General features: G+C 36.9%; 1 protein-coding gene and 3 long non-coding RNA genes across 6 annotated transcripts in view; 1 reads left to right on the top strand and 3 right to left on the bottom strand.

The window, feature by feature from the left end:
* LOC310643448 overlaps positions 1 to 3,056 on the top strand; it is a 10,128-nt gene extending 7,072 nt beyond the window's left edge. Inside the window, exons 3-4 of one of the 3 annotated variants that reach the window (XR_014493075.1) lie at positions 1,027 to 1,145; positions 1,878 to 3,056. This is a non-coding gene — a long non-coding RNA (uncharacterized lncRNA). The remainder of the gene's footprint in view (positions 1 to 1,026; positions 1,146 to 1,877) is intronic. The other 2 variants (XR_014493076.1, XR_014493077.1) reach the window with 2 other exon arrangements.
* An 11,853-nt stretch (positions 3,057 to 14,909) lies between these two features.
* Positions 14,910 to 25,519, bottom strand: LOC310643450. The gene is made up of 3 exons (XR_014493079.1): positions 25,407 to 25,519; positions 16,311 to 16,431; positions 14,910 to 14,936 (listed from the first exon to the last, which is right to left on the bottom strand). It is a non-coding gene; the product is annotated as an uncharacterized lncRNA (long non-coding RNA).
* Positions 25,520 to 96,337: 70,818 nt separating this feature from the next.
* Positions 96,338 to 251,203, bottom strand: LOC310643550 (follistatin-related protein 5-like; the record flags this gene model as incomplete). The annotated part of the gene is made up of 4 exons (XM_083368022.1): positions 250,690 to 251,203; positions 214,545 to 214,685; positions 170,302 to 170,335; positions 96,338 to 96,594 (listed from the first exon to the last, which is right to left on the bottom strand). The coding sequence occupies exons 2-4, from the start codon at positions 214,665 to 214,667 to the stop codon at positions 96,338 to 96,340; spliced, it is 414 nt and encodes a 137-aa protein (XP_083224148.1). The 5' UTR covers positions 214,668 to 214,685; positions 250,690 to 251,203.
* On the bottom strand, positions 114,530 to 116,530 carry LOC310643449. The gene is made up of 3 exons (XR_014493078.1): positions 116,511 to 116,530; positions 116,117 to 116,180; positions 114,530 to 114,908 (listed from the first exon to the last, which is right to left on the bottom strand). It is a non-coding gene; the product is annotated as an uncharacterized lncRNA (long non-coding RNA).
* Positions 251,204 to 265,000: the final 13,797 nt, after the last annotated feature.

Genomic DNA, 265,000 nt, shown 5'->3' with positions numbered 1-265,000 from the left:
TTTTAGAGTTAATTTTTAAAAATGTTAATGCTAATTTTTCTGCATTGTATACCACCTAAAGCTCCTCTTAAATAAATGAATAAATGAAGAATTAATTAATTAATTAATTAATTAATTAATTAATTAATTAATTAATTAATGTTATTGTAAGGGGCAAAGGGAATGGCCCTTAGGGACAATAAGAAGAATCACTATCAAGACAAAAGTCAGATAAAAGTTCAGGCAAGAATATAATGTGAGCAAATGTCTCGGACAAGCACCATCTTTTCCACTGGAATCTATTTTGTCCTGTAGGATCTACTTCTAGAAAGGGATGATGTAGGATGCTCCACAGCATGTTATTAATAAATAGATAAGACCCAGATAGAAATTTCTTGACATTAGTTTACTTTAAACTTTAAACTTGTTGGCCCTCTTACTCTGTCTTGTAGGGTTTGACAAAGACTGTGTTCTTTTGCTACATATTTGTGCAAAAATGTGCACATCATGTTTAACGTTTTAGATCTCAGCATTATGTGAATATGTTTTTTTATTGTTAACACTAACTGCCTATTGATAATAGCTCATTTAGTGTATTGTGTTTAATGTGTTGGATTTATGTGAACCATTTAAAACTAATTAAATGAGTTTATGAAAGAAAGAAAGAAAGAAAGAAAGAAAGAAAGAAAGAAAGAAAGAAAGAAAGAAAGAAAGAAAGAAAGAAAGAAAAAGAAAGAAAGAGAAAGAAAGAGGGAGGGAGGAAGGAAGGAAGGAAGGAAGGAAAGAAGGAAGGAAGGAAGGAAGGAAGGAAGGAAGGAAGGAAGGAAGGAAGGAAGGAAGGAAGGAGAGATAATATTGGCTTGTATTTTTAATAAATTATAACATATACTACTTGATCCTCCTATTAAATCAGAGACATTTTGGTTGCCTTTGAACAACTTCTTCCAGACCTAAACTAAAAGCATAGAAGGCTACAAATTGAATAGACAATGGGCAGCTAATTTTTTCTCCCAATTTTTTCCTGGCAAACATCCACACTTCCATCAGGATGAATGGAAGGAGCAAAGCTTGTGTTGGCATGAATATGTAGCTATCACCCTGTACCTTTAGAGCTCTATTTGAAGTTCTTCTATCATACATAAAAGTGTTCTTGAGTTAATGCAAAGGTAAGTACAACTTGCCACCAACATCCAAAATTCAAGGAGATTAGAGAGCAGGATTAAATCTGATTTCCTACTGAATTTTATGCTGTTCATGTTGATTGAATGCCTAAAAAATCCATCTTTGTTATCTTTGCACTGTTTTTACTGTTTTCCTGATAATACAAATAAGACCAAATGAATATAAAACTTCTAAACTTAATTCTAAAACAATCAACAAGCTAGTAATACCCTTTTCAGACTAACAGATGCTATTTTGTGAACTATAACTCAATGGCAGTTTAATAAAATATGTTAGTTTGAAAAGGTATACCAGATTTTGGGATACTGCAGCTTAATGTGGTTGTCTTGCAATATCAAAATGATGATATTCTTTAAAAAAAACTACACTAAAATAAAAAAAGAAAAGAAAACAACACAATTCAATTCCATACAATATAATTAAAATGTTTTTACTTTTAATTTGGACAACAAATTTAACTAAGTTCATACAGAATTATATGGTTTAATTTTGCTCTCTAGTAATACAAAGCCTATGAAACATTAGCTTTGATTACTAGAGACAATTTTCAGATGTCTTTAAATATCATTTCTTTCGCTATCTATAATGGAACCAGGCATTCTCAAAACACATTTTGGCAGCCTTTGGATTGACAAAACAAACAGAAAAAAAATCCTTTGATTTTTTTTTAAATGAAAGATGAAATTAATTAGAATGCTTACTTCTGCTCCTTCCAGATCAATTTTTGTCTGCATGCAGTGTGATAATAGAAGCGCGAGCCATAAACAGATCTAGACAATCAAGCTTCAAGAGTTCATATTTTCTCTGACAAAGAGAACAGCTACTATCAAAGAAGCCTATATACCAATTGAATCTGTGCTTTAAAGCTTCAGCTTTGCAATTATTTATAATAGGGAAAAGGGAAGTTTCCTTGATTCAAATTTCCCTAAGTGTAATTGTCTGTATTTTCTGCCTGTAGGTATAAGTAGAGGAAATAAGAAGAGGGAAGTTGAATATCTCACCCTTTGCAACCTTCTATAGAAAGTACAAAAAACAAATGTGCTAGTCATTTATGTATTGAGTTGTCATTTACCCAGAATCACAAAGACTAAAAGCCTGAAATTTCTTACAAAATACAGAGACTGGTTTACTTCTAATATATACCTTGTTTAGGCTTTCATACCAGTGTAAATTGGCTGAATAAAAACTGCTGCATGAAGAAAGTTGTCTGCTGTTTTGTAATCTTGTAAATATGTGTACAGAAGTATTATTGTAATTAAGAAATAATAAAAGAAATGTGGATAGTGAGGAATAGAACCTATCTGAATGTTCTGTGCAAGTCCTGAAATATGTTTAACAATAACATACTATAAGACAAACATAATATATAAATATTAATTTAAAGGTTATCAAAAACATTACAGTTCAAGGTCACATACTTTCTCCCAAAGACATGAAAGGACAGTCCAGGAGTAAGTAAAAAACAACAACAACCCTAAAATATACCACTAAGAATGATTAATAAAGTGGTAACAGTGAACTAAAAATATTCCTTTTCATAGAGAAGATGATTCATTAATAATACAGCAGTAAAACTTGGTAGACTTTTTAGTCTTTAATAGTTGAGCCTAACAAATAAGAAATTTAAAATATTTAAAATATTCCACATAAAAACTCCACATAAAATAATGGAGCTTCTCCGTTCTTGAAATAGAGACTTTTCAATTCTAGAAGGAGGCAAGCTTAAAGAAAAAGAGAAAGTCAGAACTATTCCTAACAAAATCATAGGAGACCACGTTTTCTGTTTATTGATCATTTGATTTCTGAAGAGAAAATAAGATTTAAGAAGATTGCAGGTTGCCCAGCATTTATACTAGTAATATACAGTATCTTATGCAGCTGAGACAAACATCATAAACTCAAGCAACAGTATAGGATGGCAACATGTATGATGTGCAGCTTTCCAAAGTTATAAAGGAGTTATTAGGATTCTGAAACTCTTGAAAGTTCTTATTAATCTCTGTGTTGTTTTTTACAAGCTTTATAAAGAACACAACCATGTATCTATCTTGCATTTGAATGTCAGTTCAAAAAATAAATAGGAATAATTGGTTTTAAAGGGTAATAATCTTCTGGAAAATGTAGTTTATATTTTCATGTATTTATTCAAGTGGAAAGGTGAATTTATGCAAAATTCAGTTCCATTATATGTTTGTTGTGCTTACACATGACTAGTTCAGGAAAAATCATTTCACTTAAATGTCATCAGTTTACCTAGTTTTTCATAGTCATTCTGACTTAAGCAATAAGTTGCTTAATGACTTCATGGATAAGTTAAAACTTATGTTTATAAATATATATATATATATATAAACCAATATAAAAACCAAATATTATCTTCAGCATTAAAAATTCAACCTAGAAGATTTCCCCTCCCAAACAGTCAGTAATGAAATGGGAAATCTAAAAGAACACTTGTCACATCCTAATACACATGGTTTTAAACAGAGAAATAATTAATATATGCTTAACTTGGCGGAGGGCTGTTTTCAAACATACACACACACATGTATGTGTGTGTGTGTATATATATATATATATATATATATATATATATATATATATATATATATATATATATATATATATATATATATATATATTTGTTTTCTGAGGTTTTCGCGGGTGCCTGTATGTGGATCCTTGGTTTTTCGGGTTCCAGAAAAACCTTCCAGAAGAAGGAAGCTAAAGCCTGATGATGACGGATGGGATTCCGTCGAAACGTTGCGCCTACACCTTTAGTTCTACGCGGGGAAAAACCCAAAAAACCAAGGATCCATATATATATATATATGTTTAAGTATTATATATGTTTAAGTATTTGTCAAGGCTTTTTCTTTTTTTCAAGAGTTCGAAATGATCATCTTAGCCTCCCAAATTCTTTATTAGCAATTTGAATAATTTGCATATATATATATGCAAATTATATCCTGGACCGAATCAACAGAGACCTCCTCACACTTCACCTCAAACTCAGCAACAAGATCCATCCCACACTTTGGGACAAATTCAAACAAATCGCCGTCTGGACAGCTGAAACAGAGACTGCCTACAAAACAGACACACACACCAATAAACTCCGAAGACTAAAGGAACGCCAGAAACAAACCCCTCCTCTCCCACAGCAACACATGAAACAAACTGTTCACAACATCTCAGATAGGATTCTCACCAAAGCCGAAACCAACGTCCTGACTAAAGGATTTAATTTTGCAGTCGCTCCCAAACACATTCCCACGGAAACCATTATATGCGGAGTCGAATCCAGCCTGACCAAAATTAACCCTGATGACGCCAACAAAATCAGACTCGAAGTTACCAACATCCTCTGCACCAGCAAACCACCCAAAAGCAACTTACCCAAAGAGGAACAGACAGCACTACTTAACCTAAAAATGACACCAGCATAATCATTCTGCCAGCAGACAAAGGCAACGCCACGGTGGTAATGAACTCATCTGACTACCATACCAAATTATCCAACCTACTCCGAGACTCCACATACAAACTCCTCAAGACAGATCCCACCACCTACCTGGAAAAAACCACAAAATCAAAAATAAAAGCCACCCCCATCAGTGAAGAGATCCAGAAAACAATCATTCCCAGAGAAAAATCATCCAGATGTCCTAAGCTCTATGGTCTGCCCAAGATACACAAAGAAGGAACCCCACTCAGACCCATAGTCAGCTCCATAGGCTCACCTCTACAAAATCTAGCCAAATTTCTTGCCAAACAACTACAGCCTTATGCAAATACCATCACCTCACATGTATAAAACTCATTCCAATTCATAGAGATCATAAGTAAACTAAACTTACAGCCCTGTGACCTACTTGTGAGCTTCGATGTTGTATCCCTCTTCACCCAAGTGCCTATCAAAGAAGCCTTGACAGCTATCCTAAATAAATACAACCCCCCAAAACACATCCTAGATCTGACCAACCACTGCCTATCTAACACATACTTCATCTACAATGGACAAAGATACAAACAAATGGAAGGAGCACCCATGGGATCACCCCTCTCACCTGTCATCGCAAACCTCTACATGGAACACTTTGAAACCCTCGCTCTAGAAAAATCCAACCACAAACCCAAACTCTGGCTCAGATACGTAGATGATACCTTCGTAATCTGGCCACACGGCAAAGAAAAACTGGATGACTTCCTCATACACCTCAATAGCCTACACCCCAAAATACAATTCACCATGGAAACGGAAGCTAACAATCAACTTCCCTTCCTTGATGTCTTAGTCTACAAGAAATCCAACGGCTCCCTAGGACACACTATCTACCATAAAAAAACACACACAAACCGCTATCTGTACGCACTCTCACACCACCACCCAGCACAGATCAACTCCGTAGCCAAGACACTCATCTCCAGAACAAAACACCTAGCTGACGAACAACACCTAAAAACCAAACTACACACTCTCACTAATGTACTAACAGCCAATGGATTCCAAAGAAACACGATTACCAACTTAATCCGAAGAGAGACACCCACAAAAACCCAAGACAGAGAACAAGAAAATGGCAAAGCCCTCCTCCCATACTTAAAAGGGACCACAGACAGAATCAGCAAGGTCCTCCAAAAACACAACATCAAAACAGCATTCTACACAGACAGAAAAATATCCACCATCCTAAGAAACCCCAAGGACATAATTGGGTTAGAAAACCAAGGAGTATACGAAATCCCATGCACCACCTGCCCCACCACATACATCGGACAGACCAACAGAAGAATAAGTGCACGCATTGAAGAGCACAAAAACTCACTCAGAAAGGGAGAACAAACTTCATCCCTGGTCCAACACTTTGAAGCCACGGGACATGAAATTGATTTTAAAAAAACCAAAACTATCGCCAAAATTGAACATTTTAACAACAGAATAATCAGAGAAGCCATTGAGATAGAAAAATGCCCCCACAGCATGAATAAACGAGATGATACCTCTCGTCTACCAGCCATTTGGAAACCCGCCTTGATTGACAGACGAGGCCCAACCACCAAGAATGATACCAGACCCAAACTCAGGATAACATCACATGACATCACCACCACACAACCATTCAAAAAGCAAATCCGAACCCACAACGATAAAGACACACAACCACAAAACAGAAACCTAACTACAGCTGCAACATCAGCCACTTTAAACCCCTCCAAACCACACAATAAGCAAACTGACACCCACTATAAAAACATGGCACCACCACAAACACGAAGCCGAACAAAAGCAGCACAACTCACCAGCTCAGGTCTGGAGCTGGCAGCTGAGACCAACCCATCCACTCAGAACACCCCCCCACCCAATCAGAACACACCAACCATTCAAAACACACTCCCACCCAATCAGAACACACTTGGTCCCCTACCCAATCAGAGCACACCTCCACAGAACACACCCCCTCTGACAGTTTAAAAAAGAGGAACAAACAGCCACATGCTTCTCCCAGAAGAAGGAAGCTAAAGCCTGATGATGACGGATGGGATTCCGTCGAAACGTTGCGCCTACACTTTTAGTTCTACGCGGGGAAAAACCCGAAAAACCAAGGATCCACATACAGGCACCCGCGAAAACCTCAGAAAACATATATATATATATATATATATATATATATATATATATATATATATATATATATATATATATATATATATATATATATATATATATATATATATATATATATGTGTGTGTGTGTGTGTGTGTATGTGTGTGTGTGTGTGTGTGTGTGTGTGCGTGTGTATGTATATGTGTATGTATGTATGTATGTATGTATGTATATCTTAAATTTAATTATAAAGCAAAATCAGGCTTATGCTAGATAATTTATCATACAAAGCTGATTCTTTCCATATACTTCTAGCCATGCTGAAGACATTCTCTATGAAAAAGGGCTGAATTTGGAGGGGTAGGGCGACAATAATTTGACAGGAATGAGAAAATTGGAAGTAGTGCTAGTCCCTGCAGACCACTAGCAAAAAGAACTCAAGGAATAAATCAACCTGCTGTTCCTTGATATCCTTCCATGCATTATACACATCTGCTTTATAGGAGTTGTCATTTAATGACCAAAATTTACCCCAAAATTTCCATTGCTAAGCAACACAATAGTTAAGTGATTTCCCCCATTTTATGACCTTTCTTGCCACAATTGTTAAGTGAATTACTGCAGTTGTTCAGTTAGTAATATGGTTGTTGAGTCCAGCTTCTCCATTGCTTTGCTTGTCAGAAAGTTGCAAAAGGTGATCAAATGACCCTGGAACATTGCAACTATCATAAATACATGCCAGTTGCCAAGGAATTCTGCAGTGGTCATAAGTGTGAAAAATGGTCATACACCACTTTTTCCAGTGCTGTATCTTTGAACAATCACTAAATGAATAGCTGTAAGTCAAAAACTACCTGAAGTGAAAAGCTTTGATATAAGTAATTGTTCAAAAAATTCTAATCAGAGAAATATGTGCTATTTGCCCACATGTTTCAAATATATTAATCTGCAATGTTGAAGAAACATAAATTTAAGCCTGGAGATGACTTCTATGTCCCTGCATGTCAAGGAAGATAAATTTCTGTCAATGGGAGATGCTTGCATAACTGTTGCATTTATACTTAAATCCTCTAACTGCTCCATTTTGTTCTTTGAATATGCCTCCCAACTGGAAGTTGGATCAACCAATCAGCATGTAGAACATGGCTCGTCTCACAACACATATGGTAGTTGAGACTTAAGAGGTATGCACATTGGCCCATCTGCAATCATCTGCAACCTACAGTTATCCATCAACTCCTTTACAGCATAAGTAGGCATCAACAGCTACATGCAGTTGCAGACAAGTCTACATCAAGCTTTGGGCATCCGTGTTCTTTATATGATGCGGAAGAAATTGTGTTAACTTTGGACAAACAGGGAAAGAGAATTATCCTCTATTATACATTTTTACTATTTTCTAAATATTATTCAAGGTCTATTTTACAGCATAGATTCTGCCTGTCCAAACAGGTTAGCCTAGAAGATAAGCTGTTCAGTGATCTGAGATTTAAAAGTTTTTCCACTGCAGCTATCCTCAATAGAATAGTAAAGGCTTCAATTCCTTTTTGGATTTTTGAAGGCTGTTGAGACTATTTTCCCAAAGAGCTTCTAGTTCAAGCATTGACACTTAACTGATGGAAGCCACACAATGATCTGGAAGACAGGAGAAAGAACCTTTGCTAGATGAACAATCAGACAAGAGGCAGCTTCGCCCACAACAGGAACATAGGGATGCCAAACATCTCAGAAGAGACCTTTCCTAGTTTTTCAGGTTGAAAAGGTAACGGAGGAGAAATGTACTTTCAGATTTTCAAAATTCTGTTAATGTAACCTTACAATAAAGTAGAATTAGTTCATCTGGCAGTTTCTTGTAAGGCTGACCTCATTCTTGTAAGTCACAAAGTGCCTTTCTCCATTTTCGCCTTTTCAGGCCAAACAAACAAGAGAAAGTTCTTTCTGAAACATCTACAAGACTGGTGATAAGAAATTTAGAAAAGGATATTAAAAAGCTGCTTTTGTTGTGTTTTAACAAGGTGTTTAGGATTTTTGTGGAAATAAGGTGCTAAAATTGCTATGAGTAGATAGTGTGGAAGATATGTCAAACAAATAAATGACTAAATACCAATTAGCTGAATGAACTGGTGTCAAAACTTTGGATGAGGAGATCAGCATAAAAAGGTGACAGATATTAATATAGCCATTAAAATAGAAGAAAGATTTTTCTTTTGTTAAATGTAACTTGTTCCTTAATGATACATCAGGGGTGTTAAACAACCGGCCGGCAGGCCGGTTTCATCGTACCGAAGCCATGCCCACCCCATTGCCAGCAATGCAAAAAGAGTCATGATATGTCACAACACATCACATGATGTGGCAAGTTTGACATGGAACAAAACCTTTACATCTACATTCATTGGTGGTATTCAGCTGGTTCGCACCAGTTCGGCAGAACCGGTAGCTATTTTTTTTTATCCAGGCCCAGAATGGACTTCCAGAAGCGGCATCCACACAGAGAACCAGTTGTTCACATATTTGAATCCCACCACTGTCTACATTATTTTCTACATGATCATGCCAATAGCCAATATTCTATTTTTATTTTTATCATGTTATTTTGGAAAAAATTGAAATTGAACAAGAAAAAATGACAAACAATAAAATATACATTATAAGAGCTAAATATAATGAACATACTGGATCATCGATTACAAAAGCATACAAGAATATACCCAAATGTTTTTCCCATGATAGAGCTAAGTTAATGTGAAATTATCTGTGCTATGTGATATTTTGTGAACAAGGCTGACCATTACTACTCATTTAAAGTTCTGTTGTTCCTTCTTTAAATTTTGACACTCCTGAGATTGTAACTGAGAGTGACAGGAGCTAAATCAAGAATTAAAAAGTGTAATAGCATCAGCCCTTTTTGCAAATGTCCACCAATTTAGCCAAGCCACTGAGCATTAACACACTGTTGATCAACATTATCTCTGTGAATGATCTAAATCAGGCATGTCAAATTGCCAGGCCACGGGCCAGATGCATCATGATGAAATTGCACCCACCCCATTGCTGGCAATGGGGAAAAACTCACGATACGTCACGTGATGTCACATGACGTCACGAGTTTGACATGCCTGATCTAAATGAATCCGAGGTGGGATTCAAATATGTGAACAACCGGTTCTCTGTGTGGAATGCTGCTTCTGGAAGTCCATTCTGGGCTTAGGCAAGAAAAAATTAGCTACTGGTTCTGCCAAAGTGGTGCAAACCAGCTGAATCCCACCACTGAAATGAATGCATTTTAGTAATCTAAGATTTTGACTATCTTAGTAAATAAAATAAAATAAAATAAAATATTTTCATCTGGTCATTTGACAGGCTAGCAGGAGACCAGATATAAGTTATGTCATAACTGCTAACAGAATATCAAACTCTTTCGGTGAGAAAAGTTTACTACTCCTTAAGAGCTTTTAACTGATTCTGCAAGTAAACAATGTCTTTTGATTATTCTGAACAACTAAATACAGCATGTAACAAAGTTGGTGAGCTTTTTGATGTACATGTATAAAAGTATCTAAGCAAGCTGGGCAAAGGCCAATTCAAAGAAGTCAGTCCTGATGAAATAAAAGGGGGAAAAAAACTCTAGATAAGAGGAGGAAGAAGATAAGAAGTAACAGTTCAAAAGAGAATTAGACAGGAGGAAAGTGAAACACATATTGACATTTCCACTGTTATATCTTATCTCAAAAATCAACAACCACCTTAACTCATTAAATCAAGATTTCCAACACATATGTTTTGTTTTGCTTTCATTACTATTGTTGATAACCTGGCATTCACACTATAGTACTCAAATACACTTTTGATTTTAAAATGAAGGTCATTAGTTTTGGAAATGAACTTTGCAATTTTAGAAATAATCTGAAATTGTATATTGGGGCCTATTAAAATCCCTTGTAAAACTTTTAAGTTTTTTTTTTACAAAGAAAGCATGTGTCCTATAAAATATACATTATATTTTACTTGCTTTTGTATTCTAAGCAATATTTAATGAAATTGTTTTTAGTATATAAAATGTTACATACCAAGCCCCCGGGAGCTTTCAGTCCTCACGGGGAAACCCTAACCCGGCAGCCGTTGACAGTTGACAGCTGTCAAAAGGCTGCCGGAAGAAGTCACACATGCGCATGAGCCAACAGGCAGCCATTGACAGTGACAGCTGTCAAAAGGGCTACCAGGAGCATTCACGCATGCGCCAAGACCGATCCAGCTGACAGCCGCCGAAGCTGTCAGAACGCCGGTTCCCAAACAGGTCCACCAGCCAGCCGGCCGGTCAGCTGGCGGATTCCCCAAGCAGCCGAGCAAGCACAGCCCCCAGGAGCTGTCAGACTGCCGGAAGGCTATTGGCTGCCACCCTAGTGGCGGGAAAGCACGGTTCTCTGATTGGTTGTTATGTTTGACAGTTCTCTATATAAAGCTGGTTTTGTGCGCCTGTCAGCTGTCCGGAGCTGAAGCCAAATAAACGCCTGAAACCCTGCCTGCCGCCTCCCTCTCGTCTTTCGTGGAACAATTCATAAAATACAGATGATTTTATATTTAATTTTTAATAAAGCACATCCCCTCTCATTTTGATCTAGAGATGAAATGCCTGACTTTGTCATCAAAAGAAATAAGCAGAATATAGCAGAAAGGACTCTCACAAACCAGCTAGATGAGTGACTATATACAGTATATCACCCTAAGGGAGGTTTTTAATCAAGGATGGATAGTTGCGAAAGAAACTGTTTAGCCCATTTATTGACTTTATTCTGCATATTTTCAGACAAATCAGTTGTGCAAAACATACATCAGAAATCAGTACTGGGGAACTGACTCTTTGAAAGTTGTCATTCTGTTTGTTGACATTCACAGAAAAAGAGAAACTTCAAACTTCTTTCTGTTTTGACATCTTTGTGTCAGATGTTCTGAGAAAACTAGTATTAAAAATAGAAAAGAATAATTGTAAGCAAACTCTTTTCTGAAAAGCATCCCAAGAGGCTGATCTTTTCAGCTTAATAACAGCCATTATAATTGTCTTAATATATCAGAACTGATATCAGTGCATTGAGATAACAAGGTACCATATTAGTGTCTTCATCTTATTTGATCTTATATGTATGCATTAATTCTCATAGCTTAAATTATTGTTATCTCAAATATGGTACAACTCTATATAAAAATTTACAATTATGACTAAATATATGAACAACATTTTACGATTTAAATATTTCTTACTTCTGGATATGAGAAACTTGTTGTGCTTGCCTTGAATCTTTACCTAATATTCAAAATTTAATAGTTGTAAATTACTGCAATTGCAATATATTGTTTTATGGTCACCTGTTATCCTTCAGTTTATTCAGAAGAAATATTTTTATTTTTTAAGAACAAAAATTAAAACTCTGATAGATGAGATATAATTTTAGCATTTTATTATTTTTTAGAACTGGCAGTAGGATGAACATGATTACTGGTATTCTGTATTTGTTTTTATTTTTTCAAAAAATGTTTTACCTGGCTTTAATGTGAAAGCACCTCAAGAAAATTCCTGCCATAAGCCTTTTTTTAAAGGTTATAAAGTATAAGTAACCATTTTTCCCACAAAATAGTAAAGGGTATGCAGCAGAACACATTCACAGAAAAATATTCAGGCATTTAGATGCTCATAAAGATGCACACAAATACACACAAAGGAAATTTTAAGCATTGCTAAAAGGGCTTCTGAAGGAATTTTAAAATACCCTTCAGTAAGACAAAAAGAAAAAGAAAAAAGAAATCTGAACAGGAAAGAAAAAAAAGCTTTTTAGAAAGTGAACAATAAGTTTAGTATTCAAACAGAATTCTCAAAAATTCTGTATGTGTGTGTATACACATGGGTGCGTTAAAATGAATATTATGTACCACATTTTAGAACTAAGGGCAGATTTTTTTAAAAAATCACATACAAATAAATAGAAAAGCAAAAATAATTCTTTGTACAAATGATAATGAATGACATTTTTAAAATTACATTTTTATGTGATCTCTATCTGTTTTTCAATAATAGAAAACATAATATGAGAGATAAATCATATCAGTGGATAACTTTAAAAAAGTAAGTCAATTGGGTAGGGATCGTATTTTCTTTAAAAATAAACGCTAGACTCACTTGAAGTCTGAATTTAAGATGAAGGATTGCATTTCAAAATCCTGATAATGATTAAATTGAATTTTCACCCATTATCTCTAATCAAATGTACATTTGCATTCTTATAGATGAAGGCTATAGATTGGAGGAAGATCACAGAGTTCTCAAGAGCACCAATGCACATAATTACTTTTCTTGTTGCCTCTGGAATCCCTAGATTGCTTTTTTAAAAAAAATAGGAATATGGCATGCTGCAAAGCAAAGTACTGTTCTCCAGCATCACATTTATGTGCAGGAATGCCCTTGGACTCTCAGACATGGTATCCTGTTATTTCTGTGGGATAACACTTAGAGAGAGAATCTTGTATGCGTAAATTGTGCCTACACAATCTGGTTAATGGGTGTTTTGTGAAATGCCATGTCTTCCAGGTCAATTTTGTGAATAGGCTATTCTTCCATGACAACCATTTTATGCATGCCCACTACATGTTCTTAAACTTTTAAATGTCACCCAGGCTGAAAAGGTCACCTAAAGATTTAATGTCCTTTTTCTGAAGTCTTATCCACTCATAAAAGGCTGGCAACTAGCTTTTATTTTACTTAAATACATTTTTCTGCCCAAAGCAAAAGAGCAAAATAAGATCCATGACATCAATTTCCAACTGCCTCTGAACATGAATATTTTGAGGTGCACTTTGAAATAGTTAAATTTCTTGCAAGTGGTAAATTAGCATCCACCACAATCATATGAACTATTCTCTATTACCCAAAATGGATAGTTCATCAAAATAATCTCATCATGTAGTCTGAACTATGCAATATTTCAACCCTTAGTAAGAGAAGTGTTTCAGTGGTAGAAAGATATTGACAAAACTAAAAACTAAAACTAAAATATCTAGAGGATAAAAAGGGAATAATGCCCTTTTGGGGATTAACAGCCACAGGACGTGGCTTTATTAAAAGATAGTTTGAAGGCTTATTTTCACACCTATTAAAATAAATCTGTAGGTATTGCTTGTGGGCTAAGGAGCGATTTTATTTTATTTTAACAAAGGTCATGTAGGGTAGCAAGCCCCAGGATTTATTCTCATGCTATAAAGACATAAGTGGTTAAAAATTAGTAACTGAGAATACCATGTCTGTGAACAAAATTAAATACTGAAAATGTTATTTTTCTAAAACTGAATATTCTGCTTGCAAATAAATGAGCAAACTCATTTATGGGTAACTGGTTTCTATGGCTCACATTTTCAATAGTTTTTTAAAGTACTATTAAATCCTATATTTGTGTGTGTTTGTGTATGTTTGTGTGTGATAGAGAGAGAGAAAGAGCGAGAGAGTGTGTGTAAAGTGAAGAAAATCAGGATTTCCAGTCTGTGCCATTCACTGGGGGATATCGCATAATTAACTATGATTAGTTTTGTTCAATCCTTCAATTCTGAAGGTTTAGCTAGTCAGAACTGAACAGTAATGAAGGGGTATAAAATTATTGCCTTTTGGTATTATTTTACAGTTTCTTATTTTTTTTCCTTTATTGCACTGCACATGTTCTCTAGGGGAGATTTAGCATAATACCATATAAAACTCTATTTAAAAGTTGAATTTTTTTATCTACAAAAATGTAAAACCCTATTGCTTAGAGATTCTAAATCACGATACTCCCAGAATAATTTTCAATTTTGCTTCCTTATGAATTTTCTATCTATATTTGATAGATAACTATAGATAGAACAGTTAACTCTAACTTAACTGTTTTGTTAAACATGTATGCAAATATTAGTGAAACAATAGTAATAATTAATCATGTGTCAGAATCCATTTATATCACATCCATAAATGTATGTTTAAAACATTATCCCCCCCCCCCCGGATTCTGCCATCTCCCAAGGAAGGAGGAGCGGATGTGGATTCAGCCTGCCTCAGGTTATTTCAAAGACCAAGGGAAACCTTTTGAACTGGGGGAACAAAGGGGAGGGTTAGGGAAGAAGGCATCTGGCCTGTGTCTCCATTTGAATCTGTAAAGGAAGAAGGCAATAACCGTAAAGATCCGAAGTTCCCTTTTTCCCATGAAAGGGATGACACAAAGTAAATGATGGGGGGCTGACCAAATGGGGTTGAGGGAAAGAGGGGTTGAAATGGGAACTCTTTATAAAGTTTCAATCTGTAAAACAATACCAGGTCCTGTCTTGTATTTCCACAACCAAACATGTCCTAGTAAAAATTCCTTTTGGACTAGAACTGACTCCAAGAGTTTTTGTTTTCCTAAGACGTGAATTGGGGTGGGTCCTGACATCATGTTAGTTTCACATTCCAATCCTGTTTTAAAAGAAGTTAATTGTCTAAGAATTTACAAAATAAATGTAAAAGTGAACTGAATGTTAGAATGTTTTGAATTTAAAAATACCCTTTTATGTTAGCAGACTTCATATTCTTCCACAGGCCACTTTTTCCATTTTTCCTATTCTACTGAATCTTCCTAAAGTGATGAACACCAAAAGTCTTTCTAAAGTAAAGATTATTTTATAAAAACTGTGTAAACTGTAGCAGTTGCATTGAAGCCTAAACTCAACACCTAGCACTGATAAGCAAAGCAAAACAAACAAAACAAAACAAAACACAACCTGAGGCTAGTTTTTTTTCTTTTTAACTCAAGATACAAGCATCATCAACACTGGCTACATAGCTATATAATAATCATTATCTTTCCCCCAGCAAATTATTGTGGGTCCTATTTTCAATGTAATGACACTATATTGCATGACACATAGCTGCGCAGTGTGAATCAGTAATATACCTAAATGATGGGAAGAAAAATGAAATGATAGAACCCGAATTTCAAAAAAGAGACAGAGTATTTGGCTAGTTGGGAAAGATGAAGGAAATGGCCTTTCTGAAGTAGCAACTTTTCACCTACAAAGCAAAGTTATTAACCTCTGTGTCATTTTAAAATATTGATTGTAAATAGAATTTCATTTTTAGAGATAAGGATATTGCTTCAGTTGAGGGAACATTTCTTCAGTGAAAACAGTCATTGAATTGGATAGCCTATAAAGAAGTTAGGCATTCCAACCAAAATAGACAACAGCATTAGACACAACATCAGAGGACGAGACTACTTTCAAATTATAGAACGAAAACACACTTAAAAATTGAATTTGTAATGAGAGGCAATTGACTAAAGCCTGGTGTCTTTCATTTCTATTCAAAAAAATAGTTGCTCTCCCATTTGGCAGCAGAACAGCTGGGCTGTGCAGATAACTACTAAGACTTAAATATAGGAGAGCTTCCATTGCAATAGGATTCAACCTCACTATATGATTCATAACAGTATGTATAACATTTCTAAAAGCCGTAACTTTCTATGGAATAAAATCAGGAATCATACTCACGGAATGCTCTATAGAATTCTTCCAGGCCAAGATGCTTGTCACCATTATAATCATCATATTTCAACAGATCAAAAAGAGAGCAGTCAGACATATCCTTGCCAAGTTCATCTTGTTTTATTACCTGACAAGAGAATTTGCAACCATGAAATTACACTGGAGCTCAAGGAATTGAATGGTATAATTAAGTATTTCTGATATCATTTAACAGATCATATTAAAGATGCTTTAGGCCAGTGAACTAGAACTATATAAAAGCAGAGGTTTCCAGTTCTTTTATAATTATAAAATGTGTCATTCATACATTTTTATTTAATATATATGCTTAGATTTAGAATCCTGTCTCTATACAACAATGGGTAAAACAATAACATACCAGAATTATCCTGGGTGGTTGAATCCCCTCCCCATTTACCCCCAAATTAACCAGTTTTCTCTTTTTTCATATGTAAAAAGAAACACTATATGTGTACAAGGAAAACTAGTAAGTCAAACTGAAAAGATGCATCACAGATATATCCATAGCCTCTTCATGGCAACATTTCAAAAGTGGTTTGTTACTTCCCCTTCTCCTCCTCTTCCTCCTTCACCCCCTTGCCCTTTCAATCTAATCTGTAGCTCTGACTCCTGTAAAGATTGATTAGACTTAACTTAGCTTCCAAACAATAGTGCCACGTGATAAGATTCCTGTATTTGTCAGGAAAAATCAGGTCAAAACATAAATTTCATTTGAATTTGTATTCATTTTGATTTTGATTTTCTAGTTTAATCAGAAAATAGGTATAATTTATGTGAATTGTAAAATCAATTGCTTTGATTTTCATTTTCATGAGAAAACCTTTGGACTAGAACATGCAGATCATTAGTTTGAAAATGTCCAGTGGTTGATTAATTTGTCTTGCCAGTTCATGTCATAAATCTGATTCACTCTTGAATGGAATTTCAGCATGATTCTATCAAATATTCATACAATTCTGCTATTTATAACTTGCTAAGCACATTGATTTGTGCTTTAGATTGTAAGCCACCCTGAGTCTTCGGAGAAGGGTGGGATATAAATGGGATTTATATATATATATATATATATATATATATATATATATATATATATATATATATATATATATATATATATATATATATACTATTTGAAATAGTTTCAATGCTTCAAGCAGCATTCATATAACAGATCATATTAAAGATGCTTGGATAAATGGATAAAAATGAATGTTTACCCAGAATGCTATTCCTTTTTCAAACAATATATTTTTGACTATAAACTTTCATTCAAAAACAACGGAAGAAAGAGATTTCTCAATTTGTTTGGCTAGATTAAAAAAATTCTGAGAGTTAAGTACAAAGTTCTGTCTGATGCTAAAGAGAGAGGTGGCTTAGTCTTACTAGATTTAAAAGTGTACTTTGAAGCTTGCTACTTAGTTTGGTTAAAAGCAGGGCTTTTTTTTCTCATAGAACGCTCAGAACGGAGTTCCGGCACCTTTTTTGGATGGAACCTTGTAGGGTAGGCAAGGCAGGTTGTATGACATATGTGAGTTCCGGCACCTTTTTCTTTTACAAAAAAAGCACTGGTTAAAAGAATAGGTGATTCTAAGAGATAAGAGGTTATTGGACTTGGAAGGGCATTTTTAATTGGCCAGCATCATAAAAAGACAAGCAGCCTCTTAGTTACATTACATATAAATAAACAATATTTAAATTTATCCCTTCCCAGGCACCTTTTTAACATCAAAATTGGTTTTAGAGAAGATCAGCCAGTCCCAAAGATTGTCAATATCTTATAGATACAAGCAGCTGGTTATAAACAGGAAAAGCAGTTACTATATTTACATTAGTGCTGTCTATCAAATATAAAGGCATGTCATCAAAAATAATCCAATAAAGAATTAGATTAATAAGGATATTCCTATTATAGGAATTCAGGTTCATTTATATAAGCATGATTTGCCATGGAAAAGAGAAGATGCTGATAGTGTTTCTGCAAAATGATGTTTCTGTAGAGCTCAAAAGGACTATTAAGATTTTGCAACTTTGATTCAGACTGATTGTCTTGTCTTGTCTGTCTAACATGGAGTCATTAAGAGATAGCATGGAACCAGTAACATGGGTAAACCTGTATTCACTGATCACATGAGGCAGAAAGCAACTGAAGACATGGCTGCACCACTTCCTCTCTGCATGAGCTAACTCTACCTTCAGTTTCAAACTTTGCACCAAAAAAACTTCAAGATAATTCAACTTGCATGCATGGGAACATAATTATTGCCATATTATTATAAATTCCGATTAGGTGATCCAGAGAAGCTGTCTTTCTTTTCTTCCATTACAATGTGTTGCTAAAGATCACTGTGGGGTTTGGGGGAGACTAGAAAATAATTTCCATAAAAAATAACGCTGAGTCATCTAGTTTGTCTGGCACTTAGAATCCCATCAAAATCATCCAGTACATAAAATAATGCAGACCTGATTACTGAACTGAATTCCTGATCAGTAATTTAAAATACCAAGTCTTCTAAGAATCCACCTCAGAGCATTAAACAGCTCACGTTTGGCACTATAATAATGAAATTATTGATGAATAATTTCATCAATTAATGAAATTATTATAATGTATATTTATGCAAGAAATTGTAAGTGCTTCTGTGACAAAAAGCATGCATGACATTTGTTTACTATGAAGAAGTTTTTCAAAATGATTTGCCATACAATAATGGGAGTAACTATTATGCTGAAGATTTGATTCTAGGACATGTAACATGTCCTGACTGTATACTAATTAATCATATTATAAAATATTTGAGTGTCTTTATCTTAGCTTTGCATCTAACTGGATAAGATGACAGGAATCATATTACTTACACAATAGAAGTCAGAATGCTTATTAACAAATTTCTTAATAAATTATGCTTTGTAATAAATCAATTTGTGCATTGTAACAAATTAGTTAAAAGACAGTATAGTATAGTATAGTTACTTTGTAGTAACAAAACAAATGTTAGTCCAGACTTTGGGTCCATCAGGATTTGATTAGCAGAATCTAACAGCCAAAATTCATACAAGAATTCATAAAATTAAATTGATATCAATTAAATTGAACAATGGTCCATAAGTGAGCATTGGTTTTATGTGTATGATGTCTGTCTCCAAATCTGTCATCTTATAAATGCTTTTGGGTTTTAAATTCCTAAGTTCCCCCTCTGGGAAGTTGAGTTCTGCTGTCCCAGGTGCTGCTGTGTCTACGGTGCTCCTCTCTTAGTGAGCTAAGGGTTGTCTCTATCAGGTCAATAGCTGTTTCTAGCACCCGCTCTTCTTCACTGACATGCAGGGAGCTCTCCATCTCTTGCTTCCATCCCGGTCGGTGGCCGCCCCACCTCAGGGTCACTTTCCTCGATGACTTTCCCCACTCACTTTTCCTTCCAACGCCCATCGACCACCGCGGTTTGCGGTCGTGCATCTCTGCCACCTCTTCCCCGGAGGAATCTGATGCTTTGGCTTCCCCCCATTGGTGGGGTTTCGGTTGAGGGGAAAACTCCCTTTCCATGGGCTTTCCTCCTCCCTTGCTTCGTCGTTAGACATTGTATTTTTTGCAAAGTCCCCCGGTAAGGGTTTTCCTTCCAGGTTGACTCTTACTGCAGATCCTGTCTAATGTCAGGACCCACCCCAATTCACATCTTAGGAAAATAAAGAACTCTTGGAGTCAGGTCTTGTCCAAAAGGAGTTTTTACTAAGACGTGATCGGTTGTGGAAATACAAGACAGGATTTGGCATTGTGTTACAACTTATGCTTTATAAAGAGTTCCTAGTTCAACCCACTCCCCTCAAAACCCATTTGGTCAGACCCACATCAATTAAACTTTGGTGTCAACCCTTTTGTGGGAAAGAGGGAACTTCCTGTGTCTTTATGATTATTGCCTCCTTCCTTTTCAGATTCAAATGGAGATACAAACCAGATCCCCCCTCCCTTCCCCTCCTTGGTTGTCCTAAGATCAAAAGGGTTTTCCCTGGTCTTTCAATGGAGTCTCTGGCCAGGCTGAATAAACACCTTCTCCTTTCCCCTCGGAGAAATGGCAGAATCCAGGGATGGCACAATATTTTAAACATACATTTATGAATGTGATATACAGTAAATGGATTCTGACAGTGGCCTTAATTGGTCTAAAGTAGTTTAGGACTGAACATCAGGCACTAAAATTATTATCATTTCTTTTGATGCCCTGAAGGCTAGTTTGAACTCTTTACCTTATCATACAATAATTTTTAACATGCTTTTTTGGGGGTAATTTACTCAGAGTTTACATTTTCCTTGCTTAATATAGTACTTTACTGCAGGTGGCCTAATAGCTTGATCATCTGTAGCTGCAGAGATTTTTCTCTAGGCCATGAGAAGTGAATCAGATTTGCTTTGAGAAAGATTTTTTTTTATTATTTCTTCATATAGATGAAAAGGCAACCCAATTTGTTTCAGTCAGATGCTTTGTATTGCCTTGAAAGCTCTCTTTCAATAGACAGAAAAGATTTTCACATATGGATTTTACATGAAAGAAGCACCTAATAATCAGTAGTGTCAGTTGGAGCATGTGAAGCACAGTCATATTGCTTTTCCACTTCACTCTTGAAAGTGAGATGGCCACACTGCTTCATGAAACAGCTTCAAAGGTATACTTCACTCAGACCTTTTTCTAAGTGAAAACCTTTTAAGAAGTCTGCAAAATCCCAATATTCAGTACTTCCTACTACAATTCCAACCTGACATTTTCAGGATTAATTAATATTGTAACATTTTAATTCTGTTTGGATTTATTTTGCCAGTGGTTGTTCTTTTTCTATTGGTTGCAATTTCTTCCATAAATATTTATTTTCATTAAGCATTTTTTTCATTAAGCATTCTTTCTTTCTTTCTTTCTTTCTTTCTTTCTTTCTTTCTTTCTTTCTTTCTTTCACAGTATAGATTATTATATTGCAGTCAGACTCCTAGTGGCTCATAGTATTTCAATTAAAAAAATTAAATCATATTTATTGCTTAAGTACAATCACAAAGAAGAAGAAAAACAGATTTTATGAACAAAATATAAAAATGAAAACATAAATAAAACATTAATAAACAATAAACCAATAGAAAAAAGTTCTCAATCATGCATTAATAGCAACAATTTATCATTTAAACACTCATGAAAGAAAATGATAAAGTAGAGATACTATTCAAATAAAAGAGGTATTCATTTTAATTTCAACGGTGGAGCTATTATTGTCCATCCCACAAATCATATTATTGTCCATTCCACAAATCGACTAGATAGGTTGAACCCTGCTACAATCCTAAGTGTATTTAGGTAACAATCCATGAAAAACAATCATGAATTGTAATTGAAAGCTCAATAGTAGCCAATGCAGCATCCATAACACTGGTATTATATGATTAAGACAATTCTTACCCACTAATAAGTGTGATTCTACATTTCTTTTTCACTAATTAAAACTATTCTTCAGTGGGAGACCCATGTAAAGTACAATTGATATCTCTATATAGCCTTTCAATGGGTTAGGAAGAAAGATAATCTATTCTTAAAAATTTACAAGAGTCACTGGGAGTTAGGCACCATATAAATGTAATAAAATAAATTATTAGGAGTTAACAGTTCTCTTCATTTGAAGAGATAGTTTGTAAAATGAGATAGTTTGATGAGGCATCCCAGAGTGGATGTAAAACTTGATAGCCTACCAAGGTTTTTAATGTTGCTGTTTATTTTGTATAATTGGAACATATACTTAATTTGATATGTGCAAATAAGTGCAAAGTTGTGATTTAGGCATGTAACATATTTTATGAAGGTGGCCATTATATGATGATGAAGAAAAGTTCTTCAGACAAATTTAACTTGAAATCTGTGCTTTTGGGGTACACTAGAGGTTATTATCAACAGGTATCCATTTCATTTTATCACAAAGTGTTGGGCATGCACATGTTCCAGTAACTTCTTTTGTACTCAAGACATATTCAGAACTTTCCTTTGTACTTACTGTAAAAAAAACTGACATGAAGACTTGCAAGAGCCTTGGTGGAGCAGTGGGCTAATGCCTCCTTAAGTAACACCAGCTGCCTGCAATTAGTGCAGGTTCGCATCCCACCAGGCTCAAGGTTGACTCAGCCTTCCATCATTCTGAGGTAGGTAAAATGAGGACCCAGATTGTTGGGGGCAATAAGCTGACTTTGTAATAATGCCGCTTGGTGTGTGTGTGAAAGCCCTAACAAGCAGGCATATACATAGAATGAAGGCTACTGCTAAGCTTGTAAGCCGCCCTGAGTCTTCGGAGAAGGGCGGGATATAAATGTAATAATAATAAAAAAAACTAGATAGGTAAACCAGTAATTAGGAAAATGAAAATGACTGTAGAAAGCAAATCTCATCTAGGATGCTCATTCTAATTTGTAGCATCTCTCAAAGTGCAGCAATTAAAATCCCAGATTACCTATTAGTGAGTAGAAAAATAGTCATATGGTGGTTATAGAATGGCAATCAACCCCCATAATTAAGAAGAATTTCAGTAATTTGTCAAAAACCAGGAGTAGGGTAGACATAAAATATTGGTACTGCTAATATCCAATCATTTGAAAAAGAATACATCTAGAAACTTTGGCAGTTTCTTCTTAAATAAGGAATAAAAAAGGGCAAGGTATGAATTGTTCAAGCTTGGGGTAAATTAGATTCATTTAGACACTGAAGTGGGTTTGTATTGGACTTGCACCTGAGAAACAGTTAACCTCCATCTTTTATACATTGTTTATGTATAGCCAAATAGATTTTTTTAAATGAAAGTTATTCCATGTATAGGTCTTCAGCTGTTGAAGATGAAGAAGATGGGAAAGGTAAATTAGATAGAAATTTGTCACTGTGGCAAAAGCTCACACAAGTTTGCCAACCACCCAGTGACCATAGGACCAAAATTATATACAGTCCTAAATCAGTAATGTAACAATTCATATAGCTTTAATTGTTAAATGGAATAACCCTCAGAAGATAACAATGACTGTAACTTGCTTTTAAAATATACCTACTATATTTTGTTCTGAACCAGATTTTGCACCCAGCTCCCTTTTTCCTCTTTTGTGGTGTTTGGAACATCAACAACATAGGATATTATTCTATATAATCTATGTCAAGTTTATTATAAAGTTTACATTTTGAGCAGGGACCTATGAAAGTTTGCATATTTTTAATTTCCTCTTCCAGGATAAGAGTACCTAGAAAAATATATTCAGTGGTCCCAGCCTGCTCTTCCCCACTTCCCAGAAAACAAACGGTAATGTATTTAAAACTCTCCACATGATAGATCCATATAACAGCTCTCTCAGTACTCTGGTTTCATAACAGCATGCTTGCTATGAAGGACTAGGACAGAATTCTAAAGGACATTTGCTTGACCCTGTTATATCTAAATTTACCTGCAGCACTCAGCAAATACTTCTCATGTCTGACTTTTAGCATTACTACTGATTTTACTATTTATTCTGTTTGTACAATGCTGCCAATCATGTAAAATAATATATTGGATTTGTAGTTTATACCCTTGGGCGGAGGTGGAATGACTACTATTTGTTTGAGGAAATAAAGATGGATTTATACTCCAGTGCTTTCATTGAATTAATTATCCACAGGACTTTCCACTGCTTATGCAATCAGAAATTTATATAGATTTATTTACTCCAATCAAAGACACCAGAGCCCTGATTAAATTCCCATTAAGACATTTAAGAAACAGAGCACTAAGCACTAAGAAAAATATATTTTTCAAAAATTTCAAATAATGATCAGCTGATACAATAAAATCATATAATTAAGAGTGTAAATTATATTATTCTGAATGAAAACATAGTTTCAGACTTTGGCTTGTTTTCATATGATAGTTTAACTCAAAAGTGAACTAGATTCTCTTCTGGTTTGTTAGATACAATTCCTACAATCTGTAGGAATACAATGGACAACTGTGCTTAATTTAAAAATAACAGTGCAAACTTTTGGGAAAGTAAGTAGTGAGTACTTTAGCAAATAAATAGCAACTTTTCTCACATTCTATGTATATATTTATCAGTTATAGGAATAATGTGCACTGTATTCTTTCATGGGGTATTTGGGATAATGTCTGAATCAGTTATAGTCATATATGCTGATTTATATAATCCTTTCACAGAAGAAGACTGATAAAATCAAGAATATGTGTATATTTATATTCTCTCACATATTACACATATTACACATAATATTGGACTGAATTTCCCATATCTGATTTACTAATACACTGAAGCACCAAAATAAAATGAAAGAAACAAAACTCCAGAAAAGTCTAAACTCTTATAGCAAAATGAGCAAAGATATGTGTGACATTTTAAAAATGAGCATTAACTATGTTAATTAACTATGAGGTGGCTGGATGGAGTCACTGAAGCAGTAGGCATGAGCTTAAATGGACTCCAGAAGATGGTAGAGGACAGGAAGGCCTGGAGGAACGTTGACCATGGGGTCGCGATGGGTCAGACACGACTTCACAGTTAACAACAACAACAACTATGTTTTTAGTTGTGTCTGCCTGAACCTTTTTGCACCAGCTGCAGGAATCATTATTTTTAGTTGATGCTTATAATCTCTGTCCTCTCTATGTTTTATGTTTACATTAAATTTGAAATGCTACAGTGAAAAGGCTATAAAATGCAAGCAGTTCAATAGCTTTGTGATATTTCTATGCAACCGTTAGTGAGAAAAGTGACCAATTACAATAGAACACTTAATTAATACGAATTTAGCCATGTTACTTTGTTATATTCTCAATTAAACCCTAGAAAACCAAAATCAGAGAACAATAGCTTCAATGGAGTTTCTTTCTGAGACATTTCAACTTTTCAGTTTTTTTTATTTTACCAATCATTCTTAATATGAAAAGTAATATTTTGTTTTGTTAAGTTTCCATAGAAATATGCTCCAAAAATAAAAAAAAATGAAGATGCTACTATCTCACTTGGCAAAGTCAAGTTTTTCTTTACTGTTTTACATCTAAAATTTGTGGCAATGAATATATAATCTAAACATTTACCTGTGTTAGTTCATTGCTATCTATAAGTCCATTGTTGTCTGAATCATAATATTTAAACATCTGATCCACCAATAATTTCTTCAAAGACATCTTATCTTCAGTAATGCTTTCTTTTGTTTGCATATATTTTCTGTTCTGTAGATCCAGCAGGAAATTTTTCATCTTGTTGTAGTCAATGGAATTGCAATTGTTCCCTGTCAAAACAATACAATGTTTAATGATAGCCATACCACTTTTTAAAAAGAACAGTTTTGTTACAGTTTCTTTTAGCACAAATATTACACCTTGGATCCTGATTCTTAAACATGCTTAAACATTTTCAGTTCAATATATATGAGATAGAAATTAAAACAAAGTCACTTGACAGTATGATAGGCAGCATATAGTACATTTAAAAAATATAATATAAAATAAAATAAATAAAATAGATCAGAGGTCCCCAATCTGTGGGCTGTAGCCCACTACCAGGCCATGACCTCTTGGCTGCCAGGCTGCATGAGTAGCTGGCCAGTGCACATGTGTGTGTGTGGGCTCACCATCCCTTGTGCCACTATTGCTGTGAGAGTTGTGCGGGAGGTGGCAGAACCACTAGTATCAAGCGGGTGGTGGCATTGCCACAAACCTTATGTGGGAGTTGGAGACCCCTGTAATAGATAACATTTATTTATTTTATTTATTTTAATCCCATTTATATCCCACCCTTCTCCGAAGACTCAGGGCGGCTTACAATTTAAAGCACAAATCAATGTGCTTAGCAATAGCCTTCATTCTATGTATATGTCTGCTTATTAGGGCTTTTGCCCCCCCCCCCCAAGCAGCATTATTACAAAGCCAGCTTATTGCCCCCAATAATCTGGGTCCTCATTTTACCTACCTCGGAAGGATGGAAGGCTGAGTCAACCTGGAGACTGGTGGGACTCGAACCTGCACTAATTGCAGGCAGCTGGTGTTACTTAAGGAGGCATTAGCCCACTGCTCCACCAAGGCTCTTTTAATTAATTAACATGACAGCTCTGATCAGTTTTAAAATCTGAACTGCATTTACAAATTTGGATAGACCAGAGTCCAAGATGTCCAATCAGCAGCTCAACATATTCCACCTATACTGTAGGCTAGGATCATTTAAAAATTGGGCCACAATTTAAATGACACTCAGAAACATAAAAAATACTAGAAGGTCAAGCTGCATCCATATTTAAAGAATTGGAAATTAAATCACATTATGTAACTCCACATCAGAAATTTAACTTGGTGCCAGGGTTTTGTTGTTTTTAATATCTTTAGTTTTATAGTTTTACTATGGAATTGATGCTGTTTTAACTTTTAATTGGGAGCTGCCGAAAGCTGGGTATAAGACGGGTGCCTGTATAAATGTTTTAAATAAAAAATGAAATGCATAAAAAAAACTTCACCTTTTTGGTGAAGAATATATCTTTTCAAGTTAAGTTGGAACAATAATGCTCACTAAACAGGTGAAAGGGATTTTAACAACTGTTAGTACTGATATTAAACTTTTTGCTTAAATTATTTCAAAGGAAAGTATCTTACCTAAATACTCAGTAATGTCCATTTTGTTAAAAAAACAACCCTGAAATTACACTCCTACAGACAAATGGATGGTAAATTAATTGTGGTTGATAGTCACTGATTTTGGTTCACAGTGATTATCAAATAATTTTGTAAACTTGCAATTTTGCTAAATGGATATTTGGTCACCAAACATAGCTATTTAGCCTAGAATATTTCATTCTTTTAATTGTACATCACTCAGAATCATTCTGTGAATGGGAAGGATGGTTTCCAAAATTGATATAAAAATAAGTATGCAAAAAAGTAGCATCATTGGGAAATTCTGTTAACTGCTAAAACTCAGGTTTAGAACTATATTTTTATAGACTCAAAGACCATAGATGAGACCATTGAGCAAAAGTTTAATTTCCCCATGCAGATATTAAGGAAACTTATGTTTATGAAAACAATTCAAGAGCAAGCGCTTTATGATGGTCATTTTTACAATGCACTATGCATTTACAATTTACAGTGGAATCTCACAGAATCCTTATGGTTTTAATATGCAAAGTAAAGTGGACTAGACCAAGAGAAATAGCACATAGACTTCATACTGCTCCATAGTGCTTTACAGAACTCTCTGAGTGGTTTCAATGTCAACATCTTGCTCCCAACAATCTGGGTCCTCATTTAATCAATCTCAGAAGGATGGAAGGCTGAGTCAACCTTAAGCCAGTCAGGCTCAATCTCCTGGCAGTGGGCAGAGTTAGCCTACACTACTGTATTCTAACCACTGAGCCACCGTGGCGCTTGCCATTGAGGACAGAGGACTTCAAATTTATTGAGGGAATGGTATCATAATTTGAGATGCAGGACTATTGCCAAATACTTCACCAAGCTGTCCATGATACTATACACTGCTACAGCATCATTTACAAGGAAAAAAGAAAGACCACCACCCAACGTTCACTGGACCATTTCTTCAAGAACAATAACAGCTTCAATAGGCTTCAATATCAGCCTATGACATTGGTATTACATTTTGTTGTAATGCTTCCATCTATGTAAGGTAAGAATTGTTTTTTATGCTTGTTGGACTTATGAACAAAACAGACTTATCAACAAACTGACATCATTACCCATTTGTAAGTAGAGGACATACAGTGGTTTCTATGCACAGAAGAGAATGGGGTTGGTCTACTTGTTCTACTTTTTCTTTCTAGAAGGTCAAAGTCTTAGAAAAGAGGTGTTGACAACAAGAACTACCACACTACTATTCAAAGGGGAAAGAGTTAGGCTGTGAAGACTTAGAAGGGCTTTTGTGAGTTGAACTTCTTCCACTATTAACTTAGTCATGCATTTAGAGAAGGGTTTTGTTTTGTTTTTTTTTAATTATTATTGTTACATAATTGTGCTGCATTTTTAAAAACAGGAGAAAGACCAAAAGGTTTGCTGGGATATTTTTCTTTCAAGCAAGACTTGCAAATGATCTCTAGCAGCTAATAATTTCAAAAATAGCAGTGCAATACTAAAAGATGCTCTTGCTACTGAATCTGTATCCTCCATAGATTTAAAGATAGAGGGTATAGCTCAGAATGCCTTTCTGTCAGTGCTATGTAAATTTCATGCTATTTGCCAAGAAAGTTAGAATGGCAAATTATGTAAGATTAAAATATCAGTTTTGTGCTTTTAAAATATTATCCTGTATCCTGTATTTTTATGTAATCAATTGATTTGTTTGTTTTTTCAGGCTGTAAGTATTTGATAGAACCCTTTATTGGCATTCGTGGAGGCTCAGATTAGCAAGACTATTAAAGGTAAAGGTAAAGGTTCCCCCGCACATGCGTGCTAGTCGTTTCCGACTCTAGGGGCCGGTGCTCATCTCCGTTTCATAGCCGAAGAGCCAGCGCTTGTCCGAGGATGTCTCCGTGGTCATGTGGCCGGCATGACTAGACGTCAAAGACGCACGGAACGCTGTTACCTTCCCACCGGAGTGGTCCCTATTTTTCTACTTGCATTTTTACCTGCTTTCGAACTGCTAGGTTGGCAGAAGCTGGGAGGAGTAACAGGCGCTCACTCTGCTACGCGGCACTCGGGATTCGACCCGCCAAACTGCCGACCTTCCGATCGACAAGCTCAGCGTCCTAACCCACTGAGCTGTTACCTTCCCACCGTAGTGGTCCCTATTTTTCTACTTGCATTTTTACATGCTTTCGAACTGCTAAGTTGGCTGGGACAAGTAACAGGCGCTCACTCTGTTAAGCGGCACTCGGGATTCGACCTGCCAAACTGCCGACCTTCTGATCGACAAGCTCAGTGTCCTAACCCACTGAGCCACTGCGTCCCTCCTAGCAAGACTATTAATGGCATGTTAATTGAGTAGTTATAAAGCTGGCTTAAAAATTCTATTCATAGACTGCTCATTACTGACTTATCATGAGAAGCAGTCCTGAGCTCTATAATTTTCAGTGGCTTGGATGTTAAGGTGGTGTTTCTCAAATCTGTAGATGACACACAATTGTGTGTCTAGGATAGTTACCTGGAAGTCATGAATATAATTCAAAATGATTTTGATAGATTGGATAAATGGGCCAAAAATAACAGAATGAAATTCAAAAGAGATAAGCACAATGTCTATGGAGATTCTCAGTCATCCAAGTCATAGTTGTCCCAAAGGTGCTTTTTCATGAGGCAACTGAACTTCCTTGTTTTTTTTAAATGTTTCACTTCTCATCCAAGAAGCTTCTTTAGCTCTGATTGGATGGTGGGGAATGAAATGAAGAAAAAGAAAGAAAAGGAACAAAAAGCAAGACAGTCCGGTTACTTCATGAAAAAGCATCCTTGAGATAAGCACACTATTTTTCACTTCATTCTCAGCAAACAAATATACAGGTGAGAATGATTACTACATGGCTTAGTAATGATACTTGCAAAAAAAATCCTTTGGAATAAAAATTGATTGAAAACTGCATATAAATTGAAGTTAATGTGACTGCAGTAACATATTGGTTCCAAATTTGGGGAAGTATTCATTCTTTTTTCTCTTATACAGATTACAGTATTGTGCACAAATATTGGTGCCACATATGAAGAAGGATACAGACAAACCTGAATGTGTTTAAATGATGGCAGGAAATTCATCTGTTCAGAATGTTATAATTTATATTCCAAACTGAAAAGATGGTCAGGCTGTATAAAAGTTGAGGAGCCCTAAATAAATCTGACTTGGTAAATCCTAAAGCCAGCACATCAATTGCATCAGATCCTCTGGAAATAAACAAACTTAGTCAAATAAGTTTGTTAATAAAACAATTTCTAATATAGGTCACGTTACTTTAGACAAAGTATGTTTTTAAGCCATATTCTCATCCAAGTAGTAATTACCGTAATATGCCACCTCTACAAGCACTTACAGGATAGTTAGAGTCAACCCAGAGCAGGTGCTATTGAATTGCCTTTGGAAGCAATCTGGCAGTGATTATAGTAATGGCATCAACATGGATGAATCTAACTGTCAGACTGCCACATGCTATACCAGCTGAAGCTTCTGGACAGTCTTCAAGAAAAATTACCATATTATACCTGCAAATTAATAAGGGCATTCCTGATTCCAGAATGCCTGCAATTGTCACACCAGACCTAACTGTACAATTCAACTTCTACCTGTTGTTCATATAACAGCTGTGGGACCAGGAAGAATTCCAAACTGTGAGTCAGATCCATTCACGGGAGCACAACCCACTCACAATAAAAAATAGACTAGCTTCAGATTCTGTTAGTCTTTGAATCCCTAGCCACTCCAGCATCTCACAGTCATCCCTTCCACAACTGGATTTCATCATTCGGGAAAGAGAACCATTGCAACATAGTGTTTCTATCTCCCAACTTTCTTTTGAGCTGTCCTCAAAATATACTGTGGTTGAACTTAGTGAAACCTGCTGATAGATCAAGCAGGACCAGGAAGATGGCATTCCCGTTCCCTATCTAGTAGGGTAACCAATTATTTCCAACCTATTTATATTCTGCCTGCTTCAGACGAACACATTCTTATTCAGATGTCTTCCAAATCTGGCTGAATCAAAATCAGTCTGAGATTCAGGCATTTTAAGTTTTACTACTTCTGATTACTTCTGCAAAATACCATTGTTCTTCATTCTTACTAATTTATTATGTACAGTATGTCATACTGATTTACAATCCAGAAAAGTAGTGGATCATTAGAATATGGTGCATTAAAAAATAGAGGCTTCCTAGTCAATTACTTGTAAGATAACTAAGTTTGAACTCACTGGAGAATACATTGTAATGGATATGGTTCCCTGCTTATGGAATTCTCACTACAAGCAATATTGCCCAAGGCTATCCTTTAACTGTTTCATGAAGACTTTCCCTCCAGAGAAAGATTCTTAAATCTCTTTAGGTAACTGTTATTATTTAATCCATTTTTTCTGGATCCAACTAATTCTGTTTCTAAAGGCTATATTTTATATTAGATTTTCTAACATTTAAGCATACTATTTGTAGGGGGCTTTTGTGTCATTCCAGTCAGATATCATTAGTAATTTCCTGCATCACATACCTGTTCACATCGCTCTACTTCTGAATAATACTTGTAGTCAAGTTAGTAAAAAAAACAAACAAATAAGTTTTCTAGTTCAGTCAGAAATTTATTCAAGTCAATATTTAAACAACTTGCTAGGAAGGCTGTCATGCACATTAATATACAATAATAGTGATCATTTGAGGGAGAAAAAAATCTTAAAATAGATAATCTACAATTTTTTACAATAAATTTTAATTTCCCATTTGCAAAGAATCATAACAATGCATGAGAGTGAAAAGAGACTGTAATGTATTGGGCTTTGTCTTGGTAAGGAATATCATTTGGGGTTACTGTAATTGCTGGAAGGTTGCTCAAGCAGGGAAGCTGGCTAACGGCTCCCAGCTCCTCAGACAACCCATCTCCAATGCCACCATTGGCTGCCTCTAGGGCAGCAATAGGTTGCTTTAAACCTATTGGCCGCTGCCTAGAGGCCAGGGTATAAATTGCTGCTTTCACAGCCCTGTTTTTCAGTTCAGTTCCTGTAAACAAATAAACAATGATCTTTGCTGAACTCACTTGCCTCGCCTCATCAATCAAGCAACGAACCCAGTATCGAACACTGGCGATGAGTGTGGGATCCTACTCCTCCAACTGAGCTGTAGAATCACTAGGGGAGAGGCCGAACACGCCTGGTGGGAACAGCAATCCCCCCGCTACTGTCAGCCTAGCACAGCCACGCTAGCAACCACGCACCCAGAAGACCAGTCCCTGGGCAACGGAGGAGCAGGACAAGAAGACAACAAGCGCCAGCTGCAAAGTCCAGCAGAAATGGCAAAGGTTGGAAAGCTGGAAGAATTTGACATGGCTCACCTGGAAAGATGGTTATTGTATCTATCCAGGGTCGAGAACTATCTACGTGTGAATCAAGTTGCCGAGGACAGCCTGAAGGCCACTACGCTCCTGTGTGTGTGTGTGGCCCAGCCACGTTCGACATTGCAGAGAACTTGTTCACACCAACACCATTGGAGTCCGTAACGTTCACGGACTTGAAGAAAAGGCACGGAGACCACTTCCAGCCCAAGCTGTCGGTAATCACTTGGTGCCATGCATTCGAACAGAGAGTTCAGCAACCAGGTGAAACAGCATCAGAATTCATCACGGCATTGAGGCAGGCCACACGCCTGTGCCAGTTCTCCGACGTCAAGGAGAGGCTATGAGACCAGCTTGTCTGCAGTTTGCGGAATAGAGAGTTACAGCAAAAACTCTTCACCAGATGAAGATGTCGTTCCCAGATGTACTGAAAGAGATCATGGCAGACGAAGCTGCCAGCAGGGTCGTCTGAGCCATGTGGCCTGCCAAAACAGCACAGCACGAGGAAGCCGTCCACCACGAGGACGCCAAACACGCGGAAGACCCCAAAAACAACACAGAAGTTGACATACTACAAAGAGACAATGACCAACAGCATCACAGCGACAAGCAACAGGGGGGAACTTACAAGACAGATCCCTTCCCAGGGTGTGGTGGCAGCCACTAATGCATGGACTGTAGGTTCCGGACAGCCATGTGCCGCGCCTGTGGAAAGACTGGCCACATTGTGTCTGTCTGCAGAGATCGCTAGAGAAATTGGCTGTCAAATCGCCAGTCGGACGCTCTGGCTAGGAGAGGTATCGGGGCCCCGGGACAGTACAGTGTAGGGTTTTGCTCCAGCCGCAAAAGCATTTGCCATACCATTTGCTGGTAATGACCTATAAAGCTCTAAATGGCTTGGGTCCAGATTATCTAAGGGAACACCTGCTGCCGGCATCAACTTCCCATCGTCCTGTGTGCTCCCACAGGGAGGGCCTTCTTAGGGTACTGCCGGTCAAGGAATGCTGGCGGGTTATTCCCAGGGGAAGGGCATTCTCTGTGGGTGTGCCGGCCCTTTGGAACCAATTTCCCACGGAGCTTAGGACTGCCCCCGACCTTCGCTCATTTTGCAGGGACTTGAAAACCTGGTTTTTTGAGTTGTCTGGCCCAGACTGAGGGGTTTTAATTATTTATTAATGGGGTTTTAGTTTAAATTCAGGGACTTAATTTAATCTTAGTTTTAATCGATTTTAACTTTGTATGTTATGTATTTTTAATTTTTCCCTGTAAACCGCCCTGAGTCCTACGGGAATAGGGCGGTATACAAGTTTAAATAATAATAATAATAATAATAATAATAATAATAATAATAATAATAATAATAATAATAATAATAATAATAATACCAGAGCTTGCTGCCCGATTAAGCCGAAGTTTAGATTTCAGGTGGAGCTGCAGGGGGTCCCCTCCAAGATGGAGCTGGACACGGGCTCTGCTGTATCCATTATCTCACTTGAGACATTTAATTTCATCTGCAACTGCAAGAGATGGGCCCAAGCTGAGGCCATCTGACATTGTACTAACTGATTTCCAGAATGGTAGAGTCGCAGTCAAGGGTGAGGCCACACTAGCCGTTAAATTTAAGGGGTTTTCTGGGCACCTGGACATTGTTGTAGTAGGGGGTCAGCAAACGAGCCTGATTGGGCTCGACTGGTTTGCTGCACTAGGCATCCAAGTAACTGGAATCAACTGGATGCAAGTCGTGAGTCTAGTGACAGTATGTGAGGAATTTGCAGATATGTTTGACTCAGCCCTGGAAATGTACATGGGACCACAAATACCATTTAAACTAGATCCTACTGTAATGCCAGTCAGGGTTAAACCTCATAGAGTGCCGTTCGCTCTTAAACACAAGATAGACGCTGAGTTACATAAACTTGTAAAACAGGGAGTAATGCACCCAGTAGATGGGGGTGAATGGGAGACCCCAATCGTAATGCCACTTAAAGCCAATGGGGAGGTCAGAATCTGTGCCAATTACAAATGCACAATCAATTGTGCATTCAAACAGCATGCATACCCTGTACCAGCAGTAAGCCACATCCTGGTGTCCTTGCAAGGTGGTTCAATTTTTGCAAAATTAGATTTGGCTCAGGCCTATCAACAGTTTCCTGTTGACAAGGCCACAGCTGTGGCACAGACAATTGTAACCCACAGGGGGGCATTTAAAGTGAAACGCCTGCAATTTGGGGTCAGCATAGCCCCCAGCATTTTTCAAGGCATTATGGAGCGGACGCTCAAGGGCATCCCGGGGATTTGCCCCTATTTTGATGACATGGTCATCGCTGGTGAATCCACCGAGATATTAGCAAGAAGGCTCAGAGCCATCCTTCAAAGGCTGTGTGAAGCAGGCCTCAAACTTAAAAAAGAATAAGTGTATATTGGAGTCCCCTCAACTGAGTTCTTGGGGTTCCGTATAGATGCCGATGGCATCCACCCTGCTGAGTCAAAGGGTAAAGCCATTGAGATGGCACCCAGCCCCAAAACAAAGGGAGAGCTTCAGGCATTCCTAGGCCTCCTAAATTTTTACCACACATTCCTTCCTAACAAGGCCGCAGTGGCAGAGCCATTACACCAGCTCTTGGACAAAAATGCTGCATGGAAGTGGACTAGTGTTCACGGAAAAAGTCTTCAGGAATTGAAGATCTTCTGTCGGTCAGTTCCACGATCACTCATTTCAAGGAATCAATGCTGGTATGCTTAGCATGTGACGTGTGGTGGGGGCTGTCCTGAGTCACTTGGCGAATTATGGAACTCAAGTTCTGATTGCTTTTTATTCCAGGACATTGTCCTCCGCAGAGCGTAATTATGCACAAATTGACGGAGGCATTGGCCATAGTAGCTGAAGTAAAAAAATTCCACGACTACTTATATGGCAGGGATTTCACGGTCTTCACAGACCATAAACCACTATTGGGGTTATTCATTACAAACAGACAGACACCCCACATCTTATCCCCTAGAATGCTAAGATGGCCCATTTTTTTATTGGCTTACAGCTTTAAGCTAATTCACAAACCCGGCAAGGATATAGGCCATGCAGATTGCTTGAGCAGGCTTCTACTGCCTCAAATTGAGCCAGATCCGGTCCCAGCGGCCCGCGTTTTGTCCATTCAGGACTTGCTGGAGTTTCCCCTCCATGCGTGGGACATAGCCACAGAAATGGCGGCAGACAAGACTCTAAGCAGAGTGCTATCTTGGGTCCACATGAGGTGGCTAGAGAAAAGCCCAGGTCCTGAGTTTCAGAGCTACTTCAAAAGGAGACATGAGCTCTCAGCTTATATGGGAAGTATTCTTTGGGGGAACAGGGTCATTGTTCCCACCTCATTAAGGGACAGGGTATTGCAATCGCTTCATGAAGGTCATCCGGGTATTGTTCGCATGAAAGCTTTGGCACAAAGCTATTTATGGTGGCCAGGATTAGATAAAGCCATTGAGGCCCAAGTTCATGGGTGTTACACGTGCCAGCAGTCTAGGCCTGAAATGCCACACTCTCCAGTCCACAGGTGGGAGGAGACACATATCCCCTGATTGAAGATTCATATAGACTTCGCTGGGCCCTTTCAGGGACAGCTCTTTCTTATAGTGGTCGACAGCCACTCTAATGGCTGGAAGTTATACCAATTGCAAATTTGACTACTGCTAGGACCATCCAGGTGCTTAGGAAACTCTTTGCAATGCACGGACTACCGGACGTCGTAGTGTCCAATAACGGGGCCCAATTTACTGTGGCAGAATTTCAGGCTTTCCTGAGGGCAAACCTCATTAGGCATGCGACATCAGCTCCATTTCACCCATCTAGTAATGGTGAAGCCGAACGAATGGTGCATACCACGAAAGAATCATTGAAATGCATAGTGACTGGGGACTGGCACCACAGACTGACTTTTCACTCTGCCAACATTCCACACCATGCACAGCAATGGGCAAAAGCCCAGCAGAGCTGTGCTGGGAGAGGCGACTAATCACGAAACTGGACAGGTTGCACCCAGACCGGGTGGCAGCTGAGGCCTCTCACCCAAAACCCACAAGGGGGTTGCAAGTGGGCGATGGGGTATGGGCCCAGAACTATAGGCATGGGAACTTGTGGGTGGCAGGGGAAATCACCAAAACGTCGGGCCCTCTCTCATATGAAGTGGGCCTAGAGGGTGGGCAAGTCGTTTGTCACCATATCAATCAGTTTAGAAAGCATTTTCCAGAATGGCCACAAAGCAAGGACTTTGTCCCAGGTCCGATCCACGGACCGCAAACCAGCAGCCAGGTTGATCAATCCATAGGCTCTGAGGTCCCAAGCAGTCAGAGCAATGGGGAGGTGGCCGTAGGGGGGCAAAGCCCAGGAGGGCAACATGGGGCCCCTGATGGAGAAAGCCAACCAGAACACTACAGCCGCTGTGCTAACTCTGTATGTGAGGAATTTGCAGATATGTTTGACTCAGCCCTGGAAATGTACACGGGACCACCAATAACATTTAAACTAGATCCTACTGTAATGCCAGTCAGGGTTAAACCTCGTAGAGTGCCGTTCACTCTTAAACACAAGATAGACACTGAGTTACATAAACTTGTAGAACAGGGAGTACTGCACCCAGTAGATGGGAGTGAATGGGAGACCCCAATCGTAATGCCACTTAAAGCCAACCTGAAAGGTCCAGCCAGAGAATTCTGAGTCAGCCTGACTTGCTTGAACTTATGGACCCTGGTCTACCCAGCCCGGTGGGCAAGCTGGTAGGCCAGGAAGTGCCTGACTCTCCCAGGCATTCCATGAGGGTTCACAAGCCTCCTGCATATCTACAAGATTTTGTTCTGAAATAACTGAGCTATAATGTTGTATGTGTCATTGTGTGTACATTCTAGGGGGGAGGGGTGTAATGTATTGGGCTTTGTCTTGCTAAAGAATATCATGTGGGGTTAATTGCTGGAAGGTTGCTCAAGCAGGGAAGCTGGCTAACGGCTCCCAGCTCCTCAGACAACACGTCTCCAGTACCATTGGCTGCCTCTAGGGTGGCAATAGGTTGCTTTAAACCTATTGGCCGCCGCCTAGAGGCCAGGGTATAAATTGCTGCTTTTGCAGCCCAGTTTCTCAGTTCAGTTCCTGCAACCAAATAAACAATGATCTTTGCTGAACTCACTCCCCTCGTCTCGTCAATCAAGCAACGAACCTGATATCTAACAGAGACCATCAAAATCAACCTTCTCCTCTGTGAAAGACTTCACAAAACACTCCTGAGAGTAGATATGTGATCCAGATTAAAACCATCTGGTGGCCATATTGTTCTTAGAATATTCTGAACAGTTTATAATACCTGGAAATTCCCCCAATATTCTGCCTTAATTCCTATTTTTAAAAAAATAAACTTAGTGACTTCTGGTGGCGACGCGACGCCGAAGACAGCCGTTTTCGGGCTGCCCGCTCCGCAGCTTTGTATTTCCATCGTAAACAGCGCCGATCAGCTGTTTAGATGGATTTGAAGCCCCCTCCTCGGGAGAGGAGGAGGGGGTGAGGGCCCAGGTAGGGGTTGAGCTCTCCGGGGCCGCCTGAGCTGAGAGTTTGGGCGGCTGAAGGATGAGCCCCCCCGAAGCCTGGGTTGCTCCGAGCTGCGCAGCGCCTCTGCTCCGGGATTTTTGGAGCAGAGCCAGGCGTTAGCAACCACCCCTGCCAAAAGGAAATACTTTTGATTATCAAGATGCAGGCAGAGCGGTACAGGAGGTCAAGGTGATGTGGACTCTTATTTTTACTCTCTAGCTCAATGGATTTTATAGCTTTAAAGTGAAAGTGCGCAATAAGTGAAAGTGGGGGAAGATGGCGGCTAAAACTTCTAAAACTCTTCGGAATGCGGGGTCTTCCCTGGTGCAACAGACCTCATTGCAAGCTTTGCTTCCTCCTGCATCTCCTCCGGTATTGACGCTTAAGGATTTACAAGATGCTCTTGCAAAGCATTCACAATTGATGTCTGATATGATGGATGAAAAGTTGAAAAAGCTGGAGGAGAAAATGGAGGAGAAAATGGAAATATTGGAGAAGAAGATGGAAGAGAAGTTTAGAGCAATGAGGGTGGACATGTTGTCTATGATTGAATCCGTAGCTGAATGTGTGCAACAGCTGGATGTAAAAGTGGAGGATCTCAGTCAAAAGAACTCTATATTAGAAGCAAAGGTATTAGAAAATGAAAATATAAGGGATAAAATGGACGGAGAATTGAGCCTTGTTCAGTATCATCAGATGCAGTATGCTATTAGAATCAGGGGTTTAAAGGAGAATGGTAAAGAAGATTTAAAGCAGCTGATTTCTGAGGCTCTGGAAGGGGTATTGGGCCAGCCAGCATCTGAAATTGAGGGAAATATGGACAAAGTTTTTCGTGTAAATTCATGGATTGCAAGACAGAGGAAGTTACCCAGAGATGTGGTGGTCTATTTTACAAAGAGAGTAATTAGAGATTAGCTGCTTATGATACCAAATTGGTAGTGGCTGAGCAAGAAGTCTTGGTTTTAAAAGAGATTCCTCCGAAGATTCTAAAGAGAAGGAAAGATTTTGCATTTCTAGTACAGGAACTTAAGAAACGTGATATTAAGTTTAGATGGGAGATTCCAGTTGGACTGGTGGTGACGCACGAAGGTAAAAGACATCGTTTGGTTACTGTGGCTGAGGCACGTGACTTTTATAGCAATGTGTTAAAAGCAACCCCCTTATCATTTTTGGAAGCTGTAAAGGGATACACTGAGGGAAAGCTTCAAGATGTTGCAGATAGACAGACAGAGGACAATGGTGCTGGAGGGGATCAAGTTACAGTCTCATCGGTGGTTGCAGGAGGCCAGAAGATGACGCGTGCCGCCCTAAGAAGAGCGAGACGAGAGCAAGAGCAAGATCAGCAGAAAGTTATGGAATCTCCAAAGTGTGCTTACAGTGAAGATATGGGAGGGGAGCGGTCTAAAGAAGTTTTGGGGGTCATGACAGACGTGCTCCAAAGGTTTTGGGGCGTCAAGATTGCTGATTAAATTTTTAAATTAGAATGTCAATGGAGTAAATTTATTATAGAGGAGAAAGAAAGTTTTTTTTTAATATTTAACACAATTTAAGATTGATGTTATTTGCTTGCTAGAAAAGTATATTAGGGTTATGGACTAAAAGTATGTGTTGAACTAAGAATGGGTACGCAAGCTCCTAATTAACAACAAGTTGTCTTAGAGACTGCCTAAACCTTTTTTTTTACTCTTTTTATTTGTACTCAAGGATGATTTGGAACTGCGAGACATTTGGTGTGATACATGCAAGAACTATTTTTGATCATAGTTTAGTTTGGTCGGAGATTATTAAGGTTAACAGAGATAGGCGCTTTTGGCGCGTAACTGAGAATTTGCTTAGAATTTTTGAAATTAATATGAATAAGGACTGGGATTAAGAAAATCTATTCTGAGTAAAGCTCTTTTTCGGTTTTCCTCTTTTTCTTTTTCACTTTATTTGTAATATTAATATTGTTTGTATTCATTTTATATGAGCTAGAGGGAGATAGAATTAATAGTTTATTGTTGATAACATAGGGGTGCTTACGTTTGTTTTTCGATTTTATACCCTGTATTTAGCTCTGGGAAGTCGGGGGGAGGAGGGAAGGGGGAGAGGGATAGGGAGGGTTAGATAGGGGTGGGGGAGGGGGGATTAAAGTCAAAATGTATTGTAAAACTTTTTAAATAAAGAAAACTTAGTGATCATCAATTTAATGTAGAAATTTAAAAATTGTTTATACAATGGGAAAATGTTTTAACATTAATAGCCAAATTCTCACTAAACGTTTTGTTTTATAAACCAAAAATAAAAAAAATGTAGGCTTAATGGACACTGTTGTTTTTGTATAAACAGAATTATTAAATATTATGTTGCTGGAGATGCAACTGGAAAAAAACATTTCATTAAAGCACAGGTTTTTTACAATGTCCTAATGCTTTTATGTTTTGAGAAAAAGTAATTTATTTATTTATTATGAGAATTTATATGGCTGCCCAACTCACTCATGTTGACTCAGGCTTACTTACAGAAATAAAATTACCAATACAAAACCCAGTAAAACTTCATCCCCAGCCCACCCCTCCTGGTGAACAATCAAACCAAGCACTTGATGGCTTCATATCACCCTCAGTCTCCAGGCCCACATGTTTTCACTACATATTGAGAGAGTGTCAGAGTGGAGGGCAATATTATTTCTTCAAGGGTGATGTTTCACAGGGAAGGAGTCACTGTGAAGAAGGCTTATTCTTTGTTTCACTAGATGGATCTCCTTAAGAGAGGGGACACATAACATACCGTGCCTTCCTGCTCTGATGAATTGGGTATGTATAGCTGGAAAAAAGATAGTGCTTCAAATAATCAGGCCACAGGCCATATAGTAAAGTCTATGTTAATGGAGATGCAAGTAGAAGAAAACATTTAATTAAAACAGACATTTTTAAAAGCATCCTAAATTTTATGTTCTGGGAAGAAGTAATTGCATATATTAGTTTCACTTTGAGACAAACTTTAATATTTTTTTAATATTTAACTTTGTCCAAAGATGTACTACACAGAAATTGATTGTTGGACAACAGAAATTGATTAGTTGAGCCCTTCTTTTAGACTGGTTGCTTAAGCTTTTTCACAGAATGCAGGAGCCAGATATACAAAGCTGGAAAATACATACTAAGTATAAGAGATTTCAAATATGACTGTGTTTCCAGATCTGTGTAATTCTTGCCAAGCTTTTGATCCAGAATGTTGCTCATCCCTAATAATGAAAAATTAAAACCCACTGAAATTATTACAATTGAGAATCTCATCGTTACGTAGTCCTAAAGATTTACCATTGACATGGATGGACTCTTAATCCACAATTGAAGCAGCATAAATTGCTTCAGGTTTCCTGTACAATTGATGAGGAGATGCATTAAGAACAACAGAGAAAGTGAAGCTTTAATTCAATCTGAAATTGGTTGAAGAGCCCAAGCAAATTCTATATTTCGGGGATGAATAAAATCCTTTTATTACCTCTTCTTAGGAAGAGATAATTACACATATTTTACATGTGTTAAAAATTGATTAGGATTTGAAGTGTTTCAGTTAAATTTTATCTACATCTACAAATTTAACCTTACTGTGCTATAAAGAAAAAACAAGGCCAAGATCATATGAGTTTAAGAATAGAATGAACAAACTTCTGTTTAATTAATTTCCAACTGAGCTTTTCTGACTGTACAATAGAACCTAATATCATATTCTAATAAGTTCACTTATCTTTATCTGTGTTCTGGATAACATGTGCTATGTTGACAAAAAGTGTTAACTATTCACACTTGGTTTGGAATCAGCAATTTATACACAGACTATGTTTGATTTAGATGGCTAATAAGGGAAATCACTCTTTTTTAATAAGTCTGCTAAAACTTACTCTGTATAACCCTAGTTAAATGTTTTGTATCAACACACCAATCTCCTTCTTTCACCAATAGGCAGGTTAAAACATTATCCTTCTTAACCAAATCATAATCAAAATAATTCTTTCATCTGTTCTGTTAGTATACAGAAATGGAAGAAAGATATTTGTCCTGAGTTGGAAAGTATGATTCCAAACATAAAATCATTACAAGAATAAAACTAAAAATAAATAAATTCAGAAATGCCAAGTAATTATCCACACAACAGCCACAAAATAATACAACAGAAACTTTTAAAAAATCATACTAAAAATTGTTCAGTGTTATAATACTAATGAGTTTGCCATGGAAAAATGGACCAAAATACCTATAGAGAAAATGAAAGGCTGATATTTAGAGAAAACAGTTGCAGCTATTGCAACTAAATATGTTTCAGCCAATTACCAAGTGAATGATAATTTATTTATTTACAAAATTTATAAGGAACCCAGTTAAGTACATAACTCTGGGAAAGAAAAACAGAGTGTGATTAGTGTTTCATATTGATGTATTTTTTTTCCATTTATAAAATAAATGAAAAAAGCATGAACTTTGACATGATTTGTTGACTCAGATTCCCTTGCTTAGTAGAATTCACAGGAAAGAGCAAAAATATGCAAAATTCATAACTAATTGCAGTTCTGGTTCTCGTTGCTGAAAAAAAGATGTCATGCATGTAGTAGTTAAGGTGCTTGATGGGAACTGAGAATAGGCCCTATCCAACAAAATGAGTTTTAATGATGAGAAAAGCAATTTTTTACATTTAGGCAGGAAAAATCAAAGATATAATAAGTACAGATTAGGCAAGACCTGGCTCAAAAACTGCAACCGTGAGAAGGACATTGGAGTCCTACTAGACAATCATTTGACTATGAGCCAGCAATGTGCAGCAGCAGCCAAAAAAGCTAATACAATCCTGGGTTGCATAAACAGAGGTATAGAATCAAGATCACTGCTTTATAAAACCCTAGTGAGACTATACCTGGAATACTTTGGTCACCAATTTTGGTCACCATATCACAAAAAAGATGTTGAGAGTTTGGAAAAAAAATTCAGAGAAGAGCAAATAAGATGATCAAAGGCCTGGAGACTAAAACATATGAAGAACGTCTGCAGGACTTGGGTTTGGCTAGTCTAAAGAAAAGAAGAAATAGGGGAGGCATGATAGCAGTATTCCAGTATTTGAAGGGCTGCCACAAAGAAGAGGGGGTCAATCTATTCTCCAAAGCACCACAAGGCAGGACAAGAAACAATGGTTGGAAACTGATCAAAGAAAGAAACAACCTTGAATTAAGGAGAAACTTCCTAACAATGAGAACCATAAACCAGTGGAACAGCTTGCCTTCAGAAATTGTGGGTGCTCCACCAGTGGCATTTTTAAGAAGAGACTGGGCAATCACTTGTCTGAGATGGTATAGGTTCTCCTGCTTGAGCAGGGGGCTGGACTAGAAGACTTTCAATGTTCCTTCCAGCTCTATTCTGTTCTTTTCTGTTCTGTCCTGTCCTGTCCTGTCCTGTCCTATCCTATCCTATCCTATCCTATCCTATCCTATCCTATCCTATCCTATCCTATCCTATCCTATCCTATCCTATCCTATCCTATCCTATCCCTACTCTAATAGGCAGAGAACCCAACTTGATGCCTTTGAATAAGTTACTCTCTTTCAGTCCTAAACTTGGGAGTTGTCTTGGGAGTTTCCCGGTACTCCCATGTTACACCTTTGCTCCGCGAGCTGCATTGGTTACCAGTTGTCTTCCGGGTGAGGTTCAAGGTCTTAGTGATGGTTTTTAAGTCCTTACATGGCATGGGTCTGGAATACCTCGGGGACCACCTGCTGCCGGCGTCAACTCCCCTCCGCCCTGTGCGTTCCCACAGAGAGGGCCTCCTCAGGGTGCCTCCGGTCAGAGAATGCCAGCTGGTGGCCCCCAGGGGGAGGGCCTTCTCTGTGGGCGCCCCGGCTCTGTGGAATCAACTGCCGGTTGAGCTCCAGATGGCACCGGATCTCCGCTCCTTCCGGTGCGGGTTAAAGACCCATTTATTCGAACAAGCTGGCCTGGCCTGATGGGGAGTCAATTTAGGGTTTTTAATATTTGTATATTCTTACTGTTTTATTTTGGGCAATAATTTAATTCTTTTTTAACTTTTGTACTTTTGTATTTTTATTATATGCCCTGTTCACCGCCCTGAGTCCTTCGGGAGAAGGGCGGTATAAAAATTTAATAAAACTAAACTAAACTAAACTAAACTAAACTAAACAGGGACATTTAAAAAATCAATTATTTTCCAAATCATATTATACCAACATGATAAATCATGTTCATAACCTTCAAAGTAGTAGATCCCACCCTCTCTCTCACACACACACAAATGGAGAAGAAAAATCTTAGCTAGGGTGATGATATGGAAACAGTAGAAAAAATGACAATAGAACCTTCATGTACTTTTTCAAATAATACACAAAAAGTAATTTACAGAAAATATTGCCTGAAAATCTGATAATGGCAACTGGTTATATGGCTTTAAAAGGGTAATAAATAATTTCTCAACAAATAGATTAAGAATGAGACTCTCATCAACCTTTATATTCAGAGGTATTATTACTCTGAATAATGTCAATTGATGGATTCAAACTTTGGAAAAGAAATCACTTTCAAATAAACCTCTCAAAAAAATCCTAGTAGTCAATGTTGGAAATGAATATAAGATTTAATGAAACTGATCTATCAACTCCACTAATCTGCTTCAGACACCACTGAGAAAACACGTAATAGCTACAGAGTTTCTCAGTGCCACTTGATGGGATTTACTCCTCTTTGTTTATGCTTGTTTATGCTATGATTATAGAAGGGGTTGAAACAAGTCTTATTCTTGTGCCTTTATGGCCTACAGCAGGGGTGTCAAACTCAATTTCATTGAGGGCCGCATCAGCATTGCAGTTGCCCTCAAGGGGCTGGGTGGGCATGGCCTACTGGGTGGGTGTGGCCTACTGGGTGGGCGTGGCTAGAGTGCGTATGGCCTACTGGGTGGGCATGGCCAGCTCTACATCATTCGCATCAAGGGTGCCTTTGGGGGCCTGGGCAGGAGTGGGACAGATCTGGGGGTCTCTGGCAGAAGGAGGGTCTCTGGGCCAGGGCTGTTTCCAGGATGGCTTCGCGGGCCACATGAAACCACTTCGCAGGCCTGATCTGGCCCCCGGGCCTTGTGTTTGACATGTCTGGCCTACAGATACTCCTTGATTTACAACCACAACCAAGCCTGGAATCTGATCATAAGTCAAAGCAGTCATAAGTCAGGTCACCATGTTACCAGACTCGATTTTTGACTTCATTTATGATAGCCACTTAGTGAGTCACTATAATTGTTAGGGTTGGATGGAGTCACTGAAGCAGTAGGCGTGAGCTTAAATGGAATCCAGAAGATGGTGGAGGACAGGAAGGCCTGGAGGAACGTTGTCCATAGGGTCACGATGGGTCGGACATGACCTCGCAGCTAACAACAACAACAACAATAATGGTTAAGCAAACCATGTGGTCTTAAGTGAATCACATGGCAATAAGTCCAAATCCAGCTTATCCAACAGGAGGTTTTTTTGCCCAAAACAAGTGCAAAATGTAATCATGTAACCGTTAGATGCTGCAGCTGGTCATAAATTCAAGCAAATTGCCAAGTGCTTGTAATGCAATCATGTGACCATGGGTGTGGTGTGGCAGACATAACTTCCAAGGATGGATCCTAAGCAATCTTTTTTGAATTCTTGTAACTTAAAATGATCGTTAGGCAAGAGCAAGGGTTACTGTAATTATTACCTAAAAGTAACTGTCTCAGATCTTCCTAAGCTATGCCAGGTCATTTCATGCAGATGATTCATACAGCAGTTTTGAACCAGATCCTTATCCCAGGAGAGATGAGCAGTCATCCTGGCAATGAATTTAATTAAGAAACATTCCAGGCTTTCTTATATCAACAAATATGGAGATTAATTTTAGGTAAAGCACACAGTAAAATCTACATTCATGTCACATTGCCATAGATATAGTTGCTATAGTATTTCCAGAAGGAAGACATTATGTGTTATTTAACATAGAGCAATGTAAACAGATTATTATAAGAAGTAGGGAAAGTGTCCTGTTTAATGTGATTGCTTTTGCCAGCTGTTCATATTTTTCATCCTTTAAGGCAGCCAGTGATGTAAATAGCCAAAAGAATGCCACTCAAAAATAATGGCCCTTTTCATGTTGCACTTCACATCCCTTAGGAAAAATCCACGTATTCTCTCAACTGCTCACTGAAATACAGAAGTTTCATGGCCAGAAAACGTATCTAAGAAGTATGCATGCATGCTAACTAGCTGCATCAAAAACATGAAAGTGAATTCCTGCTTATACATCCTTCTCCTTTCTTTCAGCAGCATCTATCTTTCACAAAAGCTGATCCAAAATTTCACATGTGAGCAATACCTGAGCATTTGAGACCGCATGGTGGTTTTTGCAAAAAAGAACACAACTTACTTTCTAATTATTTAATTAATGGACTAATGATGTAATTAAATTATATCTATTATTCCATTATTAACATTTATTTGTTGTGTATTAAATCTCTTTTATGAAGAGACTGTCATTTGGTATTTAAAATAATGGAAACAAAAAAAAAGCTGATTATCAGATAATGAGATATATGATATTGCAGATAGGCAGATGACAGTCATCTTGGCAATGGCTAGCATGGTTACTATTCCAGATGTGTGATTAGTTTCTTTCTTTCTTTTTCTAATGTTAGTTTCTGCATTTAAGTCAGTTTTGACTCCTGATTTGATGTTTTTGAATGTGGCTTATCACTGCACTCTTTCTAAGGCTGAGAGAAGGTGATTAGTCCAAAGTCTCCAGCTGGCTTCAATATTAAAAGCAGGGGTGTCAAAATGCCAGCCCACAGGTCGGATGTGTAATGCCAAAACCATACCCACCCCACAACTGCAGCAATGGGAAAAATGTTGTGATATGTCATGACACATTACGTGATACAGTGAGTTTGACACCCCTGATCTAAAGCAAATGAGGGCAACTATGATCGCTTTACAACCTGAGGATTGTGTCAGAAGTTCTGGGAGTTGAAATCCACAGGTCATAAAGGGGCCATAGTTGCCAACACCTGGTCTAAACATAAATAGAACTTATGTTCCCCTCTTCTCCTCCAAGTCCTTAAATACTACATCAAATTGCCTTTGTATTCATACTACATTTTCTGAGCATATTACATTACTGAAAATGAATATTCAGTCACACTGCTGATTATTAAACATTTCTAAAACAATAAAAAAAGGTAAAGGTTCCCCCGCACATGCGTGCTAGTCGTTTCCAACTCTAGGGGCCGGTGCTCATCTCTGTTTCAAAGCCGAAGAGCCAGCGCTTGTCCGAGGATGTCTCCGTGGTCACGGGGCTGGCATGACTAGACACCAAAGGCGCACGGAACACTGTTACCTTCCCACCGTAGTGGTCCCTATTTTTACGTGCTTTCGAACTGCTAGTTTGGCAGAAGCTGGGATGAGTAACAGGCGCTCACAATGGAAACTCCTAAAACTATTGTAAATAAAATAACAATTGGCTGTTTTAAATGAAACTCCTAGTGGAAAATAACATGGCTAATGTTTCCATCTTGTACATTTTTCCTTATTTTTCAGGTTTTCCAAATTTCAGATTTTATTTTTTATTCTTTAATTTATCAATCATTTCTCAATATTTTTTCTCAGTAATATTCTCAGTAATTTGATTCACATCATACTTTTCTCACATTATAATAACAATGGCAGTTATAAATGTTTTATTCCATTTCTTCCATACATCAAAATAATTAATAACGCCGAATCACTAAGTGCCATTTGTTTCATATTATGAATATAAAGGTAAAGGTAAAGGTTCCCCCGCACATGCGTGCTAGTCGTTTCCGACTCTAGGGGCCGGTGCTCATCTCCGTTTCATAGCCGAAGAGCCAGCGCTTGTCCGAGGACGTCTCCGTGGTCATGTGGCCGGCATGACTAGACGCCAAAGGCGCACGGAACGCTGTTACCTTCCCACCGTAGTGGTCCCTATTTTTCTACTTGCATTTTTACGTGCTTTCGAACTGCTAGGTGGGCAGAAGCTGGGACGAGTAACAGGCGCTCACTCTGTTACGCGGCACTCGGGATTCGACCCGCCAAACTGCCGACCTTCCAATCAACAAGTTCAGCGTCCTAACCCACTGAGCCACCGCGTCCCTCCAATTATGAATATAAATGCTGATTTTAAAGTAGTGCTCTTATATCACAGTATAAATATGTCAATGTTCCGACTGATGAACCCAACCAAGTAAACACCTTCCAGGCTTTTCAAACTCTCAGTGTAAACTTTTGAGTACATCATTACAGCATGCAAGCAAAAGCAGCTTTGGTAAAACCCCACGCAATCACATATAGTAAAGCAAAGGAATAGAATTCTCCCTCCAGCTTCTTGGTCAGGTCAATTAGGTGGAGAAATATTGTTTTGAGAAAGTGTCTCTGGGTCTGGCCAGACACCTGGTGAACTGTCCTTGGTTCTCAGGGTCTGCTTTCTCGATCTTTTTGAAGTTTGCATTCCAATTTCTTTCCTGCTACCCAAATTCATTGGCAAGCTGAGAAGCAATAATTGTCAGACCATCAAAAACATGCTTCGAACTTGACACTATAAGTTTAATATTTAGCATATTTTTCATATGTCTTCATTCCAGATTAAATATATACATAATTGGTGTATTAAGTATGAACATTAGGAATTAATCATTAACATTCCAACATTCAATGTTCTAGTAGTATAATTGAGTGTATAAATTCATTACTGACTAGGTAAAAGAACACTTTACTTAAAATTGATTTTAAAAAAAAGATTATAGGTATTGCATTTTTGATTTGGAAGCATTTTGGGTACATTCTTGCTGTTTGGTTAATTGTCCTGCACAATTCATAATTGATGGGCTTTACTATCCAACTCATCTTCATTCATTTTCAATACATTTTTTTAAAAAAAAACATAACTACCTATAATAGTAGATAAATCAACACAGTCTTCCTTTCAAAATAATTTTATTTTGGAAGAAGTTAGAAATATTTGGAGTGATGCTTAAAAAGAAATATTTGTACTTGCCTAACTGTGGCAGAAAAACTGGTTTGACAGATAACAATAAAAGGAGAATATACTATTCTTAGGCATGTACAGAGCATGCATTATGCCTGTGCAAATATGCAGGGCAGGGCTCTGAATCTACTCCTTGAAGCTGCACAATAGTCACAGCTGCTCAAAGACTCGGTGAAATTGTTCTGAAGGCCCTCTGAGGTTCTGAGCAGCTGTTGCTGCTGCTTTGCCACTTTGACCAAAAGATCTGGATATGAATCTTTTTTTTTTGCCAAATGATTTGCACAGTTTTTAGCAACCAGTGTCACTTTCAAAGCATGAACATTTAAATTATTTGATTTATTTATTCCATGTGGTTGACCAGTCTTGGGAAGCTTTAGGCTTATTATCTAATGCTAATCACTTTCATTTTAACAATGATGGTGATTTGATCATGTAGAGACAGCTAACCAGCTGAAGCAGTACAGTTTCATAACTCCTCACTTTGCACCAATTCCTTGCAAATGATATCTTACTGAAATATGTTACACATTTATTTTTTTAAAAAATGGTTAGTATTCAACAAGTGTTCTAGAGGCCACACATCACAACACATCAGATAATATAGAAAAGAAGCTTTTAAGTAGTTAAAAAGTTAAGGTTGCAGGATAATATTGGAAAAATAGAATCAAAGGCTACCAAATGGATGATGTGGTTTAAATGATAAAATATTTTGAATAACTAAATTAGTCTGCTATGAAATCCAGTGCAGTACACCAATAAAATTTTAGAGAGCTACTAGACAAGACCTGCCCTTTTGGCTTATTCATAGTATTTCTTTACTAAGCAGATAAACTAAATCCTTCCTTCCTTCCTTCCTTCCTTCCTTTGGAGCAATAAAAAAATAGAATAATCAAGCAATTATTTAAATTGATATACTTTGCCAGATGAATTAGTAACAAGTTTTTTATTGTGAGGATAATAGCCTGCACAAATTCTTTCAAAATGTAAAAAAAATATTACTTCATTTTGGAAATTGAAAGTATGTCATGTATGGTATTTATCTATTTAGTTAATAGATGTTGTTCAGCATTGTATTCAAGTCTAATCATCTGCAGTGGTAATGGTATAAAAATAAGCTTGTAGATAATTTTCTATTCTTATTTAGCTTCTCTCTGAAAATTGGAACAAACTGTTTTGACCATAGGAAGTATTCTTTGCATGTTAACCAACTCCTTGCAAGTGCAAAGGAAGATGATAGATAAGCTGGGTAGTATGGCTGAATCAAAGAAATTAAAAGCCCATCCTTGAAAGAGCTATTATTAGGGAGGTCAAAATGACAATTACTTGGCTTCAGCACAGTTGATATGTTTGACTGTCTAGGACTACATATAGACTTATTTTTTGAAGATTATATCAAATATATACTTGACAGAATTCACAGTCCTGCATTATACTATAATCCTGGGGCAAAAATGGGAACTATTAGCACCCAATTAGAGTTTTCTGGAACAAATAAATGAAGTGTTAAATGAATAGAGGAATTCTTATTCCACTTTTCCGTAGTCTGATATCTTCCACATCTATCAGGATAACTTGCTAACAAGGAATTCTGGTGAAGAAATTTCACATAAAGGAAATAAATTGTGAAGATGTGTAATGCTTTTCAAACCATGATCTGGTGGATATATACTGCCAATATATTCCATTTATTTAGCAGGAGGAATAAGAAAACAACTTTTCTTCACACAATTGTAAAGGATAATGTAAAATATCTGAGTGTTTGATTCTTAGATTGATAGTGCTTAAACACATTTAATTATCCTATTATGTACCTTAACATCTGGGAATGAATGTCAGTGTAGTGTATGAAGCTAGCATACACGAGCTGTCAGCACAGCAGGAGGCTTGGAGCTGGACAGCTCCAGGCTATAACCGCAATTGACGGGAAAACCTGGTTCAAACAGGTTTGACAGCTCTGGGCTATAACCGTACCAGCGGGAAGCCGAGATTTAAAGTGATTGTTTACCTGCAGTGGCGGGAAGCTCAGGTTTGAATCCATTGGCTGGCATTCACCTGGGCAGGTATATAAACACACCAGGTAAACCCTTTCCCCAAGCCGAAACACCACCAAGCTTAATAAAGGTCTGCTACACAAACCCGGCTGCCTTCGTTCTTCCTGCGACCTGCGATCTAACAGTCAGAAAAAATGGTTCTCCAATGTTCTCCAATATAAAAAATTATATTACAGAAGCTTTTCAACTTTCGTTAATGTCAAAATATTGAAACTAGGTAGACAGAAACAGGAGCTAAAGTAATTATTTCAAAAAAAGAAATGGGGAAGAGACAGTACTCTTCTTCAAGTCGAAGTTTCATTTTAGAAATATGACATTATTAAAATCAAAGTTTAAAAACTGTATGAGATCTACTGTACAGCATAGTATTTCCACCAAAAGGCTCTCCTGTACTTTTTGAAAACTCGCAAATATATGCATTATCTCTGAATAATACTATTTGTTTACAGGCCTGTAGTATGTGCTGACATGAAGCAGAAGCAGAGGGAAAGGCTTTTAGCAATACAGAGTTTTTTTCCAGAAAGAAGCCCAGATTAAGAGCGTGGCCTTTCTCTTAGGTGTAAGCAAACAAAGGAATGGGCTTGACTGAACTGATTATGGAAACAGTAAACAATTGTTATGGCTTTTGATTCCTAACTATTCATGAAAGATAAGATGAATCAAGTCACCAAGTTGTACTGAATGCAAAATTTTGACAAAATGTTATAAATGTATCGGTGATACAGACCGTAATGCATGGGGGAAATTCATTAATGCAATATTTTTCAACCTGAATACATAAAACCAGAAAAAAAAGGAAAAAAGGAAAAGATACCATACTCTTAATGACTATAAGTGGCATTGCCTTAGCAAACGATGTCCATCTATTCTATTGTTCTGCTTTGATTCTCTGAGTAAAAAACAAAGTCCATTTTATATATTAAAAAGTTGTATTTGTGTTACTATAAACCTAAATAATCTACCCTTACATTAAAATTATAAATAACAATGACATTTACATTTAAAATCAAACATGAAGCTATGTCCTAAAAGTTAACTTCTAGGGTCACAAATTAAAGAAAAGGCAGTAAAACATTCTTTGACTTCTGTTCCTGTTTTTGAAGATGATTAATAAAGCTATCATAAGTTGTTACAGTGAGACAACTTTTATCACACTGTCACTTATGCACAGAGCCAGCACATATTATAGCCCTGAGGAAGATTAAATTTATTCTCTTTAATTAAATGATTAAATAAATTCAAAGTAGTGATTAATGATTATGAACTTATTAGGGAATTAAGTTTCATAATCATTAATCACTACTTTGATTAATTTTGTTTTAACAACAACAACTTTTACCTGCATAATCTAGCTTTCTCACTTCAAAAGTTAATTAAAGATGGGATGAAATTCCAAATTTAAAAGGCCATCTCTCCCAAAGATATTATTGATAAGAGTGAGGGCCAAAATTCAGATTACTTTTCTATTTTTATTTACAGTGGAATCACCATGGCCATTGAATCAGATTTAGGTAATTTTTACCAGTAACAATTTTTCAGATCAATAACATAAAATAGAAAATGCAGCTGTTGTGTATTTCAAGACAATAAGTGGTTAAATTAAATCAAAATGCCTTAAAAATTTCCTCTAGCTTTTGAATGGTTTCTCCCTCCCCCTTCCGCCCCCTTTTGGTTAACTGATTTGTCTTGAAGAACCTTTTTTCCTTGAAACCACAACCAAATTACCAAGCAAATTAGTTTCTGAATACCAATGATTACTGGGATTGCACAAGAATTGCTTAACTTCCTTTTTAACACATCAATGGGCAAAAAAGTAGCCATTCTGTCTCAATCCCAGAAGATAGCTAGTCCAAGGTCACCCAGATGGCTTTCTGCTTAAGCCCATGGTCTCCTGGTTTCTTACCTGCTGTATTAATCACTACACCAAACTAGTTCCTTTCCACCACCTTTTCTCCCTCTCTGTCTTCCTCTTCTTATCCCTCCCTCCATGTCTCTCAGAACTGAAACAACACTTGCTATGTCAATGTTTGTCTACCATGTTCCATGGAAAACAAGTGCTACTCAAACAACTTTTCAGTGTACCCAAATGCCACCATTCCCAGGCAAACCTGGTTTGAATTAGCATGAGGCAAGGACCGAGAGACAGACAGCTGGCAAGATTCTCAAACCTTTATTTAGGGCAGGCACCGGCTAAAACACAGCCGGGGGTTCCCTCTATTTATACATAACTTTGACAAGCAACCAACCAATCATAACATAGCGTTCTCCCGCCGCATGGCTCCGGCCAATCCGCTGTCGGCAGCTCTGACAGCCGGGAGCTGTCAACAGCCGCCATGTCTCTTCTTCCAGCTGGCAGCAACCCTTCTGACAGCTCTGGCTGAATGTGCATGCGCAGCTGCAGGCAGCTTGACAGCTGTCAAGTGCTGCACATGCGCAGACGGCTAGCGGCGGCCTTTTGACAGCTGTCACTGTCAGCCGGCCGCCGCACGTGCGTGTTAGGTAAGCGGCAGCCCTTTGACAGCTGTCAACTGTCAAATGGCTGCCGCGCCTTTTACTTCATGGCGTTTATGGCTTTTTGTTGAACTTCAATATACAACATGGTTGGTTGCCAGTCAGTACAATTCCAGATCCTAATTGTCTTTGCCCTTTATGGCAAAGAAACTGAGTATAAAAGGGACTAGCTATTTCCAATTGTTTCTGCCCACCCAGAATGTTCTAGAAAAGCAGGTTCACTCTGGGTTTATCTGTATTAATTGTTGCCATCTAAAGGAACCAAGAAAACATGCCTTTTTGTGTGTGTGTGTGTGTGTATCTCTGCCTCTGGAACAATCTCTCCCCCCAGATATATCAAAGGCATCCTTTATCCTGGAGTTCTGAAAAGGACCCTGAAAAAAATAATAACCTTAAAATCCAGCTTTGGTCTCAGAACTGTGGTAAACGTGCTTAAGGAAGACCTGCTATGGTTTTTGCTAGTATTACAGTTGTTTTACCTTATGTTTATCAGTGCTATGATATGTTTGTAACTTGTTTTACTGCCTTGGGTTTTGTAAGCCAGCCAGAGTTTACTGGATTATAAGGCTATAACTAATTTAAAATAATAATAACAGCAATAATTTAAATGGTGCCAACATTGAAGAAAAGTGATGTGGGATTTGGAACATTTGGTTTACCAGTTCAATAAGCATCCAATTCTTAAATGAAGATAGGTGACCTATCTTTCTTCAGTAATCCACACTAAAAGGTTCACAAATAATATAAACGTTTAAGTGACCAAAATATTGTACCACATTTTTCTTTAGTATCTTTGTAAAAAAAAAAGATCTTTATTCTTACCAAAAAATAAGGCCAAACACCAAAAGATCCTAATTATTTCATTGACTCTAAAACATTACCTTGGCACTGATGATATATGCCATCATGTGACAACTCATACTGTATATAATTTTAAGATTTGTATCTGATGTTGTAAAATTATTTTCCCTCTTTTATGTGGAGACATAGAGAAGGGAGGGAAGGAAGGAAGGAGACATTTTGGGTCAGATCTTCTTTCTCAGACCTAGGAAGGGGGAAATAGCAAACTACTTCTGAAATTTTGCCAAGAAAGCTGTCCAGACAATTGCTAGAAGTCAACACTGATTTAAAGGCACCAATAAAATAAGGAATTTTACCAAGTGTATCTATTATATTTATTCTTCATTTATGTTTTGACATAGATTATTTTTATAAGCAGCTCCAAAATAAAGAGAAGAAAGGTAAGCAAAAATTCTTTGTGTACTTTTTTTCTCTCTGCCATCCTATCCCCAATTTTTTTTATTCAAACACATTTTCAACAACTCTTACTGCTTTTGGAAGCAAATTTCTAATTTTATTAACATCTTTTTACCTCTAAAAATATTTATCGTTACATGTTAAGAAAAGTTGTATTTGCAATGCTTTTCTGTCGATTAAGCCTCACTTTAACAATATCACTCCAAAATACATTATCCACAGATGTGACTATAATTTATGATTCCAGTTTTAAATATTGGCAGGAGAACATGCGGACAGGATTCACTGTCAGCCAAGAGGAACATCAAAAGATATTTCTTGATGAATCAAGGGACCTAAAAAGTAGATTTGCAAAGTTGTATGTATCCTTTCTGAGCTCCTATCCCAAAAACCTCTAGTAGAGTAGTCTTATTCACTCAGCTACTATATGTCTATTTACCCACTAAAACTTGTTTTCTTTGCTAAAAAATACAGATAACAAGAGTCATACATGGGTTACTGCAAACAACTCTCCTATATCATTGATATTATTTTGGGGTATTTTTATTAGTGCCTCCTATACTATTAGATATTTTTTCTCAGCTTGACTAAATTAAAATCCCTCAAGCTGCTTTTCCAATTTAACTATGAAAAAGACACTTGAAAAAATATATTTTCACACGTTATTTCCAATAGTTTGGCATCACACAGATATTTCTTTTAGCCTTCTCAATAGACAAGAAACTTCTGTTAACTAGCTGGCTAGATTACTTTAGTTTTTATAAAAAAAATTAATGGAAATACAAAACAGAATTTGTTGAGTGATGGCATATGGCTGGAGATTTTGTAGAAGTGTGACTCATCTAATTTACAACTAGACTAAGCTCAACCTCTTGCTATGGGTAAAAGGTTAGTTCTGCTTTATACTAGGAGCTTTTTCCTTGATTAAATGTCAGGATAGAAACAGAAAATGCTCTTTGCTTCTCAAATATCACTATGCCATCTAAAGATGATGCCTTGATGATTAAAAAAAACCATAGAATAGAAGCACAGTTTGCTTAACCATAAGACTTTGTAATATTTCACCATTTCCAACCTTATGCTTCCATGAATAGCTGTTCCACACACCCCACCTAAATGTCATTTGATTCCACATCATTATGCATACTGCATTAGCTTCCTAATCTGTTCATGCATCTATGAATACCATACATGCTTTGACACTGACAGCTGTCTAATGGAATTGTGAGACTGAAAATGCTGAGTAATTTTTTATTTTATTTTATTTTTATTTTAATTCCATTTATATCCCGCCCTTCTCCGAAGACTCAGGGCGGCTTACAAGCTTAGCAGTAGCCTTCATTCTATGTATATGCCTGCTTATTAGGGCTTTCACACACACACCAAGCGGCATTATTACAAAGTCAGCTTAATTGCCCCCAACAATCTGGGTCCTCATTTTACCTACCTCGGAAGGATGGAAGGCTGAGTCAACCTTGAGCCTGGTGGGATGCGAACCTGCACTAATTGCAGGCAGCTGGTGTTACTTAAGGAGGCATTAGCCCACTGCTCCACCAAGGCTGAGGAGAAGCTGAAATAGCACCGGTGCATCAGCTAATAAAATACCCGGATGTTAGGGAAAGGAAATTAAATATCCTCTAATGCAGGAGTGTCAAACTGTCGGCCCATTGGCCGGATGTGTCATGGAACCACGCTTACCCCAGCTTCAGCAATGGGAAAAAAGTCACAATATGTCTCAACACATCACATGATGTGGCGAGTTTGACAACCCTGCTCTAATGCATATTTCAGCAGCAATTATATTTTTTCTATCCCGGGGGTTCAGATGTATGGACTATATGTTTCATATAGTCATGACATAATATTTTGTTTTTTTTCTTATTCATGGTTTAGTTTGAATTGGAATGCTTCCTGTTATTTACTTATAATCAAATAAGACTTCCTATAAGTGCCAATAAGAAAGTTCCTAACATGGTGATTTATTAGTGCTGTACTTCCTAATTTGAATTAAAGACAAATTACTCTTAATTCAAATTGGCAATTATTGTCACCAGCTATATATACCATGATCTCTGTCTGCCTTCTATTTGTGCTGTCATTTTAAAAAAAATCATGAATATTGGCATGAAAGATGCAGAAATTACAGTTAGCTTAGCCCTAAGCAGACTCAGCAAAGTAATAATGAAACATCATGTTAATTAAGGATTGTATCTGCCAACTATAAAGCCAAAATTTAAAACTGGCTTGAGATATCAATGAAATAGCTCTGATAATCACAAGTGGGACATTACTTCATCTCTTGGCTCAACTGAAATTTCAGTATAATAAAGCGTAGTCCCCAATCTTTGCAGCTTGGCGGCCTGTTGGAGGGGGAAGAGGGGAACTGGGCCATGTGAGTAGTGGGCCAGCCAGCTAGCATGCACATGCACAGCTCAGCTTGTTCAAGCAGCAGGCTGGCATGCATGTGCATGCATGTGCAGTTTGACTTGTGCAAGTTGAGCTGTGCCCATGTGTGCATTCGTACCTATCCACTGCTCATGCAACTCGAGCTGTATGCACACCCATGCATGCCAGCCCACCACTCACAGGGCCTTGTTGTGAATAGACCACAGCCCAGTAGTGGGCCATAGCCTAGGGACTGGGGACCCCTGTAGTAAAGCACATCATCAAAGTTCTGCATAGCTCTAATTATTACTTCTCATTTATTTCATGAATTTCAATTTTTCTCCCATTATAAACAATAATTTGGGCTACTTTCAGGCCAGAAAGAAGTCAAGAACCAATATGAAAATTAGCTCTGTACCTCTCTTCATGATAATTCTAATGTATTCATTTATTTTGTCAGATTTTGTGGATCTTGTCATTGATCATGTGCCTATTATATACTTTCCATCTCAAATTCCACATAAAATGCTCATAATTACACAAATATATATCATTCTGAAAGCTCTTTGTGTATATATATATATATATATATATATATATATATATATATATATATATATATATATATGGATATATGGATCTTTGGTCATTCGGGTTTTTTCCCTCGTAGAAATGAAGGTGTAGGCGCAACGTTTCGACGGAATCCCATCCATCATCATCAGGCTGGTGGCTTCAGCTTTCTTCTTCTGGGAGAAGCATATATATATCCTAATGTCCCATATATATGGAATATCCCTATTTTACAACCCAAATATTGGAAATTAAACATATGATTTTTTTTCCAGTTTTGTAACACATGGTTAAATAACTGGATTTTCTAAATGGTTTTAGATGGTATTTACACAATTCATTTCCTGCTCGCGTGAATCTAAATTCTTTAAGTTCAATTAATAACTATGCTTTTAAATAATTTAGCAAACATAAAATGTTTAATTTTTATAAAAATATTAATGAACATTAATATGCCTTGGGAAGTCCCGAAAGATGGTGAATGTTTATTTTTAAAGCAACCTCTTACAGTCAGAGGTGTACACTCAGCAATGGGCATTCTACAAGCTGTGCATGAATTATCTTTAAACTTGTAATCTCTATGTTATGGGGCAAAACAATATACATATACTGTATGAATAAAAAAGCATATATATTGCAGGCTAACTCTGCTTATAGCCTGGAGTTCGATTCTGACCAGCTCAAGGATGACTCAGCCTTCCATCCTTCTAAGGTTTATAAAATGAGGACCTAGATTGATTGGGGCAATATGCTGACTCTATAAACCACTTAGAGTGGGCTGTAAAGCACTGTGAAGTGGCATATAAGTCTAAGTGCTATTGCTATATGTGGTATGTAAATATATTTCAAATAAAATAACATTATCTTGCTCACTTTTTTCAGTATATTTGAAGAGACTTTTAATCTATCATTTCAATTTGGACAGAGGATGGATTCATTTTCTGAAAGACACAATTATTATTTTTTTCATCCATAAACTAAATGTTCAAAGATTTCTTGCATTAATTTGGCGTCATTTTTATGGTAAGTGGAGGTTATTCAACATTTTTTTAATGTTTTCAGATTTGTAGAATCAGTGAAATATTATTCTGTGTTAGCGACTGCTAATGGTATATAAAATATATAAAAATCTATTCCCAATTATCACCTTCCAAGCATTTAGTATTCATTTCCATTACCAATTAAGTCACACTTATTCTGAACATGGTTTGAATTGTCCTCTATTTCTTCATGGAATTAATTTCACCAACTTTTCCCTTCTGCATTGTAAATCTTTAACATTTCTTGAAATGAAATAAGGAAAACCAACATTTTCAATTGTTTTCTTCAAGTCCGTATTCAGTAAACCAGCTGATGGAAATTGCCTTTGTTTTCTTAAATACTGAACATTGTTTTATATTGTTAAAATGATAGCATTTTGATCTCCAGTTTTGATCATGACTGATATTGAATCCAATTTTGCCATTCTTATAATATACTTCCTCTATTTGTTAAAGAGATATAGAGTATGTATATTCTTGTTCCACTTCCTTCTCTATTCAAAATCAGTTTGTCTCTCTAAACATAATTGTAGCTTCTTGTTCATAGTACAATCAATCAGAGAAATTATCAGATGAAACAGTCTTACTGTATTAGACATTCTGGCCTGATCTAAACAATTAAAAAATGCTTGGCTGAAATCAAACAAGCAAAGATTTTTTTTAAAAAACAAAAATCTTCAGGGTCAATTTTATTTTAACTGTGTGATCTTATGTCTCCTGCCTTTTCTGAAATATATTGACTTGTTACTTCTCATTCATGTATTGTTATATTTTTTTCTGTGTAAAATATCATCAAATCTTGCTCACATTTGGAATGTCCACAGTCATTCCATATTTACGCATTTTCTTGGATTTCTTTTGTTCAGGATATATGCACTAATATTTTCCAGTATATAAGCCTTATTTGCTTCTTTTACACTTGTTGACATAATTATGTCATTTTAGCTTTATGCAGCTTTTTACGTGGATACTCTTTATTTTTTTTATTTTTTACAAATTTATCTTTTTATACAACACTATTTGTAAAAGGAAAATTGGTATGATCTTTTCATCTATCTTTACGTTCATTTGGTTCTATTAGATTTTAAAGTTTTCTGAAAATTGATTTGACAGGATGTCTTTTTCTCTTTGAGTGTCACAAGCATAAATACTGCTACTCATATTCTCAGTTAAATTCTAGTTGGTAAAATGTATGACCAAGCTTCGTTCTTTGAAAATGAAAATGCTTTCTATTGAAAGTGTCCTTTCTTAGGTTTTTTTTTTAAAAGGAAATCCTATGTCAGTGATGGCGAACCTTTTAGAGACCGAGTGCCCAAACTGCAACCCAAAACTCACTTATTTATCTCTGGGTGCCAAGTGGGACTTGGCCTTCTGGGTGGGCGTGGCTGTGGTGCTCATGGCAGACTGGGTGGGTGTGGCCAAAGTGGGCATGGTCACCTCGATGTTGCTCATGGGGAGGTATGCTTGTGGGGGCTGGGCAGGGTTGGGAGAGATCCCAGGGGGTCTCTGGCAGTTGGGACAGTGGGCAGGAGGCTCATCCTGCAGGGTGGAACAAGGCGAGGCAGCGCAGGGGTGCCATTGCCACAGGGCAAGGTGAGACAGGGGCCAGAGCAACTGCTGCCTGACACCATCGCCCCCCCACACATAGGACAGAGAGTGCATGGGGGCTGACGGTGTCTGTCAGCAGCCACAGCCTGCCAGCTCCTTGACTGGCGCACTCTGGGGCTCTGCAGTCAGCTGCCAGCAGTTCAGAGAAGCCACCTCTGAGATGGACAGTTGGCCAACAGCTGAGGAGGCAATGTAGTGGGTCATGCCGGGAAAAGGAGAGCATCCGAGGCCAGGAGGAATGGGATGGGGGGGGAGGGAAACCAGCCATGACAGGATGCATCCAGCCACGTGGGAACTCGGGCGGCTGGCTCAAGAGGGAGGGTTGCCATCTCTGGGACATGGCATGTGTGCCCACAAAGAGGGCTCTGAGTGCCACCTCTGGCATGGTGCTATAGGTTCACCACCACTGTCCTATTATATGCAGGAGCAGGTTTGTGGTAATGGTTAGGCCTTAGATTTTAAAGTGGGAGATTGTGAGTTCCAGTCCAATGTTAAGCATGAGATCAGCTGGGTGATCTTGGGCCAGTCACAGTCTCTCAACATAAGAAATGGGCATAGAACACCATATGTCTGTGTCAGGAATATATACTTCCAGCAGTATCATCAGTGGTGGGATTCAAATACGTGCAGAACCGGTTCTCCGTGTGGATGCTGCTTCTGGAAATCCATTCTGGGCCTGGGCAACAAAAACTTACCTACCGGTTCTGCCAAAGTGGTGCAAACTGTCTGAATCCCACCACTGAGTATCATGTAAGGCATGAATGTTAGGTATCTAGCTAAAAAAAGCAGGCATTTCATATATTGGGCAGTAGCAATATATGAAAATATTGGAGGCACATGATCACTTTACAATACAATGTTAATGATAAACCACTCTTATTTATTTATTCAGTACAACCACATGGATATAGAATATTATATAGAATATAAAATTATTATTGAGCCAGCAGTGTCCAGCAGAAATTATCAAAATTTGCATATGTTATATGAAAACCCAGTTCCGTTGAAAAGTCTATAATGCTGCAAAAGTTTTAATGAGATATTTTGCACTGGTTAATTATGTTTTCTTTGTTATTTATTTTATTTCATTTGTACACCACTCAGAGTCATCTAGTCTGAACTGGCAGTCACATATATGCAAACATACACAAACAACACAGACAAGTGAGGAAAATATAAAACTCTCAAAGCATTTTTCATTCTATAGAATAAAATAGAACTTAATTTATCCATATGCCCATGTATCTAGCTTAAAAGGTATTTTAACTTTATAAAAAGAAAACTCCTGGGTTCATTCTCCATTTTAGTGATCCCTTAAACATTCAGTCTTGTAGTACATATTATTTCTAGCATTTGAACAACTCTCCAGAGAAAACAGCTGTTATTTGGCACAGATCATTAAGATAAGGTAGATAAAATTCAAGGAGTTCAGTAAAAAAAATCAGTTTTGATATAAAGAAGTTAATTGGATTGAGTTGTCTTTTATGAATATTGTCTACAGTCTTACAAATACATTTGAGGAAAAGCAATATAAACAACTGTAAAGTAATAAAATACAACACAGCATGGAATACTTATATTGGAAGACATTTTCTTAAAGTAATGGGACTTATTTACGAGTAAATATGTTGGGGATTGCAACCTGAAGCACATAAATAGACATATATTTTTGAATACCGACTAAGATAAATGTAGCATCTGGGGATTAATAGATACATTAAGAGCAATATGTAAGTAACAATAGCAATCTGCCTAATAATTCCATTCTTCAGTTTTGTGTCAACTATTTAAACTCTTTTCCTTGTTCTAGCCCACACAATAAAAATGTCTGTAAAAACAGATAAAAGATATCAGAAACATACTGAACATCCTTGCTGAAGTCTCACCTTTGTTCATGTTTTAGAAGTTTTATTAACAAATTTCATGAAATATTAAATACAGGCGTGGTAATATGAAAACTACAACAATAACAAAAGAAATCTTATTCATCTAATAATATGCATTTTACAAATAAGTTAGTTTTTGGTAATTCATATCTATTAACTAGATTAATCTATCAGTTTAAAGCAATGAATAAGATTATTGTAAGTTTTAATAATGCTTCCTTGGTACAACTTTGCTTTGTAGATATGAACCTGATAGTAACTATAAAAATTATTTAGACATTTCATTGCTTTATATTTTATTATTTGCTATGAGTGTGATATAGTAAAGGGCTGGTCTAAATCAAAGGAATCCCAAATTCAAGTCCACCATCAATCATGATAGTTCACTGAAAGACTTTGAGTCAGTTCTTCTGTGTTAAGTGAATTAGCCTACAAGGTTATTGTGGGGGAAAATTGTGGTAATTTTATGGGTAGTTTATCATATTTCACATCATTAACAAATGATGGTTTTTACTAACCTTAAACAATTGTTCTAATTTTAAGTGCAGTAGTGTTATTAAAAACAAATCTTTTATACACAGCCAACTGTTGTGTGTGTTTTGTATTTGTTTGAAAAGGTAATAGATTTCTAATTACAACCAAGCAGAAAGGATAAATTAAGATTAAAATGCACTTTATGTTTGGTAGCCTGGAATGAGTGGATCTTGTCTCTATTTTCAGTAGACAGTCATATAGTGTAACACAGAACAACAGAAGCAGTCATAATGAGGTTCTTGTAGTTTTGGCATATAGGAAAGGGCAAAGTATGGCCATTTGGCTTTGGGGAACGGCTAGGGAACATATCTTTTTATTTATTTAGCAAATTTAAATGCTGCCAGTTCCTCATAGTTTCAGGCAGCTTAAAAACAAGTAGGTCCCTCAGAGAAGAAATGATTTTATATGCTTTTATATTATTTGTAATTGTTGCATGGGTAGTTTATTTTTATAATTTTTAAATTGTTTATGAGCTTCTTGGACTCTCATGTGGAGATATGGGTAATACAAATTAGATTAAGTTGTAAATAATATATACTGTATATCACATTGTTCACAGTGTCCATATGTGATAATTTCAGTTTCTACTAAGAACGTAACTAGAACTAATTGTTTATTTGTTTAGGAATTGATAAGGTCACCCAGCTTTACTATGACTCTGGACAGTGTACAGTAAAAACAATAATAAAATACAACTTGAAAAATCCAAGCACTGCGTGGAAAAACAATTACTGGAAAACTATCAAAAACACAGGAGGTCGGAGCCATCTCTATTCTGATTCAATCCTTGGGAAAAAAGCAGTTTTTAAAGGCTCTTTTAAACATGACCAAGGTGGCAGAGGATGGCAGATGCAACTCATGGGGACTATGTTCCAGATGGCAAGTGCTGCCACAGACAAGATATGCTTCCTAAGTCTCATCAGGAAGCACTGTTTAATGGATGAACTGGAACATGCCAATTCTGCACAATTAGGCCAGACAGAAGCCATGGAAAATAGCCAAGTCCTATTCCATGAAGGGCTATTACACTGTGCTTCCCATAAGTGGAAAATGTATGGCACTGAAAAAATAATAATTGTATCATGCTCTAGGTTTCTGCTACTTATTCTTCTGCATCTTTATTCTTCATGTTTTATTAAGTTAAAGTCCATGTCATGGTTCCAATAGATGAAACTGGTAAAAATACTTCAAAGCAAGAATTCTTCCTTAGAGAACATTTTATTAAGAAACAAAGTATTGGCACTTACATAGTTGAACCCAAAACTGAGATTCCCTCACCCCAGATACAATGTAACAAGTTGCAATTCCCACCCTACAAACGCTGTCATAAATCACATTCCCCAATTAATGCAAGACTCGGGTTTTTCTCACTAGCTCCTCAGCCCACCAAAACCTTATCAGACCATATCCTTGAGTTCCCACACTTCTACATTGTTATGGCTAGTTAAACCCTCAAGCATTTATCCCATCCCCCCTTCTACATCTGAACTCTAAAAGAATAGAAAAGGCATGTTAGAAGCAAAAGTAAAAATGGCTGCTGATTCTCAGTTGTCAGAGCGATGACATCCATTGTCACAGCATTAATAGTCCAAAGTGCTGATAATACGTTAAAGTCTAAAGTACTAAAATCTGAAATGCAATGAAATAGCAGTATAATAATATAAAACTACTCTCTCATTCCTCCATTAGTTTTGAGGGAGGGTCCAAATTACTAATGTTCTCAAAGATTAGGAAGTGTGAGAACTCATATTAATACATGAATCAATATATAGCTGTTATGAGAAACCAGGATCTATGGGATCCATTTGAATTTTTTTTACATTCGTACAAGCTTTGTATAAAACCACAAAATCAAAAGATCTAATTTACATAAATTAGACTTTGGAAACATCTCTGATTTTACAGATACAGTATGTATAGACTATATGTTGTTAGTTGCAAAGTCATGTCCAACCCATCACAACCCTATGGACAATGTTCCTCTAGGCCTTCCTGTCCTCTACCATCTTCTGGAGTCCATTTAAGCTCACACCTACTGCTTCAGTGACTCCATCCAGCCACCTCATTCTCTGTTGTCCCCTTCTTCTATTGCCCTCAATCTTTCCCAGCATTAGGCTCTTCTCCAGTGAGTCCTTCCTTCTCATTAGGTGGCCAAAGTATTTGAGTTTTAGCTTCAGGATCTGGCCTTCTAAAGAGCAGTCAGGGTTGATCTCCACTAGGACTGACCGGCTTGATCGGCTTGCAGTCCAAGGAACTCGTAGGAGTCTTCTCCAGCACCCGATTCATTATCAGCTTGCCAATTGCCCTTAAACTGGACATACAAGCAAGGTTACTCTCCAAACCTATGAGATTTGAATAAGTGGATGGATCTTTAATGGGCGGGACCTTAGTCGCCCACTTAACTGAACTGATACGTTTAGAAACAGGCGAACATTGGGAGCTCATCCATTTTTTGGTGGCCCTAAAAATGACTGAAGCTGTGATTTTAGGTCTAGCATAGCTAGACAAGTGGAAACCTTTTATTTGGTGGGAAAAGGGGATGAGAACTGTGAGATTGCTGGTAGGACCCAACCCACCCCCCTCATGACTCTTTTGACTTTAGTGGAGAGCCTAGTCCACCAGCAGAAACAGTGAAAGTAGCCACCATTCCCCTGCCAGGAGAGCCACTCATCCCCAGGGAATACCGAGATTTAGTGCAAGTATTTAGTGAGAAGGAATGTGAAATCCTACCAGTGCAGTGGCCAAAAGACTGCACCATTGAAATATTGCCAGGGCCCAAGCTGCCTAAACCAAAAATGTACACTATGTCCTCCCTTGAGATGGAGGAGCTGCAGCAGTATGTGAATAAAAACTTGGCCAGAGGCTAGCTAAATCCCAGGTGGGGGCCCTGGTGTTATTCAAGGGGAAAAAAGAGATGGTTTGCTGAGGCTCTGCATGGATTGTTGTTGTTGTTGTTGTTAGCTGTGAAGTTGTGTCCGACCCATTGCAACCCTATGGACAACGTTCCTCCAGGCCTTCCTGTCCTCTACTATCTTCTGGAGTCCATTTAAGCTCACACCTACTGCTTCAGTGACTCCATCCAGCCACCTCATTCTCTGTCGTCCCCTTCTTCTATTGCCCTCAACCTTTCCCAGCATTAAGCTCTTCTCCAGTTAGTCCTTCCTTCTCATTAGGTGGCCAAAGTATTTGAGTTTTAGCTTCAGGATCTGGCCTTCTAAAGAGCAGTCAGGGTTGATCTCCTCTAGGACTGACCAGTTTGATCGGCTTGCAGTCCAAGGGACTCGCAGGAGTCTTCTCCAGCACCATAGTTCAAAGGCCTCAATTCTTTGGCACTCAGCCTTTTTTTATGGTCCAACTTTCACTGCCATACATTGCAACTGGGAAGACCATAGGCTTGACTATATGCACTTTTGTTGACAGGGTGATGTCTCTGCTTTTTAGTGTGCTGTCTAGATTTGCCATGGCTTTCCTCCCGAGGAGCAAGCGTCTTTTAATTTCTTGGCTACAGTCCCCATCTGCGGTGATCTTGGAGCCCAGGAAAATAAAATCTGTCACTACCTCCATTTCTTCCCCATCTATTTGCCAGGAATTGAGAGGGCCGGATGCCATGATCTTGGTTTTCTTAATGTTTAGTTTCAACCCAAGTTTTGCACTCTCCTTCTTCACTCGCAACAAGAGGCTCTTTAGTTCCTCTTCACTTTCTGCCACTAGAGTGGTATCATCTGCATATCTTAGACTATATACAGCACTGGTAAACATGGAACATTACATTGAACAACATTTTTTTTTCAAACGTTTGCTTCCTGAAAAAATGGTGATGGCAAGTTAACACTAGTAGCACGTTAAAAAATTAATATGAAGAATGAAATGGAATATATACATTTGCTTTAGGCTATACACATATGCAGCATTTACTATTAGAATTTAAAAATAGATTAAACAAGCTTCTGAAGTGCATATTTAAATAAAGTCAGTCCTACTTAAAGAAGGGTTTTCAACTAAAAGATCTTACAAGTAGGATCTTCATTTGAGTTCTAATAACATGTTAGCATAAAATAACCAATAAATTTTAGCCACATAATAATGTATCAATAGATATGGCACAACTGTGAAGACCTATTCTTATAGAGTGGAAAAGAAATTAATTAATAGTTGCAAATATGTTCATTTCAAATGAATTTCAACGTTTGCCTTCAGTTAGAATTTTTCTTTGACAAAGAAATATAATTATATAATATATATAATTAGATATAATAATCAGGGCTTTTTGTCATAGAACGCTCAGAACGAAGTTCCGGCACCTTTTTTTTTTGATGGAACCTTGTAGGGTAGGCAAGGCGGGTTGTATGACATGTGTGAGTTCTGGCATCTTTTTCTTTTACAAAAAAAGCAGTGATATTAATATATATTATATAGTTATAGTATAACCTGCAAAATGGCCATTGACATGAGTTCACTGTAAGAGAGGGAAAGATATAAGAACATGGCATTATTCACTTTAGAAATGAACCTTTTAATCCTTGTTTCATGGACCAACAGATTCCACTGGATTTAAAAGGAGCTAATCTTGCTTAATTATCACTATACTGTACTGTTTACCCTTCATCTATTTCCTATAGTTAATGTAGCATGCCACTAAACTGTATTTAGTTGATTGCCTGCGGTCTTATAATAATGTTTACCAGTAACCCTCAAAGCAAATTTATTCATCATTTTTATCTGATTGTTTCATTAGTTGTGTGATTCTTCCAGAAGCTGCAAAAAAATACTTTTAATCTACCTAAGCTGCACAAATCCATACAATCCAAATAATATAAGGTTACAAACATCCAGTTATCTGTAACTTTTTGCTGGTATTCATTAGATCTTTTCTAAGATATAAAATTAATTTAAGAACACAAAATATTTCTAGTATAAATTTAGAAGTCTTTCTCCAACACATCAAATTATGTTGCTGCACATCTCCTTATGTGATTCACAATTCCAGACCTTATGAGATATTGAGATAAACAAATGTGCCAATTTACAGATCATTTAGTTTCTTATATCCTCCAAAATAAATTTTACTTCTGCCAATTTTCAGATCAGTTTGTGAATTCTCCAAATGTCAGCATGCAAATTAATATAAATATTCATGCACATTTCTAGTATTATATACCACTCAGCCTGAAGTGTTGCCAATTTATGTCATCCATACTGCCAGAATAATATAACTGTCGAAAATGACTATTTACTGTTGCAGGAAAGTATGAATTGAATAATTTTATCAAATATGCTATCCTGAAAAAACTGATTATCTGGTTCCATCCTGGTACACGCTCAGGTTTAAATTAGGATCATAATCAGTCTTGGTTTCTTTATAAAAGCAGCATTATTTGTCTAACGAAAGAAAGGACATGATAGCAGTGTTTCAATATTTGCCTCAAGGAAGGGGGTGGGTGGGTTTCGACCTATTCTCCAAAGCACCTGAAGGCAGAATGAGAAGCAATAGGTGGAAACTAATCAAGGAGAGAATCAACCTAGAACTAAGGTTTCTGACAGAACAATTAATCAGTGAAATAGTTTGCATCCGGAAGTTATGGGTGTTCCAACACTAGAGATTTTTAAGAACAGATTGGACAACCATTTGTCTGAAATGATATAGGATTTTAAGCAGGGGATTGGACGAGAAAACCTCCAAGGTCCCTTCCGGCTCTGTTATTCTCTTTTCTGTTATTCTATTTATTCTCCTAGACTTCTGAACATCATATTATTCCATCAGCTATGGTACCCATACCATACTGTGGTTTTTAAGATTAATAAGGAATTACCCAGAATTTCAGACAGAATTATTGTTTACTAAACACTTAATTTTTTTCATTTCAATTATTGCCAATTGCCAATATAAACATGCTATATAAAACATATATATATATTGATTTATGGAACCATCTTCCGGTCGAGCTCCGGATGGTGCCTGATCTCCGCTCCTTCCGGCGCGATCTTAAAACCTACCTTTTTGAACAAGCTGGCCTGGCCTGATGGGATGGGGTTGGGTTTTATAAATCGGTCTTAACTTTTTAATCTGTACTAATTTATTATGGGCATTGCTGTTTAATTACTTTTTAATTTTTGTATCTTGTTTTTTATTATGTATTGCCCTGTTCACCGCCCTGAGTCCTTCGGGAGAAGGGCGGTCTACAAATTAAATTAATAATAATAATATACCTACAGCCTTACATATAAATACATATAAATATTAATCACAATTATAACACAATCTACTTTGATTCCCTTTACAAGAATGCTTGCAAAACATAGTTATGACAAAACAAAATATTCATTATCTATTGTATATTACACAGACTACATAATGCTGGTCTTTAAATTTTTTTCCATTATTTCTTTTTATTTCCAAGCCTAATTAAACTTTCTGATTCCGATTTATAAAGTGATATGCTGATTAAAGGAAGATGTCTTAAAAAAACATTTACTTCCATGTGAACATTTCTGAAAGGCAGTGTTACGTAACCCACTTCTTAGAGAGTTGAGGTTGGCAAAGAACCAAACAACTTTAAATAGCTAATAAAAAGTCAACTGTTTTGCTGAGCAGCATGCTGAAATAGTTCAGGGATAAAGTTAGTGGTGGGATTCAAATAAGTGAACAACCAGTTCTCTGTGTGGATGCTGCTTCTGGAAGTCCATTCTGGGCCTGGGCAACAAAAAATTAGCTGCTAGTTCTGCCGAAGTGGTGCAAAAACTGGCTGACTCCCACCACTGGATAAAATCGAACTAAAGTCCTTCTATTTCATCCAACTATCTGCATTTTATCTACCTTGTTTTAATTTTATCTCCTTCCTCTACAATAAATTAGCAAAAACACTCACCGCAGAACAGAACAGTAGTTGAACATTATATAACTGGAGAAGAGCCTAATGCTGGGAAAGATCGAGGGCAATAGAAGAAGGGGACGACAGAGAATGAGGTGGCTGGATGGAGTCACTGAAGCAGTAGGCGTGAGCTTAAATGGACTCCAGAAGATGGTGGAAGACAGGAAGGCCTGGAGGAACGTTGTCCATAGGGTCGCGATGGGTCGGACACGACTTCGCAGCTAACAACAACAAAAAACTCTTGGTACTTGAAACAAGGCCTAAAACATGCTTCTGAGATAAGGACTGAGATTTCAACATACATTTTTTCCCATGTGTCAAACAGGACTTTTTTTGTGTAGTACAAACATTAAAGTGGGGAATGCAGATATGATAGTATTGATATGGTGCCACAATGAGCCATAAAACAGCAGATAAATTGTCCCTTGTTGAAAGGTCTAAATAAATGGGATTTGGCTTTTATTTCCAAAATGCATATAATACATCATCACAATTTGCTGCAGTCTTTTCTGGTTACCAAAAGTTGAACTTTGTCATTGAATATTTGTTTTAATGGGATCCATTATATCAAAGATCAAATGGTATCTTTAAATAGGCACAGAAAAATCAGAGTCCTCAAAAGAGACTGGCTTTGTTCTCCTACACATTTTATAAAACTAAGAGAAAATGCTTGGAAGCTGAGAAAAAAGAGCAAGGAGTAACTGTTTGAATTTGAGGAGGACAACCCACTGATCTCTTGCAAAGCTCTTTCCGCCGTGAACATGTGTTGATGTCTAAGTCACTACTGAAGAAAATAATATGTAATTAGTTTAGCAAAGCTGATGTACTTATTTTAATTGAAATATATGGATTGCTGCTTCTCTTTGTTTATCTTATATTCTATGTTAAATCCCCCTTTATATATATATGGAGATTTAGCTTGTTAGATTTTATAATGGAAATTTCTATAAAAACCTTTCTCTAGTGTAATATAGCTATTTCCTGTGTTTTAGAATTATCACAAAAGCTTTGGGCAAATGAAGGAGATTGAAGAGGAAAGACTGTGAAAATAGACTAAGATCTCCTGAGCTAGGCAGTATAGAGTAAATTAAATCATTCAGTCTGAACAATGGCAGTTTTACCAGAGAATTAGCAGATTAAAGAATCTACAGGGAGGTTTTATATTACCCTTCTGACGTTATAATGATAGGTTTGCTGAAACATTTATACAAGGCTAGCCAGAGTGGGTCCATGGAAGTGATAAAGTAGTATTATTTGAATGAGCCCTTATAACATCTGTGCATAATTCCCAAATATTAAATTGATGAAGATGCTTATATATATATATATATATATACATACACACACATACACACACACACACACAGAGTATATATATATATATATAAACAAACAAACGAAAACTGGGATGGAATTAAAAACTAAAACAGTTTTTATTGCTAAAAAATCAAGCTTTCATTGGCCAAATGCTTGCTATTAGAAAATAAGAACAACATTCACAGGTGTGGACACACATGGCTATACACAACCATGCCTTTAATCTAGCAGGGACTGAGGCAATTGCCAGCAACAACACTAAAGGCGGCCACTTGCTTAAGGAAGCTTGGTTTTCAAACCACTCCTCCATCAACCGGCATATAGACCTCCCCCCTGCATACCAGGCACTAAGAAATTGGGAAGAGGAACGACGTGTACGACATGAAGACAAACAGCGCAAGAATTCACAAATCACCTCATTGCATCAAATCCAAGATTGCACCAGCACACAACCACTCTGCAATGTTGAACACAAGGAAGAAGAGCAACAACCGTTTAAGACCCCTGGCATGAGAACACAGACAATGACCAGAGTTATGGCTGCAACATGTGGAGCTATAAACAATTCACTTTTAACAGCAGATACCCAGAGACAAATACATCCCCAAAAACGGATGCGCAACAACTCAAAGAAACCTCAACAAACAGATCTGAGCGCGCTCCATGAGCAGAGTGCAGACACCAACAGTATAAACAGAATCTCCCCACCCCAGCATCTCCATCCTGACGACGTTGGCAGTTGGCCAACGAAAGCTTGCTTTTTTAGCAATAAAAACTGTTTTAGTTTTTAATTCCATCCCAGTGTTCATTTGTTTGTTAATTTTAACATGCCTGGGATTCGTATTTTTAATTTTATCAAGGAATATATATGCATAAAAGCATTTCATATTTTTTTCCATTCAGAATGCATTAGAAATTGTCTATTTTGCTTTTTGCCAATCATTTCTTATTTCTTTTGTAAGCTTTATAAATACATACTTTATCTGGAAAATGGACACAGGGTGGAAGTAGGTGTCTGTGGAAATACATGATTGAAAGCTGGCTGAAATAGATCTTTGGCTACTATGCAGCAATTATATATAAACATTTCTTATCATTTCATATAAAAAACATTCTATTGAATCCTTCAACAATCAGTGATTAACCTTCATAACTCTTTCATAGTTCTGAGTGCATGACAAGAAATACATAGTATTCTCGTTTTTAATTTTAGGTAGCTTAAATGACAGTGACAAAAACAGGATGAAACTAAATTCATTATGAATTTGGCCTTGTACAGATATTCATGTTATTTGAATAGCATAGACTATTCAGTACTAAAGAGAAACAGTGGTGGAAGAATGCTTATTCAAAAAAAATCCTGTATACTTACTGTATACTTTTTCATACTCAGACTTTCTTACTATGTCTTAGTAATCTATCAAAAACATTAACCATCCTTTTAAATTTCCTCTAGCAGCCAAAAATTCTATAAGTTAACCAACTATTTGCTCTAAACTTAGTTAGATTTAAGCAAAATATGTATAATAATTGCTGTTAAATCCTTATCTTTTTTCATCAACAAATTAGTAAGAAACACATTTTAGACTTTAAGTTATTCTATATCTTTTATTGTCAGCCTTTAATAGGATATGCTTGTATGCAATATTTGTAATGTATTATTTAGGTGTTTTCTAGTCAAATAACCATAACAAATTCATCACAAAAGAAGTGGGAAGAAAAATATGGCCATGGATGACAAGTAGCAAGTGTTTACTATAGGAAAAATGTATCTAGTGTCAGCACCTGGTCAAACATGGCTAATTTTAAGAGGCAAACATGAGACACCACTAGATCATACTAAGGCTTAGCCCAAACTAAGAATTTAAAAAAAAAAATTCTTCTCAAGAAATTTATATGGGGAAAACTGGGATGTTATCAGAATCAGCTTCACCTTGCAATAAATTTTAAATTTTAAATTATAGGATTATTTGCATATTTATTTAAAATGTAAGTAATAGTAATCATATCTGAACCAGCCCAAGAAATATTTATTTAAGCATGAAGATAGGATTATGGCATTCTAAAATATTTTATGCAAATTGGTAAACTATTAGGATGTTTTTATGAAATAGAAAGACTTCCGTATAAATTGCAAGTTCTGAATAAGAAAACAGAAACTATTCTCTTCAGATGTTCAAGTATATAATTAGCCTGTATTTGATTTTGGTCTATTTTCTGGAATTAAACAGGAAATTAGTCTTCTTGGCAGGAGTTTGATTCCCCTTATAGAATAAAATTAGGTTTTTCAAATAGTAGTAAAGACTGCTAGGCACATTTGGATGATTATGAGAAGGAAGTTGAAATTCAAATCCCTCTTACAGTAAATTGAAAAACTAAGATGCCAATATTGTAATATCATATATAAACACCAGTTCACCACAGAAACAAACCAACTAATGTTCAACATGGCTACAATTGTAATTGAGTACCTGGGATACAAAATCAACAAACAACTTGCACCACCAAAATGGAAGATCAGATTGGAAAATAAGATCAGCAGACTAATATCAGATGCAAGCAACTTGTAAAAGGAAAGAAGCTGAGAACAAGACCAAAGAAAGCCTAATCAAATCAGAAATTTCACCTAGAAATAAGGAAGATTAAGAAAACACTGGAAATAATAAAGCAGCAAACAGATTTGGATTCACGCAGACAAGCACCTGGCACATTTATATGCCAGACCTATCAATTATTGATAAGAAAAACAAAAAGAAACCTGGAAGGTAAATGTTGTAGTACCTGGAGACAGCAGAATAGAAAAGAAAGAACTAAAGAAAATGATAGATAGATAGATAGATAGATAGATAGATAGATAGATAGATAGATATAGATATAGAGATATAGATATAGATATAGATATAGATAGATAGATAGAGATAGATAGATAGATAGATATAGAGATAGAGATAGAGATAGAGATAGAGATATAGATAGATAGATAGATAGATAGAGATAGATAGATAGATAGATAGATAGATAGATAGATAGAGATAGATAGATAGATAGATAGATAGATAGATAGATAGATAGATATAGATATAGATATAGATATATAGATATAGATATAGATATAGATATAGATAGATAGATAGAGATAGATAGATAGATAGATAGATAGATAGATAGATAGATAGATAGATAGATAGATAGATAGATAGATAGATAGATAGATAGATCTATCCCTTGCTTCTTTCCTCTGGCTCCTAAGCCCAATCAGCTGTTGGCAAGGCCACACAGGTAAGTGTTCATTGGCTGCTTTGGAATGAAAACCAAAATTTAAAATCTCTTAATGGTGGTTGGTTGCAAAGGAAATACAAGGGACAGATTCAGGTGCTTGTTGGTGATGTAGGAGTGGCTGCAGGTTTCCAGCAGTTGACAACTCAGCCCTTTTCTGTCCTGGGTAAGAAGGTGGCCTTGCAGCACAGCTCTCTTTGTTTCCTCTTTCCCCAGCAAAGTGGCAGGGAATTCTGTAGGTCTGGAAGAAATTTAGAAGGAGAGAGAGGCTTCCCAGGGCTCTGATGAGGGTCATGAGGGGAAGGGAAGAGCACCAGCTTATGTGGAAAGAAGGATTACCCAATGGGTCATGGGTTGTCTAGTAAAATGCTAAATGTCTATGGAGATTCTCAGTCATCCAGGTATGGTTGTCCCCAGTGCTTTTTTTCTAAGAAAAACCGTGCCGGAGCTCACATCTTGTTAACATTTTATTTTAAAAATTTATATATATTCAGTTCTTAGCAGGACCGGTGGTTGAGAACTAATTAGTATTTTTTTTTTCATTTTTAAATTTGGGGCCACACTTTTACACTAAAATTTTTAAAAAGATTTTCAATTCACCAATAATTGTTTAAAATAAAGAAATGATTTACCGTTTGCATAGTCAATCACTGTACACACACCCACACATGTAAGTTGTGTAACAAAACATAACAGTTGCTGGTCACAGCACGTGACCACACAACCAATCACAAGCTGAGCAGTGCCACAAGTTGAGCAACACCATCACAACCAGCACGGCTGAAGTACAAATGCATCGGACTTGACACACAAGCAGCCCGCATGCACCATTTTGCCCCTGACCTGCTATACTCGACAGGGCGATTCAAGTCCACATGGACCAAAGATCAAATTTCCAAAAGTTACTTTTAAAACTTGGAAAATCCGTTGAAAAAAGGTGCCGGAACTCTGTTCTGGTGCATTCCATGACAAAAAAAAAGCACTGATTGCCCCAAAGGTGCTTTTTCAGGAGGCAACTGGACTTTCCCACCATCTAGTCAGAGCTGAAGAAGCTTCTTGGATTAGAAGCGAAACGTCTTCAAAGAAAAACAAGAAAGTCCAGTTGTCTCCTGAGAAAAGCACGTTTGAGATAAAATGCTAACTATATCTCACAAAATTCAACTAATTTATCAGCTGTAAAAATGTAAACTAAACTTTAGCCACCAAGGAACAATAAACATCCAACAACCTAGAAAGTGATACATAAGTCATCCAAGCTTGTCTTGCATGATATAAATATTTTCATTTGTTCTTTGTAGTTTGTACATTGTACAAAAATACATAAGTCAACATTGTTTTACAGTACAAAAAAGTTTGAACCAGCTCTGGTTTAAAAAAATATATATTTTCCAATGTACGTTATTTATACAGAAGTATATGAGATATCAAATAAAATTTGAGACTTCTGTATACAAATCATGAAAATTCTAGCTAATATCAAATTGCACAGGGACCTGGGAAATATAATATATGGCATGCTCCATGTCTGCTGGGTGTTATGAATCCTACTTTACAAAACAGCAGCCTAAATAATTATATTCCCAAGCCATTGTATCAGTTTCTTCTGCACATAGGAAACTCCCCAAGGATGTGTTATAAATATTAAAGAATTAGCATATATCATAGTTTGGAAGATTCATCCCAACAAAAGCACATTCTTCTCCTTCAGTCTTTACCAGAACAAGAAATGCATTTATGAATTGAAATAAAAAAGTTAGTCTATAATTTAATCTTTAAATTACAGTGCTCAGAAATATTTATAATATTAATTTTAAAAGCCACACTTCCTCTGCTATAGTAAATTTTAGAAGAAAGGAAAGCCACCTTGCCAACAAAATCATCAGTTTGCAATATTTATATTAAAATCAAACATATGTAGATTAAAATAAAATTAAAAACACAGTATTTTGATAGCCAATATATCTGTATTTAATATAAATAAAACTAATTTCTCCTAGGTTTAGGTATGTCACTGCATTGAAGGAGTACTATTTTTATTTGTGTGCTCCTTGTGAATTTAAATAAGATATGTACTATACTTATTATCTAAGGGGAAGTGCATACTGATTATGAAAATTTGTATATACAGATTTATGATTGACTTATGATCACAATCAGGAACGTACTATCAGACCCCGTCCAACGAGTCACCAAAAGATTGAAACCGGAACGGGAGCTGGTTCTTCTAGCCGTGTTTATTTTCCGCATAAACAGTTGCTCAAAGACAAATGAAGTCAGCGTTGACTTCACAGCACAGCCAACGCTGTTAAATATCCGGCAGAGCTGACTCCCACCACCACACCCTTAATCACACCACCACGCCCCCACCCTACTTAAACACCGCCTCCCAAGATTCCCTCCTTTTGGCTCCAATCCCACCACCAATGCAGCCGGTAAGTTACCCCCCAGCCTAAACCTCCCTCCTTTCCCCCAGAACTCTGCCTAGGCTCCTTTGTCCCCTCACCGCCCCAGACCGCCGCAATCTGCGCTCTAAACCCCTCCCCGGCCCACCGGTCGTCTCCGTCACCCCCTGGCCCACCCAGGCACCCATTCTTGTCCTGCAGCTCGGGCGCTGGGCAGCCATCACGCAGTCCATCGCACAGCCCCATCCCGGCCTGTAAACAGCTTCTGGGAGCCGGCTGGCTGGTTCGCGGCCTCCCCAGCTGACAGGCGGCCCGCCGCTGCGCCGTTCTTGCAATTGTCCCATTCCCCGGCCCGTCGGAGTGGTGTGGGCATGGCCAGCCATTACCGGAGCCCGGCAGCATGGCGAGGAGCCGAGGAAGCCGGCGAACGGCCCTGCGGCCTGGTACGTTGTTCCGGGCGGTCACAGGGATGCTGGGAAGGGCCGTATGCTGAGCCGGCCCTCCGGGAGACGACGGGCGCCGGCAGGAGGCTTCGGGCAGCTGGGGAGGGCCGTACGCCGACCTGGCCCTCTGGGAGACGATGGGCGCCGGCGGGAGGCTTCGGGGCCTGTCGGGGTGCTCGGCAGGAGCCTGGCAGTCTGGTGAGTCTCCCCACGGCCCATCCGAATGTCGGGCGTGCCCGGCCCGACACGTACCTTCTATCACTAAGCAATGCAGTTGTTAAATAAGTCATACCCAATTTTTTCTATGGTCATTAAGTGAGTCACTACAGACATTTAGCAAATCAGTGGTCATTAAGTGTCATGCTCCAAAAGCCAAGAAACAAGCTGAATTTCTTCTAAGCAAGTTCCTTCATTGTTCCCCAATTATAGACAGAAATTTTGCTAAACTAAAACAAATTATTTGCATCATTAAAGATATACTCTGAGAACTTCTAAGGAAGAGTTCTCTTGACCCTCATCCTCCAAAGCAAACTATGTAAATTTCTTTATCTCTTGCTACTATGGAATGCAGCCCCTTCCTCCTAGGAATCCAGACTACATTCTACCATAGTGTTTGCTTGTTGGAAATCCTGGGATAATGATCATGTGACCTGCGAACACTGCAACTGACTTAAATATATACTGGTTGCCAAGTGCCCAAATTTTGACCATGTGGTGATCATGGGGATACTTTGATGGTGCAAGGACTGGTGATAAATCACTTTTATTAAAAGCTGTCGTAACTTTAAAAGTCACTACACAAATGATTGTAAATTAAAGACTACCTTTATTTGAAAGAGCTTTAGGCATCATGGGGAGTAAGGATTTCCTGACACTGAGAACAATCAACCAGTGGAACGGCTTGCCTTCAGAAGTTGAGGGTGCTCCATCACTGGAGGTTTTTAAGAAGAGGCTGGACAGCCACTTGTCTAAAATAATATAGAGTGTCCTGCTTGAGCAGGGAGTTGGACTAGAAGACCTCCAAGGTCCCTTCCAACTCTCACGTTCTATATTCTGTCCTTGTGCCTTCTAAATTTTGAAGCCTAAATGATTTTCCAGTGTGTAATGCAGAACTTAAAGGAGGAAATCTGGTGAGAATCCTTCAAAAGTGAAAATGAGCCAGGAGGCATTGTTATGTACTAAATGGTGTTTATTGTTCTTATCATAAGGAGTCAGAATCCAGTTTCTCTAATTAATAATCCATCCTTTAACTTATAAAGTCTGTCACAATACATATTACAATTATTAATTGATGTGCGATAAGCAGCCCTATGGTATATCAGCTACGAACAGGCTAGAAAAATTATCTATATACTGTTCTGCAGCAGGTTTATATTTGTAAATAATAAAATAATTATTTAAGTCTACATCAGTTGGAGGAACAGAAAGAAAAATGGAGCTGATCCAGCCTAGAGATAACAATCGTTACTGACAAAAAGTCTTCTGCCTTGAGACATACTGAGGTCTATTCTGTGCTGCAGCCTTCAGATGCTTCTCGTCCACATGTAAACCAGTTGGAATGAACCCAGCTAGATTTCAACTCCTTTTCCATGACAAGTTTGTATAGACTGAAGGTAACAGAGCTCCTTGGATTTCCCTCCTTCTTTTCTTCCATTACTTTTCCTACTATGAAGCATGTTTTGTAATGATCAGTAAATCAACAACAACAACAACAACAACAACAACAACAACAACAACAATAATAATAATAATAATAATAATAATAATAATAATAATAATAATAATTGCAAAAGGCGGCCTTACTAGGAATTGCTTCCATCCTGTGATGATATCTGTAATACCATCAAACATCCACATCTGCCTATCTCACGTCCTTGGTAAGGACTTGATAGGTAGACAAAAATGCCAAATCTAGTCTGAACATCTGGCTGACTGTGCGATTAATAATAATAATAATAATAATAATAATAATAACAACAACAACAACAACAACAACAGCAACAACAACAACCTTTGGAAAGAACTGTGGGGAAACCCAGTGGAACATAATAAAACTGCCTCCTGGATCAAAGATATCCCAAAACAAGCAACATAAAACAAAATGGAGAATATTGTAATAACCACTGATATTTTGCAAAACAAGTAAAGAAGGTCAAGAACTGGAGTGCACCCGGCCTGGGCGAGCTGCATGGATACTGGTTGAAACACCTCACCAGCCTCCATCACCACATGGCCACTCAGTTTGATGAAATGCTTTAAAATGCCACAAGTTAACAGCTGTTCGAACATACTTGATAATGAAAGACCCTGAAAAGAGCACAGAAGCAACTACTGCCCAATTACTTGTCTGCCAACAACGTTCAAACTTTTTACAAGAATACTGGCAAATTCAGTATTCAATCATCTGATGGAAAACAATTTGTATCCAGCAGAACAAAAAAGGAAATTATAAAAAATCAAGAGGAACAAAAGATCAGCTGCTCATTGACAAAATGGTACTTAAAAATGCAAAATGACGAAAAACAAATTTAAATATGATGTGGATTGATTACAAGAAAGCATTTGACTCATTACCCCACAGTTGGATTAATGTGTGTTTGGAAAACTTTTAAATCAGCAAAAAGATCTGTACATTTTTGAAAGCAAATATGCAAAAATGGAAAACAGTTCTAACAGCAAATGGGGAGAACATTGGTGAAATCAACATCAGACGAGGAATCTTCCAAGGGGACTCACTTTCACCACTACTGTTCAACATCCCATTAATTCCATTGACAATAATATTACAAAACACAAAACTGGGATACCACATCTCAAGCCAGCATGGCAAGATAAACCATCTACTATACATGGATGACTTAAAACTGTATGTGAAAAGCCACACTGAACTTGAATCAATACTCAACACAGTTCAACTGTTTAGCAGCGACATCAGAATCGACTTTGGACTTGGAAAATGTGCTATATTATCCATGCAATGAGGAAAAATGGGAAAAATAGAAGGAATAGAACTGGGAAATGGAAGTATTATGAAAGCACTAACAAGGGATGATGGTTATAAATACCTAGGCATATTGGAAGCAGATAACATCTTGAATGGAAAAGTCAAAGAGTCAACACAAAAGGAATACATCAGAAGAGTCCGCAAAATACTAAAATCAAAGCTGAATGGTGGAAATATAATTAAAGCCATTAATAAATGAGCAGTCCCAGTGATACGCTACCCAGATGGAATTATCAACTGGACATTGGCCAAATTGGAACACCTAGACTGGAAAACGCATAAACTTTTGACCATGCACCATGCTCTACATCCATGAAGTGACATCGACAGATTGTACCTACCAAGAAAAATAGGGGGCAGAGGGCTACTGCAAATCCACCAAACTGTAGAAGAAGAAAAACAAAGTTTGAATGACTATGTGAATCAAAGTACAGAAAAATTGCTGCAGGTTGTGAAAACAGAGAGCATTATCAAAATAACAGAAACAAAGGCAGAATATAAGGAAAAACGGCTGGATGATAGATTAAATAGATGGAAAACCGAAGCTTTGCATGGACAACATTTGAAAAACATTGAATGAAAATGTGATAACAACTTGACATGGGCATGGCTTAAGATGGGAACCATCAAGAAAGAAACAGAAGGCTTAATACTGGCTGCTGAAGAACAAGCACTACAAACTAATGCCATGAAAGTGAAGATACAAAAATCTACTGACAATCCAAATTGCCAACTTTGCAACAACAAAGTTGAAACTGTTTCACATTTAATATGTGAGTGCAGCAAAATCGTGAAAACTGATTACAAAGCTAGAAATGACCGAGTTGCTAAACTAATCCACTGGGCATTGTGTAAAAAATACGACTTGCCTGTGTCCGAAAAGTCGTGGGAACATAGAGTGGAAAAAGTTGTCAAGAATGAGAGGGTGAAGATCTTGTGGGACTTCTGAATACAGACAGATCGCCATTTGGAACACAACACCCCAGATATCACAGTAGTAGAGAACCGAAGCATACAGCTGATTGATATCGCTGTACCAGGAGATGCCAGAGTCAAAGAAAAAGAACTGGAAAAAATTACAAAATACCATGACCTGGCCTTCGAAACTGCGCAATTATGGATGAAACGTGTAACAGTGACACCCACTGTCATCAGGGTTCTCGGAACTATGTCCAAAATCTTTGCAAAATACATCAAGAAATTGCAGCTTCCTGCAATAACTCCAGCAAAGCTACAAAAAACTGTGCTACTCGGAACATCTTACATTTTAAGGAGATACCTGGTTGATACCTAGGATGCTGGCAGCAGCCCGTGTCTACCATTAGTGCCAGTCAATTTGAATGTTCAGTTGACTGAGTTTCATGTTTTATGAATAAAAGTTTAATAATAATAATAATAATAATAATAATAATAATAATAATAATAATAATAATAATAATAATAAGAAGAAGAAGAAGAAGAAGAAGAAGAAGAAGAAGAAGAAGAAGAAGAAGAAGAAGAAGAAGAAGAAGAAGAAGAAGAAGAAGTAGTTGGAAGGGACCTTGGAGGTCATCTAATCTAACTCCCTGCTCAGGCAGGAAACCCTATACCATTTCAGACAAATGGCTACCCAGTCTTTTCTTAAAAGTTTCCAGTATTGGAGCATACACAACTTCTGGAGGCAGCTTGTTCCATTGATTAATTGTTCTAACTGTCAGGAAATTTCTTCTTAGTTCTAGGTTGCTAGAATATTAATCAGACAGGGAAACTGATGAAGAATATTAATAACAGACTATTGCACAGAAGGTGGGCAATAGTTAAGTGAAGATCAGGCTAAGTGACAGAATTTTGCCAAGGAAAGAAAGATAGGTTTATATACATGAATTTTAGAAACAATAGTATAACAGTCACTGGAGACTTCATTTGACAAAATTGATACTACCTATGTTACTGCCTGAAACGAAATAGCCCTCCACTTATTCTACCTACATGAGCTGACTAGATTTGAAGCTTAAGCCAACTTTCACATTGTGACTTGACAGTATTCCCCATTTTGCATAATGCAGACCATGTTGAACATAGATATTTCATTTTTAAGAAAAAGTAATGGTCAGAGTATTGTCATCCCTAATCTTCATATCATGCTGGCAAATGATAAGATCAGTACACTAACTGAATTACTAAATAGATATTTAATCTTTCTCACTCTTCTGGATCTAATTCACTTCAGACTGTTTTGCAAGCTTATGTAACACTACTGATGTTTTGAGTTGTTGTTTTTTATATCCATCAACATTAAAATATTCCTAATACTAGCAAACTATGATTGCTTAAAAATATACAGAACGAAGAAAACAAGCCTATTATGAATCTCAGGGCCAGCTATGACCACTTCAGTCTTTTAAATGAAAAAAAAAAGCTTCTGAATAATATACAAACAAGTATCCTTCCTATCTATTATGGCCCACATTTTGCTTTCTATGATTTTGCACAATAATGAACAAAATAAACGAGCTACTGGATTTAAAAACAACAACAAAATGTCAAATACAAATTGTTCTACAACATTTGGACAAAACCAAATTATCAATTTTGCAATATTACAGGGCACTTTTTTTTAAAATCCCATTTATATCCCGCCCTTCTCCGAAGACTCAGGGCGGCTTACAATCTAAGAAGCACAAATCAATGTATATGATTTATTTGTTCAAAGAATAACAAAACCACTTAGAAAGAAAATGTAATACTGATAAAATCAATGAAGTTTTGTGGCACAAATTAATGTTTTTTCTTTCTGTCTGTATATGTTAAGATATTATATTGTTATTAGATACCATAGTAATTTGTTCATACACATTTGGTTATGTATTTTCTATATACCATTATAAAAACTTCTTTCTTAAAACCTTATCATACAATAAAGAAGATGGATGAGTCATTCACCATCTGCTTAAGCAAATACACTTAAAGAGGCTTCCACAAATGTGATTACGTTACAGCAAAAAGTCTCCAGATTTCAAAACGATGATTGTACAGCTGTAGCCAGCATCATTAGGGAGCTATAAAAGTTTATGTTCCATTTAGATGGCAAGGACTTTTTCTGAAGATTCAGTGATTGGGCAAATCAATAAATGATCCATTTAGTGGTTGTTGTAAATTTAGAAAAAGCTAATGAAATAAGGATCTTGAGTTGTAATTACCATTTGCTATCTCAAAAGGTTTTCTTCCTTCCACATTCTGTGATATTATACATTTATGCTTTTAAAAAATCCTAGTACATTATATAGATTCTGAATAAATGATTTCCAGAATAAAGTGATCAAAATTAATAGCAAACATTGATAATATAGCACTATTTTTAACTATATAACTAAAACTATATGGACCATATGAAACATGGATCCCTCTATGGCAAGGGTGTCAAACTCGCAATGTCATGTGATGTGTTGTGATGTATCATGACTTTTTTTCCATTGCTGGTAATGTGATGGGCACAGTTTTGGTATGACGCATCCGGCCCGCAGGCCAGCAGTTTGACACCCCTGCTGTATAGTCATGAAGTTTAATTTTCAGGGGAAAAAAAAATAAGGCATTCTGGAAACGGCAACCAACACACTGATACCATTCTTATATATCCCCACAAGAAAATATAAAATAAATCAAGTTTTTAATCTCACTATTTTTGTTGTGGCTGCCCATCATCATAAAGGAAACACAAAGAAAGCCCTTTGGTCATTTATGCCTCTAACAGTTTTTGAGGCCAGACAAAATTGTATGAAATTTCCAGCTTAAAGATACATGAAGTAAGATCAACAAATAGTCCAATGGAAGCTCTTTAAATTCAACTTTCTTTCCAATTCCTACCTAATGTGTTTGGAGTAAAGCTCTTAATATCACCCACACTATACATTCACAGTTTATTGTCACAGGATGAAAAAAAAAGTTTAATTTCCAAGATAAAGTTTTCAAGCTCAAATTTCTGAATGTGTAAACCAGCCATTAGCTGCTGACAAAACATAGTCAGGGAGGCTGTCATGGTCAGAATGGAGCATTTTCTAAATTATTTGCAATCTCCACCCACAGCAGGTTGTTAATGGCACACTGGCACCTATCAACAGCATGTGGCTTATTACTGCCATCACATACTTCTCTGTTCTCTCACTAGATCAGCCAAGAAAAAAATACTGCAGACAAATACATAGTGGAAAATCAACTGAAAAAAATCTCCAGGGTGGATTTTGGATCTAGTCAAAATGCCTATCCTTTTAGCTGACTATATTTAATGTTCTCGTTAGAAAAAAATATTGCAACAATGCAGAACTCAGTTTTAGTTACAGCAGCTAAGTACTGATCTACTAACTTACTCCCACTGGAAGACTGCAGGAAATAAGAATTCAACCAAATTTTCTACTTACTCTACAGTATGCCTGGCATTTTGAAGCAGAGAAGCCAATGGTACTGGAGAGGATAAATGACAATGTTTTTTTTAAGGCAGCATCTCATGAATTAACAATATAACAGATATTATAATATCCAGTATTTGATAAAGACAAACATGATTTAATCTGTGAGAAATTAAGAAATAATAAAATCAAGTTATTAACATGGATTTGCAACCCAGTTCTTAGATAAAGAGCACAGATATTCACAACATCCCATATAAAATAAATCTAAATAACACTGTCACTAGCTTCAAGGTATTATTTTAAAAGGTGCTTACCTGAACGACAATTTATTCTTTCTGAATATCAACACATTAAATGTCTGGCTTTAGATAGCCCATTCCTTTGCTGCCATATAGATAATCTGAATAATATCACTACTGAAATTAGTAGTACTTAATTATTATCCTTCTATCACAGATATGGTTATTTAACAAGAGATCAGAATAGCTATAGATTTTAAAATTTCACCCAGTCTACAGAGTAATCTTCTCCCTCTCTCTGATTAATATAAGGATATCAATAAATATAACATATGCAGATGATACCACTCTAATGGCAGAAAGTGAAGAAGAACTAAAGAGTCTCTTGTTGTGGGTGAAGAAGGAGAGTGCAAAACTTGGGTTGAAACTTAACATTAAGAAAACCAAGATCATGGCATCTGGCCCTCTCAATTCCTGGCAAATAGATGGGGAAGAAATGGAGGTAGTGACAGATTTTATTTTCCTGGGCTCCAAGATCACTGCAGATGGGGACTGTAGTCAAGAAATTAAAAGACGCTTGCTCCTGGGTAGGAAAGCAATGGCAAATCTAGACAGCACACTAAAAAGCAGAGACATCACACTGTCAACAAAAGTGCATATAGTCAAGGCTATGGTCTTCCCAGTTGCAATGTACGGCAGTGAAATTTGGACCATAAAAAAGGCTGAGCGCCAAAGAATTGAGGCCTTTGAACTGTGGTGCTGGAGAAGACTCCTGCGAGTCCCTTGGACTGCAAGCCGATCAAACCGGTCAGTCCTAGTGGAGATCAACCCTGACTGCTCTTTAGAAGGTCAGATCCTGAAGCTAAACCTCAAATACTTTGGCCACCTAATGAGAAGGAAGGACTCACTGGAGAGATTGAGGGCAATAGAAGAAGGGGACGACAGAGAATGAGGTGGCTGGATGGAGTCTCTGAAGCAGTGGGCGTGAGCTTAAATGGACTCCAGAAGATGGTAGGACAGGAAGGCCTGGAGGAATGTTGTCCATAGGGTCGTGATGGGTCAGACACGACTTCGCAGCTAACAACAAGAACAAATGAATAAATATAATTTGGTTTAAAAAGTGCAGAAAGCATACACAGTTTTTCCTTTTATTTAATTACTGCAAGATATATACATTTTTCATTACTTTCCCTTTCACAACACTGTCTATCTTCTGGTACTGTTTTTCTGCAATAAGATTTGTATAGCTATATGGTAACCTAACTTTGAAATGACGTTCTTCACACTGGACTGTAAAATTAAATTATTTATGGCTCACTCGAGTTCTCTTTTAATATATCTATTGATTTTTTACCATCAACTTTTATAAACTAGTAATACATACTCATGTTTACATAAAACCGCAATGTCCATAAATAGAAATTTATTTATTTCAAAATTAATTTGGCTTTAAATTCTCATAAACTTTGCCATCGTGGCCAAAGGTCAGGGATTATCCATATTGCATAACCCTGTTCAACACCAAATAGGTACCCTTTTTCAATATGTTTATGACCATCTTTTTAATCTATACATGTGTTTTAAGGATGTACAAAGCATCAAAAAGAGGAGCTTTGCCCAGCATATCAGGAACACTTTCTAAGACGTATTAAAGCAGCAATATATTTTAGATTGGTCAGTGCAGCTGCTTCAAAGGCTTTTCCAGGCTATCTGCAAATGTATGTGCATACATAGGCACCTCATTTCAATTCCAGTGGAGCTACTGTCTGTACATGTAGACATGTACAGACAACCAAAGAGAGATTCTGAAGCAGCAGTATTGCCTCTTCCAGAGGATGCAGCTGCTTAAACACCCTAATCATGTATTTTATCTTGTAAATACATTAGGTTTTGCATATTCCTGAAACATGTTTGTTGCACCTAGATGTGTAAAGTTTATATTTACATCTGCTTAGCTGTGTAATCTAAGACTTTAGAGGAAGAAATAGAGACTGATGACAGCTCTGCAAAACTCAGAGTGGATTATTGCAGCTAAGAGAAAGATAACAATAAATAGATTGGTTCCTTCAACCCACTTTTGCCATATTGTGTTCCATATACCATAGTTTATCTTTTGAGAAGGCTGCAAGTCTACAGAGTATGTGATAACCAGAGATAAGAAAATTTGGCATTCTTGCTCCAGCTGCAGTCAGAGCCTTCGGAAGGACCCTAAATTCACACATCCTTTGTAAAACACTTTTGAAAACTGCTAATTAAGAACTTTAAAGAAGTTGGTCACTTCCAAATGACAAGCATTTCAAAACACACGGTTTAAGAATTCAAAATAAATAGCAAAAAGTAAGACATGGTTCTGGCTACAAAAAAAAATTATAAATGGATCAAGAGCTCAGAAAATGTTGCCTGTACAGATAGTCCTTGACTTACTTTTAATGAGCAATCAACGACCATTCAAAGTTACAACAGTGCTGAAAAAAGGTTATTTGTGACCAGTCCTCACACCTATGGCTGTCACAGTATCCTGCAGTCATGTAACCATGATTCAGGCCCTTAGCAATCAGCATGTAATTATGATGGTTTCAATGCCTTGGAGTCACATTATCACCATTTGCAATCTCTTCCCAGGAGCTTCTGAGAAGGAAAGTCAATGAGGAATCTGGATACTAAAGAATTACAGTAATTCACTTAGTGACCTTGGCAAAAAACAACAACATGAAATTGGGCTTGAGTCACTTAACAATAGAATTACTTTACAAGATAAGTTTCAGTCCTAATTGTAGTTGCAAGTTAAGACTATCTATAGCAGGGGTGGTGAACCTATGGCATGCGTGTGGGCACGCGTGCCATCATTCTGGAAGGAGGTGGGGCCAGGCTCCTCCCCTCCACCTCTCCACATGCTCCTGCACTCTCTTTCTCTCTCTGCACTCTGAGTCGGAGCAGGGCTGGATGGTGGAGGCAGCTGCCAGCGTGAGTTCAGGTAAGCCTGCAGAGCGATTTTTCAGGGGTCCCCCCCATGGCCGATCCGGACAGCAGAGACCTTTTCCAAGCCTCTGGAGCTCGCATTGGGATGCTGCAAAATCACCCCATGGCCATGGATTCGAGCTCCAGAAGGATGGCAGGGCGATCCGTGGGGGAGAAAGGGGATCTGTGGGGCAGGGGGAATGGTGGGGGGAGAAAGGAGATCTGTGCAGGGGGAAATGGACAGTTTTGGCATGGCACGGATCTTTATCTCCTCTTGGCCTCAGCCCTGGCGGCACGCTCGCCTCCTGCCAAAATGTGGCCTGCCTTGCCCAAAAGCCGCCACCCAGACGGCCACCGGGTGGTGGCAAGAAGACGGGCTGGCTTCCCCTTGTTGCTGCTACCAAAGAAGACTCTTTGGGATTTGCTCTTCAGGGAAAATTTCCGAAGTAATTAGTTGCAGGGCAGGGGCGCGCAGTGTAAGCAGACAACCCTTTGAATGTTTGTGTTGGGAAGGTGAATTGTTTGGGGGGGAACAAGTTGGGCTGCCTTTCGTTCAAGGACCAGGATTTTGCAACTGCTCGGCGCGAGAGAAGGCAAAGAGAAACAAACTTGGCTTCTTGGATCAGAAGACAGCTGGAGAGCAAAGGTTGGGGGGAGGTTTTACCCTCTGGAATGGGTTTTCTGGCACTTTAAGACTTATCTGAGCCTCCCACGCTACCTTATGGATCAAACGTAGCAGGGAGGTGCCTTCACGCAGATTTCCTATTCAAAAATGTAAGTTTGTACCCGTCCCCTTTCTTGTCCTAAATGCAAAATGGAGTCCATTTGTGCTTTGCAGAAGCTTGCGGGGTGGAGGTGAGGAAGAGGACACATGTGTTTACACCTTGGAAAAAGGGAGAAAGAGAGGAATGAAGGAGGGGAGGAGGAAGGAAGGAAAAAAGGAAGGAAGGAAGGAGATGGGAATGAGAAAAAGGGGGAGGCACATGACCCTGGGGATGCTGCAACAATCATAAGTGAAAAATGGTTATAAGCCACTTTATTCTGTGCCTTTGTAACTTAAAACAGTCCCTAAGGTAACTGTTGTAAGTTGAGGACTACTGTACTTTATCACTTTTTTCCTTTTTTGGGAGGGGGTGGTCATCAAATATTTAACCCCTTCCTAAAGGTAAAGGTTCCCCCACACATGTGTGCTAGTTGTTTCCAACTCTAGGGGCCGGTGCTCATCTCTGTTTCAAATCTGAAGAGCCAGCGCTTGTCTGAGGACATCTCCGTGGTCATGTGGCCGGCATGACTAGACACCAAAGGCGCACAGAATGCTGTTACCTTCCCACCGTAGTGGTTCCTATTTTTCTACTTGCATTTTTACATGCTTTCAAACTACTAGGTTGGCAGAAGCTGGGACGAGTAACAGGCGCTCACTCTGTTACGTGGCACTTGGGATTCGACCCGCCAAACTGCCAACCATCTGATCGACAAGCTCAGCGTCCTAACCCACTGAGCCACCATGTCCCTCAACCCCTTTCTAGGCAACTGGAAAAGCCCCGAGCTAGAGTACTAAGATTGCAGCTGCTTTCTTGCAGGTATGTGGAATGGCATGGGACCCACAGGTTGTGCAAACTTAAGTGAGGAAGTTGGTTACAGCTTATTAGGAAAAATAAAATAGACAACCAAGAATGCTTTATCGACCAATCTTCATCCAGATTTTATATCAGTTTCATCTGCTAGTACAGGCATTCTGCTTCAGATTTCTGTAGATTTCAGCATCTGGTAAAATGAATGAGTAGTTTTCCAACAACCTGTAAAATCCAAGACACTGGTTTCATTGTTTAATTCCCCCCTCATACAGTAGTGGCCAAAATTGTGGAAACCTTTGGGGAAAAGTGTACAATAGAAATGCCACCTTTGGTTAAGTTCCTTGTTCACCTAATAATTCTATTTTATATCACTTTCTGGATGACCAGTCAACTCTTTGCACCATTACTTTAATTTTATTACGTTTTACAAGCTCACTAAATGAAAGAACACAAAAAACCCAACCATCTTGATAGCAATCACATAACACACTAACAAATGTCCTCTTCTCAGCTTCCATACATGACAACAGTAATTGAATCCTACTGTGATCTGATTGGCTCATTGCTGAAACAAGATGATGAGCCTCCTGGCCACTGTCCCACCTGCCAGAGACCCCCTGGATCTCCCCGAATCCTGCCAGGCCCCCACAGGCATCCTTCCCCAGGAGAGACATCGAGGTGGCCACACCCATCCTGGCCACACCCAACCATGCTGCCATGACTACCATAGCCGCACCCACTCAGTGGCCATGCCCACTCGCTGGCCATGCGCCCGGCGATGCATAAGTGGGCTTCGGGTTGCAGTTTGGGCACTCGGTCTCAAAAAGGTTCACCACCACTGATCTATAGCTAAGAATTTAGGTATATTTAGGTTCATTTACTTACTGATAAGAGTTGAAATATGAATGGTGAGTTCCGTATTTGCTAAGAAAGGTGATTATTTTAGGGGTCTGTTTGGACCTTTTACTGATACTGGGATTGGAAAAGAAGCTGTCACCTCTAGTTAAGGGTTGAGTTATGGGATGAAAAGTTTTATATTTTTAATTAAGAGGAGCTGAAGAGATAGTGTAATTGTTTATACCTGTCATGATGAAGATGGGATGTTGCTTTCTTTTTTTGTTCAATTTTTTTCTTTCGGCTTTGCTTTCTTGCACTTTTTATTCTCTCTATTTTCCTTTTTCTAAGTTTATATTATCTTTTATTGTTGTACTTAAAACTTTTAATAAAATATTGTTAAAAAGAGAAGTATGTAATGTAAATGATAAGTACTTTCCGTGAATCAGTGCTTTTATGCAACTCTTCAACTCACCAAGAGCAATTTAAAGATATTACAGATTCCTCAAAAATAGCTCAGAAGGTCAAGGTTGTAGAGTTGGCATAATTAATTCTTTTATTTTTATTTGTTCATTATTTAAAATACACTTGGAATTCATTCAGTAATACAATGTGGTAGAGAATAACTGATTTAAGAGTTTCTGCAAGTTAGATTACTTGTTTATATTGTCCTATAAGCCAGAAAAACAAAAGCGATATGATTTTTTTCCCCTCTGGAGATGCAAATCACAGTCTATATTAGTTGGACAATCCTTCCCCTATCAAGAGGAGTGCAGTCCAGTAACTCTGTCATTGAACCAGAATTGCACAGGGGAAAAAAATCAAGTTAGGTATTAGAAACAGACAAGGAAGCAATTAATCATCTTTTCTCCTGCCTCAAATACATTGTACACATTACAAAGGAGGAGGGAGAGAGATACAATCACTCCTTTATTCCTAAATATGGGATTGCAAGATAGACTGTACGAAAGATTATATAAATAGCAAGATTCAAGACGAGACCTGTACAGAGCAGAACACTTTTGATTTCCTTTTATTTGCTTCATTATGCAGGCTGACCTTATGTGACAGGCCAGTGCAGAAATACCTGTAAAATTATTCCTGCCATGTCTGAAATTCTAAAATCAGTACTCTTGAATAATTGGCTTGATCACATGATCCACGGTGTGTGTTCAAATATACCTTTTATGTATTTATCCTAATTATTGTATTTATTATTATATCCTTATTACTAATCAAAAGAGGGACGCGGTGGCTCAGTGGGTTAAGACACTGAGCTTGTCGATCAGAAGGTCGGCAGTTTGGTGGGTCGAATCCCGAGTGCCGCATAACAGAGTGAGCGCCTGTTACTCGTCCCAGCTTCTGCCAACCTAGCAGTTCAAAAGCACGTAAAAATGCAAGTAGAAAAATAGGGACCACTATGGTGGGAAGGTAACAGCATTCCGTGCGCCTTTAGCGTCTAGTCATGCCGGCCACATGACCACAGAGACGGGGAAGCGCTGGCTCTTCGGCTTTAAAATGGAGATGAACAATAGCCCCTAGAGTTGGAAATGACTAGCACACATGTGCAGGGGAACCTTTACCTTTACCTATTACTAATCCAATGTTTCAAAAACTTTAAACATATTTGAACAATTTGAACAATACAAGTTGTAACTTTTTTTTTCTAAATGAACACTGAACAATTACTTATTGTTAAGGTATTGTAGGGAATAGGGAATGACCTTGAAGAACTGGAGGAAGAGCTGCTATCAACACAAAGCTAAATGGGATTTAAGCCTAAGCCAAGTATCTAATGAATGAAATATCAGACAAGCCTTCTCAAGGTTCACAAAAAGATATAGGGAGAAAAGGACAACACATGAATACTTGCAGGTTACCATACCTGTCACAAATAAAATAAGTACTTATATGTGTGTTTTGTTTCTTATTAAAATCTGTCTTGTGAGGCTGAGATCTGTAATTACATCTATCAGACAGACCAATCATTTGCCTACAGTACAGCAATGATGGTTACAAACAACACGGTATCGAAGTTAGAAAGCCAAAAGCAAAATCATATTCAATCTTGAGGTGTAAGAGGAGATTGAAGGTTAAGATAAAGGAATTAAAATCAGATGTGAGTAATTTTAAAAAACATGAAAGAACAAAAACTGAAGAATGTAAGGATCAAAACAAGTCTTGTGAAAAATATTCACTTAGCACCGGAAAAACTGAAGAAACTTCAGAAATAACTATTAATAAATCAACAAATTGCCACAATATCTGGGAATATTGAACACAATGGCCACAAATCATCCAATTTAAGCAAAATCAGCTACTTCAATTGGATCAGTGATGATTCTACCCAAGTACAAATGTCATTAGAAATTCTGAAACTGGAAAATTAAATTAAAAAAGGGGGGGAATCTAGTTTTGAAAAAAAATATATGGGAAAGTCAAAAAGACTGTAATAAAAATGCTGGATGGATAAAAGAATTTGAAGATGAATTTAGTAAAAATCAAATGGAAGGACTAATAGTATCAGCAGAAATGGTTAAAAACCAAGTGAAAAAAGATTTTAAACTGGACATTTCCTGGAAATGATCAATGCATGCCTTTTGGCTCAAATATCTGACTAGATTATATTCACTTATAGTAAACCACTTAATGAACTACTGTACAAAGGAGATAGAAGCACTGATTTTTTGCAATAAGCACAAATAATTTCTGACAAAATTTATCTAATTCACAAAGACCCAACGAAAGGGACAAGACACGTGAACTATAGGCCAATAACATGCTTGGAATTGTGTTTTATTCATTACCACATAGTTGTACTGAAGGGTTCGGTAACAAAGGGAAATTGTTTAGTCTAATTGGTGCTTTCCTGCTTATTGTAATCGGCTTTTGCACCAGAGAAATTTTATGCAAGTGTGGGAAACATGTACATGGATGGGATATACTGAAGGAGGGAATAAGGGAGTGTACAGGAATGATTGTTGTCTTCTTTATGATGTAATGGCTCTGTTGTCTGATTTTTATTGGCTAACAAAGTTTATAAAGCAATGCTACCACCTTTATAAGGTGTGGCACTTCTGGATGTAACTCTGCCAGCATTCCAGATTGTTGGCCACCCAGCTGTTCAATTTGATCAAATGAAGTGCTGCTTGATCAAGAAGTCTCCGCTTGGGTTATCTGATTAGATTGATATGGTAACTCAAGTTTAAGTAAGGGACTGGGACCTTAGAGTATCATCAAATGCTTGGAAACAAGTTGTGCCAGTAAAAGCATTAGAATGTGTATAGAAAAAATAATGACACAGGGAAAGACAGAATTGGTGGTAGGAAATGAAAAACACAAACTGATCAACATTATGAGAGGCATATTCCAGGGTGAATTATTAACACTCTTATTATTTTGTCATTGCTATAATTTCACTTTCAGTGATATTGAAGAAAACAAATCTTGGCTATCAAACTGCAAAAAAATGCTAATTAAATCTCACATTGTTTTTACATGATGTGAAGTTTTATGGAAAATCAGAAATCAAACTCGAGTCTGACAAACACTGTAAGATATAGGATTTTGAGTAATAAATGTGTTACAGTAGCAATAAATCTGGGTAAAATCACAAAGTATGCTGATTACATCCCCCACCCCCCAGACTGGTTTAGGCCATAATTTTTCAGATCTAGATATTTCATGATCTTGTCCAATGCCTTGTTTTCTGTTCTACTATTGCCTTGTAATGCCACATCAGTTCCACATTTCGTCTTATGGGCTTCCAATATCTGAGTAAGAGGATGATGAACTATATAGATCTTTGGCACTATTTGTTAGATCTTTGTTATGTCTTTTTTTATTCACAATTAACTGCAAAGGTATTAAATTAAATGAGACACCTAATGATAAACTCATAGATAACAGTATGCATCTAAATAATGCCTATTAATAGCATTTACAAGACTTTCTATTTATTTATTATTCTTTATTTGCTTCTGCTTCTATTATGTTTAAGCAGAATACTTTAAAAAGATTAAAAACTAAAGCCATCATAATCTAGGGAAAAAATTACTTGTCTCCTGCTTTTATTACCTCTGATGATTTTTTTTAAAAAATACTTTTTATTGAAGAAGTTTTCAAATAACAGCAGATGCTAATTTAGAAAATAGTAAGAAAAAGTAATAAGAAATAAGAAAGGAAAAAAGGAAAGGAAAGAAAAAAAACAATAAAGAAGTGGTTTCCAATTTTCTTAAAAGCAGTTATAAACTTATTTATATTTTACTTACTCTTACATTACATCATAATTTCCTTCTTGCCATAATCTACATTTCTAATAATCAAATATATAAATCACCAGTTCATTTCTTTTCACAAAAAGGCAATAAGAGGTTTCCAATCACTAATCTAGTTGTTGATTTTTCTCTAACTAATTAAGTTAATTTTGCCACCTCTGCTAGTTCCCATCTTCACCATTATCTTCTATTATCCATTATCTTCTATGCTTTCTTGTAGACCAAAGTCTTTAAAGTTCTTTGGAAATAACTGGAACAAAGATGTCCGGTTATGATTCCTATATACGTATGTTCTTTTTTGGGAAAGATCTCCTAATAAATCTTTTTGCCACCTCTTATTCAAAGGGAAGTCTTAACTTGGAGCAGACAGTCAGAAAGGCATCTGTGATTATGCAGAAATGTTAATTGTGCCTTTTCAGTAATTCCACATTTCTCCTGAAAGGGCATCTTAACATATAGATAAAAAAGAGATGGATTTCTTATTATTCCTAAGGATGTAAGGAGAAAAATAATGTTTGATGTCTACATGTAAGTCATTATTATCCAAAGCTTTGTATCACATCTATTGCTTGGATTTCATGAATATGAATTAGCATCAGTACTGCAGATACAATCTTGTATAATATACTCATGCAGTTTTAATGATATAATCAAATACTGAGCAATAGCAACCATGTTGTTAAAGTTACATCTAAATTAGGCCTCAGAAATACATCTCATTCTTATGCAACCAGCTGTCTTGTCAACAAACAATTTGGTACTGACCTTTACTTTAATTCATGAGTCTCAAACTCACATCTAAAAGGCTCTATGCAGCCATTCAAGTCATTACTGTGGCCTGCAACAATATTTTGGAGATAAAGAACTTGGATAAAAATAAAATAAAATAATAACTCAGTAATAATCCCAGATATTGGTTTTCTGATTAATGACAAATGCTTCCAGTTAAGTGGGCAAAATAAAACGGCTCTGCTTTACAATTCCTTGCTTAAGAAATAAATATATTTTAATGTCTAATAGCATATTGAGATTTTCTTTATTTTTTACTCACTAGAGACTTTAATATCAATGATTAAAAGGTTTTAAAACTAAGGCCCCAAGGCTAATGAGTTAGTCTTTATGTGGTATTTGTGATTTGCCACCCATGATTTAGTAGAGTGGATAACAATCAGAATTCAGCATATTATTTGTTAATTTATTACTGTCTTCATTGGCTAAACAGAGTAAAATCTGTATGAACAGAACTATTAGTGCAAGAATGCCTCCATATGTAACAATTTTTCTATGGATTCCTTCTTGCTCTAATGAAGTTTTCTTATGTCCTGTAAAACTATCAAATCCCCTCACTCTTAATTTGTAGCTTTATAAAGACTTCACTGCTATATAAAGAGAGTATAATACAACCAGTTTTTTCAATAAGCACAATTAAATTATGATAAGAAAAATAAATAAATGGCAGAATCAGAATAGAGACAAAAAAGAAAAGGGCATATAAAATGAAATAAGGATATTTAAAAATGATCAAAAAGGAACAATAGGGTTATCTATGACATTTATTCACTATAGCCATAACATTCAACTGTCTAAGAAATTTCTACATGTAAACTGTTCCACTGAGAATTGAAGGTGCATTTCTTATAATTCAGCCTTGATCACAGTGGCTATCTCTCCAAATTGAGGTCATAAGATCCTGGTTCAAACAATCCTATCAAGCATACAATTTATCTGCAATCATCATTTTTCTAAAGGTATAGTTGGAAACTGAACATAGCCGGAAGATTTCTCCTAGTAAAAAAGCTTTGTTAAATTAAACTTTCTCATCATTTCTTCACAATACACACTGCAACATTTCCCAGAATCTTAATCAAATTAACTTCAAAATAGGTAACTGATTTTGAAACGAGACTGGTGACAAATAAATTTAATAAATAAATAAATAAAATAATGTCTTTTGTCTTTAAGATATTATCCCACACTACTTGCCTTTGAAGAAGCAATCTTCATTGTGGACAATAGTAATCTTCTCCTTTTTCAGACAGGCAGCCCGGTGCACTTCACAGTGGTTTTCATAGAATTCACCATCAGAACCACAAACAGGCTTGTAATGTGACTTGCAATATTCCATGCAGGCACATTCTGCTTGTCTTGTTTCTCTGTTGATGACACAATGCCTACCCAAGCCGCAATATTTATTTTCACATGATCCAGGAAGAACACCATGATTCACAGACCCTGAAAAGAAATGCAAAATGTTGTTAGATTGCATGCCACAATCTCACATTTTTGTCATATACACCAGGGCTTTTCAACCAGTGATACGGGTACCACCTCTGGTACATTGGCACCTGGCAGGTGGTACGCGACCATCCTAGAAAAGTGGTAGTGGGGGAGGGGAATAAGCTGAACCGGTGGCAGTACCGCACAAGCCTGAGCGAGAGATGGCTGGAGCTGCAGGGCTGTCAGGGCTCAGCGGAAGCACCAGGATCAGCATTTCTTCGGGGCTGTCAGGGCTCAGCGGAAGAGCCAGGATCAGCGTCAGGCTCCCCCTGGAAGAAGCGCCGATCAGCTGGAATGTTGTATCATCTCCAGGGTCTTGTGATTTACATTCAGATGCTTGGCAACTGATTCATATTTATGACGGTCACAGTGTCCCAGGGTCATGTGAAGTGACCAAAACCTGCTGCAACCACCCAGCAGATGGGGGGAATAAAAACCAAATACCCCCCAACCCCACCCCCACTGCCAATCCTCAACAGAAATGCTCACAACAATGAAAACTTCAGACAGGAGGAAGAGCGCCTCCGGGCAGGCAGGCAGGTGTCTTGCTCGACTGTGGCTTGGGGGGCACTTTTTTCAGTGCCATTGTAACTTCGAACAGTCACTAAGCGAACTATTGTAAGTCGAGGACTACCTGTACTTCATCAGTTTTTCCTTTTCTTTCTTTTTTTTGGTCAAGTTTTTGACACTTTGCTAAGCGACTGGTGGTACTCGGATGTTGCCATATCCTAAAAGTGGTACAATGGGTGAAAAGGTTGAAAAGCCCTGATATACACAGTACCAATGGTGGTGTGAAGACTGCTCTACTGAAAAGTTATAATTCCAAGTGAAACAAATAGTTCCAATGATGTCACCGTAGATAGAACAGGAAGAATCTTCCTGGAAGATAATAGATATTTGTGATCCTTAAATACTTAAACCAATTTGCCTTGACATGTAAATAAATTTGAGAATTCATTAAGTATTTTGTGACTTTAACAAAAATTAAAGTTTTCATGGCACCAAGGGAAAACACAACAGAAGTGCACAGTCTAATGAACAATAATGTTCGTATTATTAATATTATGCAATCTATTCAGTATTTTTAAGTACCATATTACATATTTTTCTGACCACAGTAGATGCTTACTAAGGGTGAAGTTACTTTTTGATCCAAAGCTTATTCTACAGCTCTTTTTATACCAATTTATATCTAGAAGTGCCTGTTGTAGTTGAAATTTGTATTTATTTTATTTATTAAATTTCTATGCTGCCTTCTTACTAAAACAGCAACCCTGAGCAGTTTACAATATAGACTTACTTACTAGATCTTTGAACAAACAAAAGGAATTGGACTAGTAGCTTGCAGTAATATCCCATGGTAAACATTGGAATCAGCTAAACAACAAACTTCTCCAAAACTCATTAGGCCAATTTTAGCTTCAGATAATTACGTATTTGGGAATAATCTACCAGAAGAATGGAGCACTTGTATTTATCAGGGATGGAAATGCCTATAGGTAATTTAATCTCAGAGTAGCTGGATTTCCTGTTTCTGATCCTTGACCATAAACTAACCATATAGCTTCATTAGACCTTCCCTAATATACAAACACTTCAGCTGTCCTGGAATTCCACTGCAACACAACCAACTTTTTAAAACTGATTTATTATCACTTCTTCCCACTAGTCAGCAACTTCTAAAGTCCAACATCATTCCTTGGCCTATGGACTAAGATCAAACTTAGTAAATCAGAATCCAACCTATTTCTAATATGTGACACACTTAAAAATACAGCTGGAATACTGAGGTGCCCTTAATTAAGGCAGATTTGGCTGGATGTAAAAATAGTTTAGTAGACGCGGTGGCTCAGTGAGTTAGGACGCTGAGCTTGTCGATCAGAAGGTCAGCAGTTTGGCAGGTCGAATCCTGAGTGCCGCGTAGCAGAGTGAGCGCCTGTTACGTCCCAGCTTTTGCCAACTTAGCAGTTGGAAAGCACGTAAAAATGCAAGTAGAAAAATAGGGACCGCTACGGTGAGAAGGTAACAGCGTTCCGTGCGCCTTTGGCATCTAGTCATGCTGGTCACATGACCATGGAGACCTCCTGGGACAAGCGCTGGCTCTTCGGCTTTGAAACGGAGATGAGCACTGGCCCCTAGAGTCGAAAACGACTAGCACGCATGTGCGGGGGAACCTTTACCTTTGCCTTTAATAGACTCAAAAAAATAATCCTAGAAAACTATTCTAGACTTTGGGAGACAGAACAGGAGTAAGTCGGCTTACATTTTATCAATATTTTAGCCAACATGCTACAATCACTAAATCCACTTTTCTTCTAAGCAAACATACTCTTTTGTACAGACCATATTGTAAGTCCACACACTGTTGCCTACATTTAACCAAATGGGAAGTATATACAGAGATCTGTCATTTGCTCTGGGAAATTTTATCTAATAAATGCAAGTCCTCTACATTAAAATATAGTTTAGATATACCATATAGTTTAGATCAATGTAACAACCTCCAAATGGGATCTTATAGTAGTATTATCCATGGAATAGAAGACCATTCTTTCTGATTTAAATTTTAATTAGAGATCCTGATTTTTACTTAAAATATAGTTTATTGTTCTAGAACAGGGGTGTCAAACTGACAGTCCACAGGCCGGTTTCATCATGCGGAGGACATACCCATTCCAGCTCCAGTAATATGAAAAAAGTCACGATATGTCGTGATATGTCACGTGACGCGGCAAGTTTGACACCTGTGTTCTCTAGAATGTTACTTTTTAAAATAATATTTTAATTATATATCAGCTTGAGCATACATATTTATGAATGCCCTTCATTTGATCAAATATTTTTTCCCAGGGTAAACTATCTGAATATCTATAAGCAGAAGCTTTCATCTTTTGAATGATATGCTACAGGCCATATTTCCAAAGTGAGTGGTCCAGAGCAAGAACTTGGTCAGGACAGAGTACAAAAATAATTAAAATGTATTTTAATTAAATTTAACTTAATTAAGCAGAATCATTCTTATTTTTCTTTAGAACTATTATTCAGAGAGAAATTTTAGAGGAACCTGGCAGGAGCTATACCTATGCTTTAGAGTAGACATGTCAAACTCATGACATCACATGATGTCGCACAACGTATAGAAACAGTTTTGCCATTGCCGGCAATGGGGTGGGTGGGCTTCCATGTGATGCGTCCGGCCTATGGGCCGGCAGTTTGACACCCCTGTTTTAGAGGAATCACAAGCAGAAATAGGGCTATACATTGTGATCATTCGTCTAAAATTAAATTAAATTATAAAGCTATTCATAATTTAATCTACACAGCTACGAATGCCTAACTCTTTCCTAAAGATATGTAACCTTTAACCAGGTTGTTAGTGCATGATTTGAAGACTGTGACATGTTCTGATTTCTTTACTTTTTAAGCACATACACTGCCTATCTTATAGTATAATTAAACTTTCAATTTTCCATATAAAGATGGACACAATATAAATATTTCTGTTTACTAGTTCAGTGCAGCTCAGATGATAGCTTTGCGAAGCCTTTTCCGTAAGGTCAGCTTCCGGAGATCCTTGTTAGATCAGAATGCACACCTATTTACCAGAAGCTGTTCTTTTTTTATCTCTAGTAAGGAAGCCCAGGAAGGCTTGTTTGCTGAATCCCTAAGTGAACACAATTCCCTTGCTCTTGAAGTTAAAACAGCATGAGAAATGGCTAGGGATTTATTGCTCTTTGATTCTTCCTGGAAACAGCACCTGGATAAGTAAAGAAGGCAGGATATTCTAGGGTACATGGGTGGGTGATTAAATCTTGTAGGATTTTAGAAACAATCCAATCCGCCCAGACTGAAAGCAATGAGTAATCAGTGTGTGCTAGATTTCTAGTGTTATTTTCATGCTTAACCTTGCTTGATTACTTTTAAAATCCCTGTTCTTTTTCTCTCTCTCTGAAGCTTACTCTCCACTTTGTACTGCCATTATTGCTTTGTTTAGATTTGCTACATGAATACTAATCTTTTTTCTGTAAACCTAATGCTTGATTATGTGCAATCAAGTCATTTTACTCCTATTTCCATAGATTTTCTCCACAAAAGCCTAATATTTATCTGCCTTTTCATATTGTGTTTTCTAGAAACACAAATACTTTTTTAAAATAACATTTTGATGCCTATTTATTTGTTTGTTAAGAAAATTTATATAGCTACCTATTTAAATACGTAACTCTGGGCAGCAATCAATCCCTAAGTAAATAAAAAATAAGTAAATAAGTACAGGCATTTATCATACATAACAGTTCCATAAAATAGACAAATAAATATTGGCTTCCTTCAACAAACTGGCTGGTTCCATAAAATGCCAAATTTTAACAGCCTTTCAGAAAACCAAGAAGGACTGAGTCATAAGCAATCTTACGCCTTGGTTGACTCCATATCCCAAAAGGTAACAAAGCATTAAACAGAACTACCCTTGATAACTGAAGAATTTCCTAAGTGCAATTTGGAAACCAGTTCATTCATTAAGCACAAGAATTGGGGCAACTTAATTGTTTTTTCCCCCCATGCAAGTTAGCAGTTCCATTCAACTCTGTTCTTTGGAGGAATTGATCTACCAATGACAAGGATTGATGGTGTGTATGCTACTTCTATATCAGTTCACATTTGCTGTGATGGAAAAGCTTAAATACATATAGCCTCTACATGGGCTAAGCTAGTGATAAAACTGGGACTAATCCAGGCTCATCATGTCACCCTGAATTTTCCAGATTTTTCTGAGAGCATCAGGGGGGATGGACATGGAAAATGGTCTTTTTAATAAAATGTGATTCTTTTTGAGAATAACATGACACAGAATGATTTGTATTCTTTTATAAACCCAAATGTGGGAAATACTGTCATAAGCACAAGAAATATAATTGAATTTGAAATTTGGCCTTAGATATTCCCATGTAATGTGCTTGGTGTTTATTTTTGTTTAATCATCCTTAGGATATAAGCTTTTATAAAAAAATGTTTGCAGTATGAATACAAGATTATTTTAAAATGTTATTATTTTAAAATGCTTCTTTATGCAGGAATTCTAATGCTAGCTTATAAATTAAATATGATTCAGAGATTATAAAATCTTTATTTGCTGCTTGATATTTTCCTAATTACATGGCAGAAACATCTTTGCACAAGCGAAAAGGCATAAATCTGAAGCACCAAATAAATTTTATCTATATAAAAATTACCCCAGCCTACGTGGATTAAATAAATGGATGAATGAATGAAGAAATAAACAAACAAACAAACAGACAAACAAACAGAACAATATTATAACAAACAAATATTCAGCTTTATTACAGTAGATTATAGTAGTGAAATAACCTCAGGGTTGGAGGAAAATTGAAATAAAATAATTTAAAGTACCTAAACTGCAGTAGTAGAAAGACAGTTAATGTATACAGTAGGCTAGATAAAGCAAGCCAAAAGTGATTCTGATTATTATACTAAAGCTATTGAAACATAGGCTCTGAAAACATTTGAAATAAAAGTAATTGAAACAATATAACAAAAGAAACAATCCTTTCCTTCCACTAAGCATGTGTTAGAAATGGAAAAAATGGTCATGAAAGCCAGCAATGTACATCAATTGCAGCCATTTTAGAGTGGCTGTTCATTCATGGAAACATTATCTGTGCATTCATGGAAACTTAAAAGTCTATATGAAATAGAAAAGATATTTAAAGACAACATTATGTTCAAGTAAATCAGAGTGCAATTGCAATCTCTTTGCAACATATGGACCTCAACTTCCAGAATTCCTGAGCCAGCCAGCTAACTTCTGAATTCAGCTATCTAATGCAGGGGTGCCTGCGGGCCGGTTTCATCATACGAAGACCACGCCCAACCCAGCTCTGGCACTGCAAAAAAAGCCGCAATACATTGCGACATGTCACGTCATGTGGTGAGTTTGACACTCATGATCTAATGCAAGACCCAGTTTGGTGTGATGGTTAAAAGTCTGGACATAACAATAGAGACATCATATTCTAATTTTGCTTTAGGTACTAAACTGAGCTGGTTGACTTTGGACCTGTCATTCTGTTCTTGGTTAGGAAGTTGAAATACTCCAGAAAAAGTTCTGAAAAATTGCTTTTGAAAATGTTGCCAGAAAAAACAACTGATAGGGAAAGCTCATTAAAACATGTATAATGCGCATCTTTAGCACCAGATTAAGAGTGATGTGGGAATTGCTATGGTGAATCCTATATGGCAAACTGACAAAAAAATATTTACATTCTTAATAGGATGGAATCATTTACATTTGAGTGTGAAGTATACAGATATGTGTGATAAATATAATAATCTACTATAAATTATCTAATTTCTCTCTGAAAATTATTCAGTAAATGAATTATTTATATGATTGCATTAAACATGGAGATATACGCTATAAGCAAGAATTTTTCACTTGCAAAACTGAAGGAGGTTGTAAAATAGGCATGGAAGGGATTAAAAATAAAAGCACCCTCATATATTTTACAATGGAAATAAAATGTGGCTACAGTTCTACATACTGTATGTACTATGTATCTTTTCTGTTGAAATGGAAAGAGGATGATACAATCTCACCTGTTCTAAACAAAATGCAGCTCTCTAAAACTACAATCTGAGTATCATCCTTGCATCTTAGCTCTCAAGGCAGACAATAGTGTTTCGTCTGCATTTTTAAATGAACCCAGTTATTTTTCAGTTGCTGAAGTTTTGAAGTTTAATGTTTGATTTAAAAAATATACTTAAAACATATCAATAAAGAAAATTTCCTTATAAATACTATGTTTTTGGAAAAAGCTGCAACCAATGTACATTTAGAAGAATTATATATCTGTTCATGAATTATATATCTTAGGTGAAAATGCATCTAACAACAATAGTGCATTTCTTTGTTCTTTAAAAACAGATGAATGTAAAAATTGAATGGAAGTGATATATAAAGAAATCTATGAAATCCATATGGCTTGACAACATATTTATTTGATTGTTACACATGGATGAATTTGTCAATTTTATTTTCTCCTAACTTCCATTCTTGCTGTTTTACACTATTTAAAAATAAATGGAACTTTCAAAATTAAAATAAGTTTATACATTTAGTTTAGATAATTTTACAACTATCTGTAAAGCTAATTTTAACACACTTTTAACAATTGAAGTTCATTGTTTAAGCAAGTATTTACAAAATAAAATAAACACAAAAAGTAAGATTTTTGAAATGTTTCATATAGTGCTGTCTATCCTTTTTTACATCCCTCCAAATGGTGGAAAATTAGTAGTGATCATACACAAAATGATGATGTATGTTTTATCTGAGAATACTTCTCTAAACAAATGACTTATCTCTCAACCTTCAATATTGAAACAGCAGTTTGTATTAACTTGACAGACAACAACAAATGTTGGTGGATTACTGACAACAAAAAGTGTATATTATGCTGAGAAACTATTGCGTGCATTGTAGCTTTCCACAGAAAAAAAATTGGTACAAAAATACAATAAGCAAAGTTATTATAAATATATTATAATTAATATTTTTGCTAATACTAAAATTAAAAGAACCCAGTCCCATTTAAATGCTTCACATAGAGAAAGCTTTGTTGTGTAAACAACACTGGAGATTATTAAATCTGAAGTAGCTGTACAAATGGATTATAATTCAGTATGATAATCTAGCAATTAGTTCCTCTTCTATCATAAACAATCAGCAGAAGGCAGTTGTGTTTACTATCAATTTATTTCAGAATTGATAAAAGAAGAAAAACTAAATTGGTTTTACTTCAAACTTCTTTCCCAAAGCTTATCTAAACCACCACACACATTTAAATTTAATGAAACTAAATTAGATGTAGAAAGGGCAGCAGTTTTAAGTATACAATTACAACCATTATACAGGTTACAAACTTATAACCAGTTTTTCTTATTGTTCTCATGGGTGCTTAGCTTTAAGTAGTTATGCATAGGATTACATTTAAAAGGAGTGGACTCTCTTGTCTTCCTGCACTGTAAACTTCTTAAAATATTCATGCAAAATGTTAGCTATTTTATATACTTCCAACATCAGTCAAGGGAAAGTATGGAAATTCTATTAAAAATTTCAGGAATTGTGTGTTTGTGTGTGTTTGTGTGTAAGAGCTTTCTATTCTAAGGAAGAAAAAGGCATGAGCTTTTTATTTGCTGATGTATTTGGAGATAATAATTGAAAACAAAAATGTGCTTTATTTTATCAATAGGCTATAACAAGTTCAGAATATCTTATGCAATATATTTTACAGCTTATGAATTTCTTTTTTAAGGCATATTCTTATCACCTTTCATATTTAGTGAAGCATTATTTTTTTTAAAAAAATAACATGGAACATAGGATCAAATAAGCAACCTGCAAAACAATGTTAAGGAAATTCCCATCCCTCCTTTGATGTTTTTACTGGATTTTTTATTGTATTTTTTTAAAAAAAATAAAATGTTTTGTAGAATTGCACTTGAATGATAAAGTGAAAATATTTCAGAAGAATACATGCAGGATTAGAGAGCTAAGATTAATGCAAAATGGTCTAATTTTCTGTTCTGGGAAAGTGACAAAAAGACATAGAAAGTATATTAATAAAGGGCACATGACATTCAAACATAAAATAACAAACACAAACTATCCACCATTTTGCTCTTCCCTTTCTCAAATTTTTGGTAGCAATCTGTATGATTCCTGATTCAATGTAGTGTATGGATACGTTTACTAGATCTCTAGCAAAAGGAGGATGAAATACAGCAGGCATAAATATTGTCTGGCTTTTTGAGTATCATGATTATTTTTTTAACTGACTACCATCTTCCCAATGGTAGTCATTCAAACTTTTGTGTATCATAACCTTGTAAATTCTTCTTCTTGCATGAAAAATGCTTCCTTCATTCCATTTTCTTGACTCAAATGCATAGATTTTGTATTATTTATTTCCTGATTCCAGCAAACTGTTTCAATCTAGCCCCTTCGAATCTATGATCTCTGTAGCTGATATGACTCATCCTGCCTTTCCATTGTGAAATTGAAAAATTGCATTATCATTGATTTGATACTATTATTAATATGTATTCTTGAAAATAAAGATTGATTTGAACAATATTACATTTCTTGAGGATGAGCTCCAGCATGAGTCGAAAAGTTTAGAAGACTAAACCTCTGGCACCAGTGGTTGACCCAAACTGGATCCTACAACATTATCCTGGGACACGTATATTTGCCTTCATTTGTAATATTACAATTGAAAAACCATTTTTTTTCTAATGCTTTTATATATTCATGTAGGCCTAAGTAATTCTTTTTTGGCAATTTTTGTTGTAATTGTTTGACACAGATGCCAGGAAAATTAAACAGCTATTGTGTCCAATTTGTCCACTTTCCAATTATGGATGGCTTTCTTTGCTTGTTCAGATATCTTGTATCCCTAGTTTTGGCAGAATCAAAAGTATGCCCTCAGCAAAACATGTGCCAACTTATTAAAAAAATAATAATCAAAATATACATTCTTATTTTATATTAAGTGGAATTGATTATTTACATAGATGGAGACTTCAACCTCATTCATATTCCCAGTTAAATGTTCTTAAAATTCTCAATAAATTTAATGAGTGTTAATATATTTTAGCATTTTTATGCTTAGAGAGATATTCTTAGAGTGACTTTTGTTAATGTGCTGCAATGGCTCCAATTCTAAAACTGAAGAGAAGATAACCAGAAGGATAATTACCTTAAATAATTTATTTTAAGAAATTAAATACTGTCCTATTGTTTTTATTTCCGTGGGTATTACTTCATAAACTTAAGAATTGTTTAGATAAAAGAAACTTCAGGTCCTTACCAACGGTCCATTATCATTTTCTAAAGCTTGTGAAATATTTGTTCCATTCCTTTGCTGCTATTTCAAAATGCATTTTCAAATAAACTGCTACTTTTTACATCTTACATTGTATAGAAAAAGGGGTTGGCTGAATAAGAGGCATTCCATGTTTAATCAAAATGTAGCATCTTTCTAAGTTTGCCCAGCAAATGACTTTTAGATCATGATAGCTAATGAGTTCAATGAACATCATATGATAAACATTCATTCATTATATGATAAATATAAATATGTTTATTCTAATAAAGTATATACAATCCATCCACATGAATAAATGCATGGACATGCAGCAATATGCTGGGGAAAAACTAAAATAATGAAATGTCAAATACAATGAAATCCAAATATAGCCATGACTTTTTGCCTGCTACTATTTTTGGTCTCCTAGGCTCTAAGATCACCGCAGATGGCAACCACAGCCATGAAATTAAAAGACACTGGCTCCTGGGGAGGAAAGCTATGACAAATCTAGACAGCATACTAAAAAGCAGAGACATCACCTTGCCAACAAAAGTGCGTATAGTCAAGGCCATGGTTTTCCCGGTTGCAATGTATTGCTGTGAAAGTTAGACCATAAGAAAGACTGAGCACCAAAGAATTGAGGCCTTTGAACTCTGGTGCTGGAGAAGACTCCTGCGAGTCCCTTGGACTGCAAGGCGCTCAAACCAGTCAGTCCTAGAGGAAATCAACCCTGACTGCTCTTTAGAAGGCCAGATCCTGAAGCTGAAACTCAAATACTTTGGCCACCTAATGAGAAGGAAGGACTCACTGGAGAAGAGCCTCATGCTGGGAAAGATTGAGGGCAATAGAAGAATGAGATGACAGAGAATGAGGTGGCTGGATGGAGTCACTGAAGCAGTAGGCATGAACTTAAATGGACTCCAGAAGATGGTAGAGCAGGGCTTTTCAACCAGTGGCACGGGTACCAACTGTGGTACATTGGCACCTAGCAGGTGGTATGCAACCATCCTAGAAAAGTGGTAGCGGGGAAGGGGAATGAGCTGAACAGGTGGCAGCACTGCACAAGCCTGAGCGAGAGATGGCTGGAGTTGCAGGGCTGTCAGGTCTCAGTGAAAGCGCCAGAATCAGTGCTTCTTCAGGGCTGTCAGGGCTCAGTGGAAGTGCCAGGATCAACGCCAGGCTCCAGCTGGAGCTCAGCACTGATCCTGGTGCTTCTGAACCTAGAAGAAGCGCTGATCAGATGGAACGTTGCAGCATCTCCAGGGTCTTGTGATTTACATTCAGATGCTTGGCAACTGATTCATATTTATGACGGTCACAGTGTCCCAGAGTCATGTGAAGTGACCAAAACCTGCTGCAACCACCCAGCAGAGGGGGCGGGGAAATAAAAACCAAACACCTCCCACCCCAGCCCCGCTGCCAATCCTCAACAGAAATGCTCAACAACAATGAAAATCTCGAACAGGAGGAAGAGCGCTGCCAGGCAGGCAGCTGTCTTGCTCACCTGTGGCTTGAGGGGCACTTTTTTCAGTGCCATCGTAACTTCGAACAGTCACTAAGCTAACTGTTGTAAGTCAAGGACTACTTGTGCTTCATCACTTTTTTCCTCTTTTTTTTTGATCAAGTTTTTGACACATTGCTAGGCAACTGGTGGTACTCGGATGTTGCCATATCCTAAAAGTGGTACAATGGGTGAAAAAGTTGAAAAGCCCTGTGGTAGAAGACGGGAAGGCCTGGAGGAACATTGTCCATCGGGTCGCGATGGGTCAGACACGACTTCACAACTAACAACAACAAAATTCTTGGCCTCTTTTTCTACACTTGGAAATCTTTCTGAACTCAAGCAGCTACAAGGCAAATTTTGGTAACTATTTTATTGGTAATTCAGATAACCTTTCTGTTTACATTAGTTAAGGAAAAAAATCACATTAATCAGTGAGGTGCACCACCAATTAAGTGAAATTCAGGAATGTACTAAAAAAAATCTGTATTCAAGTTTTGTTCAATAAACCTATGTAATTGTATTGTGTACTTGCTACCTTCTGTAGTAATTATGCCCACTGGGGCAAAGATCCTGAGAGACGATGAAGTAAGATCTCTTATTTTTCTCTTCACCTTTCAGACATGGAAATGTCTTTGTTCAATTAGTTCTTATATTTCATTTCCTTCTTTTTCTAAACAGAAGTTATTTCAATTAATGGGAATGTTTGTTGCTAATCAGCATCTGTCTACCATGAAACAGTCTATACAATGTTTTAATATGTAGCTTAAATTTAGGACTGTTTATTTAAGGTAAACAGAAGCCAAGATGTATACTGTTTATGAAGTTGCAACTTGCATGTTCACTTCTGGCAGTCAAAAAGACATTAAAACTTTCCCTTTTTAAGTAGGTATGTAATATCTAAGTGTACCAAGGGATGAGGATATCTTTCCTGCCTATAACTTGGTAGTTGCAAAATTTCTTCTCTTTTTAAAAACTGCAACCTTCTGTTTACTAGTGTATTAATTACCCAATAAAACATTGTATTTCTTTTATAGGCTACTGAATAAAATATATTAAAATTAGAGATAACTGTGAATCTTTTTCATCAAAATGTTTTCCTGGACTTTGGGAGTCTGGAGACATATTAGCAGTCTTCAGTCAATTCTTTTTTAGTTTTCATCCTCTGACTATTGTCATTTTCCTGTTTTTAATCTAATCTACTGATGCACTTAAAGGATTGTGTACATCAATAAAGAAGAAAACACAGTACAATAATAGAATGAAAAACAGAACATAATTAAGTTATAATCAAACGAAAACAGATTCATGAGAATCATCAATTAAACCACTACAAAGCTCTGAAGGTGAGTAGAACAGCCTCTGATTGCAATCAGGATTTAGCTGCTTCCACATGTCTTGCATTACCTTCTAGATTACCTAAAAGTTGATCACTTCTCCCCTGATGCTCTGTTACTTAGAGAGATTTCCATGACAATGAAAATGAGATCATGGAAATATAAGAACTAATTGAACAAAGACATTTCCATGTCTGAAAGGTGAAGAGAAAAATAAGAGATCTTACTTCATCGTCTCTCGGGATCTTTGCCCCAGTGGGCATAATTACTACAGAAGGTAGCAAGTACACAATACAATTACATAGGTTTATTGAACAAAACTTGAATACAGATTTTTTTTAGTACATTCCTGAATTTCACTTAATTGGTGGTGCACCTCACTGATTAATGTGATTTTTTTCCTTAACTAATGTAAACAGAAAGGTTATCTGAATTACCAATAAAATAGTTACCAAAATTTGCCTTGTAGCTGCTTGAGTTCAGAAAGATTTCCAAGTGTAGAAAAAGAGGCCAAGAATTTTGTTGTTGTTAGTTGTGAAGTACCAGATAGAAATATGAGATCATGGAAAAGAGCATGATTTGTTTCTCCTGCACAGGGAGAGACAGCTTGAAATGCTTAATTTCATATTTCTATCTGGTATATATAGGTAATCCTCGACTTACAACAGTTCATTTAGTGACTGTTCAAAGTTACAATGGCACTGGAAAAAGTAACTTGAGATTGTTTTTTCACATTTGCAACCATTGCAGCATCCTGATGGTCAGGTGACCAAAAGTCAGATGCTTGGCACTCTCTGGCATTCTCCTTGCTGCTAGAAGGGAATGTTACACATTGCACAGATACAATTAAAATGAATTGGTTTATACCTTCATTTTAATACTAAAAGCTTCTGTGCCTCAGTTGACTTAACATCATAATGAATAAACCTGGATGGGTGAGAATGAAAAGAATTATTTTAGGGAGTAACAATACATGGGTTTAAATTAATGAGAAGCATGAAAGAATGCTCAGTAGAATGAGGGAGGGAAAATGTATGTAAAAATGACTATATATATATTTGAAAGGATGTGAATAGTGCCGTTATGGAATGGTACATAAGTCTAAGTGCTATTGCTATTGCTTTGCAGATGTTTTATTACCCAATGGAGTGCTATCATCAATGCTAGAAGAGAGTGGGGTTTGCTCTCTAATTATATATAAATAAGCTTATCTGTCAGCATTGGTGGGAGAGTTCATTTTTTTTTCTTGGTAGTTCCTTGATTGGGCTGTTGTTTACACTTTGATTGTTTGTCCGAGCTAGTAGTTCCTTGACTTGAGTATTTATTACTATTTGATTGTTGATCTGATATTAATCCTGGTGTTAATATTTGATTAGCTAGTTGTTGATTGCTGGGTGTTTTGGTCTTTTTAAAGGGTTTTTTTATTGTCTCTTTTGAAATATTGTTTATCTCTATGTACCTTTTGATGATTGATTTGTCTGAGTGCCAGGCTCTAGCATTTTTTGTCTTTCATCAGAATGCCCATTGTGTTAGATGATTCCAGAGATGATAAGGCTATGAGTTAGTACTGCCAGGGTATTATTACTTATGATACTAGGCAAAGTATCCTGTGCAGCCAATCCTAAAAATCATTACTCTAGGAGGAGATGAAAAGCATGTTTTAGAAGGGTGCTATTTTATCCATCCAATAGGACAGGTCAGAACTATACAATTTTTGGGACAAACAGCCCTTTTACCTTTCAAAGAATCTGTCTCAGCTTGTTTCTTCTCATCCAGCCTTTTATTTATAGCTTTCAAGTCAATACTTCTATCACATTCTCAGTCCAGCGTGAACAAGTATAATGAGATGCCATCTGCATCTTGATGATACGTGGCCTATAGGTTTTAATGGCTTGAAATAGCCAGCACTGTTAAAGGGGAGTTAAAGTTAAAGGGGAAAAAAAGTAGCACAATTCTGGATTGAAGGACAGTTGCGCTTTCACAAAGCCTGGTGAGATGACCTGGCTGCTATCATGACAGCAATCGCATTGCTGCAATCTGGTATAGAGGCACTGGGTAGGAGGGGATACTTCCTATTGCTACGGGACATGCTAAGTCTAACCTATTAGAGCAAGGGGAGAGTAGAGTGAAAAACATTTCACAGTGAACAGAATGTGATGGGGTATGTGAGAACGAACTGGGAGATACGAGGAAGATCTACAGCCTAGGGCAGTGATGGTGAACCTTTTAGAGACCAAGTGCTCAAACTGCAACCCAAAACCCACTTATGTATTGTTGGGTGCCGGGTGGGCATGGCCCATTGGGTGGGCATGGCCCATTGGGTGGGTGTGGCTGCAGTGGTAACAGCAGACTGGGACTAAAAAGATCAATCAATAAATTCCAACTTTGCAAGATCCATTTTTCCCGCAAGAAGTTGAAATTGATTGATCGATTGAAACTTTTTTTTTTGCACATGGCAGCAGAGGCCTAAAGCAAAAAGGTTTTATAAAACCCAGCTGAAGGCCTAGGACTGGGGCAATGGGACGCATGCCCACAAAGAGGGCTCTGCATGCCACTTGTGGCATGCATGTCATAGGTTCACCACCCCGGGCCTAGGGCAATGGGCAGATAACACATAGGGGGAAATGATGGGAAGTGCTTGAGTAAGAGTCTTCCTTACTTTTCGAGAGACGAAAAAGGGAGAAATATTTTCGGTCTTGCAAAATACTGTTTATTGTAACCTAATATACAGTAGATTAAATATTATAGTGTAATAAAGTGCTGATTGTCAAGCACCATGGAAATCAGGAGATTCAGGCAGTTCAAAAGAGTGCAGAGATTTATTGCAAGCTTAAGTTCTCTAAAAGAATCTGAGCTACTAATGGTCAAAGCAAATTGGCCGTAGATAAAAGTCAAAGGAATTCAAGGTGATGATTGATGATGCATTTGACCCCTCCCTCGGGCTCAGCCTAGTCATGTCCTACATTAATACTCCTGGTTATGCTTCCTAGCTGGATTACCTTGAAGAGCTAATTATACCAAGCTGTCTTGCCTATGAATTATTTCTTAATGGAAAAAGACATACAACTACCTAAATACCCTTATTTAAAGGCATTTATTTAAAATAATTTGCTTTAAGAACCAATCTCACTTTTCTCTCCACTCTATCTTTTGGAGGTAATGTCTATAAAACATCCAGATAGAAAAACAAAACCAAGCAAAACATGGGTCTAACCACAGTTTATTAGGAACTGATTTTTTGCAATTTAGTTGTTTGAAACATTTTATGAAAAGTGGAAGAGTTAAAACAGTATATGCTTTTCTGTTATAATTTCTAATACGAAAAGTATATTTTGCTTATTAATTTATTTTTTCAATATTCTTTTTAAAATGATGCCTAAGCAAATGATTAAATACTGAATAAAATAAATGTAATAACTAAAACATGAAATGAGTTGGAATACACACACACACATATACACACACATGCACACACACACACAAATAAACTACATGGTTCCTACTTAATCAAATTGTGTTGAAGCTTAATATATAGCAAACAATGCAAAACCAGTAGAAAAAATAGTACTGATTTAGCAGAAGTGTTACTTTGCAGGATTAAGTAAATCTTTTTCAAAAATTTTGTATTAATAATTTCTAAGTGCACTTAAGGGGAGAACGAGCCTCCACCCATTCAGTGTTATGATACTTGGAAGCACTCAGGGAGCACCATAAAACTCAATTACTCATCCATCTATTATAATTTTGCATGAAAACTCAAAAAGAGCTAGATATAACAACAAAAATATGATATAACAAAAATATAATTTTCAGCATATTTTAATTTAACAGGCATCAGTTGCCAACCCTTTTAATACATAATCCTGTTACCTGCTGGCAATACATTTCACATTATCCACAGTAATTACTGGCAGGATATCGCTCTGCTTATATTGCTAGAAACAGACTTGCACAAAAACCAAATTCTACCTTCTCTCTAATTCTGGAGCTGTTATAAGAGCTCTAAAATGCAACTATTACAAGTAGTATTGAATGTTATGATGCTTGTAATGTATTGCCCAATAATATAGGATGCTACAATTTATAGGAGTAAACCTAGTGTTAATCAGACTAAGATGAAAGAGGGAGCAAAATACATATCATTTTTGTTGCATTAAATCATGCTTATATCAGGAGGTTTACTTATGCCATGCTGTTCCTATAATTACATTAGCAGGAAGATATGCAGAAATATTCTGATGCTGACAGCTGGTACTTATGCTAAAAACGCAGCTCCATCATTCAGATAAAATCAAAATCTACCTAGCTAATGAATCAAAGCTGGGTTAACATGAGGTATCTGAGGGTCGGAAAGCCTTTATTTTTTTTAAAAAAGAACATTGAGTACTAATATAAAAACCAAGTCCTAATGTAAGGGACTGCCTCAGAAGTCAGACAAAAAACATACTGACTATATGGAGCTGGTTCTTCATTCTTGGAATGTATAACCTACATAAATAACAAATATCCTTGAGTTTTACAGTTCACTGACATATTCCATGTTGTTGGGATGGGTGAGTTGAAATCCAAAGTTTGGTAGGCCAAAAAATATCCTTTGAGCAGATCAAAATTAACCTTACCCAAACTTCATAATTAATCCAGATAGTTAAGCAAAGTTCTAGTCTCAGGCAAACCATTTATAATCATATTTCAGAAATGAGGAATTTTCAGGTTCAGACAGAGCAGTGGGACCAAAGTTAATCATTGTTCAGGAACCTTTTTTTCTTCAGTTTTTTTTTCTTTCAGAAAAAGAATATTGTCATGCACATACACATATGATGCATTAGCACATGCAGTCATAAACTTAAATGTTGCAATTAAAATCGTACATTACTTTGTGATTACAATGTATAGTATCTAATATAAAATAAAATAGATATGATGTGTGTTTGCACATGCCCTGATATGTTATATTTTATGCTGCATAACAATGAGTTATGCCATGTGGTTCAGGGCTTACCCCACAATGTATTTACCTGCAGCCCAATTTGAGACATATAATGCTAAATAATAAAAAAAAATATTCAACAATTCACCAGAACATTTATTGATTTGACATAAAAAGTATTTATGTGCAGCTTGACATGGTAACCAACCATAGTCATTTTTTACCATTCAAGTTGCAATATTTCTGTCAAGAAGAATTCCCCCTGAGTGGAGGAACACTATGTACTCTACCATTAAAAATGATTTATCACGTATTTGTTAAAGAAAATTTAAACCATCTATTAGGGTAAATTAATGTCCCTAAGGTTGGTTAAAAATAAAATTCAATTTTTTTTTCACATTTTCATCAGAAAATAAATAAGAGCGATCATCAAAAGTAAAACAGGGAAAAATAAATAAGTATCACACACAGAACATCTCACACTCTGCTAGAAAGAAATTCCTTGAGGATGGGGACTCCAGCACAAGTCCAAAAGCTTGGAAGACTCAACCTCCGGTCCTGGTGACCGACCCAGATTGGATCCTAGAACATTATCCTGGGACACATAGATTCATCTTCATTCAAAAGAAAAAAATATATACTGTATCACTAGAAAGAGTACAGAGAAGAGCAACAAAGATGATTGGGGGACTGGAGGCTAAAACATATAAGGAACGGCTGCTTGAATTGGTATGTCTAGGTTAATGAAGAGAAGGATAAGGTGGGGGGACATGATAGCAATGTTCCAATATCTCAGGGGCTGCCAAAAGGGAGAGGGAGTCAAGCTATTCTCCAAAGCACCTGAAGGCAGGACAAGAAGCAACGGATGGAAACTAGTCAAGGAGAGAAGCAACCTAGAACTAAGGAGAAATTTCCTGACAGTTAGAACAATTAACCAGTGGAACAACCTGCCTCCAGAGGTGGTGAATGGTCCAACACTGGAGGTTTTTAAGAAGAGACTGGACAGCCATTTGCCTGAAATGGCATAAGGTTTGCTGCCTGAGTAGGGGGTTGGACTAGATGAGCTCCAAGATCCCTTCCAACTTATTATTATTATAAGTACTTTTAAAAATTTCACTCTTTCAACTATCTCATTTTGTGCTTTGCATCTTTAACTTTCTAAAACTCTGTTAAAAACTTAATGGGAAAAAAGTTAAAAAGTTGTCCAAAAAGAAGGAAATAGCCTCAGGACATAATGGAAATAAGTACAAATTGATTTACTTCTTTCAATTTTGTGAAGTAGGAGAGAAACACTAATCTGGTTTCTTTAGGCTCTCGTAACCTTTTTTATGCTTGACACTGCAATTTGTTTTTCCTCCTAAGTACAGGTGCCTTTAAATAATGCTATATTGCATTACAGTATTGCTCCAACAAGCATTCTGAGAAAAAATTGTGATCTATGGATTGCTTCAAAATTTTATTCCACACATAGCCAATTTATATTCCAACTCTACTGAATGATTGCTAATATTTATGAGTCCAAAATATTATTAGTAGAAGCAGAAGTTGTCATCCAGAATTAAAGAAAATAAGAAAGGGAAGGGGTAGGAAGAAAGTTTTTTCAGGGCTATTAACATTTTCTCAACTGATTTGTGCAGATTAGGTAATTAAGCATTAATCCAACTCAGTCACCTGGCTTACTTTCCCTCTTTTTAAAACCTATGATCCTTTTGTTCATTTTGACTCCATATTTTAATCCATCCCCATTTTTCTGAGATTGGACTTGTATTTGCAATAGCAATAGCACTTAAATGTATATAAGGCTACATAGTATTTTACAGACCTTTCTAAGCGGTTTACAGAGCCAGCATATTGACCCCAACAATCTGGGCCCTCTTTTTATCAACCTGGAAAGGATGGAAGGCTGAGTCAACCTTGAGCATGTGAGAATATGAGACACACACACACACAGAGAGAGAGAGAGAGAGAGAGAGAGAGGGAGGGAGGGAGGGAGGGAGGGAGGGAGGGAGGGAGGGAGGGAGGGAGGGAGAGAGAGAGAGTACTATCAATACTTTTACCTTTGTGCACTGATTCTGTATTAAAAATTGGAAGAATATTCTCAGTTAGTCATTGATAGAAGTAAATGAAACGTTTCCAAAATTTAAAATTGTAAGAGGAATTAGCTGTAGAGGAAGTAGCTGCAAGAGAAAATAGCTGGTCGTTCGGAAAGTATTTACCTACAGTGGATGCTTAAGGACGAGCAGTCAGTGATCACAGCGCAGGTGGCTAGATTCTGCACAGTAGCTCTGGGGATTCGCCAGAAACATGAATAAATATTTTAGATCTTTTTAATAATCTTTTATAATTAATTTTATCACGTGTTTTATTCAGTATTAGACCATACTCAATGTATTTTTATTGTCAGGTCAGTATGACTCAGTCTCTCTGAAGGTAGATAGGTTTTGTTATACTGTCTGTAAAACTAGGCAGACCTTGGTCAGCCATTGATTACATCATTAGTTGTAATATATTGCTGTGCCTTCTTGTGTTCAGTTCTATTTAGTTATGTTTTATTTTCTGTGTTGGCCTATGGCTGTAATAATAAACTGATTGATTGACTGAATAACAAGCAAACTAACTGAATGGGGAAAAACAGGAAAGAACCTATTGTTCTAAGAAATAAAATAACCGTGAACTCAAAAACAAGACAATAGAGCATGCTCAATATCTTATTAAATATTATTAGACACACCTTACATACATTATCTGCTAATTATAATGCACATGCAATGTATGATTTAGTATGTTCAGGGAGGGTAGTAGGAAATATGTAGAAGGTGATCACACAGAATGTAACCTCATAGTACCTCAGCCAATGGGAAACAAGGAGGAATGGGTGGTTGGCGTAAGGAATATATAAAGATGTTGATTTGGGTTGATAAACATAGGAGAGAACGAAGCTTTGATAGCTTCTCCCCCCCCCCTTATTGCAATAAACAAAACAAGGAAGTATTAACTGTGTCTTGGCCAATTATTGGTCAGATGAACTTACCACTGGTTGTGAAAGGAAGTAGCCAGGAGCACACAACAGTCATCTTCCTTTCTTTTTCTCTCCATCCATTGTGAAGAGAAAACTGCAGAGAGAAATAGTCAACCCTGGGTCTTCCCTTTCACTTGTAAACCTTTTGCAGAGAAGGCTATTTGGGCCATCTGAACCCAGACTCCCCTTCACAGACTGGACCTCAGCTTAGCCTAAGGTAGACAGTAGTCATTATCAAGTTGGAGTTGCATTACAGTCTAAGAAGGTTGCTGCCCTTATAGGAGCTGAAGTATTATATTGCTTCAGTATATTGCCTTCCTAAACCTGGAACACCACAGTTTAAACCATTCAGATTCAGATTCACTTGATAAATAAACATTCTTTGTGGTTTTCCAATATAACAATCCCAATGAGCTAGTTTACAGTGGGAAAATCTAGCCAGCTTCAACTGACCATCAAGATCCAGAGTCAAACTAAGGAAAATTGCACCAATGCCAATTCTTTGAAATGGAATAGCTGAGAAACTAGGCAGAGACAACTTTAAAAATATTGGGTTGATTTTAATTGTAAATTTAAAATTATGTTGTTCAACATTAGGAGATCTGTAAAGTAAAACTTACACAAAAATGAAATCTATCCACAAAACTCACTTGGGCTCTTTGTCTCAAGACATATTTATTTATTTATTTATTTATTTATTTATTTATTTATTTATTTATTTATTTATTTATTTATTTATTATTTAGATTTATATACCGCCCTTTCCCGAAGGACTCAGGGCGGTTTACAGGATATTTAAAAGAAAATCAATACAAAAGTTAAAAACAAATTTAAAAAGATTAATAAAACCCTGAGAAAAATAAAAACCCAGTTAAAATTAAAAATTAAAAAAATTCTCAGCCTGGGCCAGAGAGCTCGAGCACCAAAATAGTCAGTTACCATTTTTTTGAGGACACATACATCAGACTTTAGTCACTTCCCTCCTGTTGTAAATGTCACCTCTGGCTGCTTTTACCTATTGTACTTTGGAAGCCTTTTTCTTTTTATATAATATCTATTTCTGACAGAATTGGAAGGACCTCGGAGGTCCTCTAGCCCAACCCCATGTTTAAACAGGAGACCCTATAGCATTCTGGACAAATGGCTGTCCTGTCTCTTCTTAAAAACCTCCAGTGGTGAAGCACCCAAAATATCTGGAGGCAAGCCATTCCACTGATTAACTTCTGTCAGTTGATCTCTACTTGATTAGTTTCATCCATGGCTTCTTCTCCTGCTTTCAGGTGCTTTGGAGAATAGGTTGACCTTCTCTTCACTGTGACAGGCCCTCAAGTACTGGAAGACAGCTATCCACTCACCTCTTCATTAGATTAGACATACCTAGCTCCCTCAACCATTCTTCATATGTTTTAGCCTCCAGCCACCTAATCATCTTTGTTGCTGTTCTCTGCACTCTTTTTGGAGTTTCAACATCTTTTTAATCTTGCGGTAAAATGAGTAAAACTGCATTTCTTGCAGCTGGACCAATCCTGCCCTGCCCTCTTCTTACCAGTCAAATAAACCCAAACATTGTATTTCATAGAAGAAATCCTCTCTCAGTGGAGGAAATATTTGCCTTGATCTAAGAGTTTATAAAACCTTGACTTCATCATTTATATTAAAACAGCATGGTGTCTAAAAGCTTTTCTTAGTAGGAAAAAAGTTGCTGGTTTGACACTCAGCAGAAACGTTTTTAATTACCATTTTTCTTTTGTTCCACTATCTAGCTTTCTCCTGCGAGCTGAAGAGGGTTTTTTTTTAAAAAAAGAAGAAAGTGATTTTTTTTTTCTTGCTTGTTTACTTAGTTTACAGTGTTTTATTGTTTTTCTGTGCACTTAAGGAAAAGTTATTGGAGAAATTATAAATGATAAAACTATAAAAAAAACCTAGCAATCATAGTCCTCTTAATTGTGTCTCAAGTAGGGGAAGATAGGGAAATCCAGAAAATAATTTCTTAAACTGTTTTATTTTCAGCATTCAAGCTAATACTACACTTGTCAAAATGATGGATTATCTGGAAGTGATTTTAAAAGGGAACTCTTGTCCATTTGGGTCACAATAGCATTCCACAAAAGACATGCACCTGCTGATTTAGCAACTCATTAATGTTTGGCAAATGTGAGTAGAACTATTAGTAATAAAATATAATGCTATTACCAACAATATCAATTATGTTGCAGTCCTTTAGACAATAGGTATTTCCCAGTCATGAAATAATGATGTGTAATCAGATGCCTTGATACAAGACTATTTTGTAATTTAGAAAACCAGCAAATTTTGCAGAAGTAACTTCTAACTAATTCCATTTCAGACTATGCAACCCTCAGGAAGATACACATTCTCCTGTGCCACTTCCCATTCCAAAACTTCTTTAGGGTTCTCTCTCAAACTCCTTATACGCAATGCAAACTCCATGTCTCTATATTGTGAAAAAATAATTTCATCTTCTGTTCTGTCAATTTTAATCTCTGCACTGTCCAATTTCTGTTCAGCACTGATAATTTTATTTTCCAAATTCTCAACATACTCCATAACTGAATCCACACGAACATCCAGACGTTCAATGTGTGCAGCCAAGCCCTGAAGTGCAAGCACTATATCCTCCCTCATCTGCTTGTTTTGATTAACAAATTCTTCCTTTGTTTCCTTCATTTCTTGCTGTAATACTTGCATTGATTGCATCACAACTTGCTGAATGTCTGCCAATGTAAATGCAGGTGGTGGTGGGGAAGGTGGTTGTACTGTAGGTTTCATTGTAGTTTGCCCTGCAGCTTGTGATAAAGGTGAAGAAATGGCACTTTTAGAGATTGTAGGGCCTCCCCCACGCCTTGCAGCCATCTCTTAAGTTTCAATTTCCTCTTTCTTCTAGCAGAATCAAAGTTCAGGGGGGGAAAAGGAAGAGGGAGAAAAAATAAAAGTTTTTCTCCCAAATTCCTTATCCTTCAATAAAAAAAAGCAAACTCTCAAATACACAAAATCCGGTACTGGTTAGAATCAATTGCAAATTATATCTCATGCTATGTTGCAAAATGTAGCAACTTTCCCAAACTGTCAGTTCATACAAGAAAGCTACATTCCAGTGCCATTTTTGCTCCGTTTCAATCAGCTTAAAACTTGAAGAAGATAATGAATCTGAGTTAAAGTTAAAATCCAACTTGAAAATTCAAATCCTCCTGTTTCGCTCTGCCTGCTTCCCAGAGAAGAAATACTCACAGTCCCATCTAAGCAGCAGATGTAGTTGTCGTGTCTGGTTCCACTCCCTTATGGAGTGAAAGCGTCCTGGAAGCGGAGAGAGCCTGGGCTCCGAGGGAACTCACCCTATCAACCCCCAAACTAGTTGAGGAATTGACAGGGGAGCTCTACCTCTACCCAGACAAGCTCGTCTCTCCCTCTTCTCCCGAGGGAGAGACTTCAGTGCCACAGAACAGCTGATTTTCACTGTCTCCTAGCGCTTAACGCTTCCCAAGGTCAGGCGGCTTCTGAAACGCCACCATTCAGCGTGGCAGCACTACCGGAAGTCCAGAAAGATACACATTCTCAAGCAACTAACTGTATTATCTGACCAGTTACTCTTCTCTCCCTACTCCATGCACTTTTCAAAGTGATACATTCTGAAGCCTGGAAATGAATTTTCTAGCTACTCTTAGCATTTGATTTTTTTAAAAAATTCTATTTCTGCTACTATTTAGATTTATAGGTACAATTCTGATTTTCCTGTAACTCTTTTGTGTTGAGTCTTTTTACATAAAGTTTCATGCCAGTCACTGCAGAGTTTAAAGATTTATAATGTAACAATTTACTTGACACCAACTCCACTGAAGCATTCAATCTGCAGATGTTTAGTGCACATACAAGGAAAGTCAAGCTTAATTGCCTATAGACTTAATATATTCAGTCTGTTCCATTTTGGGGTTATTAATAAGACTATGTAGTAATTTTTTCAATCTGTGCTTACAAAAAAAATTGATGATCCAACCCAATACTTATTGTAAGCAAAAATACAAGGAATACATTAAACTACCAAGAAAGCAGAGTAGAACTGTCTATTCCTGCCACCATTTATAACTACACAGCTTGCATTTATAACACTTTCATTTAGGTAAATAATCTACAAACAAATGAAATTGCAATGCTATTCTTGTTTAAACCACAGGATTCTCCTTATCAGGATTTGAGCAAGCTAATCCAACTGATAACTTTCCCAGAAGAAAAGTCCATGGGTTTGTTTGGGTTTTTCCCCTGTAGGTGGTGAAAACAAGATGCTACTCTTCCCCATTCCATTCAGGGACATTTACAGGACTCGTCCTTCACTGATTTCAACACTACAACATCACAGCATTCTTTACTAAAATTATAACAGTGGTTTACTATACAGATCTTTTACACAAAATATCCTAATCTATTAGTTCAATTGCATTTGCCAGGTTTCTCTGTCAAAGTTCATGCAGTATAATACATATCTATCAAAGAAAGTTGTATTTATAGCAGCATACATTAAGAAATTGTAGAAGCAAAATGAACATTAGTTATTTGGATTGAAATTAATAACATATTGAGTAATGTATTTGCATACATTCATGAATGCAAAAAAGTGTGTGCCTGTGTGTGTGTAGATGAACATGAACAGCAACAGATTTACTTATTTAACCAATTACACAAAGTATCTATCATGGTTCCGATGAATGAGACAAATCAAACAGATTGGAGGCATATTATTTATCTAAAAAGTCTTAGTAATGAAATGAAACATCGGCACTCATGGAGAGATGCCAGAATCTGAAATCTCCTCCCCCCAAACCCATCATGACACACAAACAATCCCCACCCTTATCTACACATCATAAATCACATTATCCAATTACTTTTACATATGAGGGTTCACTTCCCATTCTGTACACGGCTTTTTGCAATCTTATCACCACTTACAGGTGATTCCTCCCTCCAAAATGAAGCAATTAAAATAACAGGCTGTCTCTTATATTGTCAGTGCAAAAACATGACAATGTTTGCAGCATTGACATCTGGCCCCCCTTACAAAAAAACAGTTCCTGTAATGTAAACAAACACAAGTTAGGAGCTGGCTTTTGGTTTGTTGGGGTGTTTCTCATAAAACGTTTTGATAAGTCTGTCAGCTTTCACATCGCTAGATTTCACCCAAATGGCTTCAGACAATGGGTATCCCTTCCATTGTACTAGGTACTGCAATTTTCCCTTAAAGATTCTAGACTCAAGAATACCTTTCACTTCATAATGGGTCTGACCCGCTACTATGAGTGGTCCAGGTGTTTTCTTAGGGGGAGGTCTTAAAGTGGAGGCTCGAAAAGGTTTCAGTAAGCTACAATGGAACACCGGGTGAATTTTTCCCAAAAGTCTGGGGAGTTTCAATTTTACTGTGACCGGGTTGATGATTTTCACAATGGGGAAAGGCCCCAAGAATTTTGGTCCCAATTCCTTGCTGGGTAATTTGAGACGTAAATATTTAGTTGACAAATAAACCTTCTCCCCCACTTGGAATGTTCTTTGGGGAGCCCTCTTTTTACCAGCTTGTTGTTTTATAAGTCTCAGAAGTCTTTTTTTAATGCTGTTTTCATGTTTCTCCAAACCTCTTCCCACCCCCACACCCACTGATCAAGTGTCTGGGAAGCAGAGGGCAACTGGGGATAGTCAAGCACCAGGCTGAACTCTTTTCCTGTGGCTACTCTGAAAGGTGTGTAGCCAGTGCTGCTGTGAACAGAATTATTGTAGGCCACCTTGGTGAAGGGGAGGAGGTCAGTCCAGTTTGTCTGTTGGTAGGAGACATAGCATCTGAGGTATTGCTCCACCATTTTGTTAGCGGATTCTGGGTAGGTGTACAATAAAGTCCATAGCTATGAGATTTAAGGTGCTGGTACTTACCTTTAAAGCCCTACATGGCCTAGGCCCGGGATATTTGCAGGGCCGTCTGCTGCCGGGGACGACTTCCCATCGCCCAGTGCACTCACACAGAGAGGGCCTCCTCTGGGTGCCGTCGGCTAGACAATGTCGGCTGGCAACCCGCAGGGGGAGGGCCTTCTCTGTGGGAGCACCAGCCCTGTGGAAACAACTCCCCCTTGAGCTCCGGATGGCCCCAGATCTCCGGTCCTTTCACTACGACTTCAAAACTTTCCTTTTTCATCAGGCTGACCTGGACTGACGATGGGTTTTTAAAATGTTTTAATTTTTAATTGCTTAGTTGATTTATTTTGGGGCTGTTTATTTAATTTCTCTTAACTTTTGTATTGTTGTTTTTATTGTTGTTAGCTGCCCTGAGTCCTTTGGGAGATAGGGCGGCATATAAGTCCCATAAATAAATAAATAAATAAATAAATAAATAAATAAATAAATAAATAAATAAATAAATAAATAAATCTTCCCATGGTTGGGAAGAGTCTGCTACTGACTCCAGTAGCCCAGGGGTTTTCCCTGGAATTCTTTTCATGGTGGCACATACAGTACAACTCTTGACATAGTTTTCCACATCTCGTTTTAGCCCCAGCCACCAAAATTGTCAGCATATGAGGTGTACAGTTTTTAAATATCTGAAGTGTCCAGCCTGTTTTACATAATGGCTGTATCTGAGAGCATTGAGACAAAGGGTTACAGGTAGATACAATTTCCCCCCCCCCCTGCATGTTAGGGAGCTTTGATTATCTTTGAACCATTGATCGGTAAGGAACTCTCATTTTATCTTCTTCACTCCAGGGTCATCAGTATTAGGGGTTCTGCGAGGTGTGAGTTGTGCTGCAGGTTGTGAACTGGGGATAATTGCCTCATAGACCTCTTCACATTCACTTTTCTACTGTGGCAGTTGGGATAGTGCATCAGCTAGGAAGTTTTAACTTCCCGGTATATATTTTAAAGTAAAGTTAAAATGGTTAAAGTATTGTGTCCATCGCACTTGCTTTGGGGACAATTTGCGGGAAGTTTTTGTGATCTGTCCATACTTCAAAAGGCAAATTTTTGTGATCTGTCCATACTTCAAAAGGCACCTTGCTCCCTTCTAAATAGTGTCGCCAGGTTAATAGCCCCTACCTAATCGCAAAGGCCTCCTTCTCCTAGACTGTCCATCTCCTTTAGCCTTCTGTGAATTTCTTAGAGGTGTAGGCACTCTTTATTCTTTTGTAGTAACACAGCTCCAACTGCCACGTCACTGGCATCTGCTTGAATTACAAAGGGCTCCCTGGGGCAGGGGTGCTTTAGGGCCGGTTTAGCCACAAATAGTCTTTTTAAATTCTCAAAAGCTTTCTGACAACTCATAGTCCATGCTAGTGGTTGACCAGGTCATGGTTTTCCCCCTCCCTTACCCGTTTTGAGTAGTTCTGTAAGTGGTAGAGCAATCTCAGCAGAAGAGGGAATGAATTGATGGTAGAAATTGGCAAACCCTAGGAAGCTTTGGAGCTGTTTGCAAGTCTTTGGGGGCTGCCATTCAATTATAGTTTTAACTTTGGCTGGGTCCATTTCGATGCCCTCATCGGAAATTTTATAGCCAAGATAATCTAATCAGGTTTAGTGAAATTCACATTTCGACAATTTGACATAAAGTTTGGCATTCAATAATTTCTTTAACACTTCTCTGACCAGTCTTATGTGATCAGTCATATTCGTACTGTATATCAGAATGTCATCAAGATACACCAGAACCCCTTTCTATAAATGTTTGTGTAGGACCTCATTAATCAACTGCATAAATATGGCTGGGGGCCCCTGCAGTCCAAATGGCATGACTTTGAATTGGTAGCTTCCCAAGGTGCAGTTGAAGGCTGTTTTCCACTCATACCCCTCCTTTATTCTTACCCAGTAATATGCTTCTCTCAGGCCTAACTTGGTGAAGACGCTCCCCTTTGCCAGGTGGGTTAGTAAGTCTTTCAGGAGGAGGAGAGGGTATTTATTTTCCTTTATAGTCCACACAGAGACGAGAGACCCATCTTTTTTCTCTTTGAACAACACAGGGGCTCCCACAGTAGACTTGGCCCGTTCGATGAATCCCCTCACTAGGTTTTTATCCACATATCTCTGCATCTCCTCCATTTCAAGGGGAGACGTAGCATACATTCTTGGTTGGGGGAGTTTGGCCCCTGCTAACAGTTCAATGGAACAATCATTGTGGCAGTGAGGAGGCAAGGTATCACATTCTTTCTCACTAAATGCCTCTGCTAGGTCCTGGTACTCGCTGGGGATGAGTGGCTTGCCAGGTGGCCATAGGGCAGCCTTGTGCGCTTGCTCATTGGGTGGGCTAAAATTCCCTGTAACATCTGTTGAATCAATGGGAGGATCGGGCCCTATGGGTAATCTCACAGTTCTCATTTCTTTTTCCCACCAGATAAATGGCTTCCAATTGTCTAGCCAGGCTAGTCCTAGGATCACAGTCTCAGACATCTTTGGAGCTACCAGGAAGTGAATAAACTCCCAGTGCTTGCCTATTTCCAGGCGTAAGGGCTCCGTTAATTGTGTGACTAAAGTCCCTCCCATTAGGGAGCCATCGGCTTGCTCAAACTTCACAGGGTTGGAGAGCAGCTTAGCCTGTATCCCCAGTCTTAAGGCACATGACAGGCTAATGATGCATCAGGAGCAGCCAGTATCGACTAGCACTTTCAGGTCTACTTGTGCCCCTGACTTAGGGATTATGGGTTTATGCATCGACCCACCATCGGGTCATTGTCCCCTTTGTCGTCACTGTCGAAAGAGGGTAGAACAGGGGTGGATCCAGTCTGAGTTCTGGCATCCTCCCATGTGGGGAATGTGACCTGGATAACAGGTTCCTGTGTCATCCGGTTGGATTTCTGTCCCTTTAGCTGCTGTGCTCTTTCTCACTGCTGGTCCTGGTTTGTTCTGCTGTTGGGGAAAGGGGATCAGGCATTTTGCTGCTCAATGTCCCTGCTTTCCACATCAGAAACACTTAATTGCCAGGTCTATAGGTGGCTTGGGTCTTTCAGCCATTACAGTAGTTGGAGATCTTCGTGGGGTGATTGCCATTCAGGTTGTTCTGACCTTGGTTCAGGTTCAGTTAGGAGAGGCTTCTTATAGTGGGCGAGCTGAACATCTAATTTCACCGCTGCCTGGTACCATTCATGCAATTGGTCAGGTACAACTTGGTAGAGACATGCCAGAGAAAGGTAGTCATCTAACCCTTCTCTAAAAAGATGAATTATGGATTGCTCAGGCCATCTCTATATCTGACGGGCCAGCTTTCGAAACTCCAGGGTAGGCTGGCCATCTTGCTTTATCTTATGGATTTGCTCTTCTGCTCTGAGAGTGATGGATGGGTCCTCAAATCTTTCCCTTAGCCCCAGGAGGAAAAGGTGGGGGTCCTCCAATTCAGGGGTCTGCTCATTATATAAATTGTTCAACCATTCGGATGCTTCTCCCTCTAGGCTGGATGCAATCATATCGACCATAGCACCTGGGTCCGGGTAGAGATGGGCCCAGCTATTCAAATGAGAGCATGCATGATTGAGGAAGAAAATCAGTTTCTCTGGGTCCCCATCAAAGGTTGCTCTGAAGGGTGGGCTCATTAGTGGTTGCTGGGGGCCCCACTGCTGTTGTGTCTTCGGTTGCTGCTGGCCCCACTCTGGTTGCTGATTTAATGGCTACTAGCGGCCACACTGCTGCTGGCCCCACTGGTCCTGCTGTACATTCAGGGGTTGCACATTTGGGTCCTGCTGCTACCACCCTTGCTGTTGTCCTCCCACCAGCTCCTGATCTCCAGGCTTCTGCACCAACCCCAGCTGTTGCAAGGCTTCTGTTAGCTGGGGCAAGCTCAGAGGTTGTTGGTCTTTCACTTGTGGGGGCTTCCCAACCTCCCATTGCTGCAGAGGCCCCAGGCTGGGTTCCTCTGTCTCTATGGATCTGGAGGGCTTGGCAGGGGACTCCTGGGTCTGGGCAGGCAGTCTGATCTGCAGACAGGGTTTTTCACTCACTCAGATTCTCAGTGGTTGACGATATGACATCTCCTCCCCATTCTGCTTCAGAGGCCTCTTGCCGCACAATCTGGCTTCTGTATTCTCTACTGGAGTGGTTCCAGCTTGATGACGAGATAACCTCAGTTATCTGCTGATGTTTGGAGATCGGCCCAAATTCACCTTCCCACAGAAAACTATTGATTATTTCCTCTTCAGAAGTTTTGCCAGCAACCAAGCTTTCACTCTCCATTTTGAAGATTCTTCCCTGAATCTTTGCCAGCTTATCTCTCTTACTGGTGATAGCGGCGGAGGTTCAGGACCCCACTTTGAAAGAAAAGAGATTCTGGCATGATGTCATGGTTCCGATGAATGAGACAAATCAAACAGATTGGAGGCATATTATTTATCTAAAAAGTCTTAGTAATGAAATGAAACATCGGCACTCATGGAGGGATGCCAGAATCTGAAATCTCCTCCCCCCAAACCCATCATGACACACAAACAATCCCCACCCTTATCTACATGTCATAAATCACATTATCCAATTAGTGTTACATATGAGGGTTCATTTCCCATTCTGTAGGCGGCTTTTTTCAATCTTATCACAACTTCTGGGTGATTCCTCCCTCCCAAATGAAGCAATTAAAATAACAGGCTGTCTCTTATATTGTCAGTGCAAAAACATGTCAATGTTTGCAGCATTGACAGTATCAATTTGTATGTGTGCACTGAGGTGGCAGAGGCTGGAGGTAGAGCAAGTAGAGAGAAGAAGGAAAGAACAAAACACCTTTGAGTCTTTCCAACATGAACAGCCAGGGGACTTTCATGATTTATCCCTACTTGTTCCTATTTCCATAGTGTTAGAGGAGATCAGGCAATTCTAGTATGAAACACACAACTTTTATTTCCAGTACAGAGGAAAAATCTACACCATTTGTTACCTGGGGAAGCCATCTGGTGCTAGATCTAGTACCAACAAGTCTGGCACTAGATCTATTCTGATATATAACCACTTCGCTTCCATAATGCCATGCGCTCCCCTCAGCCATCTTGGATGGCAAATATAAAGGGATCCTGGCTGAAAGGCTGTGTCCTGTGATTCTAGAAAGGTGAAAACCTCTGGACACTTCCTTCTTCACTGCTCTTTTTATAGAGGCACATGAACAAAATTTAATTTCCCAATAATTAATAGGTATTCCAACACCATTTGTCATCAGTGTTAACTTAAAGACGAACAGATCATAGTCACATGATTGAAGGTAGCTAGATTCTGCGTGACAGCACTAACAATTCATTGGAACCTGATGGATAATCCTTTATAGCCATTATATACAATTAATGCACCAAATCTTTTGATATTATCACCCTGTTGTATTTTACTATCCAATAACTATAGGCCTTCACAATTTAATGACTAATATAACATTGTACATAGCTTAGGCAGTGCTCTTGTTTATGTGCAACTGATGGGCCACCAAATTATGATTTCAACAGAATTTGTTTGTTATTTGTTGTTATTTTATACCAGAATTTTTAACCAGATACAATTTGAGCATTTTTAATTGTACTGGACTTTGTCTGTAATAAAGTTTGATTGATTGAGTGAGTGAGTGATATGCTACCACAATGAAAATCCAGTCGTATAGCTGATATCACACAATCTTATAATAATAATAATGTTGTCATGGTTCCGACAAACAGAGACAAATAAAGAAGAACTCTGAGGCTTGGACATCCCTCAAAGAACATGTTTATTAGTTACAAAGTATCGGCACAGTCAAAAGTGAAACCAAGTGAGAAGAAAAAAATGGCTGCAGCCATACTCATAGTAGGGTTGACAAATGTTACAGAACAGATCAATTGTAAACAAGTAATAAAAATCAGATTTTTAAATATCTAGCACAAGAAAGGAAACAAAGCAAAAAATCTGAGCAGTTTTAGTAAATAGGAAACTTAGATACCCTGTCATTTGCTAGCTTTTAGAACTGACTTCAGTTTACTAGGGGTTTTTTTAGCTTAACAATATCATGTGGTTTCCACAAAACATAATTAAGATCAGGCTGCAAATTATTATTTTGATCAATATATAGGAAAATAGGTACAATCATAAATATTAAAGGAATTTTCTGCAGAATGAACAGAAAATATTAAAAATATTTGAATTCTAATATAAATTGGAACCATATTTAATGATACCTGTAGATTTATTTTTAAAAATATTCTGTTATGTGTACAGTACTGAACAGACACAGACAAAATGGTCTGTCTTAAGTCTGTGCTACTTTTGAGTCTGTCAAGTCGTATGTAAGTTCCTCTCTTCTGTACACTAGTCTCTATTTATTTTTAATCTACATTAAATATAGAGTGATTCTTCAATTTTATTTTCTGTAAAATATTAATCCAAAGCATACCTTGAGAAAACATCTCTAAAAAAAAAATACCAGGAACTTGCAGAATATATAGAAACATAGGATTTATAAATGTGGGATGTCAAGTTCATTTTAAACTTCCAAGTAACACAGGTAATCTCAGAATCACTGAGTTTGTGATTTAATTGACAGAATACCAAATAAAAGTGACATAAAATGTTCATACTATAACTGATCCAATAGTTTGAAAGAGAAATTAATGAAAATAAAATGTAATTATTTTTATTTACGAAGAAGTCATGTAAATTATATAAGAAATCTTAGTCAGGTGGAATAATAAACCAAAATTCTCTAGAGTATAAAATATATTGATCCAATCACTTGAAATTATTTACAAAGTATGCACAGATGCTAAGATTTGTCATGAATTCAGCTTGCCTTAAGGCTTCCTGTATATTCCATTATCATTATTATGCTTGTCTTGTCTTAATTTAATTTGCTCTTAGGACAAATTCAGTATATGCATACTTAAGTACCAGTGAAATAACATGAAATGAGTGCATGCAAGAATATGTATTCTGGATTCTGATGTTAATGAAGATGGACTGTGTTTGATTCCCTACATTTAAATACTCTACATCTAATGCTTAAGTATTACAAATATAAAAAAAACATTTAATATGTGATTTGAAGGTAGTATAAATATCACTGCTGTAACGTGTTCCTGTCTACTTTCCTTTGCAGCCAGTGGAAAACTTGCCTGACAAATAACCAGCCAAGGTACAATGAAGATCTTTTGTTTCATTTATTGCAATAAGCCAAGCTATCAAAGTTTGGTTCTCTCCAAAGTTCATCATCTCAAATCAACATCTTTATATATTCCTTACACCAGCCACCCATTCCTCCTTGTTTCACATTGGCTGAGGTACTATGAGGTTACATTCTCTTCAACCAACTTCTACATATTTCCTACTACCTTCCCCAAACGTATTAAATTATACATTGTATGTGCATTTAAATGAGCAGACAATATCTGCAATGTTTGTCAGATAATATGCAATAGTCTACTGAGCATGCTCTTTTAACTTATTTTCAAGTTCTTAGTTATTTTATAGATTCTTAAAATAATAGGTTCTTTCCTGTTATTCAATTCATTCAGTTTTGTTTTTCCTGTTTATTTTGTTTTACCTTTAAGCTATTTCCAGTTGCAGTTACTTTCTCTTAACAGCTAATTCCTCTTACAATTTTAAATTTTGAGGACCATTCATTTACTTCTATCACTACTGTTGTCAAAAACATTGAGATATGTAATCTAAAAATATATTGCAGTAGCTTATTTGAGTTGATAAAAACAGAAATATATATTTTAACTAGATTTAGTAAGGATATGAAATCTGATGCTGACCAGTCTTTTCCATTCTTGGTGATATATTTGAAGCATTACTTACAAGTAGCATCTTATTGAAACGATTATGTATATCTCTCTGAAATCCAATAACAATAAAAATAACAATAAGTTGGAAGGGACCTTGGAGGTCATCTAGTCCAACCCCCTGCTCAGGCAGGAAACCTTATACCATTTCAGGCAAATGGCTGTCCAGTCTCTTCTTAAAAACCTCCAGTGTTGGAGCATTCACCACCTCTGGAGGCAGGTTGTTCCACTGGTTAATTGTTCTAACTGTCAGGAAGTTTCTCCTTAGTTCTAGGTTGCTTCTCTCCTTGACTAGTTTCCATCTGTTGCTTCTTGTCCTGTTTTCAGGTGCTTTGGAGAATAGCTTGACTCCCTCTTCTTTGTGGCAGCCCCTTAGATATTGGAAGACTGCTATCATGTCACCCCTCACTCTTCTCTTCGTTAAACTACACATACCCAATTCCAGCAACCGTTCCCTATATGTTTTAGCCTCCAGCCCCATAATCATCTTTGTTGCTCTTCTCTGTACCCTTTCTAGAGTCTCGACATCTTTTTTACATCGTGGTGACCAAAACTGGATGCAGTATTCCAGGTGTGGCCTTACCAAAGCATGGTAAAGTGGTATTAGTACTTCACTTGATCTTGATTCTATCCCTCTGTTAATGCAGCCTAGCACTGTGTTGGCTTTTTTGGCAGCTGCAGCACACTGCAGGCTCATATTGAAGTGATTGTCTACTAGGACTCCGAGATCCCTCTCACAGTTACTACTATTGAGCAAGGTACCACCTATACTATACCTGTTTGAAGACCTATTTACAAATTTAAAGTACCAAAGATAGAATTTAAAAAAAAACTATGCAAAAGTAAGTATGCAAAAGTAAAGGTCCTTTTGAGTCTCCTACTGACTTCGAGGACTCACCCATTAGGTTTCCATTACAAAATTGCAAAAATGATCTACTATTGCCTTCATCTGGAATATTTTTTGTTTGTTTACTTCTGCGTTCAGACAAGATCAGTCTTGCTTCCTGATTTATGTAGAGCATTCTAAAAATATTAGGCCTTTTTGAATTTCTAGTTGTTTTGACAAAGTAGTTTATCACGTATCCACTACCAAATAATTCTACATTTAATAACAATGTGACATGATAATACAGTTTGTAATGACAAGACAATATTCTTAAAAAAACTGTCAAAGAAAAGTGACTGCATCTGTGATAAATTCTGTTGATAAGGAAAAATAAAATACCTAATAATTCTTAATAAACATTACAAAAAAAAATCCAGAATGAATTTACTTACATAGTGTCAGAATTCAGGTCCCATGTACAAACCTTTCTTCCAAAATCTAATATCATACTAAATGACAGTTATGCAATAAGTACTGTGTCCCTAAATGTGCATTTTTCTAGGAAACTCCAAAATTCACCTTCAAATGACTTGTAAATTAATTCCTTCTAAATCTAAAGTAAATCTGGAAGGACAACTTTAAATCCACTTTTCTTAAATTTAAATTCTGAGGGAAGAGTTTGCTAGAAGCTTATTCCTATTAAATTTTCCCCTGTAGTAGCAATTGGTTATGGTAAAGGAAAGGCCTGCCCCCAAACTTTAATTTGGTTCCACAGGAAGGAATCTAATCTGGATTTATCAAAATAGCCACAAATACTGTGGTAATAAGGCTCAGTTTTATTTTGTATATATTTACCAAACATATTTTAGTTACTCCAAGTTAATCTTTTGCTGATTTCTGACTGCTTCCTTCACAAGTATGCCTATTTCCCTTTAATTTATACAGCCTCTCTTGAGAGATAACCCTTTTCTTTAAGCCTAGCACCCATACAAGCTTCTTTTTTATTTTTGTAGTTGTGTAGTGTTAAACTTTAAACACTGTTTTAAACAGATATCTTAAGTGCGAATATTTTATTGCATCCTTATGTCTTCATGTAGAGTTGTCTTTAAAACTATGCCAGAACATTGCAAAAGCATAATATGTTAAAAATACAGATCATATTTGTAAAGTCTAATATATGCCAGTTTTCATAATTTTAGCAACATTTACTTGATTAGAACAGAATGTGTAAAAGAATCCCATGCAGAGTTTATTTGGCTTAGGTTTTGGACTTTTGGGCAGAATGAACATTGGCCATAACTTGAAGCCCAGCTGGTATGCATTTTTCTCTCCTTAAAATGATTATGCTCAATTTATTTTAATTTATGAGATTGCTAAGGGATATATTCTTTTTTAAACCCCAATATACTAATAGCACTGTTGTGTTGCTGCATGAGGCTTTTTATTTTTCTATGTTTAACAATTCTCACCTGGTTCACCAATTTTTTTCTATCCTAGACAAAAAGATTCTGTAGAGAGGTGGTGGACGTAAAATTAGGCTGTTAAAGTAACAGTATATCTTAAAATTTGCTTTAATACACACAGTATATGGACAGGAAATTACACAATGGTATACTGGTATGAAAATCATTTGTAAAGAACTTCAGAGGAAGTTGTTAAGGAAACAACTGCCACCAACATATAGTATCAGTTTAACTGCAGTTTGTTTATCCTCTTCCACATTTCTATAACAGTAACTAATTGACAGTATCTTCACCTGAACCTGAAGTATTTCCACCCTTTATTATAAATAAAATCCTATTTTTGAAATGCTAACATTCCACCTTATACCATCTAATCCATGTCTAATAATGTCATTTTATCAAGATTAAAAAAGGATGTATTTTGAATATCATCCTGATAATACTGTGAAGTATTGTATTTTTTTCCAAAATAAATTGGATGCAATGATAATATCAACACTTTATTTTTGTTGTGTCATAGCCATAAAGGAGCTATTTTCATTTAGGTAAACTTAAAAAAAAGCTTTAATAAAATTTTATACTTCTTACTACCATGAAAGATACCTGAATATAAAGTTCTGCAACTAAAGTTAAATCTGCAAAAACATAATATATTTTTTTCAAAAATGTAAATATTTAAATCCTCCCTCCAAAATATGCTCTGTATTCAAAAAGAGAAGACATGAGTAAATTGAGGATACTTTTTGGATATATCTATAACTTTATACTAACTAATTCAACAAAAAATGAGACAAGATCACTAGTAATCTAAATGATAGTATCAAAATATGTGTAGTATCAAAATATGTGACATATCACTATAAAGGAAAAACAAACACAACATTTTCAGTTATAGCAGACTATAACCCTTATCTTTAGACATCATATCAAATTTTTAAATATTAAATTTCACTTCCCAAAATTACCCAATCAGGGTGGCCATTGCTGAGAATTCCATGAATTGCAATCACAATTTCTATTTTTCCAGAAAATCCTCAAGTTTAATTAGTTCAACACTCAATTAAATTGCACAAAGAACTAGCTAATAAAAGGTAAAGGTAAAGGTTCCCCTGCACATGCATGCTAGTCGTTTCCAACTCTAGGGGCCAGTGCTCATCTCCGTTTCAAAGCCAAAGAGCCAGCGCTTGTCCGAGGACATCTCCGTGTTCATGTGGCCGCCATGACTAGATGTCAAAGGCGCACAGAACGCTGTTACCTTCACACCGTAGTAGTCCCTATTTTTCTACTTGCATTTTTACGTGCTTTCGGACTGCTAGGTTGGCAGAGCTGGGATGAGTAACAGGCGCTCACTCTGCTACGCGGCACTCAGGATTCGACCCGCCAAACTGCCGACCTTCTGATCGACAAGCTCAGCGTCCTAACCCACTGAGCCGCCGCGTCCCCAACTAGCTAATATACACCAATAATATTAATAATAAACTCTGTGATAATTTTGGCTGTTTGAACAAAGAGGTTTGTTTTCATTGTAAAGCAGACAAATGGCATCCAAGTCTGAATACATTGAGTTTTGGTACAGAAGAGCAGAGAAATCCCTCCCTTTCCATTATCAGAAGAAAAAAAATCCCTGTGTTCTTTTACAATTTAGGTTGTTGAAGTTTCTGGAACAAAGGGAAACAGGTGGGATTTGACGCCTCCTCCCAGCCTCAGCATCAACTACCTCAATTTTCCACCATCAGGATACTACAGAAAAGAAGAATACCTGTGTCAAGAACTTTATTTCTGTGGAAATAGATAAATCTTTTTAAGCCAAGAAAATGCATTAAACTGCACATTGATTTAGTTCTGGGTGTTAGAAGCCTTATTCTTTCTTATTCTGATTCTCTATAAGTGAGAACCTGCAGAGAAGTTACATTCTGTGTAATTTCAGATCAAGACCCTTAATTTATTGGCAGCTGATAAATATCACGAAAGCTGTTTCTTTTCCAAGATCACTCATTATAGTGAAACCCCATTGATTTATGGTCTGGCAGAAACATTGCATACATTTTTGTATATATCCAATCTTTTGAGCCTTCCTTCCTTCCTTCCTTCCTTCCTTCCTTCCTTCCTTCCTTCCTTCCTTCCTTCCTTCCTTCCTTCCTTCCTCCCTCCCTCCTTCCCTCCCTCCCTCCCTCCTTTCCTTCCTTTTCCCTCCCTCCCTCCTCCCTCCCTCCCTCCCTCCTTCCTTCCTTCCTTCCTTCCTTCCTTCCTTCCTTCCTTCCCCCCTCCCCTCTTCCCCTCTCCTTCTCATTTATCTCTTGCAAGATCTTTATTTCTAAGAGAGAATGACTGAGTACTTCTAGTTACATACTTGACACAATATGGTCAAGAAGCAGGAATTATAACAAATATGTATATACACACATGCACACTCACGCAGAAACGGATATCATTTTACCTTTCCTTGTTATTAGCCAGAAGATTGTGGGAGCCCTTTCTCTCACACATCAAGCTGAGGAACCCAGAAGAAAAATGATGGCAGCAGTAACTACCAAACAACTTCACCAAGGCTGTTTACCTTATGGGCTTGGCTATTCTACTACAATTTCTGAATAAGAATAAAAATGTCTCACAGCTAAAAGAAGAAAAAATACAAATCTATAAACAAAGAGAAATACTGTATATCCAACATTCATGCTCCGACAAAATAAATGTTTTAAGTTTTATATTTTTTTTTCTCACAAGGTCACACATCAATCCACCCAGATTTCACACATACATTTCATAGAACTAAACAGGTCTCTTCCTGACTTCAAATTGCTAGAAAAAGAACATGTGTGGGGAAAAAAGAGGGGGAATGTTTATTTTTTTAAAAAAAAAAACATTGTTTATCCATCTTCTGAAATGACAATTTTAAAGCTCACATATAGTTTATTAGAATTAATTTAATTATATTCTGCTTCCATATTATCCACATTAATTGTCAAATGGTATATAAAAATATGTCTCTGTGTTATGTGTACACTTTTGAGACCAGGCAACAGAATTTCATTTGTAATGTATGCCAGTGTGTCAACAGTAAAAAAAAAAAAGACAATAAAGGTTATCTATCTGTCTGTCTGTCTGTCTATCTATCTATCTATCTATCTATCTATCTATCTATCTATCTATCTATCTATCTATCTAAAAATGAAAGTCCATATCATTATTATTACTTTTTATTACTTATAAACACCCTACAGCAGTGATGGCGAACCTTTTAGAGACTGAGTGCCGAAACTGCAACCCAAAACCCACTTATGTATCGTTGGGTGCCGGGTGGGCATGGCCCATTGGGTGGGAGTGGCCCATTGGGTGGGTGTGGCCCATTGGGTGGGTGTGGCTGCAGTGGTAACGGCAGACTGGGTGGGACCAAATAGTTCAATCAATCAATTCCAACTTTGTGAGATCTTTTTTTTTTTTTCCCGCAAGAAGTTGAACCCTTTTTTTGCATATGGTAGCAGAGGCCTAAAGCAAAAAGGTTTTATAAAACCCAGCTGAAGGCCTAGGACTGGGATGAGGGCGCGTGTGCCCACAGAGAGGGTGTGCCATAGGTTCGCCACCACGGCCCTACAGCATCCATCAGGTACTTTATACTGGATCAAAAATTCTGCTTTTGCTTTTGTTTTATGCCCAGAGGGAGGGCATTCTCTGTGGGCGCACCTGACCTATGGAACAGTTTACCGGTTGAGCTCCGGATGGCTCCTGACCTTCGCTCCTTCCGACGCGACCTAAAAACATATCTGTTTGAGCAATCCGGTCTGGTCTGACGGGTTCTGTTGTAATTATTGTTTTAAGGTAACTTAACTTCTGCATTTGGGCAAAATTAGGGTTTAATTTGTTTTCAATATCTGTATTTGTGCATTCTGATATTTATGTCACTGTTCACTGCCCTGAGTCCTTAGGGAGAAGGGCGGTATACAAATCAAATAAATAAATAAATAAATAAATAAATAAATAAATAAATAAATAAATAAATAAATAAATATAGATGCAATAATGAGTTTATCAGAATTTGTAGGTATGTTTACAAACATATGCACACATATGACAATGAGATCTTTTACCACATATGATGAGTTTAATCAGTTATATTTTAAATGGACTATTAGCATCTTAGCTAATTAGATTCTAGTTTTATGAATCATTCTGTATAGCTTTCAGTTAAATGTGTTTTATTATTGTGCTATAACTTCTTTTGTTATGGTTTGCAGGAAAAAAGTATTAAGCAGTTCAATGAGCCAAATATCCCAAATAAATATGCTATGAAATTGGATGACCGGTGGCCAATTAGTAAAAAAAAATCATTATAAAGCCGAATAGCAGATAAAATCCACTTTTTTATTATAAGGGGTTCAAAACAATATATATATTTTTTGTCAAAACTGATTTATGGTTGTTCTGAGTAATAGCAGTTCTTAACCAAAATAACATGCTGTTTTAGAATGCCAAATAACTCAACAGAAATAAATCAACTGGTATCTTCTATTTTGTGTAAAAGTACAGAATATAATTTGGAAAATAAGCATATGTCTAATGTGTCAGGAAAGCTGTACTTATTTAAATGACTAGTTTTCATTTTTTACTGTCCAAATTATATTTTAGGTCTCTTTGTCAAAGTGCATTGTCTATTTGCTTTTAAGTGTATATGATTTATTTTCATCGGATTGAGCTGATATATATTGGATGTTTGTTGTTTAACATTATCAGTTGATAACTGAGCAGCATCATTATTAGTTAACCTGTTAAAACGTATTCTTTTCCCAGAAGATCTATTTGCTAATTGGAGCAGTATAATGGATGAAGGAAAAAAAGCCTTATGCACGGTAGTGCTGTGCCATATTCAAAGGAACCTGTTTGCAAAGCACATTAGCAAGATTGAAGCACTGCTCTTCAAAGCATTTAAGCAGCAATCATAATAAAAAGGACTCTAGAATTTATTGGAGCTAATGGTAAGCAATGGCTTAGTTGAAGACATGATCTTCCTATGTGAAGTAGACAATGAGCTGAATAAGCTAGCATGCAAGAAATAAAATACTCTAGCTAAATGTGTAAACAGTAGGTGTGAGAGGAGGGGGGAACTATTGTCAAATTGTGGCAGAAAAGCACAAAACAATGTTGAATTTGCAATAGGAAAGAGGTATTTATTTTATTTATTTTATTATATTTATATACCGCCCTTTCCCAAAGGACTCAGGGTGGTTTACAGGGTGATTAAAACAAAAAATACAAAAGTTAAAAACAGTTAAAAAATTATATCCATCCCTAAACAAATAAAACCCCAGTTAAAATTAAAATTAAAATTCTCAGCCTGGGCCAGAGAGCTCGAAGAGCCAGGTCTTCAGGTCCCAGCGGAATGAACGGAGGTCGGGGGCAGTCCTAAGCTCCACTGGCAGCTGGTTCCAAAGGGTAGGCGCACCCACTGAGAAGGCCCTATCCCTGGGTGTTGTCCGCTGGCAATCTCTTACCGGCGGTACCCTGAGAAGACCCTCCCTGTGGGAGCACACTGGATGAAGGGAGCTTGATGCCGGCACCAGGTGTTCCCTCAGATAACCCGGACCCAAGCCATTTAGGGCTTTATAGGTCATCACCAGCACCTTGAATCTCACCCGGAGGGCAACTGGGAGCCAATACAGCTCGCGGAGTAGAGGTGTTACATGGGAGCATCAGGAAACCCCCATCACAACTTGCGCGGCCACATTCTGCACCAGCTGAAGCCTCCGAGTGGTCCTCAAGGGCAGCCCCATGTAGAGAGCGTTGCAGTGGTCTAAACAGGAGGTCACGAGTGCATGAGTGACTGTGCGTAGGGCATCTCGGTCCAGATACGGTCGCAACTGGCGCACCAGGCGAACCTGGGCAAAAGCCCCCCTGGTCACGGCTCCTATATGGTCTTCAAAATTGAGTCATGAATCCAGGGTAAACATGTTTTTGGAGAAGAATGGTGGAAGTTGGGCAGATGTTTGGAGAGGGAAGGGCTTCACCAAAAGCCCAGAAACATTTTGTTGTAAAGGGTGGAATGCTGTTGTTTTGCTTTAAACATTAGTCATTCTATTTGGGAATTATATATTTAGTGGGTGTCAGTAGACTACTTGTGTTTTAGCAATTATTGTAGCAGAAATCCAGAAACACCTGAAGCTTTATATATTCATTTAAAGCTAATTTGAAACACCCTAAGTGTTTCTGAAGTCACTGGAGAGTTTGAGATGTTATTTTATAAATGTAAACAAGTTAATCATGTATGTACAAGATATCAATAACATATTTTTGCCCCATGGTCTCCATTGCTCCTCAAATAATACTGCAAATATTATTATTTAACTGTTAAATATATTATACGTTAACAGAAAGCAAATATTGACTTTTCTGGCAAGAACGTGGTCAAATTGCTAAAATGTCTGATAGGAACCTATGATCCTCTTCTGGGAAAAAGTACTGACCTGCATGCCTTGCGTGGGTAGCATGCAGTCAGCTTGCATTTATGCTTTTTCTAACCTTTTAAGAGTTGCCAGAGTTGAAAGAATGAAGGAGACATCTGGAAAAGAGCAAGCTCTGTCAGTACAAGAAAAATCTTGAAAGAAAGTAAACAGACCTCATGTCTCATAATGTCTCTCCAGAGATTTACAGCTAGGGGAAATGGCAGGCTGCAACTGACAACTAGGAATGGCAAACCTGTACATGAAAACATTCTTCTTTCAGAATAAGTAATAATTCAAAGGTCAGCAAACTGTGCACCCACTGATCAAAGCAGACAGCAAATATAATGGCTCATGTGAACACATTTAACATTTAGAAAATCCTAACTAGCCTTTTATAAAGGAGTTTTGTTCCTTTTTTCACAGTATGTTTCACACAACTGAAGTAGAACAGTTAGCATGACAGAACAGTTCCAAAGCTGTCTGAAAGCACATTCAGAGAAATGTGCATCAGTTTAGAAGTACATATATCATGTATCATCAAAGTATGTTTTATCCAATGTTCACAAACAAAATAATACTCAAAAGATGAAGATATTTTCCATCATTTATTAGATTTCAAGAATAATTGTCAAGGGTTAGAAACAAACAAGCTTACTTTGATTTTTTTTTTACAAAAAAGCTATCTAATATTTTTGTATATAAGTGTGCAACAATGATGAAATGCCCTAGACTTTAAATATTTACCTACAAGAACATCATCAATTCAAGTGTTTGTATGTGTTGTAATCAGTATTAGAAGGTTTGGCATCTGCAGACCACATCAATCAGCATAATAGAATGAACAATGAAAAACCTTGGTCAACGTTCCCTATGTACCATGGACCAGTTGATATGGCCTATTGTTCAATTGTCCTACCTGTGGATGTAAATTACAGTTTTGTGACAACTCCTTGTCAGAATTCTCCAATAAGCAGGATTGTAAGACAACAGCCAGTGAAGCAAATCTTCACTTCCAGAAGTGAGATGATGCATTCCCCTTGCACCATCTCACTTCTGTAAGTGTTAATTTGGCTAGCAGTTAGCTTGTCAAAGTTATAGAAGGTCACCATCAGAATAAATTTATTTGGCCAAGTGTGTCCAATTCTGTCTCTGTTGCAAAGCTCTTAGTGTACATGCAAAACAACAGAGTAATAACAATCACAATAATGATACTAATAAGGGAAGGTAGTAGAAAATATGAAAAGGATAATAATAATACTACAGCCATACAACATGATGAATATACGTAGACATAAAACACTACTGTGAGGATTAGGTGTTCAGCAGAGTGATGGCATGAGGGGGAAAAAAACTGTTGATGTATTTAGTTGTTTAGGTATGTAATGCCCTATAGTGGTATCCCAAAGGGAGGAGTTGAAACTGTTTATATCCAGGATGTGAGGGGTCTGTAGATATTTTCTCATTTTTCTTTCTGACTCGCACAATATAGATGTTCTATGGAAGGTAGGCTGGTTACAACTGCTTTTTTTTTGTATTGCCAATTATCTGTTGGAGTCTGTATTTCTCCTGTTTAGTTGCTGAACTAAATCAGATCATTATAGAAGTGCACACGACAGATTCAATAATTCTTTGGTAGAACTAATCAACTGCTTCTGGGGCTGACTCTAAACTTCTTCAATTGATGCAGGAAGAACATTCTTTGTTGTGCCTTTTTGATGATGGTTCTAAAGTTGTTCATTTCAAATCCTGGGAGGTTTTAGAACTCAAAAACCTGAAGGACTCTGCTGTTCATACTGTGCTGTCAAATATAGTAAGAGGCAGTAGAGTAAGAGGGCTCCTCCTAAAATCCACTCTCATCTCTACAAATTTAAGCATGTTAAGCTCATGATTGTTCTGGCTGCATCACAGGGCCAGATGTAAAACTTCCTGCATATACGCCAATCCATCGCTGTCTCAAATAGACCAATGACTGTTGTATCATTTGCAAACTTCAGTACTTTGACAGGAGGAGCCTTAGAGATGCACTCATTGGAACATAGAAACAGAAGAGCAATGAAGAGAGCACACAGCCCCAACCCCGCTGTGTTAATTTCAGTGTGATTTTGCCCTGGCTTCACCTGTTGTTTCCTTTCTATCAATAAGCAAGTAAGCCACCTACATGGCACAGCTATATGAATTTCCAGGAATAGTTGAAAAGATTAAATAGAAAATATACACTGAAGCAGTATGTTCAGAATTAATTTGTCCATGTAAATTTTTGCTCTCTCTCTCTCTCTCTCTCTCTCTCTCTCTCTCTCTCTCTCTCTCTATATATATATATATATATATATATATATATATATATATATATATATATATATGTGGATCCTTGGTTTTTCGGGTTTTTCCCCGCGTAGAACTAAAGGTGTAGGCGCAACGTTTCGACGAAATCCCATCCGTCATCATCAGGCTAGTGGTTTCTGTTTCTACGCGGGGAAAAACCCGAAAAACCAAGGATCCACATACAGGCACCCGCGAAAACCTCAGAAAACAAATATATATATATATATATATATATATATATATATATATATATATATATATATATATATATATATATATATATATATATATATATATATATATATATATATGGCTCTATATATATATATGTGTGTGTGTGTGTGTGTGTGTGTGTGTTTTCTGAGGTTTTCGCGGGTGTCTGTATGTGGATCCTTGGTTTTTCGGGTTTTTCCCCGCGTAGAACTAAAGGTGTAGGTGCAACGTTTCGACGGAATCCCATCCGTCATCATCAGGCTGGTGGCTTTAGCTTCCTTCTTCTGGGAGAAGCATGTGGCTGTTTGTTCCTCTTTTTTAAACTGCCAGAGGGGGTGTGTTCTGTGGAGGTGTGCTCTGATTGGGTAGGGGACCAAGTGTGTTCTGATTGGGTGGGAGTGTGTTTTGAATGGTGGGTGTGTTCTGATTGGGTGGGGGGGTGTTCTGAGTGGATGGGCTGGTCTCAGCTGCCAGCTCCAGACCTGAGCTGGTGAGTTGTGCTGCTTTTGTTCGGCTTCGTGTTTGTGCTGGTGCCATGTTTTTATAGTGGGTGTCAGTTTGCTCATTGTGTGGTTTGGAGGGGTTTAAAGTGGCTGATGTTGCAGCTGTAGTTAGGTTCCTGTTTTGTGGTTGTGCCTCGTTATCATTGTGGGTTCGGATTTGCTTTTTGAATGAACCATTCAAAAATGCAGTGGCTCAGTGGGTTAGGACACTGAGCTTGTTGATCAGAAGGTCGGCAATTTGGCGGGTTGAATCCCGAGTGCTGCATAACAGAGTGAGCACCTGTTACTCATCCCAGCTTCTGCCAACCTAGCAGTTCGAAAGCACATAAAAATGCAAGTAGAAAAATAGGGACCACTATGGTGGGAAGGTAACAGCGTTCCATGCGCCTTTGGCATCTAGTCATGCCGGCCACATGACCACAGAGATGTCCTCGGACAAGTTCTGGCTGTTCGGCTTTGAAACGGAGATGAGCGCCGGCCCCTAGAGTTGGAAACGACTAGCACGCATGTGCGGGGGAACCTTTACCTTTTACTTTACTTTAAATTATTACAATTTGAAGTATCTTATAGAGAAAACCAGAATTTCAGTTTTCCAAAGATAATACAACAAATATGCAACATTTTTATGTTGAATTATAAGTGCTTTCATAAAATGTTACTGGAATTTCAACATATAGATCACCAAATAAATATGACTCATAGAATAGCCCAAAGCACATATTCCAGTGTGAGACATTCCCTGAAGATCAGGTCCAGCAGGAGTTTGAAAGTGACTGACCCAGACTAGATCTTGTAACATTATCCTGGGACATGTTTATATGTCTTCATTCTTGAGAATAATATCAATTTACAGAAAAAATGTAGTTAGTAAAAAAAAGGAAAGCACAAACAAACCTGCTAACACATACATTTACATATATTACATACATTTATGAACCTTTAAAAGCATTTTCACAAAACAGCAGCACTATGATTGTGAAAGAACTCTATAAAACAAATTACAGATATTACTATATACCATTTAGAAAAGTCTAAAAAGTCATAGTCTAACAGTGTTTTCAACTTATTATCTCTTCCATTGACAGAAAATAGTTAATTTATTTCTGCAACTAAATTTAAATGCGTTACAAAGCAAATTAACAAAATGATATTTTTAATAGTTTTCCTTTTTTGTTATCCCTTTAGACTCCATGGTTCAGGACCTATTCTGCCAATGCTATTTACATTTGCATAGTTACAGGTAGCTCTTTTATTTTGAGGTGTTTGATGACTTAATTATAAGTGATCTGAGAATTATTTATTGTTTGGAAAAAGAAGATCAACAAACTGCTAATTAGTTCATATTGCAAATTGCATAAACAAACTTCAAAGGATCAAAATTATGATAGCAACATATTATTTTTATAGGTTTTTTCCAATTTGTAGCCCAATTTAGTGGGCAATTATCCTTGTGGATATAAAGACACAGATTCTAATTTAATAGGAGAAAATCAGTGTACATACTAATTAGAATGTCTTTAACATATGTCATACAAAGCTATGAGCTTATACTTATATCTATGGCACTCATTTCTGCACTATCACAGTGCCACATATGGGAACTAATCAAAATATTAATACTATCAACTAAATAAATAACCTATTACATTGTTTATCCTTATTTTTGCTTGCTATGCAACCATTATTTCAAAAAACAAGAGGTTTTGGGATAAGTGCCTCTAATATCAGGTGCAATATGGGAAATGTGGAAACAACTGGCTAATTTCCAGGCTTAAGGCTGCAATAAATAATTTGATCTGATTTGGTTAACTCCATCCATGAGAAAAACTAAAATGTAGTTCTAACACCAGTTAAGATGTTGAGTTTCTTTCAAATATATCAGAGACCAAGTAGAAGGCTCAATGTGTTTTCCAAGTTTGAAACATTTATAATTAGGCTGAACATCTGTGGCCTATAAGCTATATGTCAATGATGCTAACATCAGATGTTCTTGCTTTGACAACAGATGGAAATGTAGCCATCTTTTCTCTTTGCTTTTAGAGTTATTTAAGGCTAGGAGGGGGGATGTGGATGAGTGTTCAGCTAGTCATAACAATAATAACTCAGGCGTGGGAATCCAAGGTTATTGCGCCCAGAGTTGATAAAGATTTGGCAAGATGGAAAGCTGGGGAGAAAGCCCATGCTTCAAACTAATTGGGGAATGTGATTTATGACTATTAATTGGAGGAGGGAATTGTGCTTTGCTACTTTGTGCCCAGGGGAGGGCAATTCAGTTTTTGGCTTTAACTATGTAGTGCTGATACTTTGTTACTCGAATAAAAGATTCTTCAAGGTAAACAACACCTCAAAGTTCTTTTGAAGAATTTTATCTGTCAGAACCATGACACTATATGTTTTCACATACCATTGACTTCATTCCAACACTTGAGATTGTGTTGCTATAAAGAGAGACAATCTGGGAGTACATTAGTTTTCTTGCTTTAATTTTGTTTTGTTTTGTTTTCCCAAACAGAGTGCAAAACTATATTGGAGAACTCCGGGAGGCAGACTGAGCTAAAACTGTGCCACCAAAATTTGATCATTTCTCCCTTGAATTTTAGGGACAACATTTTAGTTAATTAGGTCTTTTATATACACACAAATGTAAATAGAAAATATGTCTATCTCATATAAATTCTTAAACTTTTATTTCCTGTGCATTTAATACTGCAAAATAGTTAGTACATCTCACTTTGTTATGTAGTGGCACTGTAAATAAATGTTCGACTAAGAAAAAGATGTATATAATATATTGCAATATAAAAAATAAGTTTTTCATCTGCAAAACCTCTGTGCATGTTTACTCTGTCTTTTTTAATATTAGTAATACTGTTATTTAGTAAATATAATTTTTTTAAAAAATTTATTTTTAAATGATTAAAATGTAATGTAAAGTTTCATGTTTATATCATTAAATGATCATAAAGATGCAGAGATTTCAGGAAATAAAATATTTTTATATAAAAGTTGCATATAAGTTTTCCAAAGTAATCTTAATATGTTTAGTTTTAAATGTCACATACAATTTCACTTCACGTTTCAACCAATGAATTACCACCACCACCCAGGATAAGAATCATATGATGAAAAAAGCAAGACAAATTTGATGTCAGTTCTTTTTAAAAAGGCCTTAACATTACTGATTAAAATTGCTAGTCAGGAACAAATACATTCAGCCCTTGTAAAGTCTCCCTAGAAACATCAGCCTTAAGCAGAATGAAAACAGACAGTTAAGTCCAACCTTTATGTTAATGTGCCATGAAGCTTTATTAATCTGACCTTTGAAAAGAAGAGAGAAATAGAATCGTGCCCTGTTATAATTGTTAGCAGCAGCATTTTAGCAGCCGTTAATTTGTACTTGGCTTTAGTATTTCATTCAGTTATGAGGTAAGCATTAATAGGATTTGACACTTTTCTTAGTGTTCCAATGTATTGGTAGCAAACATACTTTGAAGTAAACAAAACCCTGGTTAACTGGATAATGAAATATGTCACCTATACCCATGGAAAGAATAAGTATATTGATTATTTCAAGAGATATCTATATTATATGCACTCCTATAATTCTGGAAGCAACAGAGAGAGTTTTGTTTTGCATTTCAAGGTAATTTCAAGAGTTTTGCAATTATATAGTTCTTTTCTGTATGTTCTTTTCTGTATATATATATATATAGGCAGTGAAAGTTGGACCATAAGAAAGGCTGAGTGCCAAAGAATTGAAGCCTTTGAACTCTGGTGCTGGAGAAGACTCCTGTGAGTCCCTTGGACTGCAAGGTGATCAAACCGGTCAGTCCTAGAGGAGATCAACCCTGACTGCTCTTTAGAAGGCCAGATCCTGAAGCTAAAACTCAAATACTTTGGCCATCTAATGAGAAGGAAGGACTCACTGGAGAAGAGCCTAATGCTGGGAAAGATTGAGGGCAATAGAAGAAGGGGATGACAGAGAATGAGGTGGCTGGATGGAGTCACTGAAGCAGTAGGTGTGAGCTTAAATGGACTCCAGAAGATGGTAGAGGACAGGAAGGCCTGGAGGAACATTGTCCATAGGGTCGTGATGGGTCGGACACGATTTCGCAACTAACAACAACAACAACAACAACACACACACACACACACACACACACACACACACACACATATATATATATATATATATATATATATATATATATATATATATGTATGTATGTATATCAACACATAAACATGTTATACAGGAAATCCACAAATTACTATGTAGATACCACAAAGTTCTCATTATCACCAAAAACACATCACCAAAACCATCATCTGTAGCCAGACATATTGCTATAACTGAATTTTTCTGACTCACTTCAAAGAAATGTTCATCCAAAGGAATTAACCCAGGCATTCAGGACACTGGAAGAGCCATCCAGATAGATCAGTAGAGCCTGACTGATTTCCAAGGAGAATTCTTAAAGAATAGTGTAATGTATTGGGATTTTACTTGAACTATTTTCACGTCTGTTTGAATGCTACTTAAGGTTGCTCAATTGGTGTGTCTGTGTAATGGTCACTGACTTGCCAGACTTGCTGTCTCCAAGAAGATCATTGGATGATTTGGGGTGGGAATGGGTTCCTTTAAACCTATTGGCTGCCGCCTAGTGGCCAACCATATAAGTAGCTGCGCAGAAGCCTCTGTTTCAGTTCTGTTCCTGTTTGCCTCAATAAAGCAATGTTTCTGTTTGCAACCTCTCGCCTCGCTTACTGCCTCCAAAGAACTCACTACACAAGAGATAGACTACACAGAGAAACACATTAAAAAAAAGAAAAAGGAAAGAAAACAAGCAAACAAACAAAAACCAGAACAAAAGGACATTGTTAGTTGTCTCCTAAGGATCACAATTCAAGCCACTCAAACACGTTATTAAAAAAATACAGTCTATACCAGACAATGACACTGAATTCTCTCAGGTATTAGGCAGCAATCCCATACCCGGGTACAATAACCCAATCTTAAACAGATTCTAACAATCAACAAGAAACAAGAGATAATGCTAATACGGGAATCAAACTCTGTAACATAGCTGATATCTACTCTGCCCATACATCTACACCAACAGCACCATAACACCAACACATACATACAAAAGACTAGAGGCACCTTCAAAAGTACCTCCTCTAATGTGATAGACTATCACTTGTTAACAGTGCTTCTCTGGATTATATGTGGAGCAAATGGAACAAGACTTAATGGACCCAAATTATATCAAAGCATTTCAACCTATCAGGAGATTCTACTACAGATCTTCAACAAGAAATTTGTTGAAAATCTGGTGGGCATTATTTGCAGAGTACCCAAGTTAAAGCAAAGTATTTTGACCCCTGTCAGCTATCATTCAGGTATCAGTATGTAATGGAACAGATATTTATTAAACTGGTATATAAGTGAAAATCTGCAACACTCATGGATCTATTAGACCACTCCCTGGCATTTTACATATGGGTCTTTTGTCAACTGCACATAAGAATTGTGATTAGGTGAACTACTTCACAATAGTTCTCCTATGTTAGTAAGTGATTCTAACCTCATGGCTGCGAGAGAGAAGAGTATAGTTTGAAGGGTACCCATAAAAATTATTTTAAATATTTTTTAATTACATCTTCCTTCCTTCCTTCCTTCCTTCCTTCCTTCCTTCCTTCCTTCCTTCCTTCCTTCCTTCCTTCCTTTCTTCCTTCTCTTGCATGTATTGTTGTTATGATTATGCTTAAAAAAACATATATGATATTCCTATGTGAAAACAATCCTGAAAGTGGGACACTAAATGATGGAAAGTTACAAAGGGAAAGGCATGAGGAAAAGAAAGCAAAATAAGAATATACTGTAATTGATTTAAGATAATAATGAATCCATTTCTTTTCCCGGCAAAACCTTTGGGTTTTTTCATTATGGTAGTGAGCAATTTTACTACATTAAATGGATGATACATTTTTATTATTCTCAGGTAACTGAGAATAGATCCTATCACCCATGCTTTTTTATTGCAGGAAAGACAGGATTTATAAAGTTCAGACAGCAGAAAGACACTGGGAGAAGGACAATATCTGCTTCCAAAAGTTACCTTCCTTTAAAAAATAAAGAGAACACCTTCATTCTTCATGTTCTGAAATGGATACTGAATGCCTTCTATCTGACACCATTGTTTGATTTCAGAGATAGATGATTATTCAGCTGAAGCCTGGAAGGTACTAGGACAGGGGTCTTCAAACTTGGCCCTTTTATAACTTGTGGACTTCAACTCCCAGAATTCCTCAGCCAGGCACGCTGGCTGAGGAACTCTGGGAGTTGAAGTCCACAAGTCATAAAAGGGCCAAGTTTGAAGACCCATGCACTAGGAGGTAATCAATTCCTCCAAAGTTGATCCATACCAATCCTGAAAGGTGGATTCTTCTCTACATTATCCTCACTTCTAAAAGATTGTGGTTTATCTTTCATAAGTGCAAGCAAGATAAATCTCTAAATTACATCCAATCAGTCTTTTAAGCATAAGTGGTCATATCTATGTCAGGCATTTTTACTGGAATTATTAGATTGGTTGGCTTTGGAGAACAACAGAAGGATTTAGAGCTGATCTTACAATAAAGGACTGTATTATCTGATAGAAAAATATACCACAGCATCTATTCAGCAGTGATTTAAACCTTCAGGCAAGCTATTGAGTCAATTTCTAAGCAAGACCTATGACAGACACTTAAGACCTCAATAGATCACTTTCTGCTTTCTCTCATCTATCAATTACATGTCAATAGTGGTTAAGCATAAGATGCAATATAACAGAACATCAGTCAAATGTGATAGCAATTATGAGAAGGGTAGAGTAAGGATGAATCTTCGCTTCACTACTATTTATTTTTACATACATACTTCAATAGACTCTTCAAATCAAGTGTAGCCTTAAGGTATAAATAAACGCAATTCTATTTTATGGAATGGTAAAGTTCTTTTATCATAGTCCCCAACTACTTTAATGAGGGGAAAGAGAGTCTTAGAGTTCTTTTGTAATAACCAATACCTGCAAATATCTTTAACTAAAATTATTAACATTACAAATAGATAAACAAGAAAAACTGGCACTCTGGCGATATCATAGCATAATTGATATTAGACTTAAAATTTTGAAAAAGCTGATTCAGGTAACATGTCCCAAATGTGGCGCTAGATAGATAGATAGATAGATAGATAGATAGATAGATAGATAGATAGATAGATAGATAGATAGACAGACAGACAGACAGACAGACAGACAGACAGACAGACAACCCTTGTCATTTATTTTTTTCTGTGGGCACTATGGCACACATTAAAAATGAAATTTAATTGTTTGCTCTCAAAGTGTACACATACATAACACAGATTTAAACATACTATATGCAACATATGTATAGACCTACACTCTTAAATATAAGTAACATATACAGTAAGTATTACACACTGTCCAAATTGAACACATAACGGAAGGAGGAACCTTTAGAGTTCAGAAGGTTAATACTGTATGGAACAAAACTGTGACTGAATCTGGATGTTCACAGTAGTATACAGAGCACAATTCTGAATTTAAACAAAAGCTAAAGCCATTGTTTATTCCAATTAGCTAAGAACAATTGCTCAAATATTTATTGACAATATAAGAAGTCTTCAAAGCAGCCATTTCTATAAAAGAATGTGTATTTAATCACTGTGAAATATCCCTTGAAACTGTAATATTTTATGCCAAGAGACTGCATATATTACATAAGAAAATTAAACTATGACTGTTGTATTCTTCTAGTAGAACAGTGTTGCACAATGATGCAATATTTATAAGCCATCCTAAAATACATTAGAAAGCATCTTTATGGGAAGTCTGCTAGCACGGCCCTAATCCATGGAAAGGATTTCCCCAAATTTAATGTAACTTATTTCCAAATAATTGTCCTTTGGATAGTAATTTATATACAAGGAGGAATGGTTATATTTTTATTCCTGCTAAAGCACTAAAATACATTTAATTTCATTCTATTTTTTCCAGTGCTGGGTTAGATATATTGCAAGTCACCCAAAGCTTAGAATAAGCAAAAATAGTAATTTGTGTGGTCAGCCATCCAGAAGCTTTTTTCATCACATAGCTGGTAGAAAATATTTTCTCCTTTCCATTGACAGGGCATTGAAAAGTCAGGAATGAATACAGCCTACTGAGGAACAAAAGAGACTTTTTTCAGTTTTAATATGCTGCGAATTGCTCTTTTCCACTGCTTTCTGCTGACATAAGATGACGAAACACAAACATAATGTAACATGGTGCAATTCCTTTGATAACAATTTGGCTGTTACTCAGAATTCTAAACTGTTTACAACAGAAGAAAAGTATTTTTGCTAATTCTTGAACTTCAGCAATTAATAGCAATTCTGATATTTTAAAAAGATAGATAGTAGATATATGAGCATACAGGTATGAGAACCAGTGTGATGTAGTGCTAGAAAGGGATACCCAGGTTCTAGCCATTCTTAGCCTGGCTATGACTTTGGGCCAGTATTTATCTCTCAGCCCTAGACTAGGAAATGTACTGGACCAGCAGGTTAGATTATGCTCAGTAATCTTCAGTAAAATGGCCTTTTTCATGAAGTAGTTTGACTGAGCATGATACAACACAGAGACACATAGATAGATAGATAGATAGATAGATAGATAGATAGATAGATAGATAGATAGATAGATAGATAGATAGACAGACAGACAGACAGACAGACAGACAGTCAGACAGACAGACAGACAGACAGACAGACAGACAGAACCTTTAGTGTCTTTTTTTTTACTGTGGGCACTATGGCACACATTAAAAATGAAATTTATTTGCTTGCTCTCAAAGTGTACACATACATAACACACATTTAAACATACTATATACAACATACGTATAGACCTAAACACTTAAATATAAGTAACATATAAATATTAATCACTGTCCATCTTGAATACATAAAAGAAGAAGGAAGCTTTAGAGTTCACAAGGTTAATCCTGTATGGAACAAAACTGTGACTGAATCTGGATGTTCTGCTTCAGATACCACAGACCCTCCACCCAGAAGGTAACAAGGAAAACAGGTCATGAAGAGGATGTGTAGTGTCCCAGACAATCTTGTGGAGTCTGCTCATTATATGCTATGTCCTGGATGGAAGGGAGGGAACTGCCAAAAATCTTTTCAGCTATCCTCACCACTCTCTGCACTGCCTTCCTGTCTGAAGCAGTGATGCTTCTAAACCAGACTGTGATGCTGTATGACAGGATGCTCTCAATCATCCTTCTGTTGAAAGTGGTAAGGATAGGGGAAGGACGATGTGCTTTTCTCACGCGATGCAGAAAATGCAGGCGCTGCTGTGCCCACTTCACCAGTGTCTCGCTGTTGAATGACCAAGACTTGTTAACTGCACAACCAAGATTGATTGATTGATTAATTAATTAAATTAGCCAGAGATTGTATGGGGCAGACATATCTTCAATTATAGATTAAAGTTGCATATTATTGCAGTTAACCAAGCTTTACTAACTAATGAATAATAATTATTATTCTTATACCAGGAGTATAGTGTGAGCTTCTACCTTATGAATAATCTCCTAACTGTTGGTCTGAGGTTACAACAAAGTGAGGTAGAACTGAGGAAACATTGTGGATAGGAAAACTAAAATTTAACATAATTGAACCCATAGTGAACTCATAAGCCTTACTAGATAGAGCAGACCAATTTTGCAGGAAAGCTAAACTTCTTTTATTAAGACTGACTAGAACAGTAGACTCTTACAGGTCTCATATGATAATAATAATAATAATAATAATAATAATAATAATAATAATAATAATAATAATAATAATAATAATAATGGTTTTGCTGTATATCATCCTATTTACAGTTGAGTGAATTAGGAAGGATTCTGCCATTATCTATCTATTCTGACTTTTTCTGGGATGTTTTAGAGCCTTTTGTTCTTAGAGAACAGCTTCTTCATAGCTCCATCAAGGTTATCTTCCTTAGCCTTTGCAGAATTGGAGTTGTAAATCAATTAAATTGGCTTAAGCCAGCTAAATATCTTAAAATCTTACAGTATTTAAGTATCTAGGAGCTGCTAAGGACATTTGATCCTTAGCAATTCTATAGATTCTTACATATTATATTTTATCTTTTATCTGTTCTTTAAAAACGTAGCCAGTTTCTGTGAAACCTTGTATGGTTCATGAAGTCCTTTGTGCTGAGATTGTTTTGTTTTTTGCAGACATTTTATTACCTGAATAGGTAAGATTGTCGGTGCTAGTGAATGTAGGGATTGCTCCTTGTTTATATGTAGTAGATTGCTCTGCTAACTATTCCTTGCTCTGATCATTACACCTTGGTAGTTCCTTGAATAGGGAATTTTCTGTCTGAAGTTAAACCCTGCTTACCCAGGTGTGGATTGCTAGACTGCAGAAACAACCAAGAAACTATTACAAGCACCTAGCATCACATTTTAAGAAACCAAAAGAACCAATAGCCCAAAAAGAAATAACAAAGTCATCTGCAACATACAGAAGAAAACAACACCCTTTCCAATACTGTCTAGGCAAGTACTACATGAATAATGAAGCCAACTGGTTGGGTAATGAAACATCTGCAAGCAAACAATCAAGCTCAGAAGAGCACCAAGAACTTCACAGTTCAACTCTGAGCTACAAATATTCTCTTCTAATGAAACTTGTATGGTTTATCTACAATTAACAGTCAATTAATTTTCATCTTGATTATCATAGTTGGCAGTTTTAATAGCTTCTATATTAAAGCAACTGCTATAATAGTCTGTATAGCAATTATAGCAGTCTACAGTTATGAATGCTAAGAATAGTAAGCTATGAATCTCAAATGGTTGTGTTTTTACATTCTGTTTTTCTGACTTTTGACAAACTGTTGTGCTTTCTATTTCAAACAGTTTTTGTGGTTAAAACAACAGCAACTGCATAACTTCTGAATACTATGTACTGTATGGTCAGTGATAAGTTCTGCTTTTCTTCCAGAATCCTCCTCCTCCTTCTCCTTTTCCTCATATTTGAATGATCAATGATCATACATTCTATTAGTTTGGCCATAATGTAAAAGACAATATGGAAGACAATAAAATAGCAAATTGTTCTGTTAAAACTAAATATCAAATTCTGAAACAATAGTTGATACTGGTAATGTACTAATAATTTGCCACCAGTCTTTCTTTTCTGACACTGTAATTCTCCTCTGGTGGTTTTAAATTTCCATACTGCTGGTTTTAAACTTTGTAAATTGACCAAAGATTTTCCTCTTGTATAAGCAGAAAATCATAGGAATTAAAAACATAAATACTTACATAGTCACATAAATATAATGAATTTAATGACCAAATCCACATTGTTTGAGTTTTGATAGTCAAATATCAAAGAAGACTGTTAGCAATTTTCCTAAATGATACAGTAAACCTTTGTGGCTACAGATCAGTGCATAAAATGGATAGGGATGTTATCAGATGGAAATTCTATACCAGAGCTTTTCCTAATATTAGACAGAGAAAACAGAGCAGGAAAGCAATTCAGAAATTATAAAGGCTTAGATAGAAACCAAATTGTTACTATAAATTAACCTATGATGCGGAAGGAGCTGATAGAAGCAATATTGAAAACAATTGAAAAGCATATGATACCAGACGACTGGAGAAAAGCAGATGTAGTACTTCAGTAGTACAGAATACAGAATAAAAAAGTTGGAAGAAACCTTAGAAGTCTTCTAGTCCAACTCCCTGCTCAAGTAGAAGACAATACAATTTAATCTCTTCTTAAAAACCTCCAGTAATGGAGCACCCACTTTTTGAGACCAGCTGTTCCACTGATAAATTGTTCTAACAGTCAGGAAATTTCTCCATAGTTCTAGGTTGGACCTCTCCTTAATAGGTTTCCATCCATTACTTCTTGTTCCGCCCCCAGAACAAGAGAATATGTTGATCCCTTCTATGTGACAGGCCCTCAAATATTGAAAGCCTGCTATCATGTCACCCCTAGTATTCTCCTTGTTAGACATACCAAGTTCCAACAACTGTTCATCGTATTTTTTAGTCTCTATACTCTTCTCTACACTCTTTCTAGAGTCTCAACATCTTTTATTTATGGTGACCCAAACTGGGCTCAGTATTCCAAGTGTGATCTTACCAAAGCACAATAAAGTGATACTAACTCTTCACATGACCTTGATATTATCCTTCTACTCATGCAGCTTAGGACTACATTGACTTTTCTAGCAGCTGCAACACATATTTAAGTGGTTGTCCACTAGGACTCCTAGATCCCTCTCTCAATTACTGCTGTTGAACAGAGATGCCACCTGTTCTATACCTGTGTATTTTGTTTTTTCCTGCCAACATGTAATTAGTTTTCTCACTATTGAACTGCATGTTGTTGGTTAGGGTCTAGTGTTCAAGTCTGTCAAGATCCTTCTGGATCTTGAGCCTGTCTTCTGAAGCAGACATGGCAAACCTGTGATGTCACCTGACATTGTGCAATGCATCAGGATGGTTTTGCCATTGCCAGCAATGGAGTGGATGCGGCTTCCAGATGACGCATCCAGCCCATGGGCCGGCAGTTTGACACCCCTGTTCTAAAGTGTTGGCTATTCTCCCCAGCTTGGTGTTGTGTGCAAATATTATGACCTCACCGTCACAAATTATTTATGAAGATATTGAAAAGTAAGACAGAACCTTGGGCTACCTCATGGTATGCTTCCCTCTATGTAGATGTAGTTCTATTGAAGAATACATATTAAGTGCCATGGGTTGACCAGTTATGAATCCATCTGGTGGTGATGCTAGGTATCCCACATTCTTCTATTTTACCAAGAAGTAGGTTATGGTTTACTTTGTCAAATGCCTTACTGAAGTCCAAGTATACTATGTCCACAGCATTTGCTAGTCTGCTAATTTAGTCACTTTATCAAATAATGCAATAAGGTTTGCTTGGCATGATCTATTTTGGACAAGCCCATGTTGACTTCCAGTAATAACTTTGCTTGTTTGCAAAGTTGTCTACTAGGTTCATCAGGAACCTGTTTTACCTCTCACTAGGTGAAGACTTTAAATAAGACCTGGGAAGTTATAGATTAATTTAACAGTTAGTTTAATAGTTATACCAGAAAAGACTGTCAAGCAGAATAACTGTGAACATTTAGAAAATAATGCTACTAATAACAGCAGTCACCATGTCCTTGTTAATAACAAGTGGTCTTAGGTTATCTATACTTATTCTTATGGCATTATTTATTAGGTAAATTAAGTGAATGCTGTTTGTATTACACCCTGATTTCAGTAAAACACCTGGCAACGTGTCTTCCAATATTCCTATGTATCCGATGGCCTTTATGTAAAAAAGAGTAATAGGAAACATGACAATGATTTATAGATATCCAAAATGTGCCTTTTGGAGTGAACCTCTTAAAACTAAGAAGGAACAAAGGTTGAAATTAAAATAAAGGAGATTAAAATGAGTGTCTTCATGAGATTTGTGAGATGGGTAGTCATATAAATGTGATTGATAAATTGTATTATCTCCTTTTTAAGGAAGTCACATACCTCTTGATAATATTTCTCTACTAGTTTCTACTGATGTTTGACTGTACTTGGCTTCAGCTTTCCCTAAAAATATAGCATTTAAAGGTCATTTTACCAAATTATTTCTACTACTTTTTCATCAACTCACTCTTCCCTACCTCTTTGTGTTGAAACAAGCATAGCTGATTCTCTCTGATTTCCTTCACTGTCCTAAGAAAGAAGGTCAAAGTAAAACAGGTCAAATATTTCCTGGAAGGACTACATTTGAAAGTGTTTGTTTCCCAATAAATGTCAGGATAATCAACATTGCCTGATTAGAAGCTTACAACAAAATGTCAGACAATTATGGTGATGTGAAGTCCTAAAGGCACAGAATAGTTATGATTTAAATCATTAGACAAACATAGTGTAATCACACTTTTTAGCAAAAGTGCTTGATATAACCTAAATATATATTTCTCAGTACACAGAAAAAGTTAAAGATTTCATGTTTAGAAGATATCTACCATATAATAAGAATTATTTTGTCAGGGGTTTTTTTGTCTCCTTTAACAAAAATACAAATGACCTCAGCACCAAGGTCATATATACTCTGTAATATTAGGAGCTGAGCCAACTTCAGTTCATTTAGCTCTTTTTGAATGTTTGAGAAGTCTTTTTGAATGAACCTTTTATGAATGAACCTTTTATTGTCAAAGTACAACCATGTATACATTGAGATTGGCTGAGCCTCCATTCGTGCCCACACCCCCAACTTACAGTGACACAAACCCTTCATCTTATTACACCATGTGAGCTAATTGCACAACACACCGGCCTCACAAGTCAATCATATATAAAGTTTATAAAATTATTTCCCATTCAAAAGCCTAACAGTCCATGGATAAAATAATAATAATAATAATAATAATAATAATAATAATAATAATAATAATAATAATAATAATAATAAGTAGTAGTAGTAGTAGTAGTAGTAGTAGTAGTAGTAGTAGTTGGAAGGGACCTTGGAAGTCATCTAGTCCAACCCCCTGCTCAGACAGGAAACCTTATATCATTTCATAAAAATGGCTGTCCAGTCTCTTCTTAAAACCTTCCAGTGTTGGAGCATTCACCACTTCTGGAGGCAGGTTGTTCCTTTGGTTAATTGTTCTAACTGTCAGGAAGTTTCTCCTTAGTTCTAGGTTGCTTCTCTCCTTGACTAGTTTCCATCTGTTGCTTCTTGTCCTGCTTTCAGGTGCTTTGGAGAATAGCTTGACTCTGTTGTGACTCAGGGCCAGCCTGTGGGTCCGACAGCCGGGTCCGATGTATCGGAGGACTCAGATGTGGGGGAGGAGGGAAACGAACCGGCTGATGATGATTTGGAGACTTTGCAGAGTCCTCAGCCGGGAACCTCTTCTCAGCTGTGTGAGCCCGAGAGTGCGGAGGATGATGACCCACAGCTGGCCCTGTTCAAGGACGCCCGACGCAGGAGGCAGACGAGCAGGGACAAACAAAGAAAGGCTATGGGACTCCTCGGGAGGAGGCACAGGGAGACCACGCCCTGAGCTCTCTATAAAAGAAGTGTTTGGGGAGGGGCTGGTTGCTGAAAGCAACTTTTCCGTTTGAGAAGTCAAGCTCTTGTATTCTTGTAACAGTGTAATTAAAACTTGGCAGAAGCCTTTTGGTCTTGGACGCTTTCCAGACTCTTCTTTTGATTAGGGGTGCGAGAAGAGGGCTGGTTCAGAACAGTTTGCTTTCAGCCACCCACCGCTTAATACTACGATGGAGCAGCTTCTTGCCGAGAATGCCCAGCTCAACCAGCAACTCACCTTGCTGGCCACTCAGGTGGCACAACTGCAGGCTCAGGTACATGCTGCCCCCCCACCCAGGAGGAAATGTCAGATAGCTATGCCGGATAAATTTGCTGGTAAACCAGAACTGTTTCCTGCCTTCCTGGGACAATGCCAGCTTTATATCAGCGTGAGAGCAGCTGATTTCCCCACTGACCGAGATAAGGTGGGATTCGTATTGAGCCTTCTGTCGGGAGATGCAGCTCGTTGGGGCACGCCTCTGTTGGCACAGCCTAGCCCTTTGTTGGATAACTTTGGGGGGTTTTGTGACCATATGCGCCTCATGTACGAGGACCCGATTAAGGCGCAGACGGCCACCCGACGCCTGAAAGCTTTGAGGCAGGGTCAGCGCCCTCTACAGGCCTATATCAGCGATTTCCGGCTGCTTAGCCAGGATTCCGCCTGGAATGAGGCTGCGCTCGTGGATGCCTTTCAGGATGGCTTGTCAGAGGAGATGTTGGATGAGCTGGCCCGCGTGGACATTCCCTCAGACCTGAATGGGCTGATCCATCTTTGTCTGCGGATCGATGCCCGGCTGCAGCAGCGTAAGAGTCGCCGTGCCACCCCACAGACCCCTGCCGCCCCTGTTGTGCGTGAGCCCCCAGTCCAGAGGGAGGAGCCAATGGAGCTGGGTGCCGCCAGGTCCCGTCTATCGGTGACGGAAATGGACAGACGACGATCGGAGGGGTTGTGTTTTTACTGTGGGGACCCTGGACATTTGGCTGCTTCTTGCCCGAAGAAGCGTCAGCGGGCGTCAGTGACCAAGCCTGCCCCGAGAAAGTCCCCTGCTTTGCTATCGGGAAACGGCCCGAGCCCGATCTAGACGGTGTGAAAGATCGGGCGACCCACAACATCCACACCGAGCGACGTTGTTCCGACGGTGCCTGTGAACCTCCACGGCATTTGATTTTGGAGGCACGTCTGATCCTTCCTGGCAAGCCAGAGGGGATTCCGGTCCATGCCTTAATTGACTCTGGGGCTACCACTAACTTTATGGATTCGGCCTTTGTGGCCAAATGGGCTGTTCCCCAGTGTCCAGTGGATCCGCCCATGCTTGTGGAGACCATCGATGGTCGAGTGCTCCTGTCCGGGCCTATCACGGCCGCCACGCAACCCGTGTGTATGGCCATCAGTACCCATGTGGAGGCCATTCAGTTCTACGTCACTTCGGATCTGCACTTCCCCGTGGTCTTGGGACTGGCGTGGCTCCGGGCGCATGATCCACAGATCTATTGGTCTCAGAATTTGGTCACCTTCCCAAGTTTGCAGTGCGTGGACCACACCCGCCATATCTGTGCCGGCCAGGTGGAGGGTTCCCCAGGGGTTTCCTTGCCTCCCGAACTGTCCGACTTTGCTGACGTGTTCAGCGAGTCAGAGGCGGACCAATTACCCCCGCACAGGCCCTACGACTGCTCCATTGACCTAGTCCCTGATGCGCCTCTCCCAGTGGGGCGTTTGTACTCCATGTCGGAGCCCGAGTTGGCTGCATTGCGGGACTTCCTGACGAAGAACTTGGCTCGTGGTTTCATCCGGCCCTCGTCCTCGCCAGTGTCTGCGCCCGTGCTCTTCGTCAAAAAGAAGTCGGGCGAGTTACGGCTTTGCTGTGACTACCGGAAACTCAACGCTATCACGGTGCGTAACCGCTACCCGCTGCCCCTCATCCCCGAGCTCTTGGACCGACTCCGGGAGGCTAAGATCTTCACGAAACTGGACCTGCGTGGAGCTTACAACCTCGTCAGGGTTCGGCCGGGTGATGAGTGGAAGACGGCGTTTGGTACTCGCTATGGACATTTCGAGTACACGGTGATGCCGTTTGGCCTGACCAACGCCCCCGCTGTGTTTCAGCATTTTATGAATGACATCTTTCGGGATCTGTTGGACCAGTTTGTTGTGATTTACCTGGACGACATCCTGATTTACTCCCCGTCGCGTGAAGCGCATCATCAGCATCTCCGTCAGGTCCTGCAGCGCCTCCGGAAACATCGGCTGTTTGCCAAGTTGGAGAAGTGCCAGTTCTACCAGGTGACCATTGATTTCTTGGGTCACCGCATTTCTCCTGAGGGCATCGCCATGGAACCGAGTAAAGTTGAGTCGTTGCAGAGTTGGCAACCCCCGCGTCGCGTGAAGGATATTCAGCGACTTCTTGGATTTGCCAACTACTATCGGACATTCATCCCTGGCTTTGCTGCCTTGACAGCCCCCCTCACCCGGCTCCTGCAGAAGAAGACTCGGTTCCAGTGGAACGCCCCCGAACAACAGGCGTTCCAAGCTTTGAAGGACGCCTTCATGAAGGAGCCCATCTTGAAGCATCCTGACCCGCAACGGCCGTTTGTCGTGGAGGCGGACGCCTCCGACATTGCCATTGGGGCCGTGTTACTCCAGGCAGCGACGCCCAACGGTACCCTTTTCCCTTGCGCGTATCACTCACGGAAATTGAATCCCTCGGAGCGCAACTATACCATCTGGGAGAAGGAGCTGCTGGCCATCAAGGCGGCGTTCGAGGCTTGGAGGCATCATCTGGAGGGGGCGCGGCATCAAATCGAGGTCCGGACGGACCACAAGAATCTGGAAAGCCTGCAGACCGCTCGGAATTTGAACCAACGCCAGATCCGGTGGTCCCTCTTCTTTGCGAGGTTTGACTTCCGGGTGCGGTACATACCAAGCGGGCACAACCAGAGAGCGGATGCTCTGTCCAGGAAGCCCGAGTACACCCGAGTGGAAGACAAGCTTCCGCCCAGGACCGTGATCCCCGTTGAGTCTTTTGCTGCGGTGCGGGAGCCGGTGGATATACGGGCTCGGATCCGGGAGGCGCAGCAGCAGGAGGCGTGGGTGGCTCAGCGGAAGGAAGAGGTGGGGCCAGATTCGCCTTGGTCGGTCACGGATGGACTCCTGTATTATCGTGACCGGCTCTATGTTCCAGGAGGGCCACTCAGGGGACTCGTCCTCAGCCAATGTCATGATAACCCGGCTGCGGGGCATTTTGGCCTGTTCAAGACTCTGAACCTGGTCTCCCGTACATTCTGGTGGCCCCGAGTCCGACACGATGTCCAGTCTTATGTCACCTCCTGCGTCCCATGCAGGCAGGCCAAGTCAGCGACAGGGGCCCCGCCTGGTTTACTGCAGCCTTTGCCAACGCCCAAGAGACCCTGGGGGGCTGTGTCCATGGACTTTCTGACGGATCTACCCCCATCCTCCGGCTTCACGACAGTGTTTGTGGTGGTGGACATGTTGACCAAGATGGCGCACTTCATCCCCTGTCGCGGCTTACCATCAGCTCGCGCCACTAGTCGCATGTTCATCCAACAGGTGTTCCGGCTGCACGGCCTTCCCGATAGAGTCGTCTCCGATAGGGGGGCCCAGTTTACAGCCCGCTTCTGGCAGGAGTTGATGCGGGCGTTGGACATTAAGGTTTGCCTCTCGTCCGCGCATCATCCTCAGACCGACGGGGGTACCGAGAAGGTCATCGGCATTTTGGAGCAGTATCTGCGCTGCTACGTTAACCTGCAGCAGGACAATTGGGTGGACTATTTGGCCATAGCCGAGTTTGCCTTTAACAACTCGCAGCACACCTCCACGCAGATGACACCGTTCTTGGCCAATGTGGGTTATCACCCTCGGTTTTTCCCCCTTTCTCCTGTGGACTCACCGGAGCCGGCAGCGAACGAATTCATGGCGGAGTTACAGGCGATCCATCGGTTGGTGCGACGGCAGCTGGAGAAGGCCAAGGCCGACTACAAGAGGTTCGCCGATCGGTCGAGAAGGGATACGCCTCCATTATCGGTGGGGGATCGGGTCTGGCTGTCCACCAGGAACCTACCATCCACTCGGCCGGCGAGGAAGCTGGACCACCGTTACCTTGGACCGTTCCCAGTCGAGGCCGTCATCAACCCGGTCGCCTATCGTTTAACTCTGCCACGTTCCCTGCGCGTGCACCCCGTCTTCCATCGGTCCTTGTTGGTCCCCGAACAACCGGCTTGTCCACTTCGCCAAGCGGAACCTCCCCCATCAGGACCTCGTGATGGCGACAGCACCCCCGAGTACGAGGTCGCCAGCATCAGGGATTCCCGCTGGCTGAAAGGTCGCTTCCAGTACCTGATCGAGTGGAAAGGGTACGGGCCGGAGGACTTCACATGGGAAGACGCGACCGCCGTTCATGCCCCTGCGTTGGTGACTGCGTTTCACGAACAGTTCCCATCCCGACCGCATCCGGATCGGCAGACCCGGGGGAAGGGCCCTGCGGTGCGGGATAGTGTTGTGACTCAGGGCCAGCCTGTGGGTCCGACAGCCGGGTCCGATGTATCGGAGGACTCAGATGTGGGGGAGGAGGGAAACGAACCGGCTGATGATGATTTGGAGACTTTGCAGAGTCCTCAGCCGGGAACCTCTTCTCAGCTGTGTGAGCCCGAGAGTGCGGAGGATGATGACCCACAGCTGGCCCTGTTCAAGGACGCCCGACGCAGGAGGCAGACGAGCAGGGACAAACAAAGAAAGGCTATGGGACTCCTCGGGAGGAGGCACAGGGAGACCACGCCCTGAGCTCTCTATAAAAGAAGTGTTTGGGGAGGGGCTGGTTGCTGAAAGCAACTTTTCCGTTTGAGAAGTCAAGCTCTTGTATTCTTGTAACAGTGTAATTAAAACTTGGCAGAAGCCTTTTGGTCTTGGACGCTTTCCAGACTCTTCTTTTGATTAGGGGTGCGAGAAGAGGGCTGGTTCAGAACAGACTCCCTCTTCTTTGTGGCAGCCCCTGAGATATTGGAACACTGCTATCATGTTCTTCAGCCTGTTGGTATGGCTGGCTATACTCCTATATCTCCTACCCGATGGTAGGAGAGTAAAGAGATACCGTCCAGGTTGTGAGTAATCCCTGAGAATTTTCCTTACTCTTCCAAGGCAGCAAGCCCTGGCGATGTCATCCAGTGGTGTCAGGGGACAGCTCACAATGTCTTGTGCTGTGCTCACCACCCTCTGTAATGCTTTCCTATGCGGCTGTCAGACCAGCATACCAAACCACAATACAGTATGAGAGGACGCTCTCTATAATAGACCGGTAAAAGAGGGTTATTAGCCGTTGTTCTACCCTGTTCTTCTGCAAGACCCTGAAAAAGTGAAGTCTCTGTTGGGCCTTTCTGGTCATCTGGGTTGTATTAACTTTCCAGGTAAGATCTTTGCAGAGGTAGACTCCCAGAAATTTAAAGGAGGAAACTCCTTTTTCCTCTGGAAGTCTAGCACCATCTCTTTCGTCTTGCCGAAGTTCAGGTGCAAGTTGTTGTTGCAACACCATATGGATAGTTTTTGTACCTCCCCCCTGTATGCTGTCTTATCCCCACCTGTAATAAGACACACTATGGTAGTATCATCTGCAAACTTAATTATCACAGTAGATGGGTCGGATGATACACAGTCATATGTGTACAATTAGTACAGGCAGGTGCTAAGCACACAGCCCTGTGGCAAGCCAGTGCAAAGCTTCAGGGAGGTGGATAAAGCAGACCCGACCCTGACTGTTTGTAACTGGTCCCTGAGAAAGTCTTGAAACCAATTGCAGATGGAGGGGGAAAATTTCAAGTCAGTCAGCTTTTCGATGAGAGTGCTTGGCAAAATGGTGTTGAAAGCCAAGCTATAATCAACAAAAAGTATCCTGACATAGCTTCCAGGTTTCTCAATATGACTTGCTACAGAGTGTAAAGCAGTAGGTATGGCATCGTCTGTCGATCTATTCCTCCTGTAGGCAAATTGATGTTTATCAAAATCCAGTGGGAGGCATGTCCTAAGATGTTGGAGAACCAGTCTTTCAAAGCATTTCATGACTACAGACATTAATGCAACAGGTCTGTAGTCATTCAGGCACTCAACTGCAGTTTTCTTGGGGACTGGGACAATGGTAGCTGCTTTCAAGCATGATGGTACACATGCCGTTTGCAAGGAGATGTTAAAAATCCTTGTCAGGACCCTTGCTTAATTGGTCGGCACAGTTCTTAACCACTATCCCCAGCACCCTATCTGGGCCTGCGGCTTTGCTGGGATTCAATACAGTTCTCACTTGATCTTCAAATAGGGTGAGTTGCTGAAAATCAGAAGGCCGGCCAGCCATCATTTTTCTCATGATATTGAGAAAAAACTAGGTCCAGGGTTTAAAATATACTAGAATGTACTGGCCTTATTTTACTTAGCTTATTTATTGTAGATATCCTTGACAAAAAATAATAATTTATGTTCAAAGAAAGATGAGAATAGTTACAATAAATAACTATTTTAGTTGTATGTTTGTAAAATAGAAAGTTCAGGAAAGTTAGCATAGGAACTTAAAATATAGGTGGGAGATAGCTTCTTTACTAAAAACCCATAAAATGAAAACAAGTTTTCCTATTTTTTCAGTTTAAAAATTGTTTTTGAGTATTGAATGAATTACCTTGGGGTAACAGGTAAAAAGTCCATTCATCCTGTTCCACTTTCTCAATCCAAACAAATGACATGTATTATCTTGGTGATGAGAAATCTTTTAAAATATTTCTTGAACTGACGTTTTTGTGCTTATTATAGTTACTGTTATAGAAGAACATAGCATTGACCTTGACACAGCATTGAGTATTCAGACTATTGGCAAGAAAATAAGATGAAATCATTATTTAAAAAAACTGTAGTTTAATTCTCTCAGTATTTATTTCTCTTTTCACTATTACCTTTAGTGCCTTTAAGACCACAATATTGGCTACCAAAAACTTTTCTTTTGAACCCCCACCCTTTTTATTTCTGCTTGTTACAATTTTTTAAATTGCAATAAAAACCTGTCAATTTGGCATAAAAACAAATTGCCATATACATAAAACAATTTGGCCAAAACTTTCTAGACTATCCACTGAAGTGTTCCATTAGTTTGGCTATTCCTTTCCTTTTTTCCAGATAAATTACTGTAAAGTTATTGCTGCAAAATACATTAAATGTATTTTAAATTAAATTTTAAAATTTAAATTGAGAATTGAGAATACCATATAGATCACTAAATAAAATATCCTGCTCATTGCAGAGAGTGATATTAAAGCTTTTTCAAAAGATGTCTATCTAGCTTCCAACTAAACCAACCATTAAGGGAGACTCACTACCACTCTAGATACCATATTTTCCTGTTGATTTGGTGTCACTGTTGATACATATTTTGCTATTATTGTTTTCCAAAAAAAAACACCAGAATTTCCCTTCCTATAATTTGAATCTATTATTAAATGCCCTACATTTTAAAATGAGGAATACATGTTTTGACATTTTGAACAATAACCTTAAGGTACTTAATGCTAGCAAGGGACGCAGTGGCTCAGTGGGTTAGCACGCTGAGCTTGTTGATCAGAAGATCGGCAGTTTGGCGGGTCGAATCCCAAGTGCCACGTAACAGAGTGAGCACCTGTTACTCGTCCCAGCTTCTGCCAACCTAGCAGTTCGAAAGCACGTAAAAATGCAAGTAGAAAAATAGAGACCACTACAGTGGGAAGGTAACAGCGTTCTGTGCGCCTTTGGCATCTAGTCATGCCGGCCACATGACCACAGAGACGTCCTCGGACATGTTATTCTAGTTGACTTATATCAGGACACATCACTGGATGGGCATTTTCTTTTCAAACAAATGATTATGGAAGATATCTACCTGTAAAGCAACATTTAAAACTGCTGTTGGAATTGAAATTACACATAGCTCATTTAAAGAAGTTGTTTTTAAAACCACTCAGAGGTACTTCACTCTGATCAATGTTTATATAGACCCCAAAAATTCTCCATTAAAACAGGGCTTATTTCAATAAATTTCCTCCACTTAATAAGAAGAGCCAAGGTTTGGATGTACGGTATAACACTGCAGTTCAGCAGTTTTTGTACAATATGAAAAAATAATAATCAAGGATTGCCAGTTATGTATTGATTATATATGGTTTATGACATCCTTACAGTTTCAGTGATACTGGAGTACTGAAAATCATTGTCAATAGCTGAGTTTCAAAGAAATATTTATTTGGTCCAAAATCTGAAAAAAAATATCTTGACTTGCACTTACTATGTACAACAATTTTCATGTCTGACTCTAGGGGGAGGTCTCATCTCTGTTTCTTATCCATCGTCATATGGCCAGCAGGCCTATATGCCAAAGAACACAGAATGTTGTTGTCTTCCCTCCAAAGTGGTTCCTATTTATCTACTCTCATTAGCATGCTTTTGAACTACTAGGTGGGCAGAAGTTGGGCACTTAATAAGAGCTCACCTCTTCATATGGAACTCAAACCTGGTCTTATTTTCCAAAGCACCAGAAGGCAAGACAAGAAACAATGGATGGAAACTAATCAAGGAGAGAAGAAACTTGGAACTAAGGAGAAACTTCCTAACAGTGAGGACAATTGACCGGTGGAACAATTTGCCTTCAGAAGTTGTGGGTGCTTCAGTACTGGAGGTTTTTAAGAAGATTGGACAGCCACCTATCTGAAAGGAATAGGATCTCCTGCATGAGCAGGGGGTTGGACTAGAAGACTTCCAAGGTCCTTGCCAATTCTATTCTGATTGATTGATTAATCAAACTGGCATCAGTAGTCAACTGTTCTACCTTGTTTTGCCTGTGGATGGCAGAGTACATATAAATCTACAGTGGTAGATCCTAAAATTATGTATGGAAGAATAGTATTCATAAAACTTTCTTTTACTCTGAATGCACATGTCCTTGTGCACAGCATATCAATACCAATGGCTGGGAAAAAATGTAAATTCATGTACACACATACAAACACTCATCATTATTTCAGAAAGCGTTAACAAGAAACTTTTCCTTAATGGACAGGCAAACCTTCCTTTCATGGACAGTCTTTGCTCAAACCATCAATATTATTTAATTTCAAACAGTAGATATAGAAAAAAGACATTGGTAAGAGAAAAGGACACAAACATGTTTAGAATAACTGGATACTGGTGAATAGTAAGCTAACAAATCTAAGTAAGATTTATTCTTTTGGTAAAGGAATTATAAAACTTTTACAAACTGAATGAAACTATATATTTTCAAAACCTAGAAAATTGTAATATTTGGACAGCTCCAGATATCTAATCGGATACATGCTGTTGTATATGAATTTTGAGTTTATATTTGGGATAAATTGTTTACTATTTTTTAAGAGAAAACTGAAGTATAAATATACAGCTAGAATTTTGTTTCTGAATAATAACCTCTTTGGGAGTTGCTCAAGAGTTCTGTATATTCCCCAAACTGGCATATTTCTAAAGTTTTAGCAAGTTTTATGAACCATTATCTTCCAGAATAAATAATAAATTGCAATAATAAATTGCAAATAATAAATTGCTGGGTACAATAAAAGAATATTGTATAAAAACCCAACTTTTTTATTGCCCAGGCCACATAAAAAAGAGAAATTATTTGTAGATACTCTTATAAAAATAGATAGGGATTTAAGATGTTATTTCCTTGTTGAATCTCTGTACCTAATAAATCCAAAAGCTGTACGTTTGAAATTTCTATAAACTTAATTGATACCAGTCCTCTATCCAATTCTACCTGTAAATGTTAGAATAAAAAAATTCACTTCAAATACATTCCAATAATCTAATGGCATTTGTCAGATCTCATTACAGGCAAACAAATTTGGATGATGTATGGCATATTCTCTACAAATCTGTATTTCTTTCTAAAACTTAAGTTTTCATTGTTTTTTTTAGAAAGCTTCATGGTAGTTCAGAGAAAAATATCTGATTTAACAAATGGTTGAATGTGAAGACTTATAATACTAGTCCTAACCTGTTTTTTATGCAAATCCATTAATTCCTTGTAGGTATTGAGCATATGGCTAGCATGAGTTTCCCACTCACTGACTTAGAAAACTTTCCACTTCCATAAGTATGAAAACACTATTTGTATTGAAATCAAAGTGAATTTGACATATTGAATTACAGAAATTCCACTTGGTCTTCAACAATTCTATTATATGTCCTGTTTAGTTTTTCACAAAACAGTTCAGCAGAAAATTTTTATTACTTGTGGAGGGCTTCTCAAAGACTTCAGTTGGCTTCACATTAGTTGGGCGTGATTTCTCCACCATTGCTAATGAATATCAAATATGTTCAAGAGCACTTATGAGGGATAAAATGTACAAGTCAAACTGCTGTTATTATTGGGAAGAATGGAATTTCTTGGCAAATCCTAAGAATGTAAATATTAAATGCATTCAGAAACAAATGAGAACAAAAACAGGAAATATACTAATCTGTAATATTATGTATCCATTCATCTAAAGTACCGTATGTTCTGCTGGATTCCTGAGGTTGATTTTCTACTTGCAGTTGTTTTATTATTGATATGGAAGGGAAGGTTTGTGACTTGTTTATACAAGTGATTTACTCTACCAGCTTGATTAAAAATGTGCATAATTTCACATAAGAAGCTACACATTTTAGAAGTTAGGCCTAAAAATGCAAGATGATTCCTAGAAGCTCGATGCTTTGACAAATTACCATCAGTAAACATGTAGAAATAAATTTCATTTATACATCATTCAAAAGGTACAGAGTTCAAACAAAGGGCAAACAGCCATGAGCACATCATCCCTTATCACACACCCGCAAAGCCAAACCTAAATAAAGAGGAATAAATCAAATAAGCAACAATACCCTGCTGGTAGGAATAAGCTGCTATTTATAAACAGCCAACAAAAACTGATAATGTTTTTTTTTATACTGGCAGTGAAATGTCTGCAAAAAAAGCTCAGAGAAGTCAAGGGGCCATAATACAACTCTAAGCTGCATATACATTATCTTTCAACATTGCAATACAATGTCCATTTAGGCCAGAAAAATCAAAGGTACAAGTACAGATGGGTGAGACCTGGCTTAAAAACAGTAACTGTGGTAGGGACCTTGGAGTCCTAGTGGACAATCACTTAACCATGAGCCAGCAGTGTGCAGCAGCAGACAAGAAAAGCTAATACAATCCTGGGTTGTATAAACAGAGGCATAGAGTCAAGATCACGCGAGGTATTAGTACTGCTTTATAAAACCCTTTTTTCTTTTGTGAGGGAACTGGTTCCGAGTGGCTCTTTCACCGTTTCAGGATGCCGACCCCTGGCTTGAGCAGGGGGCTGGACTAGAAGACCTCCAAAGTCCCTTCCAGCTCTATTCTATTCTATTCTATTCTATTCTATTCTATTCTATTCTATTCTATTCTATTCTATTCTATTCTATTCTATTCTATTCTATTCTATTCTATTCTATTCTATTTTGGGGCAACAAAATATTTCACCTACATTAAAGCTACTATACAAAAATCCAGATGATCACTAGAAGAGAGCAAAGATATACAATACTCTATTATGAGTACCTACAATTAATAATAAGCATGGTATACTAATTCAAATGAATCAGATGAATATAATGAGAAGTCAGTACAAATATCTTATATGCTTTATTTTGTGGAATACTTTATCAGTTACGTATGTCACCATACCATTTTTAAATAAGTATTGCTAAACTAAATCTGTTTCGTCTTTTGGGTGTTATTTTTCTTGCATACAATGCATATAATATTATCATACATATATGAAATGTAATATCTATGTTTCTTATTTGTTGTAGATTTGGGAAACAAATTATGAAATAATGCTATATTATTTCACACAGATACGAAGAAATCCAGACTGGATAGGACTGATAGAAGAAACAGTGATTATGGCCAGAGTCAATGCTATTTGGGGGCAGTCTTTATACATCTAAATTATAAATTAAAGGAAATAATAAACAACTTATATATACATACAAAATACAGCATAGAAGAATGTTTAAAATCCAGAAATAAACATTTTTAATAATCCCTTAAAAACATTTTTGGTATCTTTATGTATTTACGTATTTTTAAAATAAAACTCACATTATTCTGCAGTACTTAAAGTGTAATATCATAATTGTAACATTTATCTTTTATTCATACTGATTTAAAAGGGGCAGAGAGCAAATACTTGTTATATTCCAGTTAATGATGAACAATACCTTTATTTCTTGAATGTTCAGGACTCCTTTCCTGCTGAAATTGAAAACAAAGAGAAAATTACTTCATTTATACTGTTTGCAAATAAATAATGTTGATAAATATGTGTTTAAAAATTGTGGTGTTATTTTTTCTGAACTCATCAGGATTAGATCACTTTAACAATATATGAAAACATTTGTATTGACTTAGTATGCATAATCCATTCCCATTAGAGTTGTTTGAATACTTTCTTGGAGTGAACCATCTTAGTCTATGGTAGCAAAAGTGATATGGTATTTTTTTTCAGTTAATAGATGTTTTTAATGCTCATGAACTTTCATGAGCATCTGATGAAGTGAGCTGCAGTTCACAAAAATGTGTGTCTTTTAGTAATAGTGATTTTTTTAAAAAGAAATGTTCTAAGGCCGAATGAATGAATGAATGTATGAATGAATGAATGAATATCAAGTATTTCTAATGCTACTACTCTGAAGCACATTTATTGAAAATAAACGTAGTTGAAGATCATCTGATTTACTTTTGAAAAAGAATGTAAAATATTTTTATATAATTTTATGTAGTCATTTTAATTCTGGTTCAAAATGCTACAGAACTGAGATATATATCCAGTGAACATTTTTAAGGCAAAGCAAACCTTTTATTCTCTGGATTTTCTTATACAATGATATTTCCAATTATTTGAGAGCTCCCCCATCTCTTGCTAAATTCTGAAATGTAATTTATAAAATTAACCTGACTGAAAAGCAAAGACAAGAAGTTGCAGAAAACTAATTCTCTTCATACATTCAGGATCTGTACAATTAAAACATGCATTTTCAGAAATATCTAATGTAGCAATTAAAAACTAAATTATTCTCAGAGTTAGTTCAGATATTTCTTTCTACTGTACCTTTTGATAATAAATGGTTTACAGTCTTTTGTCTCATTAACTAGTTGATTGACCTAATATTTACAAAACATATTATATTAACAGAACAACCTTTATTTTCTGTCTTATCAACTATATGTGTACATCAGGAAAACACAGACTATATATTGGATAGGCAATACTTGAGTGATCTGGCATTTTTCGTCAACATTCTCTAGGGAAAATATTATATAAGGATTATTGTATCAGTTTAACTAAAATTTCTAAAAACTACACTTTGGGTCTATCCTGGATCTATTTTTAAATCCTCCATAATTCATAATATTCAACTTCAAAGAAACCACTAAAATGAGGAGCAATTTACTATGCATTTTCAGAGTAAACCAATGCAAAAGATGTATAAGTAAGACTTATAAAATGTCACATGTATACTCAACCTGAAGCCTCATTCATAAAATAATATGGTAAAGGTTCCTGTGCATATGCATACTAGTTGTTTCCAACTCTAGGGGCCGGTGCTCATCTCCGTTTCAAAGCTGAAGAGCCAGCGCTTGTCCGAGGACGTCTCCGTGGTCATGTGGCTGACATGACTAGATGCCAAAGGCGCACAGAGCGCTGTTACCTTCCCACCCTAGTGGTCCCTATTTTTCTACTTGCATTTTTACGTGCTTTCGAACTGCTAGGTTGGCAGAAGCTGGGACGAGTAACAGGTGCTCACTCTGCTATGCGACACTCAGGATTCGACCCGCCAAACTGCCGACCATTTGATCGACAAGCTCAGCATCCTAACCCACTGAGCCACCGCGTCCCTTCATAAAATAATAGATCTGCCCAAATGTATAATATCAGTGTTTTGTTCCACTTATTATGGTCTTTGCCTCCACTCTAACACTCTCTGTGTTTCAACGCCTCATTGATTACCCACAATGGTCACACATGCTTATCTCTGGGCTAATATGATACTCTTAACCATTAATGAAGCATATATTATACTCTTAACCATTAATAAAGCATATATGCTGCAGTTCACTAAATGTGGTTATGGTTTGGTATAATATTCTAATCCAGTCACTATTGTCCAGAAAAACAAAATAAACTTGCAAATTGTAAATATAAAGATACTTCATTGACATGCACCAATATGTTTTTTAGTTATTATAAATATTTTGGGGAAAAGGTCTGGTTTCAAGGACTGATGTATTTCAAGGACAGGTGTATATGTTTTTGTTTTTTAATGAGCCTGCACTTTGCTCAACATCTGTTAATTAGCCATGGGTCTCTGAAGAATAAAGGTGTTCATATGAGCAAATTCTTTCCTGATTGCAACACAGAGGATTTAGAAAGCAATTTCAAGAATTACTTTAACAAATCCTGTGTGCTGCAGCCAAGAAAGATCTTGCTCATATGAACACCTTTTATCAACAAAAGAATCACCTTTTTTTGCTCATATGACCACTACCTCTGTGCTGCAATCAAGAAAGATCTTGTTCATATGACCATCCCCTGGAGTTTATTGTAGCGTGTTATTTTAACCTTTAATCTAAAATAATTTGGTATGCTGTTTACCAAAGGGTTTTATAATGTATATTTGATATAAATGTATATTTGAAAATGTCATCAATGACAGAGATTTGATCATCTGTATGAATTATATTTTGCTGGGTTGCTATTAGAGTCAGTGGTAAACATTTAAACCAATATTACCATTCAAAGCCTTTTCATTTAGTATTTCATTCTAAATAATAATAATAATAATAATAATAATAATAATAATAATAATAATAATAATAATAATAATAATAATAATAAACCTTTATTGTCAAAGTACAACATGTGTACATTGAGATTAGCTGAGCCTCCCCCCGTGCTCTCTCCCCCCAACACACAGTGACAACAAACCCTCCATCCTACCACACCATGTGAACCCACTACACCACACACCGGCCTCCCAAGTCAATTCTGTATAAAATTATGTCCCATTTAAAAGCCTAACAGCCCTAAAAACTATTTTTCAGCCTGTTGGTACATTATCCAATGTTTATCTTATAGATGCTGATTTTAAATTTCACTGATGTTACAGGCATGATCCTTTGTAAAAGCAACAGCAAAATCTCACTGTTAGAAGTAGAGAGTTGTAGTTAACAGAAAAATATGCAGTGAGATTTTCATTTAGTATTTTACTATGAACATTTTTATTGAAAACTACCCTGATCCTTGACAATAAATTTCATTTAAAGAAACCCCTAAATGAATGAAACAGAAAAGTTGACTATCGAAAAGAGATGCAAAGTACACTGATCAATCTTACATGTCATCTTTCTTACCCATGCCCTTATCATAGGGTAAAGCTAAAGTTGACAACTCGTTTGTTCATTCACTTCCATTTCTCTATGACACACGTCTTATTAGTATCCCAACAACCACGAGAGTATTATTTCTCATTGAAACATCAATTGACATCATATTGCATTCTTCAAGTTTAATTTCTAGACATATTTTACTTTGATAGACAAACCAATTCTATAAAAATAGTCACATTGTTATAAGAATTTGGAAGTACATATGTAAGTCATGTAAAGCTGTGAATCATTGCCTTGGTACACAGCAATTTAAAAATAGAGACTGTCACTCTATGTACTACTCCTTTTCACATTGTGCCATTCACAAAAGTAAATTCTGTTGATTTGCCACTTGCATTTAGAATAGAAATACAAAAATCCACCAGCTTAACATCTGCAACATAGTGCATGATTTCAGTTCTGCTTTTTGAAAACAAGTTGATTATTATGATTGTAAATAAAATTAGCATTTATTCCATTCCATGCATATGCAATGGAAACCTGACTGTAACACATAAATGTGTACTATACTATATGTATATGCCATGGTAACAAAAATATAAAATGGTATAAGAATGTCAGGAAGAATTTGCTTACATTATGCCACTTATTTATTTTTTCACTCATTTGGCATAGGATAAAACAGTCTGCAAACATACGTGACATGCAACATGCCAGCAATCTAGCTAGCTATAAGTAATGATTTAAAAACATCACAAATTGCCTAACTATAGATCAAACAGTGTTAAAGCACACACTATGCTAAATCATTTGTTACTTTACTTATGATTTTGTGTATATCTCACAGCCTAGGCATATACATTGCACAGTCTTAACATTGTTTGGTTTTAGCTTATAAAAATATGGCTATGGTTTACAAATCATGATTTATTTATTTTGTATTTTTGATTGCATTTTGGTTGTATTTTACTCAAAACCTATGGTAAAACAACTAATTATTTAGCAAAATGCATGAAGTCATTATGTACCATGGCATGGTACATAATGAATCTATCCACTCTGCACAATGTATGGATACATTTCAATTATGGCTTGATTATAATTGTTATTACAGCTATTGCATGATTAAAAAAATTAAAAATAATAGTTTACTGTTGTGGATAAGCTAAGACAAATAAGCCATAAGTCACTATTTTTAACCCAAAATCTTGGGTTCATAAATAATAAAACAAAAATAAACATTACAATAGTATATTATGCTATGTGAATCAAATCAGTGAGAAATATTAAAAAGAAACTATCTTTTCTATCCTATTTTTTTACTTGAATAGTTACACCATGATTTACAATCTAGAATCCTGTAGTACTTCAATATAACTTACTTGTGTAGATACTGTATGCACATAAGATACAGATGTAAAATAGGTCAATGAAAGGAAAAGCTGTTTCTCCTAGATATCTATCAGACAGATAGATATCAAAGAATACAAGCCTGTCAGAAGGGGATCAAAATATACTTTTATATCTGGTAAGTCTAACCGTCTTCTTTCCTTAAAGGTAAAGGTAAAGGTTCCCCCACACATGCGTGCTAGTCGTTTCCGACTCTAGGGGCCGGTGCTCATCTCCGTTTCAAAGCTGAAGAGCCAGCGCTTGTCCGAGGACATCTCTGTGGTCATGTGGCCGGCATGACTAGATGCCAAAGGCGCACGGAATGCTGTTACCTTCCCACCGTAGTGGTCCCTATTTTTCTACTTGCATTTTTACGTGCTTTCGAACTGCTAGGTTGGCAGAAGCTGGGACAAGTAACAGGCACTCACTGTGTTATGCGGCACTCGGGATTTGACCCGCCAAACTGCCGACCTTCTGATCGACAAGCTCAGCATCCTAACCCACTGAGCCACCGCGTCCCTCTTTTCTTTCCTTAGCATCTTGCAATAATTTATATCTAACTATTATTTTTTCCCTTGCCATATAAATATCCATCTACCATTGTTTAAATGGAATATCAGTTATAAGTATTGGTAAAATCTGAAACAGAAAAAACATCTTTGGTAAATAGTAATCTTAAATTACAGAGATTCTAGCCAATAACAAAAGTTGCAATTTGTCGCATCTTAATAAGTCTTTTTTAATATCATTCCAAATAGGCACAAAGTTATTTTGAAACAGTTTAGTATTTTTAGTTGTCAATATAGTTCCCAGGTATTTCACCTTTTTCTCCATCTTAAGAAACCCACTTTTTAGTCAATATTTCACAATCCTGAGAGGTCATATTCTTAACAAATATTGTTGTTTTCTGTTTATTTATCTTAAAGCCTGCTAAGGTTCCAAATTCATTTAGTTTCTTCATCAATTATTCTATATTAGTTTCAGGTCTTGCAAAAACATAACTAATACATAGTTATGCTCTCAATTTATAAACTTCCTTTTTGATATTTATACCTGTTATTTTCTCATCTTACCTAAAGACTAAAACTCTAGAAAGAGTACAGAGAAGACCAACAAAGATGATTGGAGGACTGGAGGCTAAAACATACAGGGAACGGTTGCTGGAATTGGGTATGTGTAGTTTAATGAAGAGAAGGGCAAGGGGTGACATGATAGCAGTCTTCCAATATCTCAGGGGCCGCCACAAAGAAGAGGGAGTCAAGCTATTCTCCAAAGCACCTGAAAGCAGGACAAGAAGCAATGGATGGAAACTAGTCAAGGAGAGAAGCAACCTAGAACTAAGGAGAAACTTCCTGACAGTTAGAACAACTAACCAGTGGAACAACCTGCCTCCAGAAGTGGTGAATGCTCCAACACTGGAAATTTTTAAGAAGACACTGGCCAGCCATTTGTCTGAAATGGTATAGGGTTTCTTGCCTGAGGAGGGGGTTGGACTAGATGACCTCCAAGGTCCCTTCCAACTTCTTCTTCTTCTTCTTCTTCTTCTTCTTCTTCTTCTTCTTCTTCTTCTTCTTCTTCTTCTTCTTCTTCTTCTTCTTCTTATTATTATTATTATTATTATTATTATTATTATTATTATTATTATTATTATTATTCACATCTTTTGGTAATTTTCTTTTGGTGGCAAATCTGGAGTTTATTCTAAATATTTTATTGACTTCAATATCCAACTTCTTTCCTTCTCAGTTAATTAATTGAGCCAAAGATTTAATTATTCTTGATCTAATATCCTCTTCAAACAATTTGGGAACTGCTTAGAATCTTAACTGGAGTTGTTTGAACTGTAATTCCAGGACAGCCTTCTCATCCAAATCAACTTCATACTGGACATCATTCTTCTCTGATTTATACTCCAGAAAATCTTTTATTTCTTTAATGCTTTCAGTTAAGTGACGTATCTTGTTGCATCAATGTTTAATTCAAGCTTTGCTCCTATTGCCTGGATTGCTTCATCTGTTTTAGTTGTATATTCTTTGAAAATAGCTCTTAGGGATTCAAGTTCTCTGATGGTCCTCTCTCTACTCTCTTCCATATAGCCATTATCCAAAATTATAAAATTTAAAGATTTAAAAATATTAATTCCATTTAATTTAGTTAGTGATATTATGGGGCTTGGCTACCTTGCATGGTTGAACAGTATCAGTACAATATAGGTTGCAACTAAGTTCAGGTTCTGTGTCCCTTCATGCAATCAAGTGTCCCATTACAAACACCTTTTCCAATCAGATGCAAGTAAAATTAGAGCTTTCCCCCATCCTCTGCTCACAACAGAATCAGAGCAACGTTTAAACAGTCTGTTCTAAACCAAAAAAATTCAGCAGAGTCAGCTTAGAAATAATAAAATCCTCTAGAAGATCTAAATCCAAAAATTTCTGAAGTAGTTTCCAAAATAGTTTCCAGCAGGGCTTTTTTTCTCATAGAACGCTCAGAACGGAGTTCCGGCACCTTTTTTGGATGAAACCTTGTAGGGTAGGCAAGGCAGGTTGTATGACATGTGTGAGTTCCGGCACCTTTTTATTTTACAAAAAAAGCACTGGTTTCCAGCTTCCTTACTCTGGCTTGGTTACAACAACTCCTCCCTTTCTTACCATTTTAAAATCACAGAGCTTCAGAGATGATGATTTTTCAACAAAAAGGAGAAAGCAAGCTGCAGTCAAGAGGAGCTTCTTTTAAAACAGAAGGCAAATATACAAAAGCTAGTTGCCTCCTAGTAAGCAAAGGCCATCTTACTACCTAGGCTTCTTTTTTCCATGCTGCCCATCTTTGTTCCGTCTCCGACAGTTTTTTAGAGGTGTATGCACAAGGTTGTAACTCCTCCTACAATGGATCCATCCAGCTGGCAAAATGTAACAGGAGTAATGCCTGCAATTTGTTTGATTTGTCTTATTCATCTGAGCCATGACACCTTAATTTCCTGAGTGGTATTCCCATCTTCCCCACCAGTTCTGGGCTCACCAAACATCAGATACACCCTGAGTCCAAAAGGGCAGCTAGTTTTACTGTCATTCCAGTGCCAGGAATGGACAGTTCTAGGGGCACTGTTATGGGGTCAATTGGCCCACTCAACAGTGGGTTGTCATCATCCATGTCCTCCATTTCTCCAGGGTCAGTGGCTTCTAGGGCCAGAGCTTGACCTACTGGACTGCTGTCCCAAGGGAGCTCCCCGGCCTCCGTGAACTTCATGGCAGTTTCTCTGGCACCATCGGGGTTATGTTGCACCTTGGGCTCTGGCAGCTGCTGCCTCTGGAGTCTCCGACTCTCTCTTTTCGGATTCCTCCTCCTCTGACTCTTCTTTGGATCTGTGTCCCCCTTTCATTTGCATTTTAAAATCATTGAGGGTTTTCTTCACATACTCCATTATGGCTTCCATAGATCCCGGTTTGGGTTCTCTCTCTGCATCTTTGTCTTTGCTTTTTTCTTACCTCCTCCCCCTGGGTTAAGGTGATTTTCGGGGCTTTCTCTTCCCAGCCTTACTTTTTTTTCCAACTCTGAGTGACCATCTGGCTCGATCTTCTTCACCAGATGGTCCAGCCGCTTCCAGGTCTCTGGAGAGGCTTTCGCTGGCTTCAAGGCTGAGGAGGTCTTCGGCCCATTGCGCTGCCTGGAACTCCTCCATCAAAATTTGGTTGTGACTCCCCTGGTAGAGCAGTTTACTTCTCCAAGTTGAATGCTATACAGATCTCACCTTCTGTCAGGACCCACTTCAACTAATCACCCAAGAAATCAGAACTAGGGGAATATAAGGGGAGATCTGAAGAAAAGCCCGCATGAATGATATAATTAAAGCAAGCAATATGCCCCCTCCCACCAAAGTCATAATGTCTGTTTGACCTCCAGCCAATCCACAGTTGGCTCGATGGCCGGCTGACTGGTATGATAGGCGTTCATCTCAATGTCTCCTCCAGCTTTTGTTTCCTTGCAACTGTCTCCTAGATAAGGAGACACATTCCATACTCAAAGGGAGGAGAAGAGACAAAGAAAGAGGAAAGCAAAAGTTACCAACATATCCCCCCATCCACCCCCTCCCCACAATAGAATGGCAGGCCCCAAAAGAATAGAAGGCAAAAGAGTATAGGCAAGGGGTTTGGGGTCTGACACTAGTGTTCTAAGAAATGGAGGCAAACTTTACTTTCCATTTTAAATGGCTGGTTCTTCCATGGTGAGCTTGCTTCTTGGTTGTCCCACCCACAACCACAGACTCACCTGACTGCTTCTTCAAGAAGCTTTCCAAAAGTATCCAGCCATCCAGGGAACAAAATGTTGATTTCCAGAGCTTCCCCTTCCCTGAGGAAGTTGCTTCAGACTCACACCAAAAATTGGGAGATACCGTCAAAGTTACCACTTCCACTTTTGTTTTTAATCAAATATAGTTTTCAAATCACACTTGATAATACTATTGATCCTCGTGGGTGATTCATAGGACAAACAAACAGCGTTTCTCATTTCACACTTTTAATTGCTATAAAGACTCTGATTAACATTAGGTTAAATTCTCCAAGACTTTCTTCAAGATTTTCTGGATATTGTCCAAATAAATGTAGGGGAAAAAATACGAATAATTATTTTAAGCCGTTCAGAGTATCATAGGAAATTAAACTTGATGTTTTCTCACTTTTGTGATATTTCAAAAATCAAAATGGGGTAAGAGAAACTTTCTTTCCCCACACTGCTCTTTTTTTGCCTTTCGGTTTTTAGAAAAGTTGATGATATAGCAAAGAAAAATCTTTCTTTACTAGAACAACCAAAACCAGAAGAAAAAACAACATTGCCTCTCTCTATATAGTATATTTAACAATAGCTAATTTGACCATGTTTTCTCAATAGCTGCTTATTCTGGTTGCACACAATACACTGAGTCATTAAGTAACCACATAGGTTATTTTCACATAAGATATTACAATAAAACATAGTTAAGTAGCTTATAGCTTATTGTATCATACAGACACACATAATATCAAAAGACCAAAGCTGCCAATACCACACAATTCTTCCCACAGATGGCATTATATTTTCATACTATTTCTTCTACTTCAGGGGTGTCAAACTCAATTTCATTGAGGGCCGCATCAGCATTGCGGTTGCCCTCAGGGGGCTGGGTGGGCATGGCCAGGGTAGGTGTGCCCTACTGGGTGGGCGTGGCTTGAGTGGGCATGGCCAGTTCTACATCATTCACATCAAGGGTGCCTATGGGGGCCTGGGCAGGAGTGGGACAGATCTGAGGGTCTCTGGCAGAAGGAGGGTCTCTGGGTCAGGGCCAAGGCAGTGGGGGCCGTTCCCTCACTGTTTCCAGGATGGCTTCACGGGCCGCATGAAACCACTTCGTGGGCCGCATCCGGCCCCTGGGCCTTGTGTTTGAAATGTCTGTTCCACTTCTTCTAATAAAATGCATTTTCAAACAAAGACTCTTTGAAATAATTTTCACAATTTCTAGCATTTAAGTTATAATTCCTGATTTTTAATAACTCTAATCACAAACACATTGCAATAGTGCCACATTGGATTTCTTCCCTGCAGAACCTCTGCCTCTTTTTTAAAAAGTATTAGACACTGAGCCTTTATCACATAAAGAGGTATAGGTCATCTTGTATCATCAGAGTTAATTGATGGTTCAGGCTAGTGTTAATGACTCTCTCTACCTGAAGTCTAATGTTACAGTTCCTTAATTTCTACTTAGATCTGAAGAACATATTCAGATATTTCATAGTGGTATATTTTTTTGTCAGAGCCACATTAGTTAAGTCCTAATCAGGCTCTAAACCAGCAGAACAGTGCAAATGAATTATGTTACATTGCCAGTCAAACTCTGTTTAATGAAAGGAAATGTTTAAACTAAGTTTGTCTGATTTAATATAGTAGATTTTCTCTATCACTTGGGACAGCAAAATTAATTAAGCAAAATAGTATTCTAGGAGAAAATTGATGAATTGTATTATTGTGTTATATTCTATGGATTTCATTTATAAAGGTAAGATACTTATAAACATTTCTAAAGACATTAAGTGTATTTATTATTTACTTATGGAGATTTCTAGCTCCTATTCATTATATATATGGGGAAGAAAGAGGTTACCGTGGGATATTAACCTATATATTGTAATTTCTTTCCATGCTTTATTATCATAATAGCATGCTTTATATAATATAAAAATCTATACTTTACTGTACAATAATTATACGGTACGGTAATTATAAAACAGAATAACAAATAACAGAGTTCTAAGGGACCTTGGAGGTCTTCTAATCCAACCTCCTGCTCAGGCAGGAAGTGATTTGTTAATTCAGGTACTTGGTATATAATAGTCTTGTATATATATTATCTGTCTGTTGTCTGTCTGTCTGTCTGTCTGCCAGGGCCTCTCTGTGTTGTATCATGCTAAGTCAAACTTCATGAAAAAGGCCTTTTTACTGGGGCTTCCGGTTTGCATGCACGGCGCCAGCAGACATGCGGGAAGAACCCTCTCCCCGCCATCCGATCTATCTTCCTCAGAGGACCCTGAAAAGGGGTCAAAAGTCACCCTGGAGGGGCGGCCACCATGAGGAGGCACTCCTTGTGATTGTGGAAGGGCGGCAGCCCTCTGCTTGATCCAAAGCACCTCCTCTGGCCCGAAGAAAAAGAGATTGGCCATTAAAATGGTAAATCATTAAGCTGTTCGCTGTTGAAAGCCAAAAGCACTATCAAGCACAATGAAGCAATCTGGAGGATCTAGGTGAGATCGTACCTTTCTTACTCCCCTAACTACTTTCCTGTGGGACTTTTCTGAAAATTGTCTCTCCCCCTTTTGAAAGAGCGGTGACTACTTACTTGGGGAATTAAAATTTTAAAGCCTTAAAAGAAACAGAAATTATTCACTGAATAATTAAGCAATTGTATTTGTACTTTTGGAACTCTTGGGCTATTAAAAAATCCTTATTTTTACGGGAACCTACTATCCTATCTACCTTTTAAAAATGGATTTTTATAAGTTTGGAAAAGATTTTACAGGCTAGTGAGGACATCTTGTGGTGAAACCTGATACAGCAAGCAAACCTCCTCTCTGTTCTGAGATTTGGCTCAACTTCAGATTTGACCTTGACTTTATATTTAAAGATAAGAACTGGCAACACCTGGCAAAACAACTTTTAGGAATAGTGGAGGTGGACATTTATTGGCTTTTATTAAAAACAGCCTCCACGAAACAACTATCTGTAAACATCAAAGAAATGGAAGAATTTTTTCCACCACTTGTCTATAAACTCATACTTGAAACAATCCTGGCAGTGGCTGAGCAAATGAAAGCCAGACTGCAAAATAAATCTGACAGCTTAAATCCACCAAACCAAAATGTGATTTTAACTGATGAATTGACAATTCAAAAACCAAACGAAGAGGAGGAAATTAACATCAAAATAGGGGACGCTAAAGAACAGCAAATACAATCTACTGAGGACCTTGATGCCCAAATCTTGATTCCAACTACAAAATTTACAATCCAAAAAACAATAGAAGCCAAAGAAAGCAACACTAAGATGAAGGATGCCAAAGACCTTCTCACTACATTGAGAATCTAGCCAACCAAACAACAACCAAAACAACGGACATGACCTCTTACCTACTTGCTGGGATTTCTAATGACAGAGCTTAAAATTTTCTTTAAATGAATCAAGCGAAATCTTCAAAAGATATAAACTGATTTTAGATTTAGATTTTAGATTTCTAAGAGAAAAGAAAACTAGCTACTAGAACATAACTCTGAATTATATCATAGAATTCAGAATGATATAACAAACGATATTCTTTTCAATAATTGATGAACTATTAGGATGATAAACAGAATATATTTGTATAAAATAAGAATGCACTGAAATGAACAATGTTTGTATTTTAGACATGATAATTACTATATAATCAAATAGGGGAAATGTGGGTTACCAGAAAATTCAGTTTTCTAAATACCATAGGCTATTTTGGAACACTGTATTGCAATTAGGTAAAATTTAACAACAGGACTTGGATATGTATAAGTGAAAATATATTGAAAATTGTTCTAATTGATTGTGTCACAATTAGAAACGTATTAATTTGATTATGTTATTGTAATTAAGGGAACTGGAGAGGGAACTCTTGTTGATGTAACCTGAGCTGATCACAAAAGATTTTGTTATTTGTTATTGTTAACTTTTGATCACCCAACCACCACACTGCTTCATAAATATTTGGATGTAAAATTAGAAAATTAATAAAACTTGTCTTAAAAAAAGAAAGAAAAAAACAGTGTTTTTACTGAAGATTATTGACCATAATCTAACCTGCTGGTCCAGTACATGTTGATAGATAGACTTTTTCAATTTCCTGGTCTAGGGCTGAGAGAGAAATACTGGCACAAAGTCATAGCCAGGCTAAGAAGGACTAGAATCTGGCTATCCTTTTCTAGCACTATATTATACTGGTTCTCATACCTATATGACTATATGTCTATAGCTTTTTAAAATATCAGAATTGCTATTAATTGCTGAAGCTCAAGAATTAGCAAAAAAATACTTTTCTTCTGTTGTAAACAGTTTAGAATTCTGAGTAACAGCCAAATTATTATCAAAGGAATTGCACCATGTTACATCTTGTTTGTGTTTCATCATCTTATGTCAGCAGAAAGCAGTGGAAAATAGCAATTCGCAGCATATTAAAACTGAAAAAAGTCTCTTTTGTTCATCAGTAGGCTGTATTCATTCCTGACTTTTCAATGCCCTGTCAATGAAAAAGAGAAAATATTTTCTACCAGCTATGTGATGAAAAAAGCTTCTGGATGGCTGACCACACAAATTACTATTTTGGTTTATTCCAAGCTTTGGATGACTTGCAATATATCTAACCCAGCACTGGAAAAAATAGAATGAAATTAAATGCATTTTAGTGCTTTAGCAGGAAAAATGTAACTGTTCCTCCTTGTATATAAATTACTATTCAAAGGACAATTATTTGGAAATAAGTTACATTAAATTTGAGGAAATCCTTTCCATGGATTAGGGCCGTGCTAGCAGACTTCCCATAAAGATGCTTTCTTATGTATTTTAGGATAGCTTATAAATATTGCATCATTGTGCAACACTGTTCTACTAGAAGAATACAACAGTCATAGCTTAATTTTCTTTTTTAATATATGCAGTCTCTTGGCATAAAAATATTACAGTTTCAAGGGATATTTCACAGTGATTAAATACACATTCTTTTATAGAAATGGCTGCTTTGAAGACTTCTTTTATTGTCAATAAATATTTGAGCAATTGTTCTTATCTAATTGGAATAAATAATGGCTTCAGCTTTTGTTTAAATTCAGAATTGTGCTACATATACTATTGTGACATATTGTCTCCTAAAATCTACTTTATTAATACTTGCCTTGAAGAAAAAAATGATAGATCTACATAATATGATTGGCATATTAATTAGGAGACCATGTAGTACATTTTAGACAAGCACATGATTTATTAGAATGTTACTAAGATAAATAACTAGTTAAAATGAACTTAGTGGAAGAAGATAACAAACTTATTTGGTTGATTGACATAATTTTGATAATGAAAGCCAGTTGTCAATCATATGTAATAGTTATAAAGCAAAAAAACAACCATGAAATCTTAAATTTTATTATTTTTAACTAGAATTTACATTACTACATTTATAGCAAAATTACTCCAAATTTTATCCTAGTTCTGCAAGTGATAAATGGAAATGGAGTAGAAATGTCATTACTGGGTGAGGATATGTGCATATTTTTTATAGAAGTGCATTTATTTTTTTTCTCATTGGCATCCAAAACACTGCAGTATAAACTTTTATAGGCCAATGCCTAGTTCATCAATACTAATGTCATGTAGCAAATGCTAAACACATTACTACACAATATGTTATAATTACAACTGAAGCTATAATATTATAACTATATTATAAACACAATAATGTTATAATTAAAATGAAGCTGAAAGATACAACAGTATAACCTAAGTTTTCTTAATCTGGTAAAGACAAATGAAAATGAAAATAACTGAAAGAGGAAGAAGATCCAATCAGATTACATTAAAATCAACCCTCAGTGCTTAGTGGATCAGTGATGCAAGGTGAACAGCGGATATATGACTAACAATAAACAATTTCTCAACTAAGCTTTCAAGCTTCTCTTTAGCTCATTTCACATAATACAAATTCTGCATATGGGTTGCAGTAACAGCTTCCAAATCTTTTTGTTATTCTATTGTGTTAAATAATTGCATTTGTACTGAATATTAAGAAAATTCACTCACTGGTACATATGTGTATTAGCATACCTCTTGCAGTAAAAATAAGAATAACAGTCTACATAGTTTCTGATAACTGTTACACAAAGAACTGGAAAGGAACTCCAGTGCTTGTATCTCTCTCTCTCTCTCTCTCTCTCTCTCTCTCTCTCTCTCTCTCTCTCTCTCTCTCTCTCTCTCTCTCTCTCTCTCTCTCTCTCTCTTTCTCTGTGTGTGTGTGTGTGTGTGTGTGTGTGTTTATCAGCATTAGTGGATTTATTATAAAAAAGGTTACATTCTGATTTCAACACTCTGCTTTCCTCACTGATTCACTTTGACTCTAATTTGTTCATTTTTTTAATTCAAGTTTTATTGGTTTTTAAATATTTACATATACATGTACTTGTGAAGCAATATGGTGGTTGGGTAGTGAAAAGTAACAAATAACAAGTTGTTTGTAAATAGTTCAGGTTGCATCAATAAAAATTCCCTCTCTGGTTCCTTTAATTTTCACATAGTCAAAGTAATCAAGTTAGTATATTTCTAGATATGACCTAATCGATTAAGAAAGTTTTCAATGTAATTAGACTAACAGATATCAAAATCCTGTTTTTAGGTTTTACCTAATTGCAATAAAATACTCTCCAGTGGCCTATAATATACAGAAGAAAGCTTACTTTTGGGGTAATCTACAATTCCCTATTTCAGTAAAGAATAATTATCTTGTCTACAAAACTTACATTCTTCATTACAAATCATTCTTATGATTTAACAGTAAATTCAAATTTCATCTTAACAAATCACCAATTGTTAGAAAAAAAATTTTGTCTTAACCATTCAACACTGGTTAAAATACTATCTTATATTATAAGATTCTAAATTCTATAGTATAATTCAAAGTTTTATTCTAAAAGCTTAATTTTGTTTTCCTTTAAAAATATAAAACCTAAGTATCAAATCAGTTTATTTATTTTTTAAGATTCCCCTTAGTCCATCAAAAAGGATTTTTTAAAGTTCTGTGCATACAAATCCCCAAAAGAAGACACATCTATATCTTTAAATCTAACTCTCGCCTTCCTTTTGTGCCAATCAAGCTTCCATCTTAGTGTCTTTAAATTTTTAAATGTGTCTCCCTTTCTTCCTCCACCTCTTATTTGAATCCATGGAGACCATCCAAATGACAATTTTGCCAAGCTGGTGTCCCCTTTATAATCATTGAAATATTGCTTTAATAGCTCAGTTTTTGATGTTTGCTGTACTTCTTGTTCCATTTCCATCTGGGTTAGGTAGAATGTAGTAGCTAATGTTGTTATCATTTGATTAGCTAAATCCTCAACATATTGTATTTGAAGGTCTTTGATATCTTCACTCTTAATGTTGCTTTCTTCGGGTATTGTTGTTTTTTGAACTGTAAGTTTTGTAGTTAAAGTTGGAGTTTGGACTTCAAAGTTCTCAGTAGGCTGTGTTTTTTCCTCTTTGAAGTCTCCTATTTCAGTGTTAATTTCCAGTTCTTCTATTTGTTTTTGGTTGTCAGTTCATCATTTAAGATCAAAGTTTGGTCTGGTGGCTTTAAGTTGTCAGGTTTATCATGCAATTTGGCTTTAGCTTGCTCAGTTATAGCCAAGATTGTGTCCAAAATCAATTTGTAATTAAGTGGTGGGATAATAATAATAATAATAATAATAATAATAATAATAATAATAATAATAATAATAATAATAAGAAGAAGAAGAAGAAGAAGAAGAAGAAGAAGAAGAAGAAGAAGAAGAAGTTGGAAGGGACCTTGGAGGTCATCTAGTCCAACCCCCTGCTAAGGCAGGAAACCCTATACCATTTCAGACAAATGGCTGTCCAGTCTCTTCTTAAAAACTTCCAGTGTTGGAGCATTCACCACTTCTGGAGGCAGGTTGTTCCACTGGTTAGTTGTTCTAGCTGTCAGGAAGTTTCTCCTTAGTTCTAGGTTGCTTCTCTCCTTGACTAGTTTCCATCCGTTGCTTCTTGTCCTGCGTTCAGGTGCTTTGGAGAATAGCTTGACTCCCTCTTCTTTGTGGCAGCCCATGAGATATTGGAACACTGCTATCATGTCACCCCTCACCCTTCTCTTCATTAAACTACACATACCCAATTCCAGCAACCGTTCCCTATATGTTTTAGCCTCCAGTCCCCCAATCATCTTTGTTGCTCTTCTCTGTACTCTTTCTAGAGTCTCAATATCTTTTTTACATCGTGGTGACCAAAACTGGATGCAGTATTCCAGGTGTGGCCTTACCAAGGCATTGTAAAGTGGTATTAGTAGTTCATGTGATCTTGATTCTATCCCTTTGTTAATGCAGCCTAGCACTGTGTTGGCTTTTTTGGCAGCTGCAGCACACTGCTGGCTCATATTTAAGTGATTGTCCACTAGGACTCCGAGATCTCTCTCACAGTTACTACTATTGAGCAAGGTACCACCTATACTATTCCTGTGCATTTGATTTTTCCTGCCTAAATGTAGAACCTTACTTTTTTCACAATTGAATTTCATTTTGTTTCATATAGTTATCCATTTCATTAGTGTTTACAGCTAAGTCTTCCATGGAGGCTATTTTAATAGAAGTCAGTAATTTTCCACCTCCAATGATCTTAAAGGTTGTTTTCAGTGCCAGGTGTTCCCACACTTGTCTTTGAAGATAATATCAAGGACAACTTTGTTATTTAGTCAACTGTTAGAATAAGCAAAATATTTACTTGCAATTCCAAGTCTAGCCACAGGATGTCATCAGTAGCATATAGAATAAGTTGTAAAAATCTTTTTTCCCCAAATTAATATAAAGCTTTTATATAATTAGTCCATTCTTTTTTCCTTAGTTCACATCTTAAACAGAAAATAGGGTAGTAGATCCCCACAAAAATATAAGCTTTTTAATAGGTAGAAATAAGATTGCTTAGTTTCTTTGCTTGATCAGATGGTGATTTTCTTTTTCTTTCTTCACTTTAAGGCTTAAAATGTTATTCCTCCAAGTATACAAAAGCTGTTTTTTCAAAAAAAAAAAAAGGGGGGGGGAGAAAATTTTCAGAAAAGTCCCATAGGCAGGCAGTTAGCGGGATAAAAAAGGAAAGGTCTCACCCAGGTCCTCCAGATTGCTTTGTTGTGCTAGATGGTGCTTTGGTTTTTGGCAGGGAACGGCTTAATGATCAGCCATGTTAATGGCCAGTCTCTTCTTCAGCCAAAAGGAGCTGCTCCGGATTCAAGAGGAGGGCTCCTGCCCTTCCATGATCACAGGAGGGCCTCCTTGTGGTGGTCACCCTTCTAGGGCGACTTTTGACCCTTTTCAGGGTCCTCCAATGAAGAAAGATCGGACAGCAGGGAGGGAGCTCTCTCTGTGTATCCGAAAGCGCCACACGCGTGCAAACCGAAAGCCATCTCTGTGTGTGTTAATCCAGTCTTAGAGATCAATAATGTACTAGTACCAGTAGTAACAAAACATATATATTTTTTATTATTCAATGAAAAACCAGTTATCTCCACTAATTCATATATCAAAGCATACAAACCCGCTCAAAAGCTTGCTGACAGGAAGAATTAAGGCAGAATGCCCACCAATCACAATACTTCATTTTGTGTGATGGGTCTATAAGACTGTATCTCCTATACAATTTTATATTTTTCAAAAAAAAGCCCATTAAAATACAGTATTTATCATATCTGCAACTAGGGGATGATGAAGCTTTGGAAACTTTTGTGTTTTCAATAATATGTCAACCTTCATCTCATACCCAGCCCTAGATAAATTATATACAACATCTAATTATATACAACACCTCCTTGGCAGTACTGTTGATGACACAGAGGCTGAAATTTGTAACTCATATTGCTGAGCATTACCTTGCTGGTTGGTGACACTCCCCTCCATAACCATTTTGGCTTGAGCTGAATGAAAGACCAGATGCTTAGTTTTCACAGGGACAGATGTGAGGAATGGGAAAAAGAGCCTCAGAAAGATTTCTGAATTAATAAGAGAGCTCCATTGAGTGTGTATAATAAGATTGCATGTTTCAGATAATAAGAAAATGTAGCCCTCTAGACCAGGAAACATTTCACTGCTGAAACCTTTTCTTCATAAAATGTTAAAAAAACAAACCAAAAACTTGCTCTTGACAATAACTTATTTGGAAGGCATTGTTAAAAGTTATAGTCCAGTAAACAATTGGAATCAAATAGGCTGATTTTCAATTGGTGATGATTGTTTTTATGTGGCTGCATTTATTCACTTTCAGTGGCTATAACTGTTAACAGACTGGAGCCATTTGTCTCTTTCAGGCATAGCAGTATTCAAAACAACATCAAAGAAGGCACCACCTCTTCTTTTTCTCTTAAGCAATGGCTCTACATGTCCAAAATAACTGGGACTTTTTTCAAAGTAACTTTCCAAAGGTTTTCTAACCACCATTTGGCACTCATTTTTAATCAAGGCTTACAAAGAGTGTTTTCTCTCCCTGCTGCTCTTTTCTCTTTCACACCGCAGGTTTGAAAACAATCATTTGAAAATTATTTTCAAACAAGGGATTAGTGGTACTAATACATTACAATATTCTAGGATATATCTACTTTAAAATCTTTGAACGCAACTGTGCAAACAGTTGCGCAAAATCATTGCAAGTTTAAACAATTGCTAATTCCACCGGTCTAGCCACCTACTAAAATTCACTGTTTCCTTCCCGCTCCTAGCATAACCTTAAGAAGAAGAATTGGTGGATTCTTTTCTTACCAGCTATTGATATCTGGTAAAAAGACAAGTAAAAGTAAAGGAATTTGCCTGTTACTTTCTTTAAATAATTCCACATTAAACATGTTAGGTAGCAACATTCCTAACCTAATCACTGAAGTAAAAGAGCATTGAAAACAGTGGGAAATATGCTGAAATACTTCTGCTATTTCAAGGACTGCAGGGAAGCACTTTGAAGAACAGCCCAACATTTTACAAGATCTACGTTAGTATTTTTCTCACTCCTTCTGAGACTTTTCTACAAGAATGCCATTACCCCATCCAGGTCATATGGCAACTATTGTAACAATTATTCAGTTTTAACCTTTTTATGTTCCACCTGGTTTTAGTAATAGGATTTTTCATTAACTGTTTCAATGAAAAATAGTTCTACTCTAGTATATTTTGCCACACAGGAAATAAGGCTTTGTTATTGACCACTTATTTCTTCTTGCGTCTGCTGTACTATTACTAATTGCTTGGGGATGAGATAAAAGGCTTCAAAAAGTAAAATAAGTTTAATCATGAAATATTAGCACACAGTTTGCATTATTTTGGCACAAAAGATCAGTAAAATTTTGTTATTAAGTTTTGACACAGCTGTGTAAATAATGCTAATTGATGTGTATATAATAAACAGAAATATACATAAATATATTCTCTGACACTAAATGCATTTGATTTTTTTAACAAAGCAAGTAACATGCAGTTTAGATTGTCACTTAGATGAGATGTGCAGCCATACAAATCAAATGGATCATGGTTATAAATATAATGATGATTAAATGGAAAGGAATAAAAATACCTTGTTCAACCATTCATCAATTCTCTAAAATGACACTGTGCCAAAGTTGACTTGCTTTCTTCATTTCTTCAACCTTCAGCTCGCAGTTTGTCAAACAGAAATGGGAGGGGGGATAGTAAATTCCTAGCATATGGGGAGGCTAGGAATGCATGAGAGCCATCTGCCGCTGGAGAGGAGACAGCAACCAAGGCCAAGTTCTTGGAGCTACCAGCCAGAGCAGATTGTTTTCCCAAAACAAAAATACTGAGTGTGATTGGTAGACAATGACCTGTTGGCAGTCCAGGGGTGAAACGGGTTTACCTATGTGGTAAACAGCCAGGGGGCTTGTTTCTGTTGTGGAAAATCGAGCAGCTGAGTGCCTTGTACTACAGCCAGCCTTTGCTCCTCCACCTGCCAATCAGCCCAAAGGGAAGAGGCCCCCAGCAAAACTGATGGAGTAAATATGTATAGGGCAGCAGTTTATTGAGTTTTCTCCCCAGTCCAGTGAGGAAGAGGGAACTCTGACCATGACCCAAGCAAGTCCAACCTTCTACAAGAGTGACAGTGAAGGGGAAGTCAGCCAGATGGTAAGTGGAAACATCACCGCTATGAAAGCCAAGGTCAGGATTGGGGCGCCCTCCTTATGGCTGAGGGGAACCACCACAGCATTGCTGGACTTGTGGTGCACCTGGTGCCTAGTCAGCCCCTAGGTGGTGGAGGGACTGGGGCTGAGGCTGAGGAAACTAAGATGACCCACAGTGTTTTCCCATGGATGAGTCAAGAATAGGGGGTATGCCAGTTACCTGCCTTACCAAGCCAATAAGGCTCAAAGCAAGAACCCGCACAGAGACTATTAGATTCATTGTGGTCCCTGGGATGACTGAACTCATGGTCCTGGGATTGGCATCGTGGAAAACGTAGAAACCCTCTGTGAACTAGGACAAAGAGAAGTGGTGGATGTGGAGAAAAGCTGCTAACCAGCAAAAGCTAGGTAGAGTGCTGAGAGGTGGTCACTTGCCTCTGGCTGGGAGAGTGAAAATTGAGATCGTGAATATGCTAAAAGGAAGTGATGGGCTAGAGCTGCTGATTGGGCTCCAGCATGAGTCCAAAGGCTTGGAAAAGTAAATTTCTGGTCATGATGACTGACCCAAGTTCAATTTCTCAATATTTTCTTTACTCACAATATATTATTCAGAGAAAATATATTTTATCATTAGTATATCATTCCAGTCTGTACAGTTAAAATGGATAATTCATTGCTTAAAAAAACTGGAGATGGTACATGCCAATGAGAGGTTTCTGTTATGAAAAATGGAATGATTGAAATGGAAGAAATTTATCAGACATTTGGTAGCTGCAGCCCAGGAAAATAAGAGTTTGGGTAAGCATTGATAAGATATTTTCCCCTCTTAAAACTAGGACAAGGCATCTTCAATAATTGAAAATCATTCATATTTGTTAAAGTATTATCAGATTACTCTACTTACCAGATGGAACTCAACCTGCCACCTTGTTAACGTGATCTATTTCCCTAAAATCCCATTATGAGACAGACTATTTTCAATTCATTTTTTTATCTTAATTGATATAAGATATACTTTCTATTTCTTCATCATCTCTACTATGAAAAAATACAAGATGCTATCCAGACAAACATAACACCTTAATATATAATATGATATATATGATATATATAATATAAAAAGCTAGTCAGACTACTTCAGTCAAAAGAATAAATAACAGAAAAATATAATCCAACTGAATGAAATTATTATTAGCATTTATGGTCTCTCTAATCAATGATCTAAGGATTATTTGAGCTTTTTCCAGAAATAATGAAAAAATAATTAAAAGTATGCACCTCCGTTAGTTAACGAAAAGTTATCTAGAAAATCATATTGGTGCAAAATTTTATTTATCCTGTTGGTCTGTGAAAAAGGCTGATAAGGTAGTTTGGAGAAAACTACATGTGCATGTCATGAATATTAATCAATATTTGTCCTTTGAAAACTCAGGGTACAAAATATGAATAGGATGCAGACACATTCTAATAAAAGATTTAAAGAAAGTTTGCATTACAATATTATATTGATTCCTCTGACATTTCAGAAGCCAAAATTCAAAGTTAAGTTGAAATATTTTTATGAAGTTTGAAGATTCCCAGCTTTAGTTCATGTATAAAAGCAGCATATTAAGTACCAAGCATTCAATATGGATGTAAAAGAAATTTGCTATGGCTTTCTATAGGAGAAAATGGTATATCTGTCAATCTGGACTTCACTAAAGCTTGAATTTATGGCATCATTATTTACAGCATCACATTGCACTGAAGCAGTAGTTCGAACCTTCGCTGGGCCAACAATTCAGGGATGTCCTTGTGTTATGTGCCAGGTGTAATAGATTGCAAGAGATTATTTTAAGGGCTCTCAAAAAATTCTATTTTTCAGCTCTCCAAGAAGGAAAGAAATCTCTGTGGATAAATTACCTCAGTCTTAGTGACTGAATTTTAAAGGATAAAGTTCATTTTAGTTAATTTTATCATGATACTAATTAACAGAAGAGAGTGTACAATAATATTAGCAAAGTAATAAAGATTAACCATTGAAAAGCATGATAGTTAAAAGGAAGAAAGATCTGTAAAAATATGTTATAAACAAAGCAGTTCCAAGAGATTTGATCTTAGTCTTTGAAATATTCTTCCTTGTCTATGGTAAAAAAAAACAAAAACACCACAATCCAAATCAATCCACTGCTGCAGAATGTTTCTTAAGAAAGAATTCAGAACAGTCTGAATTAAAAACTTAAGAGTTTACAAATAAAAAAGTGACATTGGATATTCAGTGAAGATAGTTATAGCTTTATTTAAGAGCTGTTATCATTAGTTATCCTTAGATAAAAAATAATTCCATCATCCAAAACTTTGTTATACTGTATTTAACGAACAGATGCTTTGGGATTAAAAAAAAGACTGACTACATTTGATTGTGTATCACCATGGCATTAAAACAAAATTCGATCAGTGTATGAAAAATAAAGGTTCCCTAAACATCTGCAGGCTATATCTATACATTTTCCTTGATAGCACACTATGCCTTCTTTTTAGCCTTTTTTACACTTCCCAGCTTAAAAAAGGCAAGGCACTGGGAGCTGAAAGTTACAGAGACTGTTTAAGCAGGTTGCTAAGCAACCTGTTCACACCTGGCCCTTCTTACCCTCCCACTTTTAAATTAGCTTGTATGGATCGCATTTCCTTTTATTTGAGCCATCTGAAGGCCTGTTGCTGCAATGCATTCTGCTGCTCTGCAACCTGGCTACCTGAGGAGAATTTGGCTCTCCGGAACAGTTTCCTTCAGCTTTTTGTGTGTGTGTGTGCAAAAAAAGGTGCTGGAATGCCGTTTTGAGCATTCTATGGGGAAAAAAAGCCCTGGATATATCACATATGATTGAAGATTGTAATTAGTTGTGTGTGCACGTTCAACAAGTGTGATGTAGTTGTGCTGGAATTTCTAGGCCTCTTTCCAACCACATCCAGAAAAATTTGTAACAAACATTGGAATTCTTAAGGCCATGTTTGGTATTTCCCAGCAATCTGTTACTGGAAGAAAAAAGTAATCCCTGCTGCATTACTGATCCCAGAGAAGCATTTGCATGTATGCAGGTATCCTTAGGATGCCATAGTTATGGATGAGAAATATTGGTTGCAAAGTTGGCATTTCTGGATGTAATACAGATATTTTGGACTTATTTTTGTTTCTTTGCATGTTTGATATTTTAAAAAAGGCATATACTACTAACTACACTTATGCACACATGTAACATCTTTTGCTAGGATACATGAGCACTGCTTTTCCAGAATGTGAAAAGTGAAATATTGTGACTAAACATAATTTTAATGTACAGATAATACCACCAGAAATTATTTTAGTCTTTTTAATAAATGTTGTTATTGATGTTAAGCTCACCATGGAAAACATCATATATTGTTATGTATATACTAGGTTAATTATTTAAAGACTGAAGTGCAACATAACTAGATTCTAAATAATCTATTTTTCAAAACACACAACAGTCCAAACAGTAAAAGTAAAGTCCAAATTAAGAATATTTCATTCTTAAGAATTGTTTAATTTAAAGTGGTTTAGTTGTAATAGATGGTTAGATTCAAAATAGTTTTCAAGAATATGTACAAAAGATACTATTTTTTTCTAGCATCAGCTAAATTAGACATAGTACATTGAGAAAAACATTTCTCATTTCTTTCCTGTTACCTTTATTGATTTCATTGCAGAGATATTAACATAGGAAATAGATTATTTTGTTATCTAATTTTACCTTCCAAAAGACAGAAGCAGATGAAAAATGTGAGGTTCCTTCCTGTTGGCTTTTTTGAATTAGCTGTTTTAGATTCTAAAAGTTTAGTTCCTAAAGAAGTAACCCTGTAAATAATTTTAATGTCCTTCTCTAGTTCAGGCTCTTTTATGACTCAGGGACTTCAACTCCCAGAATTCCTGAGCCAGCATGGCACAGCTTGGAAACCTCTTCCTTTCCCCTCAGCATGGCTGGCTCAGGATTTCTGGGAGTTGAAATCCATGAGTCATAAAAAAGGGCCAAGATTGCCTAGCCCTGCAATAGGCTTTCAGAGGGAGATTTTTTTTAAAAGGTGCTGGAATGCTGTTCTGAGCATTCTATGAGAAAAAAAGCCCTGTTCCTACTTAATAGCCTGCAATCATATTCAAACACTGGTTGAAATACAGAAGTAACTATTCAACTGCAGTTTTGTGGTTCCGTTCAGTAGCTCTTCACAATGATGAAATAGTTTTTCAGTGCAAGGCAGAGACCTATTATTTTTCTGCTCTTTTTAGTAATTAATTTGTTAATTTTAATTTCACTCAGATTTTTTAAAAATTATTCTGATAACTGACTCCATTGTATTACCGTTACTATGTGATCAAAATGACCAGAAATATCTTATTCAAAGCCCTTATTCAAAATGAGGGGGAAAATAGTAGAAATGAAGTTGGACATATTACATTATATTGGTGATTTTTAGCCTTAGGATATACCCATGCTTTTAAACTGGACACACAGAGACAAAATATGCTTTTAAAAAGTAGAGCAATGAAGTATTCTATTTCCGATATGATAACAACACATAGAAGTCCAACTCTAGAAGACATACTTTTACTCTATCTGAAAAATGAGACAAGGAAGAAGACACGTTTCAGTAACAAAGTGCTTCAGAACATGGCTGTAAAAATTTATGAGCACATTTGTCAAAACTTTTGGGTTACAATATTTGACATCAAGGGACGCGGTGTGTTAAGGAATTTGTTGTGCAGAGGTCTCCTTGTGCTACCAAAGAGTTGCACAGACAAGGAAGGGTACTGAGATCAGTAAGAGTCACACACAGGAGTACACCGAGTTGTAAAAGCAAAAAGTAGTTTACTTTTGAGGTGGTGTAAGAACAAAAGTGCACAGTCAAAAATAAACAGTCCAGGTCATAAACAATAGCAACAGTCCAAAGAGTAATCCAAACTACAAAGTCTTCTTACCGGTGCAGAGGTCAATACATAGTTCAGGTTTACAACATTAGTAAACCAACAGCAGAGCAAAAACAGTAACAGTAGAAAGCAGTGAATTCAGAGAGAGAGAGAGAAGCTACGTTCCTAGCTTCCTCTTATGGCCATGAGAACACTTACACACCCATTGGCCAATTAACAACTTAAAGTCATAGCATTATGGTTAATATATTTTCAACCCAACATTGTAGGCTAACACCATATGCCTAACACGGTGGCTCAGTGGGTTAGGACGCTGAGCTTGTCGATCAGAAGGTCAGCAGTTTGGCGGGTTAAATCCCAAGTGCCACGTAACAGAATGAGCGCCTGTTACTCGTCCCAGCTTCTGCCAACCTAGCAGTTCGAAAGCACATAAAAATGCAAGTAGAAAAATAGGGACCACTATGGTGGGAAGGTAAGAGCGTTCTGTGTGCCTTTGGCATCTAGTCATGCTGGCCACATGAGCATGGAGATGTCCTTGGACAAGCGCTGGCTCTTCGGCTTTGAAATGGAGATGAGCACCGGCCCCTAGTGTCGGAAATGACTAGCACGCATGTGCGGGGGAACCTTTACCTTTTACATATTTGACATCAACCACTTTTCTCCACTAAGTCAGTGTCTCATTTTATACAAATTCACTTTACAATATATGAGTTTTGGGGGGAAGCCTATATTTGTAATGCCAGTCATATGAACTATCTATTCTGAGATAGTTTCAGAAAATACACAGATAGTATAGATGAGGTATCTCCACTGAGATGGGCTGCATAAATAATTTTAAACTGATGCAAATAGAAATAAACAGTTTGAACATGATCAATTAATTTACATTAAAAAAAATCCTAACCATGGTCACTTAACCATAGCTCAATAAAATAAAAGAACAGAGATGTACATCTGGACAAATAGGTGGGGTTACCAAGCATAATTTTTCAGTTATTCAGAATTCTTTGTCATTCATAGGGTATACATTTCATCCCTGTAGCTTGCAAGGTCTTAGAAGTTCTATGGCATTCAACTGAGTATTTTAGAAAACTTGATATCTTTGAAGTAGTACAGTCATCATCAATTTTTATTATAGTCACAGACTAGTAGTACAGTCTAAGTTTCTTAAAGTTATCTGACAGTTGCAAGATATGTTACAAAAAATATTCTATGTTTAAAATGACTATATCTCTCTAGAAAATGGAGTTTGGTATTATATTCTTAATTACTGCTTAAAAGTAATTTCTGTTCCAGGATTTAGGCCCCATGAATTCACTTCCTCAAACTTTCATCGGAGAGCCTGTACCATTAGAGTTCATTCTAAAGAAATGTTCTAAAGCAACACATTTGGGATATTATATGAGATTATTAAAACAAATAACTATATGTGCATACCTTGCTATGTTTTTGATGCTTCAAGAAGTATTATATTCATCAGGTAGGATGCATTGCATTTGGCTTTTTTTTTCTTTTTTGCTGTACTATTACAAAAATATTGCCTTAGAGACTTCCAGTTTTGCACAGTAGCGACCAGTTGCATGCTTGCAAATTCTCCACACCCCTTTAGCTAATTTTGCCTTGCCAGGGGACCCTAAATGTGTCTAAGTCGCCCTGGAAAGGCAGAAAAGAAAGAAGGGTGCTCCAGCAATTCTGAAATGGCAGCTGCTGTTCCGTTTGACTTGGGGAAAGCCTTCTAACCTGACAGGAAAAAGGCTGGCTCTATTGCATCGACCAGCCCAAGCTACTAGCAACTGAAGTCCAAAAGTATTAACCATCACAATTGTAAACAGCGTGCTTGAAACTGGGTGAGGAATTTGATTTTCTCTTTTCTATTCTATATATTCTATATTTAATTTCCTCGAAAAGATCTCCAAGAAGCAAAATACTTCCAAAAAGGAAGGAGGGGGATTTCCGTCCCACCCTTATACTAATGGAAGTGGTGAATTAATCTTTTTATGGAGGATCAAAATATATGGAAGTGAAATAAATATAGAACCTGAAATTTAAAACTTAAATCTGGATTAAATCTGAAATTGTTTGAATGGGTAAGACTCTCATTCTAAAGGTAATTGTTCATTTTGGAAATGAACAAATAGTTGCTGACACCTAGTGGTGGATGAAGACCATGACAGCTATGACTTTAATACAGTATAAAGGTAAATGTAAAGGTTCCCCTGCACATGCATGCTAGTCATTTCCAACTCTAGGGTCCGGTGCTCATCTCTGTTTCAAAGTTGAAGAGCCAGCGCTTGTCTGAGGACATCTCCATGGTCATGTGGCCAGCATGACTAGACACCAAAGGCGCAGGGAATGCTGTTACCTTCCCACCGTAGTGGTCCCTATTTTTCTACTTGCATTTTTTACGTGCTTTTGAACTGCTAGGTTGGCAGAATCTGGGATGAGTAACAGGTGCTCACTCTGTTATGCAGCACTCTGATTGACAAGCTCAGCATCCTAACCCACTGAGCCACCGTGTCCCTGACTTTAATATAAGACTTGGCAAAACCTGGGAAAAGGTAATCTGTGTTTGTGACCTTTAAAGCTTTAACAACAAAGAACAGCTGTGACAAAAAAAGACAATAATCTGGGCTGTAGACAAAGAGAGAATTATAAATTTCAGGGAAAAAAAGTCTTTTTTGAACTATTTGGATTGCAAATATCTATTTAATTGGGACTCTAAAGCTATTTGCAGAGAAAAGAAAGGAAGAGAAAAACTCAAATTCTTGGCCATCATGGATCAGATGAAGAAAGAACATATCAAGAAAATATAAATTCTTCACAGAAGGAGATATATAGTATACTACAACTAATTCAAACCATAATGACTTTAAAGCACAAAGAAATCCAAAATAACCTTGAAAATATAAATCAATCTATTTCCAAGTTTACAACAAAAAAATTCCCAGAAAACAACAGAGAAGGAGTCGATAAAACAAATAAGTGGATATAGAATTGAGAATAGAGACTTAAAGATGGAACTTAACAAAACAAGGAAACATGATTCAACCCTAGTGGAAAAAAATTCACAAGAATTGGAAAAAATAACATCCCTTAATACTACAAAATAAATCTGAAGACAAGAAAACAGACTGGATAAAATGGACTGTAGAGATGTCAGGAAAAACGGAGAGAAAGGAAATGATAAGAGAAGCGGCGAGAAAGAAAAAGGAAATGTTTTTCAACAAACATGGAAAGACAGAAGCCCCGTACAAAGACACTTCACCTGATTTACTTTTTATATCTACAGTAACATTTATGAACATAAGGAAAAACCTTTTGATTCAGCAAAATAAATTGATTAAGAAAGACACTGGGCAAAGGAAAAAGACTAAAGTGAAAACTAAGAAAATAAATGATGAGACTTATCAGAGAGAATACTTTAAAAAGAAACATTTGTTTGAATATGGTTAAAGAAATAGAAAAGATTTGGAATATATACCGTATTTATCGGCGTATAACACGCACCTCATTTTAAAAAGGAAATTTCAGGAAAAAACCTTAAATTATATCGGCGTATAACACGCACACATCATTTGCCCCCTATTTTCAGGAAGAAAAAGTGTGTGTTATACGCCGATAAATACGGTATGTCATTCTAAGAGAGATGAATTCCCTAAATAATATAGTATGCTTTTTCCCTTTTTTATTCTCTTTCTTGATGTGAGTAATATAAAAAAGTTGAAATGATTTAGATAAAGGAAATGTTTTAGATGTTTAAATGTGATTGAATTTAAGAAAATTATAATGGATAAAAATGTTTTGAAAAAGAGTTAAAGGACTAGATCAGGGGTGTCAAACTCAATTTCATTGAGGGCCGCATCAGCATTGCGGTTGCCCTCGAGGGGCCCGGTGGGTGTGGCTTGGTTGGTTGTGGCCTACTGGGTGGGCATGGCTAAATTGCGTATGGCCTACTGGGTGGGCGTGGCCAGCTCTACATCATTCGCATCAAGGGTGCCTATGGGGGCCTGGGCAGGAGTGGGACAGATCTGAGGGTCTCTGGCAGGAGGAGGGTCTCTGGGCCAGGGCCAATGCAGTAGGGGCCATTCCCTCACTGTTTCCAGGATGGCTTCGCGGGCCGCATGAAACCACTTCGCGGGCCGGATCCAGCCCCCGGGCCTTGTGTTTGACATGTCTGGACTAGATGACTAGATGTATTAAATGGAATATTTAAACATTAAATGTATTTTTAATTATGGTTAAAAAGAATAAGAAATTTTGGAAACAAATATATATATTAGCTTAGGAGGGATATATATTTTAAGTAGTATGTTATTTTTTATGTTTCTTTACTCTTGCTCTCCTTTCTTTTCTTTTTCCCCCCACCGTTTTATCTATTCCTTAAGAAATGTAAAAGTATGGGGTGGTTCATATGAAAAAATAGAGTTAATTTTTTAAATATATCTAATTTTTGAGAAAATCTTAACCAGTAAGAATACCTAGAATTTGGTGGGAAAAATAAATTAAAATAAGGACTGTAACAGGATCTATGATAAGGCAGCCAGAATGATTGGATAGAAAAGTAATATTATATTGATGTGATTATTATTTTTAGGAATATTGGGGAAAATATATATTTAATCAGGGCTTTTTTCCTCATAGAACGCTCAGAACGGAGTTCCAGCACCGTTTTTGGATGGAACCTTGTAGGGTAGGCAAGGTGGTTTGTATGACATGTGTGACTTCCGGCACCTTTTTCTTTTACAAAAAAGCACTGTATTTAATTGTTATCTATCAAAACAATAAGAATTGAATTAACTCAATGTTTGCAAAAGAGGATATTTTGGGAAAAGAGGAAATCAACTATGGATTATAGAAATCAATTGTTAGTGGCTGTTTTACTAGACCCAGACAACACATTGTTCACCAATTATTAAGTGATTTATGTTTTTAAAAAAATCAATAAAATATATTACCAAAAAAACCCATTGTCTTAAATCAGCATATATATCCTTAATCAGAAGGTTCAATAGATTATTTGAACCACATTTGAACAAATTCCCAAGCAGAGAATGGAACTGCTATCTATTTGACGTTGACCAGGATTTAGACCTAACCTCCAGGTTTCCAAAATTTGCCTTTACATTTACCATCTACCTTTTGTTATTTACTGAAGAATTGTAGCTCGCTTTTTTATTTATTATGTGTTCTATTTTTTATTATACATTTTTATTTCTATCCTTGTTTAACTATGCTCTGTGGCAGTAATAATAACCATTTAATCGAAGTCCTTAAGTCTATAAGATCTTCTGCCATTTTTGTTTAGCAGAAGAGGAGAAAGTAATCAAAATATGTTTCTACCCTTTCAAAACTATTAAGGTTAATTATAAATTAGATAGTTGCTTATTTTCTTAAATCAGAAAAAAATACATTGTTGTAACAAGCTGCTCATCTGAGCTATATCAACTTGTAGCCATTCAACATAGTTTGAGATCTTTACAACAGGAAGCAATTAGCTTACTTAAAAAAGCTGTTTATATAATTAGAGACCACATTTCCCAATTTTTTGCTGCGTTCAAATCCCCATGATTACCTAAATTTAGTCTTAGATTGGTCTGCCTTTCCTTTTGTAAATTTGCCAATGTCAGAGCCCACAGACATTTTCTTTGGACTGAGCCAAGCAGAAAGAAGAGGAAGGAATTTTTTTCACATAAACACACAAGCTGCCAGGAAGATGAATGATATAAATTTATCCTCATTCTGACCAGACTAATAGGAATAAAAGCAAAGGCAATGAGAAAAGATTATTTTCCTCCTTAACCTCTAACCTTTCTACAAGTTTTAAGACTGACTTCATAATTGCAGTTCAGAAAAACTTTTTTTTCAATCTTCAAATCCAGAAAATACCATTTCACTTTTTACCATTTCATTTCTTTGTATCAAAATGTGCATTTATTTCATTTTTTTCATGTCCATCCAAGGTAAAATGTCCCTTCATGTTTTTTCCATTACCAACATTAAATTGAAGTACATTTATACATCTTAGATAATTTCTGTAGTGTCCTATATCAGTATTACATTATTTAGTAAATGTTCCTGCTTAAATTAAAACATAATGTGAATTTCAGTACCTTTATTCATATTCTCTCCCTATCATCTATCTATATATACTTATTAGCTCATTTTATCATGCATATTTAACTTGTTTCTCTTCTGTTTCAAATTCCTACAAAAGAGTGTCTATGTGTATACATACATATATACATGTGTGTGAGTGTGTGTGTGTGTGAGAGAGAGAGTTTTCAATCAAATATTCATAATTTGTGTACAGTTCATTTTCATATTCTGTTGTTTTGTTCTATGCTGTTCAATCTTTATTACTTTTATTTATATTAAATCATCTCTTAATTGTGCATATGAAAACTCAATCTCTCTGCAATTAATTGTTTTATTGACTTAACCCTGAGCTGTCTATTATCCTGAATTAATAATTATTGAGACATTAACCATTTCTCTTTGCCTACTAGCTCAAAAGTGAGTGAATGAATGGAATAAAAATACATATTCTAGCATATTTTTCTATAGAACCTTAGATCATAATTCTAAATAACTCTACACAACCTACAACCCCAGAAGACAAGCTCAGGATCCAAAAAGATATTGACAGACTTGAACAATGGGCCATATCCAACAACATGAAATTTAACGTGGAGTAAACCAAAGTTTACTCACTGGAGATGAACCTAATTTTGGGAAAGGTTGAGGGCAAGAGAAGAAGGGGACAACAGAGAATGAGGTGGCTGGATGGAGATATTAAAGCAGTAGGCATGAGCCTAAATGGACTCCAGAAGATTGTAGAGGACAGGAAGGCCTGGAGGAACATTGTCCATGGGGTCATGATGGGTCGGACATGACTTCACAACTAATAACAACAACAACAAAGCAAGGTTTTACAACTTAGGCAGGAAAAACCAAAGGTACAAGTACAGATTAGGTGAAAAGAGTAACTATGAGAGAGACCTTGGATTCCTAGTGGATGATCACTTAAATATCAGCCAGCAATGTGTGGCAGCAGTCAAAAAAGCTAATACAATCCTTGGTTGTATAAACAGAGGCATAGAATCAAAATCATGTGAAATATTAGGACCACTTATAAAGCCTTAGTAAGGCCACACCTTCCACACCTGGAATACTGCATCCAGTTTTCATCACCACATTACAAAAAAAATGTTGAGACTCTGGAAAAAGTGCAAAGAAGACCAACTAAGATGATTAAAGGCCTGGAGACTAAAATATATGAAAGACTAGGGGTGACATGATAGCAGTATTTCAGTATTTGAATGATTGCCACAAAGAAGAAAGGGTAAGCTTATTTACCAAAGCACCAGGGGGAAGGACAAAAAACAATGGATGGAAACTAATCAAGGAGAGAAGCAATCTGGAATTAAGGAGAAACTTCTTAACAGTGAAGTAAGTCAACCAGTGGAACACCTTGCCATCAGAAGTTGTAGGTGTTTCATCACTGGAGTTTTTAAAGAAAATACTAGACAGCCACTTGTCGAAAATGGTATAGAGTCTCCTGCTTGAGCAGGGGGTTGGACTAGAAGGCCTCCAGGGTCCCTTCCAGCTCTATTTTAATTGATTGAGGAAGGCACCTAAATCTAATGAAACAAACATGCAAACAAACAAAGGCATGAATAATTCAGTGTTCCCTTCTATGTGTGATCATAATCAATAGCATTGCTTAAACAATGTTAAGGATATACTTAAAAACAGTAACACTGAATGATTTAGAATCAACAGCAAAAAAAGCAATTCAGGCAGTTAAATAATTCATATAACCTATACAAAAGTTGTATTTTCTTCACCTTCATTTTAAAAACATAAATTATGTAGATTACAAATTTAATATATATCATCTTTAAGAATGTTCTTATAATAATAATAACCACTGATTGGTTCAAAATTGGGAAAGGAGTCTGGCAAGGCTGTATACTGTCGCCCTGCCTATTTAACTTATATGCAGAGCACATCATGAGAAAGGCAGGGTAGATGAATCAAAAGTTGGAATTAAGATTGCCGGAAGAAACATCAACAACCTAAGATATGCAGATGATACCACTCTAATGGCAGAAAGTGAAGAAGAACTAAAGAGCCTCTTGTTGTGGGTGAAGAAGGAGAGTGCAAAACCTGGGTTGAAACTTAACATTAAGAAAACCAAGATCATGGCATCCGGCCCTCTCAATTCCTGGCAAATAGATGGAGAAGAGATAGAGGTAGTGACAGATTTTATTTTCCTGGGCTCCAAGATTGCTGCAGATGGGGACTGTAGCCAAGAAATTAAAAGACGCTTGCTCCTCAGGAGGAAAGCAATGGCAAATCTAGACAGCACACTGTCACCCTGTCAACAAAAGTTCGTATAGTCAAGGCTATGGTCTTCCCAGTTGCAATGTATGACAGTGAAAGTTGGACCATAAAAAGGCTGAGCGCCAAAGAATTGAGGCCTTTGAACTATGGTTCTGGAGAAGACTCTTGCGAGTCCCTTGGACTGCAAGGCGATCAAACTGGTCAGTCTTAGAGGAGATCAACCCTGACTGCTCTTTAGAAGACCAGATCCTGAAGCTAAAGCTCAAATACTTTGGCCACCTAATGAGAAGGAGGGACTCACTGGAGAAGAGCCTGGTGCTGGGAAAGATTGAGGGCAATAGAAGAAAGGAACGACAGAGAATGAGGTGGCTGGATGGAGACACTGAAGCGGTGGGCATGAGCTTGGATGGACTCCAGAAGATGGTAGAGGACAGGAAGGCCTGGAGGAACATTGTCCATAGGGTTGCGATGGGTTGGACATGACTTCGCAGCTAACAACAACAACATAATAATAATTACAATTCCTAGATTCTGAACCAACAAGAAAGGAAATGGCACTACCACACAATTAATTTCCTATAAGGTTCCTTCCTGCTTGTCTTCTATTTTGTCCCACATAAATTTCTGTTTTCCTTTTCAGAGTATAATTTATTTAGAATTAGGGCAGCAACCGAGTTTCAAATAAAATATACACATCAGCTACCAAAAAAAAAAGAATTTCCTTGCAGTCATAGCATATATCATTTATTTATGTGAAAACAGAAGGTAGAAAGAACTTAAATTAGTATAAGTATAAAATTAGCATCTGCCCATACCATTTTACTTAAGACCTCATGCTATTGAAAAAAGAAGGGTAAAGTTCTAATGTTTGAAACTCATTCATTTTCAAAGTAACCTAATATTTTTTTCTACAATCATTGAGTTTGTAGAAATGATTGATTTTCATGAGGTTTTTTTATTGATGTATTAAATTTCTGAATCACTTATTTACAAATGATAGTAAACTTTTTAAAAACAGGAGGGAGAATTCCTTCTCTCTTGGTGAAAATAGAGGCAAAATAATTTAGCCTGAAAGTTGTAGTTACAGCCTCACAGGACTTCTATTCCAATATTAAGGGCAAAACAATCTGTCTGTAAGAAACTGGCTTTTCTTTCCTCTAGCACAGAAGAAATATTTTATTTATTTTCGTTAAAAAAATACTTAAAACACATCCACATTATTCAAAATCAAATCAAAACATAAGTTCAAGCCTAAGTTTTTTAAAAAAAAGTATTTCAACCCTAACAAACAGTGCTCAATATTAGGCATTGTACCAACATTTTAACCATTGTGTTTGATTATTTTGAATAGTTGCAAGGCTTGTAGAATGAAAAGTAGGTTTGTTGGACAGCTGATCATTAATTTATATAAAAAGAGACAAGCAGGGAGAGCAATTTGTCAGTAACTGTCACCATCTACCACAACATTGTACAATTACATTCTAACTCTCTTTCTCTCTCTCTCCAAGTGTGCAATCAAATCGTAAATACACTTCTCTCTTGCTTTGAAGATATTTCCTGCAAACATCAGTAAAGCCCATTTCTCAGTTGCATATAGGAAGGCAAAGATATTATCTTTCCTTTGTGTTATCCAAACATATAGTTTATAAAGAATTATTAATGAAATAAGAAATAAGATTAGTAAGGGTATTATAATGGCTATTTCTTATAATTCATCACTATTAAATAAGTCAAGTTTTTCTTTAAAAAAAACCATTTATTTGAAAACACAACCCAGCAGATTTTTTTTATTTTTTATTTATTTTAATCACATTTATATCCCGCCCTTCTCCGAAGACTCAGGGCGGCTTACAATTTTAAGCCCAAACCAATGTGCTTAGCAATAGCCTTCATTCTATGTATATGCCTGCTTATTAGGGCTTTCGCCCCCCCAAGCGGCATTATTACAAAGTCAGCTTAATTACCCCCAACAATCTGGGTCCTCATTTTACCTACCTCGGAATGATGGAAGGCTGAGTCAACCTTGAGCCTGGTGGGATGCGAACCTGCACTAATTGCAGGCAGCTGGTGTTACTTAAGGAGGCATTAGCCCACTGCTCCACCAAGGCTCTACAGTATCCACAGTCTATAAATTCTGATGAACATTTAGAATAAACCAATTTTATAGAGTCCCATCATATGATGATCTTTTTTCCCTGCCACTCATATTTCACTGTTAGTCATACTTAACAGGAAATCAGCGGTAGTAAGTTGCATAGGAGTGAAAACTCTGCTTCCTCACTAGAGTTTGAAAACTAAGTTCCCCTTCCCCACTCAAGCTTTTAGTGACAAAGCTTGCATTTCATCTGGTGTTCTCAGCAATTAGGCAATCTGCTGAGCTGACAGTTGTGTTTTTTTCCTACACATTCATTCATTCCAGTTCAGAAGCAATCTCCTGAATGCAGGTTTGCTGACATGCTACATTTTCACGCTTTGCCTGGAGAATACACTTTGGAGGCTGTTTGGAATAGCACAATGGGCCTCCATTACAAGGCTTCTTCAGAATAGCACAATGGTAAACTGATTTGTTGTCTGCTATTTCTTTTCTCATGGAAGAAAAACGAATTGTTTGTTCATTCACACAGCATTGGAAACCATGTGAGAATGGGAAACTTCAAGATTCAAGCAGAGTGATTGCTATTTGGCTGACATTCTCAAAATTTAGCTTTTGGCTAGATGAAGCTAAACAAGGATTGGCTGAATGTATTCCACACACCCAAGCTAAATGCATAAGTGATACAGAGATGCTGAAACAAAATGGAGAAATTGTGACTTAGATTTAAACTGCACTGGGAATTATTTGCAAATGATACAGATGGTGCTGCAGCAGAATTCATAGAGAATCTGTCTGAGTTTGGCAGGAAAACAAATTCTTAATCCTCTTTCTTGTGAAAACTCAGGCCACAAAGAATGCTGTCAAAGAGTTCAAAGAAGTCTGTTTAAAAGTAAATAATACAAAACATTTATTTTTAAAAAAATCTTGGAAGGAAAGAAAAACAAGATTGTATATATAAATATTACCATATCAAGCACTGCTCTGTATTTCTTTAAAAAAAAAAAAGAAAGAAACCATTGCTGCTGGCTGTTTAGTATTCTGTTTTAATGAAATTCTGAACTCATTCCCTTCAATCTGAAAATCGCACAGCATGTGCCTGGTTCATTGAAGTAATGTTTACGCATTGACACAAGCTTTAAGTGGCATCAACAGACAATTCAGAAAGATGCCAAAAGTGCTTTCTACCTATTTCAGGAGGGAAACGTTTTAATAAATGATCTGGAACAAACCATTAGCAATTCAAACTATTAACCAAATGGAAATGCCCTTATAAACACTTTCACGGTTTTAGTTTCTTTCGGGAAAAGCAAGAATAATTTGCAAAGCCAAAAAGTATTTTATCAGTTGTATTCACACAGGTTTTTTTTTTCCTCCAAAGGCTTTTTTGTGTTAAGACTTCTAGCCCAATTATACAATTTTCTATTGTTATTAACACTGAATTTCTGTTCTAAATTACATTAACAGCATCTTTTCTTGAACTCATGCAGTTGCTTTCTTTTCCCTTCAATAAAATATGCATGTGATTTACTGTAAGGTATTCCAGATACTAGATACATCCACATCCGTGCTCTCAATCACATTTTACCTCACAAATTTAGATCAATCCTCAGCCTTATTTATTTATTTATTTATTTATTAATTTAATTTATATACCGCCCTTCTCACAAGAGACTCAGGGCGGTGAACAGGGCAATACATAAAAATAGGATACGTATTATGTATTCATATGTACAGGAATTTATACATTTATGTGTATAAATCATATAAAATCCAATAGTATAATAACAGTTTTAAATACACTATACACCAAGCCCAAAACAAGCCCAAACACCATAATTTAAAATTAATCCAAAATCTAGCAGACTACAACTAAGGTCATGCCCTGTCTTAGGCTGCTGAGTAAATATGGAACAAACTTGATCTCTTAGAGATCCAGTCCACACAAACAAGCAAAGCCCCATCTGCGGGATGCAGGCAGCACACAAAACCAAGCCCCACTCCAGTCTATGGAAAATCCTCTCTCACATAACCGGTCCCTGGTGCCCCAAAGGTTGGGGACCTCTGTCTTAGATCATCTGAATGTTTATTTGCTCAGAAACAAATTGAATCTTAAATTGCAAGATGGAAGTTATTTAATGCAGTTAGTCTTTGACTTATAATCACAGTTGGGACAGGAGGCTCCATCGTTAAGCAATGCAGTCATTAAGTGAGTCATTTTGGTTTTATGATCTTTTTCCCTGCAGTTGTTAAGCAAATCATCAAGATTGTTGCACAAATCCAGCTTTTTTACTGTTGGAAACAGCCTGGGAAGGGTTGCAAATGGCAGTGACATGACTCCAGGAACTGCAACCACATGTCACTTGCCAAGCACTAAATTTTGATCCTATGGGGATGCTGTGATGGTTGTAAGTGCAAGGACTAATCACAAATCACTTTTTCAGTGGCACTGTAACTTTGAATGATTAATGATTGGTCGTGTACAATTTCCCTGCTACATTTTATATCAACAGCAGTAGCCAATGCTTTTAAAATATATTATTTTTTACTGATCATTTCCAACCTTTTTATTGATCATTTCCATACATCCCAATGTAGTTATTTTAGTAAAATTGTGTTATTTGTTATTCAAAGTTACTTGAGATAGTAGATGCCTAAGCCAGTCTGAAAGAACTAGAATATTCCAGATTGCCAGAGAGTAGGACTTTTTATGAATTTGTTATATATATATAATATCATAAGCTCAAGGAAGTCTCTGACATCTTAAAGCATTCGAAATCTGGGTCCTTCCTTGAAATGAAATGTGTGGAGGACTTTGGGGGAAGAAATACTGTACAGGAAGCAATCAGTCAAGAGAAGGGGGAGCTCCCCAGTGGCCTAACAGAAAAAGAAACTTAGAAAGGTCCTACCATAACTGATCAAGTAGTTAAAAGTGGTGACAAAAAAAATGCACTTTCAGACCTGCAAGATTCTTTGGTCAGGATCAAGCCCAATGATAACATAGTGAAATCCAATCAAGTCCAGTCATTTGAATACTTATACCAAATGGGTAGAATATTGCTAAAGTTATAACCTTCTAAGCTGCTAGATATATCCTAAGATATTCTTGGATGTGGCTACTCTGAATATTTATTCCCCTCCCGATCCAGCTCAAAACAATATAGTATCTTAATCTGGACCTCTGACTTGGAAAACTCTACATTGCCAAAACTTCTATCCACAAGTCTCCAGGTGCCTATTCCATCACACTTACATTAAAGTAGAAATAGCTCATCTAGTTATGTTTCCTGTCTGATATATCCGGGAGTGCTGACATCAATCTTACAAGTCTCATACTTCCTTTCAAAGAAATTTCAAGAATGGACTCCAGTTCTCGAGGAACCCCACTATGCACTGAATATCTGGCAGCTGCAGTTTTACAACACCAGCAGCAGGAAGATGACCAACTTACAGAATGTTATGATACAACTAATACAGCAATTCTCACATGCCATTACACAACCAATGCATCTCTCAAAACAGAAGTGGCACATGGGCATACTGAGGCATATACCTCACTGCCTACGACACTGTATTCTGGATCAATTAAAGATTCTACGTGGTCTTCAAGGACAAGCCCATGTGGAGGAGAGGACATTGCAATAACTGAGCTGTGAGGTGATAGTGTAAGTGATGTTTGAAGTGTTTCCTGATCTAGTAAAAAGGGTGCCATTGATGTTCCACATGAAGATACTGTATGCAAAGTGCTTCCTATCCTTTGCTCATTAAGTGGGAGCCATTAATCCAGAAAGATTCCCATATTGCACACCATTCTGAAATGGGTAAGTGCTACCCATCCAAGTGTATTTTTATTTATTATTAAACTTCTATGTTGCACATCTCACCAAGGTCATTCTAGCTGGTTTAAAATACCATATAAAATATGAAAACAATAAAGAACTGTATATATAAAATTCAAATAAAATGTAATTAACCAGGATGGAAAGGAAGGGAACAAAGTGTGCACAGGGAAGAGGTGGGAATCTGGCTAAACCATTAAATACCTCTCCCATTGTGGCCCAGGCTAGTGGGCAGACCCAGGTTTGAAACCCTTTTAGAAGGCCAGAAGGGTGGGTGCAGATCTCACATTGGGGGCAAGATGTTCCAGAGGACAGTTGCCATGGCAGAAAAGGCTCTTCTGGAACCAGCCAGCCAACATTCCTTGACTGATAGGGTCCACACCATGTCTTTTTGCCAGCCCAGGTGGGGCTGGCTAATTCAATTGGGATTATATATGTTATAGATGGAGTATTCCCAGATTCAGGTGGTTTTAATAGTCACAGCCACTCTGCTTTGATAGGATTAAGTCACAGTCAGATTCTCCCCATGCAGGCATGCAGAACCTTCAAACACTGGAAGAGAACCTCAACAACTTCACTTAAATGGTCTGGGGTTGACAGATATAACTGGGTAATCATCATACTAATGTTACAGTTACAGTTACAGTTCGGTCTCTATTCCTTAGTTACATCTACATTGGATTTCAACAATACATGGTAATTAGGGCTATGTTTTAATAATCTTTGGAAACCTCCAAAAATAGAATGATAGTTTACCTGCAGTGCTACACTACAGCTGCACTGATTGCTAAACTTTTTCTAAACACAAATTAATATTTTGGAGATAATGTTTAAAGACCAAATAAATTTAAGTCTAGGATGCCCAATAATTGCCTCCTTCCATCTCACCTTGTCTAGTAGCTAAGATCTGAAGGAAAAGTATCTATAAAATGGAACAGGCATACCAGAAATACCAGCAGCTGCATCTAAAATAAGAAACTCCTTGGTAATTTTTCTAATTGGAATGGGACAAAAATTTCTTTCCTGAAAAGTCTACCCCAATAATATGAATTGTAGAAGATTATTTCTTGGTCCTACCAGCTTTATCATTCTTATTAACATTTTTATTACTTTGTCCCTTTTGTTTCTTTAAATACTTTGAAATCTGTACTGATTTTAAATATTGTAGCGCATATTATTTAGAACAGGGGTCCCCAACCCCAGGATGTGGAAAAAACTTTCTCCATAGAACTGGTCCCTGGTCCCCAAAAGGTTGGGGACCTCTGCTTTAGAACAGAGGTAGGGAACTATAGCCCATTTATTACTTGTGGTTTTCAGTTGGGTGACTCAGGAATTCTGGATGTTAAAATCCACAAGTCATAAAAGGGCCATAGTTCCCCACCCCTGCTTTAGAAGGAAGTTTTATTAAATAAAAATAAATAAATTCAAATGTGTTATTTGAATGCCAATAGGACCTCACTGATATTACATGGAATATATATATATGGAACGGAAGATGAAATTTTGTTCTGAACCCCTATGAGAGCCATGGATGTCAGGAACTGAATGGACAGATTGAGCAGCATGAAGAGAAGACTAAGAGACAGGGCTAACATTTACAAAGTGTCATTGGACAGTTTTCAGTTTGCAACTATTCAGGTAAACATCTAAAAATGGTTAATGTGACACTTTAAACCAATAACCATAGCCTTTTCAAATTAAAAATTTGAAACTTCTAATCTTTCTATATACCATATTTTCCGGCGTATAAAATGACTTTTTAACCCATGAAAATCACCTCAAAAGTTGGGGGGTCGTCTTATACGCCCAGTCGTCTTATATGCCGGAAAATCAGTGGGTGGCATCTGGCGGGAGCCGGCAGGGCAGTCCTGCGCACGCGCGTACTCCCCGGCTCCTAAGGAGTCCTCGGGGATGCTGCCTCAAGAGGGAAGAGCGTCGGATGGGAGCCGGCAAGGAAGTCCTGCACACGCACGCACACGCAGGACTTCCCTGCCGGCTCCCGTCCGATGCTCTTCCCTCTTGAGGCAGCTGCTGCCTGAAGAGGGAAGAGCCGGCTCCCGTCCGACGCTCTTCCCTCTTGAGGCAGCTGCTGCCTGAAGAGGGAAGAGCCGGCTCCTGTCTGACGCTCTTCCCTCTTGAGGCAGCAGCTGCCTCAAGAGGGAAGAGCGTCGGACAGGAGCTGGCAGGGAAGTCCTGCTCCCGTCCGACGCTGCGCTTCCGCCGGGCAGTGCTGGCTGAGCGGCGCTGAGGGGCAGCGGCAGGACGGCCCAGCGCCTGCACGACAGCCAGCAGCCCCATGCGCAGCAGCAGCCGCCGGCTCAGCAACAGGTCCGAGCGCAGGAGCCGCACCGCCAGGCTGCCCAGGAAAAGCAGCCACACCGAGAGGCTGCACGCCCAGTCCAGCTCCATGAGGGGCAGGGCGGGAAGCCGGCCGGGAAGAGGGACCGGGAGCCCGGGCCAAGCGCGCCTCGACCGACGGTGAGAGGGAAGCGGCACATGAAAAAGAGGCTGCGGGCGGAGCTGCCCCGCCCTGCGCCGAATGGGAGAAGTTCAAGGCCTGGGGGGGAAGCAGGAGGGGTGCCGGCCGTGGCGGGGTGGCAGCTGCCCTCCGGCGCTGCCTGCCACCCGGGAAACGCTGCATCTCGAGGGCCGGCAGAAGCGCAGGAGCAGCAGGAGGGCCGGCGGGGCCAGCCGGGCATTCGCCTCCTCTGCGACGGACAGGGAGGGCAGGGCATGTAAGTATTTTCTGGAGTATAAGACAAAAAACCTTGAAAAACGTCTTAAAAGTAGGGGGTCGTCTTATATGCCGGGTCGTCTTATACGGTAATTTTTTCTTCATTTTTTTAAAGAAAGGAACATTTTACATTAGTTGTGCCATTTTTAAAAATACATAAAAATATTAAATATATATTCATTCTACTATATCTTTTCCATCTTGTAATTTCTATTTTACCAGTAGGGCACAAGCTAATACAAGAGCTGACTCTAGCATTTAAAATCTCATTGTACTGAAATCTTACATGATTATGCAGATAATCTATATTTAATATGATCCACTGAATACTAAAATTAACTGCATCTCTGTAGTTTATTACATTTTTAAGTTCTAGAAGTTAACTGATCAGGATCATTTCTACATAAAAGATAAATTGATAATTCTCTACTGCATTATCATGACAAATACATTTCCAAAGTATATAGTAAGAATGCAGGTATGGATTATTTGCTTTATGTTCACTTTGTTGACAATCATATGTTTCTAAACCTCCTAGGGTAGTTCTCAGCCAAAAGTTATATAATATGTAAGATTTTTGTATAACAAAATATATGTTCTTTTTCATTCCACAAGATGAAAAAGACAGGACCACAGTTTTATAAATAGAAATTATTTTCAATTGATTAATACAAATCAGTTGCAAATATACTAATATTTACACACTTAAGAATTTGGAGGATTTATTCTTGCTCTACACCTCACACCAGGCCCAATGTGATCCTAGCTCCACACAGTTAACTGTTTTAAAGAACTTGGGAAATGCCAGACAGTCCATTTCAAGCAATTCATATTTTGACTTCAGTTAAATTATGAGCCCCAATGATGTTTCTTCACTTCATATATTCCTACTCTTCTAATATATTTTACTTTTCCCACACACTTCCAACTTATTTTGTTTGTGGCTTTGTTTAGAAAAAAAATTCAAGAAATGAATCTGGAAATGTGATATTTTTCTTTCTTGTAATTATAGAAGAATGATGGAAGAATACATTCAATTTTTTTTTCTAAGTACAAGTACTAAGTCCTTACATGTACTGAAGGTAAAAGCAATTTAAAAGAAAAGTTTGCACAATCTCTACATTTTTCTACTTTTAATACAGAGATAAAATGCATTTTGAGAAAACATGCATTTTGAGAAAATATTCATATGATGTGAAACATGGTGCAGTTTTCTAAGAAGTACCTTCCCGTTTTATTATGCTAAACAGGAGTCAATGTGAAATGCATATGATATTCTCAAATAATATAAAAATTTAAACTTCCAAAGCCAATAATTTTGATGCATTAGCAATACCTTGTGGCGTAATCGCATAAGAGCTTGAAATGATCTGAGGTCATGTCCTTCTTTTACTGGCCATCCTTTTGCACTCAATAAAATGCATCCAAGAGAAGAAACAATTGTCCACCACATCAGCATACTTTCAATATTTTCTTCCTAAAGGAGAAAATAAATTGTTATTGCCAGAATCACATATAACAAATAAGGAAATAATTATTTTAAGTTGAATGACACATCTTCCATTGAATAAATATTAATAAACAATAATCCAGTCACTAAGAATAATTTAATTTAATTTAATTTATTGAGATTTCTATACCGCCCTTCTCCCTAAGGGACCCATAGAATTGGGATCTAATAAAACAGGTATACATGATACCACATACCTTCTAATCAATATTCAGAATCCATATCTTATAAAAACTAGAAAAAGTAAACCAGCATAATCACCAGAAACCAATGAACCAACCAATGGAAGACATGAACAGCAAAGAGAAATGTAGAAAATATTCAAGGGATCAAAAAGATAGATAATAGCACAACTCCTTTTATTTATAATCATATCATTTTGTGGTAATTTTTCCCATTATTACTGATAGAAGACATTACAGATATTTAGTAAAGAATATATAATGATTTCCCTGTCAAACAAGCTGCTGCTTTGGAGCTCTTAAGAGGAAGCTCATCTATGGGAGAAAAACGAATTTTCTAAGATCGTGAGGATTCAGTGGAAATAGCTGCTTTAGATTTAAAGTGCCTTTTCTTTCCAGACAAGAGCATATATTTTAACTTCTGGTGGTGGTGTCAAAAAGGGAGGAAGAAATCTGGCTCTAAACTGTAGACCAAAATATTGGAATCAATAATTGGATTAAAAACCAACAACCAATCCACACATTTATTGGAATAGTAAGTTAATGGTGGAGTGAGTTGGGCACTACATATATTCCTTGAGTAGAAGGGCAGTCTGTAGCTAGGTATAAGAGCAATAGGCTCTGGCTGTCCAAGAATAGCTATTTTCTGTGCCAACCAACATCTTAAGTGAAAAGATATTTCAGTGCTAAGCAGCATCTTTGCACTCTACACAGCTACTTGTATTCTAAATAGTTAGCTGGTAATTAATTTTCATTAAAATAAAAGTTATTGCCTATTCTAATCACTTCTTAGAGAGCGTTGTATTCCCTCAGTTGTGCTGCTTGCTTCCACTGAATCTCCATCTCATGTTCCAGTCAACTGTTCAGTTTTGGTTTATACAATATTTATACAATATTTAAGTCTGACAAAAGAAGTTTGTACTTTTCAGTTCAGTAATTAAACTCAGGATGTCAAAACATTTGGCTCTTTGTGCATGGTACTATACTGATTTAAAATACATGCATGCATATACCTTAGCTGCCTGTCTCTTTATGTATGCTTAGTGCAGGGGTAGGCAACCTTGGCTCTTTTATGACTACTGGGCTTCAACTCCCAGAGTTCCTGAGCCAGCATAGCTGGCTCATAGCTGGCTCAGGAATTCTGGGAGTTGAATTCCACGAGTCATAAAAGAGCCAAGGTTGCCTACCCCTGGCTTAGTGCTACTATTAAGTAACAGGTATGAATCAGTATCATCCTGAAAGTATTTAGCAGATACAAGATCATTACCATTTCATGCTGCCTACCTACTTCTTTCCTACCTACTTCCTACACTGCCTATCAGTGTAACTATTCAAGCCATAGAAAAAGCTTATACGGATTATGCATGATATCTTGAACTAATATGCAACCTGTGCCTGCTTGATAGGCATGTATATTTCTTTCAGTACCCTTATTACAAGCTAGGAACTAATAGCAAGGGTTAGGAACATTCAAATAGTGTGAGGGAAATCATAAACTTAAAGAAGTTATTCATCTGGCAGATACTGAACGCTGCTATTTTCTTGGTTTCCTTTTATGCATATAAGTACAGTAATAAATAAATGTAGATACACACCCACCATATACAGAGACCCTCTTTTCAACTTGGCTTCTGTTAGCAAGGCTTCTTGACAAGAAAATTGAAGCAACATTTGGCTGAAATGTTTGTTAAACTTCCTGATTTACCTAATAATACTAGGTAGCCTTCTAACCAAAGACTGATTGATGCTAGTACTTTGTCTAGTGGTAAAAATTCCAGAATTTATTTCTCTAAAATATGGCAGATTCATTTATATTGGATGCTATATTAAGATCCAATTTTTATCCAATTTTATCCAATTAGACATATTGTATAGCAATATGTGGATTTATAATGATCATTAGTGAAAAATACAAAGCGTCAGTTTCCAAGTATTATGTGGTATTTGTCCCCAGATTAAACTGATTTCTGAATCTAGTAACTTAACAAAAACTCAAATTAATAGTAATATACTGTAAGTATAATAATCATGCACCAGAATGTTTACTGAGTTATTTATGTCCTTTTCAATTAACTTTATATCAATAATCATAAATAACACAATTGTTTTCATGAATAAAACATTATTATGCAAATAAGAAAGTTATAATTTTCCTAGACAAGAACAATCATGTTGCCTAGAACATACCCCACAATTTAATATCAGAAATGTGGGGTTTAAATAGAATATGAGCTCAAATTCTCATTTACCAATGCATGTTTGATTCAGTCTAAAACCACCTCATTCTTTCAGGCCCAGTTTCTGATCTATAAAATGGGCATATTAATGATAGTCATCCAAGTTTGAACAAAGATAATATAATTACTATATAATAGCTTATTTTCTGGAATGGCAAAAACAAAATTTCATTTCATCTAATAATATTTACCTAATTTGTTTCATTTTGAGGAATAATTGAAAAAAGGAAGCAAGGAAAGTAGCTTTTTAATTTAAAAATCATTAAGTTTAGTAGTCCTTTTAATTAAAAGGTACTTGTGTGAGCCTTTACCACACCAAACATAGACAATTCTTTGCATAAATAATCGGCAGCTTTCTTAATAATAAAATTTTGACAACCATAATCTACTACAATTGGTTTCCAGTATACTAATGTGCCACTGATACAGTATAAATTATTTCTGCCTTTCTCTCTCTGTTTTAATTGAGAACAGTGATTAAATTCAATTTATTTAATTTTAATAGTCTAGCTGAAATTATTAATTATGTTCAGACTGTTTGATAATTGCATTAGAAAAAATAAGGCTAAATATAATAATAAAGCAAATTGCAAATATACAGACAAAAACATTCTTGTTCTCATCCCAGAAATGTTGAGATGAATGTTAACAAAAGGATACTTATTTAGATAAATATACAAAACATCATGTATTCAAATAGACTTTCAGCCAAACAACATTCCAGTACAACTATCAAATGTAGATCTACAAAGATACAAAATAATTGTAAAAATCTTAAATTCTCAAACAGTAAAATGTGAACAGAAGTTTTTAATTCAAATGTTGGACCAGCTACCTCCTCAAATAGATCTCATATGGTGGTCTGACTTTCATGTAGCTTCAATTTCAAGTTGCTGAGATACCGTATATGAGATAAAATCTCATATATTTTTCTCACAAAAAATTGCTAAAGGTTGATCTTGTTCAACATTGGACTACAATGCAGAAATGCTACAGGCTACAAATACAACAGCCAGAAAGTTATCTTGGAATCTTTATCCACTAAAAAAAGCTGCAGATACCAGATACCTCTGGAGAAAAAGGAAGATTGCTGTTGAATTTTTCTCTGCATTCAAAGCACCCTCAGTGATATTACTTCCCCAAATAGTGTAGTACATAAACCAAATACTGAAAATAAGAAACTGTTCTGTTTTGTATCTTTTTTTTTTGAGGGTGTGTGTGTGTCCAGCTGAATTTGTTTTCTCTTTTTCTTTCTTTCTTTCTTTCTTTCTTTCTTTCTTTCTTTCTTTCTTTCTTTCTTTCTTTCTTTCTTTCTTTCTTTCTTTCTTTCTTTCTTTCTCTTTCTTCTTTTCTCTCTTCCTCCTTCCTTCTTTTTTCTTTCTTTCTCTTCCTTTCTCTCTCTCCTTCCTTCCTTCCTTTTTTTCTTTTCTTTTCCTTGTTTTTTTTTCTCTCCACTTTGACGTTTTCCATATTCTATAGTACTGTATTCTTTTATTTTATTTTTACCAGCACATCTTGCTTACTGACCCACAAGTCTAGGTCTAAAATTCTTTCAATCTTAAGCAAGGTTTTTCAATTGCTTGAGACAGGATCAGCTCTTAATTTAATACAGAGCAACCTGCATGAAATGAGGCCTGCTCCTTTCCTAGGAGATCCTTTTTTTCCAGCTAGTCTAAGACTGTCCAGGAAGGATGTCTAGTATAATTAAATATTACTAATAAATTATTAGATATTAGATATTACTAATTAGTATCTAATTGAGCATGCTTAGAGTGGTAATTGGCTGAATCTTCTTTTTTTTTTTTCTCCAAAGAAGCTGTAATTGCAGTCCCCTCACAAACCCAAACAATCTGGCAAGATGATTGCATTGCTACTGCTGCCAATGATTCTAGCTTGGAGGAGAAGAGGTGTTTTATTAAACGCATGAAGAAAGACCTGTATAGTCAAGTCAGCTCATAAACTAATTTTGTCATTGTCTTTTAAAGTTCCATCCCAAACTGGGACAGTCTGAAACATCTAAAAGAAAGGGCAAGTTCACAAGTCCACATACATGTGAATATCGGTGTCCTTTCACAAATGAAGCAGTCATTTAATAACTCTGGAAGTGGTGTTTGTCACTGTGTCCAGGCAATGTCAGGCATGCTAATAGGCCTCAGGGAACTGGCTTGAAATGCTGTGTCCCATGCCAGCAATATTTATTTAATTAAATTATTTAATTTATTTACCTCACAATCTCAGCCAAGTGACTCTTGGCTTACAAGAGGGGGCCTTACAGTTCAGTTCTAAAACTATTGTCAGACCCTATTCATTTCACTTTGTTTCAGGTACTGCCATTCTGTTGGGAGGGGGGAAGGTTTTGTTCTTTTGGTACGGGGGGGGGAACGATATGTAAGCTTTAAGATGTATTTCCTTTACTTTGTTCTTTTCACCTTTGATGAATCCCTCTCAGTGTGAAAGGGAGGAGGAATGTGCCTGGGGCCATCTGTCTTATCTCTGCTATGCTGGGAAGAGACTGGGAGGAACATGAAAGGCCTGAAAACTGTGGTTTTTATCACTTTGGTTCCCATAACAACTTCACACCTATGAATTGGCTGAAATCATACTGGACCGTTGGGCACTGAGGAGGGGTTTGAAAGGAGCGTTTTACTATAACGTTTTTGTGCGGGACTTCTTTAGATCTTGCCTTGCTGTTCTGCTTTCTCTACATCCCAATAAAAGTTCCTTTTGAAATGATGCCAGTTTCAAGAATTCTGCTTTCTTGGGATTACTATCTGAGGCAGGACCTTACAACTATTTTAAAACAATAAAAAAAACAATAAAACTATTCAAAAACTATTCAAAAATTACATACAGCAGCCAAAATAGTTAGCCAAGTAACAATATATCTAAGAAAAAGGTCCTTCAACACATTCCGAGTGTCAGGCCCAAGTATATAACCAGGTTTTTAAAGTCTTATGAAAGGCCAACAAAATTGAAGCCATTCTAATCACTGAGAGATGATTATTCCACAAAGCAGGGGCTATAGCAGAGAAGGATTGTCTTGTAATTCCCATCAGTCAACACTCTTCGGATGAGTTTCTGTAGCATGCCCAGCCTGCTGGATCAAATTGGAAGGATAGAGACTCTTGGAAAAAGATGTCCCCTCAGGTAATCTAGTCCAAAGCCATGCAGGGCTTTAAAGGTGACAACCAGCACCTTGCATCCAGAAACACACTGGAAGTCAATGCACTCATGTAGTAGTGTATGTACGTGGTTCCATTCAGCACCAAGTTCTGAATGTTTTTCAAGGGCAGCTCCATACAGCACATATTGCAGTAATCTAAGCGAGAGGTTTCAAGGGCATAGGTGATGGTGAGCAGGGCTCCCAGTCCAAGAATGGGTACAATTGGCATACTACCAAATGCTCTCCTAGCCTGCCGTTTTGGGTCTAAGAGGAGCCCCAGGTCACACACTCAGTCTATCTGGGGCAGTGCCACCACATCCATAGCTATAGATGGAAAAACCTTGTCTCTGGAGGGTACAGTCACTCAGTGTTTTTTTTATTGTAGCCCTAACTGATTATGCTGGTTTCCTTTAAATCAGCTTTTTCACTCTGTTCTCTGGCCTCTTCATCTGCTTCTCCTCTGGCTGGAACTCTGGCTTCCTAGAGTTTTTTTTTAATGGGTTGGTGAGTGATTGACTGGTCAACCTAAAGCAGGGGTCGGCAACCTCAGCTCTTTTATGACTCATGGACTTCAACTCCCAGAATTCCTGAGTCAGCTGCTGACTCAGGGATTCTGGGAGTTGAAGTCCATAAGTCATAAAAGAGCCGAGGTTGTCTACCCTGACCTAGAGAATACAAAGCTTAAAACGAACTTTGCATGTGTAATTGAAATGGCTTTGCTCTTGCACTTTTGTACCTTGCTTGTGAAGAATTGTATTTTTTGGTGGTCATTGCTTACAGCAGTCATGTCAAATTTGTGATGTCACATGACATCGCGAGATTATGGGGACTATTTTGTCATTGCCGGCAATGGGGTGGGCATGGCTTCCATATGACATGTCCGACATGCAGGCCAGCAGTTTGAAACCCCTGGCATACAGATAATCTCTCAGAATCACTGACTTGGCTTCCCTTCATTGGGTAGTTTCCTATCCCCCATCCCTAAACTTCTTTGTCAGACTCCAAATCTTCAACAGCATTTTCTGTTAGAGTTTTACAGCTTTGCAGTGCAAAAATAAGCCCATAAAAATAAGCACACGTTCAAAATGAGTACACACACACACACAAACACACACACACACACACACGATACATACAATGTGGTAGAGAACAACAACAACTAACTCAGGAGATCAGGACACAGGGAAGACTAAGACACGCCCAGACCTAGCCTGGATCACATGCCTCACACAGCCAATACTGTGTCTTAATCAAAACCATTTCTCATTGGCTGGTTTGTTGTTATGGCTATTCCAGTTCATAAATTCTTAAACACTGACATTTTCCAACTGGCTGAATCTTGGCTACACAAATTGGATGACAACTAGATGGCAGCCAAAAGATACAAAAAAGTCCAATTGTTTGCTATTATTGTTTGGTCGACCCACAGATGCAAGTATTTTAAAAGAAATAAAAAAAATAAAAAAAGGGAAAAAAAAGAAATTCAGGGCATAGAGGGCAAATTGGGAAAAATAAAGAACAGAAAATGCAATGCATGGAATAACCAAACATTTACTGTGATGGGGGAGAAATGTCTTTCCTGTGCTTGTTGGCATTGGGTGGGGCTGGAATTTTAGCTGACAGAACTGCCAATTGCAGTCCTTACCATGTTGCATATTAAAGCAGTATGGACAGCACTAGCATACAGACCAGTTCCAGGTGCATGATAAGGTATGCTGTAGAGGCAGCAAGATATAGAGCACAATGTTTGTCTGCTGGCTCTGGAATGCATGTGCAGTATGGCCAACAAAAGAGTTGTAAAATGTGTGCCTTGCTAGCTGTGCCAAAGAATTACAAACAGTGATAAAGCAAAGGGGAAGCACTGCCCCTTTCCCTGACAATTATATTCAAGTGCAATGGAGACTAAATAGGTCACATCCTTCTAGATGCATGGGGAAGTGGAGAAGAAATTTTTAAAAAGAGGGGATGATGTGAGAGCTAAACTGTGAATCAGCAGTAACTGCCATTTCATTTGTTAACCATCAGTTTAACTGGAAATTATTTGACCAATGGATACTGAGATCTTCCCTGGAATACAATGGAAGTTTTTTTTTTCTTGTTCTCTAAATTGTAGATGTTATTCCTAAATTAGTACAATGTCCCTATTGGTTTACAGAGCTTCTTTCTTACTATAAAGCCATTAGAAGCTGTACAGAGACTAGCATTCATTAAGGCATCCATGCATATAATGTAATAGTAAACTCTTTGGTATTTGATGTGGGCAGTTCAATATGGATAACATCAGTATAATGAAGAATTCTAAGAAACATAACGGAATTTATTTTGTCTCTATGGGCATCAAATCTTGGAACCTGAACATTGAATCAAATTATAAAGTGGGAAATACTTATTTATGGAATAAGTCAGGATTTATCTTTTGACCTTTGTATTTTCTTAGATGTGAAATGTTGGCATTAAAAAAGTCTAAATCATTAGATAAGTTCTTAGAGCATCTGATTTATCAAGAAAACAAAAGAACTTATTTCCAAGAAAAAATATTATATGGTTGTATAGATTTGATTCACTGTTGCTTGTAAGATTTTATTTGCTACAATAATGTTTTCTGTTCATCAGATTTGTCATCTAACACAATTAAAGTAGATGTAGAATGTAGATTCAAGTAACCCGACATATAATTATAACTACCTTGTTTCTGGCTGCTTAAATTGACTCAGAAACAGATATAAAACCAAGAAACCAAAGAGCATAACATATATAGAAAATTCTGTTTTGGGTCAGCTCACTCATCTGTCTGTTCAGTTTTCATAATTTATCTTTGCCACATTACCACAAGAAAGGAACATATTACAGAAAAATCAATAACTATATTTGTTAGTTACTGGAAACCCTTTATGGACTTTTTGCTAAAAATGGTAAAAATGAATTTGTGATTTATGAGTTTGATGATTAGAAAGGGTAAGTGATAGAAAGAAGAGACCCATAAGGTAATCATGTAGAGAAAAAAATATAAAAATGCAAATCAAATAATAACATATTTTAGTAATTGTAAGAAAATTGAAAGTTACATCATAACAGAATAAACAAAATTAACCTTTGTTTCCCATAAAGAGAATTCATATTCTGTTTGTTGACAAAAGTATTTTTGTTTTAATCACAAAGTATTTCTGAGGCATTTATTAGAAAACATTTTTCTTTTAACTGCCTTAAGTAATTAAACAAGCAAAAGCTACAGAAATTGTGTTTCTGAATCTATGTGTGTTTATGTACACATGTGCATATGTCTGACTGTCTGTCTGTCTATCTGTCTGGATAGATAGATAGATAGATAGATAGATAGATAGATAGATAGATAGATAGATAGATAATCATTTAGCTATCATCTAGCTATCATTTCCCTTCTGTACTGGTGCAGGGCAAAAGGAAATATTACACTTTTAGCACTCTGGTTCCATTGCATTTCACCTTATTAAGCATCTAATATGAAAATTAAAGAACATTCAAGTTAGGACCAAGTTTGCCTAAAGTCCCAAAGGTCTGGTTACAACAGTTGCTATTTGTAGCTCTGAGAAATACATTATTTTACATTCTATCAAAGTCATACTAAATGTTCATTAAATTTATGGCATGCTTTATTTCAAAGATGATCATTTTTTTCTTTTAAAAGCTACTGAAAGGGAGTTCAGTTAATCCTGAAACAATATCTAATTTTTATTACGTCTTTGATGTGTATACATACCATGGCTGGCATATTAGTGCTACTTTTTCTTAAGGACTGTGCATCTTAATAAGAAAATTATTCTGATTAGATTACTGAGCTGCTTAATTCAATGTATTTCTATTAATTTCTTGGAGTACTGCATATAACTGTAATTTAGGACTATATACTGAACCAAAATGTTTCATTGGCTCTGAGCAAACAACCAGGTAATATTATTATCATGGAAAATAGAACGAAATGGATATGGTACATTAAACAGCAGATATCCTTAAACTTCCCTCCATAAAGTTCTTCTGTCTTTGGAAAGTCTTCAGGAACACAGCCCAGCTTTACAAATTCAGCACAGCATTCCAAAGGTTCAGGGACCCATGTGTAGGAAGCATTTCCAAAGAATCTGCATCCCAAAAAGAGGGAGGAGGCGGAGAGATAGTGAAGGCAGTGAATCATTTCTGCTTGTTCTTGGTGCTCAGCATAAAAAGCAGAAGGTCATGTGACATCTTACTTTATGACTTAATTGTGGTCTTAAGTCGATGAATACCTGTACCATTGTACATTCTGTAAAAACAAGACAAACTGTGCAGTACAGTTTATTTATGTCTATGGCATAATGGAAACCAACATTATAAACAGCTACTGGAAAAAAATAGAATTAATTTAAATCACTATTCAACATGAACATCCAATTCTAGAACAGTAATAAAAAATGTAAATCCATTCAGTATATATTTGTTTATTATGTTGAATTTATTATATATTAATAAGAATAATTGGGACTTGGATGGTGTAGAAATTTGAGAAATAAATAAATATTAATCTGTGATACATATGAAAAAAATAACATACTGTATATAACAATCCTACTATGCCAAAGGAATTATATCAAAAGTAAAGGTATATATGATGTTTTGTCAAAAGGATGGCGAGAGTGTTAGTGTCAGGACCCAGTAACTCCACATCTTAAGCAAGCAGAACTCTTGGAAACAGTTTCTTCCAATAGGAACTTTTATTAAGAGTAGTTTATAGCAGGCATAATAGACAGGATCTGAGATTTCCCACACAGCGCAGTAGATTATAGTATCCCCAAAAAAGACCCCACCCCACAGGTTGACCGCCCAATATGGGATGACCAATCCCTAAGTGTTAAGTCAATTGTGGGAACTGGGGAGATAACATCAGCCCATCTCCAGCTCACGCAGCGAGGGTCGGTGGCTTCTTCACACCCTCCTCTGAGAGTGTAGACATTAACCAGGCACTGAGGTTACATTCTTTATTCCCTCCTTTGTTTTTCTGACAGTTTAAAAGATAGAGTTCAGAGAGAGAGATAATGCAGGAAACAAGTTGTTACATTTCAGCGGGGCTGGTTGAGGATACAGACCCAATAAACAAAGTAAAGGATTACATTGTAGTGAATAGAGGAAGTGAAAGTAAGCACATCCCCCCTCAGGCACATCCCCCCTCCCCCTTGGGAGTATGGCGGAACCCAGGAAAAGGTGGGATTTGATTTTAGGTCATAGAGGATAGAAAGAAAAAAATGAAATAGGAATGGGTTCTGACAGATAGAAGGATTAGTTTGTTTTTCCTCTTTTCAATTTTTATTTTCTTTTTTAAAAATATGTTATTGATTTTTAACATACAATCTTCAGTGCTTAGTAAATAACATATTGTCTGAGTTCACATATTTAATATTAACTTCTTCAATGTAAATTTGTTTAGTACTACATAATCCAGTGTTTTTCCCTGATCCTCCTTTCTTCCCCATATTTTATTCCATTTTCCCCTCATTATACAGTTACAATTCTTGATACTGTTGATGCATACAAAGTTAAATATAAATAAAGTTAAATATATCCTCATCATATTTTACTATTATACAAATAACAATAATATCAATTCATAAATCAATATCCTGTTTTTCATGCTCTTGTTAAGTTTGATTTCCCATAAATATTTGAAATATTTTTGTCAGTTATGATTTTCTCAATATTAATTGCATTTATATAACTAAAAATTTTATTCAGATGAGCCATCCTCTAATTTTCATATTTCCCATATCAAAAAATGGAAAAAAATACTATTTAAAATTCTAAATCATATCTTTCATTATAAAAGTCTGATTATATCTAAGGATCATCCGTTCTTTTAATCATATTCAAACAGATATTTAATTATATAATGCTCCCACTAATAGGCCAAATCTTCTTTCTTTTTTTTTTAAGTCTAACTCTCAATTTCTTTCTTTGCCAAGTAGTTGTCCAGGCCAAGGAAATTAAATCACCCAGGAATTTTCTCTGTATTTTTGCAAGAGTTGTTTGGAATGAGGAAGACAATTTAGGTGGAGTATTTGGGGGGAGGGGGGAAATTCCACCCATTTATATTCCTTAAGCAAGTCCCACTTTTCTTTTCCCTCAATTTCTCTTTTCATTTTTTGTCTCCCATGTTGTGACATTCCCCCTGACAACTCTATATTCCATTTAAAAAAAAAATCTTCTTCCTTATCATCAGGTATATTTTGCAGACCTAAGGGGTAAGGTGCCTGTTCCATTTTCATTGTTATGACTAAGTCTTGCAGTATTTTATTTGTATATGGTAGTTTATATTTCCCTTCTTTTATCTCGTCCGTCTCTGGGTCAATTTCCTCTGCTTCATCTTCTGTTTTCTGGTTTATTTGTTCATACTTTGTAGTTGACTTGGAATTTTCTAATTGTAGATTTAATTTGGAGAATTGCTCATTTATATTATCTAAATTGTTTTTAGTCTCATTATGATTTCTTTCTGTGTCCTCTTTATGTACAACAATTGTTTGGTGACTTAGTTGTAGCATAGAGTATATTTCCTTCTGAAAGATGTTTATTTTTTCTTAAGGCATCATTTGTTTCCCCCCTCCAGATAATCAGTCAAAACTTTTATATTCTCCAAATACAAGACTTGTCTTATATCACCAATCTTAATAAGAGTAGAACAAAGTTTCATCTTTTTTCATCACAAAGTTTTGTGGTCTTTATGTGTAGCCTTTATAATCCAATAGGTTCCAGAATATGGGTCCAGTCCTAAAAGCAATATTTTGTAGTGATCCTTAGTCTCAGGCATCCACGAATTGTCAGTCAGGCAAGATTGTAATCCACAATGTTCAAAGTGTTCAAAATGTTCAGCTACCCTGAAAACAGTTCAAAAGTCTTTCCCAGCCAGATGTCAAATTTTTCTTTCTCTCCTAATAGTTCTTGAGATCAGAGGTCCAAGCTCAATAGGTGTTAATAATCCAAGAAGGTCAGGGTGATAAGTATGCCAAAATATTTTCCTTTATTGCCAGCTGTTCTCCATTAAGCTAGGAGTCACCAAGCAGCCAGGAAGCTAGTTGTAGTGCTATACTCAAATCCACCACTAGATGTCATTCAAAATCCATTTCCACTCTTAAAACAAACTGTTGATTTCTTATATTTCACCTCAGTTTTTATCAATTATCTCAGTTCTCAAATTTATCCAAACTGTAGCTTTATGTTTCCACATCAGTATTACAGTATATATTTCTGCCCCCCATAAAAGAAATTAAAATGCCGCTTCTGTTCCTCTGGAAGGGTGGGGCTACAATTGTCTTCCTTCTCACGTTTGGAGGTTTTTTAGCTTCTTGGGACTCTTTCCCAGGAAATTCAGTTGTAAAATAGTAAAGAAAGGATCAATATTCCCACCCAGTTCCAAACATGCTGTTTACAATCTGCTAATTGGTACTTTTCTTCTTTGGTTGTCAGGGGTTAATGGCTGGCCACAGGAATGTAGCCAGTCTTTCCCCTGCTGGTTTGGAGGCCTTTCCTTGGATCGAATGGAAAGACCTCTGTCTCTCCGTGATCAATGAGGCACCCCCTCCTTCTTCATTGCCTCTTCAGCCCTTTCTTCCTGCATTCATATTGTTGCGACACCAAACTGGAAGTTGACAGAAGGATTACTTTTGACAAGTGGGGGTTAGAAGGATCCTATTTCTTTGCTCTGTTGTTCCCACCATCCTCCCAGAACTGATGAAGCTTCTTGGATAAGAAGCGAAAGTCATTTTCTTCTTCTTCCTCAAGAGAAAACAAAACAAAACAGTCCTGTTTCCTTTTGAAAAAGCACCTTTGGGACAAAAATGATCTGGATGACTGAGAATCTCCACAGATAAATATTCCAAATCATTCAGCCATTAAAAGCACCAGCTACCATAAATGACAAAAAGAAAGCAGCAGATTGATATACAAAATCAAAAGGCTACTTCATTTAGTTTACCCTCAAGGATCCAAGGACATAGACAATGTATTTGCTGAATAAACATTCATATATGGTGTGATTTAGTTTAGTTGTTCAATTTATTCTAGGTACTGCCAGATTCCAAAATGACTGCAAAATAAAACCAAACAAAATACAAAGTATACAACATAATAACAAAAGACTAGGTAAGAGAGTACAGAACAGATGGTGGATCAATAGATATAATTAAGTATCAATGTGGTGATGAATTAAGCTCACAATTTATTTTCATGCATAATATTAAAAACACACATATAAGGCTAAAACATCAATTAATTTAAATGAAGCAATGATTTCACCCAAATTCTTTAGTTTTTGTGATAGACTTAAAAGAATGTAATAACAGCAGAAACATTTTAGACTTAACCCTTCACATTTCACTGTTGTGATTTTTTTTAATGTTCTAGAGCACGAGTGTCAAACTGGCCACGTCACATGATGTGTCGCGATGTATTGTGACTTTTTTTGCATTGCCAGAGCTGGGATGGACATGGCCTCCATATGATGCAACCGGCCCATGGACCGGCAGTTTGACACCCCTGCTCTAAGGAGAGTAATATGATAAATGCATTATACTTCAGAGGCCTCAGGATAATTTTTTTAAAAAATTGAATTTACATCTATCTCTTGATTTCATTTGCCTTTAAACCTCTACAGCTCATTTTCATGAAACTGTAGTATTTACCAGCAACAATGCTTGTTGTCAAGACCACTAGATAAAACCAATTTAGTCACACTCTAGGCCAGGGGTGTCAAACTCAATTTCATTGAGGGCCACATCAGCATTGTGGTTGCCCTCAGGGGGCTGGGTGGGTATGGCCAGGGTGGGCGTGGCCTACTGGGTGGGCACAGCTCGAGTGCGTATGGCCTACTGGGTGGGCATGGCCAGCTCTACATCATTGGCATCAAGGGTGCCTATGGGGGCCTGAGCAGGAGTGGGACAGATCTGGGGGTCTCTGGCAGAAGGAGGGTCTCTGGGCCAGGGCCAAGGCAGTGGGGGCCGTTCCCTCACTGTTTCCAGGATGCTTCGGGGGCCACATGTCTGCTCTAGGCGCTGCCTTTTCTTTCTATTCTAAACTGAGTTTCTTTTTGATATTTACTGTATACTGTGTGTGTGATAGGATTTGCAGTGGTGCTGCCATTGTAACTAGCATTTTACATCATTTTTTAATGTTAATTTGATGGGTTCGTATCTGGTAAACATTCTGACATTTCTCTAATTTCTTTTTTCTGTTGAAAGGGCAGGCTGTGATGGCAGCAATAGCTTTTTTCATACTAGTATCTAATAATATCGGATTTGTACAAGATATATCTTGCTTTGATTTTCAGTTATATTTCCAAATGTAAGAGAGTAGAAATAAATATAGGTGAAGTTCAGACTTAAAGAATGCTAGAACAGGTGAATTTCAGATGAGTTTAGTAGGTACCAGGCATACATTTTCTCATATTGATATATGAGAATGTCATTGGAGAAAGCGATTTTGAAAAGAAAAAAACAACAACAAGCCACTCCACACAAAGCCACTCTAGATAGGGATTCATGTGAAAAGGAAAAGAAATAGTAAGTAACAAAAAGGAAGCAGAGCAAACTTTAGACTTGGAATAACCAAAGGAATGGTTGAAATGAGATATAGTAATGAGAATTGCCAGAAGTGAAAAATCAATGTTTTAAAAGGTCCATTTTTTACAACTTGTGTAAGAAATAAATTCCAATTGAAGTAGTAGTAGAAGAAGAAAGATTAAGGTATCAAAAATTTATTTTTAAGAAAAAAACACTCTTTTCTACAGTGCTTTTGCAGCAGGAGAGAGGAAATAGAAGACTCCTTTTTCCTCAGATTATATTATTTAGTTTCGGTCATTTCCATAATTCCTTCATAAATCATCTGTTACTCTATGAGGAGAATACAAAGATACAACAATGTAAATACATGCCAAAAGGAAACATTAACTTGGGACACTATTTTATATATCATTATATTTTTATTTTATTATAATTTTATTTAAAGTAAACAGAACCAGATTTCCAACACTCAGATTGCCTACTTCAGAGAGGCAGCACAAAATCCGTTTGATCTAGTAATAGCAATGATTCCATATTAAACAAAATGGCTGCAGGATTCACAACTAAGTCAACAATGTCATATTAATTTACATATAATTTCAGACTATATAGAATACTATATATAGCAGCTTTGGGGAAAAAAAGTTTATACAATGTATCTGTTAATGTTAACAGCTTCCCGTTCATCGTCACTTTGCAGGAACTTTCACATTTTGAGATTACCTCAGGGAAAAAAAAATGTGAAATTTCGTTTGGGATACATTGACCTTACACTATTTAGATGTAGTTCCAGATGCTGTGGTATGAAAAGTTTAATGCACAGCCATGTCAAATATGAAATATAAATTCATTTCATGTTCGTTCAATGCAATACAATATAGTTAATTTTGCATTCAATTAGGTATTTAATAATGTTCCTACTTCTGTAACATAAAAAACGATGGTTTGTGAGTTATTAAAATCTAAATTTAAAACCCAACTTAACATCCCTGAAGGCCCTTAGGGAGTGTCTGTTGTGTTTGGGCATGAAATTATGTCACAGTGTTTTATTAAAATCATCTTTATTTTTAGTTGATCATTATATTAATTTGTTACAGTAGTCCATGAATCAGATGCAAATATGTAAATCCTAAGCAAAGGTAAATATAAGTGTAAATTATTATCATATTACTTGATAATATATACCTATAACTGATGCAACAGTTGTCGTTATCACTTAAGATGTTTATTGAACTATTTTATCTGGGATTGAACTGTAGTGTGTCACTATAATCTTATATATTTTATTTCACAAGTCTATAACTTTTTCTTTTAGATTTTTTTCTTCTAAACAATTGTTTATGTAATTTAGATATATGTACTACTGTCTGTTTTGAAACACTGAAATAAAAAAAATGTAGTTAGTCAAATTATTATTGGGTAGTTTTGTCTTATATATTTCAATTGAGTTATGAAACTAAGATTTTTAATAAATGCTAAATTGCCAGTGCCTTTATCTGACACATAAAACTATTTCAGTGGACTATTGAGATATACAGGATCCATATTTTGTGATCTTATTATCTGAACATTTTAAGATACCTCTGTGAATAAAATAACCAAAACAATAATGTTGATATATGATGTGATATAGGGACGTGGTGGCTCAGTGGGTTAGGATGCTGAGCTTGTTGATCAGAAGGTTGGCAGTTTGGCGGGTCAAATCCTGAGTGCCGCGTAACAGAGTGAGCACCGTGTAACAGAGTGCCGCGTAACAGAGTCAGCGCCTGTTACTCGTCCCAGCTTCTGCCAACCTAGCAGTTTGAAAGCACGTAAAAAGCAAGTAGAAAAATAGGGACCACTGTGGTGGGAAGGTAACAGTGTTCTGTGCGCCTTTGGCGTCTAGTCATGCCGGCCACATGACCATGGAGACGTCCTCGGACAAGCGCTGGCCCTTCGGCTTTGAAACAGAGATGAGCACCGGCCCCTAGAGTCGGAAACGACTAAGCATGCATGTGCGGGGGAACCTTTACCTTTACCTTATGATGTGATATATTTCATATATATGCCATTCCTCCTCAAAATGAGCTAACAATTAAGATTATACTGATTTAAATAATTATTATTCTAGGAATGTAAGGTTAAAAAAACCTATACAATGAAGACGTTAATTGAAAATTCATTCACTTAAAGAATTTATTTTAAAAAAATATCTAGAAAGAAGTTATACCTTTTTTCATGTCACCCATGTTCAAATTATTCATCTAATGTTTACTTTATAAATCAAATTAAAGGAGAATATATTTGTGTTCAAATACAAAGATGTAGCTATTTTTTCTGCCTGATTTTCATGAAAAAAAATCAATTTGAAATTTTTAAAGAGTCAAATGCCAAACAGTATTTATTATATTTATTGGAAATAGTGTCTCACAGGCAAAAAAAGAATTTATACTGTTTATCAATATTCTATTGCATATTTGTGCTATAAATCAGGATCCAATGTATCATTTTCAGTTACCTATTAGGCCATAATATGCATCATATCTATAAAAAATTCCCAAATCTGCACACTTTTATATATGGATAATTTCCTCTGTTGATCAACCAGTCGGCAAAAACATCAGATAATTCATGATAGGTTAGACATTTAATTTCATGCATCATTCTACAAATGAAAACTCTTGCTCCAAATTTAAATGGAATAGTAAGTCGATTTCTGTCAATTTAAAGCAAATACTGTATGTTATGTTGAATACAAAGTTTAGATGTTCTTTGTGCAAAGTTCTTGGTGTTGCTGATATTTACACAACTACTTCCTTTTTTTGCATTTAGCTTAATGAATGTTATGCTTCCTTCCTTTCTTCCTTCCTCCCTCTCTTCAATTCATTCTTTCATGTGCTTGATTTGCAATTTAATGTCCATTCATTCCCACAAGATAACTATCCAACTTGGTGCAATTCATTTATATAGGATCATTCACTTTTGTATTCAACACACAATCATTCAATGCTTATGTATTCTTGGGCTGATTTCTTCTTAGTTTAGTTAAGAAGCACAATCCATTTCTATTGCACTGAGCTTACTTTTATGTTTCTCATGACATATCCATTTCTTACTTCTATATAACAAGATGTATAGAAGCACTTCTTTATACATAGCCATTTTTGGTTCTTGTGGTAAAAGATTATTCCTAACAATAGATCAGGTATTACTCAGTACTTTTCTACCAGTATTTGCAATCAAATTTTCTTCATCCCATTTTTGCATTTTAAATAAACTTTCAATCAAGGCTCCAGCTGCTCAACACTTCACCATTTACTTACACTCAATTTTTCCTTCAAACATTATAGTTTTCGTTTTGACATAATAAAGTTCAGATAAATATTCACTTATCATAATACAACTTAATAATTTAACTGCAAATAATTTGGATTCTCAGATAACAACATGGGATCATCTATATCAGGGGTGTCAAACTCAATTTCATTGAGGGCCGCATCAGCATTGCGGTTGCCCTCAAGGGGCCAGGTGGGTATGGCCAGGGTGGGCGTGGCCTACTGGGTGGGCGTGGCTGGAGTGCGTATGGCCTACTGGGTGGGCGTGGCCAGCTCTACATTGTTCGCATCAAGGGTGCCTATGGGGGCCTGGGCAGGAGTGGGACAGATCTGAGGGTCTCTGGCAGGAGAAGGGTCTCTGGGCCAGGGCCAAGGCAGTGGGGGCCGTTCCCTCACTGTTTCCAGGATGGCTTCGCGGGCCACATGAAACCACTTTGTGGGCCGGATCCGGCCCCCGGGCCTTGTGTTTGACATGTCTGATCTATATCATTTATCAAATACATCCATATTCACAATCTCTGAAAAATTTATTATACATAAAGGAGACATTCCACATTATTATGACCAATTGCTTAACAACAGCTAAATGTTTAAGTATTTTTTAAAACAAGACTTATATTTTCTTTTCCTTCTGCTACTTTCTATTTTCATTCTATTTTGTTTCACTTCATTCCTTTTTGTCCACATTCTTTTTTTACCAAATAATCTTTTGACATTATTAAAAAGTTACTTCTCATCATCCTTATATTTTTAGTAATGCTTAGTCTTTCACCATCAGCAATTAATCATGCTTTTATAAATTTTTTTGCCTTGAATATATATGAAATGGCATGCTTAAACCACATATTTAAAATAACTATTTACTATTCACCAAATACTCACTATTTTCACTTATCCTCTTACGGTTCTGTTAGTCATTCATATTATTTAACAGAATAATACTTTTGCTATTCATTCAGAATAGTTCATGTAAGCAATATATATCTTCCATAAGTTCAAACTACTTTCCTTTCTTATGCATTCACAACAATGTCAATGACAGAAATAGATACTTGCTAATTTTCATTTTATCTCTTCCACTCATAATGAACAGAATAACAGTATAACAAAGTTGGAAGGCATCTTGACAGTCTTCTAATCCAATAAACTGCACAAGCAGGAAACCCTATACCATTCCAGTCAAATAGCTATCCAATCTCTTCTTATAAAACTTCAGTGATGAAGCAACCACATCTTTGAAGGCAAGTCATGCCACTGCTTAATTGTTTTCATTTAGGAAATTGCTCTTTAGTTTAAGGTTGCTTCTCTTCTTGATTAATTTTGATCCATTGATTCTTGTTTTGCTTTTTTGTGCTTTGCAACATAGCTTAACCATCTCTTCTTTGTGGGAGTCTCGCAATTATTGGAACACTGCCATCATGTCATCCCTAGACCTTTTTTTCATTACTACACTATATATATATATATTACTACACTAGACAAACCCAATTCCTGCAACCATTCTTCATAGTTTTTAGCCTCCAGATAAACTGACATTTTCACTTTTTTGTATATATTCCTCAACTTCACAGGATCAAACCACTTTCCAACCCTTCTTTTTTTTAAAAAAAATATTGCATAGACACACAACATAAGCTCATGTTTTTCACAACCTTTCTCTTATATTCCAAGGTACAATCTTCACACGCTGTGGTCATCACAAAATGGGCCAATTTTGATCTGTACTTTACTCATAGCTTTGGTCCATCATATTTTCACATTATTTTTTAGTAGAACAAAGAAAGTACAGGTGAATTCACTAGTCTTAATTGTATCCATGACATATTCAACACCAGCAGTAAGGATTGGACTAGTCAATTTTTTTTCACATTATGTGCAATATGTAAAAAGTCCATCCAGTGTTGTATTTAATTTATGAAAGGCTGAGCAATTCACACAGACCAAGCAGCCTCAAAGCTACTCCATATACACATCTAACCCTGCCCACAAGAACCAGACAGTTTGTAACTGTTTTCATAGCTCACATAGAACAGGTTAAAATTTCTTGGTATTTTATTACAGTGCATTAATATTTCAGAAACTATGTATACATAGGAAAAGGCAAATTCTATTTTGCCATTTTCATAAGATCATGGTGACACAAAGCTCCTGGGTCATGGTCCCCTTATTATATCTTATGAATTAATTTGCAAAGATCACATTGTTCATTGTCAATCAAAACCAAACTGTACATAAGTCATAGCATAGTCATAGAATTAATATGAAGCATTTTTGAAGCAAGATTTTGTGCAGTTTTCCTGCTCTATGTCCAGGTTCAACCTAACATCCAGCATTTAACATGTTATTTGCATGCTAGTCCTGTCTAGTTTTAGAAAAATAAACCCTCAAAATAAAAAATTGGAAAGCTAGCAAGATTAGAGATTACAAGTTATAGAAAAACCCAGGTGGTATGTATATCTTAAACAGAAATAAGTGATATCACCGTGTTCAATGACGCAAGTAAGGTAGCCATTCCAGAGAGTCAAATCAAGCCAACACCATTCTACAAAGATTTTCTTAGTGATCTACTGCCTTAAAACCTTATTCATAAGAGCCACTTTGATGTAGTGATAAGGCATCAATTTGGAAATCAGGACACCATGAGTCTTGCCTCAGCACAAAGCCAGCTGGGTTACCTTGAGCCAGTCACACTCAGCCCAACTCTCTCAGCCCTAAGAAAAAAGTCAGTGGTAAGCCAGTTCCAAAATCTTTATCACAAAAACTGCATCAAATTGTCCAGGCAGTTGCTGGGAATTAATGATGACTTGAGGGCACAAAAAATAAAGGGAAAAAAATGAAAGGGGGAAAGAAAATCTTATGCAAACTCTGCAACATTTAAAATTCCTCTTTTTGAATTGTTGACTGTACATATTTGTACATACATGTTTGAAGAATATTACTGAATTAGTGCAGAGTTTCTGTTCTAAAAAAAAAGCAATCTGCCGGATTCATTCCTTGATACAGGAATGATAAGAGAATGTGCATACTTGGGTACAGGGCTTTTTTTCCTCATAGAACGCTCAGAACGGAGTTCCGGCACCTTTTTTAGATGGAAACTTGTAGGGTAGGCAAGGCAGGTTGTATGACATGTGTGAGTTCCGGCACCTTTTTCTTTTTACAAAAAAAGCAGTGCTTGGGTAGATTGTGGATAGTGTTTTTTTTTACTAGCATGTAACTTCTGGGAGAAATGATGGACCACTGCTGCTTTTACTCTCCATCTAGCTTGCTTCCCTCATGCTTGGCACCAGTCCACTGGCTGCCTCCTTACCAAGAACAAGATGAAGCACAGAATTAGTTTCCATTTAAAAATTCCCCAATGTGGCCTGTTCTTGCCAAACAGCAGTTATCTGAAACAAAACTGAGTAATGTTTCCTTCACCTCCAAATCTCTTTTCACTGCATCCAGACAGTAATTTCCCCTAATTCTTCAGAGCATTTTGTTTGCTAGTTTATAGTCTTGTGTATCATTCATTTCAATGATAAAATCAGAATTCTTTGAAAACAATAAAGCTTCACTTCTTATATGCAAACATTTCCTTATGTGCTTGACAACAGCAATGCAATATTAATGAAGACTGATAACGAACTTGATATTCAACCAACACAAATATATTTAACACTAACAGACTACAGTTGGAAAAATATTCTCATGAAACTAATGTTTGTTTAGACTGTCTGGCCAACTTTGCAAAGATACTTTCGATAGAAATAGATATCCAATAGTTACAGTTTCCTACAAGGAAATAAAGAAGATTCAAATCAGAAAGAGAGAGTGCTCCAATTGTTAAGGGAATCATAGAGCTGATCTTGTTGAAACTCTGCAATGATATTTGGGGAAAAAAACAGGAATAAAATAGTAGAAAGAAATTCAGATTAGCTCTGTCTAAATGTGAGAGAAAGAGAAGAGAAAATGCTGTCACGACTCTGTTCAAGATTTTGCTACATTAGCCTACTACATCAATAAATAAGTACTTCAGTCATTCTTGTTTGTGTATGCTTTCTGAGCTGGCCTACCCCAAACAGGCTGAAAACTTGAAAGCAACTATGCTTTTCCTTAAAGAAGAATATAGCATTTTAACTATTATTCTTTCCTCTGAATAAACAATAATATGCAAACTTTTAGGGCAGTGGACACTTTTAGAATTTTCAAAGCACTTTGGGGGCATGATTGTAAAATGGCTTCCGTGGGAGCCCTAATACTTGCAGAATAATAACCATGATGAGTATAATCAAACATATATTAACTATTTTTTCCAGTCCCAAGGATGTCTCTCTCCCCACCCACACACACATAGACATATACCTGCTTACATTTATTCAACTCTTATGGTGCCTACATGGAACCCAGAAGCACTGAAGTTATGGAGAATGGCACACTTGCATTTTTATAAATGGAAAGAAGTACAGAGAATGAAAGAGAGAGAGAAAGAGAGGGAGAAATAATTGATGGCTACTGTGTTTATTGTCCTGTTTTAGTTGGTTTTATATTAATATAGTTGACAAATAAGTAAATTACAAATCTAGCCAGCCATTAAACTATGCAGAAGCTCTTGTGAAGATGCTCATGCTATCAGACGTTTATCTTTCTAGCATGTAGACCCCTTCCCTCATGGAATATATCTCCAGATGTTTCTGCTCACATTTAAAGGTCTACATTTGATTCAGCCTTTAATTTTACTTTCCTTTCTGCATTTTTTTTACAAAAGTGTAGAGATGGAGGTCAAGGATATGAAGCCACAGTGTGCAGCAAACTGCCTGCTTAGTATCCTGTTATCCGCATGTCTATGAGCTCATTCCAATTAGCACTGCCAAGGACTGCCAGGAACCAGCTAGATAAGAGAGACTCTGCCCTGGCTGGGATGTTTGGATGTTCTCTAAGATTGACTAGGGAGTACACCAATAAACAATGCTTTTGCTGTGCGTTATTTCCTGCTTGTTAAAACTGTATAAAAGACAATAAACTCTGCGTAGGCAGACAGACATTTTGGACACCCTGCGATGACTGGTCTCTGTGTCCAACACAAAAGTTATTGCTTAAAAGTGGTTGCTTACTGAGTAGAAAGTGAGGTAAACTCAGATAAAGTTTGTTTTTGAAGTTTTCATAAAGACCTTTAAAACAAAGTCTTCAAAGAAAGTTAACTCAGTTTATGGACTTCTCTTTTTATAACCATTTATTTTCCTTTCTAGGCTGAAACCAAATAACAATATGATTAATGCTGCACTCTCTAGGGGCCTTTGAGAATACATGTTTTTGAAGAGCAGTCTCCCTCAGCTCCATTGCAAATAGCTTTTGAAAATGAGAGAACTTTGAAAAGCAATGCATGATACAACATAAAGGCGTGCTGTTAAAAGAGGGGGAAATGTTTTAAAATTTCACAGTGTGCATTTTGGAACCCAGCCATAGTTCTTATTTGCCTTTACAGAGAAAAGAAATGCAAGTCCAGAACTCTATATTTGTAAGCTTATATTTTTACTACCTTATGTTTCACTTATCTTACTATTACATTTAAATCACACAAATACAGGGTTGTAAAATTGGCAGTTTGGGAGCTTTTAATTATGTTTTATTACTTGAGTTTAGTTTATCATAGAACATAGTGAAAACTTGAAGAACAATAAAAGTTAGTTAGCAGTCTTATTGCATTTGCACATTGGAGAAGATTTACACTAATAGTTTGACCAAGGAAAATCATGAGTGTCAAAATGACAATGTTGGCCAAGGATGATCATGAATATCAGAATAATAATGTACTGTTAGTATTGTGAGAGGATTCAACCGTTCACAGTGGTTCGGCAGAACTGGTAACTCAATTTTACTGAGTTCAGAGAACTGGCTGAATGAATACTGCTTCTGGAAGTCTGTTCTAGATCTCGGAGGCCTGGAGGAAGCCTCTCAGGCCTAGAACAGCCCACCGGAAGTGCATGGATGCCACTTCCAGAAGTACGTTCTCGGAGGCCCAGGCCGGCATCCAATAAAAGAACCGGTTGTTCAGGTATTTGAATCCCACCACTGGGCACATGACATGGATTTTGTAACTTGTTAACTAACATGGTTACTTTTTATTTTAATCTGACTTATTTTTTCTCTTTTAAAATGATGTTCAGGCTCATTACAGACTGAAATGTAGGAAAACTTTTATCCTATGTTTGTATGGATTGATTAGATAGCTTCTAACATTTGAAACTGAAAAGAAGGCTCTCCTGATAAGAAAAAAAGTTTCTTAGTGTCAACTGACATCTGGTTATATAACTTCAAACCAGCTTTATAGTTGATTTGCTGTACAAGGAGGGGTACAGTAAAGTTGCACAACTAACTTTCCTCTTTCATTTTTCTTGTGTTAATTATAAAAAAAATGTAAGATGGGTCTCAAGGTTCTTCCTTTTCATAGGGAGATCCCACTTTATCAGAGTACCCTAATAAACTGCTTTTAGATGATTTTCCAACTCAGTTACTTATTGGGAAGGCAGAACCCAAGACCAGATTTGGCTATCAGTATACTCCTTATATCTAGCAAAATTATCTAACTTCCTATATGTAACTTCCTATATCTAACAAAATTCAATATTATTAATATACAGAACCTTCCTTCCTTCCTTCCTTCCTTCCTTCCTTCCTTCCTTCCTTCCTTCCTTCCTTCCTTCCTTCCTTCCTTCCATACAATCATGCTGGGAACATTGGTAAAATAGCAGACATACATCTTTAATTCAAAAATTGTTAATTGTAGGGTTATATAGGCTTTAAAAATTATTTAGGAGAACTTATTCAGGCCTGCTACAAACACATAATCTCTGTTATTCTGTAAAACTAAAAGAAAGGTGTTACTTTAAGAAGCTGGATCATAAAAATCAATATGATTCTCAAAGCTTCCCTAAAGCTTGAAAAATGCTTGGGGGAAAAAAATAGGGACTGTTGTAATGAATAGAAGAGTGGTGCTCTGTTTGTTCCCACATGAGGTCTGCAGCAATTTCTCATGTTATTAGTCACTATCATTGCAATTTCCTTCAGGGAGAATATTTTTCTGTGTAGAAAGATGGCTATGTGAAGCTGTCTCTTTATTTCACTGGACTGAAAGAAAAATGAAATTTCCATGTGAGATATTTCATCTAAATGTACCAGAAATGTGATTTTCTAGGAATATATACTAAAATCATGCAGCCTATTTTCTGTAGAACAGAAGTCTAGTTAAATACACAAAACTGGTTTTTAAATTCTCCTGAGTATAAAATCTGTTTGTAGAAACAATATTGCAGCCTATAAGCAAGAAACTAAATGAGTAACACTGATGCTTATTCTGCTTCATACTTCATTATCAATATTCTTCACTAAGCCAATGATTAAAATTACATGGAGCTACAATTTTTCAAGAATACTAACAAAAGGGAAGTTATTCTCTCTCTCTCTCTCTCTCTCTCTCTCTCTCTCTCTCTCTGTGTGTGTGTGTGTGTGTGTGTGTGTGTGTGAAGCACTAGACTGAAGCACTAGATAATACCAAAGGAAGAAATAAAAATATACAAAGGATACAAATATATTAATAAATGTTACTTGGCCTACAAGGATGTCACTTTTTAATTCCAATGCATAAAATATTAAAATCATATTTTAGCTTAATATTATAAGATAGTTGTAATATCTCACTTTCCATTGAAAGCCCAGGATTGTGAAAATAGAAGTCATTTGATTATTTCTCCTTCATAATAGCTATTTGGTTTGCACCTAGGGAGCTAAGAATCTGGTAAAGAACAAACTCACTGGAGAGAGTTTTGTCAGTCAAGGCACTATATAGTTTAATACAAAGATTAAATGTTAGGAGTTACATTATTCAGATATTAATGTCTCAGGTAAAGAAAAAAAAATAAGATGTGTCTTAAGCGGAGCATTATCAAAACTTAGCAGTACAAAAACACACACAATTTGAAATCAACAAGAATAAAAGTGTAAACAGCATACCCTTTTGATTTCAATCAGCACATTACCACTTACTGGGTTGAATGGATGAAGAAATTTAATGTAGTACTAATAGATTAGAAGAGCAAGAGAAAACAAATCTGTAAACATTAATATTTTGGAACAGCATTTTATCTTGTAAAGCGTATTTTTTTCCTAAAGAGGCTACAATATTAAGTTACTTAGTATATGTTTAATATCTTTATATATCATTACTTTACACAGTATATTAAAATACAAGCTGGCAATGGATTTTAGCATAGGGACATCAGAACAGGGACCTGTTATTTTCCTCATTTAAGCAAAATATTTGTTTTACAATTGATTTAAAACCTCTGTGGTTGGAAATCATTTTGCCATTTGTAATATCAGTGACAAAATCATAGGATCTGACTATAATTATTTCAGAATATAATAATAAGAAAGCACACTCCATCATTGCCTAGTATTTCTAAGATAGCATTTGGATAACAAAGTTTATTTTTGTTTATTTGTATCCCGTCTTTATTATTTTTACAAATAACTCTAGCGGCTAACATCAACACATCTTCCACCTCCTATTTTCCCCACAACCACCACCCTGTGAGGTGGTAGGGCTGACTGCCCAAAATCATCCAGCTGGCTTTCATGGCTAAGGCAGGACTTGAACTCACGGTCTCTTGCATTTTAGCCCGGTGACATAACCACTAGATCAAACTGGCTGTCTTTAATTTTGTTTGTTCTCTCTGTCTTTAGCCTAGTTCTCTCCCAAACTTCCTGATAATATGGAAAAATCAAAAGCAGTTCCAGAAGCAACTTCTGGATCAAAAGCATCAAAAACTAAAGGAAGAAATGGTATATTACGTATATTTGGTGCTTCCACTATGATAAGAATAACTGCAGATGAATCTTGCCTGAGGTTACTAAGAGCCCTAAGATCGGGATTATACCTCAGATACTCATTCTGAATGATTATTTAAGAAACAAATCCTTTATGAGCTGTTCTTCAACATATCATTTATATCCAGTCCACTTCCATATGGGAAAAATTTAGAACACCTGATCACATATGGTTGCCATTTCAATGTATAGTTGTTGTGTCATCAAGTTCAGAAAGAATTGTCTTATTGCCCTCTGAGTTCTTCCTGTTTTGACTGACTTTGATCTCTTGAGTAAATATTGCATCATCTTTCATAAAAACACAAAATCTACTAGGATCTACTCCACAGGGCTTTATTAGATATTGTCTTTTAATTAAAACACTAAAAAATAAAAATCAATTAATATGGTACTCATTGCAGAAAATGAGTAACATGAATAACAAAGAGAGGGGTGAAAATGGAAATAAAATTAATATTCAACACCCTGAAAGATTACCATGTTTCATTTTTAAAGAACATTTGTCATTTGTAAATATAAGACTGGTGAAATTATTTTTTTTCCTATAGAGTTTCTTATCCATAGGAACACGTTGTTGAGAAGCTGCAACTGCTTACAGATAAATTCTCTCATTTCTGTGGTGTAGTCATCTCTCATCTATATGTCACTATTCAAAAAAGCTTCAGATGCATATTTCTTTTGAAGGTTTACCTGTAGTAAACCCTATTTGCATCTATGTATTTTTCTATCAAACAAGCAATCAAAAGGTGCATTCTTGTGGAGAATTTTTTTTTAAAAAATCAGATTTCTATCCACCTCCCTCTGCATACACACAAACAGACACCATAATAGATACCATTAACTATAAAATATTCTCAGCATAGAGTATGTTTGACTATTATATTTATTAATAAACTCAGTCTGGCTCAGAATCTGATACACCATACTTTTCAGACAAACTGGAACAGAAAAATATCAGTGGATATTTATTGTATAAAAATATGGAACAATGAAAATGTATAGTTTCATTGGTAACTTCATTTTTCTCTAAGATTTTCTAAAACTCAGCTAGACACATATAAAGTGTTAATTCTTCCTATTGCCTAGAAACTTTTCCTATTATAAGAACCAGGATTGCCTGAAGTGAAATGATGCATAAAATACTCAAAACTACCCCTTTCTTTTCCACTTCACAGAATAAAAGGGTCCATTATCTTTTGCAATTTTTCAGTTTCATAGAGGTTTCTGTATCCAGTGTGAATGTTTGGATAGGAGTAATACGTATTCTTCATAATAATCTATTCAAAGTATTATTTCCACTTCAGAAGTATTTTTCTTTCTTTTTTTTAAAGAACTTTGTTTAATGAATTATATCTCATCTTTATTCATTTTCTAGTTCTGTTAAATAGCTATTTTCAAGGGATCAAATAACAGTGAAATTTCAGAATTAATTACATGTTACATAGAACATTCATTCTCTGTATTAAGCATACTAGCTTAGTGAATTAAATGTGTTTTGCAATATGAAACAAAATGTTGGGAAGGGCATGGAATGGTAATGGGAAGAAAAATGAAAAAATAAAATAAAATAAGGTTGCATATCTTGCCAATCAGAATAGAGCTGGAAGGGATCTAGAAGGTTCTTCTAGTGACTAGTCCAAATCCCTTCTCCAGCGGGTGACCCTATACAATTTGAGACAAGTGGCTGTCCAGTCTCTTCTTAAAAATCTCCAGTGATGAAGCACCCACAACTTCTGAAGGCAAGCTGTTCCACTGGTTAATTGTGAATCTTGAAAAACCAGTAGTCCATCCTGACCATTAATAATACAACTCTTCTTTTCGGGCAGCTTCTTTAGTATCCAGTTCCATTTTTTTCCCAGAGAGCTTCTTGCACTAAACACTTTTACCCCAAGCTGTTTGAGGTCCCTTTAGAAAGGATACTAAAGGATGACTGATTTAAACATCTTTCTAGTTCATATTAAATTTAATTTAGCTTTGCTTTTACAAGAATTCTACTTTCATGTTTTTATCTTATCAAGTTAGTCTAGGTCATTAAAATTGCAAGCCTAGGCATGCCATTATCTACCTGACATTTTAGAGCAGATAGATGCCAAACAATATTTTCAAAACATCGCAGTATGCCGAATGATGCAGACTAAATGAAGTAGAAGCTTCATATACAACCAGCCACTCATCACTCTTTCACTGAACTAAAGTCTTTTTTTATTTAAACAATGTTCTTAATTTACACCATGTGTGTGTTTGTGTGTATGTATGTGTGTTTGAATCTTTCCACTTTAAACATTCAATAACTTGACTGACCACAAGAACAGGCAAGGATTTCCAAGTACAGATATGATTATACTCATTATCTTCAACATGAAACAAAATACATTGATTACAATTGTTAAGGTAAACATATTATTTTGTACTCAGCTGGTTCTTCTCGCATTTAGGACAACTCAATCATAAAGACTAAAGAAGGCTTTATGACAAAAGATGAAAGAAGGCTGTATGTGAATCCAGACAATAAATTTGATAAAATTAGCCACTTATAAGCATTCATTAACTGGAGAAGACAGCTCATTCTGACAAGGGATACTGTATTTCTCTACAACCACTATATTAACTCCAAGGAAAGAAAGCTTGGCTGCATAGGAATTCTATGTATACATCACATATATACCTCAGACATGGGTCATGGAGCAACCTAACTATGATTATGCAGAAACCATAAAGCATAGAATACCAGTTCATAGCAAAGAAGTACACTGTGGATAGTAAATACATACATATTTAAATATATACATACATACATACATCCCTTTAATTCTTTGTTAGCAATCTAAAATTTGCATATATATATATACATACACACATATATGTTAAGTGTTTGTTAACTATTTAGAATACCTTGCTAGGCCCCAAACACTGGGCAAATCTTATTTCCTGTTTCAGCCTAACCCAAGGCCATCAACAGGCTGTAGTCACACAGTGACAGCTCATATTTGTGTAAATTTTTTGGATTGCTAACAAAGAATTAATGGGAGACTGATTATAGCTATTTCAAACTCATTTGTTCTCATCAGTCAGCCTTCTGAGATTCGACCCTGGGCTGATTGCACATTAGGCAGTTGTTTAACCTCTAGGCCACAGGCTCTTTCTCGCTTTGTTAGCTGAGAGGCAAGGGAGATATGTGTTAAGTATTTGTTAAGTATTTTAGAATACCTTGCAAGGCCCAAATACGGGCCAAATCTTATTGCCTGTATCAATAAGATTTGGCCCGTATTTGGGCCTTGCAAGGTATTCTTTGTTAGCAATCCAAAAAATTTACACAAATAATGAGTTGTCACAGTTGTGACTACAGCCTGTGGATGGCCTTAGGTTAGGCTGATACAGGCAATAAGATTTGGCCCATATTTGGGCCTTGCAAGGTATTCTAAAATACTTAACAAATACTTAACACACACACACACACACACACACACACACATACATACATACATATCTATGTCTATATCTATATCTATATCTATATCTATATCTATCTATCTATCTATCTATCTATCTATCTATCTATCTATCTATCTATCTATCTGCATCACATCAGTTAAAAACCAGGATCCATAAAACACCGGTGGGCAGTCAAACAGCATGATCCCAAATCCTTAATCTATACCCACACCAACACTAAATAGCACCAGTTCAATTGGAGCAACACAAAAATCATCAGTCACACTACTGCCCACCATACCTGTGAGCTCATCAAAGCCTGGCACTCCACAAGCAATTTCATCAACAGACACATTGACCTACAACCAGCCTATTAACCCCTCAGAATCCAAATCAATCCACTTTGCTACATTAGATTTGGTTCAAACTTTAACCATGATAAATAAGTACAAAATACTATACTTTAACAAGTATTTTGTTTTTAATGTGTTTTATTACATTTCTAAAAGCTCTAAAATGTATACTATCTTAATATTTCATGTGGATGTCAATATAAGTATATATACTTTTCCAGCTTACAACTTATTTACCATTCCATCTTTCTAACTCTTCAACCCTATATTTAACTCAATTCAGGAAATCAATTTTGGTAGCTGTGTTTTATGCTTCTCATGCTTTGTGCTATCTGGCATGATTAAAAATACTACAAATAATAAAACGAACAGTATTCACTAAATAAATTTTTAGCATTCAAACATTCTAGTCAAACAATATGAAATCCACTTGCAAATTTTGCTTTGAAAGGTAAAAGGTCAATATAAAAATTGTGTAATACAAAAAAATGGCATTCCTCTGGTATTGTGGACAACAGAATGCCTAACATACGCAACATATCAGGTTTACAAAAATATTAAATCATATTCCTTTATCTGTTTTACAACTGATGATCCAGATTGCAATTATAGGATGGATCAACAATGGTTAATAAATCTTTCATCCACACAGTTTCTTAAGTGGAAATTTCCTCCAAAGCTGTGATTTACTGCTATTGACAACTATTGATTATTTTAGGAATAAAGAACTGATAACTGACATCTGTGAATAAGTATTGAAAAGGAAAATATTTGAGAATGCTAAAATAAAATGTCACTTGTATTGGTGCCATTTCTGTAATGACCTATCTACCCAGCTATCTTAATACAGTTGTGCTAACCAAATAATTTGTTTGGATTACTTGATGTATTTAGGTTGATACAAGAAGGAACAGCTCTTGAATTTCTCTAACAGGACAACATAACATACTATAGAAACATGTTTGTCTCTTTTTCAGAATTCTCAAAAAGGCAGGCCAGATATTCTACTATTCTCTCTGGGCATCACTTCTGAATGCCTCTTATTATAGCTATGAATGTAATACTGTTTGGAGCATTTTTGATTGTGTACTACAATATGGCCTTTTTATAACTTGAAATTCCAAGGGAACAATTGGTTCTTAACATTAAAACAGCTTATAGTTGTACTCAAATCTGATATAAGGTTTAACATATGCTTCATTGAAAAAATTATTCAGTCATATTTTAGACAATTATGTATGATAGAGCCTTAGCTGCTTAAATTGCTCATGCTGTACTGGCCATTGAGATAAGAATTAGCTATGAAATTAAGCAAAATTCCTAGTTATATCCCATTGTGGTCAGAATTTGTTTTCTGAATATTTATGGTAAAATAGCTATTTAAGAGAATTATCTTTTTTTAAAAAAAATCCTGTGATAATGATTCTTTAGTATCTGAGGAGAATGAGTTCACTGGATGACACTGAGCAATGCCATACTCTTTTAGTCTAATCTACGTCACAGTGTGGTTGAGTTAATGAAATAGCAAAGGATGTAACCATAGTTGCCATTCTGATCTACTTGGAGTAAGGTTGTAATAATAGCAACAAAAGAAAATAGTAACTTGGTCCAAATAAAAAGTTTATATAATGAAAACCAATCATAATCCACCCTACATAATCATTTTATGGTTTGTTATTGGCCTTTGCAATATGGAGAAAATTAATATGAAGCTATTGTATACACAAGACACATTCACCAATCCTTAACATATTAGTGCCTCCAAATCATTAAATTGTAGGAATAAGAGAAAGATGATTAGAATCATTTAATGATTTGCCTGAATCCATGAACTTTTTTCACTTTAGGTTAATGTGTTGAATACATTTATGTGGATGTAAGCATAACAGCTCTTATTAAAGTGGAATTTCCACTCATGTAATTTATCCTTCCTTCCTTCCTTCCTTCCTTCCTTCCTTCCTTCCTTCCTTCCTTCCTTCCTTCCTCCTTCCTTCCTATATTGTTCAACATAAAGGAATTAATAACTAATGGATACATATGGAAAAACATGGTGAATTTTGGAACTAATCTGTTAAGATCCATATCTCTATACAACTTACACAACTCATGAGTTTAAGTAAACATCTGAATATAATATGCTTGTTTACAGAGAAATAATTCTAAATAGTTGATAACATACACATCAAACTTATCCTCACAAGTTATAAAGTTCATTAGTCCTTCACTGAACATATAATACAATACAATAATAGCTCTTTTTTCCTATTTTCTTCAAATTGGATGAATACATTTATTTAAATTAAAAATAAAAGCTGGTCATGATTTCAGTTCTGCAGAATATTAAAGGATGACATTTTTTAGTGTTTTACTCTCAGCACTTCAAATAATAGTTTATTACCACAAAGCTTACTTTTAAAAAAATATTGGACAATATTTCTAAGTGGAAACAAATTCAGAATCAAATTCACGGATTATTTTAATGCTAGATTCAATAGTGATCAAGAGATCAAGAGAAAGCCTTTAATAATTAGGGTGATAAAGTGCTACAGTTGTTCAAATATGTATCTTTCAAAACAATTTCTGGAGCTCTTTCTTCATATCATTTGACGTGCATTGTGTTGATAAAATAGGTAACAACTCTAAAAAACAAGGTTGAAACTGGAATATAGGAAAAACTAGCTTGCGAAGTTTATTCCAACTCCCTGATTAATTAAACTATTGTGGGCAACCATTTTGTCTTGTCAGTAAATTAAAAGCAAAAACCAAGAAACAAACTCCAGTTTTCCTTCTTCCAGACACTTTCAGTAATGTTATAGCCTCTACACTCTTTCACAGGAAAAAAAAAGCTTCAGTGAACTTAGCTGAACTAATTTCTGAGCAATTGCATACAGAAGTATGCCACAAATTCTTACTGTAACACTTATAACTTTATAGGTCATACCATATATTTTCTAGAACTTATAAATTAAAAGGCATATTCAAGAACAATGTGTATTTTTAAATCTATAGTAACAAAACATTTAATCTGCATGAGAGTAATCACTGAAAAACATGCTTATAAACTTGAGCCCTCTACATGTCTATAAAGGCACTGCAAGCGGCGAGACAGAGAGAGAGGGAGGGAGGGAGGGAGAGAAAAAGAGAATATATATTATCTTATGTTTCTGTGTGTCTGTGCCTGTGTGTGTGTTCAAACATCTCAGCATTTCATATTCTTTTCCATAAACAAATATATAAAAAAGACACTTCAGGATTGTTGCTGTCATCTTTCACCTGAAAGGGTGTTTTCAGGGCTGAGTAACAATCTATCTGATTATGTATATATATATCACTGAAAAATGAGAAAATTGATATGGGACAAGAAGCTAATATGCATTTTTCCAAGCTGAAACTTCAATATTAACATAACTCAAGGATGTATCATCAAAACTTTTCTTCACTGAATTAAGCAGCAGTTAATCTTCCTTCCTGCTGTTTCAGAATTGCTGACAACCTTGAAACTATTATTTTAGCAGATGTTTGGTACTAGCAGCATATAATCAACTTTAACACACAGCATTAAAGTAAAACTAACAAAAACAAAGCAAAGAACTTCAGATTGCTTTGGAACATATTGCAACTGATTTTTATTTTATTTTATTTTTTGCCATTTTTCCCAACACAAACAGTTTTTGTTATTGTTTTAAGCTGAATTATGCAGGGGGAATATAGAAATGGTTTTAGTATCATGTGTGTATGGGCGAAAATTACCAAATAATCTACAATGTAATGCAGTAATGGCTGAGAAGTTAATTTGCTTTTTTGTTCAATTTAGTCATCTGCCTCCTCACCAGCTATAAAACCTTCACTCTTGGGGAAAACATCAAAATCATATAGAAAATATTTTGGCTTGTACAGAAAGAAGTCTGGAAATTCACATAAACTAGCGTTCTTTGGAAACAAAGCTCTGAATAAAGAACTGTGAGGTATAAAAGCATAAGCTCTTGCAGCCGTCTCAGTTCCAACTGCCCTCAGTTACCTTACTAACTGTATTACAGAATTGGAACTTCATATCTGCATCATCTTCTAGCGTGAAGGAAGGCCTGACACTGACCAATCAATATTGCAGAACAAACAAATCACAAGTTTCCATCCTTAGGGCTGACCTTGGGGACTGTGGGGTGAAGCCGTTAATAAAACTGAGTTGTGTAAGTTTTGTATTGAAATATCTTTGTTTGCAGTATAGAAATAACAATGTATGTTGTTCAAAATCCCTAAAACCCTATAACTCGTCTGTCTGTCATAAGATGATATACACATAAAGAGGGGGTGGGGGGATGAATCAGGCATTTATTTTACAAACCCTTTTTAATTCTTACTTTGCTCACTGTTTCCCCAATTAATTTTACATACTCTTTTTTCCCTCTTTCCAGGAAAATAGAAATGTATTCACCCCCCAATGTTTTCATTTGAATTTCCAGGAGATCTTTTAATTAAAATCTATCAAAGAATTAATCCAGACTTTTTGTTCCTTCCATCTATTTGTATACAACAAAATAACATTTTGAAAAGCCTAAGATCACATCTAAAGGTGTGAATGCGGGGGTGTGGGGGGGAGAAAAACCCCTCTGCCACTGAGTTACCCTCTCGGACTTCACCAGGGCTTTTATTTCAACCTAATCCACCTCTTGTTTACAAACGTCCATTATCCTCCTTCAAAATCGCTGAAATAATTCCTCATCCCCAGGGTTGTACTGGATGGCTCCAAGAATTAACCAGTTGATAACTTTCTCTTTTCCACCGTGCTATCTCCCAACTTTGTTTCCTTCACCCGAAATAATAGTTTGAATCAAAAAAAAAGAAGAAGAAATGCATTTCAAGTCCACTTTCCTCCTTACCTGATTGAAGTCACTAAAGCCCACGAGGAAGGGAGGGGGGGGAAAACGTTCTGTCCCTTTTGTTGTTGTTTTTTTCCCCTTTGTGGAAAGATCGCGCCTTATCGTTATCGACGTCTGTTTAAGTATAGCAAATAATAATAAAAAAAGATCAAAAGGTAAAACGTTGCAAAAAGAGAGTGGGTGAAAGTAACCCAAGTCCGGGATAAACTCCGAAGAAATGTCTTCGTTTCGTAGGGCAGGGAATCTCCTTTGACGTCCGATAAGCCCCCTTTGCCAAGTTGCCTTTTTGGTGGGGGAGGGGAGGGGGGGGGAGGTGAAAGCCTCCCGGCGCGGTCGAAGACAAGAGAACGGAGCGAGAATCGCAGATTCAGCACCCGCAGCCCGGTGGACAGCACCAGCTCTTTCCCTCGCCGGTTCGGCTCACGCACTGAAGACGGCAGCTTCTACTTCCCTGCTCGCCCCTCCTTGGTGCTGCCGCTAAGCCCCAGCGGGTCCCGCCTCTCGTCGCCCCCCCCCCCCCGGCCAAACCTCACGTCAGCCCCAGCTCTTCCTTTATTTGCACAGGAGCTGAGAAAGGGGGCAGCTGCAGACGGCCCCGTGACCAGCCGCCGTGTAATGACAGGCGAGGGCTGCCGTCAGGTTTCTGCAACTGGTAGCAGCCGCCGAGCAGAAGAAGTCGCTTTGTGGGGGGGGGGGGGGGGGATGGATGGTAGGCGGGAAGGCAGGAAAAGCCGGGGTACGATAAACGCGGCCGTCAGAACTAACCCGGGCGATTGAGGTGCTGGGCTGGAAAGAAATAAAAGAAAGCGAAGCGGCTGCCACTTTGGTTGTGAACGCGGAGGGGCGGGGAAGAGCGGGAGGAAGTAAAAGGAAACCGCTTCTTTCCTGCTGCCGAAGAAAGAAAGAAGAAGAGTAGTGAAAAGAGGAGGAGGAGGAGGAGGAGGAGGAGGAGGAGGAGGAGGAGGAGGAGGAGGAGGAGGAGGAGGAGGAGGAGGAGGAGATTCCGTGGGAGGGAGACGCTCGGAATCTGTACCCTTGCCTTCCCCCCCCCCCCCCCCTTGACCCAGGCGCCTTGGAGAAAAGGCAAGGAAGGCAGCCACTGTTTCTCCCCTCTCTTCTGTACCTTACTCCCTCTGGCTAAAGGCTGCAGAGGCTTAAGCCGCTCCTTCGGATCCTTCCTTGCTCTCCCACTTTGGAGACAGAGAGCTGAAACTGAAGGAGCAGTTTCTTCTTCCTGTACCTATTCTTTATCCAAGGGCATTCTGATCGGACCTGTTCTTGAGACAAAAGTCTATAATAAATAAGGGGCACTGTTGGGCAGTAAATAATCTAGTTTCTACACATGTGGGCCTTAATTAGCTTACTCTTTCATTGAAAGAGTCCAGGACAGCAAATTGAGATAATGGTTACTCTCAAAACCATAGCCACCTTTTTCCCCCCATCTCTCCTTGGGAACAAAGTCCATTTTAATCTCTGCTGTGCCTCAGAAGCTAGGGCTGGTGTGCAGGTAAACTATTCCAAAAGAGAGAAAGGGACGATGAGCAAAGCATCATTTGTCCAGTGCTTTCTTTTTAACAGAAAGAAGAGCAGATACTTCTGCAAGCAATAAGACAAATGTAATGTCACTTATCTTATTCTCACTCTCATTCTGTCTGTGTACGAATCTCTGCAATCGGATAAGATTGTTGAGAAGAAGAAATTCTACTATTGTAATCTTATTGTGTCTGACTGGAAAATATGGTAGGAAGAATTGGCCCTCTAGTGCTGGAAAGAGAATGAGAAAACAATGATTGCGGCTCCTTTTAGGCATTACAATTTATGGCCTTGTTCATAGGAGGAGGTGCCAAATCTTATTTGCTGAACTGAATTATTCCTCTGACAGCATAAAGTTGGGAAATCCTGCTGTGCTACCCAGAGATAGATGGTGATTGAGAGACAATAATGTTTCTACACAATCACCCACTAAAAGATTGCACAAAAGATGGTTGCCAGTATTTATGACTGCTCTCTTTTCCTTTTTCTCTGTGATATGCAGCTTTTTCTTTTCTTTATACATATCTCTCTTGGTAAAAAAAATGCAAAGAAGTACACTTAGCAGAGAAATTCAAGAGAAAACAAGTTATTCAAAGCAAGTTGCGATTTAGGAGTTTTTAAATCTTGTAGATGATTCCTCCTCCTTAGTAGTGATATGGAAAGAGAATAGTAGGGCTCTTTTTCTTTTATTTTAGAGGACTTTGTTCTTTCTGGAAAAAAATGCAAGGAAGAAAGAGGTTGCTTGGTTTGGGAATGAAAACTATTCAATAGTTATATTGTTTTCCTCTGCTGCCAACATCCTCTGATTTGCCTATACAGTCTGAGCTACTTCTGGTAAGGCTTCAAGTTCTTTGACCTGAGTAGACCTTTGCAGTTCTTTGAATTCTGTTTCTGTGAATGTTACAAGTTAACATTGACCTGGTAGCCTCTGTTCTGTTATTTCTGATTCTGGGTGTTGCTCTTTCCAAAACTAGTTCATTCTTTTCAGATATCCTCTTCTTTTTGGACTTGATTTATATAACAGATCATTATTTAAAGGTAAAGGTAAAGGTTCCCTCGCACATGTGTGCTAGTTGTTTCCGACTCTAGGGGCCGGTGCTCATCTCCGTTTCAAAGCCAAAGAGCCAACGCTTGTCCGAGGACGTCTCCGTGGTCATGTGGCCGGCATGACTAGACACCAAAGGCGCACGGAACACTGTTACCTTCCCACCGTAGTGGTCCCTATTTTTCTACTTGCATTTTTATGTGCTTTTGAATTGCTAGGTTGGCAGAAGATGGGACGAGTAACAGGCACTCACTCTGTTATGCGGCACTCGGGTTTCGACCCACCAAACTGTCGACCGTCTGATCGACAAGCTCAGCATCCTAACCCACTGAGCCACCGTGTCCCTGATCATTATTTATTTTAGTTCAATTTTTGTATACTTGGATAAATATGGGTAAACATCTTTTCTTTCAGGAGTCCTACAGCTGCTGGCCTTCACTGCTCAGCCAATAGTACTGGTCCCTATAGCCCATTTGTCACCAGCTGTCCAGGCACTCCAACATCTATTGAGATTCTTGTTGACTGGACAGAGAAGCAATCCAGTATGCATTTCTATAAATTGTATCTCACCATATTGTTTATGGAAAGACACTTTTTCCCCCTGGCTTCTTTGATAAGACTTGTACAATATAGTTGAACCTCTGGCATAGTTGTCATCTCAGAGCAAATAAGCCCCACAAGTTAAAGCCTGCCTAGGGGATTATTACTATTATTAAATATGGAAGTAATGTATAAGAAGTAATATAACATAGCAGAAATAACCTATGACCCTTAACACACAGCACTATTATACTGACTGGAATATACAACTCATAAAGAAACTGCAACATGAACTTTTCACTTGGAGCAATGGATCTTACCATTACAGACTTTTAAACAGTCCAAGGTCTTCAATATTACAAAAGCAAAATAAAAGCAAATTACAATTTCCATATATCATTTAGTTCTGCAATGACATATGTATTTTTTTATAAAAGAAATATATAAGTATGAACATATATAATTTTATTAAGTATTTTATTTTATTTTATTTTTATTATTATTAGTTTTCCAATATTACAATAGTATCTTTAAAAAGCAACGTGGTGTCTGGGTTACAATAGTTCCATTTCAGACAAATACATATTATTACAAATCTCCAAATTGTTGTAACCAATACTTCCCCTTTCTTGTTTCCTTTAATACATACTATCTCTTATCTGAATTAACATACTTCTCATTGCTATCCATCAGTCATTTAATAGTTTTCGTATATTTATCAATACTTTAGTATATGTTATATTTTAACATCCATATTTAAAACATCAAACACCTTATATTTTTTCTAGCTTTAATTTTACATTGATATTAAAATTAAACATTTAAAATTTCTCATTTTCATATTGCTAAATAACCTCCTTTCCCTTTACACCATTTTCTCCAATACCTAGTAATGTAATACAGTTCTTATTTATCTCATTTCCATATCAATGTTAGTAGTACAATATTAGAATGGTAGTCATTAGGATACCAATTGCAAGGAGGAGAAAGAGGAGGAGGACAATATAATATTCTTGTTTCTCATTTATAGTTTCCACATATTAAAAATTAACCAAAATTTCTTCCATTTCAACATTTCATACATCCTCTCATGTCACTACATCCAAGTATATCAGTTACATTCTATCATTTTTAACATATATACATCTTAATCCATATCATTTAAGGAACTCAATATTTCAATATTAGTATTCATACATCTGTGTTTTATTTTTATCTTTTTTAATTAGTCAATATTTTAACTACTCATAAAAACAATCGTAATCCAGGTACAATCCTGTCTATTTTGGTATTATCTATTTGAGGCCTCTTAAGAATGTCCATATTTCTTCAATATTATTCTTGCTTTCTTCCTTTGCCATGTCATTTTTCGCTTCTTTGCCTCAAGATCATCAAAGCATTCTTGTGTTGCTATATCATATTGAAGTGGCCCTCCAGTCTCCACCTTTGAAGGATTGAGGAGTCTGTCAACAGCACCAAATATTCTCATTATTTTCGCCTCTTGATATAATTGTCCTGGTCTGAATAGATTTTTTCCACCTTTTTTCCATTATAATCTTCAAAAGCCTGTATTTGTTGAATATTTAATTCTTCTGCCAATGTATTTGATTGCTCAATTTCTTCTGTTAAGTTCTGTCCCAATAAAATATTAGTTGTAGTCACAATCTGAGTTTGTTTCTTCGAGATGCTTTCTAGTTCTTTTCCAAAAGCTCTTATTTCATTGCCAGCTGCAGAAAGGAACAGATAAGTTTGGTAAGATATTTCTCACATAGCATAGATTTATTTTTGAAACTCTTCCATAGTGAAGTTTCACATCTGGTGTTCAAGGTTAATCTTATCTTGTTTTTCTTAAATATTTTCTTGATTTTTTTAAAGAGAAAGTCAGATTGCAATTTCAGGTTTAGCCACTGGGTGTCCCCCAAGTACTTTGAAAATCCTTTTCTTTTAGTCTGTTTCTTTTTTCAATGTTTTCTTTTAAAAAATACCCCTGGGCCTGCTCACAACTTATTTGAAGGGAGGGTTGAATTCTCCCTTCCCTCTCCACAGGGGGGAAGGTACTTAGCAGCTTATTTATGTGAAAAGAAGAAGATTAAAGTATAAGAGAGGAATCTTACTCCTGTCTCTTCCATGCTGCTTTAATGTTGCCTGATGGTAAGTTTGACTTTGGCTGTCTGCAGCCCAGTAACTGGCCATATTACTATGGCCAGTCTTTTGTCCGCTAGTACAAAGGGAATGCAGGCACTAATGGGGTGGGGTTGTAGCTCCCTCACGTTTCTACAAAAGCCCCTTCTTTCTGGTCGCCCCTCCAGGGCAACTCTTCGGCCCTTTTAGAACCCCCCAGCGATGCAAAACTGGATGTGGAAGACAACAGCTGTCTTCCAGACGTCTATGTCAGCTGACTTGGCTAACTGGAAGTCCTTTATTAAGTATTTTAATTACATAGTAAAATCTAATACAAACTAAAAAAATAAAAAGAGTGCAAAATGCAATAGAGAAGACAAAATGTCTAAAAATTGAAGAAAAAAAAGTAAGAATATAGTAAAGAAAAAGGACTATATAAAGAACTTCCAACCTTCATCAGAAAAAGTATAAACAATTTTTGTAACTCTTCAGCCCCCTCTTAGTTTACAACTAATGATCCCTTCATCCTATAGCATCGTATCTATAGACAAATCCATAAATCATATTTTTTTCAGTTCTAATACCAACAGAAATTCCATTAAGGGTTACCAGAACCACACACTTATTTTAACCTCGAACAAATAAACCAATTTTATATTCCTTCCCTTTACTTCTAATAATATTTAGTCCATTCAAATATCTCACAAGATTTTTCAAAATTTTAACAAGCCTCTTCTGTAAATCCAATATAGCAAAAAAAAAAAAATATCCAGGTCATTCTCTTGGTTTATTATTTAGGTTTTCTTTTTGATTTTGAAAACATCAACTTGTTTCTTTTATATATCCAGTGAGACATACTTTTCCATGTTAATCTCGTAGCCTGTCATTTGTATATCCACTTTTGATGACATCTCTGTCTTGTCATATAAATCATGTTCCTCATTTCTTACATAACATCTTTTGCACATAGTCTATCTGTAGAAGGAATCATTGATGCTAACTACCAATTCGATTTTTAAAAAGTGTCCATCAGCATTTTCAATGTTAAAATGTTTTGCATCATTAAGTCCAAGTTAATCAGCTGTTAATTAATCTTTTGTATTTTTTCCTTTAATTAAAGTATTTAGTTTCCTCTAGAGCTCAATTTTTTAAATTGCTTATCTTTATTTTGTATTACAAACATACAAACAAATATACTTGCCATGGGAAGCATATAATTAATTCCAAAATCTTATTTCATCGGACCTTAATCCATTTATAAGTTTTAAAATCAAAGTCTGATTTACAGTATTTCTTTACTATTTATTTCATTTAAAAAAAAAATCTTGAGGTTATGGTTAACATTTTCTTTCACTGAGAATTGAAGCCAAACTCAATATTTTCTGACTTGTTGATCTTGGTCTCTAATAATTTTTAAATAGTCAATAAGCAATTTCTGAATGTAATTAGAAAAGAAAGTATGCAAACCCAGTAGCCTTTTGAAGGCACTGACTTTGGTGGCCATTCCCTTGTCAGCCAGTTCTCAAAACTCACAGGAGATTGCTGCTGGTTTTTTTTCTTCTTCCTTTTTTCCTCCTTCTTTCAATTGTTTCCAATTGTTAGAGACTACCTGCTTTCTAGGGACGCGGTGGCTCAGTGGGTTAGGACACTGAGCTTGTCGATCAGAAGGTCGGCAGTTTGGCGGGTCAAATCCCGAGTGCCGCGTAACAGAGTGAGCGCCTGTTACTCATCCCAGCTTCTGCCAACCTAGCAGTTCGAAAGCACGTAAAAATGCAAGTAGAAAAATAGGGACCACTACGGTGGGAAGGTAACAGCGTTCCGTGCGCCTTTGGCATCTAGTCATGCTGGCCACATGACCACGGAGATGTCCTCGGACAAGCGCTGGCTCTTCGGCTTTCAAACGGAGATGAGCACCGGCCCCTAGAGTCAGAAACGACTAGCACGCATGTGTGGGGGAACCTTTACCTTTATCTTTACCTTACCTGCTTTCTTGGCAAGGTTTTCCAGAAGTGGTTGTCATTTCCTCCTTCTTTGAGCTCAGGGAAGTGATTGGTCCAAAGTCATCCAACTGGCTTCATGCCTAAGGCAGGACTAGTTTCTAGCCTAATGCCTTAACCACTGTACCACACAGGCTCTCAAACTAATGTTCTTTAAGAAGCACCAACTTCAGTTGTGAGCACCATGGCTATTTCTGTCATCTCTCAGTGCTCAAAATGCACCAAGGATCACATATTTGCCATCTCCCCACAAGAAACAATTGCTCTGGAGACATGTCCATGATCTTCTTCTCTCTCTTTGTCTAAAGAGGTTCTGAAGAACTCACCAGCTCTTAGTTCTTAGCTGCAGTCATCAGCTCTGCTTTTTGCAGAACCGTCTTCAATCTATCAATCTTCCCTCCACGTGTAGGTTTCCATTAAAGGTACAGTTATTTGTTTTGATTAGTGAATGTTATGATAAACCCTTCATAAATCTTATGAAGAAGCTTTAAAAATATTTGCAAGATGACCTTTAAACTTAGGTTGCAACTTGATACAAAAACATTTATTACTTTCTTATTAGAGATTTGCACCTTACATTTTTGTCAGGCTCAAGCCCCAGGAATGACACAGTAATATCCACTAGAGTTCGGATCTTTATTTGCTTATAGCTAATACACAAATGTTTTGTTTTGACAGAAACCTGTCAGATTAAAGCAATACTCTTCTAACTAATAGATATACTCTGCTAGATAATAGGCAGTGGTGGGATTCAGCTGGTTCGTACCACTTTGGCAGAACCGGTAGCTAATTGTTTTGTTGCCCAGGCCCAGAATGGACTTCCAGAAGCAGCATCCACACAGAGAACTGGTTGTTCACAAATTTGAATCCCACCACTGATTATAGGATGTGGCTCCCTGAACTTTTGCTCCTCCAGCCATTCAGTTCAGGACTGTACAGTCTCTTATCTTGGGTACTCCTCTGAAATGTGTTCCTTCCTCCCTGGGAATCTGGGGTTCTATTACTGACATTGTCCCATAGTACTTCTGCTTCAGCTGAACATTCCCTTATTTCTTAAATATAAACATTCATCTTCAAGCAAAATCATTTGCTGGCTGCTATATTTTATCTAGTGATGATCTGAATAATTGAATTAGTCTTCAGAAACACAGACTATCACCCTTCACTAATAGACACAACGTGTCTATCACATTTTTATATCAGACAATTTCAAGTCAGATATAACACATTTCTGTGAAGAATGTTGAGAGTCATCTAGTGATAGCACAATAAGGAATGATTGACCATATGTAGTTAAATTTGTTTTGAGTAATGGGATTAACTGAGAAGAAAGAAATATTCTTAAAAATGCTATTCTTTGATCAACCAGGGGAAATTATATTATAAATAGTCAAATTTGCCAGTATTGAAATCAGCCATATAACATCAGTAATATTATATCAGTTTCAGGTGGGTTTTTTCCTCCAACACACTCTCTTCTTTCAATGAATGATATCTCTATCCTTTATTGCTATTATTGCAAGAAGTTGGGATATTGTTTTTCCAGATGATAGCGGATACATCAGCAGATGTTCACTTATCTAGATTCAAATACACACTCATAGTAAGAATTAGATGCCTGAATAACAAAGAGCATTATTAAGTGTAAACTTATAACAAAGAGGGCTTTGCATTCTCTTGAAAATATCTGTTGAATACTAAATATTACCTAATATGTAACATCTAAAATGTATAACTCATCTGTTAAGCAAGTTTATTAATGTATATGTCTGTATAATATCTATTATATACCAAAACCATGCTTTTATTGAAAGTAGAAATAAAATTTTATTTTCCCCTTCCTATTTTGAGTTGTTAGCTTTGTTTGTCTGAGAAAGAAATCAAGAGATTTATTCAGCAACACACTGACAGCGGGTTATTCCTAAAAGCATGCTTTCCACAAATTCTGCTCCTTTAAAAAAAAAAACACAGAAAATAGCAAATAGCTTCTAGCACAGATTATATTCTACTTTCATTTTACTGTAAATGATAGATATGCAATATTTGTTAAGATTAAAGAAAAACATCAGCTGGCAAACTGAATACTCAAGAATGCAACTGGAAATCATTGCCACATTATGTAGTACTAATAGTATTTCTATTGTACTGGGTATTCCAGTTCAGCATTGCCTGCTGAATGTAATTATATGATGGCTATCTCCAGGTATGAGAGTAAATTTGTACTGCATATGAATGCTAAAAACTACAGGATGTGACAATTATGTTACAGCAAAAAGGTTTTTTTTTAATGTAGTAACCATTTGCTGAACTTTGCTCAATTAAAATAAACACCCTAACATTGCTAAATGATGTGTGTGTGTGTGTGTGTGTGTGTGTGCACCATGTGTCTGAAAAGGAGAAAGTTGGAAGAAGCAGAGAAGACATAATAGACCCTTTCACACACATTGGCAAGAACTGTATTAATTTGAAATTGCAGCAAGAATTTTTTTTACAATTATATATAAGGATTGTTTCATGGTATGTTTATCTCAGTTGGTCTCCTGTCTAGATCCATCCATACATAGATGTTTCTCACAAACTTCTACTTTCTTTGCTTGTTTCTCACCTTTATTTAGTGGCTCTTTACATCTGTTTAGTTCTCTCCATCTTAACATACAGCCACTGTTACTGAAATGTAACAGGAAACATTTTCAAGAAAGCAACAGGTCTTATTTTCCATGTCTGCTGTACAGTAGTTTTATCATTATAGCAATAGCACTTATATATACCACTTCGCATGCTTTACAGCCCTCTCTAAGCAGTTTACAAAGTCATCATACTGCCCCCAATAATCCGGGTCCTCATTTTACTGACCTCAGAAGGATGGAAGGCTGGATCAACCTTGAGTCGGTGAGGATCGAACTGCTGAACTGGCAGTCAGCGGTCAGCAGAATTAGCCTGCAATACTGCATTCCAACCACTGCATCATCACAGCTCAGTGGTGATAAATTTAGATAATAAATTAAAATAATCCATTCTCTTTTCCCACAGAATGTACAGTGAATTATAGGTAGTCCTTGACTTACAACCACAAGAGTCCAAGTGGCTAAGCGAGGCATTTGTTAAGTGAGTTTTGCCCCATTTTACGACCTTGCTTGTCACAGTTAAGTGAATCACTGCAGTTGTTAAGTTAGTAACATGGTTGTTAAGTGAATCTGGCTTCCCCATTGACTTTGCCTGTCAGAAGGTCACAAAAGGTGAAACGGCAACCGTCAGAAATATGAACCAACGTCTGAATTTTTGTCACATGACCATGGGGCTTCTGCAAAGGTTGTAAGTGTGAAAAACAGTCACAAATCACTTTTTTCAGGGGCATTTTAACATTGGTTGCTAAACCGAATAGGTGTAAATCAAGGACTATCTGTATGTTTCTCCACTAACCCTATTTTTCTTGTTTCTTTTCTATTTTGGACTCCTACTGTGGCATCTAATTTTATAAGTTCTCATTTAATTATAATTATTTTTGCTCATTTATTGTACACAAACTTTATTAATCCATTCATTTTTATGAATTTCTTACAATAATAACATTTACTGCTGGTGGATAAATGGCTTCATTATTTGTCATGTGAGAGGTAATGACATCTGTACAGCTAGGTACAATTTCTTTTTGTGGCAGATTGTAGTAAAGCAAAAGATGGAACAATGAATTTATGCAAATGACTAACTTGGCACATTGGCGATTGTTAAAACCAAAGGCTAGCTTTCACCACCATTATACATACAGCTGAAAGCTTGAGTTCCATTAAGCCCTAGCTATACTACAGCATTAGGTATATTTTGTTTATACATTTGTGTTTTGTACAAATATAAGCATCTATTATGTATTTTATGACAAATATACATAGTGTTTTATAATTAGCTTTTAGGAATAATTTGCTTTATGTTTTGTTTGTTTTTGGAGCTCTTTAATTTGGATTGTAGTTGACTCTATCTTGCCAGATGTAATATAGTATGCTACAATGTGTAATATTCTTTACAATATGTTCTTTTTTTGCATTCCCCCTGTGCCTTCTTTAGAGCTGTTTATGTTTGCTCTGTTTTCATTCTGAAATTGCAATAGTTAGAAAAACAATACTGGGTCTATGCATAGTGATGCATCCTCTTTTCATGAAATTGTTTTATGATGTTTTGTAATATTGTATTATTTCTAGTTTTCGGGTACAGCAATTTATATAAAATATAATTTCTTATATTGTTCTGTTTAGTATGATTTTTTTTAAAGAATTAAAGCAGTAAATCACTGATGATAGACAAATGTAATGATTAATGGAAGGCAAGTGAGAGCAGTTACAAGGTTTTTTTTTCTACACAGTCTTTTCATAAGCTTTTTCTGAACTGAACAAGTTGTGGCAAGTATTTTTTTTCTTCCTTTAGGACAGCTGATGCAATTTCAGCTACAGAAATATAGCTTATTTCATAGTCTTCAAAATCATAGCAATAAATGTTCCATGCAAGTCATGTAACAAATTAGATAAATCTGAGTGCCCATAGACATCCATAGCAATGGCTGTTTTCATCAAAAATAAAACAAAAACAGTATTTGTTTGTTACCATGCAGTTCGTCTCTTTTAGATGTATGGACAATGTCACAATTCATGTACAAAAGTGTGAGGCCTACACCCACAGTTTCATGCTTCTGCCTGGACACCACAGCTGGTTTGCCAAAATGAGAAATGTGAAAAGTCTGAGTGATATAACTCTTTTGCCTGTGATTTGAATCAACCGATTTGTTTCTGAATTCATTCAAGGAGAATCAGCTCTAAATAGTATATTGTAAGGCCCACAAATGGAAATTTCTTCTACTGTTTTGTATCAGCCCAGTTTTGGGGACACTGATGCAAGTTGTCCTGCTGAAGGGACCAAGAATATTTTTACACACACACACACAGAGAGAGAGAACTTCTAACTTTCAAAGCTCAGCTATTGGGTTTGGTTATTGTTTACACTTCTATTTCCCCAAATAGGACACACTGTATTACATAGACTGCTCTGATTATGAGGTCATAGAATCATGGAGTAGGAAGGGACCTTGGAGATCTTCTTATCCAATTGTCTGCCTGAGGTATTCTCATACCATTCTAAGACACACCATTCTCAGACAAATGATTGTCCAATCTTTTCTTGAAAATCTCCCACAGTGGAATGCCCACAACTTTAGAACCTTTTTAATGGCTTATTAAATAATGGCTTATTTATATTTATGACTATGGCTCCTATTTTGATGATTAAAAAGACTATATAAATGGAATTATAACAATAATTTCAACAACAAGAGTAATGATGTGTACCAGAAACTTACAGATACATCTCTATAATCATAGAGCCCCTCATTCTCTGTCTGTCTATCTGTCTAACTCAGGGGTGTCAAACTCTCAACGTCATGTAACGTGTCGCGATGTATTGTGACATTTTTTTCTATTTCTGGCAATGGGGTGGGTCACCACGACACATCCAGCCCACCCCTGGTCTTACTGTTTAACTATCTAGCTACCTAGCAATCCAGCCATCTATCCAGCTATTTCCATCATCTCTATCTGTATTTGAATTCTCTCTGGTGTTGTGATCAATGAGCAGGAAGAAAGAGAATTAGTAAACATTGATTGCCTGTTCCTCCCACACTTTTCCATGATGACTATAAATGGTCTAGCTAAAGTGACAAACTTCAACTGTAATCCTGCTCTTTAATTGCCATCGTTTATACTAAGAGTTTTTGTGCACTGATTCATCAATTAATGCAAAATCTGCCTCCTTACTCCTCACTCAAGATAAAATTCCTCCCTCAGTTGCATTTTCTCCATGCTAGTCAAACTATACCAAATAAATGGAAAGAGACATTGCCAGAAGATGCTTTCCTCTTCTCAAAAAGTCAGAAGTCTGGTAGAACTCTTTCTGTCTAATAAAAAATACTAAAATGTGTAAATTTTATGAACTGCAACTCCCTTCATCAAATGCAGAGTGGCTAGATGGATGCAGGATTGAAATTGGGATGCTAAGGGAAGAAAAAGGAGGGGAAGACAGTTGATCATTCAGATGCAGGTTACTGGAATGATTTTTTTAATGAGAATAATGAACATATAGTAGAATTGTGCACTGTAATTTAGCTTTATTTTAACACACATACACACACACATGGCATGGAGAGCTACTATTTAGGTTACAGATGAAAAAATGAGTTGACTAGAATTTGAATGCATATACTAACTTTAATCTTAATTTTAAAGAGAGGCAGCTTGAAGCATAGTGAAAACCAGGGCAAGCTTAGGTGTTCCTGTAAATGGAGGATTTTAGTAAAGGAATTATACATACTTATTTTGAAAGCCTTTAATTTTGGATTATATATAGTGAGTTAAAAATGCTGTGTAAAATTTAAATATCTTTTATTTAGCGCAATTGAAAGCTCAGCTCTCTGGAAAAAGCCTGAAACAGTTTTCCCAATGGATAGCAAAAAGGTGCCAAAAAGCTCATGACTAATATAAAAAGAGGAAGGAATCTGGGAGTGCATACAAGGCTTTGCTTTTAGAATTAAACTGCAATTATAGACCAACATTATAGCTGATAGGGATGAGTGATTATAATGCAGCGATTTACAGAGAAGAGGTGTTCACTACTGCTTGTATAGTAGATTCTATGTGTATTTGTATTATGTAAATAGTGAGGAAGCTTTGCAATCTGATGCGGGTCAGTTTATAGAACCAGTACTTCAAATTACACATGAAGAGCTGCATGTTCAAATATGCCTCTGAAATACATTTCAGCATATGAAAAATTAAATATCTGGGAAATGGTTAATATTATTTGTCTGTACTGTTAGTAAGTCTTATTTATTATTTGTTTTTAATGTAAATTCAAATTAAAATTCCAAGCCCATTTTGGATGAATTGGGAATGATAGCATGCTAATATTAACAGAATCAAACATACATTTGGTCCATAAGACGTACTTTGGTTAAAGAACATTTATTTTTCTTGTTTGTTTGTCAACTTTATATGGCATCCCAACTATCCCAAACAGTGAATTGGCAATATAAAACATA

Source organism: Vipera ursinii (assembly GCF_947247035.1).
Source record: "Vipera ursinii genome assembly, chromosome: 7".
Taxonomy (NCBI): Eukaryota; Metazoa; Chordata; class Lepidosauria; order Squamata; family Viperidae; genus Vipera; species Vipera ursinii.
Note: the sequence above shows the minus strand (reverse complement) of the source record. Positions and strands in the feature narration are given on the sequence as shown.